Source organism: Phalacrocorax aristotelis, chromosome 1, assembly GCF_949628215.1.
Source record: "Phalacrocorax aristotelis chromosome 1, bGulAri2.1, whole genome shotgun sequence".
NCBI lineage: Eukaryota > Metazoa > Chordata > Aves > Suliformes > Phalacrocoracidae > Phalacrocorax > Phalacrocorax aristotelis.
The window spans coordinates 137,220,918-137,509,275 of NC_134276.1; the positions used below are offsets into that span (position 1 = coordinate 137,220,918).

Here is a 288,358-nt window from a genome sequence, read left to right on the forward strand (position 1 = left end):
GCCACATGAGGAATCTTATGTGTAACCTACATGTTACATGCCTGATTCTACTTAAAAGGGAGAGAGGGATCAGGAGTCTTGACTCCACCTTGAACAGCTTTATTCAGGTCAGTCAAACCATTATGCACTATGTCTTACCCCTGACAAAATGGGAAAAGGACTGATAAGGTCTTTGGGCATACAGAGAAGATGAGTACATTACATGTTACAGAATACTTTTTTTAGCACTTGCTTTAGTATTCACAGAGAATAATGTTTTCAGATAGGAAAACTTAAATCACCCCACTCTTATTAGTTCCTCCTTTGGAATGGCATTTCCTAATTTCTAAGTAATGTATCAATTGGTATCAAATACTTGTTGTTCTTACCCTCCTAGTATCCTATGTTAATCTCAGAATAACATTTAGAAACTGCCTTCAGTTACAAAGCAGGGAAAAACCTGGATGCTATATCTTCTGGACTGACTAATATAAAAACTATTAGATCACAGAAATAAAAAAAGATAGCATATTAAAAAAAAAGTGTTCTCAGTTGCTGTGTGTAAGCTCTCTAGCAGAGGGGATGCTACTTCATTCAGGCTTTTGGTTGCACACTAGCCCATACGTACAAGTTTTGAGGTGGTGTGCCTGTAGTTTTTCTTAATTTCATAACCACTCCATCCTATTGAAAAAACAAGTTGCACTTTGTTCCAACGTCCACACCTGCACAGATCTCAACGTAGTTCATGCTTACTTGGCACAGGACAATAGTGTAATACTTAGAGCGTCTGGTAGCTTTGCTAATAAAGTGGGATTGAAGACTACTCCAAGGGAAGCAACTGTTAAACTGGTTTTTGCTTTGATGTTTTATAACCAATTAATATGCTCCCTGGATAGGTGTATACAAACCTGCTGCTTTGTATACACTTATGTCTGGGAGAGGGGAATGAAAACTTGTTGAAAATTACGCTATTTTATATCCACATTATATGCTGCACCGATTAAATTCTAAAACAGAAAGGCATACCCGCTAACTTTGGAATCTTATAGGAATGTAGATCCAGGTCCTGCCGGATACCTGCGGACACAAAGGACTGCACAGGTTCAAATTACTAGCTCCTATAAGCCATAAGGATGGGTCCATTACAGGTAACACAGTTAGCTCAGGTAATAAATAATATACACAGGAGGCAATATGAGGAGGAAGCAATATCCAGCTGGTAAAGTGGAGCTAGGTCCGCAGTCTATTTTTAAGGACATTTTCCAACAGCTAAAATCATATCTGGGCATTGCTGTTTCCTGAGGTAACGTGAGTATAGCGTTAGTTGATAATGCAGAGTTGTGACAGATAATGGCAGTATAACAGATCGTGTTTCACCTGCTGTAGAGGAGTGGTGCTTGGAAGTCTGTAAAAGTTAGGAGAGAGATTAGATGCTTTTAATAATTAAGAAGTTATATGACTCCTCCCCAAATCCATTTAAAGTTCCTGTAAACATATCCTGTAGCATGCCAGCTGACCATGAGCCAGAAGTGTGCCCAGGTGGCCAAGAAGGCCAACAACATACTGGCTTCTGTCAGGAATTGTGTGGCCAGGAGTACAGATGTGATTATTCCCCTGTACTCAGCACTGGTGAGACCACACCTTGATTATTGTGTTCAATTTTGGGCCCTTCAGTACAAGAAGGATATCAAGTCACTGGAGCGTGTCTAGAGAAAGGCAATGAAGCTGATGAAGGGTTTGGAGAACAAGTCTCATGAGGAGCAGCTGAGGGAACTGGGGTTGTTTGGCCTGGAGAAGAGGAGGCTGAGGGAAGACCTTATGGCTCTCTACAACTACCTGAAAGGAGGTTGTAGTGAGGTGGGTGTTGGTCTCTTCTCCCACGTAACTAGCAATAGGATAAGAAGAAATGGCATCAAGTTGCATCAGGGGGGGTTTAGATTGGATATTAGGAAAACAGTCTTTACAGAATGAGTGGTCAGGCATTGGAACAGGCTGCCCAGTGAGGTGGTAGAGTCACCATCCCTAGAGGTGTTCAAAAATCATGTAAACATTGCACTTTGGGACACAGTTTAGGAGGCATGGTGGTGTTGGGTTGATGATCTTAGAAGTCTTTTCCAACCTTAATGATTCTATGACTCTATGCTCAGTGATCCAGCCGGTCTTCTGAAGTAGTGGGACATGTTCCAAATCATTGGTGGAAAGGCAAAGACTAAGGTAGCTCAAAACCATCAAAACTCACAGGCAGCATGTACAAGTTGAAAAACAATGTTCCTCAAAGCCTTGATTCTGCTGGTTAATGTTAATGGATCATTCTGATGTATGAACTGTCTGATGTGTGGGCACGGTACTGCTGTTTGTGGACACAGTCCCCTCCTAAGCAGGTACTTGATTACGGGCTTGATTTTATTCTTCACTTCTGCTAGGGAAGAATGCCTCTGGAAACAGTGGAGTTTCATTAAGTGAAACTGGGCCATCTGAAAGGCAATTGAAACTTGAATGGAGGAACTCAGAGCTCATTGCCTTACTGGCACCACAAGAGCCTTAGATGAAAGGCAGCTCTTTTGTAGCAGACTGCCTGAAAAAAGCTTGGTTCTCATACCAGCAGGTCAAGGCCAAAAATTAATGTACCTTCTCAGTCTGTTAAGGGAGATGTTATAATATGCCCTTCCTTTTGCTCTTTCCCTCTTGTCTGTTTCTATGACAGGATTTTCAAGGAAGAAGATCCTTCTGGCCTTGAGTACAACAGGGCTTTGTCTTTGCCTGGAATATGTAGGTACAAGCTAGGCCTGAATAATAACATATAGACCATATGGAAGCCCATAGAACTCTATTCCGTAAGAAAACCCAGAACGTTCTCATGCGATATATTGTGTGCCCACTTTGGTCCATATACTGGCATAGTTGCCTGAAAGCAGAATTGCAACCTAGGAAGGTAAAGAAAAGCCATGTAGTATGAGACAAATTCTTGAACCAGTGTAAAGTCTTACTATAGTTCTGCTTAGCCAGTTACACTGAGCTACATCTGCTATGAATTTGACCCTGTAACCAAGCAGTCTTTACAATAAATAATCTAGAGTTCCTTATGAAAAATACTAATTGCTGTAGTCTGAAAGCCAATATTGTTATTTTAATCTGTTTCTCTCTTGAGACACTTAGATCCACAAGATTTTTCTTGTTAATTGAGGTAGAAGTGATGAAAGCAGGAATGTTTGCCCCTCTCTTAGTCAGATCCATCCGTCCACTTTGTTGCTACTAGAAAATACTAGCTCTGTGTGTCTGCTTTTCAGAAGCTCAGAAAACTGTGATTCCATCTCTGCTCTATGGATGCTGCTGTTTGCCCTCCCCATGCTGATAAGCTGGTGCCTGACTCATACAATGATCTCATTAGAAGACTTTTCTTCAGCCATGAAGCCTTAGGCCACAATCCTGTCTGCTTTCATGAGCTAAGAAAGGTCAGTCTGGGTGAGGGCACCAATGGAAACAAAGGGGTAGTCCACTGATGGTAAAGGGCAGAGAAAAACATTGCCTTTTACCACCTGTCTCCTCCTTTTCTCTGGTCCTCTTTGATGTAGCAGGCTGCTGTACAAGGAGCTGCTTATTTGCAGCTTCAGATGAGCTGCTGTGCAGCCGTGTTACCTGGGTTGACCAAAATCCATCTGTCAGGAAGCTTAATAACCAGAGGCAGCTACAAGGAGCTAGGGCGAGGCTGGAGGAAAACTGGTGGCAGATCTACTGCAGTAAGTGGGGCTGGTGCCAATTAAAATGGTTTATCTCCCTGGGTTATTGTGGTCCCATAGCAGAAGAAACAGATGCATAGAAGGCCCGTGCTTCTCCTAGCACCGTCCAACAATAGGGGATGTCTTGAATGAATAATAAGGGAAAAAAGGGCCTACAATTCAATATGTGTTGAATCCACAGCTGAATGACAGAAAGGAAGCAGCAGGGATCTACCTGGTTCCTTTCCATAAGGAATATTGCTTGCCTTTTTAGTTGAAAGCACAGAGGGAGTTTTTGTTTGCTCCCAAAGGGAGCCATTCATGCAGACTGGGAGGTGTTTTGGCCCATTTAATTATGTGACATGGCATTCATGTGAGCACCATTAGCTTTTAATCTCAAAACTTTCCTCTCTGTGACCCAGGGACAATGGTGACAATGTCATCTGAAATGCCTTCCATTTCTACAGATGCCAACCTAAAAACTGCACAAGAATAACATGATTTTCTGACCTTTTCTGCTAGGCTTCTCAGGTGCACTCTTACCCTTCAGGACTTATATGTATGCTTTTCACTAGTTCAAGAACACTTCTGCTACAGCTGGAGAAACTATGATTTTTTTTTTCACCCATAACTTATTCTTAAGCCTTACTGATTTAATCACAAACATATGAAAAGTTTGGGGTCACTTTTTTATGTAATACACCTCCTATATCTGAATTACAAATACTATGCAAAAAAAAAAAGTTAACCCAACTCAACAAGAAGTTTAAATATTTCTTGTCTTTCAAAAACTCAGATCAAATGAACAGTTTTCCCTCCCTCATATTTCTTGAGGAATTACTACTTCCCAGTGGAACTCCTTGACTGGCACTAGATTCCAAATGACCAGTAACCCACTGGAAAATCTTTTGTGTTCCATGGCCTGACCAGACCAAGTGGAATTTAAATCCTGTTAAATTCATCCGTGGCAGCAGTAACTAAATTAAACCTGCCACTGACAATTCTGTGTTTGAAAGAATTCTAACCTTTGTAGGTAATGCAATAGATAAAGGTCTGGTACCTTGAAATATGGGAGATTACTGATGAGCTTTCTCTGCAAATTGGTCTGTGGAAGTGCTGAAGTAAATAGTAAAAGCCCATTCACAAGTACTGAGGACTTACAGAAATTACACAATCTGTCCTCAGCACACAATTTCTTTGCATTCAGCTTCAGGAGGAATATGTGTATGCATTGCAGAAGATATTTGGTTGCCTGAGCCATAACCAGTATTGTTTTTGTACCAAGATCATCACCTTGTTACTATGAAGTCTTACTCTGAAATTACTACACTTCCTAACTGGATGAAAAAATAAGACCGAAAACGTAAAATCATATAGTCTATCACCAAGGTCTGAAGTGGGGAATGGAAGTGTAATGTCTCTGAAGCCAATGCTAAATGCTTTGGGATATGTCCTTTAAGTAGAAGCAAGTCTCTGTTATTGTGTGGTGGGTTTGTGTGCTTTTTTTTTTGTTTTTAATAACGTGGATTACTTTCCATGGTGAAGATGGAGAACAATACAATCTACAATACCTTATCTATAAACAACACCAAGAATAATCAGAAAATGCTCTGTTGTGCTAGTAAGTTTTACTGTTTGCTATGCTGATACAATTAGTTAGTCAGGATTCTACTGGATAAAATGGTCTACAGAGAGAAAATGAGGCTTGCTCCCTCATCACAAAACTTAAGATTACACAACTGCGTTTTTTGGAAATATTCAGTCTGTACACTTCCGAGAATAGCATTCACACTGAGAGGCAGAAGGGATGTAATGCTGCACCACCGTCCCATTGGCACACCGGAGAGGGATTGTGACTGTCGTCGTTTGAGTGGCTGTACAGCAGCTGCACAGGTCTTCCCATTTCCCTGTCTGAACAGAGTATCTGGTGTTGCTTCTGCATTTCCCCTAAATGGAAAAAAGATATACCAAGTATGAACAGTGCCAGACCTCAGTGCAATCAGAATCCAGGTTCTTCCCTTCAAAAGAGCCGTGGATGACTTTCCCTGGCATTCAGTACTCTGCTGTGAAACATGAACTCAGAAACAGGTATCTGATTCCAGAATGTGGGGTGCTGGTCAAAGAGCAATGTCTTATGAGCATGAGCATAAGCATAGCAAAGGACAGGTGAAGAAACTGGTCACAAAAAAATAGCCTATAATTTCAAATATCAGAGCTGATATCCAGGGCTGTTGTGTTGGTTTCTAAGCACATATGGTTATCGTCTCAGCTGTATGAGATCATGCATTCACAAAGTGCTTTAGCCCAAATGTTGCAAGCCACACATCCATTGTTATCCTGCTGGTTGCTATCTTTCCTTGTTCTACTTGTCTGGCCACTTTACTAATTTAGACCAAGCTGTCAATGCCTGTAGCTATAAGATTTCCTGATGTAAAAACAAATGGCCCACATCAAACTCTGGAAGCGTCCATTTCTTTTTGTGGCTCTGCTCTCTCTTATTCCTGAGATTAATACAAAGAAATTGCATAGCATTATCAGGGAGGATTTTAGGAACACTGTATTCAATACCAGCTATAGCAGGGGTACTTAGTTTACTCAATATATGGTCAGATTCACAATATAAAATCTATACTTTTGCAGGGGAAATATCAATACATACGATTTTATGGCTACGAACCTGATTATCATTGACTTTGTGGACAGGACAAGAGATTGTTCTATGAATTGTGAAGTGACTGAAACAGATTTTATTTTTTTTTCCCTAATGGAATGTAAGTGGTTTTGTTGTTGTTCTTAAAGATTTCACTCTTATTAAGACTTGTATAGCTACCTGGTGAAGGGCCTTCATTTGCTATCTGAAAAGTACAGGCATGTATGCCCTTAATACTTCTCCTCTGTGTTCCCATTCTTTTCCCAGTAGTCATGAGAAAGAGAGAGATTCATTTTGCCTACTGCCTTAACTACAAAAAATACTCAAGGCGCTGGCTGCAAGCTATCTTCTTGACTGCCACCCTTGTACGCCATAGCTTGGTTGTATACAATCCTTGTATGAAGCCTGGTTATCTCAGATTGAGCAGCTGTCCTGCTACAACCCAGCCAGGGAAGAAAATATAATCTTTGGTTCCCATTCTCAGATCGATGGGAACATCCAGAAGGGAAGCCATGCTCCTGTTTCAAATGGAAGTTGCCCTATAAGGTGTAAGCACTGATGGGCAAGACATTAAACTTTTAATCTGATTGTGGAAGGAATGCACAATATGTGCAGATCACAACATCTTAGTGCTCAGGCTAAGAGAAGAGTCATAGAGCTTATAGAGCACAGAAGTAAAATCATAGCACTCAGTTTAAATATCTTTTAAAGTATCATGCATATAAATACCTATTTACACTCATAAATCAACTTCAGAGGCTGAAGAGGGATATGTGTGCTTAACTGTAGACTCAGATCTGAAAATCAGCTTCACTAATACTAAGATGAAAATTCTTTTTTTCATGTAGAAAGTCCTATCAAAGCCACTTCAGAGTCAGTTTCTGATGGAAGCAAAGGAGAGTGGTACAAGCAAAGCTTTTGTGTCTGTGTCTTTTTTCATGTTGGCTTGAATATGGAAAACTCAGCATCATTAAATTACTTTAGGATATAAAGTGGCAATGAGATTTACACTGTTTGAGCGAATCAGGACAGGAACTGATGCTACACTGACGTGAAGCCACAGTAAAGGCAAAGGTTTCCCTTGTAGAAGACAGAAAGGGGGCAAAGGCAGGTCTTTGGGCAGGGGGGTTGCTTTCATTATTTACCTCACAATGAGAAATAGGCACTTCCTTTTCAGCCACACATCCGTTGATATTTGAATACTGCAGCCTGGTACTTACTCGTCGACATTCCAATTTCACACCTACCGAGTTTAAAACAAAAAGTGTTTGACAGTGCTGACAACTGTGGTTTTTTAACTCCCTTCTTATTACTGAAATTGCTGTAAGTGAGATGTCATTACTGGTAAGATGCCTAGCAAGAGAATTAGGTATGTCTCCTTAGAGTGAGCAATGTAGACATGTGTGACTACATCACACTACAGCCCTGAAATTCCACTGGAGAGCAGGGTTTCCTTCATGTTTCTTTTCAATTGACTGCTTTGTTTCAAAGTCACCTTGCCACCTAATATCTGCCTTTTGCCTGTTGGCTTCTGTTTTAGGTAACCCTCCTTTCAAAGATGACACACACGGTAACCCATATAACCTAATGAGAGAAACAGAACACCCTGACCTGGATATTCCTGAGGCTGTTATAGGACAGAGATCCTATTGTCTTGGGATGATGCCCTTCAGTATTAGTCAATGGGAGCAGCTCTCCAGATCATGGCATTATGATGATATCACAAGCTGGGTCACTGCTTTCAGGACTGTGTGGGACTCCTTATGCAATGCTAGGGGAGAACATCCTGGGATTCCACATGACTGACTTATCATGGGATTCTTAGGCAGGGAAACAAAAGTGGGGAAAGAGAGGGATTAAGGTAGTTTGGTGAGGAACAAGCATGGGAAAATGGATTGATAAAGGCATAAAGGGGGCTGGTTGCATGTTACACAGCTGCTGATCCATAGTTTTGTCTGGCCTTGCCCTACATTTGATCACTGCAGTCTGTCCTGTCTTCTTATTAAACTCTGTTTCTAGCTACTGTTCTGGGGGATGGACTCTCTCTTCTGTGCGGATGTGTGTGTATGGAGGTGTAAGTGCCAGCAACTGGAATTAGACCACAGGTCATATGGCCTATAAATCTAGGTTAGCAGGGATGCAGGGCCACTTACTGGACAGACTGAGTTGCCTAAGACCACTAAGGACTTTCATCCTGATCAGCCAGAGGGGAGATCAAGATGAGAATGGGGGTGCTGTTTGTGTTTGCCAGAGTAGCGAGTGCTCCTCTGCATGTACATAAAGAATGTGTGTGCATGTTGTACACATGTGTTTGCGTGTGTGCCTATTGGGCTACATGCTTAGCCTCACTGTTGCCTGGACCTGGATCTGTGGCAGCCTCTCCTCTATCGGGCTCCTAGATTTGGCAACTCCTAACAGTCCTTGCATGTGCGGTGGATTTTGCAGAAAACTAACATGGCAAAAGGAAACCTAAAGGGAAAAAAATGAAATCAGAAAATGAATTCTGTGAAAGTCTAACTTTGGGTCAACGGAAACTTTTACTGAAGACAGTGGAAGTCATGAAATACACTGATACTTGTTTTCCAATACTTTTTGCTCTTAGTGTTAGGTAAATTCTCCCTGGGTTTTTTTCCATCTAAGAAGAAATCCACACAAGAGGCAGTAGGTCTGGATATGTTATGCATGGAGAGTGCAAGCTCAGGGAATCTGCTGATCTGTCTTTGTGAAGTGAGGTTGGTTTGCTATGATCTGTTAAATGCAGTAGCTGACAGGGACTCTGCTCTTCCACTTTTGAAGGGAACCTCACCATTGACATGCTCAAATACAGACTAATCTAGAATATTTTGTTCTGAACACTCTTGTCTGGTTTGGTCCACATCTAAAGTCTTCTGAAGGAGCTTATGCTTTTTTAAATGGATATGTTATACACTTCAAACAGTAATTCTTTGTAGTGTTAATATAGGGCTATGCTTCTGTGTAAAGAGACTCCTACTTTTACTCATTTCTAGCTAACCAACAGAATTTCTATATTTACCAGAATACTGGACTATTTTTTATGTACTACACAACAGCATTTCAGAGAGCTGAAGGAACTCAGCTGGCCAACTGCACAACTAAATACATACATACATTGAAGAGAAATGTATCCTTCCTAGCAGCAAACATAGCTTTCAATACCTTTTCTATGGGAATGTTAGTATCACATTGGCTGCGTGCCTTGCAAAGGCTTTACATTTCATTTTAAAAAAAAAAAAGCTTGAAAAGTGTTTCTGGCTCTAGGGCTGGAGCTGCCAGTTCTCTTGTAATGATTTCATCACTCCATTTGATAAAACTTGTCCACCTGGAAGGAACACACAATTGTATCTGCACATCTGAAAAGACCAAACAAAATAATTGTCATCAGGCTCAACACAGCTTCATCACCCTTTCATCCTGACTTACTGACTTGTTCTCAAGTTACTTTACTACTCTCATTTACTTTTTTTGTAGAGTGTGCCTCCTTTGCAGAGGCAAGCGCTTGTAACTTAACAAGATATATGCAATGGAGATCAACAGGGAAAAGAGGTAAGAAGCCAACATTCAACTTCTTTGTTAAGTGGGAAAATAAGGAATGTCCTTTGCAAATAATCAAGTCCTTTGCTAGTACCACAAAAGTCTAATGAGAAAATAAGCCTGTTCGCTTACATACTTTTACGTACTTAAAACCTGAAACAATGTCCTCAGACACACTAACAAACTCCAGTTGCCGAGGTATAACATCGAGAAGGAAACTGGCTTCTTAAACAACCTTTGCTCAAAGCCACAGAGGACTCTACTGAACCAAAGGCACCACCCTGAACTGTGCTTTGAACTTGAGATAACAAGTTCTTTGCCCAGTTCTTTATGGTACTGTGGTGTCTGAAAGACAAACTCTTTCAAGACCTGGGAAGGCATTGTAACCTATATCTAAGTCTCTGTGTCCATAAGAAACTGATCATTCTCTTATCTGACTTCTAAGAATAATGAAATTATTCTGGTTTTACAGTAGCTTTGCCAAGCCTTGGCGTTCCCTGTACAGTACTTATCAAACTGTATGGTGCTACTGAGTTCCCTGGTGGAAAGATGTAAATACAGAGGAGAGAGAAAGAGAGTTTGGTATCTAGAAGTATCTGTTTGATTGAAAGCTATGTGTTAACCACTATCCTTCAGTTGATAACCTCTGGTTAGCTGGCTGGATGCTGTATGTTGGCTTTTTATCTTATGAAGGGCCCGAAATAGAGAAGCGACCAGTTACAGGACTGCGCTGTAACACAGGACTTTTCAGTTTTGAGCTATATCCAAGCAAACGTCCATGGGAATAAGGATCTGAAGGCTGATAAAATGTTTTTTGGCACAAAATATTTCACTTAAATCAGTTTGCTTTTGCTGCTACAAGGAGGTATCACTTTTAAATGACTATAACTGTTAAATAAATATATGTATTGAGCTGTGCTCAGTTGGAACTGGGTTTCTCATCTCCTCAATTGCAGTGATAGGCATTCTCGATTAGTAAAGCCTTCCCACCACCCTGTCTTTTAATCACAAAATCTGGGGTTATTTAATAAACCATTTTAAGTATTCCTTATTCTTACTTAAAGCCTGGTAGATTAACGCTCTCAACTAAATTACCTGTTTAAGGCATTTAAAGACAGCCTATCTCAGTAGCTTTCTGACTTCTGTTTCTCAAGATGGAAGTCAGTGATTATACGGGCAGGCAATGGCTGCAAACTCTCTAGGGGTTAACATCCTTCATCAGGGGTATTATTATAGCAGGTACTGTGCCAGCGTGGTGATGTGCTACTATGCTGGCCATCTTTTATTTATCAGCGTATGCATAGATTAAAAAATAAATTAAAAGAAAAAAAGAACACAGGCAAAAAGTTTCTATTCTGACCTTAAAAGAGAATATCAATCTTTTGTTACTTTGTATTTTATATTATTTTGAGCTACAATATTACTATTTTTTTACTTACAGAGGAGACATCTGAGAAGTTGTCTGTTCACAAAACCATCAGAGATTCATTTTAGAAATGAGAACCCAACCCTGCAATCCTTCCTCATGTAAGCAAACACTTCCTACACCCACAGCCTGACTGACATTTGGATTATCCACACAATGATGCATGAAATTAAGAGTTGCAGGACTGACTCCTAAACTGCTGAATTTAAGATGCAGTCAGGGTGTTCAGTAGGAATGCACCTTTGACAAGCATTTCCCCTACCATTTTGGGGGTATTACATTATTGAAAACCAATAAAAATTACATCACTGCCACCAGGGTTTTATTGTTAAATTAATTTTAAGTTGATTGATCACTCATGAAGTGGTTGCCTCATATATTCAGCATCAGGTTATGTGACTTGCCAACCTGTGTGTGCAACACTGTTTTCCTGTTATCTTTAGAAGAACAATAAACCAAAACATTCATAATTAAGATAATCATAAAATGTAGAGAGTATCTATTTCTTTCTAAGCACTTGTGAATACTGTCAAAACACGTGTTCTAGTGGGCAAAACATGACAGCAGTATGCCAGCCAGAGGATGGACTTGTCTGACGGTTTATTTTAACCATGTTGCTTAGCTCTGTTTCATTAAACTGCATCTTATGCAAAACATAGCTCCTTACCCAGTAGCTTACACTCTCTGCAATTTTCATACAAGACTTTTGGCTTATTTACTTACATGTGTCACAGCAGGTACTGCCAACTTTTGCAATTCTGCCCTAAAAAAATAAAAAAAGAAAACTTCTATTTTGCACAAGTAATACATATTGGTTCTGCTGGAAGAATACAAAGGGATGTTTAAAATAAGGTATTAGGCAAGGAAATTGTATTCCTGTATTGTACAAAAATATAAATCTACATTAGTAATCATCTCTTTATCCATTTTAAGGTTTTGAACTTGTGATTGTATTTGTTGATTGTTTCCAATCAACTATTTACTTTGTTAGCAAGTTCAACACCTGAAAATATTGCTTTCACCTTATATCAGGAGCTTTCTAAAGTAAAGACAATGAATACGACGAAATTTCTGGGAACCTGAGTGATAAAACCAATAGCATTCAAGTCTTATGTCTGTTTAAGAAAGGAAGTTAAACAGTGTCTTTTGATTATTTTAGCAATCTAGATGAAAGCATTCCTTTTCCACAACAGCTGATAACGTACAGACACATCATCATAAAATATCACATTTGTCAATTAAGTAAGTTTTAACAGCCAAATTTATTTTTCTTGTTTCATTCCTACCATGTAGAAAATAATTCTCAGAAATATGTGTATGGTGGAAAACTACTGAAACTCTTAGTGAAAGGAAAAATGGGGAAATATTTATGTTGCAGGGTGACACCATTGTTCCACTAAACACCTGAATTTACATGCAAAAGTTTGGAGGCTTTTTCAGTAAAAAAACTAAACTTTCTGTCTGTAACTAGATGAAACCCACTAACTGTATAGCTGAAATAGTTCATTTATTTGGATGAGAGAATAAAGGTGGTTTGGGAAGTTCTGGTTAAAAAGTAAATTATTCTTCATTGATTTTTCAATGAAGACCTTTAGAATATGATAATAAACTGAAGCCTATAATATAATCCTGCATCTTTCTAAATCCTTGTTTGTATAACAAAACTGTGTGCGCTATAGTGATTTCACAAAGCGAGAAATGCATTGTACAAGCTGTATTCTTCCTGCATTATATCAAATCCTCCATTTGTTAGATGTGTGTGTAGAGAGAGGTTTGGGCACAAGCTTTTCTTAAAGGGTTTCCTGCTTCCCATCATGCCCAAGAAAATGGGGACAGGTGGATATAAACCGCTGTGTGTTGCTAGATGAGCAAAAGCAGTACCCCATGTCCTACATCCCAACCTGCACTCTGTTCCTCAGTCTATGGCAAAACTCAAAGCACAGGAAAGATGTTGGGTGGCAGTTTTATTACACCATTACACCAAATATCTACAAGTGTGGAAGTCTGAGCAATTCATAAAGCATTGTGAAAATTCCTTTCCCTAATCTCATACGAAGGTAGAGAAAAAATGTCTTAGCATTTCACATGCATATTCATAGGAAAAAAAGGAGGTGATGTGACTGTTTTATCAGTTTCCTTAATTATCCACACAGTTTTGCTCTGAATAACAACCTGAAAACATTATTAGAACAACCGTTTTCTTATGTTTACTGCTTCATATGGAACAGAATTAACACAAGCTCAGTATCTCCCCTGCACTATAGTCCCACATAAAACCAGCATATATCTTAAAATAAAGAAAACTTATATTTTTCTGAATTTCAAAGAAAATTCAAATTCAGTTTAGCCAAGGTGCTGACACACATGTTTATGATACACATAAGGTGTATCATAAACATGACAGAGCCTATTAGGAAACTGGAAACAGGACCCATTTCGCTACTTACTCCTTCAGCCAAACATCTTCTGGAATCAAATGGAGGACAGATAGTGATTCTCCTTTCCCAGATAAATTCCCCTTTCTCATTTATGTTACAGGAGTGATTATCACAGCCATCCTGAAGTGATTCATTTGGCTGTAAAGATTTAAAGGCTGTTAGCTTTACACAGGAACAACACAGGACAGTAAGTTTTCAGGATAGTATACAACCTGACTATTCCTTTACTGATATTTCAATTAATGTACCACAGTGGTGAAGTTTATAAAACATGGAAATCTTTAGTAAACAGCATTGTTTATCAACTAAGTCATCACGCTCTATTTACTTCCATAGCCATGTTGATTCTGGCTGAGTTAGGAGCTGCTTTAAAACAAAAAAAAAAAAAAACAAACATAAAACCGCACCCTGCCACCCCCCACCCTCAGAATCATAAAATAATTTAGGTTGGAAAAGACCTTTAAGTTCATCAAGTCCAAACCTACATCTAACACTGCCAAGTCTACCACTAAACCATGTCCCTAAAGTGCCACATCTACACAACTTTTAAATACCTCCAGGGCAGGTGACACAACCACTTCCCTGGGCAGCCTGTTCCAATGCTTGACAACCCTTTTGGTGAAGAAATCTTTCCTAATATCCAATCTAAAAAATGCACTTTCCTTGGGTTCACCAGAAGTCTGTGCTACATTCACATTTACTCATAAATAAAAGAAAAAGTGCTTAAAATTTACCTGAAGGTATTTACGCCTTCCGTCTCTCAGCCTGATGGCACATGAAGTTTGCACACATTTTCCACAGCAAGAGCCAGGGATTTCCTGCATTCTGGTATTCTAGAAGGTAAAGGATATTTTTCTGGGTTTATTTTGTTTTAAGCATGCTTCCTACACTTATCTGTAGAGGGTTTTTTAAAAAAAAAAAAAATCAGTGGGAAAAATGATAGTCAGAAAAATGCTTTTCTAAACAGTAGTACTAGGCAGGCTTAATCTAATTAGTTGCATACTTTTTTTGTTGTTGTTTTTATAAAGTCTGGCATTAATCCTTATACCGATTAATTGTACAATAGGGAGAGAAGTTTATTTCCAAGTACAAAGCCTCCTGTGTCCACTAAATTCAATATACTTTGACTGTAACAGTTGCAATGTCACATCCACTAAATAACAAATGACAGTAGGAGAGGGTGAGAAACTTATTAAAATGTTGTGAGTGACACAGAGTTCGCATTTGTGGTGTGCAGGAGCTTCTCTGTCAAGCTAATGAATACTATGCAGTGCAACTTGGAAAAGTAGCTCGAAGAACTTACTTAAACTAGGAGAAAAGGGCACGATAACCAGTAAAGCAGCAGGCGGGGAAAGGGGAGAATAAGGTTAAGGTGGAAAATTTGGACTATAGAAAGAAACAGAAAATGGCCTCATAAAACAATTAAGTAAAAAAACATCAGAGAGGGTATGATATAATAAAATGAAGAAGGAGAGGAAAAAAAAGAAAAGAGGAATAATGGAGCCCCACAAATGGCACAGGAAAGAAAAAACGGTGCCAGGGAAAGGAGCATGGGAGAAAAAGAAGTACTAGATGGAGAGGAAGAAAGGTATAGAGTGGATAACAAGGAAAAAAAATAAAAAACAAGCCAGAAAGGAACTGAGTTAACACATGAAGTGTCCCACAGTAATGTCTCCAGCTGCTGCACATAACCAACAGCTGCTTATGATGAGCTGAACATTTTTAAGACAACAAACACTCTCTGGTTGAGTGAAGGCATGCATGTTATCCATATGTTTTTTATATAAAAAGAACCTGGGGCGGGTGGGGGGGTTACTATTAAATCATTGGAAGAAAACAGTTCATTGTTATTTAGGTGAACTTGCTCTACTAGCAAAAATGTAAGCACCTAAAGTAGGTCATAAAATGACCGAAAAATAATCACCCTGATGAGCAGAATATGCTGCAGTTGGCTGCACTTCAGTTACCACTGCATTTACTTTCACAGCTTCAGCATCCAGTAGAAAGCAGGTGCTTCTGATAATGTATATACTCTTAACCCATTATTTTATCCATCATGAAGGAATTGCTTTTAATCTTGATATATCATGAAATCAATGACTCTGAGACAGGAAGGACCCCAAGTATGTGTGTGAATCCCACTGGCCCTAGGGGCATGAAAACATTCTGTATCTTATTTGATATTCTTTTCCCCGCAGGCTCCACAGATTCATTATAAGGGCTACAAAGGGATACATACACCTAGACCTGCAACCTCCCTTGGGTAGCTGCACATCTCCTAAACACAAGTTCATAGTGCTTAATAAGCCCAACTGGAAATTGCCCTTTCTTCAGGTTTTTTTTTGTTCAGTCTGTACTTTTGGGTCAAGCGGGGGAAAGGAGCTGTTTGGGAATTGTGTGGGTGGTGAAAGAAGCAGGAGAGGAATGTTTCCCCATTTTTTTTTTTTTACCGTGTATTTTATTGATTCCTCTACCTTTAATTTCCACAACTGGCTCCTTGCATTGAAAACCAAGAATTGATGTTTCTGTATTTTTGTGTGGGAACACGTATATGCACACATGTGTCTGGCCATGGATTCATTCTAGTGTGTCTGGGTTTTTTTCATTGATCTGCCAGGTTATATTTTGTGGAAGTGAGGAAGATGCTCAGCACTGAGCTTGGCCATTTATTTATTTTATTTTCAGAAGCCTGTGTCTGTAATCATACCTCACAGGAGGGGTGATATTAGTGTCCAGAGCCACACAAAGTATTCCAGACTCTCCCTTTTGTCACAGGCTACATCCATACCAGCAAATAAAGGGGGTCAAATGCAAGTTTTCTGGCCCTGCAGGTAAGTGGAACACGTATGTATGCCTAAACTGCATTCTCCCCCCAGAACAAGCTGGCCTTGGTTTGTCCTAACCACTGACGTGTGCCTGGCCATTATTTGGAAGATTGCTAGTCAGAACAGGCCAGCTGGGACACTTGTGACGATTTGTCAAGATAAGTGGTTGCATGACATAATTTGAGCCTGCAGTCTTGCTCCATTTAGTTTATTTAGTTCCCAATGATATGCCAAACCTTATAATGCCCTGAAGGTAAGTAGTCTGAAAAAACATGCAAAAAAATATGCCTGTGGGCCTGAGTACTATGAAAAGCTACCTTTTTCTATACTGTGGATTTAGATCATATATGGTATATTTGATCTCATTCAGTGAAAGAAGAAACAGGGCCACGACTTCTCAGAAAAACTTGGAGAAAGGCAACAGGTCCCAGAGTTGTACAGTACTGGTGTTTACAATGAAGAACACGACCTTCTCATCAGACAGATTCTTAACCAGAACATCCAGACTACTTGCACTTACTGTTGGGCATGGTTCACAGCTTAATTTTGTACATGTCAGAGTATATCTTCGAGAAGTTGTTGACTGGAGGGAGCAGAGACATGTTGTGCATTGATCCATCATCAGATGTCTCCATGGCTGAAACATTAGAAGCAGTTTGCAAGTCAGTGACTATTCAGCAAAACTCAAATAAATGACCAATTTTATCTAGGTTAAATCTCCTTCATCAAATCTTGCACTGCAATTCATTGGAAAAGAAAAGAGAAAACTGATGCCCCCACTTTCCACAGGCCGAAATTTTTGCATCTATGATTCCACAACAAGCACCATAGCATGAGGCTATTTTTCAAGTAAGCCCTATAGAATTGCTTGATCTATGAAATGGCAATGACATTTCTTGCTTAGTTGCTTACAAAGCTAGCAAGCAAGCAAGAAAGGAATCCTTGAAAGTAATGAGGAAGGTTTTGTCATGAACTATCCTGAATACGTGTTAGGTGTTCACTACCAGTCCGTTTTTCCCTAGTGTAGCAAATTGGTTTGTCAACAAGTTTTATTCTTGAGCCATTGCAACCCACAGATCATGAGCAGAAATTACCTGTTACTGTTCTTGTAATAAACTGCTTAGCATCTCTAGAGACCTATAAGCTTAGAATTGAGAAAGGAGAAAGAAAAAAAAAAACACACCCCAACAAAAACAGAAACTGAATTATTACTGAGTGAAGAACTGGACTTGTCCATAGTTACAAGCAAATCAGTGGCTGAGCCAGCACACAGTTCAAATTCCCTGAGCTCTTCCCCAGCACCTTGTTAGCTGGATCCCACCATCTTTTCAAAGCAAACAAAAAGAGCATTTAAAATGTATAGAAGAAAATGCCAAACTATTAAATGGGAAACAAAAGGATGTGGAGTTAATACTTGGGTTCCTAGCACTGAAAGGAATTGTAAATACAAAGTCTTCCTGCTTTCCAAACGTGCAGCCTTTCATTTCAACCTCAAAATATTAAACTACTACGGCTAAACGGACAAAATGGGAGGACCTTTTTGAAGATTTTCACAAAGAATTTCTAAAACCTAACAAATAGACACTCAATATCACTAGATCATAAAAGCTTTGAGTAGTGCTTCAAATGTCAACAGAATTTTGCTGTTCACTTCATTTGGAACAGCAATTTCCCATGCTACATACCATACATACCTTCAGATTCCTTTTTGTCTTGTTCCACGCTGGTAAACACTCATGGAACAAAAGAAGCACAACAAAGAAGCTGGCCAGAGTAACAGTGTAAAGGTAATAGGTTTGTGGGTAGCTCAGGGCCAATACTCTGACATACACACTGAAGGATGTCTGATTAAAGAATTTTAATTATGTTCTTACTGTGCACCCCAGCACAACAGAGGCCCTGAGGGCTCAGTGGCTTTCTATAAAGCACCAGCAATAGCAATGACTTGTTTCTTGTTATGTGGAGGTCTATAAAAAAAGATCCTCCACAAACAACATGATGGGGTCATAATACCAATGGGGAGATCCCTGTCTTTTAACAACTCAGCCTGAGACGTTGACACAGACTACTTCAGCTTTCTGGGTTTAACCTTTTATAGTGAATATCAGGTCATTAATCTGGAGGGTTAAAAGACCTCAGTGCATGCAGTCATGAAGACACTCATAACCTTTTCCTACGGGAGAGTGATGGGTAGCAGATGTCATATGAAACAGTAGACTTCTTGTTTACTCTCAACACTGGAAAGCATTCGGACACCACAGGGATAGTTCCAGTACAGACTACAAGGCCTCACAAGGGCATTCAACCCACTGACACTAGTATTGCTCTACTGGTTAGTAGCTCCATACACATGCATGTGCATGTACACACAAAAGCCTTCCAAATCTCAGAGATGTCCTCGTCATGGTGACCTGATTCAACATATATATTTGGTTTTGTTTACTATCATAATTGTGCTTAATTCAGGCCTTCTAAAAGTACATGTTTATCACAGAATGCCTCAGTATGCATCAGTAGCTCTAGGCTTTCACATGAGGAGGAAAGCATCTGTAAAACCACAACTGATATAATGATATCCTCATTAGATCTCCTAATAATGCTACTATACCAAGTAAATACAAAAGAGAGATAAAATTGAGTTTATACTAAATTCACAGTTACAGACAGGAGCATAGGGCTTACTAGAGACATGTTGAAACAAAGTCCTCACACGCAAGTGCCTTGAACTTTTAGAGAAAGGTCCTACCTTGATCCAAACTTTGCATCACAGCTTAGTTCTGTGATATTTATTAAATGTATTTAGGGATCAGCAGGCAAATGGCTTTAACAATGGCTTTCTGTGAACAAACATAGCTTAACATGACAGAAATGAGTGAAATAATGGAGTGATACATCTTTTTCCCTTTATATAATACACCTATCGTGTTTTCTTGGCTAACTTAGAATGAAATGCCAACATCTGCTAACCCAGTGTTAGTCAGTGCAACCAAAATAACCTGCATGAAGCCCAAATCTGCTCAGACTTCCTTCAAAAATGCCACTCAGAAAAAGCCTGGGAAAACAGATGAGTGATACAGATAATCCTTTTGGTAAACACAGCCACCTGCTTGGAAGTCTGCAGTTGAAGCCCACAGCATTGTTAAGAACAGCAGAGTGAATGCAATACACCAAATTACTGGAATATAATATTGGTAACCAGATACAAGACAAAAATGTAAAGGGATTAAGGACACAGTCAGTTAACAGAACTGCAGTAAAAGTCTCAAAACTCGGAACTATTTGGTGAATGAGTTAATGGAGCAAAGTTTTCCCTTGATATAAAATGAAATTTGAAACCAGGACCCAGAATAAAGGTTTTGAAATCCAGGAAGTATAAACTTCTGTGGACACCACATCTTCCTTCCTGACCAGAACTCTGGAACAGTCAGTGAAGTAGAAAATAGTGTAAGACAAAGCTGTAGTAACACCAGCTGCTCAAAAGCTTTCAGACTTACAGCTAATTAGCTTACAATAAGTCATTAAATGAAGCTAGTTTAATTGAAAAGAAAATTTCATTAAAGACAAGTTCTAATATAAGCTCTAATTATTTCTTTTTTTTAATCAAAATGGCCACTTTGTTTAGTAATCTTCCAAGATTATATCTCAACTTGGATTTCACACCCTCCATCCTGAGAAAATATTTTGGTAACTGCGTTGTTGAATGCTAACTCCACGCTAACTTGTTGCTTGACACTTGCAACAGCAAGAGCACAGAAGTAACATAACAGCTGGGGCCTACCTACACCCTCTTGCACAGTGTTTGATGAAAATGACCAGTTGTCAGGAAGAATAACATATTTTAAAAGTGTATTAAGAAAAAAAGAAAGAAAGAAAAAATTAAATAAAACTTTTATATATAGCCAGAGAGCAAATAAGAATGAGTCAAAACATAGTTTTGTGTCAGGTGAAAGACATTATTAATTCATTCCAAACTGGGAAAATTTTTTTAAGATAGGAATTTTTTTCAATATTATAGAACCTGAAATATTTTAAGTCTTCAAAATACATATACTTCTCATTTTGCCTTTAACAAGATATTTTGTTTCAAAGTTTTCTTATGGTTTATTTTAAATTATTTTAAAATATTTTAAACACTTGCAAATAGAACAAAGACTTTACTTGACAGATCAGGTAAACATTTTGTTGGAAGAGAAAAAAATTAGTTGTTCACATAGTTGTTCATGGAAGAACAGCATGCAACTGGAAAGACAACTTCTTTTTGCAACAAAGTGTGTAAATATATATATATATTTGCATATCTTATATAACAAAAGGTGGCTGGAGCTAGCAATTACTATACTTCATGACATTCTCTACAAGTATGGTCTTTATAAAATGCCTCAACTAGTTTTGACAAGATACTATAAAGGAGACAAATAGAGGAATCAAGGAGAAAGCGAATTATTTCAGATTTTACCACTGTAAAACATTTCTCCCAGTGTTCTGACAAGAAAGGTAGAGTTACTCCTTGGATTTAACTCTACAGGGAAGTAATCCCCACACAGAATGATGGATGCTTGATGACAGGGCTTTAGCTCTAACAAACTGATAAACTTATGCCCATTGCCTATGAAAAAGATCAAAACCAGAAGAAATAGATGGAGAAAGATTCTTTCCATCATATTTCAAAAGTCCAAAGTGATTTGGGTAAACTTACCTTCTAAATAAATGAATGAAGACAGACATACATTGACAATGCAGGAATACATAGGTTAAAAGTTAGGTTAAATGACTAAAAAGGACCTGTTTCCCCAGGGGATGATGGGAATATTTACAGTTCTTTGACACCGAGGTGCTGCCAGAATATGGATTTAGGGAAACAATGGACAATTGACAGAGCTCTCCAAAGATAAATTCGTCATAAATGAGATCAGATGCTTAACTCCCATCATTCCCACTGTCTTGGGCTGGGTTAAACATGTTTTAATCTATCCATTAAATATGCAGTTGAGAAAAAAAAATCCCTCTGAGGGCATATCAGCAGGGATCTTGAAAGGGGACAGAGGTCAAACAGTGAGGAAGCTCAGCTTTCCTGTTCCTGCTGTTAGCCAAGGAGGGATACCCCTCCTTCCACACAGGTGGAGCAAGAGTCTCCATCCTTTCTTAATCTGCCTTATCCTCTAGGTGGAATACGGGAAGTTTTGCTTCCCTGAGGGTGGGCAAGGATCAGTTTTGAGATTATCCCTCACAGATAGTTTCCTGTGTGTTTGGTAGCCTGCAAGTCATGACACAATGCAGATTACCACAGTTTCTAAGGACTTTTCTTAAGCATCCATTAAAGATAAAGAACCATTACTGTCCCCATTTTGCTGAGATACTCTGTCATATAGGAAGACGGTGGCAGAGTCAGGAACTGGACATACATGTGCTAAGCCCCTTTCCACTGCTGTTACCCCAAGGTCCTGCCTGCAGAGATTCTGTCTGAACAAAGCTGCCCTGCACGCTTATCTGTATTCTGGCAAGTTCATGTTCTTCAAAAGCTCATTCATATATCTAAATGTCTTACCATCACAGCAAATAAAAGAAATTGTATCTTACCGCAATAACAGTGCCATTCACATGACAACCATTCAGAGGTACTGAAAAAGAAGATAATATTCCATTTAGCATTACCATTATCATGACATTACCAAGATTTAATAAACCACAGGTATGCTTTTTTGACTTTTTAATGTTCCAACACAGGACATTTAGATCCAGCTTCACTCTAAAGAGGCATAATTGAGGCCTCTTAAATTGTTATCTTTCAAGGTAAAATGTATCAGAGCTATCCTGAATTCCACCTCTAAATACCCCTTGCTGAGCTGTTTTTTAACCAGTACATGGCACAATGTAAATTTTCCCCTCCCGTTCAAGCCTTATACTCAAAGAAGATGCACTCACAGGCTTTCTGCAAGTTACAGTGCTTATTTCTCCTCCCCCTTCCACTGCTAGCTCCCCACCCTGTGGCTGCATATACACTTGTCAAATAAACATGACTGAGAGTCTTCCCAGACTGAGGCCAATCAGCCATATCATCTCATTAGGACTTTTGACTCAAGCCTATGCTAGGAAATGGCCACAGACACAATGCTCAGAGACATGAGAAGACAGCACTGCTGCAGGCAAACTTCTTGGTCGTAGCAGGCTCTGGGGAGACCGTCAAACCTTCCTAGGCCAAAAGCATCTCAAGACTTCTTTTAAATGCTTAACAATTCAGGCTAGAGCTGAATAGCCTGGTATGGCTCTCTGAAGGAAAACAGCTTCAATGCTAAGTAGTTCAAAATGAGGCAGTGAATATCAGTTGTAAAAAGAAAGTGATAGCATCAGGTGCTATTGTACTCAATGTCTAAATTATACAGGAGAGCTTCAAAGTAGTACTATACTTGTATAACATGCAGTTTTGAAATTGCTGTTGAGGAACAGAAGACCAACACATAAGATAATTCATTATCCAGTTATTGCGTTTATCATACACAAAACCTTACCACATCTGCAAGAAGTACAGCAGTCTATTATTTGGTCACAGCGTAGTTCAGTTCCCTCTGGACAGTCAGGCACATCCATTTGAGAGCAAGAAACATTCTTTTGCTGCACAAAAACCTCATTGTTCACCTGGACGCACTCATTGATAATGCAATGATTGAAGGGGGATCGCCACTCTGTGCCAACCTGATAAGAAATTGTAAAAGGATTAACTAAAGGCAGCAGCATTTTTGGCACTTGGTAGCAGGAAGACCACCATAGCCAACATGCTGGTTTGCAAAAAGCATGCTTACTGCATGAGGAACAGTCTGTCACTCAACAGTTCTCCACAAATACATACCGCAACAATCAGTTTACAGACCAGTCTGATGGAAGAGTCGAGAGGACACAGCAAGAAAGGGGCAGCAGAGTATAAGGATCTATAGGACAACCAAAATCAGTGAGACATGGTGGGATATTAAAATAGGCCTTCTGAAGGCTTTTTTTTTTTTTTTGTGCAGCCCTTGGTAAAATCAGGGAAGAGGCAGGCTGCAAAATGTTACATTAACTTTTAAAAAGACAGCAGCAGACTGCCTTTGTTTAAAAAAAAAAAAAAGATTTAAAACATAATATCAAACGTGGAAGCAAGATGTAGATGAAAATGCAGACATGTTGTAACAAACACCACTTAGGGAAGTAAAGATGAGGAGAAGGTCTATTATTTTAAATATATTTAACTTACTGTTCCTGCCTTTGTTGAATCTAAAACTCTGCATAGGATTAAGCAATTTAGTGCTACTGGGGCAGGCAAAGGCTTGCCAAGGGCGGTTGGGTTAGGGACAGAACAAACTGAATAGCCTGAAGGAATGAAAAATGTAGGCATGAAAAGAAATAAATATCAACCTAGCTTTCCAGAGTGGTAGGTTATTTGCAGCACATTTTAAATGGCTGTTGCATGCTCTCACTTCCTGTTGTGCTCTTTGAATCCTAAGGGAAGAGGCACACTGCTGAAAATAAACTGTTATTCTGAGCAGAAAAGAAGCATGGCCTGGACCACTGTGGTCTGATCTGACGTGCAGCAATCATCTTTAGCAACCAGAGAATAATTCATGTTTCTATTCTCAATTACTTGCTGGTATTTCAGTGTGTACCACGTAGAATGTTCTGTTTGAATAGGACCAGTAAATTCAAGCAATCCACTACCCCACCTGTCTGTTATCCATGGAGTAATACAAATTATTTGGGAATAATTTAAACAAATAGCTTACAGCCAGAGAAGTATGTCCCATTAATATTCTTTTGAGCTAGCATTTGTGAAATTACTGATTTTACATTAAAAAGATTGCTTTCTTAGAGCCTGAAAATGGAAGACAGAGTTTGCTTGTTAGAACGAAGTGGGTAAGTCACACGCCCCCCTCAAAAAATTGTTTTTCAGTGCTGCTTGCTGCATAGGAGAAATAAAAAATAGCTTCTTCATCTCCTTCCACGGAATGCAAAATAATTCCAGGGCACTTCTGCTGGCAGAGGGAGTGTCCACGCCACTGCCTCCTCACCTCGTGCAAACGAGGATCTGCATCACCCCAAGACCAGAATAGTTGCTCCTCACAGGCAGTCTTCTGGCATCTCCCACAGCACTCCCCTTCTTGGACGATATACTTGTATCCCTGTGGGAGAAAAGAAAAGGACTGACTGATCCAGGAATGGAAGACAAACGAGAAGATTAATCCTACAAGAAAGCACTGGGATAAACACTTAGTGTTAGCAACTTCTATGGAAAGGGGAGTTTAAAAACAGACCTATCAGGCCACACGCTGCTATTACAAAACAAACAAGTGGTCCACCCAGCTCAGCATCCTGTTAAGTGGTTAACGTCATCTGACAAAAAAAAAAAAGATTGATTTGCACACAACATTAGAAGTAGAAAATCTGATCTCATTAGTTCCTGCTTAATACGTATTTTGAAGACATATTCACTTCAACTACAGCAATTAACTCTAGGTGCTTCCCTTCTTCAGGTCATGCAAATCAACTAATGGGCCAGTCTTGTGAGAATATCAGCTTCCTTAGTCTGGTAAGGAGCACCCCTTCTTGGAGTACAGAAAATGTTGATGGTGCCTATGATTTTTTAAAAAAAAGAATCACCCCAAAACCTCTTCCTTTTGCAGGATCTGCTCAAGTATATAATAGCACAAAGATTTGCCATAAGACAGAAAAGAACAATGATACAAACAAGCAGAAATGGAAAGGGAAGAGGTTAAAGAAAAATGTTTTCAGAGGACCCTGAGCTATTTCAACAGCATTACGCAGCAATCATTTCCAAATATCATTATATGTGAGCAGTTTCTTTTACACATTAGTGAATGGTAAAGAGCAAGTCTTTTCAATAATATGGCCTTACAGAGGAGTGCAAAAGTATTTCAAACCTCTTTTTTTTTTTTTATATATAATACTACTATACAAAAGAAAATGAAAGGTAAAAATTGTCCTGGTAGCATCTTAGATGTTAATCAGCACCCATAACTCCCCTTCCCCTGCCTGAGACTTTAAGGATAGGATTCAGTCTGAGCACATTCAGACATCTGACTGTCCACTGCTGAAGCAGAGAGAAAGAGTTGGTCAGAAATGTAATCCAAGGACCAATTTTGACAGGTCATTTCATCTTTTCATCTCCTGAAGCAACTAGTCAAATATCCAAACACTGCAATAGCTAAGTGAAAGAAAGCAAGGAGCTTTATTCTAATTGGAAATCATATTTTCTCTGTTTAATAGCTAGGTAGCCTCCAAGGGGCAAAGCATAACACTTGATTGCAATACAGAGTTGAAGGAAAGATGTTCTGTCAAAGAAAATACTGTTTGTATGAAAAATGCAAATGAAACTAAGCATAATTTTATTTTGGTTAACCCTTTTGAACTGATATTGCTGAAGTATTCCCAACTGCTCCCTCCCTTCATGAACTATCCCTTACCTGCAATATGAAGCACCTTAGCAAACCCCAATAATCAGCAGACTTTCATATGCAAGTGCATTTTGTATAATGTCATGCAATGTAATACCAGACCTAGCTTTGTGGGGAAAGTTGTGCTGTTGAACATTTTGTTTTATATGGTTTTTATCTACTAAATACATGTATGAAGCATCTGAAGTATGGGATGCAACTTTTTATTTTAGTGGCAAGCTCAGAGAAATAAAAATCTATGAGCTGTTTGTGCCCAGAATAAACTCAGCATCCTAGTTAAGCAAAATCCAGCTGCAGGACCCAAATTTCACTAAGTTAATTCAAGAGAGCCCTCTGCAGTGCAAACAAAAGGGTGCTATGTAGCAGACTCCAGGTGTGATTTGCACTCCTAAGGCACTGACTAGGTTTGGACAGTTCAATCTCCTTGACTGGCTCTTTGGGTGCTTGGTATGTTCAAAATCTGGGGGGTCTGACTTGTAGGGGGAAGAAATACAGGAGATCATAGCTCCTAACCTCAAGGACTGCTGAGCTCCTCCTAAGGCAGCTCCTGAACCACTGCAGCCTACAAACCTGCCTCAGAAGATAAACCTGCAAACTGCAGCAGTTCATGAGCGCCTCAAAAAGCAGAGCAGCCATCTGTACTTGAGGAGAAGGTGGACAGTGATTCCCCAGTGCCACAGATCCTCCACAGCAAGAGAAATATTTCACCATCAGAAAACCCCACCTTTTGTACTCACATCATGGAAATCTGGGCCCACAGAAATAAAGCAAGCTTTATTTTATGTTTAGTTATAAAGGTGGTAATGTTTAAGGTTACAGCTAAGAAAAGGTGGGGTTTTTTGTTGTGGGTTTTTTTCCCCAATTAGTTACCTCATGTACAAAAAGTATATGCTACCTGGATAATTCCTGAGCTGCACAGTCTATAAACGTGAACATCTGGCAAGTCTTAGATACTGTGCTGTCGAAGGTTAATGTTAGACCAAACTAGGCAGAGTAAGTAGTATCCATCTCTTCCTTCATTGTTTTTCATTTTCTAGCATATAGACAATGGCATAAAGAGATGCCAGTGTTTGCCATGGTTTATTCAAGGATGCACTTATAGTCAATATTCTGCTTGTCCCCTGGTTTTTCTGGGCTGGTTCTGCTGCCTTATTCCTCCTCTGCATCTTGTGGATTATTTTTTTTTTTAAACACAGTTCAAATTTCAAACAGGGAATTAAAACTCAGAAGCCCTTGGTAAGTATCCGACTGCCTGTCACACCGAGAGGCAGATCACAGTCTACAGGACTAAAAAAATCCCAATGCCCCGGGAGGTAAGGGATAAGGCAACACAAGGCACCCCTCGCATTTGAACAGGTGCACATGGCTGACTTGGGAGCAATAGTCAGCAGCTGCGATGGAGAACCTGACAAGTGCTCAGTTATGCCGCCAGATCAGGCTGTTTTATCAAACAGAAATGCTGAGAGAAAGCTGATCTCCCACATGGAGGGTGAAAGCATACGGATTAAGACGTTCTACATGGCGGGGAAATTTTGCCCACTTTTTAACTGGGGCTTGGTTTGCAACAAACAGAAGAAGAATGCAGATTAATTCTGTAGCATTCAGAGAACATACATTATGGTTTCATTACCTACTCAAGGCTACCAGAGGGATCTGCACAGGCTATGGCTTGGCATATTTCTGCACTCCCTCTTTCACTCTAGAATTGCTCAGGATACATAGTTCATACATAGTTCAGGCAAGGTTTTTCCCAGAAAACTTTTGGCCAACACAGCAAAAACAGAGATTATTCCTCAATGTAGAATTTTTAAGAAGGCTCCAGTATTTTTCTTTTACATATTGAGATCATAGTACCTAGAGAGGGTTGGAGGAACCAAAGAGAATGAAAATGGCAAGAGTAAAGTGAGAAAAACACAGTAAGATGGATATAAATCAACTTGAAATGCTGAAAGCAAAAATTTCAGTGGCAATGAATCAGCACAATTCTAGAAATTTCCCCGGAGCTGCACTCATTTACCCCAGGTGAGGACTTAATTCTCCATTTGCAAGTCTCTAAAACATTAAGGTATTGTTTCCTAATTTCCATAATAAATTGCGCTTTAAAATGCAAGCAGGATGTTTGAAATTATGTCCCACCAAGACTTTCACAGTTTTTAAATGGGATCCTGCACATCTAATATTCAAACAGTCTTCCTTTTACATTATTTTCTTTGACCTCGTTAATATACACTATTAAGCCATTTACTACCATGCTTTACATGCTACTTCAAAGGAAAATATCCATTTGAAATATTGGAGATTAAAGCCATAGATTTTGCAGTCATCATCTATCACAATCATCATTCACTATGCCTTTGCACATATGGTGCAAAGGATCTTTATTTTAATTTAACACAGTCATCAAGAGGCTTGAAAATCTAACCTAATTAATTTACACACACTTAGCCAAATGGCTGCATCTTAAACACTCATCCCAGAAAATTATGCTTCATTCTTCTCATATTCATCTAATACTTTAAGTTATCCAATACTTTAAACCACACTTCTATACCACTTACGACGTACCTAACTCCATGAACATTAACAGAAATTAAGCAAAGCATTGCTCCCTTCACATTAGTATTCTAGTGATTTTAAGGTGTTTTGAAAGCTGTTATCCATTTCATCATGATGATTTACTGAGGGGAAATCACTCAGAAATAATTACTGAAGAAGCTCCAGGAGGGCGACACCACTCCTTCTTGTGGCACATGCAAAATTTACAGCAATTATCTGCTTGCTTTCTCAAAACCTTGGTAAAAGAAAGATAGAAAAGGACAGAAAACTTGAGCGGACTATGACATATAATGAAGCAAACCCACATCTGGTTTGCAATTGAAAAGTCTGTATTTGCTGTTAACATCCTCAGAGAAATGTGGGATTGGTTCATTCTAATTAAACAGCCACTCTTTCTGTAGCATTTCTTTACAGTCTAAAACAACAGATGGGATTTGAGTTTGATTTTGTCATGCTCAGGAGAACAGTAGCACCATTCATTCATCAGGGTGAAGGAGCTAGTATATGTATTACTTTTTTTCCCTCTCTTTTTGTGTTGCTAGATAAAAAAGTGTAAGCTTTTCTTCACAGAAGTCGGATGACAGTCGACAATGATACTCAACAACTTTAAGACCTGGCAATGGAATTAAAAACCATGAGCAGCAAAGAGTTTGAACATCATTTTAGTAATGATCCATGATTAAAGTATGTCTCTAATGTCAAGACGACTTTCAATGTCATCTATTCTGAACTGAAAATTGAGCTTTAAGACCAATTCAAACTGGATTACAGAACTTCTGCGGTCCTTGATAGGTATATCCACTGAATCAAGAATAAGCAAAGGAAAAAAAGAAAATCTGAGATATCCAGGTTCTCTAACAGCTATGGTTTTGGTTGTACAACTTTGAAAACCATTAAAGCAGCAGAAGAAATAGCAGATTCCCGAAAAGAACTGGTGTGGTTTCCACCAAGGCTTTTTTTTAAAAAAGCTTTTTGATGCTGCAAAGCTTAAGGCTGATTTTTCAAGAAACTGTATCTCTGCATTAATGACACTTTATTAGAATAACAGATTATTGATAAAGTTATGGCTATGAGCAAAAACACAGCCAGATACTTTAGATCTAACATTTCATAATAATTGCCATACTAGAAACAAGTCTTTTCTACAAATGGAAATTGAAGGGATTCTCTTGCAAAAGCTGAAAGCTCTCATATTTACTTTCATGATTTTCACTGCATTGGGCATCCTCACCAAACTCTGCACTCACAGAAAGAGCACTAGTTTCGTTTGTTGAGTTTTTTTAATAGATCGGGGTTTTACTCTGGAATTATGCAGTGTTTAAGACACAGCAGAGGAAAATATTCTTCGAATAAAGTTTCTATTTTTTTCACACCTTCTCAAGTGCACATACCTATATGCTGTCTAGCCTTGCTCTGATATGCAGGCTGGAAATTAAATTATATTGGAATACAGTGGTATAAAGGCATTTGAAATCCTTTGAAAACCAAGACACAATTAGCTGAACAGAGTTCAGAAAAGAAAATTGCTTTTCAGATATTGGCTTGCTTAACTGAAACCTTCATAGTCAAATTTCAATGCATGATCAACTGTTTTAATAGACATCTTAGTGTAAATTCAAATGAGAACTTAAGACAAACAATGCAGGTTTCTACAACATCGTTAACTCGGCCATGAGGTGCTGCGCATATATGCTCTATGCCCAAGGCCAGTCTTTTACTCTCAGACACATTATTAATGGTGTTTTTCCAAAAGCAAAAAAAACACCTCTAACTTCTCATAGCTGTATATGCAAGGTTTCCTAATGAAGAGCTTTCTTCCAAATGTAACTGAACAAAAGCAAGGAGGAAGAAGAGGGAGATCATGGGCTGATTCTTGTTAGCCTCTGTTTTGAATGAAACTGCATAGAGGCAGGCTTCTTAAAACTCGTTAAAAGGTTTAGGAAAAACAGTGGGGAAAAGGCTGCAAAGATTTGGAGACTTGGCAGAGGAGGGGAATGTGCATGACACATTTGTTTGAGGATTTGCAGTATTTCCAGCAGGAAGAAAAAAAAAAACCTGCTCCTGGAGCAGAAAAATGCAAGTGAATCTTGTCTCACATGCAGCACTAGAAAACACAGAACACCACAGTAGATCCCAGTCAGCGCAGTGAATCAAACACAGGAGCAGCCCCTGTCCCTTTTAGTTAAAGGGTTTTGCAGTTATTGCTGTCGTATGCCCTCCTTTGCATTTCCCGCTGACAAATTCCAGCTGGTCACCTGTAATAACATCAGGGCAGCCTGCTGAGTCACAGGCCAACATGCAGACTTTTATCAGCTACTGGACCACTGAAAGCACTGATGTTACAACACACACTAGGAAAAATGCTGCTTGGTCAAGTGTTTTAATTTTGTGGGGGCTAATGCAACAGGTAGCCTAATATTATATTCAAAAGCAACTTGGAGATTTGCATAACATTAACTAGCTCATCTTTGCTCCTGTACTGAGGAAAGACCAAATTAGCTTCTTCTGGGCTGCATTTCACAGTTCATAGGAAAATATTATTCAAAAGGGTTTATTTTTTTTCACACCCTCTCAAGTGCACTTACCTATATGTTCTTCCTATGGGAAGAACAAACCCATGGGAAAAACCCTGGATCAGCAAAAGACCTGCAGAGAATATTCTGGATCCCATATGGCCACATCTAGTTGCTCCACATGGACCCTGCACAGCCTACTGAACTCACAGATTGTGAACACACCAGACCATGGAATAGGGAGGAGCTGCTTTAAGTCAGATGTGCCTTTTCCTGAATCAAATTGGCTAATACTATCAAGAACAATTTCAATTATTCCACGTATATCCTGAAAGCTTTACAAAGAGGCAAAATTCATTTGTGGTAGCCTCTGACATTTGCAGCACAACTTCTCTGACCACATGAGAGTTGGTAAGGGGTGTGGGTTGTCAGCACTTGGTTGGGTTGGGCAACCTCTTCTGCCATCTGCTTTTTGTGTGGACCCAAGCTGTGTATTTCTACTGTCCTCCCTGACTGACCCATCCATGCTAACCTCATGAAGTAAGGATATAAGAATGCTCAGGGATTATGGGTACGAGGAGCTAAATAACAGAGCAAAATGCAACTCTAGGGCATCACATTTAATTTTACAGTGTTTTTATTTTTTTTACTGCCTTATTCTCCACAATATGTTATGCTGACGAATGGTAGGGATGTAAACTGTGTGGTTTAAAGGAAGTATAAAAAACATTTTGAACTTCTGTTTGTGAAAATCATGTTAGGGTCAAAGTCTTCTAATCTATGACACTGGCAAGCAATGCTCTCTTTTAATCAATTCCTTTGACCCTTCTAGAATTCTTCTATCAGCTTTTTGTACCAAGTATCTGTCTCTTCCTGCTTAACTAGCTATGTCAACATAACAAAGCCGGTCATACTCCCTTTGTGAGCTTCCAAAAGTAGACCACATAATTTTATAGTACGTAGCAGATGTCTAAGCCTAGTAAAGGCCACATATGTGGTGTTATTAATGCTACAATGGGCAGAGCTGAGCAATAGAGAGATCTGAAATGTTCTTTTCAGAAAGTGAACTTCAGCTAGAACAGAGTCATTTGAAACTGAACTTCAGATGTCACAAGTACTTCTTGTGCAAGTGGTGTAAATGATAGACACTTCCGGATGCAACTCTCCTTTTTATTGAAATATAAAATAAACTTGTCACTGATTTTCTTGACAGCAGGATATGATCCTAAAACAATAACCCTAAAATAAAGTCAATAACGCTCAGGCCTTCTTGGTCTCTGTTCCCAAGATAATTCATTGCTACAACACTTATTTTCTAATTTTTTCTGGTTTCTCTAAACACACAGGTTTAAAAGTAATCATTTCAGATCCCTGTCAGGGCTCTGCTGGCTAATGCACTGGTTTAAATGTTACTCACCCGAGCGCAGAATGTGTGACATGCTTTGTCATGACACTCCATCATCCGAAGTCCCGTAACATCATCCTTCATACTAGTGCAAGAGCATTCCCTGCAACCATCTTCCCAGGTTGTCCCAATGGGGTAGATTATGTTTTTGTGCACGCACACCTGTTGAATGGAACAAATAATACATGAAAAAAACACAGTGCTGCTGTAAGGGCGCCCTGCTGGCTCCAAAAGACTGCTTTTTAGGACGTGAAACCTACGATAAATTTTATGGAATACTTTGAACCCAGTAGAAATGGTACAGGTCTTAAAATTGTGGCAACTCTGTTGAGGAAAGGAAAATAAATGCAACCAAAGATGCTGTTTTATAAAGAATAGATTGGAGATTTTTATCTGCAGTCAGTGTAATTGCCCAGGGTCTGACTCACTTTCACTGGAAGTATTATGTGACACAGTATTTAGAGATAATAAACAGTGAGTCTTGCAGAGGAAGCTGTGCACACAAAACTTCTTCCAGCTAAATCAGCTGATCTGAAGAGATCCTACTTTGAGAACAAGCTTTCATTCTCTTGTATCCTTAGGCCGTCACAGCTACCACAAAGTAGTGCCATCTTTTATATTGCACTTTGTACTAGTAAATTTAACAGCATGTTATTAAGGAGATGAACATCATTTATTTTTATAGATCTAGCAAGTAAGTCACAAAGAACATAAAATTACTTATGCAAGGTCATGAACTACTTAGGAACAGAAAATAAAGGCTAGATCTCCTGAGCTGCAAGACAGTATAACTCTATGTTAAGCTGTTAGGTAAGGTAGCCTTCAATGAAAATGTTGCCCTGCAACCTCTCCTCTAAGCAACCTTATCTTAACGGTTACATACATAACAACTTAATAAAAGGTTGGTAAAATAAGGAAAAATATATCCCAAAGAAGCTTTAACAGAGTCAGGTATTAATTTGCCAAAAATTGAATGGCAATTAAATTTAGTGGCAATATAGTTCATATAAGAGACAATGCCTCCTCAGGCAGAGGCAAAGGTGATCAAAGGGAACAAGGAGTTTACATCTAAGGTGTCCCAAATAGTTCAATAAATTTAGTATATGATCAAAAGAATATATAGTAACTGTACTGATCCAAAAACATATACCTCTGTTATCCAGAAACAGATTAAAAATTTCAAAATTACCTCTGAAATTAGTAATAAATATGTGTGTTTGTGTGTGAAACTTCAAGGTCATTCAAGCATTAGCAATATATAAAATCATCTGATTATCTCAAAGTCACAAAAAAAAAAGGTTGTTTATGTCAGAATAAATGACTGTAATAAAACAAGCAACAGTGTGATGCAAGTGTATTTCTTTCAGACACATGTAAATTCAAAGTGCCCTGGCACCATTATCCAGTAGTCTCTTTGGGGGCTTGTTTATATCTAGCTATGGACTGACTTTGGTGTTGTCACTCCACTTACAAAAAATACTCTCAACTGTGGAAGTCACACTTCATTGCCCTTACCATGCCTGGAGCACAGGTGGTAGATATGCAGCCGCAGTCATTGGTGACAGATCTGGATAGATACCCCAGAGGGCAGCTCACTGTTGAGTTAGTGCAGCTGCAGGTACACTCATATTTATCGCAGCACTCAGTCTTCTTAACAGTCAGCTCTCGATGTGGTGGGCAGGAAGGTCTTTGAACTAAGCTGCATGCTTCTCTGTTACATGCTAGCAGAAAAAGCAGGTACCATGTCAAGCACACAGCATTTCAGAGTGCCATGAGGGAACAAGACAGTTCTCTGGCAGCAAGGCACTAATTTGCTACTGCAAAGTGTTACAAACCTACTTAAAGACTAAGAAGTAATGCAGATATAAAAGTCCCAGGTCAAAAATTGTGCTGAAGGTTCAGGAAAAGTTCCTACCCTGCCAAAAATTCTTGTCTCATATACAAGCGAAAAGATTTATAACATAAGCATAAGGGTCAGGGCACACACGTCCAAGAGAAAGTGTTTCTCTTTTCCTTAACTCAAAAGTGTACTCAGAAAGTGCCAACAATACCATTCTTCCAAGTCTATGAAATCATTAAATTTCCATTGGCTCCAAAAGTAAACCTTTCAGAGGGAAAAAAATAATGTCTAACGGAAGTAATCACTGTTGCTCAAATGCAATGCTCCAGTGTCACTCCCTGCTAAAAAAAAAAAAAATAAAATATCTTACCACATGTGTAATTTGGTCTGCATTCTCCAGGGTTGGTCAGAGCAAGCTGCAAGCCAAACTCACAGGTGGGGGCAGGAGGCAAATCACAGGAAACCAGATCACAGACTAAGACGAGAAATTGAGACCATGTTTAAGACCACACCTGACTGGCTAGTCCTCAACAAAAGACACGCACACGCATGCACAACCCCATTAACCTTTTTTTTATCCTACACTCAATCGCTATCCTGAAATATGAAGTAAGTTAGAGTTCAGCGGGTCAGAGTTTGTTTTCAAAATAGCTTAAGGAACAGTTCAAGTTTGGGTTATGAGGATTAAGGCTCTAATGTTATATTTAATGTGCAAATATAGACCATGCAAAAATAGATACTTGAAAAAAGACCATTCTAATGTAATGTAGATGAAAACAAAATGCTCTGTTCCCTTCTTCATCTCGTATAGAAAGTCGAATTTGAGGTTAATCAAGTTTCACATCCTCAGGAGTTTTTTATTTTTCCACATAGATGATTGTACGATCATTCAGTGGTTTAAAAAATTAAGTATCACATTAAATTAAAAAACTAATTTTGTCCCTTTGAAGCATTTTTTAAAAATGTGTACCAAGAAGACTACAACAGTTCATGAGAACGTACCACACTCATAATCGGGGCAGCACTGGCCAGGGTCCCTGCGCAGGCGAGGGACTTCACAGGGACCACATTGAACAGCTAGAGTAAGAAGAAAACATCCATGAAACAAGTTTGGATAAGAACTAGAAAACTAGGTGACAAAAACATCAATTCAAGTCCAATCATACTTATTGCTAAATGAATTTACGTTTCACAGTAGGGCAAGGTCGGACGGTGCAGTTTATTTTCTTGTTATCAAGACACGTGCAGATCTTGCAAGGCTCATTAGCAGGAATCCATGTTTCCATGTGCTGCATGAAAAAAAAAAAACAACAGACAAATAAAAAACCCAACAGATTCAGATTGTTAGAAAGTAATCAAATATTCTGGCCACTGGCATGGTGGCAATGGGAGTGGGTGAGGTTGAGCGACATTAATTTAGAAAACCAGAAGGCTATATGCAGGATTGGTTGGTTGCTCTGTTAACAGTAAGAACCTAAGGAGACGCATAATTCTGAAATGACTGCAGTGTACCAATTTAGCAAAAGATGTAAAGAATTCATGAATGGGATGAGGAATTACTATTGTTTTAGGCATGAAAAATGCAATTGCAGGCTATTGTGAGTAACAGTGGACTCATGCAACTACATGTGATGATTGGATGTGGTAATAAGGGAAACAATGATATTTTGGGAAATACAAAGAAGTGGCTGCTTTCCCAAATTAGTAGTGCTTAAACATGGAGAAATAAATAGTGCATAATTTTTTATAAAGAATATGCAGGGTGTCATCACTTAATTTCCCAGTGGACTGCAGACTGGAAAAGCACTACAGCAAGCCCAAATCTGAGACTGTCACTGCAGTGATTACATGAAGGTAGTATGCACATTCAAAAATGGCCAGTAAAGTATATCATTATTCAACTACTGCTTGCTCGCTCGCGAGAGACAGGAAAATCATGGATTTTAAAGATGTAGTTACCTATAAATAACTATCTACATTTCAAACCCATGTGAATAGGTAGGTAAGAGCGAAAAGATGCTCTATGGGACAATAAAGTTAATTAGCACAATCAGTTCAGGTTCTGGGTGAGAATAGGTAGAACAGGTAAGGATGCCACAAAGGGAAAAGGTGTCATGTGGAAAACTCTGGAGTACAGTTTAAAAATAACTGTCTGCTGAGATCTTTAGCAATAAGAAAGAAAGAAACTAAATATCTAAGCATACTGCCACCTGTATCCAGAGTTATCTATGTATTTTACGCCATCACAGGAGTCTCAAAAGACAGTTTACTTTCAAAGGTTAACAGTATGGCAAGGATAAGACAGCAGGCATGCCAGAACAAGCCAAACAGAGGTTTAACAAAGCTCAGGCTCCAAATCATATAGGGTCGGTTAATCTATAGAAAATCTATTTTAGTCAAAGAAAGCTTGCATCAATGTATTGCTAGTAAAGAACATTATCTCAGGGCTTGGGAAAACAAGTCAGAACCCTCTGCCAGAGCATTCAAAGGCCTCAGGGTTAAAAAGTCCTGAGAAGGCAGCTGACAGAGAATGCCTACATTTGCAAGCGGTGATGTGAAAAGCATGTGGACATTTCAAGATACAGAAAGAGAATCACAACATTTGCACTAACATTCTTAGCAGCCTCAACTTTTGGACAGGTTTTCTTCAGCATAAGTAGGAGTCTTTTGCTAATACCAGAAGAAATGACAAGAGATTGCAAAGTGCTAGTAGAGCTCTATGGAGGTGTTGATACTGAGAATCCCGTAAGCCAAAGCACTATCTGGGGTAGAAAGAAACAGAGGAAAAGAACACCAGAGGGAAAGAAGGGGGTTAAGGAAATCATAACCCACCACCAGTTGCACTGCCTGTTGTATTGCTCCACAGCTAATCCTGCAACAGTGGAGAGATGAAACGGCTGTGTGAGCTGATCCTCCCCTGCCCTCCACCTCCCCATCCACACGGCAGCTGCAGCTAAGCCTTGCCATTGGGGTACAGATGAGAGGTTTTCAGAGTTAAAACCCCATTAAGGACCATGCAACAACTCATGAATTTCAGAACGTCTGCAGAAACAAGTAGATATCATGCAGACATTATTCCCAAGATGTATGCTGAGCTTTTCTCCATGAGGGCTTGAAACTATTTAAATGGGAAGTGCACTGCATTGCCTCAGGATTCAGGGATTTAAGGCTTTAATATGTATTCACAATAACCATTTCATAGAGAATCATAATATAATAACTAGGGTTCTCAGACTCACTGAGAGTTGTGCACAATTGATCCATGTTTAGGGCAGTGATTATATACATTGCAAGCTATTTTTTCCTTCAAGAGAAATAACAACATTTTTTCTATCCCTTTTATTATAAAAATTACTGGGGTCTTTTTCTTTCCATTTTACCAACCCTATAAGCACTACACAAATCCAATGATACTCTGTGTAAAACAAAGATCCAAAACAGAACACAAAGAAAAAATTGTGGCCATATGTTTGGATATACTGTAATCTTGAAATAAAAGCTAGTACAAGGTCTGTGTGCTCAATGCTTCAGAAAACTCTAAGTTTTTGTTTTGAAAAATGTCATTTGGATAATGCAGTAGTGGAATGAAAGAACACACCTCCCCTGTGTCTTCCCTCCCACTGTCAAAATCCATAGGGTGTGTACACCTGAGCAGGGGGCTTAATGCTGTTAGGCTCCTCTAACAGCCCCTTGCCCTCAAAATTGTATTTAGTGAATAATTTTTCAGTGCACTGTGCTTTGACAGTACCAGCAGGCAGCACTAAGGCACGAGCTGTGGGGAGGTGAGATGCCGGGGCTGGCATCCTCCGACCCACATGGACCTGTCCTGTGCGAGGGCAGGCTGCGACGACACAAGCAGAGCTCCCAGTGCCGACCTGCAATCAGTACAACTCTTGCACTGGCAAAGCAGTGCCTGGAACGCTTGCTTCCTTCACTGAGTCAGTTGCATTGCTCACTGGTACCCTATCACCTAAAGAGAGGTGTTCGCTCTGTTAAGTTTGATGCTTCTGTCATTAGGTTAATCAATGCAAACAATATTTAAAAGAGATGTTTTAGCCACAAATAGTCTTTTCTTCCTTTCAGTTTAACTGTAAATGTTTATAACACATTTCTTCCTAAACTAAATGTGAGTCTAAATCTGTGTGTGTAAAATGAATTTATCCAGAGTACATAGTCATTCACTTTTTGAAATCTATCTTTTTACTTAAAGAATAGACCGTCCACACACACACAGAATTCTGTTATTTACAGAAGATCTATGATAGAAAAATGATTATGACTTTGACGGAAGGTTTAGTGAGTATGATACAACTATCCAAAAATCCCATAAGAATCTAAAGCCCATAAAATACTGAAATTAAAGCTGCTTCTTCTTAAAGTCTCATAACAAAACAATAGATTTAAGAGGACTGGCTGACTTAGGTGAAAACCCCCAGAGTGGAGTAGCTGGGGGTGAAGATGAACAACCCCTGCTATTTAGAACAGGGGACATAGGGAGGAGCTGTGTGATACTGAAAGGAAAATCAGCAGTCTCTTTCACGGCAGTCTGGCACTCAGCACCCACAGCTCTTCCCAGTCCCATTCTGCCACAGAGAGCTCTGACTTAGCTGAGGAAAGTGGATTTTCAGCAACACTAAATTTATGGATTTCATCAAAGGAATGATTCTCATTAAAAAAAAAAAAAAAGAGGTAAGCTAATATAACTTGACATAAGGTCATCTTGTTCTCACTGCTCCACACCAACCACTGAAAATATTACATTAAGCTTTGCAAAGACAATAAATTTTAAGCAATGGTTCCAGATATATGATTAAATTGTCACTTCTGGTAAAAGCCTACTGAATGTAGGTGCTTATCTTGGTAAATGTTGACTTATGCCATCCCTCCACTCCTCCCTCTAGACCTCCCTCCACAAATTTGTTATGCATTTCCGGGTCTGTATAGTCCCAGCTGTGAATTTTATATCCATCCCAGCCAATTTCACACTAGGGGAGCTACATAGGGCTGACAGCCGGCTGGTTATGAGGAACTGAGCTAGAAAATAAAGCATCCAAAGGGGAAGATAGACTTATAGGACAGATTTACTTGCAAAAGTACAAAGCCCAACCACTTACAAAGGTAAGCTGCTAAGTATATAGTTACCTGATGGTATGTGCCATCTTCACTGATGCATTGTGTGCAGACTTCTTCATCAACACAGCTGTCATTAAAAATCACCTGTCTGTCTGGACAGAAACAGCCTTCTGTGGGATAATCCTTGCAGACACTGAGTTTGGTACTATTCTCACAGTGCTTTATGCAGGCTTTGTGACAGTGATCGTATGTCAAATATGTGGGACATTTCATTGCTGAGGAAGACAGAAAAAAACTCTTTAGATAAAGAGATCTCAAATGCAGAGATATGTTTCCACTCGTGCTTTCTTTAGAATTCTGTTCAGGTTTTTGAAAGTCATCATCTGATGAACATATTTTGTCCTCTGCAGCCACCAACATCTTTGAAAATACACTTTTAAAACCAACAAAATCCACAGTGGAACATGATTGAGGGCATTTGCTTAAGTTACAGTCCATGCACAAATCATCAAGCCACATTTTCAGGTCACATGAAACAGCAAAGTATGACTTACCCTAATAATGATACAATGGCTTACAAGAGCTGAACATCTTGCCTAACTTTGTTTTCAACATTGGGTAAGAGACATAAGAATTTGGAACCACCTTTGCGTGTATTAAAGAGGCACTGGTAACAGCATATGTTTAGGAGATACCCAAGATAGACTAGAGCGTTGAACAAAGATTTTTTTTTTTTTTTTTGACAGCTTGATAGGTGGCAGTGTTCCCAAGCAACTAAAGAAAGCTAACACACACAACATTTTGGTACTTTAAAACTGAACCTGTTGGATTTCTGCACCTTATTAACTGAATTACCTTATTAATGGAATTAACTGAATCAAGGAAAGTTGCATTGCCCCCTAAGCCAACAAAGTTTTTACTGATGAGTTCACAACACTGAGGGTATTGTCTCTAAAAGCAGACATAAAACTAAGGCTATAGCCATTCAAGAAACCTACGAACACAGCTTCTATGCTATGTACTCCCTTAAGTCTACTTTATTTTTCTCTACAGCTTCAATTAGGAAAAGTGTTCCTTATTTCCCAGTTTGTGACTGCTGTGAGGTTTATTAAACTTTTTTCAGTCCCCTGACAAAACAACACTGAAATAAAATTACTGAATTAAGACCTGAGCTACCAACCAACCAAGCATTTATCAGCTGAACTGTCTACACACAGCCCTCATAGCCAAAGTAAACAGTAAAGAATGCCTTTAACAGTCACCCTTTTCTGTTTCAAGCCATGCTAAATCCAATTATTTCTGGTGGGTTGGAGTCTATGACTGTATGTGTGGATAAGCATCATAGTTCAGCAGATGCAGAGGAACTTGAAAAGCCACAGGAACTTGATGGAGAGTCAAATCCTGTTATGAAATGCTTTGGCTGGATTATGAAAACGCAGAAAGGTCTATTCAAGTAAAACAGGAGAAATTGCCTGCTTATAAACCTAGCTACCTAGACTGTACTGTTTTCCAGAAAAACTCATTCCCAGAAACAGTTCTGTAAACAAGGTGACTACAGCAAGCATCAGTGCTTATTGCCTGTGACAGTCTCATATCAGCTCTAGTGCAGATGTGAAAATACATCCACAGCAACTGTTAAGGTAGTGTATAATTTACATTTTTTTTATTCCAGTATCAGTAAATATACTCAGCACGCTTGCTTTCATCTTGCTTACTTACCACCAGCCCTAAAGCAAATCTAGTAAACCTTCTCTGCACAAAATTAGATTAATTTATTTTAGAGTTTAATGCTGATGCCATCAGTGTAGAATCTGGACAGCTCCCAGGCAGAATCAGTACCAATGCTGAAGCATCTAATATACTTCATGTAACATAACCTCTTCCCCCTCTTCCTCTTTGGCTGGTATTAAGGAGCCAGGTGTGTAAAAAGCCACCAGGTGGTTGGCAGCTCATGGCTTAGACAGGTGTACCCTTTGCTGGGTAGAAAACTGGCTGGATGGCCAAGCCCAGAGTGTTGTGGTGAACAGAGCTAAATCTAGTTGGTGTCTGGTCAAAAGCAGTATTCCCCAAGGCTCAGTGCTGGGGCAAGTCTTGTTTAATATCTTTATCAATGATCTGGATGAGGCGATCAAATGCATCCTCTGTAAATTTGCAGACAACACCAAACTGGTCGGGAGTGCCGATCTGCCTGAGTATAGGAAACCTCTGCAGAGGGACCTGGACAGACTGGATCGATGGGCTGAGGTCAACTGTATGAGGTTCAACAAGGCCAAGTGCCAGGTCCTATACCTGGGTCACAACAACCCCATGCAACACTATGGGCTTGGGGAAAAGCAGCTGGAAAGCTGCCTGGTGAAAAAGGACCTGGGCGTATTGATCTATAGCTGTCTGAACATGAGCCAGCAGTGTGCCCAGGTGGCCAAGAAGGCCAACAGCATCCTGGCTTCTGTCAGGAACTGTGTGGCCAGGAAGTGATTGTGCCCCCTGTACTTGGCACTGGTGAGGCCACACCTTGAACACTGTGTTCAGTGTTGGGCCCCTCACTACAAGAAGGCATTAAGTTGCTGGAGCTTGTCCAGAGAAGGGCAATGAAGCTGAAAAGTCTTACAAGGAGTGGCTGAGGGAATGGTGGTTGTTTAGCCTGGAGAACAGGAGGCTGAGGGGAGACCTAACAGGATGGATCTACAGACGGTACGAGTCCATTAAAATAAAATAAACCACTTAAGTTCAGAGTGAAAGATCTAGCATGAATGTTTGCACTGGGATTCACTTTGAATTTGCGGCGCAAACAGACCAGAAAGGCAGAGCATCCTTGGTTAAAGTACTAAATGGATATTTAGAGGAGGGGTGTTTTTCAAGCCTGTGGTACATGGAGAAAGGCACACTTCCTTTCAGGCGACAATGACAGCCCTTTCTTATCAGTAGTATAATTTTGAACAAATTTAGCACAAATTTAGCTCCTGAGGTCACATACCTGTGGCTTGCCTCACTGTACTGGCAAGTTCAGCCAAAAGGAGAGCTAAAACCCCAGTGCTAATGAAGGTGGAGTGAATAATGCTCTAGGGCCAATAGCTCATCAGCTGCCAGTCAACAGTGCCAGGCACTGTTTTCTTAAACCTCCCTTAAGAGTCGTCTTTACTCAAAAGGGTATGTTTAGGAGGGTTTTTCCTATGTTCTTGGGAGTGGTTTCAAGGCCACATTAAAACAACTTAGATCAGAGCTGCCATCAAAGGGGCAGTCCCCTCACTTCCTTAATCTCCTCACCTCAGCTGCTCTTTCCTGCTGGCGCTACTTTTCCTGTTACAGCTAGTTTTCAGAGCTCACCAAGCAGCATGTGAGGACTACTGCCAGCACAGCAAAAGGAGTAGGAATGCATGGCTGGAGATGGAAGAGGAAGAGAAAACCTGTCCCACATCAGCAGAAGGCAGTCATAAAGCCACCCCTATAATGTTGATTTCCAAGTCATGGTTTAAATCCTTCAGCTGTTATGGTCCTCACCAGCATGCCTTGCTTACACAGCAAATGAACAGCAGCAGATAATCTCAGTGTAGCTCCACTACACAAATCCTTCATTAGCAGAGGTGGTTTTAAGGTTTCCTGTATCCCACTGATCTCTCTCCTCCTCCTGACCCTCGTTCTTGCTTCTCTGCCAGATGTCACTGCCCCTCAGTTGAGCAGGCACAGCCTGTTATGCATTTGCTTTCTAACCTGAGCCTGCAAAACAACCCAATGAAAGACAAAACACAAAAGCCTCCAGCTAGAATGGCTCATGCAAAATGTTGTTTCCAAGCAAATATTTTTCCAGGAATCCCTGCAGCTGCTGAGTGCCACCAGCACCCTCCTAAAAGAACCATAGCTTTCCTGAGCAGTACCAACTAGCTGTTTGTTTCAAACACCATTCAGGCATCACCTACACTCCTAAATTTAATTCATCTGCAAGTTACTATTGGCAAGTACCTAGCAAGCCCGTCCACATTGCACATAAATGAGCTTAAAGAGCTTCTAAGAAGCACTCATAGAAACATCAGCACATGAAGATTAACTACTGCTACTGCTGCTGCTGTCATTTATCTTCTAAATATTTCTGCTTTCTGGGCAAAACTTACTAACTGCTACTGTTACCTGAGCTACACAGTACAAAGCTGACTTGGTCACCTCCACGTGAGCTGCCATTTCCTTTGTAACTGCAGAATGAATGTATCTCAGTCCATTCATTAATCACTATATAAACAACCCTATTCCCAGATGAATAAAGCTTCATCTCCACACAAGCTGAATCTCAACACGTGTTGATATTAGCAATGCCGTAATTTGTTAGAAATCCCTATGATCTTCACATGGAAGTAAAGCCTGTACTGCCATTGAAGTGGAAACCCTATTCAGCAGTCATTCACTGTGAGGGTGAGCCTGCTCAAGGGGTTCACTTTCTATGCCTCGGGGTTACATGGCTATGAATGGAAGCTACAGGCTGCTGCAGCACAGGTCTACCAGGTATGGGGTCTAGAAAAAAAAAAAAAAAAAAATCTTCCTCACTATCCATTCCCACCTTGGAATAAAGATAAAGTTTCCTCCCATCAACACATCCACCCTCCCAAAAAGAAGCAAGGAAAGCTCAGGCAGTGGAACTGAATGAGCACAGGATGGAGAACATCTTTATCGGATATTCCAGTGAGTATATTTACCCACCCAGGCAGAGCGGTCAGGAAGGACTTGTACTGCTTGAAAAGTCCCAATATGGCATGACAAAAACCCAAATCAAGCCCTAAAAAAGTGACAGGGATTCACTGGAGCAGGGGGAGGGGAGCAAGGTACTCCAGAACTATGCCATTGTTACTAAACAGGTAGTAGTAGAGTGATTAAGCTGCACTGTCTATTTAGTTATAAATGTAACCTGTATAATGTCCCTGCAATACGCAATTATTTTTGGTAGCTGCACATATGCACATGCTTGAAGGAAGATGATGATGACGCATTAGTGTCGTTGGGACACTAACGACAGTTTTATGCAACTAGTGCTAAAATGGGCAACTCTTTGGCTATCCTTGTACATGCTGTGTAACAAGATGGGAATTTGAAAACTGCAGAGAGTTATTAAGGTGCTCGTCTGACATTCAGTCTTGGACATTACAATTTGCAAAGTCTGACTGAAGCACTAAATTTGGAAAATGGCTGGGAGTATTCTCCCTCTGTTTTCTAGGACTATATTCCAAACAGACTGTTGTTTCTTAAAAGATTCAGTCTGCAACAGCAACATGTTCTTCAAGTAACCTACCCTGGAAAGATATTTAAGACACCACCAGGATGTTCAGGCTAAATTCAAGTTCCCATTCTTGACTTCCTATCCCATCACTCTGATTTTAAAACATGAACAAAAAACCAACATGTACTGAGTTCTTGCTTTATCATGCCTTTAGGATGCCTTTAGGTGCTCCAGTACTGAGATGAAAAGTATCTGGGCAGCAAGAGAGAAAGACATCAAGGCAACAAGAACTGACTAAACTGGAGAGTCAGGAGATGTGAAAAACAACTGGGATATCAAGACACTACATGAGGGGCTAGCTGGGAAAGAAAATGCCTACATATATACACACACATCTCAGATATATATGACTACACGAGAAGAACTGTGAGTGAATATCAGAATGTCTGTAACCATCACTGCAGACAGACTAACAGCAGAAGGTATAGAATAAGGCACCTCAAGAGTTACTTATTTGTACTTAGCTATATGTCGCATTTTTGGTGGATCTTCAGGTATGCCTCGTAATAGGGCTGTTGGGAGAAAAAAAGAAGAAATAAAAGAAAAAAAAAAAAAAACCAGGAAGTTAGGGCAGAACTACTTATGTCTGTAAGAATTCAGGGGTGTAGGTATACAAAGCAACAACCATCTGAATTTGGCACTAGCATGCTTGTCCTGCTTCTGTTGGGCTCTGGACAATTTGCAAGACTCACATCCTGTTATACTGCTTTCTTACAGCACAAACTTTTCACCTCCAAAACACAAGCAAAACAGCTAGAAGGAGAAATGGATTTGCAAAGCAAATTACAGCTGGTTTGATCAGTGTAGCTAGCATGTGCTAGCAAGAAAAGACACCACAGAGAGTGGCCATTTCCCCATTTTTCACTGCACTAAAAACTTGAAATCACACTGGCTCCTCCATCATGGTCTGAAAGGTTTAGGATTTGGTTGGAATTCAGGAAATTTGCAAAACTATTACAGAGAAAAGTTTTAATTTTTGCCATTATGTGCAGCTAGGGCAGTGACAGGCTGGGGACCAGTTCCACTAGTCTGAATTACTAGTTTCTTTGTCCACCTTGTACAGATCCTCCAATGTCTGTACCAAAGCAATGATATTTGCAGCTAAAACTGCTTAACAGAATCAGAGCAGCCTCTCCAACCAAACCTGGCCCCATGATGGTTCAGTGGCTGCAGAGTCAGGTACCGTCATGTAGCTGTGTTTGCAGAGCTTTCACGGTATTTTTATTTTACAGGTTATCCCTCCATCCTTGCATAACTACCTTGCATTTTACTAGTTAGCATTTTACTAAGAAACACTTTCTCCATAATATGCAAATTAGTGGATGATTAACCAGTTATCAGATCTGCAATATCACTTATATGGGAAACTTAATTTGGAACTTCTGCCCCATTACATGGTATTCAAAAACTAATATTACACTGGCAAGAGGGTCATTGTCACCACCACCACCAAGTTAGTTTCTATGTCAGTTTTAATGTATTGTAAACCCCTTACGACAAAATTCAGGTGTTCTCCAGTCTATGCAGACTCCATTTTCCCTGCAGATGTGAGCATAGGAAGTTATCATCTCACAGGCTTCATCCTCATAGCAGCTGCTTTCTGCACAGGCCTCGTAGAACATGTTGGGGGAGATTACCCTGTGGCAGTCTGCAAACAGATCTGAGAGCAGAAGGCGGCAGTGGCTTGTTGTGTACTCAGAGCATCTGTCTTCTCTCTGGATTTCACAGATCTTCCCTGGTTCTTCCACCATCCAGTCTTGGATAAAGACGCTGCTGTCAGGAGTGACAGAGCCATCACGTAACGTGAAGTCATTGATGTGGTTCTGGTCACACACCCCTAGGAAGGTGAGTAAAAGGAAAAGAACCTGAATACAGTCAACAATAAAACAAACAGAGAAAACAGGTATGGGACATACAGAGGCATAAAAACCTTGTGTCTTGTTTCCCAGTTCCTTATTACAGGAGGTATAGGTTATGCCACAAAAGTATAATCTATACAATAGGTTATACCATAGAGGATGCCATGGAATTAATTCTCCGAGGTAGTAGTACCCCTCGCAAACCTTCACTGTAAGCACAGGACGTGCCTTTCACATAAAAGTATATGTAAGATCCTGAAGTTAAAGCCTCATCAAAAAAAAAAAACCTCCTTGAAAAGATAACGATATAATGTGAAACAAAGTAACACATGAGAGATGTTTAGTCTTGCTCTTTCTAAGGTATTACTGTGAGTCAACGAGCTGTTGCATTGATGGCTATAGTAGAAAAAAACTACACAGATTAGCGATGTGCCAACGAAGGGGATCAGTTCAGCCAGAAATTTTATAGGTTCAGGACCACACAAATTCCAATCTATAAATAGCAACTCAAGCCCAAGTAGGAAGTTATTAAAATTACTAGCTTTCAAACTTACCACATAGCCCTCGTGTTCCTGAGGAAAAGCTCTTTGAATTAAGTTTAAGAATAAATTCATTGTTTCTTGGAGTAAATGTGAGATTATGTCCATAATGGGAGAACCTGAGTTCGTGCATTATTGCTCCATAGACAGTGACTTCAAACAAACTGCTAGAATAGGGAATATGAACCCTTTCACCATTAACAGCCACCTGTTTTCAAAAAGGCAAGATCATCGCATCAGTTTTAGCAAGCAGTTAAAATCAACCCAATCTTACAGTTGAAACACATTTTGCCTTCACAGGTCCTTGGAGATCCAACTGAATCTGGACACAAGAATCAATTTTGCAAGCTGAAACTTTCTGTTGAGTCTAAAAATGCACAGAACTAATTGACCTTCACTCTGTCTGTTATATGAACAACTTTTTCAACATTTTCCCATATGAGTGCATTCCTTCAGCATCACATACATACAGACTATCAATCTAATGCCATGAAGTTAAAATGCTGCGTACAGACCCTGATTATCAATAAACCTCAGTGAAAGTCAAGGCTGTCCATCACCATGCAAAACTGAGTGCTGGTGTTTTGGTCCATCCTATTTTGCTACACACAAATCAGAAGAGATCACCTTTGCAGGCTAGCTGACTCCTGTATGTCTGAGGAACCCTGACACTGAAAATGTGTCAAATTGAGTTTGAATATTTCTCTGCCTATAAAGTAGATGTAATACATACTAAGCTGGCCTTTCTTCTAATGCTGAGGTCCATCTGCACACAAGGTAAGAAACAACTTACTAGTTCCCCAGCTAGCCAGTGATGCATAGGTTTGCAAAGAGTAGACAGCTCTGCCATGCACCAAATGCTAACATTGTATAAAGGACCTCTGCCAACAGAAGGGAATCAGCGTGCAGTACGTCCTGTCTATAATCCCTGCCTTTCTGGCAGAAGTGTCTGCGAGACACAGCCAAATCCCATGTTCTTGACATTGTCGCACCCGCATAATGAGTCGAACAAGAAGAGAAACGTGTCTGGCTTGTTATGTGAATGGAGATTATATCATGAAATTGAAATGAGACATTTGCTCAGAAGCCTAAGAATAGGCTGCAAGGGAAACAGAAACTGGATAAAGGGAACGAATTTGTCCCCCAAACCAGAAATTCTATAGCACGAACAAACAACGTGCAGTCACTTCATTGTGTTTAGCTTACTGCCATGTCACTGAAGAGCTGAACAGATACACCACGATGTTTCACTTCAATGGAGTCCATACAGTTCATCTTTGGTGTTGGTCTGCACGGTCCTTCATGGAGGAGAACTTCAACATCATTTTGCACATCTCGAAACAATGTGTAGGAGCAATTGCCAGTCAGCTTAAAATTTAGCCCATCAAAAGTCACAATATGTCGAGATGAACTGCCTATACAGACACCTGCAAATCAATGAGGGGGGAAAAAAAAAAAAAGCCATGTAGGCATTTGCTTTAGTTCAAATTAGACTACTCCTTCACAATTGTTATGGGCATGTGGAATCAATTAATTGAGGAAAGGTAATGAATTGCAAATGGTTGCTGGAAATATTGACAACAAATTCTGGTAAATACTTCATCACATGTTTTTTTTTGAAGTATCTTTGTCTGGAGCAATTAGTATTACAAAAGATTGGGATAAACTCCTAGAAAACCCCTTAGCATGAAGTTTACTCACATAGAATGTGATTTATTCCTAGATTCCATATGAAGAATAAAAGCAGGGAAAATGTATCCCTTCTCTATTTGTAGAAAGACTGTAATATACTTTTTTTTAATTTTTGCATTGCATTTTTATTATGGTATTGCATTTCATTCTGTACAGTATTATATTAGAAACAAAATTACAATTCCATTCTTATCAAACATGTCACAAGTCAATATCAGGGATATCAGGGGACTTTTTCCTGTTTCCCATCTGGGAAAAAAAAAAAAAGGGGCAGAGAAATAATGTGCACAGGATAAACCAATGGACACCTGACAGGTCAGTGTCCTGGTCATTAGGTTATAAACACTTCCTTGTCTTCACAACCTGGAAAACAAGGAGGGTTATAATCTCACAAGTACCAAAACAAAACCTGAGCAAAAGGATGCGTCTGACTCATGTGTTTTCAAATCTTTTGCTTAAACATAATAAGGACAATAAAAGCAATGTAAGCTGAACATGTAGGAAGAAAATTCTCATTGTTAATAATGCAGCTACTTGGCTTCTAATTAAGATTTAAGAATAATCTGTTGCCTGTTCGTTGACCTTCAAACCTAATTTCCAAGGAAAAACAGCAAACAGCAACTTTTGCCTAAAAAAGAATAATAATAAAATAAAATAAAGCCTATCTTGTGTACTGTCAGGCACTGAATTGTCAAGAGGCACATCCCTTTGGAGCAGTGGAGCATTTTCAGATATTCTAATGTATTTTCTTATAAAGTTCGCGTATAAACTTCAATGCAACAAGTTAGCAATAAAACAGTTTCCAACTGGTTTTTATTCATGGATATCTAAAAAAATTCTAAGGAGAAACGCAATCCTATTAAATTTCTTACAGGTATTCTGTAGCACAAAATGTTTTTCTGCAATCCATTTAATAGTCCACAAACACCAAAGAGCCATGAATCACATGTTACAAATCACATCACTATAAAATTTATAACTAGTTCAGCAAGCAAACACCCTCACGGTGTAACTTATGATCTATTTTGTGAATTTAGTTATATGACATAAGAACACTTTTTCAAGTACTTCCTCTTTGCAAAAGCATTTGTCATATCATCTGCACTTGCTCTAGTTCTCTAAGTAACTGAACGCTACTTTGCTGAATCATGAGTAAATTAAGTGCGCACTGCCATGCTCCTGCTGCACAAATTGCCTCTATTCATAACAACAAGGTGCTGAAGCACACTGACCTCCTACTAAGCACCTACTTTTCTATGCCCATCAATAAAGTTTACTGATTGCTGTGAGTTTCGGCTCTGACTTCAGCACATATCACATCAGAATCAGCCTTCCCAACTGCTATGGATATTGCTTTAGTGACACAGCATCACCTGGGTTTCACTAAGCAGTCATTGAAACAAGGGTACTTTACCCATGGGGATTTGATCAGCTGGGTGGGGTTGGGGTTTTTTTTCCTGCTCTTGTAACATATGAAAACTTACCAGTTTTCATCACAAACTGTATTTACAGGCTGGAAAAAAAACCCTTAAGTTTTGCATATAATGGCTCACTAAATTCATAAAGAGCTAAAAAAGTTATCTCATGTTAAAGAGCAGCAATCTTAAGTCAACTATAGGTCTTTTCATGATGATCAACTAATGGTACAAATGGTAATTTTCATTTCATCCTTTCAGAAAATTTTTATGAAGACATGTTTTGCCAAACGTATGCCAAAATGTATGCCAAAAGTAATGCCTTCACATTGTTATCAATGTATTTAGGATTGAGAAAATTATGGCAGATGCACTTTTTATGGGTAGATATCACTAACAGTATCTTTCAAACTTTATAAAATACTTATGATGATTCAACAAAAATCCTTCTACATTTTTGAAATATTTATATCAAAACAGAAATGTTAGCTTTAAAATGTTTGGATAATCAAATGTGCTTTTAGAAAATACTGAAAGCTGGGGTGCTAAAATTTTGGCTGTCTAACAATTCAGGGATAAAAATCTAGCTACCCAGCTTAGATATTTCAGTCAGTGCCTTGAAGACATTGTTCTTAAAACAGCCAGTTCTGCAGAGGACATTTTTAAACTGAGATTATACATTATAAAGAGAAGGCACATATAGGGTTCTGATTTACTTTAAAAAGTAATCATATGACTTCAGATGTAAGCCCAATTTTCAGAATTGTGTTGTGGAGTACAGCCCTCGAAGCTTCACCAAAGCCAAAGAGATTCATCACGCCAGAGATTTTCAAGCTCTGAACAGGATCTAAACTGTTGAAAATAACACCTACAGGTTCCTGGTTTTGAGTTTTCTGCAAATTTTAGCTGTAATAACATGCATGATTGGGCTCGGAAAATGCATTCTTTTGTATAGATACAGCCTTTAAGAGTTACTGGAGCTGATTTTTTGAACATGTAATTCAAAACAAACATCTTCACTAATTTTTATGGACATCAAGCATATGACTACAGTGTGTTTGGCATGGAGAGGAGGTGAAGCTCAGACCCCAAACCCAGGCTGAGGTGTACCAAAAGACCCAGCAGCTGAGCCTACTCATCGTTCCACCATAAAGAGCTTTTCCCTGTAGTGGCTGTAGAGCGATGCTCTGTACCACACTGCATGCAGCCGGGAATCCCTGCCTCCTTTATCCTGGACTGCCACTGTTTCACTGTTGTCAGAGCATCTGTCCAAGCACTGAGGCAATCTGTAGGCTCCGGTTCATTTTTTCACTTGAAATCATCATTCTCTTCTTATCTTTCCCCCTCAAGTCTTCTTTTTGCGTATGTGGGATTTCCCTAAAGAGCCTCTCTTTTTTAATAACTGGATCACCAGCCTCAGGACTGAATCTCTCCAACCCTGCAAATGTGAGCGGGTAGGTGGACTTAATTTCTGTTCCTGTCATCTCAGCCAAGGCACTAATCACACAGCGTTCACCATTTCTGCTCACTCAGTGTGAGGTTTTATGGGGGCAGGGTGCATTTTTTTGTTGTTGTTTCTTTAATATATGCGCTTGATTGAGGTCAGGCCAAACCCTCAAGCCTAGAGGTAAACCAAGAATAGATCACTTGCTTACAGCTTGCCGAGACAAATTTCTGTTTTCTTCCACACATCCTCCTTCCCAGTTCACACAGCTTTGGAAATCAAGTGTGAAATTCTCTGATAAAACACTGTAGCTATGCTAATGTAAAAAATAAGCTCTCAGTGGCCCTGAACTTGCAAATAGCATCACACATTCCAGGTACCAGTGAGATCCTCACACTCCTGGCTGTTTAACTGGTGTACAGCATTAATTACTCCCTCAGTCATCTTTGATGACTTTGATGTGTACAATGACTGAGCAGCTCCATTCAGCATTATACTTCTTATTAACATTTCAAGGGATGGGGAGGGAGAGGCGTACATGCAAAGATAGATACTCACATGGACACATCCATCGGCAGCCACAAGTTTCTTCAATCTTAACAGCAGGAAGATTGCTGTGACATACCGGTTTTGGCATCCTCTCACAGTTAATTTGGTGACTCTCCAGAACTGTGTAATCTCCTGGAAAGCATGTCACAGTGTGGCACTGGTCCGGTAACGTCCATTTGTCACCAGGCTAGATAGGGAGACATGGATATTTAACAACTGAAAAGAACATGGGCGGAGGGGAGAAAAATGCAGAACTTGGCTGCTGCCATGCTCCTGCAGCTAGCAAGTAAAGTGACACTGACAGCAGTGCTACTCAAATTAGCCCTGGATAATTAAATAATAGAATGCAGTGTATTAAGGACTTCATGAGGATGAGAAAGTTTAAATTAGCAACACTGTAAGAAATAGACTCTGAAATGCCAAGCAAAAGACAATAGCCTAGAATAAGAGATGTTTTGTTACAGCAGAATGAAGAACTTTGTACTCCATCTATTGTTAGCTTAGACATCCTACAGCATGCATGGATAGCATAGTCAATAAAGAATTCCCCTTAGCTTTTCTTTAAATGTCAAAGCCTTTCATTTTCATAAGCCATAAAATTATTTTAGAAAGAGCTCTGAGCACAGATGGTCATGGCACAGCAGGAATTAACAATATTTGTTCCAAGCTAGAAAGGCGTGGAATACTCTAGTTATATTATCCACAACTGCAAAACTTTAAAGCAGTTCCTTCCTTCCCAAAGGGAAATTGTTCCTTTACCATACTAACGTTTTTAGATTTAAATAGTGGTTTTGTAAAATTAAAAATAAAATGTAAAATATATTTTCATCTTCTAAAGGACAGTATAAATTCTAAGGCACCAGGATTACATGCTACTAAATGACAGAGAAATAGATGCAGTCACAATCTGGAATATCTCAAGATTCATATCTGCAAAAAGCTGAGCTCTCTGGCCCCAGTCCTGCAGCGCTCTACAGTCCATAAATAGGCTCAATGAATTTCAAATCAGAGTGTTCATCCCTGAGGCCTGCATTCCCAAGAATATCCCCAAATGTGGGAAACAGCCCTTTCCAGACCTATCTCTACAGAGGTGAGTCCAGAAGTAATAGTAACAAGTGAGGCAGTGCTTCTATGAACTGGATACCATTTCTTGATACTGACATGCAGAAACACGTGGGGAAGTAAAGATTATTGCTATCAGGCAAGATTATCTCCCATCCTCTCCTTTTCAGCTTACCCATCATTCCCAAGAAAGAGAAGAGCAAAGTGGCAAAATATCTAGGTAGCCACAGCATAATTCACAGACTGTTCTTGGCACTACTCTGCAAACCAAGAACAGTGATGTGAAAGTATTGCTCTGTATCTCTGAGCTACGTGACACTATCAAGTCTAAAAGAGAACTGCCAAGTTTGCAGCCAAAAAAAATTGCATATTAAATACAAGTTAATTTACTGGACCTGCTTTGTATGTTTCAAGACTGTGAGAAGGGAAGTTGTCCTGAAAGTGGCTTAATACTTTTCAGGCTTGTGAGCCTAGAGGAAGCTGTGAAAAAGCAACGTGAGGAGCTTTAAGTATAGAAAAAAATATTTAGATAGGAAGAAATGGAATGGTTTTTAATTATAGTTGTCTCGCCTACAACTCACTGAAAGTGGAGCACCTGGAAGGGTATATGTACAGCTGTGCAAGTCTGGCAAAGGACCGTCTGGCTTCCATACATATTTAATTGTTTTTATTTCACTCCTTAACAGGACATCTATAGGAATACATCTAAGAGCTGGACAAGAAAAGCAAAGCACAGCACATTAAAACAAAAATATCATTTGAAAGACACAAACAAAGCCAAGAATCCTGGTGCAGAGGAAAACGCAGGGACTCTGAATACAAAGAAAGCCTAAATCCCAACTGATATGAAAACGTAGGAGTAAGAATAGGACAGAAAGGAAAGCAAAAGCAGAGGCCTCTAAATTCAGAAGGATAAGTCTGCTGAAACAGATGAGCCTGCCAGCACACCGGAGGAAGCCTCAGACTTCCTCTCTGAGGGAGCTCTGAACCTACAGACCTGGACTCGCACACTCTTTCTCTCACTGTGCATCTGCAGGAGAGCGAGCCACGTACCTCAGTCGGGTTCATCAGCTGGCACCTTTTAATTTAGCCAGGGTTTTGTTTGTTCGTTTGTTCTTCTCTAAACCAAGCACTGAACAATACTAGAAAAGTCATGTTACAGAAACTGCTAGCTTAGGAATATGATTTTTTACTGGCATACATAGACCAGAAGTTCAGGTCACTATACATATCACTTCATCGTGAAGTGCTACCATTGTAAGACAAGTACCTACATACCTACACTTCTATTATCACCTTTATGCCTGTTTAAAAGCACCAAAACAAGACTACTGATGAGAATTAACTACATTAAAAAATCTACACTAAAAATGTAGATTAACTACATTAATGTACTATAATCATTCACATATTCTGTCAGCTGGCAAGTTCAAATATGTGGTTCTTTACACAGCCTGCATTCAGTGCTATTTGAACTCCTTGCCACTGGATATGATGAGTTCTAAAAATTTATGTGGATTCAAAGAATGACTGAACAAATTCATGGAGGAGAAAACTATTGAGCACTATCAAACACAAAAAGGTACTACTCACAGCTCAGGGTGCCCCTGAGTCACAAGTTGTTCAAGGCTAGGACAGTTCAGGGAATTTTCATACGTACTTACTTACATTCTTCCCTGACTTCTATTTTTGGCCACATAATACAGGGGTTTGGATGGATTTTTGGCCTCACCTAGCACATTTGATCTTCTGTCCTTCTGCTACTAGCAGTGACCTTAGTCATGAATCTACCCTGGAAACGACTGTTGAAGGAAGATGTAATAAAAACAACAACAACAAAAAAGTAACAAATATTATCATGCACGATACTGATAGGATTTAGACTGAGATTTTTGATCCCGAGAACTCTGATTTCCTTGCAAACTACAAGGAAACAGTTCCCACAATTTCCAGGTGCATGACAGACATCCCTCTTGGGGAACTGAACCTCCTGCAGTAACTCCCTGAGTAACGCTTGAAATATTACGGATCCTATGTAACAGCCTGTGTTATCTGAATTAGGAAGGAGCCTTGATTCTTCATCCCTGTGGATTTGTGGGCTATGCTGGGAGAGGGTAACAGGCCAACAATGGCACAGTACTGCCCATGAGGCAGCAGAGATGTTCAGAGTGTGGGTGCTGAACACCAAAGGTAGAACAATTCCATGGTGTCCTGCAGGCACCACAGGATGCTCAACAATCTGCTCCAAAAGGCAATGGCTACCATGTTGGCACTGTCTTCTAAAACCCAGTTTTTCTGGCTGACAGAAGAGGTAACACAAAATCCCCCTAAAGGCTACCATTTGAAAGTGTGGTTCATTTTTATATGGACTGAAGCCTGGCCTCTTTTCTTCCAAAAGCATTTTAGTCAGAACGGAAATTGTGCTTTGAGTTTATCACCCAAAAAATGAAACCTGACATGTCTGAAATTCAAGTTTAGGCTTCCCAGCACTTATGCACATGTATCTGTGTCTGCTTCTAGGAGCCCAGAGGCCTGTACACATGCAATTCAAATGAATAAACAACAAGAATCTGAATTTTTTTGTTTTAATTAAGAAAGTATTTCAAGTTTAGTTTTTGTTTGTTGTGTTCTTCTTAATTAGGTTGTCTACCTCAAAGACACCAGGTTATACTTAGCATCTGATCGAGCTAAAGCCTTTCTGTGTTCTGACCAGCTGACTGAGGCTGTTTCAGGCAGCTTTGATATAAGCATATTTCCTGTGTCTAGACAATTCATAAGCATGTCTTTCTTAACCACATCCTTCCTTACAGTGTCATGGTCATGTCTTCACAAGGGGGGGGTGGGGGGGGGGTGGGGGGTGGGAAATCAAAGGAACATTTTTAATGTACTGGAAATTCAAGATAAATCCTAGGGTAGAACTCATAACTGACCACTACAAGAAAATGCATAACAAGCTTATGCTAATATTTTTCAGTGCATGAAGTATCATATACACTCAAAACCTTTGCCATTTCACCTGAGATGAAGGAAGGGAACCATTTATAATCTCTATATCATTCCTTTCTTAGAGCAGATCACTTTTGAGAGATTAGACGGGTTTACTAACATTTCTGAGCATTTACTCAGGAATAATAAAAGCTTTACTGCAAATGAACACTAAGAACTTTGATTTCATTACTTAAGAGATGGTTTCCCTAGAGAGATGACTATCACACAATCATTATCTTCCTATAATATTTTCACAGGGACAAAGTACTTGTATTTTTAGCAGAAGAAGAGGGTCTTGACAATGAGATTGCCTCCCCATATACATGTAACATTATTTTGGCCATGTCTAGCTTTCCCAGAAGTTGTTCCACCAGCAGATGGAAATATATTTTTCTTTGCCAGGGAAGGCACACACTGTCACCAGTTTTGGCTCTGTACTGCCTTCAATAATATTTCCACTGCAATATCAGATGTTGTCAGAGGAAGTCACCTTTGTGTGCAAAGTTATCCCATCAGTTCAAAAGCCAACATTTTCCTCCTCCAAAACAGTTCTTAATATCTAATATTGTCCAGCACTTTTTGTTTCAGATTATCTATGAAGATATTCATGGTCCTGCATGAACTTTGTAACTTGAAAGCCAGATGGGTGACCCAGGTAATACACTTACTTTCTTTTTGTTTCCATCCTCATCTATACATTCTCTGACAGGGTCTGAAAGGGAAACAGACATCTTTTAGTCATCTCACTCCCTCACATACAGATTGCTTACTTAAATGCAACTTAGGCTATAAGAAGGGGTTTTTTTTTGTGTGTTAGAACGTGAGAATCCCTACCAGAATACTGCAGGCATTTGTCCAAACTGTACAAGAAGAAGTCAAAGAACGCATAAACTTTGTTACTACTAGCATTACCTGACTTCTGCAGTGACATTGGTCCCAAAATACCCTGTGAGCAATAGGTACGTTGTAATTCTACAGCACTCTTTTTACTGGCATACAAGCTCTGCCCAAATGGTTCTTAAAAGATCATTGCTTTAGCACTGGGGCAGGGTCCAGCCTTACCTCTGAATCTTGTGTTGAACTGAGAATATTTCTGCTAACTAGCAGGTAAGGAGAATTTACACACCCATGCACACACATTTATTAAATGCAGAAAGATAAATGCGTAAGTATGAAAATAGCTGCAATAAGAATACTTGAATTCAGTTTCATTGCTTTCAGGCATTACTGTGATGGGCAGTTTTTCATATAATCAGATGGTCACAAGGTACCCACTGAATTGCAGTTTCTGTGTTTATGTGCTCTCATAACACACCTAAAGATATATGGAAAGTAATTTCATATGAGTACTATGGTATGACAATGTGATAAGCACGTGTCTAGGAAATTAAAACACTGACTAGCAAACTCTTTATATAATACTATACTATGCTAGCATATATACGTTATACGCTTTGTCTTCTCCAGGACAAGTAATGTATTTTGAAAGCATTTAGGAAATCTTTTAAACCTTTTTAATAGCATTATTCTTGGTACACTTCCACACATAAAGTAATACTCCCTCCATACAAGAAATCCAACTCTATGAGTCTGGAGGGGAAAACTACAATTTACAGATTGTAAGAAACTTAAATTAAACAAACCAAAGCAAAACAAACCAAAACAAGATTATAGTTTTCCACCCCATAGCAAAGGCTTTGCCATCAGCAAAAGGGAGAGCTACATTTTTCAGATTTAGGTGTCTACTGTAAGATAACAATCATTCAAGTTTTTGAGCATATGCTTTGTGCTGTTGGAAAAGCTGGATGTACGTTTCATAAAAATATGAAGCTTTCACCTCTAGTACCAATAGGTTATAGCACAGATTGCAATAAGAAAATAGTTACTAGTTTAAAATTCCTGCTCCCCATCCTATATCTTGGATCAATGTAATTTAGGGCAAGAAAATCACATATTTTACAGTGTGAGGAAAGGAAATGCATCTTGAAAAGCTTATTTTAAAAGAAAAGAAAGAAAATGGCAGCTGTTTAAATCTAGAAAATGGCAGCTGTTTGATGCTCTGGAGAGATTTTAAAATGCCAGAAGTGATCCCAGTGGAGACTGATCGGATATCTCTAAGCTGGACTGTGCACACTCTGCAACTTCCTCATTCTTAGTGGTACTTGGCTCTGCAAAAAAAGTCCACTTATTTTAATGGAGACGTAACTAAGCCCTAGTAAAGCTGGTAAAAACCTGTGCAATGACTAACATGATGAGACAGTGGTTTGTGGAGAGCACATGTAGATACTATTGTAATAGAAATAACAACAATTTGAGCAATAAATATCTATACACACAGACCAAGGAGGCAAAAGAAGTAAAATACTGGTCAGAGTTGAAGCAAGTTTCCTTAGATGGGGGGCATTGCAATCTACAAATAAATGAATGTTTGTTTAAAATATTTTTCACTTTTTTCTTTCAGTATTTTTTTTCCTGGAAAAGTTAATTCTTTCTTATTCTTTTTTTTTTTTCTTTTCTTCCACTTTGGCTGCATTCTTTGTAGACATAAACATAACAATCTTTAGTTCTGTGCAGAAAAATACGTAATTTGAGATCTTTACCCAGAACTAACCTGTAACATTTCTGAAGCATGCCCCCATTCATTCATGACAGCTTGGGCTTTCCTGGTGTCCTTCAGTTAATGACCAGCCCTGATTATTAATAAGATGATGGCTTGAAAATTCAGGCCTAAGCAGTTTTTAAAATCTTGCTGAAAGTTGGCTGATTAGAATAGCAGTTGGCTACATGCTGAAAGGGCTCAGATTTTGTATTACACCTAAGTGATGGTGGTGATCGAGGTTAGCATTTTTGATGATTGTCAGTGAAACACTAACAAAGAAACATTGGGCTGACCTCTCAAGCAAAGAAAAATCATTCTGGTTTTGGCATTTCGATTTTTCAGTTTTGCTACTGTTGCGAGGCTACAACTATATTGGACTTACCCATGCAGACTTTTTTGATAAATTCACTATTCAATGTGATCATAGTGGATAAGTCTTCAAAATTCTGAAGCTTCATGATTCTGTTAGCAGCTGATGGCCCAGTCAAAGTCCTCAGTTGCTCTTCATCATATGCGTTCCCAACCCCAATTGGAAACAGGGATACCCCTACGAAAAGAGAAGAAAAGGTTTTAAATGGGCAGTGCACAGGAGGAGATCTTTACTGTTGTATTTTTTTCATTTGCTTCTTAAAAAGAATAACTGGGAAAAAAAAAATTTCCACAGTTAATTTTCATGTATTACTTGCATCACTCCCTCCACTTAGGCTAAAGGCAATTAAGGACAGAAATGGTGATGCTCTAATCACAGTGTTAGCTAAGATGAGCTCTATTAGTCCCAAGCATAAGATCATACATGGTCAACAAAACACAGCTGCAGACTTAATGACAACATCTTCACTTTTTTTTTCAAATGTAAAGAATCTCAATATGTTGTTTTCTTTCTTCAGTTACATGGCAATTGGATTATTTTCAAGCCATTTAATTAAAAAATAATAGTTGTTAGTCCATGCCTTATTCAATAGCTCCCAAAGCAATCTACGAAGGAAGTTACTGTTCCTCAGTTGAACACCTGAGGAAGCTGAGGTACAGACTACAGCAAAAAAACTCCAAAGAACATCATGCAGCACACATTGATACCAAAAGCATATTCCTGTATAGGTTAGTGCAGATTCTGATCAAATCTTCTCTCTATTTATTATTATTATTACAGAGAACATTTCAAAATGCACTGTACTGCAACAGTACTGAATTTATAATGTTAGATAACATTTCTGTCATCCCTGTCTATCCACAGGGCCTTGGAAAATGAAATGACACTGATTTGTGAAGCCTATGGAAGCTGTTCAGTTTAAACTGCAGATTGGTCTTGAATCTACCAGTAATTCAAAGGCATCTACATTAGGCATGTTTTTTTCAGGACTATTTCTTACCAGAACTTTATACACAGTAAGTCTTGAACTTATAAAAACATACTAGTGCCTTGATTCTTCATCCTTCGTTCTAGTGCATTACTTAAAAAGCAACAACTCTGCTTAAAAAAGTGACAGAAAGACAAGATTTACTGTTCGTTCTTGCAGAAAGTGCAGCAGCCTCCACAGTGTCTTCTGATCTCCCCGACACGATAACTATTGCGACCTTTGATGCACTGGGTCTCCCCCCATGGGATTCCGACATTGCATTCTGAACTACAAAATCAATGGCTTTTCCTAAGAAGAAATGAGATATAAATGAGAGAGATGATAGAAAACTCATAGGAGGCTATGGTATAAAATGAAATCTTACTTTGTATTAGTAGGTTATACAGTACTGGAAAATACTTATTCTTAAAGGACTTTTAGTATCTGCTTTATTGCTGCTATATGAAAGATCTCAGCTATTACGAATATACCATCACTATTAATATGGCCCAACACAGGCGGACCGTCCTTAGCTCCCCAATTGCTGAAGTAATGGGAATTTTACTACCTTTCCTTAGCCACAAGGACAGTTACACTCTTCACTTTAGTAGTTACCTTTTCCAGAAGTATTACCATTGCGTTACACAAAAGGAAAGATCTTATAGAATATGTACCTGTTTCCCAATTGCAGTACAACAGTGACATCCAGTGGCTATCTGATCTACAACGTCATACCATCCTGAACTGGGCACACAAGTTGCTCAGCTCCCAGAGACGATCTAGTCCTTCCTTAATTTGGTCAACTTTTTCTATGGGTGTGAAAAGCATATCTTGCATCTCTACCACTAGCAAACTTTCTGAAACCTAGACTCAGACTAACTCATAATGTATCTGGCCAATCCATATTAAACAAAACAAAACTAAAAAACAAATCACCAAACCCCAGAAAACACAAAGAAATTCTACCTTAGCTACCATATCACAGAACTGGCTTAAATGGGTGGCTGCTGCCCTTTCATTTAACATCTGTGAACACTCAGGCAAATTTTTGTTTGAAATCACAATCTTAGCACGAGAGTACTTTGCTAATACTTGTATTTAGATTGTGTATTTACACAAATATTTATACTGGGAATGATGATATGCAGCTTTCTTAAAAGCTCCTTTGGGCTTGGAAGTTATCAGGTCAGGAAGCAGAAATGATACCGTATGATTGATGTGACATTCAGGGCAAACAGTGAATGGTGAATAGTAAATACCTGAAAGACTAGTTCCTCTGAGTCATCTGGAAGAACTGTGGAGCAGAAATATGATTGCCTGAGGAATTCACTGAACAATTGTAAATAACACACACATTTGTAAAATACTGGAAGCCAGATCATAGATAATTCACCACCACACTACCAGAATACCTTGGCACACCTGAGCCGAAATAGCTCCTTTTCCACAGAACTGGTTTGGAGGTGACATTTCCTTGTCAAATGCCATTGCTTTCCCCAGCCTTTCCTGTTGCCTTATACACCTTACAATCCCAGACTGACAGTCTTGTATCCCCTTCCCACATTATCCAGCCACATCATCTTCCCTGTTAGCCCATTATCTCTATTTCCTCCCCAGAGCATTAGCATCATCTTCATGCGTCATCTCTCCACACAGATGCCCATAACTACAGAGTAGAGCTGGGACCCACCAGTCACTGTCACCAGGCCCTGTCCACGGGAACAGGATCCAGAGGAGCTTCTCCTAATGCTTCCATCTATCATGCGCCGTTACCTCCACTAACAATCTCTTGTCTAGAGAGGGTCACATATTTTTCCAAGCAGTAGTTTTCAAATGAAGGATGCATGTTTGTTTAAATCCAAATGCTTTTTGGAAATGTCAATTACAATCAGAAGGGGGGAAAAAAAAAAACACCATACGAGATAAAAATCAACAGAAAGCTTTCAACAGTGTTTAAGAAAAAGATAGGATGTTTCTCTTTTGTTTCTTGATATGCAATGATTATCTTTTAATTAGTTCTTCCAACTGTGCAGATTCATTCTGTTCTTCTCATATGATTTTCATTCCCACTTTAATTCTGAATTCTATTTTATATACAAAATGAGAACACTTTACAGTTTCTGGTCAGTGAAAACCTCAAAATTCTGAATGTTTTTCTACTTGCAACAAACTATATTTTAAAACATCATTATTAGTTGGATGATGGCAATTCCATTTCACAAACTACTATTCCTGACCAGAAAACATAACTAACCTCAGGTATTAATTCATGTCCTATACAGCTGTCTCACAATCATTGCTACAAATGGTTTTATTTTCCAGTAGTTACTCTTTGTGTCTTCTGTAGAAATAGATGGCATGTTAGCTATAAATAACTAAGGGATAAAACAAAACACAGAAAATAAAGATGATGGTATCCCAATCCCTGAGATTGCTCCAGGATGGTAGCTGTGCCAGAAAATTGACTTATTTCCCTTTTGTCCTGTGAACAATTACTAAAAAAGTATTTCAGGTTTTAACTTTCAAAAATTTTAGGTTAAACTTTCACACAGTAAGAATCACAAATTATTTTTCATTCGTTTGTGAAAAGTACTTGGAATTTCTGTGTCTGTCTTTAACAACCCTTTCCCTTTCATGTGGTTGGTGTGGTCACCAGCTGCTCCAGCTCCATTATAATTTCTCCCATTAATTCTGAAAATTTTCAGAAACTTCCATACATACATGTAAACTGGAAAATCCATTATTTGTATATTTTCTAATAAAAAAAAAATCAAGTTCCATTGTAATAGAACTAGGGACTATTTCAAAGTGCCCAAAAAACAATTACTCAATTTAATGCATGGAAAATTTGTTTTAGTGAACTAAAACTCTTTGGATTTCTCCCCTCAGTTTGAAGCCAGCTCTAGAGAGAAAAGCCAGGTGTCTAAAGGCATGATCAAATGAACACTTTCGTCCTGCTAGAGGGATTCAGAAAGTCACCGTCCCAAGAAGGAAGCTGCCACTTCTCAGCTGTTTGTCTCTACATCTCACCAGGGTGGTTAATAACAAACCCCTCAAAGGCCATAATAAAAAATATTGACTGCTAATAAACCAACCAACTGAATATTTTCTTACTACTACACTGCAACATAGCAGTAATCTGCCGTTTTCATACCAATAAAGGAAATTTAAAATGTTTACATTGAAATAAATATCTCTAAGCACAAGGCTATATTAAAACTGAAAGAAGAGTGTGCAGCATCTTGCACGTAATTATAACAGCTTTAAAATGGCCATGTCTGAATCACACTGGCTTCAGTTGTTATGAGACCACCTTGGGTCTTGTACAGGCCTTCAGTGGCTGACATCTGGGCCACTGCTGCTGCTGGCACCACTACTGCTTGCTCTGACATATCTACATACATTGCAAATGCATCTCTGGCTGCCTTAGTGCTGTAGCAAGCTGCTGGCAGACGGAAGGGTCCACTCCTCCAAGTGCACCAGCTGGGCATGCCCTCCCTGTCCCCTGCAGTCAGCGCTGCTGCCCACGGGGCAGCGCAGCTAGCTGCCTCAGAAAACTCATCATGTCTGAAAAATAACTGTTCTAAAAAAACAACAACAACAAAAAAAGCATCATTTTCAGTCAATCTGTCCCTTCCCTCAGCTCACTGAAGGCCCAATGCACATCCCTTCCTGCAGAAGGAAGGCAGTGCAAGTGTGCATCAGTGAGCTGTCAGGGGGCCGGGGCCGGGCCCTTCTGCAGCAGCTAGCTCTTCAGTCTGTTTAGCTGTATGGAACCACACCATCAGCTATTCCTTTTAGTGATGGACCCTAGAGAAAACCCAAATACTACTAGAAAATACCCTAAATCCTGCTCCATAAAACAACAAAACTTTTTCTAACAGTGGCCAAAATATCATTTGCTGGCATTGACAAGGGGCATCACATAAGCTCCAGTGAAGTGAATGGGAGGTTTGCTATGGGCTAAGGGTTACACATTTTGAAGGATTTTCTCTGTGTGTGCAGGTGACCCTAAGCCTGGACTCACAGCCAACTTGTTCCAACATTCTGAACATAGGAGTAAATTATATTAGTCTCATGTGTTATTGTTAACAATGGCTTCTATTTCTCACATATACAATGTGCTATCAAAAAAAAAAAAAAAGACAACAGATCTTTGGAAGTCTTTGGAAGCAGAATGACTTCTATACTAAACATGTATTTTAGGCATTAGACATACAACCCATGAGAAATCAAGATGGAAGTCTCAAAGCCAAAAGCCTCCATCACATACAAGAGAACAACCGAACTGAGAGCAGCATGACACACAACAAAAAAATTTGTTCCCAGAGACAGTGGACATGATGGAGAATGGGCATCTGGTCGTCTGTCCCTGACCTCCTGCCCTCTCTTCTCCTGTGGCCTCCTAACATGTCATACTTATGCTGGTCCTGACAGGCATAAAGGCCACAATTAATTTCACACATACACATTCCCTTCCCAGATTTGACCGTCTAAACGTTTATCTTGTTAACTGAATATAAAGGCCTAGCTCTCAGGAGCACTGAGCCCTCAAGTAGCATTTCAGCTCAGTCAGTAGGATCTGATTGTTAGTCACTGGGCATGTCCAAGAAGAAACATAAATGAATAAAAAGAAAAAAAATGAAAAAATATTGATCTATATGGTCACTTCAGAAAGGGCAAGTTGGTCTTTCCAAAGGCTGCCACCACAGCATGGCACTTTCTCCCCATCTTTCAGTACTGACACACTCCTGACTACGCTACAAAATACAAAACAGAAGTCATGTATGGAATAATTATTAAAGTAAAAGCAACAGAAGGTATCCTACAAAGACAGGGAAAAAAATGGAGAAGGGATGGCATCACTGCACAGTCTTCTTTCCGCTTAGACTATAAACGTTTGATGTCAAACTTCTGATAGTCAGAAAAGGCTTTATAAGAACTGGTTGCCTTTAACGTGTCTATCCAAAAAAGGCTAATTAGCTGGATATATTTTTTTATATTATCCAATGCACATTCAAGCCAGAAACATATTCTGAAGTAATAATACAGAATGGTTCATGTAGAGGTTCCTGCAAGGACTGAAAGCTGATTAAATGGACATAAAAAACCTTTAAGGACAAAAGACAATCTGTTGAGAAGGGTTGGAGGTGTTTACTGGGAGTCTAAAGGGAATTACACCAGATTCTCCCTTATTAATAATTTCATTAATGATTTGGATAAAGGAAGAAAAACTTGTAAAAAGGCATGCTAATCTGAATCACATCTATTAGAGTGGGAGCAATTATGAACACCATGGAATGAACTGAAAGAGCACAAGGTGCCCTAGAAATGTTTGAAATACATCCAAGAAATAAAAAAATGTGGTTCATCCCAGAATATGCCAATCTAGAGGGAAATAAACCAACAAACAGACATTTAATTGTTTAGTGGTGCCTCAGAGAAAGCAGAAACTGCTTAAAAGCAACCTTTACAATTATTTTCTTTGATTTTGTCTGAAATGAGGAATAAAACGTAAAACCCCTGTGAGGATCTGTGGAGTTGTGACAGATGGGGGATTCCAGCTAGGCGGAGGTTCCTGCTGGGAACTTTTGAATCTGTGCCTTAAGTGGCCTCAGTGGTTTCACTAACACTTCTGCAACATCTTGACCAAAAAAGAGAAACTAATACAAGAGGTCTTAATCACCCACAAGTACCAAAAGCTGCCTGGGAAAGAAGCAAAAAAGAAATGGCTCCTCAGCACTTGAAGAAGTAGAGAAAAAGCCACAGGCTAGGAAGCCCATGGAAAGTCAGTCCAGAGTGAATCTATTTAACCAAGAACTTGTGCGATCAGGAACAACCCTTCATGATGATAATCCTGAAGCTGGTATTTATATCTTAATTTAGGATCTTGACTAGACATTAAATTGCATTTCTTTTTAACTGAAACTAGCAGATTATTTTAATTTTGAAACAAAGTAGCTATAGCAGATTAATCCCACAGATCAATGCTTTAAATAGTCAATTCTTAGCACATTGATATGCTCGCATTAATGCATGCCAATTAACAGAATGGCTGGACTCTTCATGCACAGCACAGATTCATCAGTCCAACAGCCCACCAGCACTGAAGGGAGGCAGCTATGAAGCCCCCAAACCTCTCCTCTGCTTTCCTGGCTCTGTAGGTCAGAAATCCTGCATCTCTCATACCACCAAGGGGTTCTCATGACCCTGGGCTCTACCAGGACCACATTCAACTCATGAACCTTGTAAGAAATGAACTAATAAAACAAGCAAGCAAGCAAACAAACAAACAAAAAAACTGCCAGGACAGTGAATTAAAATAGCTCAGGGAGTAACAGGCACCCAAAGCTAGCTTAAGAAAGCAGCTGACACTACCAATTCAGAAACAGTAGTGGGAAAGCAAGTGGAGAAGACCTTTGTGTTTCAATGAATCAAAGTCCTTAGATCAGGGCAGCTGCTGGCAAAACCATGGCCTTGGGTGGGTGATGGGGAGGTAGACTCTGAAAATTCTGCATAGACTGCATCACTCAGGGCAGAGATCTGAATAAAGAAAAGTGCTATGGTGGGGCTTTGCTTCCTGAACCACAATGCGGGTTTAGAAAGGAAACATTTATGCTTTTTCTTAATCATGACAAGCAAAGCTGAAATGTTGCTATTCAAATATGTTAATAACTACAGAAAGGTTCAGTAAAAATGTTTAAGATTTTTTTTCCTAAAGGAGGTGGGGGGAACCACACATTTCTTTCCCTAACAATGCTTTTAATACAGTTGAGCCACATAGATCATACTTCCTCCAAATTTTGAGTCTGAGGCAGGCAATAGGCATGGAAAACATCAGCCTAACTGAGCTACTTTCAGTACAGGTATAAGGAAGCAAAAGCATGGTTTGATAAAGCATTAAGCAGTATTTACTGTAGGGGCTGATCACTGTGTTCCCTATGATACTCCTAATACTCAGGAATGCTGAACACAAGCATGTTTTTGTGATTCTCAGTTCTCTTGCACAGATCACTGTTCTAGCTGAATGAGGGCTTATACAGTTAGCTCTTCCTTACGAGTACCTTTTTAATTTCTTAGGTGAAGTTGTACACAATTTCATTATGTCTGAATATCCCCAGAGCTTCTTCTCAATAGGCTACCTGAGCCAAAATTTGCATGATATTATCTTATTGCATAAGCATGGGAAAGCTTTGTGGTATGGGCTGCTCTTTTTTTTGTTCTGCCTGTACCATCAAACATTCCGTAGTTTTTCATTATTTACTAATAAAATGTAGCTGTCTCCTGGAGTTCCCTTATCATTAAATGAAACGGAAAAGGGAAGGCTTTATGCAGTAAGACTTTTGCAGTGATGCCAACAGAGCCTACAGTTGCTCTCTGCGTGTATAGCTCTTTTGACAGAAATAGGATGATTTGGATCAGCAAAGATAGAATAAAGATTAGACGGGATTATGTTTCTACCTTAGGGAAGCCAGTGCAAATGAGAAGAAGCAGCACTGGTCTGATGGTAAGGACATTTTTGATAGGTAAATCTTAATGAAGCCCTCCATAGGCTAGACAAGATTTCCAAAGTTACCTGGGGAACTGCAACATCCAGACTGAGCCGTCTACACTTTTTAAGCAGCCTCTGCATTTCCAGAGGCCGAGCACAGACAGAATGACATGAATGACCATGCATTTCCCATGGATGCTGAGTCTCCTACAGAGTCAGCTAAATTCACACACATTACAAGGTGCAGGACAGGACCACAGTGACTTATTTTCATTACTTCATTTGGGAGGAACTACTTCTGCTCTGTTCCATTTTGGTTCATTATACCACATCCCTCATCATGGTCTCTGAGCATTTTCCAATGAGACATAAACAAATCACTAACGAGTATGTCATGTGGCTGCCTCTCCCCTTTCATTTCCCAAAGGCCATGTTTTCTCTGTTTATCCTGCAGTTCAGTGTGGCTTTCTATACACATTACATGGAAGGCTTCATGAAACTTATCTATTTGTACGTAACAATTTATCCCACAATGAGCCTATAGAAGTCTCATCAGCCATCTGGTATTTTTATTTCTCCAGGCTGAGAAAGCAATCATGGCTAATCCTCCTGCGAACTATGGAAGTCAGGTTTTATTTCTCACTTTTCTGTACCAATAACTCTTTACAGTCTGAAGTAGGCCAAAGACCCTAAAATTCTGTGTACTCCTCAAGTCTTATAGGACCCTAATGCTAGGCGGCTGCCAGAGCAAATGTGGTTCCAGTCCAGAAGAACAAAATTCTCAGGGTATCTGATGAAAGATCAGATATGCTGTAGGAGAATCATTTTTTGTGCTGAACCCTACAACTGATACATATGTGTGTACTGAATTTCCATAGACACAGTGGGAAATCTGTGTTATGTTTTAGCACGTGAAAATTGAAGTGGAGATGTTTTTCAGGATGCAGTTGTCTGGAACAGAAGATAATGTTTCACAAGTAACTCTTCAGCTAAGGTGCCACCTTAGGTGATCATTGCTCCCTGGCACCATCCCCAGCCTTGTGCCAGCCCAAGTCCTTGTGGGACCAGCATGGCAACTGGGATGAGGACCTGAACCACCAAGAATATAACTACTGTTTTTCTAAGTTATTTTTCAACCAGATCGGTTACACTGGTTCAGCACAGAGTAACAAACATCTGGCGAGGACAGCTATTGAAGTCACATAAGCAGTTCTGCTGCTAAATGTCTAATCAACTAATTCATGCTGAAAGGTTAACGATCAGAGTCTTCACTTCTTAATTATGTTTTGTTTGCTTGAAAGATAGTGAATGCAAATCCTGAGAATTACTTCAAGGCTAAAAAGAGACTGGTCTTCTTCCTTCCAAAATACATTAGGATAAATACTAATCTGAGTAACTCTCGGTTACATTTTAAAAGAGAAAATTGAATTTTTACCAAGGAATGTACACGTAGTAAAGATATGAGTGAACTAAAAAAACCTGACAGTCCTTCTGCATAACACTACCACAACAGCACTGACAAGAATTGGTGATTAAGGCTAGACTGTATTTAGAATTTCTGGGGTTTTTTCCACTTGTTTAAACATCAACATCCACATAATTACTCACCGAGTCTGGTAGGACCTTGCTCCCTTTGTTGAATTGAGTGCACCATCTCTACAAGGTTTTCAGTCTCTTGAGGCATATTCCATGAAATTTCTAGATTATTTTCCCTGGCATACTGGAGAACTGACACATGAATTGAAGTATTGCCTGAAGCAGAAAGCAGAAAATAAAAATTTTAAGCAGTGCAAATGAACGTCTTTAAAAAAATCTAAAGGATACATTGTGGTTGTGTTTTACATTAGGCACAACTGGACGGCAATTTTCCATCAGAGTGTTAAGGCTGCATTTTCAATCAGAAGATCAAACTGAACTCTTCCCAGGGGAAAAAAATATGCAAGTATTGCTGGCAACAGTTGCTTTTCTGTCAGGCATCAGCAAGCAGTATTTTACCTCAGATCAGTTTGACCATGATGGGAGAATTTCAGTTTACTGATCTCCAAATCTTATTGCTTTTCCATTTTAAAATTGTCTAAACATCCCTTTTTTAATGTGCACATAGTTTTGCAAAGGGAGTAGTTTGCTGCCCCATTTGTCTGATTGTCCATGCTCCCCCAAATGACTACGTCATGCAAATTTCCCCTCCATCATGCAATACTTGAGTGGCATGCATCAGGCTGCAGCATAGGACACAGTACACCCAAGGAGCACGACCTGCAAAGGGGAATGAAGAGAAATAGCAAGTTTTGCTGTTCTCTGACATCCTAGTTCTGTTACGCATTATGTAAGAAGTATGAATAAAACTATTAACAGAGGGTTGATATAAAAAGTTAATAAATATCAGACTTGCAGAATTGAACTGGGCAATTCATGAGAAGAAAATTTTTCACAGTGAGGACAGTCAGCCATTGGAATAATCTCCCCAGGGAAGTGGTTGACTCGGCCACATTGGACACTTTTAAGACTCAGCTGGACAGGGTGCTGGGCCATCTTGTCTAGACTGTGCTCTTCCTAGAAAGGTTGGACTAGATGCTCCCTGAGGTCCCTTCCAGCCTGTGATTCTGTGAATACATTGTTTATAATGATCATCTGTACCTCTCCTCATGGTCTTAGAAGGACTTCTGCTGTATACTGAAGACACTTATGTATAGAGCATATTATTCTTGTATCAATGCTTTGTAAAATATTTTTAAATGAAGTTAATAATAATTGTAATTTCATGTACACAAAAGTTGCAGCCCTGTATTGATCTGAATATTGTCTGCTCACTACACTTCACAATTTGTCTGCAGTCTTCTTAAGGATTTTAAAATCAAGGTCCTAGTGAGGAGCCATTTCATAGCTACATTATTATTGTCATGTTGTTAGTGATGTAACATTTGCCATTACAGTCTTCAAAGATAAGGAAAACAGCTAGGCTAAAATAAATTGCCTTAATTGTTTTATTTAGATTGTGTTTATTTGACTTGGCTTGCTTCTCTATATCTTGCATGTACACCATTTTCAGAAACAGAGTGTCTTCCATGTATGATGTCTAAAAAAATCTAAGTTATTCTAGACGTACAGAAATGCTATACTTTTCCTCTATGAGTAAAAGTGCTGGTAATCACCACTTTGGAAGCACAGATATAATACAAACATATCAACGGCCAGTGGCAAAACACCAGCAGCAATGGTAGTTGCTCCATGGAAATGGTTGAATGCTGAATTGAAAAAGTGTAATTCTGATCAAAACCCCAGGTTTGTTAATACAAGTGTTACTAGGAGAATGCAGGATCCTGTGCAGCCCCTGCCAAGTGAGCAGAGTTGGTACAAGGGCACACAATGTCCTGATTTACTACATGCGCCCCATGGTCCCTTCATGCATGTGCAGGATACGCGGCAATCTGCCAGGGCGGCTGCACTGGTAATACCTGGGCTCAGTGACCTAACTAGAGGTGTACTTCCCATCACTACATACTCCGCAAGCTCAGTGAGTCTAGCAGTCCCAAAAAGTGTCTATCATCCAACACAGTTCAGGAAATAAATCTTAAATTCAGTTCTAGCACCTGAAGTTAGACAAAAACGCTGGTCAGAGCCAGAAATGCCCATTCCAAAGACCAAAATCCTGCAGTTGGACCAAACGTGAACCAAAAACCCTCTGAATTATCCATTCTGTCTTGAACCAGAACTGAACTATTATTTTCAAGTCTATTGAACCTAATTCAGAACTGAGCCAAAACCCAACATACATTTTTGCTTTTTTTGCCACAGAATAACAGTTCAGCTAAATCTCCATCCTCTGACAGGCACCTCTTTGCCTGTTTGGCACACACACTTATGTCCAGTACAGTAAAAGGGAAGTGCTCATCAGAGCTGCTGTCCTGGATATTCCTCATCACGCTGTTCCCTAAAGTAGATGTCACACCTTTACTTACCTGAACCAGAAGTGCTTGGTTCAGGAGGAAACTGAACAGCATCTCAACGAAAAGCTTTACTAGCTTGATTTCCCCAATATAAACTTAAATTTTTTTTGAGGGATTGGAACGGGTCATTTAAAAAATAAAAACAAAAAATACTGAGAAGGTGTTACATCTTGTATAGCAAAATAACACGAAGAGTCTTTATGCATTTGAGTTGAGAGATACGTACTGATCTCAACACTTCTAATGAATGCCTGTACAAAGTTTTTCATTTCCTCAAACTCTGATGCTCCAATATTGGAACTTCCATCCAGAAGAAACATAACATCCATTGGTTTGTTGCACAGCTCTGCGGGGGAAAGGGAAGGAAAAAAAAAGGAAAAAATAAAAAAAGGTTATTTATGCATAATACCCAGAAGTAGCATTTGCTAATCATTTAACCATTGGTAGAAGCAAAAAGGGCAGATACACCTGTATTTTGGGAAAACATAGGAGGATAATGACCAGTTTAAATAATAAGTGATGACCCTTTAAGGAAAGCTTTGAGATTTATATTCAGTGGGATACAACGGTATTTCAGTCCCTGCTTTTTTTCTACTAATGCTATATTACTCTCAGGGGACTAAAACAACAGCAAACAAACAAAAAAAGCCCAAAACAACAAAAAGCAACAACAACAAAACCTCAACAACAAACAGAACAAAACAAAAAATTCCCACCCCCCACCCCCCCAAAAAAAAAAAAAAAAACAACAAAATAAGCAAACAAAAAAAACCCAAGCAAACAAACAAACAAAAAAACCCACCACAAAACCAATGAAGCCTCTTCAGGAAAGAGGAAATATCATTTTAACTTGCTTGAGGTAGGCAGATTAGAATAACTTTTTTTCTTCTGTCACCTTCCATTCTATCTGAGACCTACTGTACTTTAATGACAAATGGAGCCAAGGACTTCTGAGCTACTGAAGGCTGGCTACGGAGCCATAGGTACTGCTGATCTGGGGCAGCACCCTCAGATGTCACTGAAGATAAATGCCCTTGGCATTTGGGCAAGATACCAAATGAGATACGGAACCCTCTTCAAATTTCAGTGATGTGAGGGGGAAATAGAGGAGACAGGGGAGAGGAAAGAGGGAATTACACAGAAAATTCACCCAACTTTACCTGGAATTTCTGTCCAAAGTTTATGAGAACAGCATGACTGCAGCACTAATTCAGGTGCTTCTTCAATTAGTGTGCTATAACTGTGCAAGATTATTGGGTGATTAGGCTGACCGATCCTTCTGAGCTCTTCGATATTTGCACTGGGGGTTATGCCTATGGGAATAACATTTATGCTCCTGGGAGGTCGTGTGATAACATCAGTGGAAGGGCTGGATGACACCATATATACCAAGTGAGGAACATCTTGCCTGCCCCCATTCACTGGTGTAAACGTGTGTTTGGAAATATAATCGAGGGCACTTCCAGTGTTGGTAGCCTTCCCTCCTTGGTAGGGTATGTTCCTCACCTTCTCAATAATACTTTCCTTTGACTGTATTTCCCTAAAGGAATACTCCAGACTGACAGTCTCTGAATACTGCATGACTGTAACATGAATGTCTTCCTGTCCTACATTCATTCCTGTGATCACCCTCTCAAGGAACTTTTTGATGATATTGAAGTTTTCCTCCCCAACATTGTCGGATCCTTCCACAATAAAAGCAATGTCCAGCCTTTTGCTGGTGGGTTTTTCTGAAATGGGTGGTGGTGCTGTGAGACCCACAGAGGGAAATAAGACACTGGATATTGTTGGACTGGATGTAGCTTCTATCAGAGGACCTTCTTCAGGTCCAAGATCACACAGATGATCAATGAGGAGATCCCTATTATCCATTAGCTCTAACACGTTGTTCATTAGAAAGGCTTTATTATCTGGTGACTGCTTTTCAATGAACCTGATTTGCTCCACATTAACGTAAGGTCCAATCCCCACAGGCATTACTGTGATTTTTTTATTCTTCAAAGCTGTGAGGATGCTACGGAGTTTTCCTGGAGATTTGCTCGCTATAAATAGCACTGCAATTCTGGCAGCATTGGTCCTTTCTGCTTTTCCAAACACATGAAACACAGTGTATTTAAGGACTTCAGCGGCAGATGCTACTTCATCACCTGTGTATTTTATGCTTTGGACAATTTTTCTCATCTGGGACTGTGTTTTGATATCTTTAAGGCCAAGATAGATTGTGGGGCCAGCCCTGTACACCAGAATTGACACTCGGATTTTCTTCTGAGAGATGTGGAGTTTCTTCATCATGCCAGTTATGAAAGTCTTTAGCTGTTCAAAGTCCTCCTCTGACAGTTTATTGGAGCCATCCATTAGGAAGGCTAAGTCCATCATCTTGCTGCATGAGTATTCACTGGGTGTTAGTTCAATGTCCTCCTCTGGAACAGGCGTTGTCGGTGTTAGGGTGTCTTCCACTGGTTCACAGGCTACACAGGTTAAGTTCTTCCCTTCACACAGGCTACAGAGATCACAGAATTTAACTGTAAAATATCAATGCTTATAATAACATATCACCCACATCTAATAAAAGAATGTCCATACAGAAACAGTTAAATAACTCAAAAACACAACAAAAACAAAACACGATGCAAGTGATTTTCTCCCCAGCCCATTTCCCCAGAACTCCCTGCAAGGTATTATACAGCTAAATCCTGTACGTTCATGCACATCTGTTTAGATCCAGGAAACGTATGACAAACTATGATGTGTTTGTCAGAGGAAACTCTTTTTATAACAGCCTTTGGCAGAACATGAAATCTGTGTCTGGAAACCCACTGCGCTTGAGCAATGCAGCTACCTGCAAGCCATTCATGGATGAACTAGCAGATCTGGTTTGCTTCACAAGGAAGAAAAACATGAGGCAAACTGGATGTAGTTAACACAAAGTAGAGTAGGAAAGATGCTTTTAGCTCTGATATGACGTAGCAGACTCTGCGAGGAGGCTAGGTTTACCTAGATTTTTACCTTAGTGAAAATAACAAACAGCCTTTTTCCTACCTCTGAAGTGTATTACTTTCCTTTTCTTTTTCCTGATTTCTTTTTGTTTGGAATACAGCTTTGGCACATGTTCATCCTCCATTTTTTAATGTCTCCTTTGTTATCTTCTTATTTACCATATTGTCTGTTTCAGTCCCTTTTCTCATATCAAATGATGTATTTCATCCATAGCTGTCATCTCTTTAGTCCTATTTGTCTTCCCTCAACATTTCAACCCACCTCCATTAGTACATTTTTCTCTTCTGCTTTCCGTCTCAAGTCCCATTTTTCTTTTTTCCCCACCCCTACCTTTTTCACTGTTCATCCTTCTGCGGCGCCATGAGTTCTTTCACCTCTGTCACCCTGCACCTTTTAGTAACTTGTTTATAATCCATCTCTTTCTAGCTTTAGCAAGGTTTTAACACTTCTGCCCTTCTAATTCCTGGTTGCCTGATTCTTTTTACTTCACTTATCAGAGCAAAGAACATGACTGTACTCATGCACAGGGTGGTACAGACTCAGCCAATATATTTTTCTTGTCTTACTGGACACTCCAAGAAACAGAATAGGAAAAGTTTTTGAAGAGCAAGGACCAAAAAAATGCTTATTTTCACTGCCATAGAAAACCCAGGATGTACAAACTAAAAAAATTAGTACTGGAAGAAGGTGCCATTTTCTGGGAAAACACTTCACTTTACACATGGCACCTTCATTTAAGTCCTCTTAGTTGAAGTGCTACGTTCCTTTCAAGCTGCTTTTAGTATCTTCCTAATTGAAGAATGCACAGCTACTTTTGGCATTAACATATAGCAACAGAAGATTTATTATTTTAATCCTAATATGAGTGAACCTCTTCTAGTTTCCAATTTCCTTTGGATATTTGCTATAAAATTCATTTTTGTGCAATATTTTCTATTGTTTGTACAGATGGTGTAGGCATCTAAATTAGGTGACAGCTATGCAAAAGGATGTTTCCCTAGTGAGGTAAGTTTTCCTAATGTTCTGAAATCTTTTGTGAGCAGCGGCCAGTGTATCAACATTTAAGATATAATATTATAAAGGATTACAAAAATTAGGGAACAGAGACTCATTTATGAAGACTCTTTTTTGACCTTTTGATGGAATTCAAGGCTCTTCACGTACACTATTAAAAAAAAACACCAGAAAAAGAAAAATTTAATTGATTAACCTAACAGTCTCATGCCCTGGGTTTATAGCACAGATGTACGCTAGCCCCCACAAGAGGCCAGGAATTCAAAGTTCATACCCATTCAGAGCTTCTGTGAGGTTCAGGGCATTTGGAGCCAAGGTGTTAGTCTGGGCTAATAGCTGCTGCAGTTTTACAACTCAGTTTCTATTAAATATGATCAAATTACAAGATGGAAAACTCTCTCATATTCACAGTGTTATAGGCAACTAGTGAAAATATCCATCAAGGGCCTAAACATCCATAGAAAGCCAAACTTTCAGGTACTACAGGCCATGGCATAATATGCCACTGGGCAGCATACAGAATGAAAATCCGTCTCTGCCCCATTGCAGCTGAAGGCCCTGATCCTGCATGGTGCACAGCATTGTGCACCCTGCCATTAATTTCATCATATTTGGAAATGCGTGCATGCAGGATCAGGCCATGGAATATCATCTTAAAAATTTGGGGAAATTGGTTTTCCAATAATAGTACACAATTCAACCATTAACAATCTCAGCAAGTTCTAGACTGAATGCACATTCAGATATTGCACTATATGTAGGATTTTTTTAGTACTGGCAGAAGGAGTCTGATGACTTTATTGATGTTGAATCACACCTTACACAAAAAGAAGCAGAACATCTGAAGCCAGTGGGGCCACCTACACATGGAAAAAAGGCCTTTTTTGAAAGGAATTTATGAATTTCACTTGCTTAAATTCAGCTGACATGCTATAATCCCTACTGTCACTGAAAAACTTCAGCCTCAGATTGTCTGTGAAGGAGTATTGACAGAAAAGATGGTTTCCAGGCTTCAACTTCAGTGGTATATTTAAAGTTGTGTCCAAAAACTTATTTATGCGGATGGCGCTGCTTCTGTCTCCCTTCATCCTACTCAAGAGGCATGCGATTTCACTTCATATACCCATCATACCAAGATTGACAGCTCTGTGGATCATCTCTGTTCAAAACTATTCTCCTTCCATGCGGAATCTTGACATCTCCAACTGCACACACAGGACAGTCTTCTGAGTTGACACAATCCAGGGACAGTTCATCAAGTATTTTCCCTGTTTCAGAATAGCACAGTAGTAGAAAGATGCCAATTTTCATGTATTGCAAAACTAATCATTGCATTTACCCTGCTACGAAAAACATGACAAGGCTTCTGAGTTGGGCTTAAAGTTCTGAATATTCTGCCTGTGTTATGGTCACTGCCAGTTTGACACAAATAAGTATTTCTTTCCTTCATAACCACTTTTATTTAGATACTGGAAGTACTTAACCTAGTGTATAAACTGCAACAGCCACTACAATATAGAAGGTGAACTTATGTTTTGAACAAAGAATTGAAGCAGACAGGAGAAAATGGCATTTTCCTTTTTACATATATATTATTGATTTCTCCCAGTATCCCCTACCTCACTCTGATCAGATATCAGAGACCAAAATAGCTATTTTTGATCTTAAAATACCTACTCTTCCTTTGCCTTCACGTCTCCTCGGTCTGCCCTTGGGAGCTATTTATTTGTCTGAGTTTTCACTCTCCTTTTGGACCTTGCTCATCTTTTACTCCTTCCCCTTCTGTCTTTCCTCTCTCCACCCTATATTTCCCATATCTTTTCCTTTCCATTTCTAAGAGACAGTTAATGGGAGCAGGTAAGCTGAAAGCTCAGGCTCACTGGAGGATGCCTGCTGGGCACTCTCCGGAGCACCAGAGCCTTGGAGGTAGTAAGCAGGTCAAGGCAATGGGTTTCCCCCACTGCAGTAGCTCTTCTGAAGAAGAGCATTTTATAAGTGTCCAGCACAAATTCATACCGTCCTTTAACCACATAGTCAACAACCTCTGTTGCTACACAACCACTAATCCTCCTAATCTTCCTATCACCCCATTCTCATCCTCTCTTGTTCTTGCTGTCACTATTTCACCCTCCTCTTCTAGGTACCCCTTCATGCCCTTCACACGCTGTGCTCATTTCACAAACTCACACCACAATACCTAACCACCTTCCTCCTTTTGCAGTAAGAAACTGTGGTGAAAACACATCAGTAAGCCTGTTAAGGAATTAACTGTTACATCTGCATCTTTGGCAATATTCAGCCTTACCAGTCTGTGAATATTTCTGGACTATAAGACCTCTTTTCATGCAGTACTTAGTGGGGGGCGGGGGGGGAAAGACTCTACAGCAATACCTACAAGTACCAGGAGCAGAGCAGAAAATGGTAAGTAACTGCTTAAAGGAAAAGATGGACTAACCTGCAGGACAGTGTACATGGCATCCTTCCACACACCGCAGAGGGCACTCCAAAGGCTGTGGGTGCTGGCACGTTATGGGACAAGCAGGTCCACAGCTATTATATCGCCACTCACATTGATAATCCAATTCTTGTTTATTCAGGTCCTCACAGCTTTGTGCTACAGAGCGAAAGAATCAGAGGGGGGAAAAAAAAAATTCAAACCAGAGTGTGTTCACCTTGCCTCTCAGAACTATGAACCCAACTTTGTACAGTGTGGACCACATATGCATAGAAAAAGAAATAATTCCATCTTTAAATAAAGATATATTTATTTTAATACATTCAGGGCAGGCCACTTCTTCACACTTAAATTTTTTTCACATAATGAAGTGCTTGCTTTAGATCAGAGATAATTGTTATTGATAAAAACAATTGCAAAAAAATATTTTAAATTTTAATTAAAAAAAGGAAATGTACAGAAACAATTTCTTTCTTTATGCTTGTTTGTACCATGGACTATTATACCCCCTTATTGAGAGAATGTTCTTTCCAGATATGGCTCTGAACCTAAATAGAAAAGCAAGAGGAAATGTCGCCACGAGCTGCTAGCCCAGTCCCATTAAATTTAAATTCTCCGGACATCAGCAGGAGCAGAGCTGGGTAAAAACAGTCTGTCTGAGCCAACAGCTTTCTGATTAAAAGCTTTAACCTTTTCACCCAATCCTTCCTCGTCTGCACTGTACTTACGGCACAGAGCTGGTGACCTCCAGTGAACAGCAACACCTTTTTGTGCACAGACGTGTGCATAGGCTGCTATAGCGTCACAGAAGCAAGCACAGTCCCCAATAGATTCACAAGCACAAGTGTCATACATGCAAATATCTATGTAGGGCTCAGGGTTCACCTACAAAAGAGAAATACAGGGTACAGTACACTCACTGATTCCCCTCATCTTCTCCTTCTAGACACATTCAACCTTCAGATGGTTTGCCTGCTCCTTTCGCCAAGAGTTGAGGTGCCCCATAAATCAGTGCTGGTCTTTCTGCTGATGTCAGCAAGGACCTAAATCAGGCCATGTTCTCGAAGCTGTTATAGACACTGCAGTTTATTGTTCTTTAATATTCCCCATATGGAGTAACTCTATACATTTTTTGAGCCCTGTTCACATACTCTCTTGTGCAGCAGCTTGGGTAGAATGCAATCTGAATGGCATTATATTAGCTCAGCTCCCTCTTCCCCCAAATATCAACCCTTGTGCTTGACTTCATGTGCCAGTCTCTAGGCTTTTGAGTAAAATTTGCCTCAAGTAGAAGTTCTACTTTCTACTACTACTACTACTTTCTACTAGGTGGTATCCTGAATTTTCCCATGAAGCATCAGCTACAGAACAGGGTCAGGGATGAGAACACCAATTAGTCAGCCTCCTCCAAGTCCTGTGTGCTGTCAGCACAACCCTCCTTTTCCCCTCAGCTATAATCAGTGTCAGCACAGATTATGCAGAATTGAAGAGTGTGAAACACATGACAATACTCACAAGCTTTTTGCATTCTTCAAAGACATCCCCAGACAAAATACTGCATGATGTTTCTACCATCATCTGCTTCACTACATTTCCATTACACAGTGGAGAAATCAAGGTCTGTTCCCGGTTGGGCTTAATATTGTAAGAGACAAGCACACATTGCATTAGCCTTGCCTTCAGGACCTCAAGACTCTTCAAATTGAAGTAAGAGACTCACTAGCACTAGACATTTTTCATGACAAAGGAAACTGTTCAGGACAAATCCTGCCATGGGAGAACACAGAGTAGACCACGTCACCTCCTACATTTTCTCCAGCTCTCACTTGTACACTGTAGTTTTAACATAGATATTTTGATGACAGAAAGTCCCACTGTACCAAACATCCACCCTGAAAAATGATCATTCACAGCTCTGCAGAAGGCCCGCAAGTCTTACAAATATGATCGGTCTTCAGAAGACAATACCCATGGCCACTGCTCAGTAGTCTCCCCCTCTCCAATTTAGTTTATATAAGAACAAGGAGCACTAGTATTGACATGGGATTTATCATGGAGACAGCCTGCAGGTTCTGTCCTGTGCCTATTACACCGAAACGAGGAGCTGCTTCTTCTCAGTCATACCCTGCAGTCTCACTCCTCTTTATTGCAACCTCTTCTGTGTTGCAATCAAGTCATAGCTAAAAAGTGACATTCAGTAAGGTAATACTGTGGCTATGTCACACTTGCACATAATTTATCCAACTAACCCAAAAGATTTCATGTGATCAAATGTAAGTTCTTTCTGACAATTTAAATCTTTTAAGGAAAAATCAAAAAAGGCCTTTTTTTTTCCCCCTATAATCTCTCTGAAAATGTAAATGAATCTTCAAGAGAAAGTTTTCAGCCTTAAAAGCATCATCTGAATGAAATGCTTCATTTTACAAATGTCAAAACAAGTTGTCTTCAAGTTGTTTCCTTTCACTTTTTGATCTGGAAATACTTTGGGCCATAATTATTTGTCAGGTCAAGATAAATTTATCATTCAATCTCATTCTTTCAAAACTCTGTATTTGGAAAAGAGGAAGTATACTCTCATGTATAGCATAACTAGTACCCTGTGAAATCACCTAATCTCTGGCACCAGGACCATAGATAACACTTTCAAATAGCAGGTAACCTCCTCAAAATTCAGATGCAGTGATAGCACGGCAATATAAGGTCTTAGATCTCCTCCCATGTCATGCTTTTTCTGTTCAAGACTCTCCAATCTGAAAATAACAACTGAATGCTCTTTAAAAAAGATTGAGAAGCACACAGAATTCAGATGTTCGTGAATGGACAGACTAAGATTTGGGATATAGAAGTTTGGATAAGGAAACAGAAAATCTTTATCTGAACTCCGCCTGTCTGAAGATTACAGCTGGTTTTTTTAGATTTAGCTCTAAAATGAGATTTCCAGTTATACCTGGATTTCCAGCACCTGGGCTGGCAAACTCTATGAAGAGCCTCTACCATCCAGATTGGCTATTTTAATATTCATCTGAAGCCAGGTAGCCCAGAGGCCTTAAATAAGTTAATCGATCTTTTATCAGATTTCAAGAAATAATACTATTTGGCAAAAATATGGGGGAAGGATTTAATTTCTATTTATTTTTATCCTTTCAAACCTCTTTGCCCGCTCTTGAGTGATACTGTAACCCATATTAATTAGTTTTCACAGTTCATTCGCAATCACCTTTTCAACATCAGCACAGTATGGATTAACTTTCCAAGAATTCCCAAAGTCAACTGGATCTACTTCAAGATGTTCATTGCTGCTGGTCAAATCATTGTTTTGGATTCCATCAAAATTTCCACACAGACCACACACTTGATCCTTGCAGGGAAAGAAACAGAAAATGCATAAATCTTACATCTGTAGACTGGCTTCAGGTTTTGTTAAGAAGTTTTTTTAGCATAGTGCTTTAGTGGCACAAGGCTTAAAAACTGAACTATCCCTGGCCTTGCCAAGTTCACTAAAACAGACATAGTCTCTCACAGAGGACATTTAGCACTTATTCCCAGTCTGCTAAGCTGAAAGTAGGACCATACTGTCTCCAAGGACTCCAGGAAGCAAGACAACTCTGATCAGTGGTGCCTGTTTGGCTCTATCTGGAGTACAGCCCTACAGTCCTATTTAATTTCTGGAGGAGATTGTTGTATTGCCATCACTAGTAAATCTGGCTCCTTATACTGCTCTGCTTGAATACAGAAGAAATAACTCAAGGCATAGTTATTCTGAGGCACCACAGCATTCATTTTTTCTGTCGTAGCTCATCTCCAATGACACAGAATTTACCCCTTACAGTTGAACTACCAGAAAAGTAAGCAACACTCATGGTATTACAAAAAATCCCTTCATTTTCAAGCAAGTGCCTAATACTCCACGGAAATCTATCAGCATGTCTGTACATATATATAACAAAAAAAAAAAAAAAAGAAAAGCAAGCTACTCCGCAGAAATGGTGCATTCAGTGCATTCTCTAGTGAGAATAAGTAGTAAAGCAAAAAACACTTACTTTGAAACTGCCGTTTAAGATAACTGAGACTCCCATGGCCAGATCCCAGGTCACACTGATGCTTTTGCCCAGGAAAATTATGTAATAACGGCCAGACCTCATGACTTCTAAATCATTGCCATCTTTAGGAGGTACCTTGATGTTTACCTGAACAAGAAAAGCACATTGTGCTGTTGACCGTGTCTCTAATTACTGTTTCATGTAGGTCACTTTCCCAGTGGGACATGTGCTCATAGGTTAACAGCTATTTTCAAACATGCTATTCTCCAGAGAACATATAGTTCCCATACACTATACAGATGCTCTGGAGCGCTTGCAAAACTGTAAGCAAGGTATGGGTAAGGGACCAATTACAGGTTTGTCTCTACACTGAAGAGTTGCTGTGGATAAATAATTGCCTTAGAAACAACATTTCTGAACAGAAAATTGGGATACAAATATAGCGTCTCAATCTCATCACATTTCTATAATTTTGAATAAGGCAATATCCCTCGTGCTCCCATGGTATAACATACACCCACCACAACTGGTGACACAGAAAGCAATGACTGCTAAACAGAAGGAATGCTGATAAAGAAGACAGGATATACCCAATTAACAATCAGTTTAGTATTCGGTCAATGATTCACTGAATAATTACCTTTTATTTAATTTTTTTAGGAAACTAACAATTCGGTGCTCCTGAGGCAGGTAGCGACAAAAGGGCTGGCTAGGTCTAAGTGTAATGTGAACTAGAAGAATCACATGCATCGGTGGCCTCTGAAGGACCAGAGCTTGATTCTGAAGTCAGGAGGGACTTTCTTCCCAACCAGCTACACCAACAGGAAAAATCCTGAGAGATTCCTTTCAGTGTGTCTTAATTTTTCAATCACTTTCGCTTCCCCTTTGTGCCTCTTTCTCTTTCCATCTGGCTGCAAATTCACCGCCTCCAGCTACTAAGGACTTAAGAGATTAATTTAAAATGCTTTCTTTCATACTGTAATCCCCTTTCAATGAGAACACTAATAGGATTATTAACCACATTTGGAGAGAAAGTTCTGGCATGGCTGTTACTTTAAGCACCGCTAATGCACTAACTAAAAACCTCTTAATTGTGGAAGAGGCAGATGAAAACTTTCAATCAGTACAAATAGTGATTAAAGCAAGGGAGAAAGAGGAGCCCACAAACCATTCATCCACTCCCTAGTTTGAGGGCAAAATAATTCCTTATTCCACTATTCCTCAATTCAATAAAAGTTCAGTACTGTAATTCAGTTCTCTTCATCTCTGGGGTATTACCAGAAACTTTATCCCCAGAGAAGACATCCTCCAAGGATATTCTAAAGAGGGTCTTCAATGTCTTTAGGGGAAGAATATGTTAAAATATAGACTATTTTAGGAGCTGGAAGCTTTTTCATCTTCTTCATTGCCCAATGTATACAGTCTTGTCACACTTGGCCACTTATTCTAAATTATCTACAGTAGTCTCTGTCTTTCCAAACCAGAGTAGTACAAAACTGAGCTGGGAGCTTGACCTAAATTACAGAATTTCTATGTTTGTGGAGGCTTTTTGCCCAGCCATGAAATCATAAACTTTTGACCTTGCAAACTGGCAAATTTATTTGTTTCAGAAGAGCAAAAAATGATTTCATGATAATTTTTTTTAATGTGAGCCAGAACTGTAGCATGCAGATACTTCAATTAAGTCCCCATTTACTTAAAACTAGAAGCTGCTCTCAAAACAATATCACCTTAAAACAATGCTGCTTAGAAACATTTTAATGGGAAGAAAAAAAAAAAAGTTGATTCTCCTGCTTGTTTCTCAGGATTCTTGTGGAAGACAAGGTAGGAAGTCATCACTGGGTGAGAATTTATCCAAGAGTCTTCGTATCAGTTGTTTCTCCTTAATCTCTCCTTTGGTTGCTGTTATTTCTAAGAAAACCTGCTCTTGATATTACACTGAGCCTTAAACTCTCTAGAAAGACAGCTAAAAATTCAGTCAGAGTTCGTGTGGACAGTCTTGTGATAAAGACCTAGCTTTTGCAGGGACATACTCTCTCAGGAACCAAACACCTCTGTTACTGGAGTTGCTGGATGCCTAATCACCTCTTGTCTTTTCTGGCCCTTCTTTAAGTGTCCAAACAGAAGCACAGCTCTCCTGAAAATCTGTCACCTAAAGAAGCTTTCAGACAAAGCCTGGCTCTATGGACTGACTCCTGTACTACTATTCGCCCTCACCCAGAGTCGGGGATTCTTTAGCAGTGGAAATAAGGAACTCATTGGGTAACAAATAGGTCCTATGTTCATTCCTCCAGCAGCCAAAAGACTACATGGATCATAAGCTGTCAAGATGCACTGCAGAGACACTATTAATAGTGGTATGTTTTACGTGTTCCTGTCATGCATCAGTGACATGCAGCAATTTGCAGGCAATTTGCAGGCTATGCAAAACCTGGTACAGCTTTGTTAACCCAAAACAAGGCAAATGCAGAGCGGTTTCACATTTCACTGGGAACATTTTTGCAAAGCTCTGGACCAGATGCCAGTTCAGAGTACAGTACTTCTGAAAACTGAGCGATTGAAACACTATAATCCAGTGTAGCTCTGTAATGTTTGAACACACAGACGGTCTTAATTGTTACAGTGCCCAAGGCAAGGAGCTGAACTCTGCACTTTGGAAAGCTCATTTCCTGCTCTGAAGGAACATGGGTGGTAGAAGTGCCTCTTGGTCAATTCTTCAGTGTTTGTTGGTAGGAAAGGGGGAAAAAAAGAAGAATCCTTTCATCTGGATTTTCCATCTGACAATTTAACAAGTGAAAGGATAGTTGATATTTGCTTCTGCAGTATCAACTTGTTTCAGCCATGACTTCTTTTTTTCCCTGTGTGCTCAGTCCTTCAGAAGGCTAAATTAGGTCTGGAGCTTTACTAGTCATGGGACAGTCACTTCTTAGCTCTTCCTTGCACTTAACCTTGCTTGAAGTAGACTTAGACCTTCCATGCTTAGACAGGGCATCACTCATATGAGCTTGCATTGAACAGCATTCTTACCTGAGATAAATTCATTGGCATCAAGCAGAAATACCAAAATGGCATTATATCTCTGGGAGCAAAATGGATAATTATAAACCTGCTAATCTGTTAATTTTATGATCTAATTTTCAAGAACCACTGAGCATGAAGTCATTCATGCCTCATCTTACTAAACAACCTGAAATTCTTTTCCACAAAAAAAGGGGAAGGGAACAGAAGCGTACGTACGTTTCCATTAAACAACTCTATTTCGCCACTTTCATACAGAATGATAACCCTTTTGGTGCACTTTTCTCCAGTGAAGCCACAGCCTTCATTTGAAATTAGTATCCGGAATGTCCCAGGGTCGTCCTTGCAGAAATCCTATCAGATGAAAATAAATGAATGAGTCATTAAAGTGGAACATTTGAAAAACACATACAGATCTATGGAGAAAAAGCAAGCCTCAGATAATACCCTGTGTACTCTGTGCCCAGTAAGATATATTTTAGCATGCCAACTGTTCCTACTTTAATTTTTTTTGTGCTTAGTATTGATATTCATGTGGTCCACCCCTTAAACAATGACGCCCGCTCTGCCAGTGACACACACACGTGCATATTTTTCAGGGAGGATCCACGCTATTACAGTATGTGATATTTTAAAGATGTACAATGGTTATAGGGGAATAGACAGGGATCGGTGACTGGAAGATCACGGGATGTGACAGAAAGATAGACTCCTCCTCATAGGAGTGGCAGGAACAGGAAGCGCAAGAGCTATATAAGCGTGTGACGCAGTTAAATAAACGGACATTTTGTATCCATCATATTGATGTCTGTGCATCACTGTCCCCAGGGTGGGTAGAGCCCTGTGTCCCGGAGATATGCGGCCCAAGATAAGTTCTCCCATAGAAGCGTACAGCAACAAATGGTCACAGTGTACATATTAATACACATATATTAATTGATTCAACAGTGAAAACAATTCTGCAGCTTTAATGATAAAATGAAAATATGAAGCTAGAAGCTTAGGTTAGAAACTTGCTGCACAGTTTGGAGCAAAATGTTTGATGCCCATGTTTTCCCACCTGTACATAAAATAATTACAATAATGTCAACCTATTTCTTGAGGAGCAATTATGTCATTTAATGTAATTTTAAGTCAAATATTTCTGAGATGCATGGGGAGTTAGTACTAGATTTATGTGATGACTCATGAATATCAGGCCTTTTAGGGATTTGGGGATTTTTTTAGTATATACCTTTTAAGAAAAAGACCCTGTCTGTAGTTTTCTGTGATTGTCATCTGAGGAAAGCAGATTTTATTTTAACTTTATGTAGCTTTGTAGTACTGTATGCTACCCATAAGTCCTTTACACAGAGCTCTCACTAGTGTCAGAGCAATCATTCTTCTAAGATAATCCAGCTGGCATCAAGGTGGGAGCATGTTTCAGAGGCAGGCTGATCACACTTTCCTGCCCAAGGAGAACTGCAGGGGGGGAACGGGACTCATGAAAAGGGTCTGTGCAGAAAAAAAGTAGCCCACCCAAGAAACATGACACTTTCTAATTACAGAAGACTTGTTATCAATTAGCAGTGGATCCATCTAGTGTAGACGAAATTTTCAGAGAAATCCTTCTTTTGCACACATATTCTTAAATACACAATGATTTGCATCTGTAGATGAGCTTTAATCTTATTTAACACTCTAAATTTCTGGCTGTTCCCCCAAATCAGAGGCTGACAGTAGCATGCTATGTCTTTATCCATATTTGATATTGTCAATGTACTCAAACAGGTTGGTGCATGGAACAGGATAGTGACTTTGCTGAAGTGAACGAGCAGAGCCTGTTTAGAGGCACATTTAGGTTCACCAAGCACTTCTGGTCTCACTCAGTCAGACAGTAAGCCATCACCACAGGATAAAGCAGCTAGTGGGGAATGAGGAAAGATTGACTTATGGGTATCTACAACTCCTTGATAGAGATGAGATTCAGACAGCTCCTCTCTGTACCATGCTGCTATCGTATGATTTATGACAGCCAGACAGACACATGGCAACTTAACCCACTTCTATAGAATACAATATAATCTTCATATTTCTCAAGGTGTCTTTGAAGTCATCACTAAGCTCTGCTCTCCTCTACCATACAGCTGGCTTAGTAATTAAGAATACTTTACTGGATTTATACAAACATTGGACTTCTCTCCTGGTGTAAAACATCTTACATATTATCAGGTAGTTTCCGCATTTGACATCATCTTACCTGAACTAATACATATTGACAGTTTCCTGGAAACTTGTATTTCAATCCATCAAATGTCAAATAATGAGCTGTACCAATAACGGTGCAGGTGCCATCACACATATTTTTGGTGCATTCCCACTTTCGACCACGGCACACACTGTAACAGAGAAAACAAGTCAGTGACAGTTATAATTATTTCCAATGTATATAATAAGCAAGAGAATGAAGGTGCTTTGGGCAAAGCAAAAGAGCAAGAGTTTCTGCCTCCAGGAGCTCACGAACTGAAGACTCTTCAAAAGACACACAAGTGGTGATAAGCTATTACATTGCCATGTTCTGCTCTTTTTGTTGGGCCTGGGTCAGGGAGTAACCTACTGTAGACCAAACAAGAGCATTGTTCCCCTCTGTGTCTTAAGCAGGAGGAACCTCTGCAGTTGTCTGTGCTGCTGTCCATCCTCAGGCATGCTCCCAGCAGATCCTCCATGTGTTTGGCCTTGAGAAGGTACTCTCAGAGGGCCCCATGCCTCAGCTGCTGGAATCCTTCTCTAGATAGGCTTCCATGACTACTTTACGCTGCCATGCACCAGACACCACGCTCTTTCATTAACATAAATTAACATTGGGTGCATAAATCCAAATAGAGCATTAACGGGTTAAGTGAATCAGGAATATGTTTCCTTTTTTCTTGCGAGCTGCATGTAGGATTATGTGCTTTTTGGACCTCCCTGTTACAATAAGAGGACTGGACAGAGACTACTAGAATATTTCATAATACCCTTAGTATTTTATTTTGGATATGCTGCCCTGCTCAGAGTATCCTTTTTCAAAAACAGTTTGATTACCCTTTAAGGACCATTACAGGTTAAATATTAAGTATAATATCAGTAACCCTGTTTTTATTTGCAGTACTGTCCATTTTTCCTCATTGAAAGCCAAAATAGTAGTAAATTTAATATCCAACTGATGCCAAAGGATATGTGTTGACTCTAGTGACCAACTTTTAGGACCGAGTAACCAGGACTGTAATTCAATCTGCCCAGTGGCTTTTGTTCAGGTTATATACTTAAATATAATACCACCCTTCTCCAAAAAGATCTCTCTGTTCTTAAATGAAATTCATTCTTCATGATAGTTTATCTGACTTAGAAATTGGAGACATTACCTCACAAGAATACATATTATGGATGGAAATATTTATTTTTCTGTACATGGGTACACATTTACATACACCATCTGAGGAATGTCCTACAGTGTGATACTGTCCCCTGTGGTCACCGGACCAGAATGTCTGCCCTACAGGAGAATTCCAGTTTGGTGCCATACAAATAGGACTCCAAGCTAGATGTCAGGTTATGTAACAGATGTGGCAAAATGTGACAAGACACCTGAACATGAAAGGAAATACACCAGTGGTTCTCTGCCTGTATAGTTTGCAAGCAATGTTGTCGAGGATGCCTCCTAGACTTCCTCTCAAGCACAGAATATGCAAGAAAAAAAGGGGACATCCTGACATGCAGAGCAAAACAAGATGCTGCCTTGTTTATTCAGGGAATCCTGAAGAGCAGTCAGACACAGGGTTAAGGTCTTGATATTGTTATAAACACATTGCTGTAGCAGCTATGCTGCACTGGCATTATCATACAAGGCCAGTGATGCCATGACAAAAGGGACAGCTTTCTTTTTTTCCACTCCTCCTTTTGCACTCTTTTTGGCCTTTGGTGTTTTTGTTGTTCTTTTGGTTTTTGGTTTGTTTTTAAAACGAAACCAACCAAAAAAAAAACCTACATGGTGACCATATTCTGACTGGATATTCAAAATTCAAAGAAAACCAATTCTTCTATCCTGGTGTAACTCAGTTGGTTTCAGTGTAATTATACCAGTGTAACAGACAGAAGGAAAAATAGCAGGGCTCCTAATCTTCATGATGACACCAAACCAGCCATATTCAACACCAATCATTATTAAGTTTCTAAGAGTTTCCAAGAATATTTGTATCCTTTCATTGCTGTGATACATAATAATGTAAATCTTACATGGTACCCTGATAAATAAGGCTCAAGGAGGTAAATACTATTATCCTCTTGTTAAAATGAGGGAGAAGGCAATTGAGAAATAAAGATAAGAAGAGACTTCAGAGCATCCACCCAGTCCTCTTGCCCTATTCCAGAGGTATCCTGGAGAACTACAAGACTTGATACAGAAGCTTCAGGTGTGAAAGAGGATCTTTTCTTTGTCATCCACAGGCTTTTGATCAGTGAAATAAATTGATTTGCTAACTAGCAAGAGACTGAGCAAACAAAATAAAAAACAAGGTCAATGAAGCATAAAATCTGCTCACTCTTTTGTTTGTTATTAATTTTGGGGAGTTAGAATAGCATCTGACACCATATCTAATAATATAATCCAATAATAATAATTTAATAATCTAATAAGCAATAGCTTGCTTGAGGTTGGAGAAACATACATCTACTAAACGCTGTATGAATGCAGATGGACATCATCACTGCCCCAGGGATTTTCTAATCAAGCTCTATAAGGGCAAGGAAAGGGGAATTCTATCCCTGCTTTACAGATGTAAAAACTCAGGGATAAAAAACCTGAAGTACTTTCCCAAGATCAAATTGCTAACCAAAGAAAAAACGAGTACTGAACCGAGTTCTCTAGTAATGCCTTAACCCAAGCATAAGCATTGTTTAATCTTGGTAACACTTCACAGTATAACAAATATTGTGCAATGCATTTTCTTCAAAGAATGAAATTTCAGTAGCATGGAACCTATTGCACCCTCTGCTATTAAATCCTGTTAATAGGCAGAGCAAGACCAAGATTTTGTATATATGTACACGGACAGATTATAAAGTATTTGGTGTAGCAAAATTCAGATTAGCAAATTTCTTCTGCATATTGCTTCATAAATGCTATTCCAAAATTTTCACTGAGCTCTACAATGAATTCCCAATACATAGCATAACAAAAGTTTTGCCACTAGCGTAGACTTGGAGACATTCCGTTGTTCATGAATTAGGATCTCCCATATGTCAAGTTGAATGTAAATGCCAAATCTGACACCTCTGGCTCATATATTGCGTTTGCAGGTGTTCACATCTGGCTAAGAACAAGTGAGAATGAGAACTCCTGCAATAGCAGTACAAAAAGCAAAAACAAAAGAAAAGGAAGATTGGACCTCCTAAACGCAGACTCTCAATTCTTATTAATTCTCAAAGCAATAGTAATTTCCTATATCACTTTCCAAATGACATTTGACTTGATATTTGCTAAGAACTATCATGAAACTTTTCAAAGTCACATAGTTCAAAAAAACTCCAGTGACATTTTTAAGGGACCTTATTTCCAATTTTACTTTCACATTCAAGAAAAATACCTGAAATGAGAGGAAGAACTTTTTATCAGTGAGAAAAAGCATGATTTCTAATGTTTTCTTGACCCTGATATTGAAGAAAATTCTGTTGGCAGATGTGTCACTTATAATAGCATTGCCAGAAATGAAAGGGCAGTTACAAGAATGAAGCAACACGGTTATGACTATTTTAAGATTGAAGATTATAAGGAGGACTGAAAATAGAAAGACTGTGCATAGTTGTTGTGAATAACCTTGCAACTTTCACGACAACGCCTAGGAGTTTTACACCTTACTGTTCTTGTTTCAATAAAGTTTTCATTGTGTCTGTTTTTCACTTTTACCTAGATGCAATGTACGCAGGTTATAGTACATGTATCTATATAAAAATATAAACTTTTCCATCTTCCTCCCTTCAAACGTGCTTTTCCCCAGGTCTAACAGTAATAGTAGTACAGGATTCACAATGTAATATGTAGCTACAAAGAAAAAAAAAAACTGAAACAAAACAACGGAAGGTCAATATTTCCGTATAAAACCATAAGACCTTATATCCAAGTCTAACTTACACTAGTGAGGAGCAGTCCCACTAGTTTAAATATATAACACTCGATATTACTGTTGCTCAAAGATCAAAGCACAAAACAAAGAACCAAACCAAATGACTCTATAATGGTGCTGATTCTCCAGTCCAACTCCACCCACTCATACAGAGGATAACAGAGACACTGCTCCTGGGTGGCCCACACAGCTGGGCAGGGAGAGTTCAGTAAAATGTGCAAGAGATCCTGAAGTCTATGTTCAAAAAGAACACAGTCTCCACACTACTGGTGACTGGATGTCCTACACCTTGGATTCTTGGAGCTCTGCAGGTAAGGGCCATCATTCCCACCACAAGCACGCATGGAGAGCAAAGCACCTCTCCAATGCAGCAAGTGTGATCTGCAGGCAGAAGCCAAGAATTGCCCAGCAGGCAAATACCCTATACCTTACCCAATGCTGTGCCAAGGGCTTCCCTCTATGTAAATGTCACAGGCCAGCATTTTCTTTTGAACCTACAAATTCTTTTTCAAGAACCAAACAGGATAGATAGAGATGTGTGTGAAAGACATGGAGTGCTTACTCTTTTCTTCTAAGAAGGTATCACCAACTCACCCCCTGCTTTCTTTCTTCCTCCTTCTGAAGATACCAATGGTCTGAGTGCTCATCTGAGGTACAAGAGGCCAGCTCTGTTTTCTGCCTGATACAAACTCCTCTTTAACATTTTCCTGAAGAGCTCCTGTCATACTATAAGCTGGCATATCACACCCTTTCTGCTGATGCATGCTTCTGGCTGAAAAGGACTGATTTGAAGGGCACCAGACAGCAAGAAAATGGAAGCATGACAGCAGAGTTTAGTGACAAAAGACAGGCTCCATTCCTCCCAACCCAGAGGAGCTCCTATATTGTTATCTGTGTTGCAAGGTCAAGGAACAAATCCACTAGCTGGTGGCTACAGAGGACCTGCACAGACACATGGACTACCTATTTGTAAAGTACCAGGTACCGTTTGCCTGATACTGCACTGGTCTGATGTGACATGTGAAGGAAAGATGCTGGTCTGTGCGATACGTGCGCTATTGCACTGAAAAACCTAACATTTTATAAAACAGATCTTATAAGCAAACTATATTTTAAAAAAAAAAAAAAAAAACTTGTTAGGTACCCAAGAGAAAAACAGAAAAATGCAGTTCCAGTGGCTCACCAGGTGTTGCAGTCATTAGTCACTGTCTCTCCCTTGGCATATTCTCTTCCATTGTGAAAACATGGGCATCTCTCAGGAGCAACACACCTGTTTTCATGTCGCACCTAAGCAAAACATAGTTTGTCAGCATGAGTGTCTGTTGGTATGTGCCAGTACGCAGAGGAGTAAGCGCAGGAGCATGTGGATAAAGAATAAAGGAAAGGATAGAGGAAATCGTTCAAGACTGTCTGAGGTAAGAAAGGTTCAGCGCTGCTGATATTTTTTTCCCTTTAACAAATAGAGCTACAGGTATATAAATCACAGTCTTGTTTCAGGGGCTGAACACCTGCTTAAGCTGCTGGGAGAATAAATTAGATTATAGGAGAACTTCATGGTGAGAAATTTCAATTTGACCAAAACCAGGATAGCTAACCTGAATATGGAGAGCAGGTGAACAGCACACGCTTCTCACACACAACAAACTGCAGGATGGCCTATTGAAAAAGCAGCCAGCTGCAGGGGTCAGCTGGGCTAACAACTGAAATACGACCACTGAGGAGGACATAAGGAGCCACAGTGCCTGAAGAACCTAAGTGTAAATGAAGATTCAGTTGTCACAGACAACACCCCCCGAAAAAAGCCCACTCCCCTGTCTACTCGCCTTTGAAAATTCCAGTAGTGACTCATTTTTCTTTCAAATGTCTACTTATTCGCCAGAAGGCATATCAGTACATTTGAGGCATTATTCCACTCTCACAGGCACTGTGGCTGGGAAATAGGTCATTATGTTCTCTCTACAGTTTTTTCTTTTTCAGTTTAACCCTACTGATCTTAGTTTCTCTTCATATGACAACAAACCATTTGTCCCACTTAAAACAAAAAAACAAACAAACAAAAAAAAAAACACCCAAACCCCACCCCACAAGTAATACCATTAGACTGCTCAGTTTTTTTCATTCCTTTTCTCTGTTTTTTTCTGTGACTACTCCCTTCCTTTTTTGAAGACACCCAGTTTTAGAGTATCAAACAAAACCAAGGCTGGCTATGCTGTTTTTTACTTGGACGTGGTTCCACAAAGCCCAAGGTAGGTTTGGCTCATGCTTCATGGAATACCAAAATAGAGAGCAATTCCCCTCCCTCTCATTCAAAAGACGCAAAATAGCACCTTCCCACTTAAACTCGTTTTGTAAAATCTTTAAAATTGTTTCTTTTCTACCATTAAATACAGGCCAATGAGATCAATGTAGTCTGAATGCCAGGTTAATAAAGTAGAATTGGTCTGCCTTTTCCTATGGGGACCTAGAACTGCCACAGGGAACTACTAATAAAAAGGATTTCACAACCCAGAGACGCTTCATTCATATGCAGCTCCACATGCACCATGGCTTATGGGGAGCTATATTATGCCAAATAAACTCATGCTGATAGAAGCAAGATGGAAACAGAGAAATGCCTTTCTAAGATGATAGAGCTGAGGCTCTGCCTCAGACTTAGCCTCCACAAAGGACAGGGAGAAAACAGGCCAGAGAGGACCATATGTTTCCAAGGCTGTTTAATTCCTTCCTTCCTTCCTGGTGGTATTCAGGAAAAAAGCAACATATGACTTCACACTTATGGCTACATTTCTGAATTCTTCCACAGTGTTCAGCAACACAAGTCATAATAGACTTGAGGGCTAGCCTGTGGATACAAAACTTGGGATCAGATTTGTGGTTAGTAAAAGGAGCGTAAGAACCTCTTCTACTTGCTCCCTCACACATTGAGTCAAAGGTAGTCACAACCTATCCCCAACTCTAAAAACTTAATAGGTTGGTATTAGTATTTCCATTACAAGCGTATGGCCACCGTGAAGCTACAGTGCAGCAACTGTTAATCCACTGACAAAAAGGGAAGACTACCTTGTCTGAACACTGCAGAGGTGGGGGAGGGATTTAAAAAACTGGACATAAATATGCAAAGTGGACTTTGACCAGAAGACTAACTATTTTTGCTGCAAAACTCAATGGATGATGATTTTGTTAATAACAACACACAATCTACTGGTCATATTGACACCACATCCAAAAGCTGGTGTATCTGGCAGCCCAATGCCATGCTGTGTTACACGTCTGTTGAGTACAGTACCATGTGGTACTACTAGGCCAGTGGCATTAGGCACAAAAAGCTGGATTTCCTGTGGAAGTGTCTCAATCCATCAATAGATAGCAGAAGATTAACACTCCTGAGTGCCTGAGGTGGTAGGAAGCATGAGCATTGGGGAGGCAACCACATGAAAAGACACAGGTTTGTAACGGGAACAGCTGCTGTTCACACCATCTCACACCCATATGATGGTGCTCCTGAGAGCGCACGCATGGGATTATAAGTGGTTGACTAGCTGATGAAGCTACCCCTTAACTCAGGGATCTGACAGAAATGTCTATCATTTCCTTGCTCTGTCTTATTAATTGTTAAGCCTTGACAAATCTTGCAAAAGGAAGGACAATACTACAGATTTCAGAACCTTCAAGATTCTTCTCCCCTGAACTCTGCTTTGATGAGGATGAGTTTTAATCTCTCTTAGTCAAGACACTTTTGATGAGTATCTCACTGTCAAGGGAATCTCAGATTTTCACTCTGTTCCTCCTGATACACCTGAGGGCTTCAGCACAAAGGCAACCAAAGTTAGAAGGGACTAACAGTTTAAGAAAAGGAAGTGGGTCAGATTAGAACCCAATAGCTGATATGTTTTAACTAAAACAGCCTGTTACCATTTTTGGGCAGACAAAGACAAGCCAAAAACATATTAGGACAGACTACTCAACATGCGCTGCTTTACACTTGATTTTTTCTTACATTAGCTGTATGCTTCGTATGTTTGTTTTATGAAGCATTACCCTTGGGCAGATGCACCTACCAGAAATCTGGTACTCACCTCCTCGTGAAGACTCTGTAATGTTATATAGGATAAGCCTACACTGAAGAATATACAACAGAGCTAGCAGGAAAATCAAAATAGCACTCTATTAAGTTTCTGTTGAAAACATTTTGGAAGAAAAAACCCTTTCAAACTTTTCTGATTAAAATGTTCAGGGTTTTTCTTTCCTTTTTCTACTAACATATCAAAGCTTTAGAAATAGTTTTATTTCAGCAGCCAGAATACAATAAAATGCTTCATTTCAATTTTAAACCTTAATTTTGCTTCAGTTGTTGGAGATTGAAAGAAATTTATTTTCTAGTTTTGAAGTGTCTGGATTTTATGCTTTCTGATTGTTCTGCTCCTCTTTTTCCCCAGAAAGGTGGTTAACACTCCATTTGTGTACTTATTAATATTTTCCAATGGGAAAAACCTGGAGTTCTGTAAACTAATCTGAGAAAGCATATTTTTCCCCACACTTCTGCACATATGTTATGATTTATCTGTTCTACTCTGCAAACGGGTGACAAGTATGGAGAATTTCCCACCCTCCAGATGATTAAAGACAGAAAAAGAATTACTTTTCATGTCGTATTGACCATTTTTATTTTCAAGAAATCAAAACAGTGTAAAATACTAAGCCAAGATTAACTGGAAAACCTATTTTTCAGTTGAAAAAAATTAGTTTTCATCTGGATTTTCTGACTGGGGAAATAATCGATTGATTGGCAATTTCTCACCCCAGCAAATTTTTCAATTAAAATCTAGATGACAGCAGCATCATGTTCATGAACAAGTCCTGATGATTGTTTTTTAATATTTTTCAGATATGGAATTCGAAATTGGCAGGTAATTTGTGCATACAAGTTTTAGACTATGGATTCCTCTGTTTAAGACTGATAACTCAGCTAACTGATCTGTAAATAGTTCTTTTTATATGTAGGGAAAACATTGCACTAATTACGTTTTAACTGCTATATATACACTTGCAAATTGTACTGGAGAGTCATTTATGTAAACTATGTATTTTTGTGTTTCCTGATGAAATGAACCATTTCAGAGAAGCAAGAAGATTATTTTTTTGCTAATAAGTTATCCATGACCATTCATAATTTTTATACGCTACTGTACTACAAAAGGAAAAAATCGTCATTAAAATGGCACAATTTCTTCCAGAGTGATGATATGTACAAATATTTATTTCTGTAAATAATCAGTAATCTGTTACTTCCCACAGACATTCCTACAAACAGTAGCTCACCTCTGTGAGTGCTTGTAAATTGAGCAGGATTGCAGAACACCAACAAGGGAGACTGAGCGGTAAAAGAAATAGCAATACTTTTTTCCGGTCCCTTTATTGCTTAGCTCTGTTGGTACAAGTCTGGAAAACACAGACTTCATGGGTTTGCAGCACTTTCACTCAGCGTGCCCAGAGTCTTTAAGGCAGAGAGTGGCAGGATGGAAAGGAGAACCTGGTCACCACCTCAAACCCTTCCGTCTTTGGCAACTGATACTGGGAGCACATTGCAGAATGCAGAAATAAGGGAGAAGCCTCCCCCAGGGCCATCCTGGTTAGGTACCTATCGGTGATGAGGAGGAAGCTGCTCTTTGATAACAAGCTGTCAGGTCCCTGGTACACACCAGGTGTCTAACCACAGCAAAAGGCACCCACATAACAAAAGCACCGAGCTTGATCCTGCCTTTGCATGGCCGTGTTTACAACAAAATCGTCTATATACTGGCTTCACCCATCATGGCTTTAAGAAAGGCAAATCTTGCAATTTTTATTCCCTGCCAGATGGGAAACCAATGGGAACAAGCAATTATAGACTAAGTTTACTGGAATATTGAGCCATACTGTCATCTAGCGGGCAAAGAATTTATTTCACTAGGTTTTTTTAAAAGATACTGGGCCCAATCCTTCTATCCAAAACCTGACAAACGATCTTGTTGAGTTCAGGGGCATGTTTCACATCACTGCAGAGTAAATTGGAGTTCCCAATTCCAAAATGCCAAAGTCTGCTTCTCCTGGCAAGAATTTTATGAAACAATTGTTTGAATGATAGCTCCAGTCTACTGAAAAGGAATATGAAATTCTACACTAAATGTATATAATTACACACTAAATGTATGAATGTTAATTACTAGGAAGTTCATTTTGGGGAGGGTTTCCTCCCCCCCCCTTTTTTTTTTTTTTTTGTTGAGTAGTTATCATAATTTGTATTCCATGATCACCTCTAAAGTGTACTATTACCATATCCTGGAACTGAAACCAAATCCCGAGCCCCTTCACCAAATCAAAGAGATCAAATTCTTATGTACAGAGAAAGACCTATTCACACTGGAGCTCTTGGAACTTTACAAGTACACAAACTTTTGTAAGTAAACTTAGCACGCTACTATTTAGGAATATTCTTCGCTAAAGGGAAAGATGCTTAAAAACTGAACTGTGAAAAGAAGTAACACTTGTTTTAAAATTGTGGTGAAAATTTGCACAACGTTGATATGAATGCCTTCAAATTGCCTTCTGTATTTTTCACTTTGGGCGACTAACATACTTCACAAGCCTGAGATTTTTTTCTACAGCTGGCATTTTATTTTGCAATAGCATCTATTTACAGAAATGTGTGTTTATCAGAAAAACGTAGTAGCAAAGTTTAAAAAAAAATTAATATTAATGCTAGAGATTACCTTGTTATGATAATTCTATTTTTTGTTTTATTGTTTCTAGTAAGACAATGGAAGGAATTTTGAGGGAGAAAGCCACCTGTATTCATATAGATGCAGAAAAAACCCCACAACTTTATAAAAATAACTGGTTCCAGGGAAAGTTAATTGCTTTTTTTAAATGGAATTTAAACTAGTGGATGAAGACAATTCTTTAGAGCTGAAGCCTAAACATAAACATGCCTCTCAACCCTAGAAGAAATAACCCACACCTTCATTTGCCAACAGTCTATGGCCAGTGAATATTAATCGGAGCCTGCACCTTAAGCAGGTATAAAAGAGTTGTTTTTTTTAAAAAAAAAGAAAGTAATCTTTTGCATTTCTCGACTTCCTGAGTTGTAGCATTTGAAAACATCTTGCTTCACCATACACCCCTCTGAGGCACAGAACTGCACCAGCATGTCTCTAAGCACCACAGGTATCAAATAAAGTCTCACAACGGTAGAGTATTTTATCCCTCAAACAAAATAAAGACACAACCTCCACTCTCTTTTTCCAGCACCCACCAGGTATTTTCATCTGCATTTCATGAATTGAACATCACAAACTTCTTAATACCAGGAGTCCAGGAGTTCTTTCCTGGACAAAGAACTCCAAAGTGCCATTTACTTAACTTCATAAAGTGTGTACCGTGTGCCTCACCTCTATTCTCTTCACATGATGCCTGGGACTATAGCCCCAGCCCCCAGTGAGATCCTGTGCACAGCTCTTCACTTGCCCAGATTATGTTGCACAGCACCGAACACTGATGTTATTTTTCTATTGCTCAGAGAACAACAGCAGCAATCTGCTGTCTATTCTACTCCATCTGCTTTCTGTCAGGGCTCTAAATCAACATTGAGTTAACAGTCACTGGCTTAGCAAATAACTATTTGCTATTTGCTCTATTGAAAAATGATTAAATTAATAATTAAATTTGAGGGTTGCAGGGGAACATGACCCTGGACTCCAGAAAGCATCTTACCAGTGAAAAAAGCATGCTCAGCACACCATCTGCAACTCTAGGACAACCTCTGGCAACATCTTCGCAAGTTTTATGTCCTATGTACTTTCTCACGGGGAACTCTCAGTTTGGTACAATGCATAGGAAGGCAGCAGCAGAGATGGAGACTTGACAAGGAGGTAACTAGTATCAGCAGGAGGGTTTGGCTGGACGTGGGGTAGGTATTTGGGGTACAGGTGCCTGTGTACTTCTGTCTCTCTGATAGGGAAGTTCAGCAAGACTGAGGAGGACTTTGGGAGAAGAATTGAAGGAAGACATAAATTGGTCTTAAAGTGGGGTTTGGCTTTTTGATTATCAATTATTATTACAAGCTAAACTTCATCTTCTATTTAGATATACTAATATACATATTTTAAACCAGCCACAATGTGGCAGAGTCAAAACTTCAAAACTGCATATTTCCAAGCTGCAAGAAGACTACTAGTAGGAGAAAATGAAGGCAAGAAAATAAAGTGGAGCCTGCTTACCATCCCTTTTGGACAGAGGCATCCAGATATGCAGCCATGGCTGATGCATTCTAAGTCATAATTCTGGCAGGTCTTGGTACACTCCAACCCTTCAGCTCTTGGGTTGTTTGCAGGACAGACAAATGTTTCCATGGGAGATCTGCATGTCAAACTCCTTTTTACTTAAAAAATAAATTTACAAAAATTGCAATTAGAACTCAAGTATTGTTAGCACAGTATTTTTCTAAAGGGTGGATCATCATTTTTATTAGGAAACTAATTTGGGATATAAATGGAACAATGCTACTACACCACTATGCATGACATGGTAAAGGTAATAGTCCCCACTTCCCATGAAGTGACCTCAGTTAGGCTATCATAAAAGCATGTGTTCTAATACAGAAGCAAAAGGAGCTGCACAAGGGTTCAATTCCAGATTGCACTAGGGCTACAAGCACACTTAAGTGTGAAACATATTTCAGTCTGTAGGCAGCGCACGCTAACAATGTCAGCACAAAATTTGTGTTCTGAGAAGCAACAGCACCATACATTATTGTGTTTAGACTCACTTCCAACACAGAGTATAACTACATGGGTGACTGTTAATAACAATGTCCTTAGCTTAAACACAAAGTTTTCAAACACTTTGAGAACTCAGGTTCTGATAGAAAACCAGGATTTCCTAAGAAACTCCAGGTTATCATTTCATGCTATGCTAGAAATGATGGTTTTCTGAGGTTTTGTAAGTCTTAATACACTAGTACCAGGAAAATTGTGTCTTAATAACATTACAGCAAGAGTTTGACAAGATATACACCTAGAAGGCTTTACGTGAAGGACAGTGGGGCCCAACCAGTGACACCATTACTGGTGGTCTACCAAGACCCGCCTGTTCCATCACAATCCCATAAGCTCCATCCATACATCAGTGGGGAACCTCAAAAATCCCAGACCACTGATGTCCTATTTTCCAGTGCAGTGTCTAGATCTGCAGGCAGTTGTCAGTCTCCAGGAGGTTTTATGTCAATAAGTCTGGTGGCTGGAGGGCCACTCGGTGCCTGGAAGCACTTTAACCTTCAAGCCACAAAAAGCTTTGTCTGCACGAGAACAGAGAGCTTGCAACCTGCTAGTCAGAAGCAGGAAGTATAAAGCTGACTAGTTACTGATGTGTGATCCTGAAATAGCAACTGGGGGGCTCAGATCACTGCCAAGGGACTCCTTAACCTCTTCAACTAAAGAGAGACTGCAGTGGCTACTATAATTTTGAGAGGTGGGACACAATAAGCCCTGCACCCTCCCACACAAACATGTTCTTTTGATCCTGTAACAAAAAAAAAAAAAAAAGGTTAGAAAAAGACTCACAACATCACCAGCCACTGCAACCTCTGGTACTTCTTCCCTATTCTAGATTACCGAGAGACTGAAGAGAAAAAAAAAAAAAAATTATTCTTTTAAGGCATACTAACTTCTGGCAGATGGCCTCTCATCAGTGAAAACATCTGTCAGGAAGGCACCAGGAGCTCTGTTTGTACTGCAGTGCATGAAACCATTTTCACAATAGCTAAGAAAAAAAAAAAAAAAAACAAAAAACAAACAAATAGAGCTTATATTTAACCAAGTGATGTTTGGCTTTCACTCGCACTGTCGTTTTCAGACAGGCCTGCAGGGAACTTGTCAGAGTACCAAAATTACACCTCTCATTGGCGTTGATCTGCTGCTCTCCACTCACTGTGCTTATCAACCTTAAAGGCAAACCTTACTTAAGACAATTGCAGCAATATACCAACACGGTAACCCAGCTGTATGCTTGCCCTGTCCGCTGAATCCAATGCATCTGCACAGGCATAAAGCTGGGCAAGATAATAGTCAGGTCTGCTGTGCAGAGAGGTAGGGACCACTTAGTGCCTGCAACTTATGACTTCTGTGGTAGAGGAGAAAAGGAGAAGACACTGTTCCCCAAACTGGTCTATGCCAGGAGCCACCCAGCAATTACATTCCTCCTCTCAATGTACCGCTACTCAATTTAACAATTAGAAATGCTTTTTTATATTTGTATCTTTGATAGAGGTAATTAAGTTTTAATGTTTAAGAAATGTATCTCAGTACATTAAAGTGACATTTTAAAAGTCTGCAAAGTAGCTATTGTCAGTAATTAAACTCCATTTCAAACTGGCAGGAACTGTTCATGAACAGGGCTTGGTACTGTTTTCTAAGATGGCATCTGAAATTTTATACAGATGCAACAGCAAAACTCACCCTTTGGTTCGTGGGAGACGAAATCTTGCCCTCTTTTAAACTAGTTTCAGTGGAGTTAAGGGAACTGAACCAGTTAACCACTCAAGCCATCCAAATATTACAGTCACAGCATGTAGGGATGAGTTATGAACATTGCACTTACCACATGGTGAAATGATCTGAAAAGACATCCTCTGGCTGGAAGATCTCACCATCATAGTAACAAGAACAGTGGGACTTTGGTACACACTGCTCACGCTCGTCCAGGTAATGCCCAGGGGGACAGTAGCATCCTTCCACACAGAGTTCTTCACAGTCCTCATCTGGGTAGGACAGAGATCTGCAGGTCTGGTTGCACGGCATCCCACACTGACGGTACACTTGGCCTTCAGGACAGGTCATTGCTGTTGAATGATGTGCACATCAGGGAGACTGGCATTTGATCCAAAGGCAACTAAAGGAAAAGCTACCTAAACCCAACTGGGAAACTGGGGATTAAAATTTATTCACTCAATTTACTCATTGATGGAGGCCTGTATTACACTGTCCCTCCTTAGTTCTGCAGCACCAGTGAATTCTAGGGCACTGCTTATATATACACACAAGCAAAACCTTATGACAAGCAGTTCCCAATAAATGTCAGGATTAGACTGCAACCCCTGTGATGCAAATCCATCCAAAAAATTTCATCCAGAATGAAAAACACAGGCTCTGTCCAAGCTCTGTTATTACTTGGATCTACAGTTTAAGAGCATTACAAGGGTCATGTACAAATTCACACTTATCTTCCTTTGCAACATGGTTAGGGATAATTTGGTCAAAATAAGCAGAAATGTAGGTTTCTGCCTTGATAAGCAGGTGCTGTGATAGTTTAAAGCCTCACATCCCAGAAGCTCTCAGTGTTTTCTGTGGAAACAGTCACAAATAATGAAGTCGTTTAGTGATCAGAGCCAACACGTTGGGTACTAACAATTGATGATTAATTCACTTTTATGGAGACCTAATTATGGCCTTTTGAGCCATTTTGGCTTCTTTGTTTATAAAACTTCTCCTTAGTTACACAGTGCTGATTTTGAGGCAATCTCCTCTGCATACATCAGCATCGGCACTAGGTGGCAGCTATAACAACACTAATTCGTCTATTTCAGAAGATGAGAAAACAAGTTTGTATTATCAAGGGCTTTTAACACGCCTCCTGATAGCCAGGATTTACAAAACCTGCCATTTGTAGCAACCTTCCAAAGCAAACGGCCAGAGGTGTAAGGTGATGAGATAGTTTATCAGAGTAGATGTTCAGCAGAGTGAGGGGAGCAGCTGCGAATAAAAGTTGGCACATTCGTACTGTGCTAAAACCAAGATCAACATGTTGCAGAGAAAGCTCTTCCTCTTGTCATCCCTGCAGAATGATCCAATAATCCCTGACCTCTCTTGCGTGAGCGCACACCCCTGGGAACTGCAGCAGCAATGGCAGTAAAGGAAAAACTATAGCAAGGCTGCAGCCCTGCAGCCTCACCTGCTGCTAGCAGGGCTGAACTAACGCTGAGGCTAACAAAGCAAGGCCTGTATGCTAACCAATGTCTAATACTTACCTTCACAAATTTCTTCTGAAATGAAGAATTACTTTTGCTTGCTGAGGGGAGGCATGGTTGCACCAACATCTCCCCAACTTCTGTTGAGGCACCTGAAATTCCATACATGGGAGCAAAGCCCCTAACTTGAGGATCCAGCCCAGAGGCATCTAAGGTGACCTGAAGCTTTCTTCAGAGTAAAGGTGCCCCAAATTTGGGACTTGTGCCCAAACTACTTATTGTATCTTTCACTACACAGCCCAAGAAATTCAGGTGTGCTGATCAACACCGAAGGCAGAGTAAATACGTCCTAACTCAGAAATAGATGATAGATTCACTCACAGTTATAGGAATCTTTGGCAGCTATTCTCAGAACAGTGCTTCTAATTTACATAAACATGATCTTTGCAGTAAATCAAATACTGAACAGGTACAGCCCAGGGCTGAAGACCATTTTAAAAGTAACTTTCATCACTAAAGGCACGTGCAAGCAGGACAACCATGAACACTCAGCCAGAACTACGATTTGCTACACAGGAACCCCTGGAAACAAGGAACTGGTTCAGCAGCCAGTTTACTAGAGTTTCAAGATTCAAAGATAGAATAACTGAGCTCAACATCCTGCCCTGCTTTCTAGTTAGTGATAATACTCCCTGCCCACAGGGACAACTTTGCAGTGGACCCCTTTCTTAGCTAAAGCTTTGTAACTCATTCTACCTGCCTATACGCTTCTTAAGATTTTAGAAACATCCCCCATTTTTCCAGTTATGCTACCGAATGCCATGTTCACCCTCCAAGTCTCAATACGCAGTTCCATCACCTCCCAGCAGCATCTCTTTTTAACTGCAAAATGCAAGACAACTGACCTGGGAGGAGACTGTTGTCTGTACACTTTGCAATACACTGTCACTGAAAAAAAAAAAAATCCTGTTATTGCCAGGAAAAATAGAGGAAAAGGCAAGGTGCATCTAGTCTCTATGGATGCCTATTATAAAACTGAAACAGCCCATTGCTGTGCTCCAAAGCTCAGTCTGTACCAGGAATAAGATAGGAAATAGTTGGAGAGCATTGGAAAAATGTGGATCCATCAGATAGTTCATCCAGCTTCTTCTGGGTGGGTTTTCAACCCAGAGTGAGAGAGGCATAAATCCTGAACAGTTTCTTGGGTAGCACAAGGTGAAAACATAATCACACCTAGTTTAGAGGCTCTGAGTGAAGACACACCCTGTCAGGACTAGACTTAACACAGCTGCTCCACCAGCTCCAGCTGGCATGCTGAGCCACACCATGTGACACAGCCATCCTCACATGCTGCTCAGAGCCTACCCTTAATTCCCTACTCTCTGCTTCACCAATCTTGGATTTATCCTGTACAAATCGTCCCACAGAAGCCATGCAAAGACAATAAACTACCCTAGCACCAACACACTAAGGAAAGTAGTGGGCTTATCAACAGGTCCTAAAACCTGAAGAAAGATCTATGGATGTGTTGACCGACTCCCCTTTGCCAAAATACATACATACACATATACACGCGAGACACAGAATCATAGAATCATTTAAGTTGGAAAGACCCTTAAGATCACCGAATCCAACCATTAACCTAACATTTCCAAATCTACCACTAAACCATGTCACTAAGCACCATGTCTACACACCTTTTAAATACCTCCAGGGCTGGTGGCTCAACCACTTCCCTGGGCAGCCTGCTCCAATGCTTGACAACTCTTTCAGTGAATAAATCTTTCCTAATATCCAATCTAAGCCACCCCCGGTGCAACATGAAGGCATTTCCTCTTGTCCTATCACTTGTTACCTGGGAAAAGAGACCAACACCCACCTTACTACAACCTCCTTTCAGGTACTTGTAGAGAGCAATAAGGTCTCCCACCAAGCCCCCTTTCCTCCAGGCTAAACCACCCCAGTTCCCTCAGCTGCTCCTCATGAGACTTGCTCTCTAGGCTCTTCACCAGCTCCATTACTCTTTGGACACACTCCAGCATCTCAATATCTTTCTTGCAGTGAGGGGGCCAAAACTGAACACAGTATTCCAGGTGCAGCCTCACCGGTGCTGAATACAGGGGCACAATCACTTCCCTAATCCTGCTGGCCACGCTATTTCTGACACAAGCCAGGATGCCGTTGCCCTTCTTGGCCACCTGGGCACACTGCTGGCTCATGGTCAGACAGCTATTGACCAATACCCCCAGGTCCTTCTCCGCCAGGCAGCTCTCCAGCCACTTTTCCCCAAGCCTGTAGCGTTGCATGGAGTTGTGAACCAGGTGCAGGACCTGGCATTTAGCCTTGTTGAACCTCATACAGTTGATCTCAGCCCATCGATTCAGCCTGTCCAGGTCCCTCTGCAGAGGTGTCTTACGCTCAGGCAGATCGACACTCCCGCCCCATTTGGTGTTGTCTGCAAACTTACTGTGGGTGCACTCAACCCCTTCGTCCAGATCATTGATAAAAATATTAAAAACTGGCCCCAGTACTGGGCCCTGGGGAGCACAGTTTGTGACCAGCCACCAACGAAATTTAACTCCATTCACCACAACTCTCTGGGCCCAGGCATCCAGCGAGTTTTTTACCCAGTTTTTTACATGCATGTGCATGAGAGAGAGAGCCCTTTACAGTATGGCCTACCTGCTTCTTCCATGCAGGATGAAGGGATTGGCGCTGTTGCTTATTCATGGTGGGCTGCAAGGGTACAAGCTCTTAAACAATCAAACTGCAACTAAAATAATTTCAAAGACATGGGAGATGAATGCGCTTCTTAGCTTGACACAGAGCAGAAATGTTGTGCTGCACTAATGACTTACCTCCCTACCACTTATACACTTCAAATCAAGCAAACTGGTTCTGTCAAGTCATTTCCCAAGAAACTGAATCTCTGTTGGCCAAGGCAGGAGCAGAGCACGTGTTCAGTGCACTGGGCCATCAGCAGAAATTATGCAACCTGCACATTCACGTCTCAAGCCCATTAAAAGAGGGATTGTTCTCCTTCATGTGACAGGAGATGTCTGGGGCATCAGGATTATTTAATGGGGGCTGATGGATCTGCAATCAGGGAAATCGTCACTTTATGAGAGCATAAAGCTCTCCGTAATGCACAGAAAGGAGGAAGCAGCTCTGCACTATCAAAGATTAATTGTGAAAATTGACTTGTTCAATTACAGAAAGAATAATGGTGCATTATCGATGCTCTTTCTTTCAGCCTCCAGACCTGCACATTTTTAAAAGGATTTTTATTACATTACTGTTCCACTATCTGAACATTTACATAAATTAGGTAAAATATTATGAAACCATGCAGCAGTTTAACATAAACTGGTTTTGTTCTTATTCGCAGTAAATACTCTCTGGCCTGCAGAAGCTGTAGTCACTGACCTTACAGCTACAGACCTGACCAGCTGCAATGGCAGTGACTTCTCTTTCTCTTCCAATTTCTAAACACTCAGTTTATAAATGTTTTTCCCACCCCCTGTTTGGGATGAAGTAGCGGAACAGATCTGGAAGGCTGCCAAGCATACATGCTTTTCCCCAAAATTTTCAATTGTCTTCTTTCCTTAATAGCAAAGTTGCTCGGGAAAATGGAAAAACATCCATTTCACAAATATTTATGGGGAAAAGGGTGCCCACGTTCCATCAAAATTCCACTGCAATGGATTTTTTCCTACCACATTGACCTAACAGAGAAAGAAAAGAAATAAAAGATGTTGACTACTCTGCTCCAGCTTCTTAGCAGTTTGGCTATTAATCTTGCACTGGACTGATCTATGCAAAAATACCTTCTCCTTCTGTCACCTCACCTCTGCAACCCAAACCTGCAGTCTGAATTTTCATTCTATCCTCTTGCAACATCTCACCTTTTAGACTGCAAGATTTTGAACCAGGGTTGCTATTTATTACAGGTACAATCCTGCAAACTATCCTCAGGGGAATTCAAAACTCGTCTTGCTGACTTTCATAGAAGTTAAATGTCTACATAAAATGCCACAGACAAAGCTCTTGTTTGAGTAGCTAAGTGGTGCCACCCACAGCCTGTTGATCAAGGTTCAGAATCTCATCTTGAACCAGCTGCCAATTCACACTAGAATTTACAGTGAGAAGAAGGAAAGGAGATCATATGTGGTTAGAAAAATTATGTTCATACACTACGTGAATGGTGTACGTGAAATGAGATCTGACAGAGATCTCAGACCTCTGCACTGACAGGGTGATAATCAAACTGCTGAGAGATGCCAGAGAGGTTGTGGGATCTCCATCCTTGGAGATATTCAAAACTTGTCCAGTCAAGACCCCAGGCTGTAAGTTAGCCCTGCTATGTGCAGGGGTTGTACCAGAAGACTGCCAGAGGTCCCTTCTGATATAAGTTTGTCTATACTTCTATGGTTCTGTTCTATGGTAACACTTGACCAAGTACCTGCCTTTGTCCATCCTCCATACCCTCAACTTCGGCTGAAGTCAGGAGTCACTGACAAGATCAGGATCTGGGAAGCCTGGGCCTCAAAAGAAGGAGGTACAAAAAAAGAAATTCACGCATTACTACAAATCCCTTGGAGATTCCTACCCTGGGATATTCAGAAAGTTTCCAGGTGAGTAGCTGGAATTTAAATACTGCTGAAAACAGAAATCCAGTCAAAAGCTCTGCTGACGTATGTCAGATGACTGCTTCTCTCCCCCAGTGCTGAGCAGCCTCTGTGAACTGTTTTTGCATCCTTGCTAGAATGGAGGAAAGATATACTCTCTCATCATTTGCCAAAAGAAAGATGTGGCACCTTTCAGAAATCATCTCATTCTAGAGTTCTCATCTGACATTACCAAGAAATTCCTTCAAGACAAGGAAAATAAACACGTTTTAGGCCTTTCACTTACGGCAGAAGTCAGGTTCCCTCCACTGGACCAGGAAGTTCTTCCTAGCACAGGCTGCTGCATAATTAGCAATAGCAGAGCACAGACAATCCTTGCCATTGGAGCAGGAGCAAACATCAAAGCGGCAGTTCTTCACATAGGGAGTGGGACTGACTTCATGGTGACAGGGTTCAAATGCAGAAGACATCAGAATTGAGCAGGAGTCCTCCGCGTATTTGGCTAAAAAGAGAAAAATTACATGCTTGCACTGAATCAATCAGTGGCTTTCAAGAAAAGCTAGAAGAGCCACAGTAATCATTTACTTTTTCTTTTGTAAAAAAACCCAAAATACACAGAAGAATAAATTAAGATCAAGTAGGCATAGATAGCATCATAGCTCACAAGCTCCACTGCAAGAATAATGTTTCACTAGTAAAACAAAACAAGGAAAAGCAATGCTTTTATAACCTGATACCACTATTTCTGGTGATGTACTTCCTTTTACAGGGCCTCTGCTTTCTGCTGCTTTTTATATTTGCAAAATTAAACTTCTTAGGCTGCACTACATTTACAAATCTACAGTTCCTGCTCTGATCTATGGCCATAAAATTTTCTGTGTACTTGCTCCTCTGAGAAATTAGAGCTTGCTTTAACACCTGGGACAAGAACATTGCTCTGAGAATTTCTCCCTGTGTCCAGCCAGGACAGCCAAGCAGTATGGTGGGAAAGAGGAAGGCTGTCTGTTGAGATGCAGTAAAAGAAGGGAGACAAGGGATCAGGAAAAGTATATAAGGTGTAAGGACAGAGGGGTGAAGACAAAAGGTGTTTTGTCCACCCAGAGGATAAACACAGTATTGCTATCACTTGTAAGAGTAGTTTCAGTGGCACAAGTTTGTGCGGTGGCTGCGATGCTTTAACTCTGACTGTGGTCCAAACTGAACAGCAGCATGATCCCACATTACTGACTTTTGTTTTAAATTTTCACAAAACTTTACATTTTCCTCAGGAAGCCTGTGTCAATCAGCGTATCTCTGTTTGTTTAGGGGTTTTGCCTTTTTTTTTAATTTTATTTTTTTCTTAAACAGAGATTACAGCCACCCCACTGGTAATGCAGGCAACACTAGCTTTGTCTTTATTTTTCTTTTATTTATTTTTAATTTTTATTGTTATGTAAAATGGAAGTTCACAGTTTGCTGTACACTCTAGCTTTGGATGGAGTTAAGTACCTAAACGAGGATTGAGATTGCAGGGGTCACTGTCTTGTTTTGACAAGTCTTGGCAGTCTGCATTGAGCTTCCAGGAATTTCCAAAATCTTCCAGAAGAGCTTCAACCATGCCAGAAGGTGTAAGAAAATCATCCCCTTGGTTACCATTGTAATTTCCACACAGCCCGCACATCCTTTCAGAATAGACTGCAGACAGCTAAGGGACACAACATTAGCCTTGTCATCCTTCAGAATAGGTCACCACTGTATAACAAGTTTTTTCTAAAGAATGAACCATACACAATTTAACAGTCAAGGAAATTCTCAAATACATATTAAAACACTATAGACAATTTAATTGTACTACATTTTCAAACTTCTAACAAACATGCTATTATTAGAAGCAGCAGGACAATTTTTGCATGGTACAGTGATAATTTCATATGGTAACTGAACTTGACTAGAAGAAAAATGGCTTACTTTTGTGCCTTGATCAGCACTCCAGTCTAGTCTTTCCCTGTTTTCCCCTTCATTCATATAAATGAATAGGGCAACAGTAGGAGTTGCATTTCTTAATATTGTGAGATGATTATATTTTCAATGGTAATTTGGAAAAAGATATCTGAAGCCATTTCACATTTTAAAAGAAAATTTGAAGATGAAGAAAATTTAAACAGATTGTTTTGTCAGAGAACAGGGACAATGTTGGAGGAGCTGTTTCCCTCAACGTAAAGGACCATTAATAAATAAGGAAGAGACTACTACCCCTAAAGCTACATTACCTCATTAGAGCTTCCTCCTGCCTAGAGAAACTTATGATGCACTAAAAGCAGCATTGCAAACAACGCACGTAGCAGATGTGCTTTTCACCCTGCCTTATTCTTACTGCAAATCAAGGGACATCTGAAATAAGACCCTAAACTTAGAGGTAAACAGGGAAGTCTCCTAAGAAACCTCTGCAACACAAAGACCCGAATATCTTTTATTCTAGTAGGAACTGACAGTTTCTATTAGAAGTAAAGACCTGATACATCACAAGTACTACCAACTGTCCTCCAGAGCTGACTCAGTGCTTTAAAACTACGGCTGCTCTCTGTATGCATCTACTAGAGTGCTACTTGAGTCAGGTTGGCAGGAGAAACCAGTGAAACAGACCAAAAAAAGCTGGGAAAACACATTTTTGATGAAAACTGGTTTTCTGTATAATTAAAAATAAAAACATTCTCCAAAATATGACCTAATACTACCCTCCTTTTGAACACAGTGGTCAGAGAGTAAATATGCAGCATCAAAAGGAACAACCATGAATTATTAGGGCATATGTATCCTTATTACTCCAATGGACAAAGAAGCTACTTCTTCACGTACTCTGCACTTGGATACAAATCTAAATTCTGACGTATTTTTGAGTGGAAGCTCAAATCACAAATATCAAGTGGTCACAGAAAGGAGATCCTTCTTGAGGAACACGGAAAGAATTTTTACCAGAAGTCTGGCCAAGGTAATGGAAGTGTATCACTTCCCCCAATTGTCAGAAATACTTGGCAACAGGTCAGTCTACAAATCCAGCACAAATTAACTGTAACACAAATTAAAAAGATGCTTTAGATACCCAGCAAGGGAGGAGCTCAGAGCAGAACTGAACAAACACAAACAGTTGGAGAAACTTCCACTGCTTTTATGGGTAGAAGATCTGGAGCAGAAAATTAATTTGTATTAACTGTAAGAAAGAATTTGCCAGGCTATACAGGTCTCTGACCAGGCAGAAAAATACTCTGAGTACTGAAGAAAGCCAAAACTTCTGAGAGTGCCAAGGGACTGAACTAAATTATTCTCAGCCCAGAAAACACCTCTAGGACCCTTGGAGCACAGAGATACAGGGTAGATCAAAACAAGAAAAAACCCACAGATGTTTTCTAACGTTATTCTTGACCTTTTTCTCTGTTGTCTTTTCAGCTCTTCTACTCACTTCTGAACTAGCTTTCATGAACCCTTACACTGTGCCAGATGTAACGTTTAAGCCAGACTTTGGGGCAGGTGAAGAGAGTGCACAAGCAATGCCATGGTTCAGAGATGGTGGCGCTCCCTGCTTGTTAGAAACAGTAACCCCAGGAAAGCCAGCTCTCTTGGCAACACTCTTCTCCGTGAGCAAACCCACCCCACATGGGGCCCAGCTGCAGGGCCCCTATTACAAGTGGGGCTCAAAGGCAGCAGGGCTGTGGTTAAGCACCCGCCTCTGCAAACACAGCAGGAACATGCACGTCCGCAGCCGCCCAGCGTTACACAGGAGCACATCGCCCTGACTTAGTACCCATAGCCTGCAGGTCATCCACAAGGAAGCAATACTACAGGTGGACTCATACTGCTGAGGGAGTGAACACACTTGCAGGAGTATTCAGGGACAACACTTGCAGTCCCTGAGACCTACCAATGAAATGAGAACAGCCTCTTGTAGGAGCAAAGAGGGTAACAATGGCTTAGCTGATTGGCTGGTGATGGTTTATCAGCTATGAGCAGACTATTCTACAGCAAATAATCTTCTCCCCTTTCCTCACAGGTTTTTCTGTGCTGCAACTCGTTCTGCAGCGTGCAATGCATGCACAAAAAGAAAAAAAAAAAAAAAAAAAAGTGGTTTATGTAAAGCTTTCTGCTGTTGCAGCTAGACTGCTTCCCTTACAGCTCATTTCTCTTAAACCTGGTTTGGGTATTTCTACACTCCGCTGCGATCTGCAGCACAGACAAACCCTAATTGTTAATCAAGGATGACTTTCAACATTCCTCAGAGTGGAAGGAGTATGCAACATATCTTGTAATGGTTAATTGATTTTTCCTGGAAATGATGAGTAACTGTGTCCCTGGAGCATATTCTTCCCTTATTTTAAGTCATACAGCCCCATTGCTATAGTCACAACAGTCAAAGCAAATGAAAGCAAAAATCCAGTTTGAAGGATATCTGCTGAAGAAAACACAAAACTATTCACGGTTAAAAAAGGCTGTCATTGCACAAAAAAAAAAAGGGGGGGGGGGGGGGGAAGCTACCAAGATGCTGTAGGATGAAAACATTTGTTTCAGAATACAAAAGGACCTGTATATCACTCCGGGGGTAGCAAAAGAGAATGGAATTCCTTACATGCAATACAAAGCAATTTCTCACTTCAGACAAGAAAATCTTTGTAATGTTTGGGTGGGGTGAAAGAGGGGGCAAAAAGACAGAAATAAAAGAGACAGAAAGTGTACCTTCACTAGGAGTTCACCATGACCATCCCACTCAATCTGCAAATCTTCCCCATAGGTAAGGCGAACTGAAGTCCTCACCATGCGCTGGATACGGAGGGCACCTTAAGAAAACCAAAAGTGTCAGTCAGTCAAGCCAAGATGCAGTGTTTTATTGCCTGGGACTGCTGTGTCACGGTGACCAGGCCAACAGAGTGGGTCCACAGAGCAGGGGGCACTGAGGTCTGCCAAACCAAGGAGTGCCAGCAATGTCCACTCCGCACTTCCCAAGCTTTGTTCCTGCTCTGTAGTTTACAGCTGCATGAACTTCCCCATAGGCTTTGCTTTAAGGCACTCAGGAGCCCTAGGGGAGGATATATGTGCATTCTGCAAAACCTTGGGCATTAACTGTGACATTTTGCAGGATAACTGGAGGGATTTCAAGCTTCTGGATAAAACATAATAATTTTTTTGAAAGCATAGACCAACAGTGGTTTTCAAGATCACGTCTCTCAAATCCAGACCAGTTTAATTCTCCTGATTCTAGAGGAGCTGAGCCAAGATGTGTCAGCTGCATGGAGAGATGCTGGAATGACAGAACTTCTAGAAGAGGCTGCAAGTGAGAATTTGGTATTGAAAACACTTTGTGATTGAACTGGGCTAAGGCATGACAGAAAACACTAGTAAGTAGCCAGCCCTTCAGTGGCTGGCCAGAGTTAGACCATGCAAACACACCTTGTAGCAAGGGGATCTGTACGTCTTGTCCATTCAGTGAAATTCCTCCTCCATGTTTCATTTTAATGAGGCTGTTGTCCATATCCCGGATTCGGATGGAAGCTGAGCGAGTGCACACAGCATCAGGATCATCTGCACACTACAGAGAAGGGAAAATTTGCCTCAAACCTCAAGTTATCACTTTATTGGTGACTTAGACCCAGGCTCCCAAAAGGCATTTTGACATCTAATTTGGGAGGTGTTAAGTGTCTCAATGGTTTTATGGCTCTAGTTTCTGCATCCCACAAACACTAGGCTGGCAGCCTTTTTTCCATTATCCTGTTAATCATGCACCAGGGAGCTATCAGCAGCTCCTTTGTCTTGGAGACTGGAAAGCAATCCGGGTGCCTTACACCAGACCCTGGGAGTGCCCAGGCTGGTGCCCAGCATCCAACCCCTCCAGCTGCAGCAGGGGTGGGAAGGGCACGCTGCCCTGCACAGCCCGTCAGGCTGGGAAACAGCTGCTCAGTTCACACTGACAGAGGCTCTTGTACTATTTATTTTCCCTGGCTGTGGGTTATGCAGATGAAGAACAGGGACTGCAGGCCCCTGGGTCTCCTCCCTGGTTTCGAAAGGGAAGTTTCAGTGAAAACCCGTTCTGCAAGTTCTCAAGCATGGATGACCTCAGAGCTGCTTTATCAGAGCTTTTTAATGCAGGGTATAGACATAGATGGTGCCTATGACCGTCACGCCCCATTCCTCCACAGCCTGTCACTTCTCTGTTGCTCCTGTCCTGCAAGGCAGGCTGATACTCCCCTTCACTCCTGTCAGTCTCCTGACTCCATCATACCACTCCCTGCCTTCAGTTCATCCGTCCCCATCCCCTTTCTTCCCCCCTGCTTGATTCAGAACCCTTTTCAGTCTCCAGGTTAGTTCACCTATTCCCATGTGCAACTGGTCGATTAATTTCACGACCAGGTTAACCTCCCTGTGACATCCCCTCCAGGGTCTCCTCCCCTCCCTACGCTGGCCTGGCTCCCTTTCCTGTCTCTCTCCAGCCATCTCCACCCACTGCCTCCAGCCACCTCTCTCACATCCTTCAGGACAGATGGTGGAGCAAGTCAGGAGCTGCTGACTGGCTAGTGAGCAACAGAAATCACCAGCCAATGTGACTTAATGGAAAGAAACCCAAGGTACTATTCTGCCAGTGCACCCTACTCGGTGTCTGAGGAAATGCCTTTTCCCCGGGCATCAGCGAGGCACCGGCCTTCAGAGTGCTTTGCAAGGGTGCCACCCTCATCTGCATTTGTTTGTTCAGCTGGCAAAGAGGAGGTGAGGGCTCATTCTCCAAATCTCATTATGAATCTCAGTCTCCAGATAGGCTCCTGGGAATGGCAGCAAGGAGAAGCAAAACACTTATTAACTAAAGGAGAAAGACTGCATCTGTTTTTTAAACAAAATTATTTCATAGGAAAATTACTTTTGTTGGCCTGTGCAGCTGCAATTCATATCATACTCCCACAGCCCTTCCCACTCTCTCAAGAGCATGTGCAGAGGCACGCAAGCGCCAGCCAAGGCTGCTGTTACCTGCACGGTCTCGATGATCACCGAAAAGGAATTTTCCACGCAGTCCTTGGCAAATAAGTACTGACAAATTCCACTGAAGGTGAAATACTTGTTGTCAAAGCTTTTGAAATGGGACTGGCCAGTGACAGAGCATTCTCCTGAAAAATTCAGAGCGCCATTAATGACCCCAGTGCCAGTTGCAAGCAAAATCCTCCCATCCTCCCAGGCCACTGTCAGGGAAGAGCAGCCAAGTGGAGCAGGTTGCACAAGGCCCAAGTTCACAGACCAGAAGCAATCTCACTGTTTATTCCTGTAAGTCATTACCAGTAGTAACAGAGGAGCCGAGGAGCCAACAGAAGCGGGGGAATATGGTATAAACCACACTGAAGGGCTGAAACACATGCCTACAGAAAAGCCTATATAATGTTTCAAACGGAGGGTCATGAGGACATCAGCGAACAGCTCAGCTCTCTGCACTGAAGCGGATTTGATTCTTCTGCAGTACATACTTCAGTGACCCTGGAAATTCAGTGCAGTCACTGAAATTCACCACAGCCTAGGTCATACCTAGCACCTAAATGATGGGTACTGGTGGCACTAATCAGTTTTAAACAGCAATCCACACTCTTTTATGTAGGAACTATGCTTCCCTCTTTATACAATGGGGAAACTGAGGCACGGAGAGTGGAAGTACCAATGCCTAAGACTGGCAGAGCTGGGAAAGACACTCATTACCCACCACTAGTCACAGAATCCATACACTGGGACACGTTGCCTCTTTACCCCTGTGCCAGAGCTTGCAACGTCTTGACATAACACACTTTAAATCTACTTCTACTTAGCCCAGTGGGGCATGTCTGCATCCATGGAGCTGGCTGCAGAATGCAGGCACTTTTACAGAGTTGAATATCAAAATTTGCAGTAAGACTTGTTGGACTTCTGCTCTGCTCTTCTGCAGAGGTGCCTCATTCTCAGTCTGTGTTTCACAGTTGTCTCTTGGTGGATTGTGAGTCTCCTCTTTGTCTCTCTGCTGATGTTTTTAGAGCACTGCACTATGGTTTTATGAAGGCAGCAGTGTCTGAAAGCCTTCTTCACAATGGCCTCCTTGAACACAACCCACAAAAAGTGTTGATTCCTTTGTTGGGCTGCCTTGAATACCAATAAGTTCTTCTAACACTGGAGTAAAAATACCTTATCAGAACAAAGATGTGAAAGATAATCACCGTTAAGTTCGTCCAAGGGCAGAATTCATGCTGGTCTTTACTCTGAACTATTATATTAATTAAATAGCATAAAGTTAAAAATAATTCTATAGTTACAGTAGCTACATCTAAAGTCCTTACAGAATAATGTGAAGGCCTGGCTTTCCCACCCTTCTACTACAAAAAGAGGCTATTTAAACATATCAACATCTTAAAATGTTTTGGTAAACTGTGGCTTTTAATTTCCAAGAAGGAAGTATTCAAATGCCACAATTTGATTTGATTGATTTAGTACCCTGTTATGCTAAGGCCTCTGCAAACACATAGGGAGGCTCGCTCCAACTCCACAGAGCTTGCAAAGAATTTCTTTCATATGAGAACACTACCACACTTACAGATGGTCCCATGGCAAATGAGGTGGGCAGAGACCTCCTTTTCCAGAACAAAATTCAGGTGCTGGGCCTACACTGGCAAGCCATTGACAAAGGATGGAGAAAGGCTAAATGTTACAAGCTGGCAGGTGAACCCCGTCAGTTGTTCTCTCTTCACTGTCTTTGAGTCCCACGTAAGATCTGTCTAATGAACATCGAGTGGAGATTTCCCTCTTCAACATATTACTCAGGGTTAACCATCTTAGGCCAGCCTGTGCTAAAGTGCAACCTCACAGATCCTTGAACAGCTCTGACTTGCCCTAAGGAAAGATCAGCACCTGCTGGATGTTTGTCATCCCCCTGGAGAGTAAAGCGGCTTGGTATTTACTAGCTCACTCTGGGAAATCCTACTTTCAGTTCAATTAAACTTGGACAAAGGTAAAAGAGGTGTTATTCTAGTCAACTTCAAAGTGAATTAACTAGTTATCTGATGTGTAGAACAGATTTAAATAAAACTAGGCATAATCCACCATATTACATGCAGTTTGATTTCCAGGGCATTGTCCGCAACCAGGAACAAAAAGGACAGGTTTGCAGCATGGAGAGCTAGGGTCTGCTAGCCACAACAAGTTTCAGCCCTTTGGCATTGCTCCTGGAAGGGAAATCTCTTTCCTGCAGCAAAATCTCTTCTTATGAGTCCCTCTACCTACTCCATTTGGTGTAATGTATCCCATGAGTTTTCCTGAAACCTACTGCCTTCATAATTAATTTAATTATGATATCAGCTTGAGAGCTTCTTACTAGTGCTAGCCAGCTATTTCTAGTTGGCTGACACAGCAATGCCTTCTGAAGTGCCACCTCCAGCTGTGTGCCCAGTTTTATCACAAAACTTACAGACAGGCAATTCATTCCCACAATATAAAAGAAACCTTTCCTGACAAACCAGTTAGTAAAAAAAATAATGGAACTACCTTGACCTTATGTGCGTCTAAGTACATAAACTTCCTGTGACACATGATTTTAGAAATATTTGTTGCAAAAACACCCAACCAAAACCAAAAATATGCTTCAATATTCCTTCAAATAGAGACAAGACAGGACTGGTAACAATATAAACTTGGCTATTGTCCCCATCAAGGACTGCTACTTTGGGAGGCTTTGCTGCCTTCCCATACTGTCTCAGTACAGTTAGTAGACGTTAGCAGGTACCTGTACAACAGCTTTACTTACACAAGCTTTAGTCTTGCACAAGCCTAGCTGAAAAGTGACTTGTATATATTGGCTTAAGGTACAAAAATAAGCTGGCTTTCTTTTTGACTTGTGCTCATTCAGCACAGCTTCCCAACTCAGAAAAAGACAGCAAGGCTATATTCCATCTTGCACAAAGCTGTATATCAACATCTGTTTGCAAGCCTCAATACCAGGCTTATCTTAATTTCTATAATCACTATGAAGAAAACATAGCTGGAGTTGAGAATAAAAATTTGGCCTTATAGTATTCATAGTAGCCCAGAAAGCAGGGACATTAAGACCTATAACCTAGGTAAAAACTGAAGTTAGAAAAAGACTTATTTCTTGTTTCTAAACATGCTCCTGTCCATTAGCTAAAAGACATAAGAAAGTAGCTGAGGCTATCTCCTTGATTCTGTGTTTTAGACAGTGAGATTCGCTGCACTTGGAGAGATCTCTAGTGAGCACCCCACTCACGGGGCTTCTCACAGTACTGTTTGGCACAGCTCACTAAAAATGTCAATTCTATTTTGAGCATTTGCATACACCACCACCCCCCTTTTTTTTTTTTACTGCTGTCACTTTGGGGCAAGTGCTCTTTGAGTCTAAAGCACAAGGAAATGAAGCACTGACGAGTCAGGCAAGCTTAATGTTAATAGACAGACTTTTTAATAGCCATTTTAACACTGTTGTAATTCTAATTTGTGAGGTCTACACAGTCTCATCTCAATTAAAAAAAAAAAAACAACAAAAAACACAAAAAAAACCACGCCAAACCCAAAAAACTTGCTCTCTCTTTTTCTGTCCTGCCATAACCCCCAGTCTCCTTCTTATCCCTTCCACTCTTAGTTCCCAAAAACAAAGAGAACAAACAAGATAAAAAGCCGTGCTGTCTGCCTGCAGACTCCTACTCACAATGCAGAGTCAAATGCTGTTTCAGGTCAAGCAGGCCTTTCCATGGCTGAACACAGTGCAGGAACTGAGACAGAGGAGGGGTCACAGAACCAGCAGGAGGAAATAAGGAAGGCAGCACTTTGCTGGCTAATGCAGAGCATGAAAAGTCACATTCCACATGTAGGCAAAAAAAAAAAATGGGACAGCAGCCATCAGAACCAGTGAATTTGGGAGGTAGAGCAGAAGGGAAGGGAGCAAGAACACCTGCAGAGCTACCTCTCCAGTCTGCCACCACCCATGGAAGGCTCCCTAGAGCTGTAGCTCCTTCATCTGCAACATGACCATCAGAGCCCAAACCCATGGGGTATTAAGATTGATCAAATCAACTCCCGGTACTTCAAATTGTCCCATCAGCAAAAGTATGCTGATTCAGGCAATCAAACAGGGAACAGTACCTGTTCAAAGAAACACAGCAGTTTACCCAGCACTCTACCTGAAAGCCAATCCTCTGAATCTATAGACCCTTGTATCTTGGTAAACTAAGTAATCAAAAGAGGAATCATTCTTCTCACCAAACAGGATTTTTCATTGCTACACATAAACCACATCGCACAATGTCTGGCTTGTCTCATGACAAGAACTTGGTAGTATGATCCCATCTAGATTGTACTGGAGCAAGCAAGTAAGAACAAAGACAGAATCACTTTTTGTGTGGAAAAAAATATAAGTGGGATGTAAGTGGGAGTGTAGTAGGCAAGGATTACTTGTCAAAACCTGAAAAAAGTAGAGCCAACATACCTGGGCATTCCCCATTGCTGCAGATCCAGGTGCCACGTCGACAGATGCTAGGAAACATACGACAAGTTAGGCAAGAGTACATTAATTCAAATATTCTGTTGCAATTTTTTCCAAATTAGACCAGTCCCCAGCATCCTTTCCATCTCTTATAACCTCATTTCTTAATATATTCATCCCTTCTTACCATTATTCGACAGCAACTGCTGGTAAAGAAAGCTGGAATGCTTGTAAAACTCAAGAACTTCTATTTTCCTCTGCCAAAGCTCTGTGTTTAATAGAGTTTTCAACTACATACCACTGACGTGGAATGAGTTTTAAATGCAGTTCTCAAGATATGTTTATTAATATGACAGAATCATAGGAAAAAATAGTTTGAAGGGACCTCCAGAAAAATCATATACTACAACCCCCAACTCAAAGAAGGGAACTTCAAAGCTAGATCAGGTAGCTTAGGAATTTGTCCATTTGAGTTTAGAAACCTCCAGGATGAGGTCCCACTGCCTCTCTGGGCCATTTCAGGGGAAGCATTTTTTCTTGTGTCTAAATGGAATTTCCCCTGCTTCACATTCTTTCACTGTTTGCCTCTGAGGAGAGTTTGGCCCTGACTTCTTTACAACCCCCTCTAGGCAGTGGAAGTTCCCCTATTAGTCTTTAAACAAATCTATTTCCCTTTGCTTCTCCTCGCATCATAAACTCCCCTGCAGTGATGATCTCCAGTGTCCTCCATAAGACTCCAATCCATAATCATCTCTCTTGCTGTGGGTGCCCAGCACTTCCCACACTACTCCAGTCACGGCCTCATGAGTTGGTCCCAGGAGAGCAATAATCCCTTTCCTTCAGTGGCCAGCTAGACTTCTGCTAAAGCAGACCTTCACCACTCCGAGAGCGCACTGACGACTCAAGTTCTTCTTGCTTAGTTTCCCTTTCTATGCAAGTTGCAAGGAGGTGGATTGTCTCTGCTTTAATGTCTTTGGGTGGTGGATTTAGTCCCATCCCCCATTGCTGCTACTAGTAACCAGTAACATGCACCGATAGTGATTGAGACAGCTGTCATTCTTGGGTCTTTGGGAGACCATGCCAGACAATCCTAGAATCTCCAAAATCAGTTAAGTTTCAATAGGTGCTAGATTCTTCTTGTTCCTTTAATTATCCTAGCCCTTGCAAACCATTTGTGTGTAGTCAGTTTATTGAGGATGGTAACTGCAGAGCCAATGGAATGACGTTCTCCACAGTGGTATCAAAGTTGAACAAGAAGCATTTTTGAACAATACAGTCTATCAAGGCAACACTGATCTCCCAAGAGCACTAAGGCTGAACAATTTTGGCCAAGCTCAAAGCTACAGACAGCTCCAGGGAAAAAGACAAAGTGCTAATGTCATGGTTATGGTTCATATTCTGTGACACATGGTGCAAGTAATGAAAACCTTCTGATCAACAGTGATGATGCATAGACTGTCTGTCTTCTGCATATGGTGGCCTTCACTGAGTCCTCCTTCTGTACTGTAATTGCAAACATCTGGGCACAGAGTTGGCTGAACTCCTTCCACAAATATGTTCACACTTGTACAAAATCAGATCAGGAATACATTACTCATTCCCCTTCCTTTCTTTAGACAGCTAGCCTTCCCCTTCAGGCTGGCCTTCATGAGTGAAAGAAAAATCGTGAGCCATGCAGCTGGGAAGATTCATTAGCTTTGCAAGAAATTCCAAGGACGTGCCTGAGCTAACTCCTCTTGGAAAGAAATGGGGTTTAGAGCTTAAATAAATGTAGGAAGTCAAAACAAAGACACCACTGCTGACACTAACCAGACATGGGAACCTGCCGGTCTGTCTTATCCACAGGAAACAGGTAGTTCTCTATTGTTTGAAGGAGTATGACCCTCACATTGTTCTATCAGATCAAATAACCCTTTAAAAGCGGAGCTGATTTTGCCTTTGTGAACAGCTTACTTCTTGGAAGGGGCTGGCATTTCCAATAAGAGAGCAGGTCCTTTGCCAATGAAAAGAAATTTTTAAAAAGTAGAAAGACAGCTCTAGAAAGATCACCTAAACCAGTCACTAAACGGTGTGCAGTATTTATCCAGAGCAACAGCAACCATGCCAAAGCAACACGGAGTTTACCATGAGTTGCAGTCCTGGGAGATGGTGAAGCCAGGAGGATAATGTTTCCCAGAGTGAATGCAGGAACAGTCAGAGCTTTCAATGCAGTGTTCACCATCAAGGAGCTTCCCCTCTGGATAGATCAGGTAGCAGCAGATACACATGCCACACGCACAGAGGGACACAAACATAACTACAATTAGATTTTCTAGTTCTTCATATACTTTGGCAAGATTTCATATGCATTATTATCCATAGTTAGTCACAGACAGCAATAAGAAAGAATGAGGCTTGCCAAAAACCTCATGGCAGCAGGTGTCTGCTTTCCTTCTAATGCTGCCTCTCCCTCAGATGTGCTGAATGGATTATTTCTAGTGGTCCCACAAGAGCTCTTTGCTTACCAAGTCCCCAAGTCCAACACACATATATTGGAACATACATGAGTCAATCACGGGGAGCACAATCAAGGTTTATCAGAGCTGGTCTAGAAACCTGACTGTTGGAAAATACATGCGCTTCACTGACTACAGTAAAGGCTGTCCAGACAGGTTTTGTATTTGTTGCAAGAGGACAGAAGAGGAGACGAAGCAGGGAATGAAGAAACAAAGTTGGACACCATAAAGTCTAGCAGACAGGGTCTGAGAAGAAGAAACATTATCATGTGGAGCAGGGGTTTCTCTTCTCAAGTTCTGCAGAAGCAAAAAGTGAAAGGGTCAACTTACCAACTTGGATCTAACTGCTGAAGTTTCTATATTACACAATTATAATTACCTATTTAATATATAGAGTACTTTATCTTAAAAAGGTAAACGGAGGTACAGAAAAGTTACAAGACTTGTTCGAGATTGCACTATAAACTAGCAGCAGAAGTGAAGACAAGTTTCTTTCCCTTAGATCCCCATGTTGAGAGATAGTTTATATTCCTCCATTTTTAAAAGAGATGCTGTAGCAAAATATTTTGTTTGCTGAAAACCCTTCTCCCTCCTCTTTGAGTGACTCCTTCCAATCACCTGTAGAGATTTTGGCCCTTTTTCCTGCCAGCAGCAGTCACCACTGACAGTGAGACACAGGTAAGTCCCCTCTCTATCGTTCTTCCCATAGAGCTGCCTGGAAAGATCTTTACTGTTGAGAAAATCCTTCCAGTGAGAGATATTCAAAACCAGATCTGAGCATTTAAGAGTGGTGCAGCTCTCCAGAGAGCACAAGAAAACAGAACATCCGCCTTTTTTCCTGGCAATAGTAATTCCATTTAGAGCAATTAAAGTAACTGTGTGGGGCATTTAAGGGAAGAAAAAAAAAAAAAAGGAACATTCGTTGAGCAGATTCTTTTACTCTTGGAGCACTGGAGGGAAGCTAAGCTAAGCAAAGGTATAATTCTCATCCTAAATCCAAAATTCCCCTATTCCTTTGTTAGATCCTCCTGATTCTCTATGAAACTCAAATCAAAGTTCTTCCCTGTTGACAGTGCACCAAATAACAGTAAAAGTTTTGAACTGCTGGTTGTTATTTCTTTTCATGCAGTTCCTTCTACCTATCTACTTGTTACTCACACAGAACCCTTTCTGTTGAGCTCCTGTTTCTCTGCTCTTCAGTTCCTGTCTGCTTAGGCCTTTGCTGTGCTGAACTGGCCAGTGCAGCTACCAAAAGAAGAATATAGCGAGAGTCCTTGTGCAGCCAGTGGATTCGTCTCCTTCGTCTTTTACCAACACTCCCAGGACTGCCCAAATAACAGCTGTATCCTTCACAACAAAATAAGGTCCTGGGTCTAGTTACATCACTTGCCACCCTCCACGTGCACCTTCCCAGGTCCTGCCACAGACTGACAGCTTTGAACTTCCCGTAAGTAAGAGACTGGCAGCTAAATGGGAAACTACTAAGTTCTGAATGCAATAACAACTCCTTAGACAAGGTTGACACTGTCACCACTGCCTTGTTCTGGAAACCAAATTATGTTCTCCATAAACCTCCATCATGCTTAGTATCTTGTACCGGGGGACAGTAAATATGTCCGTGCATTTGCACGAAGTCCAGATTTGAAGGGTGAAATGCAGAGATTGTTTGTTTTTAATAGGACTAAGAAACAAAACAGCCTCAAAACCCCAATAAAAAACAGCTAGAAATGGGAGCATATGGAGCTTTGCAGAATAAAACTCTCCTCCTGCAGTTGTCTTAAGCACAATAGACAGAGGAGGAAGACTGCGATGGTTGGGCTTCCCCTTGAAGCCTATAAAATCACCTGTACAAATGGTTCTATAATACGTGAAATCATTCATCTAAAATCATTAAGATCTTTGGAACTATGATGCGAGCTCTACACGCACTGTTTTTCTGTAAGAAAGTCCTTCAGTATATTCTCTGTTCTTTCTTCCTCTAACTGGATGCTTCTAACTAAAAGCAATTCAGAAGGAATCTAGATATGTCAATGTTAAGCGGTCCCTCACCAAGAAAGGCAGGCAATCATAGAGTATTAGATAGTGCTGATTTTCACAGAAACATTTACTTTTTAGTTGGGCCTGAAAAACGGCCCTTTCATAGAGTGAGCATACAGGCATTACAGAAACTGGTTTATTCTATAGCATGGCCCCAGAAAATAAAAGTGTTTCTGATTTCAGCAAAATTTAAGGGAAGACACAGACTTCCTTCTTCTAATAAAATAGGTAGCATCGCTGCCAAATGTTTCTCTGTAAATAACCCAGTAAATAAATTACCAGGGCAGCTGCAGCCATCAACACATTGTCCGTGACACACTTCATTGATATTCAGGCTCTGGCAGGTTCTGGCACAAGGGGATACACATTCCTTATACTCCATGCCAACTGGACATCTTGGCCCTGAAAAAATAAAAAGAAATTAGAAATGCAAATTCCCCAATAACTCTTAAATAAATAAATCCCTTAATTATCAAAGGCTGAACTACAGAGACACCAGAAAGGTCATATCTTCTCCAGAAGTAGAAGATTTAAGATTTAAGAAACACAAGATTTTCAGTTTGCTGCAATACCATAATCTGTCAGGTTGTGTAGTAAATACTTAGAAGCTAAAGCCAGTTTCTTTTCTAATAAATTGAGTCTTAACAACACAAACCAAGTGCATTAAGAACAATCAAACATGAGGAGAAGTTTTGTAATAATATCCAAGTAATTTGGATAGACAAGCATGTTCTGTACCTTTAAGCTATACAGTTTGTCCACTCATTTGTGAAATTACACTGTTCCATGTTTCCAGAGAGAACTGGGAGACAGTTAAGACCCTGAAATCCCATCCTTCTTCCAGAGAACTGCCAGCACAGGATAACACCCATGCTGTGGTATCTTCACTGCTGTCATTACTTAGGCAAGGCACAAGCACACACTATAGTCATTCCTTCATTTTGATGCATAGACATACCCCACAAGACTGTGTGGGCATGGAGTAGGAAGAAAAGATTAGAGCTTGCCCTTTCCCAGCAAATCCTCTATTGAAGGAGGTGGGAGCATAATGAAGGAGTGGTCTTGCCCTCAGTGGCTCCAGGGCTTGGGCACCAGCTCGCACTAGTACAGTGTGCCCAGCACTAGAGCCCTTCCAATGCAGCAGAGCATTTCATGCCTCCAAATTAACTATCACCATCATCTCCCGAGAAAGCATCATAGTACAGATGAAGGGTGATGGAAAATTAAGCTCCTGCTGTGGCAGCAGGCCATCTCTCTTTTTCCTGACTCAGAAAAAATGTGGTTTCTGAAGTCAAGGGTTAGAAATGAGCTCTAAAACTCCTGGGAACAGAGAGGGGTTCATTTCACTTGTGGCTTTAGTTAGACTTACAGACAGCCCTAGCAAAAATGGGTTCTCTGGCTTGCACCCTGAGCAAGGAGACAAGTTTTCATCAGATCCCTTCTATGTTCCAATGGAATGGTAACAAATTACTGCTGGAAATAAGACTCTCGTCTGGTGTACAATCCCTTGAACAAGCTCTTGGCAGTATCTTCCTGCCCTAACCATAATCAGAAGGCACAGTTTTCTTCAGTGGTGGCCAATAGCAGAATTTCTTTACCAGAGACAAAAGTGTCGTCAGTACAAATCATCAGTTACCCCACGAAATCAATTTACAGAAACATCCTGAGAAAATTGTCCTTCCTGTGCAACATAAATACATGGGAAAAATCACTGAGAACATCATATTAGAAGATAGATTTTTTGGTATTGTTATTCATTTGTGCGTTTATGTATTTAACCAAGGTTCTCCAGTGGAGGTATATGTGTATATCAATGATGGGTGCAAACATGACCTTTCCTCTATAAACACAGTCCATCCCAGTCAATCTATGCACTTTCTTGTTGCAAAATCTTAGCAGAGGTGCAATCAGGACCTCTGATCTCAGCAACATTGGGCTAATAAAGACAGCATTTCAGGATGCAATCAGGATCTCTAACGTAGTCATAATTTGGCTTTAAAAAGGCAGCATCCCATTTTCAATGTAATTGGCTCAAGCAAATAAAGGATAAAACAATTGTCTTTATGAAAAATCATTATGGAGAACCTTTCACGAGGATGCTGACTTACAAGTACAAGCTGGATAACATCACACCTCTGAACCATATGTGAAATAGCTCCTAAAACATTCTAGTCTATACCTTTGTCTTTGTGTATCAAATAAGTCTTCACTGACTTTTTATACCACACTGGGATCTGTAACAGCTCAGGATCTTCTTCATATATGGTTCACACAATCCTGCCTTAGGGACAACAACTTCTAGAAAAAGGTGGGTGATGGAGAGCTGAAAGTGGGAGCGAGCAAAGGCACTTCAGATAAATGGAAGTGACAGGCACTTCAGATTTTAACCTGCCATGCCTGAATCAACATCCTAAAAAGCCACTAGTTGCTTTTAGCTTCAGCACATAAATCTGCAAGGCAGTCATGATCTCATTTGGGATAAGCAGCCTAGAAATAATCCTGTCATCTTACTGCATGAGCTCTCTTCAGGCCACCCGTCCAAAATCACTCCTTCATGAGCACAGCTCCTTGCGTAATCAAGGAAGACCGAGCAGTGACAGTCCATGCCCTGGGTACAGGCACAGATGTCTCTTTCACAGAGATCAATATACGGTTCTGGATCAACTCGATGGTGGCACCGGGAGAAGGTCAAAGATGTTCTTAGCAGCTGGCAGGTTTCCATGACGCCCTGCAAGACAAGTGAAGAGCACAGGTAGGAAGGAGGAGAGAAAAAAAGGACAAAATAAGTTACTTCAGTCTCAGGAAGATGGGAGGAAAAACAACTTTTCCAAGAACAGTGTCACCACTGTTGCTAAATAACATCAAGGTTATTATTTAACACCACCATGTAGTTAAATAACATCATAGTCAAGAGCTAGTAGTGAGCTATATCCATTTATTTACCACATCCATATATACACAGAGGTACATTAATATACTGATTATTATAAAATAGAGTGTCATATAAAGGATGTTGCATGCAGAAACATGTCAGTCAATCAGTCAGCAAATGGAGGGAAGCAAAGAACTGCTTCCTACCCGGTGAAGAACCAGATGGTGTCTGGAGTACCAGGAAAACACGAACAGCAAGGGAGAGGAACTTAAAATTGAGGTACTTGGGAAGAAAAACTACCAGACAATCTTTTGGATAATGAGGGAACAGAGTAAGTTTCAGAGTGAAAGATCGAGTCTGACTGGAATTTGAGGAGTCAAATTTGTTTCCCACTTCTGGCCACGTGTTCCTGTCACTCCTGCTGGCTTGTCCAATGCATAACAGGTCAATTTAACTCAGATAAATGGGAGAAAAATAGCCCAGGGAATAAAAGCAATTTGTTCTGCTCTTCTTGCGAGTTAAATCAGCATGGTGACAGCTAGTGTAAGGGAAGGACTGCACAGTGAGATGTGGGGGAGGGTACCAAGCCCTCTCCTTTCAGACAACAGCAAGCTAAGGTGAAACTTAGCTGTACATGAAACAAAACCTAAGGAAAACTTTATGGCTAAGTTCTCCAAGGGAGGCTGCCAAAAAGACCTCTTATGTACGCATTATGTCACAGTTCAATAAGTCTGAGGTCCTCAATGCAACTTTACAAAAGGATGACACTGAGTTTAGATAAGTGGAAAAATGATTTTCTGATACAACCCTAGCACAAACAATTGAAGAATAAGTAGTTTTTTCTATTTATTTGTCAGTGTTTTATATAAGTAGATGTAACCATGCTGTATATTTCAGGTATTATACATAGTTGCTGTGCTTAAAAAAAAAAAGGGGGTGGAGCGAGAGAAAGTTTTGTTTTCAGTTTCTGGGAGATGAAAAATGGGGAGCAAAAATCCCAGAGCTCAGCAGATATCTAGGTGTCTTCTCTGAATTGCAGATGGTATACCTGTATAGGAAAACTGCTGAGCAGAAAAGACTTTTTTTGCTAAGGGGTATTTTGTCCAGATGATCAGCTAAAGCTAGTACATGTCTGAACTGAGACAGAACTTCTTGCTTATGAAAACAAACCAGGCAGAAATGTCTGGCCCACTGGGAATATATTCAGAGTTTAGCAAAGTGCTGGGTGAACAACCGCATACACAAAGGCGTTTTGAGCTTTCTGAGAAAGGCCTCAGGGAGCTTAAAGCAATGCTAACTAAGCACTGTTAGAGAGCTGAATGTGACTGTCCTCCAGAAAACCAGCTCCAGCCTAGAATAATTCTGATGCCCAGCTAGCAGCCACCATGCTGAATGAGCTGGGGGGGGGGGGGGGGGGGGGGGGGGGCGGGGGGGAAGACTCGAAGGAAGGGAGCAGGAACTGCATAAAATGGTGGTTGGTGCTGCTCTAAGACTACACAGATGTAAGAGAAAGCTGAAGAAGTGCCCTAAGGGTAGAAGTAACAACAACAGAAGCAGCCAAAAAAGCTATTAAAGCAGCGCTTCAAGATGAAGCCGATATAACCAAAAGAGAGCTCAGAGCCATTCAGAGGATGAGCAGTGCAGCAACTCCTGGATCAAAGACTTGATCCAGATATTATCAAATGCAACAGAAAAACAGTATATTCAATAAGTCCATTTAGGGTCTGTGTTAATCAGTTTTTTAAATAAGGTAATAGCCTTGTTAAAAAGGTAATACAACTCAATTGTTATGTTGCAATAGAGCTCAGATTCTGCATATTCCACTAAACAGTAAAACTAGTAGAAACAATCTTTTATGATCATGTTTATTACATACCAGTAAATGTTAGATGTGAAAGTGACTTTAAAAATCAAGGAGATTCCACACACAAAAAAATTCATTAAACCCCTTTTTGGTTTTTTCCTGTAGTGTTCTTTGGTCTTGGTCTTGTTCAATAACAACATGCCTAATGACTGAGCTCTAGTGGATTATCAAGAAACCAAGTGATATGTTAGAAGGAAACAAACAGTTCATTTTCTCTGTGCAAAGGGGTTTTTGCCATTCAAATTGCTTCACGTTTTCCAGTGACTTTATACAAGAAATTATAGCTGAAATTTTCCCATCTTTTAGACAAATCTCAACTATTGTGATGAATTAACAGACGTAAGCTGTAATATGGGTAAATCCAACCAGATTTTTTAAAAAAAATCACCATTAGGGTCATCAAAGACTGGAACAAGTGTTCAGAGAGGCTGTGGAACCACCACCTTTGGAGATACTCGAAACGTGAGTAGACAAGGACTGAGCAACATGACCTAGGACGGCCCTGTTGCACGCAGAGGATTGGACTAGATAGCCTTCAACGGTGCCTTCCAACTTAAACCATTTTGCAAATTATTTTTATTTTCTCTCCTTCCTTTCTTTCAAACTCAATGGTCAGGCTGAACTATGAGAGATCCTCGTTCTTTAGTTTAAGGGACAACGCACATATGTGGTGAGCACCGGGTATTGGTAGTCTCATCCACTGCTGTAGCATTTCTGCTCATGGAGCAACAGTCCTGGAAGCGGCTTCACTCAAAGAAACATCAAAACCAACAGACTGGGGACTGAAGCCTCAGGCTGAAACAGTGCTTACAGTACACGTGGCTGTAAGATTAAAACTAGCAGAACTGACTGCAGTATCTGAAATACAGGTGAAAGTCTTGAAATGTCTCCCTTGAATTCTGCATGAGTCTATTTTAAGTGTTTATTTAAATGAGTTGGTATTGTCCTGGCGCTGACAACCCTTAGCGACCACAAACTTGCTGACCTTCCTTCTGCCCCAGTCCCACCACACAGAGCTGTAGGTGGAATTTTGTACATTCTTCCAATGTCTGTGGGATTGCCTTCTGCTGCTGCATGAACTGCAATTGTCTATTGCTTAACAATTGCCATTAAAGAGATACAACCTAAAAAGTAACAGAAGAAAACAGAGACACCCTCTCATTCCCTTGAATTTAAACCCTATGGTATATAGATACATGGAAATATTTCTCCAGATCATTCAGTAAGGGTATATTTCAGTGCCATAATTGGGTATAGGTTTTCAGAATACATGTTCTTTTGGTTAACTCAAACAGAGAATGATTTAGCCTCGCATCCTTCCAAGTAAAAAGCATTTAAAAGCCAATATGTTTAGTACCCCAAATGCTGGCTGTATGTTTCAGCAAACATAACAACAACTGACAGAAGTCACTTCACTAGAATGCTGATTCAGCTAACTTGTATATTTCAGGAGCAGAGAAATGACATTTTAGATATAGTGGGCCTCATTTTCACCCCTAAAATGTATTATAGTATTGTATGTCCATGTCTTTTCTGGACCTGTTTGTGATCTCTACCATCACAAATTACAGTCCAAAAGTTGAAAACCTCTCCCACTTGCGTTCAGTTCTGAGGACAAACGTGATTTCTTTATTGTATATGGAAGTACTCTATGAGATATGAGTTGGACTATTTCTTACCAATCACAGCAAAAGCTGAATTTCAGCAAAAGCAGAAATTAATTGAATTCTAATTTCAGCCCTTTTCATATCTAACATGTTATAGGCATATTTTCCTAATAAGAAAGAAAAAAAGAGAGAATACGGTGAACTGTGGCCTCCATGCACCATTTCTACTAGAGGTGAAATCTGGAAAAGAAAGGTAACCCCTAAGAACACATGAATCAATTGTAATGCTTTAAAACATATATATTTTTGTTTTCAAGACTGCCTCATTACCACTGTTATCCACATCATTCCATTTTATACTTCAAAATCCATGTTACCCATGCTGTTAGTCATCTGATAGGCTATTAGATTGCAGTACTTCAGTAAACAGGTAGCCTAAATCATTACATCCGAGTGGTGAAAAAAAGCGGATCCAACAATGCAGAGAAGCTCTTTCTTTTTGGTAACTATTTAAACAGCAGCCAGAGAGGGCAGGGCATGGCAGGGAGGTGGTAGCTCCCTCCCTCCCACACTACCCAGCTTGGCATGCTCTCCAGATCACAAGACAAGGTAGTCAACAGGCAGCTCCACCATGCAGATGCCAAACTGCCTCCAGCCCTAGGAGAGGAATACATGTATCTGAGAAGAAACCGTCTCTGCAGACAGAGCAGTAGTCAAACACATGTAAGTGCGCATGTGTTTTGGAGGCGGAGGGCAGCAATAGGGTAAAAGTATGAGCTGGGTCAAGACCTTCAGGTGATACATAGAGCCATTGATCAAGACAAGAGCTGTTCCTTATTAAAGAACACAAAATTGCCCACATTTTCTATGATTTGAAGATAAAAGAGAAACAGAGCTTTCTGACTTCACTGCACCTTGCAGAGAAGTGAGAAGCCATCCCTCCAAGGATGCTGTTGTGGTGGGGGAGGCAGAGAGGGCAAAGAAAATCACAGATCTACCCCCAGTCAGGGGACGGGGGGCAGGAGGAGTGAGCTGAACTAAAGCTGTTTTCCTCACCTAGCAGCTGACCGCCTGGCAGGGAAGGAGGCTGGGAGATGGGGGAGATTTACATTCCTGAAGTTGAAGCAAGCAAACAAAGCACGCTGTTAAAAAGCCCTACATTCTTCATCAGGCATTCATTTGGCTGGACTTCTATTAATAGCACTGTCTTTATTCTTGCACAATGAATAAATTAAGCCAATGTGAAATGCTGTGAGCTCATGAACTCACACAAGAGAGAATATCATTTCATCCAGTTTGTGGGAGAGCAAACTTTATCCAACAAAGCATCAATATTTAATGTGATCTGTATAAAACTCGCATTAGTTGCAGCCTACCCATTAGACAAGATTTCGTTCCACATGCCTCTCCCTGGCCTCAGTTGCAATGTTTACATTTTCTAAACATTAACCTTGCCTGAATAGATAAAATTCCAGCAGCCACAACCAGTTGCAAGAACTAGCCCTGCTCTAGAGCTGTAACCAGGTTTAAAACGCAATCCTGTCCCTCCAAAGGCACTGATTTTCAGAACATATCTAATACAAGCGCACCCATCCAAAAGCTTAGTGGAAAGTATAATTAGTCAGAAGTCTGCAGGCTTGTCCAAATCTTTGTTAGCTTTCTCCAGGAAACTAGGAAACCGGCACTCAAAGTAGCTGTAGAGCAGATATGTTCCAGGAAGTGCTACCACTCTTGAGAAATTATTTGAGCCTTGTTTAACATGGATATGTCCATGGGACTTGTACACCAAGAAACTGAGGCCTAAATTTTGGCCTCAGTTACTCTGATATAAATCTAAACCTGGCACCCCCCAGATCATTATGATTTACAGGAGAGTACATGAGATCAGATGCAAACCCTCAATGGATAAGGATTCAATTTACCATGACGGTCATAATCTGCAATACCACAGGCAATCAGTACATATGCAAAGCTACTTTCCTGCCTGAGCTGGTGACCATCTACATGTGCCCGCCCTGTGTCTAAGGGAAACAAGGAACATGTTTATACTTTGAAAGAGGAGAGGAAAAAAGTTGATGCAGGAGAAGGGTTGACAGAGTTGGCTGAGACAAGCAGTTCTGTGTTTCTTCAACAAATCAGAGCTACTATCTTCAGCATAGCTGAAGAAACCTCCTCCTCCTCCTGGCAACGGAAATAGCCTGGTGTCACAGAGCCTTTGCAACACCTACAGAGAACATCTCCTTTGTCAAAACTAGCCTGGCCGAAGCATCTCCCTGTTCTGGTGACTCTCAGGTACATGAACTGACACATTCACATACTGTTTGTGGTGGTGGTGCCCACAGAGGCTTTGTAACTGATGCTGCTCTGCTGGCAGAATCAGAGGGGGAATTAACAACCTCATTCTACAGGCACCACTTAAACACACCTTTCCCAATACCAAAGTTTCTTTGTCAGCAACTCACACTTCAGGCTCAAATGGGCTCTTGGTTTCTTTGTTTATCTGTTTGATATTTGTGTATTAGGTTTGGGGGTTTTGCCGGGGAGAGGAAGGGAAGTATGTCTGCTCTATGGTTCTAGAAAGCCAAGGTGCAGTAGGAGAAAAAAAAAACCTGTATTCACTAACTAGTCAGTAAACTGTGCCTTTCTTAAGACTGCAGTAAATAAGACATCAGCCATAACATGCAAGCTCCGAGGTTACTTCTTATAGCACTGGATAGTCCAGTGCAGAGATCCTCCTGCTAGCACCAGCCAGAGCCTACACAGAGGGCACATAATTAGCAGCTCAGGAACTACATACAGCTGCATCCTGTGTCCAGTCCCACAGTGGCTCACAGATAGGCTGGAGCCCCCACAGACGGCACAGGCATGCACTGCAGATGTGTCACTTCCGCCTTCTGCCTGTACCTGACCCTGCTGCACCACAGCAGGGACCTACATATGGCCACCACCAGCTCTGTGGTTAACTCCCACCAGGCTGGATGAGGAGCCGTACACCCTGCTCCAGCACAGCAGGGACAGCAGCGCCCGGTATAGCTATTTCAGACTGCACTGCACCTTAGAAACCCAAAACAGGTATCATCTGCACCCTGCACCCTAAGCAGTTGCTGACAGAGGAACACATTAGGTACAGACGTGGATTCAAGGAAGCATTTGTGTTGTTCTGCCAAAGGGCAGGCAAGCTGCCTTCAGCTAGGGGAGGACTGAAACCAGACCGGTATCTTGCGGCACCAACCTTCTCTGCAATATCAGATGAAATATTGCAGGTGTTGCTTGGAGACTGCACTCTCTTGCACCGCTTGTTTTCACTGTGCAAAGCCCAGGAGTTTGCAAAATCATAACTGTTTCCCACAAGGGTCCCTGTGGATGAAGGAGAAGCACACAGCTGTTTAGGGGTTTGAGCAACAAGTGGACATTATTGGCTACTACCTATGTGATCGGCTGCTGAAAGCTGGTTTTGAAAATAAAAACTTTCATTTCAAATTAATTTCTATTCCAGACAGATTGATTGTAGAAAAGCCCCTTTCAGTGATCTGGACTGACTCCTGTAGAAGACCTCTCTGAGCTTGAAGACAGACTAAAGCCTGCAGAAGACAGCTCGCAGTACTTCTCACACCTGCGTGAACACGGTAGGAGTTATTTGCTGGTCAGCTATAACCTGCAGAAACCTAAGCATGCCCACACATTTTCCTAATGTTTAGAAGTTCTCAAAAAAAATAGGAGTCATTAAAGAGGCAAACAAAATTAATCTGCTTCCCTAAGCAATGAAAGTGTTGGCATTCCTGATCCCAGCTAGCCTTGATTTTCTCCTTCTGTCTGAAAATAAATCTTGTTTGTAAAGAAACTTAACATACACCATAATTGCTTGGGCCCATGATCTTACAGTGTAAGCTGTCCTGAAACCCGCTTCTCTGACATATTAGAAGCAGCCCCTGGCACAGTCTTGGCAAGATTTGCACTCACTTTGCACAAAAACAAAACTGAATGAGTTAATCTGTATGGCTGCCACTTCCTGGGAGATGCAAGCAGACTCTCTGCTCTGTTGCTCCTTCCTTCAGAGAAGGGGGATCCTCCCAGAAAGGGAATGTTCCCTCCTCCCCCTTTTGCCTCCCGTGGCCTGGCTGATTAGAAGTACTACCTCTGCTTCCTTCTGTGGGTACCCGCTACAAAATAGTTAATTTAATTACACTTTCTTAGTTCTGTAACTTTGCTTTTTAAAACTCTCGCATGCAACACAGGACAATATCAGTTGCCTCTGTTAACTCGTTCCCAAAAATGGAAATATAACCCTGACTGTTACTGGAAAACAAAATAAATGCTCCCTAAATATATCTATGGAATATTTTTATATTTAAATCCATTTTATATTTTATAACATATTTTATATGTACACATAATGAAAATGTCATCGAGCTACCTGCTGTATGTTAAGTACAAACAGACAGAATATACTGAACACCAAAACTGTTCTAAACCGAAGGGTAGTTGTGAAAACTACACCAAGAATGCTAAAACAGATGTAATAAAGCCAGTAGCCTTTAGCAAACCTTTTTTTGTAAACTAGAAGTTTGGGGCTAATAAATGTAGCATATGTTAGGCCCATAGCAGATGTCAAAGGAGGAAGATTCCAAGGGAAGGACGACAGTAAAAGGCATGAAATTTTCATCTCTGCAGCCAGAACTGAGCACAAGAAAAGAAAAACAAGAATGCAACCCTTGACCTTACCACAGATTGTAAAGATTAATGATGAAATCTAGTCTGATGAGAAGCGAGGTGCCAAATTAAATACATCCTCTTTTATTTGCACTAATGCAGTCTTACACTAACAGTTATAAAGTAAGAGATGGGCTTAGCTCTGAAGCAGTGTTTCTTTGGTTCTGAAAGTGTGTCCGTGTTGAGCTTCCCACCAGCAGGTACCACCAGATCCTCATTTACCCACAAGTTCAAATCTGAAGGTTGGGACAACTATCACCCCTGAAATTCTGGTTACCTGTTTTTTAATTTCTCCCCCATTAGATCTTTTTTCTTCTGTGATGCTTGTAAATTTATACCTCTACGTAGTTCTTTTATACAACACCTGTATACTATTTTAACCCTTCCGCTTAAAACTTTCAAGTAAAATTTTTTCAGACTAAATGATTTCATAACTATTGTGGGTTTTGTGGTTTGGTTGGGTTTTTTTTAAATCCGCTTTACAAACCATCTTGTTTCAATGCCTGTCTGTATATTAGCAGACTATTCCACAGGCACAAGCTATTTGCCAACACCTTGTCAGAGCAGTCTTCCTCCTTGCAAAGTCCTGGGGCCCTTAAATTAAGCTTCAAGCTGTTTGGAACAGGCAATACTTGACTGATTTTGGTTTGCTCAATAGCTCAAAGTCCTGCCCCACGTAAGCCTTCTCAGCAAGGTAGTAAAAATCTTGGATAATAATGAATGAAGAGAGATCAGTTGAGAGTATATTTTTCCTGTGATTTGTCCAGTGTAGCCTTAAATGACTTATGGCAACAGGTAAAGGGCGGGAGAGGCACTATGACTTTAAAATGAGAGTGCTGCAAAACTTTGCATACACATTGGCTAGCCTGCTTTTCCCCAGAAAATTTGTCCTCAACACTAAACAATGCAGTCACTAAAGATGCATGGTATTTCCCTGAATATCATTAATTACGTCCCATAATACAGGTTCAGTGGAACCTGTATTTTCAGAGTACCTGTATTTTTCCTGAATAAGGAGCTTTACAAACACACAGTTAGATGCACTCCATACTCCTGGAAAGGTGAAAAGCAGTTGGACACGGAGGTTTCACTGGCCATCAGAAGAGCTCTAACATGCAACTATGAAGTGGCTCTGGGGCCACTGAGCTGCTTGACAAATATAGGTCCTGGGGATAAGTTATTTCTACAGATGTTTATTTTGGAGAGGACTCTTCAACCCATACTCTGCACTACATACCCTATTGATCAGTGTGGTCATTCTCAAATACTTGATCTATGTGACGAGGTTTCAGGAAGCAAAGTAGTGAGGGAGAGTTGTCCCCAGCTAGTCAGTGTGCAGTCTCCTTCTAGGATACAAGATATGTTCAGGAGGCAGCTGTTAAAGCACAACCCAGACCTCACCTTCTACATCCCAGAAACATCCCACTGCTTTGATAACCCTGCTAACATCCCCCAGAAGAGGGCCATGCACCAACCACCTGAGCAGCAGGTAGGGCCTCCAGGGGCGTTTTGTTGGTCTCCGGCTTTAGTGTAGTCTCTAACTACTGCCCTTATGCCTCTATCTCTGGGGAGGGGGTGGGGGAGAAAAAAAAAGCAAACCAAAAACACACACGACACTGATATGTTTTGGGCAAGACTTTCCCCCCAGTAACCCACCCCCTTTTTCTGGTGAGAACAGTTGCTTTCACTTATCTGATTTTCAGATAGATGATGTTTGCTCTCGACAGAAAAATCAGTGTTCGCTATGACATCTGGGTCTCAAAATCACCACTTCCTTCTGAAATCTGAAACCAATATGCTGGTTCTTTACTTTGAGACTGACCGTCAGGCAAGGCAAAGCATTAGCAATAACTGTCTTGCATTCAAGGCACACGAGTGGGAGGCAGGAACCCTGACCTCCTTCCCTGGACCTCCTGCAGATTTTTCATATGGCCATAGGCCCACCAGGTTAACCCTCCTAGGCTCTATTAAATCACCTGTGAAATATATGTAAAAATTTGTGCAAGACGCTACAGTACTGTGAGTAGAGGTGTGTAAAAACTTTCACAGGTTATTTCCCAAGCAATGGGGGTTTGGGGTTTGTAGGGATTTTTATGTTGTTGGTTGGTTTGGCCTTGGGTTTTTTTGGGGGGTTTGTTCGTTTGTTTTGTTGTTTTGGGATTTTTTTTGCTTGTGTTTGGGGGTTTTTGGGGGGGCTGGAAGGTGGAACAGAAGTTGGGGGTGGGGGGATGGGTGTCTGGGTTTTTTTTACAGTGTTACATCGCTTAGTACATGGTTCCAGACAAGCAAAAGGTTGACCAAAAATTGATTCATAGTTTGGACCAAATTAATGATTTGAAATATTGAAGTCATAGGCTATAAAATCTTTCCTGCCCTCTCTGGTTCAATGAATATAAAATTAATAATATTAAACACAAGAGAGTGAAAGAGCCATCTCCAGAACTCTACAGCACATTGGTGAAGGCACACTCCATACAACAAAAATGTCTAACTTTGATTCCAAACTCTGAATAGAGCAGAGTGGTTTATGAATGCAGGTTTCTGGCATCTCAGACACACATCATATAATGAAGACAGGTACAAGGCAAGTCTTCTTCATCTGTACTGTTTGTAAATGACACCTAAATTCCCTTGTGAATCTACGCCCTTTGCTTTCAAAATAAAATGTAAGAAAGAAAGAGAGATTATTTACTTAGGCCAAACAAAAATTTTAAACCTGCATAAAATCAAATTACTCATATCCTTTAAAACGCCAAGAAATTTGGATTTCAGAATGACCAAATCTTTTGTTTATTTTTTTAGGTTAAAAAGAAAAAAAAATATCTGCACTAGCATCACTCTGAGTTTGGAACATGCTTTAAAAGCTTCTGATAAAAGGTACCACACACAGGGAAGTTGCATATTCAGTCATATGCATTTATACTACTTCTGGAATTAAAACATTACCTGAGACATCAGACTTTTACTTGCAGATACTGCCTGCTTCTACCTGTTTAACCTATATTCACTCTCCAGTGGCATCACATATTCTGTATTTCAGCAGCTTAAAAGGCCGCCATATGTTGCTGACAGCTGGAGCAGGCTCATAATATCAAGCCTTTATAGAAAATTAGCCAGGAGTATTGTTTTATCATTAACATCTTTGTAATTTGGAGACAGATTCCCAGAAACATGCTTCCTGCCAGTGCCAAGAAAAGCATAATGGGATGCTGGATTAATTGGGGTTGGTTTTTTTTTCCTCCCATAATGCTAAGAATGTGTAACATGCACAAATAACAAAATGATGGATTAATATCCCTGTGTTGGACTTGAATGAGCTCTTTCGCACAAATAAACTTCAGTGAAGGCCTAGATATTCAAGCACCTATCACAGCAATGTCACCGTGAGAGAGCTCAACCATAAGAGCACAAGACAAAGACTGAGGCTACGGGCACACAAATAAGCTCCATGAGCTTGCACTGCAACCTCTCTCATTGGGGGGAAATCACACTTTCTGCGGGTTAAGAGCACGCCCTTTGACCACTAGCATGCTGCAAGGCTAGGGGTTTTGGCCACTTGCTCACGTGTGCATGCCCTGAGGAGATTTCAGGAACAAGTTGCCCTGTGTCGTGTGAGATTTCCTCTGTAGTATTATGTAAGTCATGTCTTCTGGCCTGTGCTTTGGATCCCCAGTTGTAAAATGCTCATGACAATGATAGTGAGACACTCAAATGCCACAGGGTGAAGGTTGCCAAATAGATATCTGAGCATCTGGAAAGGACTCAACTTCATGTGTCTGATATGAGCAAAGACTGGCAACCAGTTAGAAGTGTATGATCATGTCAGAAAACAGAGCCTGTTCAATTACCAAGTCTAGGAAGCATTCACTGGATGGCTATAAAGGACCAGAGCCTAGGTGGCAGGAAAAAGCAGAGGAGACATCAACTCATTCGTTAGGATCTAGGGGAAAAACAAACAAACAAAAAAACCAAAACAAAGCCCCCTGGAAAGCTTTTGAGAACTTTATATTTTCATTATGCTTAAAGTGTGAGAACAAACCCTCAAGGGGCAGTTGGCTTGTTTTCGCTGCCATATCCAATAAACAAGCAACCACGTACAATATAATCAATCTTGTTTGTAAGTCTCAACAGGACATGAGCACTTCTCTGCAGGATGAACTAGTTTAGTAACCAACTATGTCAATGAGAGTGACTCAGCACCCCATCCTCTGAATTAAAGTGTGTGTCTGCAGCTCTGAAACCTCATGGGGAGAATTTGGGGTTTTTTTGAGGTTCAGGAGCTACTCGTTAAGGCCACTACCTTCAAAGCCAGGTCCTACCAATGTTAATTTGTTAGGGTATCATAGCTTGAGTCACATAACTTAGACCTCCAGCAGCTCAATAAGTGAGCATCAAAAGCATATACAGAAGTGGTGTGTGTTATCCTCTAATTTTGCTGTATCTGTTCTCAGTTTCTACACCAAAAAAGAGTGAGGAGTCATAAGAGTGCCATGACAAGGACAATGATTGAATAGATTATAAAACATGAGTATGAATATATGAAGACAAAGGAAAAACAATTTTACATTGTTCACTAAGTTTAAACACCTTTTCCTTCATTCCTCCTTTATTTACTTGCTGTAAGTGGTAATGTCCAATAATACAGCAGGTGCTTTGCCTTTTATCTCACCACCACTCCCAAAAAATCCAAATATAATTAATGAAGTTCTATATCGTAATCCACTTCCACAGGAGCAAACTGTGGCAAAGCAAACCAACCCACCCTCTGTGTTATTAAGCTGTAATTGGTTTTATATCCAAAATACAGAAAAATCATGTTTTCATTTGTTTTCTACATAAACATTGCCATTTTGTTGAAAACGTTTTGTGACAAAACCTGTGATTCCACATGAAAGACAGCATTTATGGGCTAGATTCTATCCATGACAGCTCACAGTACCTGAATGCATAACCTCTAGGCCTATGTCTCTTCCTTTAACTCTGACATTCAGACCTGCAGAGTGCTCCCCAGGGCTTTCCAGATGAGAGCCCGTAATCTTAACAATATTAGATGTCTTTCCTTTGTGCACTGTGCTTCCACTACATTTTATTCTGAAGCTCAAAGATCTTATTGTATATATTATCAATACAAATCCTGTCCAGAAATATATTTAACAGATTAGAACTGAGGGCCAGAACTCAATCAAAATATGCCAATATTTTAACAGGAAGCAATGGACACATCAACTGGACAGTTCAGTTTGCCAGCAACCTTAAGGTAACTCTTCAGTCCCCTCAGATTGCTAAGTCATTACACCACGCTCACATCCTGGGCTGGGTTGACTTTTATGAGATCTAATCAGACTTAAAAGCAGAGCAAATAAAAACTGCAGTGCAAAGAAAAGGGTAAACTGCTTCATAGGCTACCAATAGGCTGCCTAGATCTTTCATATAAAGAGCATTGCCTCTCCCAGCTGCTTGTGTTGCCCCTCACCTAAAGGCTAGCTTCTAGAGGTTTTTTTTTTTAAAAAAAAAAAGTTAATTAATCAAAAGGCAATTTTACTTGGAGTAAGTTAAGAAAAGCTCATATGAACCACTCTGCCAGAAGAGCTGCCAAGGGGACAAACGTGTGAGCGTAGTGATGTCCCTCACTGATACAACAAATTCAAACATAATTCATTCTAATCCCTTCTAAATAAGTTTAAATGAAACGTCTATTGTATCAGAGTAAAATCTGGCAGAATTGCTGTGATACGGTTCTGTTCTTCAGGCTAAAATCACAGATCTGTATATGTCCATACAGGTTACAGAAGTCAGGGCCTTCATCATACAGAAAAAGCTATGCATGTTCTCTGCCATCTTCTCTATTATTTTTCAACTCTTCCAAGCAGTTACCCTGCCATATACTTCATTGCAATTTGAAATCTGTGTCGCTTTTTTTAAGAGTGAGGATGCAGTCTCAGGCGTGTTAAACAAATACAGCATGGAACACATTTAAACATAAGCAGCAGAAGGGAATCCTCTACATTTGAACAGTGCAAGGCAATACAGTCTCCTTTTCTGCTCCTGCTTTTTATAATAGCCTCACTCTTATTTATTGTCTCAAGAAAAAGATGTAAACTTCAGCTTTCAACACATTCAGACATAAAGGTAACAAAGCCCTGCCAAGCAATCCTGTGAGCTGAGTTTGTTTCTTATTATTTACATTGCTGAAGGGCTGATCAATCATTTTAGGATACTATTAAATCGGGGTTTTTCGGTATATTGAAGCTATGCTTTTGTATCCCAGGTGTAAGCAAGCCACACGTCTGGAGCACTGCCGGACTCTTCTCCAACTTGCTTTGTCTTCCATTCTATTTTCTATATAATTTATTTTTAATACATATTTTACATTATTGATTTAACATATTAATGTATTAGCTAATTATACTCTTAAGTCTTTCCTGTTCAGGTAAGTGCTAAGAATTAAAAAACACTCTGAAATACCACAAATCAAGATCAGTCCTTCAAAGTCATAGTCAATGCTTTTCCAAATCTCTTAGTCTTCACTCACACTGGCAGACTTTGCATAAAGGTGAATAGAGCAGCAAAAGCAGTCTTGTGTCTCCCTTTCATTAGGACTTGCTGTGATATACAGTGCACCTCCAACCCAACAGCCCACACAAACAAGGAAATGTCATTAAAAGGTAACCACTTTATAGAACAGCATCTCACTCCCAATCCAAGTACAATCCTGAGAGAACCAACCCCCAAGATTTAATATTCTGCTATTGCAACACTACCTATTCTTAGTCCCACTTAGCTAACTTGTGCGAAATTAAAAGTTGAACCAACAAGTGTTCCTCACATCTTTTTTTGCTGGGTCTTCTCCTAGTTGGTCTCTCCACACACCATATTGTACATGGTTTAAACTGTAGCTTTATCTCTGTATTTCAAGATTCAAGGTTTCTAAAAGTGTTACATTCAGACTTCTGGGTTTTGCTCAGGAATGAGATGCGACAGCAATTCCCTTTCAGGGGAAAGGAAGATGAAAGAACTTAGTCAGATAGCTTTTCAGGACATCAAGATGAGGTACGTGACAGGTTTTGTGGAAACATTTTGCTGGATCAGCAAAATCTTTTTTGAGTCACCCATCAGAAAAGGTGTGCAGAACGTACATTAAAATACAGTCAGTGAATCATAGTCTTACCTTCCTGAGTTCTGAAGTCATCTTCAGCAAATTTATTGGAGTTGCCACACAACCCACAGGTCATATTATAATGCTTTTCTTGAAGGAGTATCTGAATATTCCCACTGATATCAATCTTCACCACAAAGCCATGCTCTTCGCTGGATATTTTATAATAACCTGCCTCCTTCTCTATAAATATGCCATTGGAGGCAAAAGGTATAGAAACCCTGTGAAGAAAAATAGGGATTTCTCAGAATATGACACACAAAAAACATCAGCTTTTTTCTGCTGGAATACCTGTTGCTCCCACAGGTACCTTTTGTCTTCCTGCATCACACCTCCATCTAAGGAGAAGCGAAGATTGAAATATTCTCCAAGATACACAGAGAAACCAGTTTTCTCCCCATCCTGGTAGTCACCTGAAGGGATAAGACATAAGTAAATATTAGTTCTGGGACTCAGGACTTCAACTTGTAAGTACACTGGCTGGGAGTGTATCACCTAACGTTTTCAAAAGCCATCCATCTGTTTCATCCCATAATTGTTTAATATGAAACAAACAGATAGTCTCAGGACGAGGGCTGTCATCAACCACCGGCAGGCGGATAACCTGGCACTGGCTGTGGACTCACACTCTCCCTGTTACTGTCTCTAGCCAGGGAACTCTCCACCCTGCCATGCACACTGGAGGAGTTTCCACAAGAGATGTGCCTGATGATCTGCCCTGCTCTTTCCCTTCCTAGTTTCCTTCCAAGAACAGCCCATAGTTCAGTGTTAAGTGAAGGGAGTTGAATCCATTGAACTGATGGAAGAACTGAGCCTGGATATCTTTATTCTTGATGAGACAATTTATAGATAATTTACAGCAGCTCCTTGCACAATGCACCACCTGTTCTGGACCTCCCACTCTGAGGTAACCAGCTCTGCCCAGACCTGGTCACTTTACGCAGCAATGCAGATAGCACTTCACAGCCAGCTATCCAAAACCAAAACAAACCCACATACGTATGCTAAGATAGGCGCCAAAAAATATGCCATGCTTATGTGCCCAATAAAAAAATAAAGCCTCTGTTCATGCAGTGAGGGGGAGTGTTAAGATTTATTTGACCACATAAAATACTAAAAACAATTCATACTTCACATATGCTGGTGAGTTCTTCTACATACAAAAAATTATACCGAGTTGATAAGCTGAGGAAGAAAATTATTTAAATTGGTGTATGTTTCCTTTTCAGAGTGATGGGATCAGTTTACTTCAATTTACTCATAGTCAGTAAAACGTCATCTTAAACTATGACGAACACAGAACTATTATTAGTTAATATATGAATAACTGCCAAAACAGTTTGGTATGAAAGTAACATACAGTTTTGGTTCTCATATCATCTGTTTTCCATCCCCAAGAATAACACTTCAGGGGCTTTTGCTAATTCAAAGGCCTTTTGTCCTGCAGGATGGGATGTTAATCACTGGCGTGTTTAGCATACAGGTAAAATTAGTTCTACAGGGTCGTGTAGCTCTAATTCTTGTACTCAGCTTTAGCAGCCTCTAGCAAATTCAAAATTTAAAAAGGTCTCAATTTTCCTCTTTAGAAGAGCCAGTAAGAAAGTCTCAATTCCTTGTCAACTTAGTTATGTGTCAGATATATTACAAAAGGATAACAGAATCCAAAGTGACAGAATTTCCTCGAAAGTAATCTTGCTTTCAGAAAAAAAAAAAAAAACAAAAAAAACCTAAGATCCTTTCACGCAGTGGTCCATCCTATCTGACAAAGGGCAAAGCCATTTGTCTTTTCTTCTCTGTGCCAGAGCCTAGAACAAGGGCAATGGCTCATCCCTAAAACATTTTTTATTTATTACTTTTTGGTATCTTGCCCAGACTCACCTAAGAGTGTGAAGGAGTGCTTGTGACAGTCCCCAGCAAGGAGGTAGCTGCAGTCCCCAGCAAAATTGTAGAAAGAACCATCAAATGTTTTGATGTGATCATTCCCAAAAAGGCTGCAACGGGAAACTGATGACTCCTGAAGCAAAGAAACTGATGGTCCTGGATATCAAAACACAATGTAACTTACATTGTAAAACACACATTTTGTAGTTCAGGAATTTATCTGCTGGCATTTATCACCATTGATCACTCCATGTCCTAGACCTTTAGCTGTGCTTCTAGGCAGACTGTATGTCTGGCATGACAGCCCATACAACTTTTTCTCTTATTCCTACTGGCCCAAACCTTGCATGGGTAATATCAGTCCTGATCCTTTAAAGAATGCCATGCATTCATTCATTTGTGCTTGCCTGCGATCCCATTAAGAACAACAAGGCAGTAACAAAGCCCTATAGTTTGTTCATCCAAGCGTCACTGACTTCAGGAGTCTGTGACTCAACACAGTACAAGATGAGCCAAAAGAAGTAACTTTACCAATGTTGACAGCATGATAAGAATGTTGCCTCATCCAGGATTGCAGGATTAGTTGGGCAAAAAGAGGGGAAAAAAAAACTCTTAGAGAAGAAATGGTGAAACTGTATTATAGTTCCTAGACATCAGAAAATAAACATGTTTTCCTACCTGGTATTGCAATGGCCAGCAGTAGGTTTGTTAGCAGCACTGCCAAGAGGAGCATCTGTCAAAAATCGAGAGAGATTAGAACATTCTTAGTTTGGGGTGTTTAGTTTGTTCACCATTTTCTATCCGTTCTTTATAAAGCTATTTTTGAGGTTCTACCACTTTTCAGAAAGCCATAATCCATGCAGACTTTCACAGTAATTCAGCTACCCGTCCATGCTTCTTTAAAGCAGATAATCTAGGAGATTAACTATTCTTTGTTCCCATTTTCACTTCTCATTGCAGGGAAATATGGGCTACCTCCACAGGAAATGCAACCCAACTTATACACATGTTCTGAGTTACCCAAGTTAATACACTGCACACACAAAGCCCTTCAATACACAGCATTATTTGCCAGAAAACCCAACATGAAGAGGCACACCAGACTGGATTAGCCAAATTGTCCCCAGCAGAAGTCACCTCTGCTGCACAAGATTTGCATCCTGCCCAAACATTCGCAAAGGGAAAGAAAAATATTTTGCACCAGCCGATAGGTCTGGCTGGCAGGCCATTATAACCACATGCTTATAATCCTCTGATTTCAGGGTGATAATATGTTCAAGATAAGGGGCAAGAAGTAAAAGGAGGAAGTTGTGCAGAGATTCACCCAGTATGAAAACTTCTGTTCTCCAAAATCAGTTTTAGTGTCGGCTCCTGCTTTCTACAACCAAAATGTCAGCCTTTGTTCTCCATATGTCTATAAACTACCTCCTGTACTGCCAGGCCTTTAAAAATAATAATAGGGTATGAGTGTCATGCAGATGGTGAACTACAGATGCTTTCTGTGGCAAGACATTAGCAGTTAGTGGATGAAAGCTCTAGAGAGCTCCATCCAGGTGAGTTAATTCCAGTGATCACATAAACCACTAAAGAAGCTTAAATATACCATACTTAATATATTAATGCCAGAAGATGAGACACACCTTTCCCTAAAGTAACCCTCCAGTAAAGGCTACAACACATTTTGGCAAGACAAATTCTGATTTCCATTTACAGATGCATACTTCTTATTGATGTCAGTTACATAGGTTCAATTCACAGCCACATAAATAAATGCTGAGTTTGCCTTATTTACAGGAGACAGGAAAAGAAAGATCTGTTATAAAACTCAGTCTAATATATTACTGCAAATGACAATCTGACATAAGGCTGCTACTTCTGCAAGACAGCTAAGAAGTGGCAACTGCATGGGATTGTGACTACAAAATAATGGTAAAGAAAACAATAGGCATTATTCTCAGATTACACACTTGATAGTGTATTTTTAGTGCATGCACTGTGTTACTGTGACCAAACCAGATACTGCTTTTCTGTGTTAACCCCTCAGTTTTACAAAGCAGGGAAAGGAAAAAGGGTATAAAACCCTTTTCTTCAGCCCCCTTCCACCTCCCAATCTGTTCTAAGCTGCAGACTTGAAGTTTCCCCCAATTCTAAAAGAGGAGGTCCCACTAACAAATCCAAATATGCTCAGTGAGATCTGCCAGTATATATCCCTCTATAATTTTATCACTGGTTTAATTAGAAATAAGTGTACCTTCTTCTGTGCCAGATTCCTCTTGCACACGAACAAGAAGCTCCTCCAGTTGCCACCTATAGCCTAGAACACCATCGTTCCTGTGTTCCTTCAGAAGACAGGACTGGAATGGCTTTGGGCTGAAATTTCTTGTTTTTGTACAAGCCAGGAACTCTTGTTCATTTAAAAGGAAAGATAAAGACCAAACGTCACATCCCTCTGATTCTCAAGACAATAGATTAAATTGCTATCGTGTAAATCAGTAATGTTAATTGCCAGAAAGTTACAATGAGGGGAAATAGTTTTAAAAACTTACACGACAGATAAGTCTTTGAAATATATTTTGTGTGTGTGTGTGACATATCTCACTGGCTGAACCAATAGGCGGCACATTTATTTGAAAGACTGTTGTTAAAGAGGAATAGTAGAACGCTCCATGCCTCAAAGACCACAGAGCCAAGTAGTATTTTCTCCTGTGAACAACTGCTTTAAAGGAGAAAGAAGAAAAACAATTCGGAGCTAGTAATGACCTGTTTGTCTTCTCCAGGTACAAACACATTTGAATTTTGTCACATTCTATTAGGTCAACACATTCGGTCCTTGATTTTGCAAAGGTTTGTAGAGGTACCCTCTGGAACAACACATGGTAACAAGTTAATCATGAACATACTCATTTACAGAGGTGGGTATAAGCTTTATGGGAATATGTACAGCACCGAGCAAAAAATGCAGAGCAGATGACATCTTACTTTCAATTCCTCATGCTTCATAATTTCAATAGCTACTAGTAATAACAAAGGGGTTAGGAGGCAATGCGCTTCCCCATAAATCATATTTTGCCACTAGTTCACAGAATCAGGTCCTTGCTTTAAATCAAGAAAAACAATGCAAAACAATAAAATACACCTCCTGAGAGTCCCCAGCATGCGTGTAAGTCTTCTGCATGAGCAATTCTGAGAACAAAATGAGTACAACCCCAGTACACGGTTCGTAGAAAGCAGAAAATAAATAAAAAAAACCCAAACATAATTAAAAACCCTGTACTCTAATATCATCATTTCCTCCTGCAGGTAATTTCCCTGATGATTTCTACAGATGACCAGGCTGATATTTGCAGCATGGCGACGGATTATTTTTGAGACAATTTAGGTGATGACCCTGCTTAGGTTGAGGAGTTACAAATAATAAATTATTAGCCATACTTACTCTGTCACGTATGAACTCTGATATCTGCATGTTAAAATGCTATAGAGCTATGCTACAACCACTGAGTGACCAAAAATAAAAAACAAAACCACAGACCAAATTATTTCTTTCCACACGAAAAGCCAGAAAACAAGATTTTGAAATGAACGCTTTCCGTGAGGATATTCTCAGCCAGATGCTCCTGCCTTTTCTACAGCAGTAGTCAGGTTTGCCCCAACCGCATTCACGGCAATGCAAGGTCCACACCTGACAGCAGGTGGGCAGATTCTGGAGAACATATAAGAAAATGTCCCATGTGTGCAGAAATTTGGCGTCCACCACAGGCACGGCCTTTGCTGTGCTCTGACAGACATGCCTCCAGCACAGGGCAGTCCTAACACAGCAGCACCCTGCTGCTGCAATAAAGTACCGGTAAAGGACAGTAACGTTTGCCCCCGGCTTCTGCCCAAAGTGCTCCTCTGCGCTTGCAAAGGAGTAACATCTATGGGAAAAAATGTGCAAGCCAAAGCTTTAAAAACTGTTTCTTCAGCATTTCTGCATTAGAAGGTGAAACAGCAAAAGCTGGAACCCTCTGGATAGAGGAACCAGTAAGTATGGAGGCTCTGACCCTGCTGAAATCCCCAGTATAAACCTGACATGACTCTCTAAAGACGGGCTAAAAACCTGCATACCTCTGAGAGCCTGGGCTTTACTGATCACGAAGGGATGTTCTCAAAACCTTTCAAGAATCCCAGTATTATTCATGATATGGGGAATAAGATCTCCTATCACCATGGTCTTTTGTCTTCGCAGTGCCTGAGCCCCAGGTAAGTCCCTTCATTTGGTAACTTCTTGCAAAATCTAAATCTAACAGGTAGCTTTGATTCATGCTTTTTTGTTTGGCACATACAGAAGATAGAATGAGAGTCCCTTAAAAAAAAGAAACATTGCTGGTTTTGTTCCATAGTGATTCCTTTACCATTATTACAAAAAGGGGCCAGTTCTCCAACAATACAGGATTGTTTAGCCTGTAAACATGATGGATGGCGAAGGTCTTCCTTTATTAGCTTTTGTGCTGCTGCCTTCGCACCCTGACAATCTTTATCTGGAAGGCCAGCGAGGGAGAGTGCAAACTGCATGAAAGTCTGAGCCCACTGAAAGGTGCTTTGGAGAGGAGCAGGCTGCAGGCGGGCAGCTTACTGAATTTGGACTGACACTCTCGCACTCGTCTGTGTGATCGCAGCCTTGGGTCCCGCCAGGGGACATTTTGTGACTCGCACTGCCAATGTTTAATAGATGGTTCAGATAAGCCAGATATCACGACACTTCTTAAGTGTCTTGGGGACCTTAGGGGACATAACAAAGAAAATTAATTGAGCTAGATACTCAAAGAACAAACTTCCTTTTTCCCTTTTGGCTCTGCTTTCTCCCAAAAAAAGGAAATGGTAATTAAAGAGCACATTTATTGGCTGACACCATACCTTGTTCCAATACAAATATTAGTGAGGCTTGTGTAGATCTGACATGTCATTTTACAAATAATACATCCAAGGCACAGGAGGAAATACATAAAGGGCTATGCACTGTTACTGGAAAGCCCCCTATAGCCAGTTCCCGGAACAGAGTAAGAAAGACTTCTGAGAAAAATTATCCATAATACTGCTTTTCGCTGCTGTGTTCAAATACTAGGTCACATATAGCAAGTCCAATGTTTCCTAACATTTGTATGATAATATGTACTGAGGCATTAGACAGCATGCCACTCTTGTCATTGAGTTTGTTACACAGACATGTATGCAAAGTGCCTGTTATTATGAAACCTGCAGTACTGACTGCAGGAACGGTGATGAAACATACAGAGCCTGAACAAAAAAAACAACTAAAAACAACTGAAAACAACCAAAATATCTTGATATAGGTAAACTGGAAAACTAAAACCTAGCAATACTGAATTTTGATTCTGTGCTTTGGAACTGGCAAATTAGATTAGGCCACGGAAACAAAAAAGGATGCCACTTTAAGACTATTTGAAAAATGCAAGCATCTGCTGTAAAAGAAATTAATCATAAGGAAAATACACCAACGAAGTTCAGTAACAAAATTTTCTTTAAAATTGTTTTTTTAAGAGGGAAACAAACCAGTCTAGGATGTCAACACATAGATCTTAACAGAGCCGACTGATCTGAAGATTTCAGCCTGATTTTGGCCCTGCTATAAGCATGTGGATTTGAAGTACTCTATTCTGGACAAAGTTTATTTCTGTAAGCATCACTTAATTTCTGCAGGCAAAGCCATTGATTGTTTTTCTGAGGTCTAAAAAGTGTTCTTAGCATCTTGAGTAAACTGAAATCCCAAATGCCGCATCCTCGGATGCCACACCAAAAAAAAAAAAAAAAATCAAATGAAGGACAGTGTACTTTGAAATGTAGGGAACGTGGGAACAGACAACATGCTTTGTGAATCAGCATAACGTTCCTAAGCAGAGACTCACGGGGAAGGAAGCCATGCTGCTTCGTTGCTCAGTAGTAGTCAAAACAGTGAAAGAAACACAGGAAATGGGTAAAAAAAAAATAATAAACCACCAACCACATCAACAACCGAACATCACTGTGCAATTATAAATGCATAATACACTTTAATTTTTAATAATGTCTGTGCTTTCAGCCACTCTATCTCAAAATCAGTGAAATTCTTAAGGACAGAAAAAGAAAAGATAAAATGATGATTAGAGGTAGGAGGCAACTTTTCTGCAAGGGGAGGAAATTTCCAATCTTAGAAAATCAAAGAAGGAGAGCATAAGGAGCATCTACTATATCACAAATGGCACAGAGAAGGTAAATAAGAAATAAGTATTAATCATTTCTCCCAGTGTAAAGGCTGGGAGCAGGCAATTAAATTCTCAGGGAGTTGCCTTTAAAGCACATAACTGGAAGGCGTCAGCACAGGTCACTGTGTCAAAAAGGAGTCAGACAAATTAATGACAGGCTGGTCCAAGGGATGGATCAAATCACAGCAACCAAATGGTGAATCAGATAGAGCTTGTGGCTGTCTTCATCCTGTTGAGTGCCGAAAGCAGAAATCCCATCTTTTAATATTACACCTAATTTTTTACAACTCTTTTCCTAAGCAACAGCTGTTAGACACCAGAATCCTACTTTTTGGTTAAGAGAGAGAGAGAGAGAGAAAGAGAGAGAGAAAGGGAGAGAGGTACGTCTAAGTGTTTTTTCACAGCTGAGATTCACATTACCTTTTCCATTAGTGACCCAACAGTGAAAGCAAAAGCAAAAATGAATAAGCTAAAATAAGAATCATTGCAAATAGTTCTGAAGATAGGAGTATCCTGTGACAGTTTCTGAAAGCTCAGAGCAGCAGGCCAGAAATTACACAGGGCACAGGCTTAGGAAAGTTACTTTTGCATCCCCTCCTACTTTCTCCATGTCCAGGATGGGGTTGGACAACATCCCCAGAAAACCCACATGAGAATATCAGCTGGAAAAGCCCACTTAATGCTGTATTTGAACCCTTTCCTTTGGAATATTTAGTCTACTGCACTCCTTCAAGGACGAAGTTGAGGTAGATGAACAAAGTACACTCGTGCTGAAATGGCATATTGACCTCCCCCATGCAGAAAAGCCTTGAATGAGATCTGTACTGCAAAATTATTCATTAACACATTTTAAGGGCATAAGTAAGGGTAGGGAAAACAAGCCAGTTACATAGATTCAAGAGAAAGGAGGACATATGGACAGCTGATGTGGCCAAAACAGCAAATTAGAAATGCACTAGTAGCACCGTACAGTACCAGAAGCAAGCGATACCCATGAGGGCTGCCGAGAAGGCTGCCCCGTGTTCCTGAGCAGGGCAGTAGCAGTGCCCGCTTTTCCTTGGAGCTGCACATCATCTCTCACCACTTCTCTGCTGTGCAGGGCCTCGCCAGCAAAGCACAATAGATGGCTGAGCTGCACGGCGACAAGAAAACTGGAGTCACAATCTGTCGCTGTGGCAGCTGCCTGAACAGGACTATATTTTGCACACAGCAGTGCAAAATAAGTTTCAGCGACATTTATTTGAAAGACCCAGAAAGTTGGAAAACTAAGCAGTGCCATTGGTTCTAGCCCTGTATGAATTGCAGGGGCTTCAGTGCATTTTTGGGGTCATCAGTGCTCAGTTCCTTCTTCTGGTACAGTCAATGATACGTGGTTTAAAGAAAGACACTCCTCAGAGAGGACAGGAGGCACCAACCACCTACATTTTGTATTTGTAACCCCTCAGCCTCCAGACATCCTTTCACATGCTGGCAAGTTCACAAGGCAAAACAAACACTTGGGTGCTCTCCCTCCTAACTCTGCAACTCATCACACAAGGGCATTATTAAAGATAATCCTTGTTACTAACCAGTTGAACTCCTTCCTGGTGGCAAGATTGTGAGACTTCCAATTTCACAGCCTTCCCCAGGGTTATCTTTTGAGTCAACTGAGCCCCAAGGTCCTCAGGCTGTAGCAAGTGAAGCAAGGCTCTTTGGTGCTACCCTGTATAAAGATCTTCAGCATAGCTGCCAGACCACCAGACTACACACCTCCCATGTAGCAGCCTTGACACAGGAGCTTATGAGCCAAGTTGCATCTTGTAAGCCCAGCAATCTTCAGCACAACATCAGAGCAAAATATGCCCCCTCCTGTACAATGACCCTGTTATGTCTCTAGGAAGTAAGAGCACTATAGCTGAAGGATGATATCTTCAGCTGGTGCCAACTGGCACTGCTCTGCTGAAGCCAGTGGCACTACTCTAGTCTGTGCTAGCTGAAGAGCCAAGCCTCATAAATTTCCATGTCTTAGAAAAAGTTACCAGAAGCTGAATGAAAGGGCAGAGGAGAGATTCTTTTACTCCTGGTCGATGGACAGATTGCCCCTAATGTAAGTTAGGTATCACCTTGAGGATATACAGCTGACTGTACTTCTCGGAGACTAAATACAAGTTTTGGCATTCCCAGGAAGGGGATGATCCTATAGCAGAGCAGCGCAGCCTTGGAGGGAATCCTTCATTTTCAGTGTCCTCCTGTAAGAGCGCAGAAGCAGTTGCTTGCTGCACTTTCTCTTTTGCTTGTTAATGCCTTAAGCCTCCACCCCTAGGTTGAAATTCCCTGCATACAGGGAGTCAGCCAAGGCCAATTCAACAATTTCCCCCCACCCCTCCTCTAGAATTATGGATTTCATATTCTTATTTTTTCCCCAATTAGTAAAAACTCTGGCCTCACTGGTTTACACAGTGTACTTACACGCACAAGATTTTGTAAGCAGGGTACTCAGTCCATACATGCTATTCACTTTCCCAACTTCACAATTACCCCATGGATGCTTTCTATTCATCTAGCCTGGTCCACATAAAGCAAACATTTCAGCATCCTTGTCATACCTGAGCATCATCACTGACATCAGACACTAAGCAGTCAACCACCACAATATCACCATTAGGCTGCTGAAGAAAAAAAAAAAAAAAAAAATATATATATACACACAGTGCAAGGGAATTTTTTCCATTAAGATAACAGAGAAAATGAGAGTCTGAATTCTGCATGACATCATGCTAGCTTTCAAAATCCATGCGTTAAAAGCAGTTAATCCCTCCCTCCGGGATTAAATCTGTCCGAATGCCTGGCTGCAAAAATATCTTTAAATGAAACCATGAAAAATAAAACTAGCTAACATTTCTGGGCTGTGGGCCTGTAAAACAGTTGCAGTAGCAATTCATCTTGTAACACCATATATAGAGTAGTTTATTACTAAATTAGCCAAAGTCACCCTCAGATACTCATCAAGATCTCCAAATTTCGTTTATATGGGAAATGTCCTCAGTCGGTCTTTTAACTGGAATATCTGGGGTTTGGTAAGCTTGTAAGATTTACAGTTAAAAATAAATAAATAAACAAACAAATAAATAAAAATAACCATTGATTGGTGATCCTGGAGCAAAGGCAGGAGGTGGCCAACAGAACAGAAATGTAGCTTTGAGTGGACATCAGGCAAAATAGCCCCACCACTGCGCTCTCCATTCAGGCAGGAAGGGGAAGAATCAAAGTCTATTATTAACCCCAAAGTGATTAAGCACCATGAATGCATGCATGTACAAATACACACCAATATATGCACTCAGTTGTATATATCCACCAATTACATCTGTTCTGATGGGAAAGTATTGACGTACTGAGAAAGGAGCAGAAGTAAACAGGAATGGCCAGAAGATGCGAAATATCCTCTTAGGGTAGATAGATAGTTGGGAAAGAAAAAAAAAAAAGAAAGGAAAAAAAAGGAGGAAAGCCATCTTTCTCGTGTGTGTGTGTTCTTACAACTAATATCTTGATTTGTTAGTTCTTACAGCTAATGCCTTGAGTTTGAATCACCTACCTTGTAAGTGCCCATGCTTTTGTGCCTAAAAACCAATTGCCTGTCAGTATAAAGCCACTTACTTCAGCAGTTATGACAATAGAAGCAAGAGCCACAGTTTGCCACATAAGAGTTAAATAGTGTAAGTGGTTATTTTTGCAGAGTGAGGCCTTGACTTTACAGAAGGCAGCAAACACAGACACTGTGCTGCTGCTTTACAGTTTGAGAAGCAATTTCATCCCTCTCCCCTCCTGTAATAAGACAGAAACAATACTTTCTGTATTTGCATCACAAGCATGTAAGCAAAGATAAATTAATTAATGTCTTCTGCTCTGCACACAGGGCTCGTCTAAGGTCCTAGGAGGTTTACTAACGATGGAGTTTACTAACAACAGATTTCCTGAAATGCTTCTGCAAGAGCACAGGTTTCCATCCAGGGTTGCAACTGTTAAACATCTTTCCACTGCCTAATTGAGACAGCATCCAGGGCCAGCTGCAGCTTCTGTGTTCAAGGCTGACCCCTGTAGGATTGTCCTAAATTAATTACTTTTCGAACTAGACTACCACAAGGGTTCATTTAACATTTCTACCTTATACAACAGTTAGTAAACTGTTCCAACAATGAATGCCACACCATGCTAACAATGCATGCTGTAACTCAGGTTTCAGCTAGCCCAGAAGCAGTCTTCAGACAGTGGATTATGTGAAAACTTAAGAAACATTACCATGTTTTCTCCACATACCTGTCCAGACAGGGTTCAAGCCAGTTCTCTATCATCCACTTATTAAGTTAAATCAACAAAGCTCCCAGATTGTCTCCCTAAAGCACATTTCTCTCCATTTTAAATGGTTTACATGGCTCACCTCTAGCTCCCTCCGGAGACCAGAAACAGAGCTAGAGCCAGGTTTAAATATCTAACACTGCACACTGCTGCTACCCCTATGCATACATCTGATCCATCTCTCTCCCTCCCCTCACCCGCATCTTCTACCAGCTCACCATGTTAAATAGGCAGAGATAGATGCTATCAAGACTCTACCAGAAACAAACCTTCTCAGAGGGATGTTTATCATTTGGCCACATAGAATCAATGCAACGAGCACTCAGTCGCTGGTTTGGGGTTTTTTGTACCATTTCAGGTTTTATAGTCACCCAAATGACAAATGGCAAATCTTAAAGGTGCCTAAATATCTAAATATGTTGTATTAATACTATTTGTGGTCTCACTATAGATTTATAAGGTTTGTTAGACATGATCTGTTTTTCATAAAACCACCAAAATTCATAAAAAGCGCAAGTAGCATAATGTAACTACTAACCTGTCCAGATCCTTCCACGTTTTTAAATATAAATTATTTGGCCTTATTGGTTTAAAATATCTCTCTTGAATTTACAGTTACATTTAGCAAGAGAATGCTAGATGTTAGCTGCTCTTACAAGTAATGAAAAAAAATCACATTATAATTTCCTAATGAAAACTCTTCATATCCAGAACAAGTTATTTTGACGTAAAACCAGGTTATATTAGTGCTGATGAAGTACAGGTGACCAGAAATACCAATCAGCAAGGGCGATCCTATCCATTAAAATCTATTTTCCTGTTGATTTCCACTTTGCTGGGACTTCAACTTTCATATCTCTACCAGAGATTCAATCACTATATTCATATTGGCCTTCACTTAATAAAATATTGATATATGTTTTCAGGCTCATTGACTTAATTGTCTTTTGAATACAGGCTACAAAAAGGAAATCTATCTGACTAAATGCTACTATACTCTTTCTATTGTCAGGAAATATTTGCACACAGACAAAACAGTTGTAAAAGATGGGGAAGAGTGCTATGAATTTAACGAAATTGCACAGAGATGCCAGCTCCCATTGAAGAAGTGGAAGGTTTTGAAGGTCTCCGCTGGGAAGATTAATCACCAAGATTGAAGACTTGGCCCATGGAGGTTCATTACACTGTGCCAAGGGGAGCCAGGATTTTACCTTAAATGTTTATTCCACGTTTTAAATCACTTTTGAAAGAGGAAGGTTGTGTATAGATGTGACTTCTATTTAGCACATTTTTCTAATGCCCAGCAAGAAACAACTCTAATAATAAGCAGATCGTTAAGACAAAGTCACGTGTGTCTCTTTCTGAAACCCTGATTTATCCTAGTACAAGACAGAGCATGTTACTCATTGTGGAGGACAATTAAGTCGCAGAAACATTCACTGCTCACTGAGAACAATTGGCACCATTATGTGATCAACAGATCTGTGTCTTATGCGCGTTCCCCACCACCACCCTTTTTTTCCTGCAGCCATCTAATATACACTGGGGGGGAGAAGCTCAGATCACGAAATTTGCCTCTAGCTCCTTCTTTTTTGCCCACATATTGGGATACAATACATATCCTAAAAAAATCACAAGACTAATACAAGAACTAGGAAATTCTAGAATAGTATTTGGTTCTTTCTCAAATGCTTTTTGATTTTTTATCTAACACTCAAGATTAGTGTTTACAAGTTTTTCTTCATAAACATGAAGACTAGATATTTACTTCAGGATGAAAATCAAAGCAGACATATTCACAGAAACTCTCAATCCCCATATCTGGCATTCAAATAAAAGATAATACCCTCCACATACTATAAGATACCAAAATAACATCTAGGCAATTTGATAATGCAGATGCAGAGACTGGGGGAGGGGGAGCCGCCTACTGGACTGTTCCAAAAATTATGAAATTTTATATAAATTACATTACAGATTAAAAATACCCTCTAAGTTTAATTTGAGCACTCTGTTTCAACAAAAAAAAAAAAAAAAAAAAGACATGGCTCTAGCAGTCCAATTCTTTTTCCATTTGGACTGGGGCAAAAACTCTGCAAAAATTGCATTCTAATAGAAGTTAGTTTTTGGACAGCTTCAAAGTTGAAAGCTACCTTGGACTCACTTTTTTGCAAGCCCATTTCCAAAGATGTTATCTTTAGAACAACAACAACAACAAAAGACTGTATCTTGCTCATCTATGTTTGAATGCTTGACATAATACTTGTCATAAATTGTTCTGAAAACAAGAAACAGTTAAAAATTATGCTTACTCTGTATCAAACAAAAGCAATCAGAATATATTCTTTTTTCTTTTTCTTGCTTAGCAGAAAAATGCATGGTATTTAGAAGGAACAGTGCCTGAGGATTTATGCAAGCATGGATATATCTGTATTTTTTGTTTATTTGCTTTTTACTTTTGTTCACATCCTTCTCCTGTTTTGTTTTTCCCTATTCACAGCACAGGCTCAGCATCCTCCTTGCTAGTTTTGAAGATACGTGTTGAAACAGCTCTGGAAAAACTCAGGTCCAAACACACACATAAAGCTGAGCTAGTGATCCCAGGAGTCTGATGTGCCTTCTGGAAGGTGACATTCAAGCATGGATATATAGAGATCTCGGGAAGGTTAGGGCAGATTCTATAGCATATATGAAATAGGCTAAAGTCAAGTTTAATCTGAACCTAGTGGGATGACAGAAGGGTACACCCACCTCTTGGTCTTGGTGTTTAGGTTAATTACCATGGTGCTTTCAATGTCTTTCCTGCTCTTTCCCATTTCACCTTTCAACACAGGGCATGAAATAATCTTCCCTCAAATTTCAGTCAGAAAATGAATGCTAAAGGTTTCCAAAAGTTAATGCACCTTCAGCCATTTTACTTTAATACAAACTATTTAATTAACATGCCATGACATATATTCTTCTACATACTTTAATTGGTCCATGTACTACTCTATTTATTATTTTGAGAAAATACATCCTAGGTCAAGTCATCACTTTCAGACTCCCAGGAGGACAGGAAGGCAGAGACACACAGTAGGTATTGTTATATCAGGTGTCACTTCTAATTGCATAAAGATAATTTTATAGCAATTACAGTGATGGCAGAAGTGCCAAAACTGATTCCAGGAAGCTTTTTTCCTCATTTATAAGTAGTAAACATCCACTACTTTAGTTAACATTGTAAGCCAAATAAACAAATTGCTTCTTTAACATGTAGAACTGTCAATTACTCTATACAGGATAATGGCAAAAAAGGAATAACTTCTCTGCAAGTAAAAAAAAAAAATATATATAATATAGACATTTACTTGGGGAAACAAAAAAAACCTCTTAAAATATCTAAAACACTGCATTTTAAATCAGGGGCACAGCCACATCTCATTTATTAAAAACCATGAAACTTACTTCTTATAAGCACATATTGATTTTCTTCCAGAGTCAAAAGTGTTGAGCCAATCGCATATAACTGGAAGTAGAAGCACATCCTGCAGCAAGTGTTTTACTTATAAAGGGGAAAGAAAAAGGCTTCCATTACAGACTCCCTCAGACTACCTATGAGACCACTCACAGACCGACCTCCCATTATGTTAAGCACTGTACAAACACAGGACCAAAAACTCTGTCCAAACCCAAAGTATCCCTTAGGAAGACAACAGAAGGAACACTTGAGCGAGGTAGTTATGCCAAAAAAGTTTGACAGATCATTGAGTAGACCTCAGCATGGTTTGGGAGTTTACTAGCTTTACAATTAAATTAAGCTTTAAAATTTTAACCCTACTTTTACCTATTTCTCTAACTCATGTTAGAGTAAAAAGGCCTGTTTAGAGAAGACAAACCAAAGAAAGCATTCCTCAAAGAAAAGCTGAAAGGCACCGAAGCCTGAATTTCCAATAATTAGAAATACCAAGAATCAGCCCAGCATCAGTAACCACAGAATTACAAACATGGGCTAAAACTCAGATTTAGTCCCTCCAGAGACTCAAAATTAAAAACATCCAGCTGCCATATTTGTTAAGCAACAGAAAGCAACTTGTATGCCATGTTCGTACGTACAAAGATCTGTGTTACCATTAAACTACAGAAGGGCTCTGTCCTGAAGCCGTGGTTCTCGGGCACTGAGCTGAAGTGCACGCTGACCTCCTGCCCACTGGACCAGGCTCTTCCAAATCTCTTGGCTCCTAGTTGGTGGCTGGGGATTGACAGCACTGGAAACTAAAATTCAGCCTTTCCTAAAGCGACGTGCTTTAAGCCTGGTTTTCAGCCTGGTTTAAACTTTACTTATATACATATTTTTATAGATATTTAATTCTTTGGCCAGTTTTAACCAAATTATGTTCTTACGTGTTTAATGAATATTAGCAGCCTCATAAGGGTGGGGGCAAATATTGGAAAAGGAAAAACTGAAGCACCTGCTCAGCAGTTATCATCATTGCCTCAACTACAAACAAGTAGGTGCTTTTTCCCTGATGGCAGTTTTGTAAACACAGAGGGGAATGGGAAGACCTTGCTCTGTTGGGTGGCTTAGGTGACAGCAGGAGAGGTGAAGTGTGGAGGTCCGAGAGGGAGGAAGAGAAGCTGTGATTATTACAGCAGGAATGCAAAGGGTACAGATCTGTAGGAAATTTAACTCTGCTACTCCCACTGTTCACAAAACTATTTGTATATTAATAGATGTATTTTTTTAATGTTCCATTTGGAAAACATGGCATGAGATTTACAACATTCCTGCCCTGTGTCCTGACTGAAAGGATGACACAGAAGGTCAAAGCCTGGAAATTCCTGTTAGACCTGTAAAACTCCACAATCTAGTGATAACTGAAAAAAACAACATTTTTGTCACTTAGAAAATTCTTTGTTCCCAAAAAGTTTTCATCCCAGTCCAGGAGGCTTCCTAGACGCTCTACAACAGCTGAAAAACAAGGGAACTGGGCAAGGGGACAGGCTGATACCTAAGCCAAAGGTATGACAGGCACAAGATATTTTCTGAAGAACTAGCATTTTCCAATGTCAATTCTGGAAAGCCTCCAACCAGCTGCACTGAGAACTCAGGAACCACAGCTCCTGTCAAACAGTACCACAGTGCTCCTCCTCATCAATTAATCTAACACACCAGGAGAACAAGGAGGCTGTTTGAAGGACTCTCGGTGGGGACAAAGGAAGGCTTGTGAACTTACCCAGAAATGTCACTCGGCCACACAGGAAGATAAATCTGACAAGGGTGTTCTGGGCACAGTAATGCCCAAAACAGTTTGCAGTCTGGTTTTATCTGGTCATTGCTGAACAGTAGAGGAGCCAAGCAGTCAGTGGCATAAAAGAATGTATATATACTACTCATATCATTTATCCTGATAAAAATTAAAAAGTTGATCTGCTACAGACCACCATCTTATCAGGGTGCTCACAAGGAGCATTGATGGTGGCTTTGCTGCAGGACTGCCAAGGGCATGGCCTAGGATGCTGACTGATATTGGTTCACTATTGCTCCTCTTGTCTACAGGTGAATTTGCCTCCTGTCTTCTGCTTATACTGTAAACTATTTGGAGCTGGCACCTTATTTTTATTCTCAATTTGTACAGCACTTAGCAAAGTAGGGACCAGGTCCACCATCCTGCATTGGCATCAGCACCATGCCGGGGTGAGGGGGGATCAAGACTGAGCTCTACCACATGCATTGAACTCATCGAGATTAATCCCAAGGAATGGAGGGAAAGTAAAGCCTTTGCAAGAGATGAAAGACACATTCATATCTAGGCTAGGGTTTACAGCCATCAAGGAGCTAATCACTGACATAAATCCTAGTCTAGACAAAGCTTTGTACACTGAAAGCTGTAAAAATACAGTGCAATAGCATGGAAGAGGGCTTCACACCTTCCTATGATGAAGGCTGAGATCCTTTCAGCCTAGGCTAGAGAAGATTTTAAGCACCTGAGATTCATGCTGACTTACACTGTCTTAAAATTTACTGTGGCCTTTAAGCACACAGTCTAAGTTCAAAGCCCCTCAGATATGGATCTACCAAACCCACATCAGTTACTTACAAAGGTGATTTTGTATATTTGTGTCTCAACTGATGCCAGAGTTTATGTTAGCTACTGCACAACAGTGAGAATATGATGATCCTCAGCCCTGTTTTCAAGAAGTCCTTCACAGGCTCATGCACCAGGTTGGCCAGTCCCCTGGTTCTTGCTCTCCCCTACTATTTTAACCAATCTGCACATCCTGTGATGCCTCGTGTGGAAAATAAGAGAAAACAGTCTTGCACTAGGTGAGAAGAGGGAGAGTAGGAGATTAAGAGATGAGGAAAGAATGAGCATGCAGCCAAGGCACTGCATGCCCCGCACAGTCACTGCCAAGAAGCCAGGGACTCCAAAATCTTCAAAGTTAAACGAGCATCCTGAAAATTACTTTTAAAAATGAACACATCTGTACAAAATAGCAATTTTAAAAAATCATTGCTCACTGAAAGGTAAGGATGGGCAGCAGTAACTTGTTCTCAGTGCTAACTGTGGTTAAAGAAATCTCCACAAACAAGGTAAAGCAGTATAAATGCAAATTGCTGAGAAGAGAGAAATGCATAATTAAGCATGCTTTGTGAGGAGGCGGATATCTTGAATCCATCCTGCTCGACACAAGGCATCTAAACTTCCACTGGTGTTGTTACAGAGGCTGCCTAGCAATTATTTCTGGTCTTCAGAATAAACCATTTCTAACACAATAAGCCAGGAGGATGGAGCAGGAGGCAGCACGGCCAGCACCACAGCAAGTCTAGCCCTGAGCTCCCCAGCTGCCTGGTGAGCTGAGTCCAGCTGTATTCACCGGCCAAGGGAATAACAAGAGGAGGCTGGCGAGGAGGAACAACGGGGGGTGGGGGGAGAGGGGTGTATCTTCCAGAAAGCAAACACACTGTGTTTCAGTGGGGATTTATGATCTGAGGGCTTTCATCCATCAGATGCCATTACTTTTCTCCCTACCTCCCTGGCTTTCCTACTCCTCAGCATGTGTATTACTCTTCTGCAACTTCTGCTGCCATAGAACCAGTCTTGCTGTGGTAATTATCCTGCCAGATCTTCAAATAATAAGGGAACTATCCTTTATAGGAGGCACAAGCCCCTGCAACATCATGAGATCAAGTACAGCAAGGGCCAATGAAACCTGAAGTTTACTAATACCGATTCTGGGCAAAGCCTCTACTCAATGTACAATACTAACATTTCCATCTCAGGATGTGTCATAGTGTGGTCGCTCTGAAGGACAACTATATTTCTTATAATCCCAGATCAGATGCCAGTACACTAAAATAAAAATGCCTTCAAACTTTTAAATTTATTTCCCTAGATTTATTTTCAGTACTGATTCAACACTGGTATTAGTATCTCTGTGATAAGAGAAGGCAAAGTACGTTATTCTAACCGTGCAAATACAATTCAAATTGTTTATCTCTGGGAAATGTTTTCTATGCACTTTTAAGTATGTACACTCAAAATTACAAGAATACACCTGGATTTGCATCCAGTAGGAAAGTACCTACTGGGCTGCTGCTGTATGTGCTGAGGAGCCCTTGAAATAAAAACAAACCAACCGCAAACCATGCTAATGGGAAGGCTGTCACTTCTGGATTCAACCATAGACATGAAATACAATAGGGGAAAATAAATATTGGCTTTATTCCCAGACACAAAAAGTTAATTCTCTGCAGAGACAGTGCCATTCTTCTCCTCCCCTTCATTCCAAACCAGATATCAGATCTATGGAAGTGAGTATACAGAAATTTTCCCACCTTTTGAAAGTCCAACTTAAAAAAAAAAAAAAAAAACAGAAAGAAGAGGAAAACAGAAGAGCTGTATATGCTTTAGAGACTATACATATCTATTTAACACATGATAAAATTACCTACAAAATTTAACAGCTTCAGGAAGTTAAACAACAGAATATGTAAACTCAGCAATACCAGGAATATGAGTTCAGCTGTTAATTTCCACAGGTTCCTTGGAGAAACTGGGGGAAAGGGTGTCCACATAGAGAGTATTTTGTGAATATTTACATATATATATGTGTGTGTATATATAGGTCTGAGGACTGAACTATTCTGTTTCCTGACCAGTAAAGGGTTGCTCCCTTTCAGATGTGTGGTTACAGACTCTTAAAGGACCAGAACATATTAAATGGTGAACAAACTAGTAATAATATCGATCACAAATATCACATAATTAGGGTTTTTTATCTTTGTTTTTGTATTGTCTAATGGCAGGCTTCAGCCCGTGTTGTGCGAAGCTTAGGTAGAATCAAGCACTTGAACAACACATATTTGCAAGTGTCCATTCCTATTTACACACCAAAATGAATTACGTTGAATTAGAGACTTTTTGAAATATGCATTTCTAATCACAGGTACTCAGAAGGGATGCAGGACTCTCCTAAAAGCTTTGCTACCAAGTGGCAGCTGAGCAGTGGAAAACCCAGGTTTCACATTTGTCGCCTCCGTGGTCAGAAAAGACCAGTTTTGTACTCAGCTCTCACAGCCTTATGAAGAATATATTCCAGTCCTCCAGAGCTCTGGTATCTGGCAAATTTTCAATATCACATACTTGCTGACTATCCTAGTGTGCTCTAGGATAATGCTGAATTATGAACCCAGCCCTCAGCACAAAGCGTTCCCATATCCTTCTCAAAAGGCTTTCCTCCTCCACCCAGAAAGTTAAAGTGATTCAAGCCCTGCTGTGGAAATACCAATTTTGTGTTTTAGCTAAAAGGAGTGCAAAGCAAGAAGAACAGAAGTTCACAGAGAAAGAAGGGACAAGCCAGCAGCCCTGATGAGAAGTTAGAGCAGGGAGGGTGCCGAGGCCACATGGAAAAAATCTATGCCTCTCATCCTTTCCGTGTAAAGAATTGAGAGCAAAATGTTCAGAAAACAACAGTGCTCAGGTCAGAGATGAGCAAGAGAAGCACGAATCTGGAGGAAGCAAAAATGCAATAACTAGACTAAAAAAAAATAGATTAAAAAAAATCAAATGGATCAACAATGAGATGGATTTACCACAATGCTGCCTCTTACAGGCAGAGTGATACTTGCTATGCCCCAAACTGCAATCTCAAGCCATTAACGGCTTGGGATAAACACAGGGGATATTTTTTAATCTCCAAAGATACTCGGTAGCCATCTGCTAGTTAGGCTGGCCCTTTCTTCTCTGGCATGTCTGCCCAGGAGATAATTTGAAGGATGCAATGGGTGATTAAGTCAAGAGCATGAGCAAGAAAAGATTTCCTAAGGAAATTATTCAGCTGGAAGGGAGAGGGGACAGCCCTCCACAAGCCCTGGCAGGCCAGCCAGCACAAGGAGGCAAGGCACCACACAGAACCAGCTTCAGACACCTACTCCCAGCGTGTGATGGAGTGGTGTCTTACATGGCATAACACCATTCATGCAGGATAAAAGGGTGCCATTCTGCAGGATAAATATACAGGTGGTCTCTTCAGTTCAAGGTTGAGCCATGGTAATTCTGCTGTTACTGGTCATGCCACACTTGATAGATCAGTAACCAATTACTATTCCTGTCTGTCTATCATCTTTTATGATTATTAAAGGCACAAAGGTAATTTTAAAGAAAACCAAACACCCCTTTCTGATTATTTTATGTGACTTACTTTGGAATAAAGATACTTGGCAAAATCCTCAAGCTTAGCAATTTAAGTTAAGCACTTAATTCTAAGTTTAGAGACTTAAATACAGATATCCACACACCTGACTCATTGCTGAGCATTTATAAAAGAGCCTTATTTTTAATGAGAACAAAGCCTGGGAGTTGAGGACACAGAGAACATCTGAGAATTACAGCTCAAGTCAATACTAGACTCTGAGACTGAACAAAATCAACCCTTTCTTGCTTTATATAGCTGACTGGTTAGCAATTCCAGCCAAACATTTTCTCAAGTTTCCATTATGAGTCACACCAAACATTGGTTAGCTTCATGGCAACAAGTTTGTACGCAAATAATGAAAGGTAAAAATAAAACAATAAAAAATGCAAATCTGCAGTATTTATGATCCATATCCACACTTAATATTAACTGACATGGCAGATTTTATACCACATTAGAGAGCATACCTAGACAAGCAGAACTGAGGTTTATTTCATGTATAGTTGTGCTCAGTTCAGATATGTGATAGGTTATTAGTAATCTTTAGGAAGAAGTTGACTTAATATAAATCAGACTCTAATATCAATGCAGCTAGCAAAGAACCACACAAAGCACACATACAAGCAAGATGGTATTATTTTGTTTGGAAGGTGATTTATTGCTTGGCATTTCTTGACATTTTGGGGCTAGCAGTAGACTAGAGTCACATTTTGAGACACACCTCACAGTCTGCCTCTGCCTACTGCCATTTGAAGACTGGCTGTTAAAGTTAAAACCCCTACTCCTCTTTTCCCTGAAACACTGTAAGAAGTCTACTGCTTCTATTTATTTTTTTCTAGCTCTGTATTATCCAGATTTGGGTCTACTTTACTTCAATTCCCTAACCTCCATGTAGTCTGGAGAGACTACCACTCCTTCCTCCAGAAGGAGTCTTCACAGGGTTTATTAAGCAGGTATATTCTTTTGGGAAAAGAATACTTAGCCTAGTCCTTAGAAAGCAGGTATCTCAAAAGATTTCTGAAGAGCACTTAATTGCCCCATAGTTTAGCCATGCTGATTATTAACATTTTTCCTCTTCAGTTTGGAGTAAAAATCCATTACCTTCTAAAGAGACTTCTGCAGAGTCAGGTCTTCCTGACACACTTGGTTTTAGAGCACTCAACTTGAAACTCCTAAAAGAGGTTACAACTTTTTTGGAAACACTTACTGCTTACTCTAAGAACCAGGATCCCTCACAGTGATTTGGAGATGAACTCATTCATTCCTTCACACCTCAGTACCACGAGATTCATTCTATAAAACCCCGACAGTGCTTTAAAGCCCAAAAGCCACAAGGCTGCTTGATCAACTGCAAAACTGCAGTCACCTGTTATCCTGACCCAAGGCGATGAGTTGCTCACACAGGAGAAAATTGGCATTACTTAGTATCTCAAAAGGGTCAATGAAATCTATAGATATAACACATCTTTTGGGCAATAGTATCTGATATTATTGCTATGCACAGCACAATTTCAAATTTAGTATTGAGCTGAATTAGATAACCTCTTAAATCAAAACCAAAGAATTTTAATTATGACCATGCAAAAAATATCAAAATAATGTGATGATGCTTATTTACCACCTCTTTAAATTCTCAGGTGGAGACTTATGTCAGAAAATATTACATAAACAAGACTGAAAATTCAGAGTCTCCTTCAGACCTCACTACCACAAGATTCATTCTATAAAACTCCAAGAGTGCTTTAAAGCCTGAAAGCCATAAGGCTGCTTAATCAACTCTGCCGCCTTGAGAAGTGTGCAGAATATTCAAAAACACCCATACCAACCCCCATTTCTAAGGGGGCTTTCAATCTTTATTTCATTACTTGATAGGTATGGAAGAGATTATTTTAATTATGCTCTATCTTGATCCTTGTTTTCATCCACCAGTTTCATCTGAGGTTTCATCAAAGGAGGTTGTAGCACTGGCTAAGAGAAGCTACAGTTGTTAGAGGTCGGCAAAGTTAGGTACACCTACAGGCTAATCAAGCCATCATAAGACCTATGGTTTTGCTCCACTATGAGAAAGTTTCACAAGTTACATCAACATAAGTAGAGTAATGGTTATGCCTTTAAAGAAAGATTTTCAGTTTAACATAACACAAGCTGAAGTTGAGATAGGAAGACATATAACACCATGGCTTCAAAAACATACCTTTCTCTTTGAAAGCCTAGTCTTCCTATGGAAACAAGCCATCCTGAGTGACACCACAGGGCATGTGCTGGCCCAGATTTCTTCATGAGGTTTTAATTAATTGTCATTTAATTAATGATGATTTGAGGAGCAGTTGGAGAAATGTGCGCCCGTCATTTCAAGGCAGCATAATTCATAGGAAGAAACATGGGATGATAGTTGTAAGATATAAAAAATAGCACTCCTTTACTTACCCACCATGTCCTGAAACAATGTTCCCTAGCCTCTAATGGTATTATATGAAAAAGGGAAAGCATGTTCAGCAACCTGTTCATACTGAAAATCTTCCTTTGTGTCTGGAATTAATGTAAATACAGCCCTGTTTGGGCATTTACTGAAAGAAGACTAGGAAATCAGCTCAAACTTGGTGTGACCCCCCTCTTCTAAATTGAACCACAACATCCAGAGTTTCCCCATGTTGGCTTTTGTCTCTCTTTTGCTGATTCTAAAGAGCAGGCCCCAGTATACGATGTATACTTTTCCCATGCTATTTCTTAAACTCTAATGGAGGAGTTGTTTCCATTTTATGATGCTTGAAACGCACAGGCAGATTCTAGCAGCCTTATTTCTTACTTCTTCTTTTGAAGATACAGACTGGTTTGCCTCAAGCAGGTCTTGATGATCTACACTTCTCTGATTCCATCACTGAAATAAATAAATAAATGTCCAAGCAAGCACAGGCACCAAAATAATCCAAGCAGATAAATTTCAACTACCAGGAACACATCTGTCACCTGTACAAAGTCTCCTGCAACAGATTCCCATCTGATTCACATTTGACAACAGCAAATGAGAGTGGTCAAATGCTCTGAACTGCTGAGGACAGTGAAGGTATCCATCGTGTCATGGTTTTCAGTAGCAGCTGTAGCAAAATAAATTACATAATGTGTTGCATATGCTAGCTGGATGCCTGCCCACAATACTTTGCCCTCCACTCTCACAACATTGAAAAACAAAAACACTGCATGACATTGGCATTAATTTCCAAAGCCTGAGAAGTTACTCAGGTACCTCCTGGTAATTTCAGGGACGAATGCTCACCTGCACTTTAAAAGATAGGTCCACTCGAAGCACATTTCAGGTCCTTGTCAGCTGATTTTCAGGTGCAACATGATGTAAAGTAGGTTAGATGCCTTCCTTGCGTAAAAAGATAAGCTGCAACCCAACACCATGTTGGCAATTAAAGCCCTGTTAAGAGTTTTCCTACAAATGATAATAATAGGCCTCCTGTGACACGGGCCAGGATGACCCATACACTATGGTATAAAGCAGCAGTTCCCACCTGAGGACCCTGAACATTTTTCCAGGCCTTCAATAAAGATTTTGTGAAGCAAAAAAAGAGATGCTGATGGAAAGGGGAAGTGATTTTCACAGGCTTTCCAAGCTGTGAAGCAATCTGGCATGATCAGTAGGAAATGACCACAAACCTCATGACAACACTGAGTCTGTAACCAGAAAAATTTGAGAAACCCTATTCTTGCTCATTTGATCATCTCACAGAAACTGTTAAAGTCAATGACTTCACTAGGATGGAAAAACTAAACAGTTCATTTTGAAATACAGTTCCATAACACTTTTTCTCAGAGACCTCAAATGACTTCTTCAGAACGAACAGACTCAAAGGAACAATATTCACCACTCCTGCGATTTCTCCTGTTCAACAGTATTTCCTTCTCTGTTCTTAAGACAGAGTTAGACGAAGCTGAAGGGAGAAAAGGAGAACCAAGAAAATACAAGAAGAGTTTGAGAACTGAATTGGAATGGGGAGGAATAAGAGAGAGAAAAGAAATTAATAGAATAAAATATAAGTCTCAATCCTGAAACAGCTTTTTTTGATCCACACACTTGAAGCTATGCGTAGTTGATTTAATTACCAATGAGTGGTTTACAAGCTTAAAAGCAAGTCCATGTGGTTGCAAAATAAAAGGTTGAGATCAGTACTAGAAAACAGTCAGCCTTATCTAGTCCATTATTAATTAAACCTGTGCTAGAATATCTATTTAGATCAGCTCCCTCAGATGACTGCTGTTTCAGAATTAAAAAAAGAGAAGACTTAACTTCACCTGCAAGTACTGTGCAATTGCTTAGAAATAAAAGCCTCTCCCTTTCAGACAGAGTCCTTAGGTAGGAGGTTGCTCTGCAATAATTGCTCCAGAATAGCCAGTAGGAAATTAAGTCATACTAATTTTTAGTGAGGATAGAGCTTATGGAGCCATTTGTGTACCATAACAGTTCCTAACACTAAACCTCTACTACTAAAAATGAAAGCCATCTTCTGATTTTTTTTAATTATTCTTGTTGTTGATGTTGCTTTGATACAATTTTTTTGTTCTTGGTACTTGCAAAGACAAAGTTTATTTTCTTTCTGAAAAAAAACAGTGGGAAGAATCTCCTGGAACACTTCTGCATAACTGAAAAATCAGGGGGAAACATACCCACTTTCTCCAGTGTTAAACATTACTTTCCCAGCTTTCCTAAATTGAATGAAAGTTAAAAACCCAGCATTTTAAAGCTCAAGCACATAACACTAATGTTCCCAGTCAGGTGTGAAAAATATTTATACTTATACATACAAAAGGATTTATAAACACAGATAATTGAGATTCTGCTGGAGTCTTCAGACTGCTTTGCATCAGAAATTTAAATTGTAAAATTCTTAATGTAACTATGTATCTCAGATTAAAAATGTCTTCACAATTTCCTGATAAGCCACCTAGCAGCACCAAGGAAAAAAGCCTATCTCCCTAACCCGTGCTGCGTGGCCCTCTGTGAGTTGGATCATATGTGAGAAGGATGCCAGGACTGCCAGATGAATTTGAGGAAAACACCTGGAAATCCACCTCAGGCTGCCCCAGCAGAGCATCCCAGCAGCCGTCCCATGGAGCGGGCACAGGGGAAAGCTGGGCAAATTTGCACTGCAGGGTGCAGGATGCCAACACCAGGGAAAGGGGCAGAAAGGAAGAACGGAGAGAAAGGAAGAAGCAGAGGGACCGTGGGAACCGACACTGGGAGCCTTGTGTGACAAAATGTGAACCAAACACTTTTGCCACAGCACCACCACTGCTTCTCAATCCACATCCCCTAAACTTTCTCCTCTCAACTTGGTCAGACAAACAGATGTAGCCAACATGTGCAGCTCAAGACAAGCAGACGCAGTGAACATGTTGACTACCATGAGGAGACCCATGAAAGATTATGGAGCTCCTCATATGAACAGAGTAAAGACGAGAAATAGTTTCGGAATTGGAACCATAGCCAGTAATCATGTTTAAGATGCATTTGGACAATGCCCTTTGTAATTCGCTTTAACTTTTGGTCAGCCCTGAAGTGGTCAGGTGGTTGGACCAGATGATTGTTGTAGGTCCCCTCCAACTGAACTATTCTGTTCAGTTCTATTCTACTCACTTTATTTTGAAGCAGGGGTGGGGGATGGGAAGCCCCCAGAAAGACTGTTAAATACAGGCAACTGTTAGCGCTTCGTAAAGCACTAGTTTGAGTAGTCACGCTATTGGGGCTGCTGCACATCAGTGAGTAAACTACTTTCTGATCCATTCTGCTAACAGTCTGTCTGAAATACACACTAGCACCTGATACATAGAGTACTGTTCGTATTTTAACTAAAATACTATTAAACATATGCAGGTAGTTCCTCCAGCAGCATAAATGTGCTAGAGAGTAGCCCAGGGACAGCAGCCCTTGGAAGAAATCCTAGATGTTTTAACAGCTGCGTGTATATGACTTATTTCTTCCCCTGGACATACAGATGAAAACTAGGGACAGCTTAGCGTGAAGTACAGAATAAAAAGAGTGGCTATCACCAGTTTATGCCAGCCACTCACACCAGGGGAAGCTTTTCTGTTTAGAGCAACAATTTAATTTATTCTAAATAGCACCTTGTCAGATTTCCAGTCAAGGGGTACAATTTAAAGTCAGTCACCTTTGGTGGACTTTGGTATCTGTCCATCAGAATAATGAGAAAACACAGTGTGGCCTTCGTTTTCTTGGCTGTGGGACACAGACCTCAAGCCATTTCACTCTTTTCTGATGCTACCTGTATTTCTCTCTCATGCACTTGAAAAGCCAGGATTTCTTTCCAGTTAATTTCACAAAAGACCTAGATGACCCTTAGTGGCCTGATTTTTAATCTGACGTCCAGAAAAGTTTGCCCTAGGTCACCACACATGCAACCGTGCTATATTATAGCAAGGGAGATGTGGCACATCATGGGTCCCTGTGCTCAAGAACCCACCTAACTGCATGCAACTAGATAGCAGCCGCAGCCTGTGGCCCCACTTCTGTCCTCTGGTCTTAAAATAATCTCACCTATACCAAGACATCTGACACATACAGACATCAAAACAGTGGTTAGATGAATCACACTTAGAGCAGCATACGTGTTACAGTCATGATTTCCAAAAGGGCATTTTGCAACCCTCCATAGCCACAGCATTTGTCACTACCAACAGCCTATTGTTTATTAAAGCTTTGGGCTCTCATCCTACAGGCACGAGACTGCTCACATATTGAAAGCCAGATACAAGTACTGCTATCTGCAGCATGAGGGTCTTAAACAGTAATTTCACTTGAAAAGGAGTTAAACTGTAGGCTACATATTCAATGGTGTCAAACTGCTTCTATGAAAAATCAAGGGACATCGAGACTATTTCTCGTATTCCATGACAATTAAAAAAGCAGGTGTATTTTCTTTTCCCTAACATTCCTGACATTACCAGTATTAATGTATTAATGTATTATACACAAAGATCATATGCCAAATATTTGCAAGGATGTGCTTAAATGTCTTCCAATCTTCTTTAAATCTCAGTTAAAAAAAGTGAATTAAAACCACAGAAAATGAAGATGTCTGGCTTCAGGTCTTCACTTCCAGCTATACTTCTGGTTGTAGAGGAAGACCTAATTTCTAGTGAAATCCCATGGGGCTTTGTGGATTCTTCAAAGCCTTTCTCTCGTGACAGAAAGCAGACAAACTTCCGGGATTCATAGATTTGCTCACAGCATGAGGTCTTCCAGAATTTATCTGTTATGGATACCAAACACCAAACACTTTTCCTCCAGCAGTGGAAAAAGGCCAGTGCCTTTGACACAGTGTTATCAGCATGACTGATCCTATGAGTCATTTTTGCAATGGAATGAAAATCTCGACTCTCTGGCTCCAAGACCATCCTCTCCCTCACAGCCCCAGATGCAAAAGCCAGCAGGAGCCACTTGCCCATCACTGCTCTCTCCCACATATCATGTCATTCCAAATTATTGCTGCATTTAAAAGAATGAAAGTAAGTACCTGTAAAATTTTCTTTAAAAGTTTAGGCCAGAAGGCACTTCACGTGAAGTTTCACAGATGAACTCTGGGATGGATTTTGAGAGGTAAGAGGAAATAGGAAATCACAGGCTCTATACCGGTGTCATACAGGTCATCCAAAACTCTCAACTCCCTGACAGCAGAGAATCGACGTGGTCATACAGCCCCCTCCCCCACTGGACGGCCGCATCCAGCCCAGCACATAGCGTACCAGAGTCACCACTTACAGAGCAAACCAAATTAACTGAAGCGAAAAAGCAAGCAAAACAACTTTTGCTTTTTTTCTTTTGTTCCTTTTGTGACTGGTTTGGGCAGTCAGAGATGTTATTTCTCTACAAAGAAGAAAATTGTTATTATTTTTCTCCTCTAATCCACTCTTCTCAAGAAACTCTGTTAATCCCTGTCCTTCACTGGGGAAAGCTTTGTACTTTATCTCTCTGCGGTTCGAATCGTTTATGCCTGGCTGTTTAAGGGAGCTGAAAGAAATATTTTAAAAGTCCTGAAATTGTTTATGCAAAGAAGGCTATAGGCATCAAGCCAGTTGACACTAGTCCTCCCTCATATTTGTAAAGGTAGAGATATGGGGAAAAGGGGTCAAGGAGGCTGTGAACCTCAGTGCTTCTGCAGTACTTACCAGTGGGTCCCACCATCCTTTAATACGGTTAGGAGAGATACCCCCTCTCGCCTTTGCCTTGCTATATCGTCAAGGTCCTTTGGATAGTACAGTCTGAGTCCTGGTGAAAAGCAAACACTTCTCCTCTTCACTATTGGCCCAAACAAGACATGAAGTTTCACATTACAATAGGAGAAAATAATCCAGGTTATCTGTATATGAAAACCAAGCTAGTGTCATGTCTCGATGATTAGAAAGGTAATTTTAAGAGGCTTCTGGGAAAATCAGTTTTCTTCTTATCAGCAATATCCTGAGTTTGTGCTTCTCTGTTGCAATAGAACAAAATAACGTTTTAACCATCCAGTACAATTTTCAGTGCAGATAACAAATATTTCATGCAAAATATTTTTTGCCTATTACCCTACGTAAATACAAGGTTTTAAAATAATAAATTATTCTGAAGTACTTCTACAAGGGTCATGAATTTCCACTAGTGATTTCTATTACACAGAAACTCAGCTGACTACTATCTCATCGCAATAGTCAGAGAAGTTCAGATATATTCAGAGAGATGCATCTACCATATGATCAGACTTTCAAAGGTAGAAACATAAATGTCCTCTACGGACCCTTCATATGGAATGAAAAAAAGCCGCATAAGCACAAATACTAACTATTTTCATTCCATATTCTTCAGAATACTAAAAATGCACAAATCAATTTCACTTCTAAACTAATTTGCCAGATGAATGGGGAGAGTTTAGTTTTAAATAAGGAGAGACTCACAGGAGGACTCACAGGTCCATTTCTTGCCTCTGATCAAAAGGCTACTGTCCATTAATTTTAATGGGAGATGCTTTAACACAGTATAAGCATGAAAAGCTTAATAATGTCTTGGGGGGGGTGGTTTTGGGGGTTGAGGGGTTTTTATCCAAATTTTTTATTTTATCCTTAACTTTAGAAAGTTAAGGAAAGTCATATTACTGATATTAACTAACAGGTATGTTAGCTAATTTCATTAACTTAATGGCAAAGTTACAAAAAAAAAAAAAAAAAAAAAAGCCATACAGGAAATCAGTCCCAGCTCAAGAGCGAGACACAGGACTTTTGCTTGCTCAGTTGACAGTTACCGCAAGAGTTTTAGTCATGTGCATTCACTAATTTCAGCCTTGCTAGATCTCTGTCATGGCCAGCCTCCATCCTTCCGGTTCCCTTGACCGACTTATACAACAAACCAAAATGCTTCAGGTGGAGTTTGCTTCGAATCAAGCGCCATTCGCCCTCCTCTCTGGAGTGAAGCTCACCCGCTACCAGCCCATTTACAGACCCCAAAGCAAGAGCAGCAGAAAACTTCTGATGGCATCGTTTAACACGCCGTGGCTCGCCACTCCTCTGCTTTCAGACGCTCAGCCCATCGGGCCACTCGGATGCTTAGCTACAGCCAGGCACGATTCACAAACAGCAACGCAGCAGGCAGCCACCCTTCCCAAACTCTCCGTTTCCATCTCTGCCTGTGGTGCAGCAGCAGCAGAGGCCTCACGGTTGGGCTACGCTTGTGCACCCTCAATCATCTTAAAATTTTTCCTAGCTCTTTATTTTTCCACCTTGCTTCCTAATGCTTTGCAACCTGCTACGGGAAAGAGCTGCCGAATTCAATGTCTCCTCCACTGTATTAGCTCTGGAATGTGCCTTATCGTTTGTTTTGGCAACAATAACTCCAACATGTTTTTATTTGCATTTCAGTAAGGCTTTTCTGTTCTTTTTGTTCTGCTCCGGTTTTTTTTTCAGTCTCAATAACTGCTGAATTTCTTTTCATGCTGTATTAAAGATAAATTAAGGTACAAACCCTCAGTTTTCATTCCTGAGCTAACAGGCTCAGAAGTTGTGTGCTGAACTTCCCGTGAAAATCAAAGGGAAATTCTTCACTGAAAGTTAATGTGTTTTGTCTCACAGCTGGGCTGACCTAAGGGTATGTGTGCAACCAGTTACAGAGCATCAGTTGGCAGGCTGAAACCTATCCCACCTGATTTTTCTAAATCGGATGCTTATAGCTTTGCACAGACATATTCGAAAGATTAAAGTTTATCTTGTACGGGGAAAAAAAACCCAAACATTTAAGCTAGGCTGATGCATTTAAGTTAAACTAAACCTATGCCAGAGCAGGCAGAGCACGGGCGCGCACACAGCTGCCATCTGCCCGGTTTTCTGCACATCGCGCTGTTGCAGCACCGAGTTACCTCCCCCCAGGACGGCGGACGGCAGCTGGGCACCGACGGCGCCGTGTGCGGCAGAGCCCCCCGGTGCCCCTCCCGGCGCGGCCCCAGCGGGGGGGGGCGGGGGGGGCGGATCCCGGGGAGGGGCGGGGCGGTGGCAGGTGCGGGCGGCGGCGGCGGCGGGAGCGGGTCATTGGGCGGCGGGCCCGGGGCGTGGCCCGGGGCCGGGGCGGGGCGGGGGCCGGGCAGCCGCGGGGAGACCGGGAGAGACTTGGGGAGATCCGGGCTTAAGGAGTGGCGCCGGCAAGAGGTGTCCTCGCCGCGACCGTCCCTGCCGCCGCCCGCCTGCTGTCGCCGCCGCCATCACCATGCCCGTCAAAGGAGGCACCAAGTGCATCAAGTACCTGCTCTTCGGCTTCAACTTCATTTTCTGGGTGAGGGACCTGCGGCCGGCCTCGGGGGAGCCCCCGCTGCGGAGCCCGGGGCGCGGCGGGACTTTGCCCCTCGCTGCCTGCCCGGGAAGGAGCCGGGGGGCGCACAGTGCCGGGAGCGGTCGTTTGTTCGTTTGTTTTGTTGTTTGGTTTTTGCCTTTTCGCTTAGGTTTTCGCGCCCCACCCCCGCGCCGCCCGGGAGGAGAGGGCTGTCCCCCCGGCCCTGTTCCCACTCACCCTCTCCCTCCCTCCCTCCCTCCCTCCCCCACGCTGAGGGTTTTCCCCCGCCGCTCCCGGGACGGCTGCGGCTCCTCCACCGCTCCGTTCCCCGCGGCCGCGCGCCGGCGCTCCCCACCCGCGGGGGTGGCCCCGAGTGGGCGCGTCTTCCCCCGCGGGGCCCGGAGCCGCCTGGCCTCGCCGGGGCGCGGCAGGGCGGGCGGCGGCGCCCGGGTACCTGTTGCGGCGTTAGATGCGTTGCGTGCCATGTGCTCGGCAGGAGGTGTCTGAATAAGGTACAGACCCAGCTTGCTACTTCATGTTCTTTTTTTTGTTTGGTTGGTTGTTTTGGTTTTTTTAGTGTGACCGCGGTTTGGCCAGGCAGGCTGCGTGCCCTGCCTGTTAGCGAGTGTGTGTGGGGAGATGCTAGGTGTGAAGGTAGATCTCCCCACACACGCACACCAGCAGCACTTGGCAACGCTCACTCCAAAACTCCTTGTGGGTTGTATCTCTCTGTAGCTTTTCTGGTGTGAAAACTGTAGCGGGGCAGTGAGCCGGTCCCACGCGAGGTAGCGTTTGTGGTCACCGTGCAGATCTGAGCACATCTTGGTAGGAGCCTCGGATCTCCTCCTGGGCAGCCTCTTATAAAGAAAATCCTGCAATAGTTTAATCTGTGGGAGTACAGGAGCACAAGTGGAAATCGTATCTCCAGCATGGTTTCTGGCACAGCTGTGTCTTGTTTGCCAGGCAGTGTCAGAAAACAGGGCTTAACTGAGAGGTTACGGCTGCTTCTCAAGCAGTCGGGGCGTGGACGTCCGAATTTAGCGTCGCCTGCCTGACGGAAAAGTACCCAGGGAATGCAGTACAACGGCCTGTGTGCCTAACGCGTAGGTGTGAAGTGTGACGCTAAAAACAATGAACTTTCTTTTGGCTAACTGCTACGGTGAAGAAATTTGTGTGTGACTCCTCACCCTCTGGTGTGGAGAAACCAAGTTGGAGCTGCGTAAAGAAACCGCTTCTGGAGTCGGTTACAGTATTGTGTACGCAACGACTGGGAGACGCAATGCTAACAGATAAAGTTCTTGTGATCCCTCAACTTAAAAAAGGGTTTCAGTGAAGTAAGAAAATGGAACTGGGCTGCAAATGAGGGAATCGGTGCAGAGTAACTTTACAAGGGCACAGGAGAGCATGTATTGCCACCTGAGATTTCCTGGGAGGGTGAGGAAGGGGGTCATATTTGGAGGGTTATAGCTGGTAAGAAGAAAAAGCCTGAGAAGGCACTGCCTGAAACCTTGGGGTCTGTGAGGTCCTAAACCTCTTGTTGAAACAGGTGGGAATATTCGTGGTTTCCTTTGTGGTTTGTGGTTTTTTTTCTTTTTTTAAAGCTGCAGACTTTCTGCAAACTATTTTAGAGTGCAGGAGTGCTGCTTGTGGTAAAGGCATTGCCTCAAAGATGGTCTTAATGTGAGTGTCGCTGTTTTGCTCTCTAGGCCCCATGGCTGAGAATAGGGAATGTCTTTCAGTTTAGCTCAGGAGGCATTTGTGCTTAGGGGTTTCATGGTCATAAAGCTCAGAAGCTTCGCTTGCACCTTTGGCTGCCCAGTAAGCACAGATGCAGGCTTGATCTATTGACAGGATGGAGGGGAGGAGGAGTGCTGGTGGGGAAGGGGGCTGTACTGGGTGTAGGCTGGTGCTGCTGCCCAAAGGAGCCATGAGGATGCAGCTCTTGTAGTGGCCTTCGCAGGGGATGGCTGTGCTCACTTAAACCTAGCTAGGATGTGGGGAAAAGAAGAGAAAGAGTGAGAAAGAAGAGAAGAAGGGAGATGAATGCTTCTTCCTCTTGGGGTATCCTGACAAGAGGCTGGAAGCCCCTGGAGGCAATAAATGCAAGCAGCTGGGGTTAGCCGGGGATAAGTGTGTTTGTAGACCAGCTGGAGGAGTACTTGACTCTCGGGGCTCACCGCATATACCTGTGCTCTACCAAAACTGTTAAAGGGGAGTTTCAAGGATGGTACTAGTGAACCTCATGTCCTCTATGGAAGAATAAAGTAGCAATCTCTTGGGCTATTTTTATTTCAGGCTGTTAAGCCTCAATGAACAGTGGAAAGAGAAGTTGTCTTGAGGCAGGCAGCACTAGAGGACAGGAACAACCCTAACAAGAAAGAAGGCTTTAATGTTTCTTACGGCAGCAGAGATATGAAAAGTCCATTAAGTAATGGGAGTAAATTGAGCAAAAATGTTGCGCCTGGGTGCAATTCCGATCCTAAACTTGAAGGCACCATCAGTGACTGGCTCTTGGCATTGGGAACCCCCCTGCTCAAGAGGAGGAACAAGCCTTTTATTGCTTCTGAGTAGTCCATGGGTGTGGGCTCCTATTACTCAAGTACTACTCAGGAACAGTGGCAATGATGTAGTTAGACTTAGCGCACCTCCTGGTGCAAGAGAAGCTGAGAGGTCCTGTGAAGCTGTGATCAAGCTTACACAGTACCCTCTTTTTTTAAAAAAAAAAAAAGTTGCCTCAGAAGGACAGATGAGGAATTTAAATGGTCTGCAGCAAATCTACAGGTATTTGTAGATTGTGTTAGGTGGAATATATTTGCCTTCATCAGAGACTTGAGCGAGGGCAAGAGGAAGCAGAAAGAATGGAGCAGCTGGATATAGTAGGCTATTAAAACAAAACCTGGGAAACTCTCAAAGGAGATAAAGGTTCATGAATGCTGGTGGGTCAAATACAAAAAATATAATAATGCTAACCAAAAAAAAAAGCTTTAGGTATAACTTGCAAAAGCAAACCCACCTAAAATACCCCTCTTCAGACACATCAGGACTAGGGAGCTTCCCTGGGAGTCCTTACAGACAGTAATCCATCCAGGTGTAAAAGTGTGTTAGGAGTAATGTTCTGTGGTACTTTCTCGTATTGTGTGTGCTTTGGGAAGACCTTGGGGAAATTCTGTGCTGTAACCTGTCTTTGACTCTGAATTCCTCACAGGCTTGAATTGACCTCTTGATGGAAAGGTGAAACAACAACAGCAAACGCTGATTAAAAACTTGCCAGGGTCACACAAGAGTTACTTCAGAACTGCAGATGCCCTGTGATTAGGTAAAACTTCCTGCTCACCTCCTACCTCGGTGCCAGAGGGCTGGAATGTAGTGAATTTGAGGCTGTTTTTTTTATGTTGTTCTAGGTTACATGGAGAGTGGCACATGTGGTGCCTCTGGAACAGGCAGAGGAGAAGATACTTTAAAAATAAGTTGGTGTACCCACAGAGATGTGACGTTGAGGAGGAGGGAATGGCTACTGTAAGGGGAAGTCAGACTTCATGAAGCTGTTGACTTTCAGAAGCCTGAATCTTGGAGAGAGTGTGCTGGTTAGAGTTAGTTCACTTGTTCAATGTCTCCTGGAACTCCCAAGGCTCTTACAGAAACTAAGCAGTGCTGGAGTAAGATCCTGGCAGGGGTGAAATCGCTGACTGAGCAGAGGCAGGGCTGAGATAAGGTAGAGCTCTGTTGTGGAGAGAGCCAGCAGAGCTGGCATGCAGGAGCAAAGTGCGTGGTGGTCAATACAGTCCCATGTAATTTGCAAAAGCATTGTGAGGTTATGCTTCAGTCCTTGAGTAGCATCTATTATGCGCAGCAATGAAGATAGGTGCGTGCTGACATAGCAGGCTACGTGACAAAGCAGAGTGTGACACTTGCCAAAGGTAAGCATCAAGTAAAGTGTGGGAGGCAGGAGCAGGAAGCAGCCTGGAGTTATGAAGTAGTTGGTTCAGGGGCATCTGCTGCCAGAGGGATGAAATCTTAAGAGGGTCTACGGTGGCTTCATGAAAGCATCAGGTAGGTGCTTGGTAGCAGCAGATGAAAACCAGCTTCTGAAGTGAAGGACCTAGAGAACTGGAAAGATGGTGCCACTGCATAAATCCATGGTGTGCTGACATCTTGCAATGCTGTGGGCTGCTCTCCTCTCCTTGAGAGGAACATAGTGGAGCTTGGTAGTCCTTGGGAAAGAAAGAGGAGAGTGTATGTTATGAGGAACTGTTGAGTGAACTGGGATTCTTCATCCTGGAAACAGATGGGGGGATGCTAGAGGCCTGTAGAATCACGATTGGCCAGGTAGTTGGTAGGGCTTGACTGTATTGAAGGAGTTGGTGAACAACAACTGAAGGGCATTAAGTCTGAGAAGAGGAAGTTTCAGAAAAGGTCGCAGCTGTGCACACTGTGGTGGTGCTTTCTCCCCTGCAGGTACACAGTTCAAGGAATACCCAATGAATGCAGTGCTTGGCAGCCCACGGTTAACTTTTGTTCTCCAAAGGTACCATCTGTGTCTTTGTACAACCTCTAAGTGCTCAATTGGTAAAGTGGGAGGTTAGTCCCGGGAAATGCTATTGTCTGCCCTGTTCTGATACGCTTCCTGAGGTGCCCCCGGTAGGATGCTGCACTAGATTATAAGGGTAACTGGTCTGATGTCCTTTCTCCAGTTGGTAGAGCCAGACCAGACATATATCTCACTAGCATGATGTCCCCTAAAACTTCTGTGACTCCAGAACTTTAGTTAAAAAACATGCTTGTGGCCTGAAAGGCAGATATGGGGACTTGTGGATGGTTGCTAGAAATGCTTGTCATGCCTCTGAAGTCTGGTTTAGGCATTGCATACATTTGTCTAACTCACAAGGAATAGTTTTTACTGTTGCACTTAAGTAGATGAGTAAGTTAGGCAATCCAGTCCCTTCTCAGAGGGGTGGCTGCTTCTTGCCTTCAGTTCAAATATTGCTGCAACACCAGGTTCCTCACTGCTGTTGTGCTGCTTTGGTAGGGCTGGTGTATTCCCACCTGGGTTTGCCTACAGCTCTTCTGTCTTAAGGTTACTGGCACTGTCCGTGGAATCTTTGGTGTGGTCTGTCATGAAAGGTGTACCACTTTAGGTCTTTGCAAGTTTGGGGTCAGAATTGGAGTTGGTGAGGGAGGTGTTGAGGCTGATACAGGAGTAACAGATTTTTCTACCAAGCCAACTTGAGCTTGGCAGGAGGTCAATGGAAACATTGCATTATGCATCTTGCACCTAAGTGGTCTTACCAAAGCTGTTTTTGAACAACCTTGGTGCAAGCACGTGCTTGATTACATTGAGTGTTGTAATGAGTGACTACCTCTAACTGAGCTCCCTTAACTCGCTGGGTTTGCTCAGGCTTGTTGGCCCTGGTGCCAAAGTCTTTTTCTAGTAAAACTGTCAGCTCCTCTGAGCAGTCTGGTGTGTGTCGGGCAAGTGCCTGGCATGGCCACACATATGGACTGTGTGCCTGTGTGTTCTCCCAATGACTTTCTGCTGCTGAACAAAAGCAAACTTAAATGCAGAGATTTTCCCTTGTGAATTTTGTGGAATACAAAGACATCTGCGGCTAATATTTGTAATTTAATGTATTATAGGCAGCCAAGTGCTGTAGCGTACAGTCAGAGTTCATGTTGAGTCTTTGAGCGATTATTTTCTTGCTCCATTACGCTATAAGGCAACCGTATTGTCTAGGCTCTCTACCCTTCAGAGTGTTTTGTTATATAAACAAATATATTTGTCTATGGGAGTCCCTGCTAAAGTAAGATTAGGCCTGCAGGGCGCTCTTCTTCTGTAACTTGAAGACACCTGTGATTTTGTTCTGAGCCATAATCTCACCTGCTCACGCTGCACTGGGAACAGCCAGTAGCAATTCAGTGCTCTGACTTCTGCAGAGGGTATTCCCCGCTCAAGTGGAGAAGCGGACTTGCTGGGTAGGCAGGGAGGTAAGCATGTGTGTGTACGTGTAAATGCATACACATACAAAACAAATAGAAATTAATTGCTTTTGCTTTCTATAATCAACTGATTTAGCTGCTGACAGCAGCATATGAATCAAAATGCTGCTTGGGCTCAGCTCAATGTATTTTAAATCTGGTAAGTGCTGTAAAGCCAGAAATGGAGTTGGACCATGTTGCCTTGAGAAGCTACTTGTGCTTAGAGCTCTAGCAGTCCTAACTCCTATTTGTAATTTAAATTGCAAATATAGGAGACTGGCTTCTGAATAGGAACTTGTATGAAATGGGCACTAGTCTTGGCAGTGGTTCAGGAATTCTGTAATGCCGCTCCTACTGTACTAGAACACCATTTTATTGCAATAAACACTGTGACATTAACTTAGCCCACAACATTCTTGAAACTAGCTTAAGCAGAAAGAAAATACTTCCTTTCCAATCTACTTTTTTTTCCAAAGGAGTTTGGAAATAGCTGCAGTTTCTTATAACTGCAGTTTCTTATAACTGCAAGCACTTGGTAGGAAGGATTTTTTCTAGAAGTTTGAAAACCTGTGCCATTGTGGAAAACAGTAATCCTGTAATTAAAGGTTCAGAGTGATGTTGAGCCTCATCTGTACTTAATGTTTGTGGGTTTTATTTATAGAGTACCAGCAGGTAACAGGACAGAAACAGACAGTTCATTACTGCTCATAATGCTCCCAATTTCTTTGCCTGTGTGCTTAACAATGTTGTATATCTGGTTCTGCCTTCATTCATATGCTGTCTTGCACAGTGAGGGAAAAGCTGTTTGTCTTACACAGAGGAAGATCTGAGTCAGATTTTTAGCAAAAAGTTTTTGTGTCTGAGGTGAACAGAAGCTAGTGGCTTTTCCAGTGTACTCTTGGCACACTCTGGGTGTTCCATAAGGAACAGCCATGTAGAACCGGACATCTCTTAATCCAAGAAAAAAATTACTAACAGTGTTCTGTTATATGCAATGCTGAGCTGACAACACTGAAAGTAGTATTTATTTTTGACCAACTCCACTGTATTCCCACATATTGACTTACCTTCTCCTAGAGGTAATGCCACAAACTTGACAGAAGTGGTGTGTAAGCTTGACCTGAATGTGCTAAAATAGCAGAACCTGTGGTCTTCTGTACAGCCTTTCATCCATGTATCGGGAGTTTTTGCAGTGTCTCATTTCTTCTCTATCCCTGCCTCCATGCTGTGGAAGTGGAGGCAGGGCTGGTAGTAACCTGGTGAATGCTTGGGAGGGGTATCCCTATCCCTAAGCTTTATCTGCCAGCTGTAAGGACTTGATAACTGCTTGGATCTTGAGCCCCTTGAGAGGTGGTTCTGTCTGTGGAAAGGTAAGATGCTGTAAGGTGACTGCAGCTAGTGGGGTACTTGGCTGGGGATTGTGGTTTCTTGAGATGGATCAAGGTGACTAGGTCAGAAGAGACTGAACAAAATAGCCCTTGCAAAATAGGTGTTAAACATAAAATAAACTTTGCAGCTTCCCAAAGTAGTCATGCATTGCTGTATCATGGGATATGTTAACAAAAATAGGAATTTCTAGTTTGAAAAGCTCAAGCTTTTAATATGTGTTTACACCAGTATCATGAAATTTAATGGTTCCCTGTGCAAGCCTTCTGCTAGAAGACACTATCCTTGAAACCTCAGGTGTTAAAGGGGAAAAAAATAAATCAGTGAAAATGGCTTGATAGCATGCCTCAGCACTGAATGCTCCAAGCTCATACTGAAGCTAGCAAAGTATGGTGAGGCAAGGAGGGCAGAATGTTCTGTATGGCTTCCACCTCCAGGATAGATCGGTTGTTTCTCGTCTCAAGTATACAGTGGCTGTCTGCTGCAGTGGTATGGAACCTTTGTCAGTTATTTCTTGTCCTGTGGAAGGCTAAAAGAAAGCAGGGTATCAAAGATAAATATCAGGATACACCCTTAGACATGCTCAGAGGCAAAACCATGTAGTTTGTGAGGGGGAAGACCAGAGCAATGGAAACTGTTGGCTTTGGAGAAGGCACTTGTCAGAGTATGGGGCTGGACAGGTGGGAGGTGGGAAGTCCTGCTGCACAGGAGGCTCACTAGAGGAGGTGCAGGGCTGTGTGGGAGACAGACCAAAAAAGGTGTGTTTCTGGTTGTATAACAGTCAGAAAGATGCCTGCAGGAGTATAACCTTTAAGGCAATGGAGGTATGTTTGCATGTGGTGCAAAAAAAAAAAAACACAAACCCAAAACCAACCAAACAAAAACATAAAAACCAAGGAGCCTCCATGTGACTAGAGGAGGAATAACCAGGTACTTTTATCCTTGCTTGGCCTATGTCAATTGCAGCTGTAGAATAGAGATAAGTCAAGCAGAAATGTGCTGGGAGCTGTAAAATGCTTAGTAGTGGTTAAGGGAACACAAGGAAGCCTCACTAGCTTGAGCAGGGACATCAGTAGCATACTTGTGCCAGGACATGCTGTTTTTGGAAAATGACTGACGCAAACTTTTCCAATACAGTCAGTGAATAGTACCCCTTCAACTTCACATTTTGGTCAGATTGGTTTTAAAAAAAAAAAACTGAGTTCCCTTTCCTATATTTGTTACTACAGAAACATACTACTAAAATGTTTCATATGCACACAAACCTGCTCTTTTCTTAGTTATGTAGGTTTTTGTGCACTCAAAGTGACTAGCTTCAGGAAAACAGACAGTTGCTCTTTCTGTTAAATTTCTCATTCTGCATAGGGTAGATCTACTTAGAAATATCCTGTTTTACTCAACTGCTGTGTCAAAACAGGCCTGTTAAATTGGGAAAACACTTGGATTAAAAACACAACAACCAGCTCTTCAGGGGATCTGCTTCCGTGCAGCCGAGGCAGGAGGGCTTGCACGCCGTTGCTGGGGAGGAGGACCGACAGCTGCCAGAGGCACCCCAACATGGCCGCCAAAGCCTGTGCCGGGTGGCAGAGGGGCGGCTGTGCACCAGCTCCCGCGTGCTCTGGGGCGCCGCCAAGCACAGCGGGTGCCTGCGGGGCTGCGCTTCCCTCTTCCTCCGAGGCCGCCATTGGCACAGTAGTAGCTCGTTGTTTTGATGAAGACTTGAAGTTTCAAATTACTTTCTTGCCTTCTGCTTTAAAACTGCCTTTTTATAGTTCAGTGGTCATAGTGGGTAGGAAGAGCACAAACTGAGAACACGAGTCTGCTTTCCTTAAGAAACCAAGACAAAAAGTCACTTTTTCTTGCAAGAAGGAGCTGTGTGTCTTAGTTTTTTTCCTAGTCCCACATGGAGAGAATGATCACTTTTCTGTCACAGTTTTCTTAGTGATCTGGTGTAGTTCACTGACATAACGTATCACTCTACTGTGATCCCATAATAAATCTCTTGCCTCCCTGGTGATGATAAATCTCTTCACAGGATGACTGCTTTCCCAAGAAGACATGATACTTAAACTTTACTCCCCACCACCCAGAGTTAAGTCTGTTTTTAAAAGGAGTCATATTAAGTACGTCAGCTCTCCCTAATGTTAACCAACCAGTTTGTTTCTCAAAGAGATCATTAACCGAGCTTTCTACTTTGCTTGGACTTGTAAGATTATCTACATAGTTGTAGCATGGCTTAGAGTTTCCACAATTTGAATAGTCTGTCCTTAAAGGTCTGCTGGGGGATCAGCTCTGGGTTTTAATTTTACAGTCCTCTATGCCCTGCTCACTTTGCAGCACTGTCCTGAGTGCTCTACTTGAACACAGAGGCTTGTCAAACCACAGGCAGAGGTAGATGCAGACAGCTGGGTGTGCTTAGGTGTGGCTTTGCAATTTGAGTTCCTAGTAAAACAAGAAGTGGCTGTAGGTTTCTTCTCCTATGCTCCAGATCTGGAGGCCTATAAAAGCTGAAGACTGTTTGATGACCTAGGAAAGTGAGTCTGAGTATTATTAAATACTGGGTGACTTAACTGGAGGCTAGAAGCAGCACGTGAAGTTTTTTCCATCACTAAACCCTTCAGTTTTTTTAAGTGAGGCACTGAAGTGAGATGAGATTGCGCTCACTGCTACAGCATCACTTTGCAGGTAGAGCAGCAACCTTTCTCTCTGCCAGTCCCCTTCTTGCACCTCTCCATTCTCCTGGGGTGCTGCTGTGGCAAAATAAATGGAAATAACAACGCTGTTGTGACATACTGTGTACTGCCAAGGTCCTTCGGCATAACTAACTCTGTCAGCGTAGCCCTAACAAGGGAAGTGGCAGGTATGTGCAGGCTTTGTTCTTGCTGCGTGCTTTGTGAGTAAGCTGGTGCCTACGCACCTGTGATGCCAACAAAGTGCCTTTTGCATAGGTCTGGAAACCTCTGTTTGCATTTGGCTCTTCATGCAGCGCGTATCACTTCATATTTTTCCCAGCTAAAACCCTGCAGCTCCTCTTTGAGGCAGGCTTGGGAGTCAGGTGCCAGAAATACAAGAAATGCTGGTTTTTCTGGCATGGCTGGCCTCTCGATTTTCTTCACTGATACCTGAGCCCTTCAGTGCTTCACTTAGGATGCTTTCTGCTGAGAAGCTGCAAGGGATATACCTTCCCTTAAACACTCATTCACTTGCTTAGCTCCATCCTCTTTGTCCTGTGTGAATCTTCAAAGCTTTTTTTATTGTTTGTTTTCTGGATGAGACTGCCTAGGACCTTAGCAAAACAGGCACAGGCAGCAAATCTCTGCCTGCCTTCAGTGCGTGCAAGACCTCCTTTAGCAGGGAGAAAAGGCACTCAGGCTCCCTGTGGGGAGAGCCTGGGGCCAGGGGAGTTGGGCTTGGTGTCAGGTGCTTTCTGTGGGAATTCCTTCCATATTCTCACAGAAAATTAAAATTTTGAAGTAAACTCTTTCCAGTTTCTTGGAGGCAAATCAGGAATGTTGTTCCCTTCTAGAAGGAGCTTCTTATCAGAGATAAGGCTTTGCTTTATCTTTGCATGCACGCTTAGCCTGACGACAGCTCCAGACTTTCTAAGCTTATTGCTCATTCCTAAGTTTAAGTTTTTAATGTCCGCTGCAATGTGTGGTATTTCTGTCCTTATCTTACTTCTGTAGAGCTTTTTTTGATAGTTAAATGGCCTTCGAAGGAGAGACGGAGGATCTGAGAAACACACTCTCAAGCCTTCTAGTGTGCCCTGTTTTCTTTTTTGGTTTTGCATGCAAGATGACCCCAGGTTTTCTCTTTTAAAAGCAGGGAAGATTCACTGTGTTCAAAGCAAACTGTTAGCGTTTGCCTTGCCAAGGTGCAATTCCCTCTTTTTTGCAACACTTCTCTGCCAGATATTTCGTCCAGAAGCTAATTTATACACATAGTGACTTGCTGCGAACACAGGCACTGATGTTAAAAGGAACCTGGAGGCACACAGGCAGAGGCAATAATATAATAAAACTAAATATTATCTAAAACTTGATTGTGGTGTTCCAGATTAGTACACAGCAATGTTGCTGTTTCAGCAGCCTGTATGTTCTTCCTGTTGGTGTGGTGACTTACTGGATTGGTTCTATCCTGTTTCTAAATTCTATACTGCAGTACACTGAATTCTTACCAGTTGGTTTTATATGTTAAAACTTTTAGAAGGCCTTACAATGTGATTTTTCTTGAAATACACCTGTCTTTCAGTGTGGAGATTTAAGATCACTAAGCCATGCAATGTCATTAGTCACCCAGAATAAAACAATGGGTGGAGGGGTCAGTGGAAATACTGACACTTGGCACTTTGGTAAACCTTGGTTATTTTCAGTAAAGAACAAGAATGACATTGTTCTTGTGTGTTGTCATTTACAGATGCATTTACATCTTAAACTACATGTCTTATGTTGGAAACTGAGTTTGTTCTTGTTTTGGTATTCCCATCCTTTTATGCTGGTTCTTTGTCACCACCTCTTTAAATAACAGAGCCTGTGTTCACTTCTGATGTTGTTACTAATGCAAGGGTGAATGTATTAATTGGTACTATTTAACAAGGCTTACTTGTTCTTACAGCTTGCAGGGACAGCAGTTCTTGCGATTGGACTATGGCTTCGGTTTGATTCACAGACCAAAAGCATCTTCGAACTGGAATCCAACAACACAACATTTTACACGGGTAAGCTAAGAGGTGACTCGGGGTGATAGATCACACTTCTGTGCCCCAATTTCCAGACTGCTTAGAAGCCTTCATCTTCCAAAGGCTAAAGACAAAATGGCCGTAAACAGCCTTGGTGGGGCAGAGAGCAGCTTCCCCTGGCTGGTGTAGGGGGTAAGCCTCTGCTGTGAGCTCTTGTGCAGACAGCAGTGTCGTACTAGTGGTTTCTTGGCTTCTTATGCGTTGTATATCACTTCATCTTTTCCAAGGTTAAACCCTGCAGTTCCTCTTTGGGCACTGTTGGGTAAGCGTTTTGTAATCCTGGGGACTCCTGGGAGACACAGAGGATGTATCTTCCTGATGCCTTTCACAATATGAGTCAGCAAAGTTTCACTCTGAGCTAAATGAGTAGTCACAGATGACACCAATAACTACTTTTTTTATTCCCCTACAAGTAATCAACCTAAGGTACCCCAAACTGGAGCTGTCTCCTCATCTCTTAGAAGGAGCATATGTACTATTGTCTAATTTGTGAGGCCCTACGTATGCTAATTTACACTGAATATAGTGGAAGGGATGCACAAATATCTTGGTCTGTGTGGGCAACTAGATGTTTGTAGCTTTGGTTATCAAGAAATAACATCCACCTGGTCTATATTCTGTTTTACAAGATTACCAATTAGGGGACAAACATGCATGTTTTCAGTTTGTTAATCTAATGTTGTAGGACTTCCTAAATGAATAAGATTTTATCTGAACTGTAAGATTTTTGATCTCTACAGTCACTTCTAGGCTTGAGCATAGGAACACATGCTGCTTCAGTTGTTGTCACCTGTAGGTGGTCAAACTTTTTGATACCAAGTTGCATTTGAAGACCTGTAACAACTGGGCAGAAAGCAAATTCAAATATGTACCTTTCTTACATATGTGTCTGTCATCTTTGATTTGGGCAGTCCTTACACATATTTCACATCCCTGTAGCCCCTGGATTTGCCATGTCTTGTATGCATTGCTTGTTAGCCATCCACAGCGTGGTTTGGTTGGTCTTTCTTTTGCCAAGAAAACTGGCTCCTGTGGCGAGCTACTTGACCTGTCACAACACCTAAACTGGTGTCTAAAGCCTCAATAAAGACTGCGTAAGGCATGATGGGGGTGCAACTCATGTTGCAGCCTTATAGTACTAGGGTAGCCTGTGCCCACAGGGAGTGCTGTTAGGAATGATGAGTTAGGCTTGTTAGAGACCACAGTTGGGAATATTGAAATGTTTGTGCACCTTCATGAAGAGGCCGCAGGCATGCAGACGGCTTATCTGTGAGAAAAGTTGTATTTCACCCTTGTTATGCTGGCATGGTAGCAACCTGGGTTCTTGCAGCTGCAAGAAAGATTTCCATATGCTTTTAACTGGACCTTGGAAAGAGAACAGAAGTCTAAGCTTAGCTATTGAGCTGAATATTTAACAAGTCTTATTTTGGGTAGTCTAAAACAACTCTTCAACCTCCTAAAACACAAGTTTTGTGATGTGACACTTAAGCTACTGGCTGAATGCAGCCAGTGAAACCTACTTGAAATCTCTGTAGCTTAAACTGAGTTTTAAAAAGAAGTTTAATAGGAATTGCTGTTTTAACATATTTTTCTGGGAGTAGTTACTGACTACAGTTTCCAATAAGAAATGGAAAGAATCTGTCCATTTGCATGTAGTAACAAAGCAAGTTACCTCAAAAGCTTTCTATACTACTAAAAATAGAGTCCATCAGAACCTCTTATTTCAGTTTATTTCCATTAAAATAAAACAAGTTTAAGCTGGGGTAAAGCAATCGGTGCTGGAATTTCCTGCTGATAAGAAATGTCAGACTTGTTAACTTCCATATGCTTAATCAAGTAGATGTTTATTTTGGCAGCTAATCTTATTGGTTTGCATTTAGAAAAATATAATTTGCAAATGCTTATGTATGGAGTTCTTTAACTAGTATTGATTGAGTCTCTGAAGGGCAGAACTGTATTTTGTCTATATTGATAGAAATGTCATACTAATTCTACATGCTTTGTCCTGATCCTGTCTCATGTTTCACCACCCCAATAATATTTTCTTACTGTCCTTTGGGAGTTGTTTTGCTTGCTACGTCTTGCTGCTCTCACCAGCTAGCAGTTCCCAAGCTTAGGAGGAAAGGATTGGGCATAAATGAAGTCTTTTAGCCCAGAAATGTTTGCCCTCTATGCTCCAACACACTCACTACCTGAATTCTGGGCAGAATGGTCTATAGGCTCAGCCACTTGGTATGGTTTGAAGACGTATCTGCTTTTGCAAAAGCAGAAAATGCCAAGTGTATTGTAGTTAGAGAGGCTGTCAAGTTAGGCAGCTGAAGTGTAAACTTGTACTGCCATGACTGGTGGAATCAGTGTTTGCTGATGGGAGAGCAGGCTAGAAAAGCATTTAAAGACTCATGACAGATGACCATGATGCCTTTTAATACCCGTTCTCCTAGAGGAAGCATGCTTCAAGAATTTTCAGATGTTGGTAAATCACTAGTTCCAGCTGTCTGTAATTGCAACACACTTGTCATCTGCAGAGAGGTTAACTCTGGCTCTGAGCCAGTTTTAAGATGTGTCTTACAGTTTGTCTTAGATGGCTTTATCTTGCTCATTTTCTAAAACTTGTGAAACTACAGTAGTGGTACGCATTGTTATAAGTTGAAGTCTTTTACTGATCAATACATTTCCCCACAAGTTTTGAGGTGTGTTTGCTTTGAAAATTAAGCACAACTGTGTTTTTGCTTGGAACACCTCAGTAAAGAAACTTAAACCTTGGCAAAAGCTACAAATGCTATTTGGAGCAACTATATACCTTGCTGCTGGGGTCGTAGCTAGCCTGTATACATGTCTCTCTTTCCTCCCTAGGAGTTTACATCCTTATTGGAGCTGGTGCACTTATGATGCTGGTTGGTTTCTTGGGATGCTGTGGTGCATTGCAGGAATCTCAATGTATGCTTGGCCTGGTAAGTGTTCAGAGTAGTGTTTAACTTCTTTAGCAGCATGATGAGAAAGGAAGGAAAATATTACTGTGCAGTTAGAGCAGCAGATACTGATTATTATGGCGTAATAACCTCCATAATGCTAAAATGTTAAATATAGTTTCCATTTCTGGCCCTAAATCCAAATGTCCATGTTGTATTTGAGTACAGGATGACTTCAGGAGTTAGTGACATATTCAGACATTGAAGTATCAAGACTAGGAGTGTGTGTGAACACAGAACTAAACTGTTGACAAGAGTAATGCTATTTATTAAACAACTTGTTCTGACCTCTGAGGGCTGTGCAGTCTTTAATCTTTGAGATCAGAACTGTGGTATCTGATCCTTGAAACAACAAGCCTCTACTGTTCATAATCACAGGATGAGCTCTTCTAGTTGACAACTGTCCTGCAAGCCAATTCCTGGAGAGCAACCCCATTGTTTTCAGACTGGAGGGGCCAGTGGAGCTTACTGGGTTCATGCACATCTGTACCCTTGTGGCACTACTCATCCAAATAACCAGAAGACTTAGTTAATAAAAGACTACTACTATAGCCGGTGAAAGAACAATTCCCCTTCTGTGTTGTGGAAGAATTTAATTTCATGTATTTCTTGCAAAATGATGCCTCTAGCCCTTTGTAGTAATTCTGAACATCTCTCTTTAAAGTGCTTTTAAATGTCAGTGGTGTTTTGGACCTAGTCAATTAAACACAGAGATGACACTTATTCCTATTTTATGGGATACACAACAAAGTGACCATTAGCTGTCTGGGAGTTGGTGGCAAGCTAAGTATTGAGTAATGACTCCTAAAGCAATAGGAGTAACAAACCAGAGAAGAGAATTGGTGTCGACTGTTGTGATGTGTCTGAGTGATCTGGGAAACTTCAAAGTCTGAGTTAACAGATGATTGGTTTTAATTAACGCTGATCAAAAAGGAGGACTTATGCTTGGAAAACACTGCCAGGCTTTCTGATGCTCCTGGGAAGAAGTGCTGATCTAGTGCAATATGTCCTCTTTCCTAGTCCTACCAGTGTTTCAGGCCTCCAACTGGAACCTGACTGAGTGACAGTTCCCACAAGACTGGATGCTGGGGACTAGACAAGCTTGCAGTATCTGTGTGTGATGCTGTTTCATGGTGCTGTGATCTTAATTATGTGGTCTTTCTTTTCCAGTTCTTCTTCTTCCTTTTTGTGATTTTTGCCCTTGAAATTGCTGCTGCAATCTGGGGATTTGCAAATAAAGAAAAGGTAGGTTGCTCTTAAAAGTTAGCACAGTGGTGGGGTGCTGGAGCAGGTTGCCTGGAGCAGTTGTGGATGCCCCATCACTGGAAGTGTTAAAAGTCAGGTTGGATGGGGCTTTGAGCAACCTGATCTAGTGAAAGATGTCACTGCCTATGGCAGTGGGGTGGGACTAGATGATCTTTAAAGGTCCTGTCTGACCCAAACTATTCTGTGATTCTATGACTGTGCCCATGGAAAGTTAGCGGTCTGCTGAAACCTATACCAGTACTAGTCAAATCCTGATCACCCAGGGGATTTGGAGGAGAGGAAAAAAGATACATTCTAGCAAAAAAATAAAGACATTAAACTCCAATATTTAAAAATGAGACTGTAGCAGAGAAGCCAGAATCCAAGATGCTGTTGCATGATGGAGATGCCCTCCAGGCAGTACCTGGCTGAGCTGTGAAGCAAAGACAGTCATCAGTGGGGCTTTAGCATTTCTAGATATGAGCTGGGTCAGCTATGGGCTGAATGTTTCTGTATCCTAAAACATGACTGATCTGGGCTGTCCCATCAGATTCTGTCTTGTTTCAAAATAAGGTGCTTGGTGATCAGGGTTGCTTTTCTACTTGTATAATACAACAGGGGAGTATAGAAACTTCTGCGGTACAGAAATGGGTAGGGCACATTTTTGTGTAACCCGTGGGCAAAGACTTCGTTCTCTCACTCCTCCTACAAGTTCAGAGCTTTGGAAGGGAAACTGAATCTTATCTGTTGATAAGATAAGGTGAGTATACCAGTTAAGTTCACCTGTTCCAGGTGAGAAATGCTATCCACCCTCTGATTCCACCCTCTGTTTCTACATGTCAAAAGGATGGGTGTTGTAGGTTGCAGAATTTTTAATGACTGACTTACTCAAAACAAGTTTTCAATAACTAATATTAAGGTAAGACAGTAATAACCATATCTCTGCTATCCTGCAGGTTATTGAAGAGTTAAAGGAATTCTACATGGAAACCTACAAAAAGAGATCTCAAGCAGCTGCCAGAGAGACCCTGAAAGCATTACAGTTAGCTGTAAGTACATGATTATACATAAACTAGACATTAATGCAGCTTTTTCACACTGTTCTCGATGTTATCCAGTCCCCTATACAAATCTATACCTTAGTAGCTGAAAGAAACCAGAGTATTAGTAACAAATTGCAGAGATGTTTTTTAATATAGTTTCAGTGAATTCAGTATGTTTTTTTGTCCCTCTGAATCTCTGAAATGCATGTTCTTGTTTTCCTAAAACCTAGAAGCAAGCTGGTAAACACTAGATCTGTGGCGTGGTGTAGAGGCACCATAGTATGCACATATCTGCATGTCTATGAGGAGTTTTATCTTTGTGTCTATAAGGAGTACAAGCTGTCACCAAAATTAATGTGTGTATACTTACTGAGATCTAGCTCTTCCTTTCAGAATATTGTCATTTTAATGAAATAAAGGCTTTTTAAAATCAGGTTTATAGTAGTCACATTGGCAGGACTCCTAAGCAAATTTGCGTAAGGTCTGTGATAAAACCTAATGTAATCTGTTTCTCCTTTTTACCAAATACAGAGCAAAAATAAGGATTACTTAACCTCGTTCTATATTCCTGTTTTTTCTTGTAGCTAGACTGCTGTGGTCTTACAGGAGGTCTCGAGGCACAGTTCATGGACACCTGTCCAAAGAAGACCATCTTGGAGTCGGTTTCTGTAATGGTAAAGCATGACTTATCTTACCAGCAGCTCTGCCCAATGAGTAGAATGAGAACCACATTTCTGAGTAAACCCTTCCAGTCCACAGGAAATTCCCATGTCCCATTTACTTAGCAACCTATATCTACAATCAGTCCAGTTGTGGAAAACCACTATACTGTTACTGTGGAAAGAACAAGCAGGGTCAGCAGGAAATCTGAACTTGCACAGGAAATGTGCAGTTTGTGTGTCACTAGACTCAGTGGCATGATGGGCAGCCTAAAGCCAAAATTTCACCTAAAAAAAAGCAAGCTCTGTTCTCCAGGCTTCTCCTGTTGCCAGAGCAGCTTCCTGGTGCTGCATGGGAGCTGTTGCCTCCCCTCTTGGTTAGGGTGAAGTAGAGCATGGGATGGGAGCAGGTTTGAAATTTTAGCAAGAACAGGGGAGGGGGATAATGCACTGGTGGTTTGTCTAGGTAAGTATGTCAGCTGTGAAGCCAATTCTGTGAACCAGATTCCCCTGTTGAAATATTGCTGCAAAGGTGCCTGTGTGCCACAGATACAGGAGAGGCATCTTTTATGGTTCTTAAATACCCTGTTTCCATTTTTTCTTACAACTGTCTTGCGCTCTTGCTTCATGCTCCAAGACAGCCTGTATGAGTCCTCCTGTAGAAAATAAGGTTCTTACAATGCAGGAATTCAAATAATGAGCTGATTTTTTTTTTTCCCCCCACATTATTTGTGCTCTTCCTTTCACTACAGATTATTTTGTGCCTTCAAATACCTGACCACGTGAGACATTTCAATCTGTATTTAGACTCTATCTTTAGTCCTGTCCATACAATCTGCTACAAGTTAGGCTATATGGGAGTAGCTGCGACAGCATGCAGGTTTTATTCTTTGCTTTTGTTCTGCTAAGTGTGTTATAGTGTCATCTGTTGACTTCATCCTGTGATGTGTTTATGGTCTAGTCCCAACTGTAGAAAAACAGGAGATAGACTTCAAGGTTAAAGGGATGTAATGGTGCTGTTGATCTGTGTGCTGCTAAGAAGCAGTGTTGTATGGATATTTAACTGATTAATTCTTGCCAGTATATCCCTTTAATCCTTGATTTTAGTCTTTCCTTCTGGACTGGATAAGGAAAAACTAAAGAGAAGTTTTCAGCAGCTCACTGTAGTCTGCCTCTGGAATAAGTAGGACAGGATTTGGGATGAGACTTTAACCAGCTATCAGGCTTGTAGAGACTTATACATCTGTAAAAGTTCCATGTTCTTTTTTCTTGGCTACCATGTGTCTTAGCTGGGGAAAGGACTGTACTTAATTACCGTTGCAACTGAAGAAAAATTTCATTTCTCCTGGGAGCTTCAAACTGGTACCTCTATGAATCTACCCATAGCCATAGCCTAGCAGGCATGCATGCAGCTCAAGAAATCCTGCTATCCCCATGTACCATGCGTTCATAAGATGTCTACAAAATTACAGTAGCAATTGGAATTATCAAGAGTGGCTTCAAATCTATTTTGAGAAGGGCTGAGCAATACAGCAACTTGAATGCTGACAGCATTAGTAACAAGCCAAGTCTAGTACAACTGCTGTTGGTCCTGATCTACCTGATCAGCTGCAAGTGTTCAAAAGGGAATCCTGCTGTAGCGAAGGTGCGGTTAAGAGGTTTAGATGCTTAAAAAGTAGACTTAAACTTCTCCAACAACTTTTGTTGGAACATCCCTGGTTCTCTTTAAAGATGTTAAAATAAAGGCCAGCTCAAAGCAGCTTTCAAGAGATGAGTCTTCATTTCCAGTGCAAGCAGACTTGGTCAAAGGCATAGCATCAATTGGCAGACTTGAGCTCAAACAAGTGGAAACAAACTTTTTGTATGTATGAAACACTAACGAACAGTCTGTTTCTCTTTAGTCATGCCCTGCTGCCATTGATGATGTCTTCAACTCAAAATTGAACGTGATTGGAGCAGTTGGCCTTGGCATTGCTGTAATAATGGTGAGTTTCCAGATTACTTAGAGGGTAGCTGTATGGCCAAAGGATACTTACAGCAGAACTCTGTTGAATAGTGCCTGTCATGGCAGTCTACGAGCCTGTTCCACTAATGACAGGTACCAGCAGGATCAGGGTGTGTGCTGCGGGCCCCTGAGGCAGCGCGGAGGGCAGCGTGTCTTGGACCTCCCTGCTTCTGCTTTGGATTAGGATCTGCCTCCTTGTAGTTTCAGCAGGGGTGAAGCTGTTTCGGCAGTGTGTGTATAAATAGGGCAAAGATGTATTGGTCATGTTGCCAGCTCATGTCTTAATCCTAATATCTCTTGGGGATCCTTGCTTTTATTTTCTTTATAACAATTAAAGACTCTGCTAGAGAACTGAAATAACAGTGCTAGTAAGAAAATTGGCACTTTTGTTTGACTTCTCTGGAGGAAAGTATTGATGCAAATACCCTGGGATGATTAATTTCTGAGGAGATATGGCAGTGGTTTATAGCTGGCCTATTCTGAAGTATTGAGGGTGAAGGGGATTGATGAGAATGTGCTGAAATTTGGGGGTGGAGGAGAAGGGAGGGGTAGGGATATGAACTGCATGACAAAGGTTAGTATGGCCTCTGGGGTGGGAAGAGCAGCTGTGCTTGTCCCTGTGTTGATAGAAGAATGTGCTTTGGTCCCCTGATTTCTAATGCGTTTGCTTTCTTTACAGATTTTCGGCATGATATTCAGTATGGTTCTCTGCTGTGCTATCCGCAAAAACAGAGAAATGGTCTAAGAGCTTAAAACCCAAGACTGCTGCACTATAAAAATCTGTCGTTAACTTTAGCATTCTAAAAGCATTTCTAAAAAGTTATATATTTGTTACCATTTTAATGCTTTATTTGGTACTGATGTAGGTTTGCTTTTTATGTTATAGGTTAAAATGATAACGATATATCTGAAGACAAATATTGTACATAAAATATCTGACTTGAAACTTATGTAATTTGGATGTAATTTATGTTGGAGACAATTTGATACTTAATAAAGAGTAAGATGTATTGTATGTTTGTGGGGGAGAGGAGATTTCACTATGCTTATTAATCATACTATTTGATGGATAGCAAGGAGTTCAACTTGCATAACATGTTGTGTTTAAATCACTAGGGCTTTAGTATAAAGCAGGAAATAACTCCTATGCCAATGCCGTATTTGAAAGGAATTCCAAGGAATGGAAAAGGTGACTGTCAGAGCATGTTAGGGAAGATATCAGTATTCTTCCTTCCCTTGGTGCATGTAAACAAAAGCAGTTCTTCATTATATTCCTAAAATGTTACTGCTGTAATATTTTTACTGTCAACTTCATACAGGGTGGCAAAGGATGACTGTCATACTGGTGGTATGCAGGCAGTGGCACTGTGATGCAAACAGGCCGGGCTCTACCCTGGAGCCTTCTGGGCTTTCTTACATCAGCCTGTCTGACGTCACTCTTTCCCCTGGCATCTGACCTGGCCTCAGTCCCTTGACAAGGCAGATTCCCATAGCATACACTCAGGACTTTTCTCAGTGGCTGGCTTTGTGCTTTGTGTGTTCAGAGCCAGCAAAGTACAATCTCAAGGGCTTTATGGCATGTGTGCCAACTCTCAGCTTTCCAAGTGGAAAAAACAAAAGTTGCATGAGAAGTTACTGAACAGCTCCAGTTGCTGCTTGCAGCAGCAGCTCTGTCTGGAGCTATCCTGTTTCAGTTTAAAAATGGATATGGGAGGGAGCAGAGATATTAATGTGGAACCCTTAGCCTAAAGAATTACCAATTTGTCCTGTACTTCTACTCTAAATGGCTTTTTAAGTGTTTGGTTTTGGTTTGTTGGTGTTTATTTTTGTTGTTGGTTGTTGGTTTTTTTTTCTGTAAAGTATCTTCTGCTGGGGGCTCCCTATGGACTTGGGTCCTTACCAGCAAATTGATATGCTATACTGGTATCTGGTGTTTCCCCTACTGTAGTATCTCAGCTGTGTTCCGAGGAGCTTCTGGTCTTTGTCCTCCAGGTACTAGTTCTTAGTAGTTCTTGCTTGTTCCCACCTTTCTCTCCTAAGGAGGTTGGTAGTGATTATGCGAAACACCAGAATTGTTGAGGGTCAGGCTGTGGCTGTAGCTCTGGACTAATGCACAAGTGTATTGCCCGTGTTTGTGTTACACAATGTTACTTGTCTAAGGGGTACTACAAGCCATACAGCTCTCCTCTGTAACGCGTTGCACTATTCTGTGTTAATGGGGCCTTCTTAAAAAAAGTCTGGATTTTAAAAAAAAGTCAAATGGTAATCATGCTTTTATGCGTCGTACAGAGACTGGAATGACTCCAGAAAAGGAGTTGATCTAATTTTCTTCTTGGATATATGAGAGAGCCTGGAGGGAAAAACCTAATCGTATATGGGAATTTGAGACCTACCCTGTCCCTGAGCTCTTTCAGAACTGAGAAGTAGCATTTTTGTCAGCTGTGCAATTGGGGGCATGAGACTGAACTGGCACCTGGAAAAGCTGCACTGGATTGCTGTCAACCATAATGAAAGTTTACTGCTGACTTCAACCGCCCTTCGTTTTATCATAGAATCACAGAATGGTAGAGGTTGGAAGAACCTCTGGAGATCATCTTGTCTAACTCCCCTGCTTGAGGAGGGACACCTAGAGCAGGGGGCACAGAACCATGTCCAGGTGCGTTTTGAATGTCTCCAGGGAAGGAGACCCCACAGCCTCTCTGGGCAGCCTGTACCACTGCTCTGTCACCCTCACAGGAAATAAGTTTTTCCTCATTCTCAGGTGGACCTTCCTCTGTTCCAAGTTGTGCCCCTTGTCCTGTTGTTGGGCACCACTGAAAAGTCTGGCCCCATCTTCTTGGCACCCACCCTTCAGATGTTTATAAGTATTGATGAAATCCCCCCTCAGCCTTCTCTTCTCCAGGCTGAACAAAACCAAGTCTCTCAGCCTTTTATCATGAGAGATGCTCCAGCCCCCTCATCATCTTGGTAGCTCTCTGCTGGACTTGCTCAAGCAGTTCCCTGTCTTTCTTAAACTGGGGGGCCCAGAACTGGACACAGTACTCCAGATGTGGCCTCCCTAGGGCAAAGTAGAGGGGGAGGATAATGTCCCTCAACCTGCTGACCACAATCCTTTTAATGCAGCCCAAGGATACCATTGGCCTTTATTGATGCATGTGTTCAGTTTGCCAACATCCAACATGGCTGTAGTCCAACGGTAGCAGTGTTTGTCAAAGTCCAAGAAAGTGCAATAGGTTATAACTTAGGGTGGTGAGAACTAAGCTGTAGGCTTAGCACCTCAGCTTATGAGATGGGTTGGTGTGATGGCCACTGGCATCCAGGTCAACTGAATATTCAGGTGACTTAAGTTTATACCTTCCATTGTTGCTGCCTTCTACAGAAGCTGGATGGGGGCTTCCTGTGAGTTAGTCTTTACCTTGGAATACTGCTTCCTTAACCACAGTGTGTACTGTAACATTTCATGCCTCTGTGGTGCCTGCCCACTTCCCTCTGTGTTTTTAAGTCCTACAGCTTGATCCGTGGCCCTTCTTTTTGAACATCCTGTGTGTGTAGGTTGGTGTAATCAACAGATGAGTAATTCATCTTTTATCAGAGAAGAAAAAGCTACTCAAATATCACTTCCCTTTTAGCAGGAACATGAACTACAGCTGCAAAACTTGGTTGCAGTCATCCTAAGATCTGCAGGCTAGCCTGGAATGAATAATGAATACTGATGAGCTGAATGATAAGTTTTACTTTGCAAGTAGCAGTTGTGACTGAATTTCCTGAAGATTTTAGTTCTAAGAGATGGCAGCCCTAAAAAAAAATCTGTGTGTAGCAGTGCCCAAGTAGGGAGAGAGTTCCCATCTTCAAGTTAGGTCAGGATTGCCTCGAGGAAGCTGGAGCAGAATGCAACTTGAAGTAATATGTAGGGCTCAGGTGAACAAAAGGGATAATAAACTTTCTGGGAAGCAGGAATGGGGGGATTACTATACTGAAGGGGAAACAGTAAGGCAATGTCAGAATGAGATTTTTTTTTTTTTTTTCTCCATGCATGTGCTGTGGCAGAAGTGACTAACACTGCTGTAATGCTTGTGAAGGGAGGGAGAGCAAAGTGAGTCTGGATATGGCAAGGATGTCTATTTGGAAGAGGTCTGTCCTGGTTCAGTGGGTCAGCGGAGAAGCAAGCACTGATGCTTGAAAAAAATTAGGAGTAGGAAAAAATTATCCTAGAGGTGGCATGTAAGGTCGCCTGGGAGGGATAGGTACGGTGAAGGAAAACATACAAAAGTAAAATTCTTCTTTGTCTTTTCTATGCCATCCTAACTTCTCCATCGGTAAACAGAATGGTGTAACTATGTTAAGACTGTAAAGCCTGCCTGGAATGTGAGAAATTACTCCAGAAAGGAAAAGGGCTTAAGCAGCTTTAATTCCTGACATGAGCAGATTTCTTCATTAAATACAGGTGCTGCTAATCCTTTGCACTAAATTTGCTTGATGTAGCTATGTGTTGTGGCCAAACATGACACTATGTATTATATGGCTATGGGAATCGCTTGTGGATAGTAGGGCTGTGGGATCAGAGCAGCCCTGGTCTAGACACTTGCTTGGATTGCGATAGTAGAAGAGATGGTAACTGGTAATGGGAATAAGTCCTATGTCAGAGACTAACATAAAACACCACCTGTGATGCTGTTAAACGTATAACATTATGTAAAGTTTGCATGAGCCGTTGAAACGTGTGGCAAAGTGGTAGAGCACAGATGCTGCTGTGTTTTGGCTTGTGTAGATGGGGAAGCGACGGTGGGCTCTGCACTGTATTGCTCTGAGACCGCTGTCAGCTGTTTCCCTTGTCCTCTGCTGTGAGGAAAACAAGGGAAGATAAAGCCAAACAGCTATTTATATAGTGTAAGCTAGCCAAGGACAGTGGGGAAAAATAATAGAGTGCATGCAGGATATGAGGATTTGCACCAGGAAAGTGTATCTGCTGTAACAAGCTTAAGAAAAGAAATGTTTGACTAAGGGGCAAGGACTTTACAACATTCTTGAGGAAGGCTGAATTTGGCAGTCTGTGGTGTAGTTATGCTATAAGATGTTTAAACTTCTTTTGGAAGATCAGAGCTAGCTTTCCTGGTCAGCAAAGTCAGCAGAAGGTGCACCGAGGCAGGGAGAGGCTGGTTTTCCACAGGGATGGGGTTTACTGCTAGAAAAAGAGCTTCTTCCTTTACACTGGAGCTGGGGAAGTGTTCTGTGGTCAGCACATTGTCATTTTATGGGCATCCTAGCACACCACTACCATAACTGAGTACAAGGAAAAAATGACAGCAGGTTCATGAAATGTAGAAATGGTGTGGGATATGGGAAGAAGCTGGCAATAATGGAAAGAAAGGTGTGAGCCTACACGTTTGGGGTAGGAATGAATCCTATCTTCTTAGGTGCTTTAAAAATTTAAATCTTTCATACCATGTTCTAACTATGTTTTGGCAATTAATAAGCTTACTCATACAGGGTGTAGAGAATATGTATTTGCAGAAGGGGAGGATGTAGTTATCTGCAGGATGCCTTCAAAAAGAGCTCCTAAAAGAATTACTCCAGTAGACAGGAAAGCCTGGATTTATTTTGACAGGCTGTCCAAGCAAGGACTATACTTTACCCCCTCCACCCTTCAGGAGAAAAGAACATGAAGGGTTGCAGGCAGCTTTTAGGACCCGCCTGTACATCTCCACTATTCTTGTTTTTCAGATGAATCATTGAGTCCAAGCAAGCTTTGCAGGAGATGGGTTCAGAGCAATTGCTTTGGGGGAAGGAAAAGAAAAAAGTGGTGGGGTCTGAACTCCCAGTGATAAACGTGGGTCTGATGCAGCTTCCATAGGGGATGTGCTGTGAAGTTCAAGCTGAGCCCTGCTGTGTTTTCTTACACGCTCTGAATGCAGGTGCTTGCAAGCCTTTGCAGAAACAGCTGCCTAGCAAGCCTCCAGCTGTAGGCAACAATACAAGCAATGCAGCGGCTCTTTCTTTCTCAGCACCTTTTTTCATCCTGGTTTTTTTTTATCTTTCACCACCAGCCCACTGCTGGCAAGAAGCTGATAACATGGAGGCAGGTGAAGGTCTGAGCACCCTGGGAGGACAGGATTGTGTGGAGCCAGGTGGTTTGCAGCAGAGGAAATAAATCTCTGTGTCCACTGCTGCCACCCAGGAGGGACACCCCATAAGCCCCAGGGGGGCCAGGGGCTGCTGTCCCTGGGTGAGAGTTGCTGCTCCAACTAAGGAGCACAAGCACTAACTTAGCACAGCCCAAGCTGGGTTTTGTTGGGTTTCTATGTTTAGACGGTGGTTTAAGCCTATCACCACTGTATAATTATGATGATTATAAAAGAGCCACCCCTTCAGTTTCTGCCTTTTGGCAGTTCTGAGGAAAGGACCCAATTTGAACTGCCAGCACTGAGGACCTTGCACCCTGTCAAAAGTCACTGTTAAATGAACTTAGAACATCTAGGCAGTTGCCAGACTGTGCTGGCAATGATAAAAATAGGTTAGTGAGATTTTTCCACTGCTGGACACAGGCTTCCACATGCGTGGCTCCTACAAAGTGAATCCACAAGGCAGCCATTCATGGCGTTTTGAATGCCTCTCTTCTCTAGCTGCCTATTTCGCATTCAATAGATATTCAGGCTGTGGCTGAGAAGTGACCTTTTCTGTCTTGTTCTTAACACTGGCGTTTCATCCCTAACTTGCCACACACTGGACTACTGCACTTTTGCTGCTCTGTCCTGCCGGTGAAATTGTTCCCTTTGAAACACTAACATGGCAGGTCCTGCTGGATAAAAGGAGTTTGCATCTCAAGATGCTGCTCCGTGGCTCCATATGAGGAAGGAACAGGGTGGAGGAGAGCCAGGGAAGTTGTACAGCAGGACAGGTTTTTCGGCTTCGTACTGGCACAGCCTGATGCAAGCTGCACCTTCAGCTTACACAAGCACGCACTCCTCTCGTGGAAAGATGGGAGAATACTCAGCAGCCCTTTCCAAAGGCACAGTCTCACCTCAGCTTGAGGTTTGTAACTAAAAAATAGCTTTAAACATCCTTCATGCTCCTCTGTTGCTGGGATCTCTTGGTCCCTCTCCTTGCCTCAGTACCCGAGTGCATGGTTACCCTCACAGTGGAGATGCAGGCCAGAGCAACTTCCCAGCAGGGAGGCGAGCACCTCAAAACTTCAGATTGCATCCCACTATCAGCAATGCAACAGGGCAGAGAAGAGATGGGGCCAGTTGTCAGCAAGTCATGGTTCATGACTTGGTCCACTTGCAGGCTATTCAGGCCACAGTATAAATGCAGACAGATGTTAAAAGTGGCAGTGGGTGTTCAGTAAAGTTTCTGTTTTGCTCTTCCTTGTATGGGAGTAGTCACTCCTTTGCAGTTCTCTGTGACTTTACTTTGAATGACGACAAAAAAAATCTTAATTGTTCAGGGATGCCAGTGGGATCTGTCTCTGTTTTCAGATGGATTCAAGTTCCATAAAGACACACAGCCATGCTGCACTATGGGACGGATCGGTTGCTCCATAGCACTGTGGCTGCCTTTGCCAGGTGTATGGGGAAGGAGAAGAGTGAAGAGGCAAAATCCATATTAGCCACTACAGTGTGCCTTTACTTAGGACTAGCTTTATATACTGAATTTGCAAAAATTTTGACATCACAAGGATGAACAGGGACCTATCTTGTGTTTTGCCAGCCATGATGATAAACCCAGCTGCCCTTCTGTGTTCAGTCAAACTCTACCACAGCCGTCATTGTCTCTGTTTTAGATGAGGAACTACTTTGCAGTGTGACTCCTAGGGACAACTGCTCAATGCAAGACCCTCTTGATATTTTACAATATCAATTTTACAATATCAAGATATACAGCCCCCAGGAACCTCTGCTCTTACAGGGCTGTTGCTTTGTGGCATGGCAACATTGTGATTTGTGGACTTTCAACCATTAACATCACCATAACCACCAACTAAAGAAAATAATTTTCACTGTATTTTTTACTTCTGCATTCCCTCTTTTTAGCATTTTCCTAGAGGCCATGGAAGCATTCAGATTTTACATGTGGCACAGGCAGGGATTTTTCCCCCACACACACACAGTCTGTGGCTTTAGCCTTCTTCATCCACACAGAGCTGCTGAAGGATTTTGCAAGGTGTGCACATCAAAAATGCTCTTGAAAAGAAACCAAGGTAGTAAACATAGTGTTAATGGATAGAAGAGAGAAGACAGTCAAATCCCACCCTCTGGATCATGCAAACCATGCTTTAATGGCAAGTGAATGAGTGAAGCTTCTGGAGAAGCAGAAAGTATCCTACACTGCATGCTTTAATATTTACACCAGAGGCTGTAAAAATCTCCAGGATACGAGGACAGAAAAGCTCAAAGAGAATTAAGATCATAGGTTCACAGAATAGTTCAGTATGGGAGGGACCTCAGGAGGTCCAACCTCCTGTTCAAAGCAGGATCAGACATGAGGTCAGACCAGGTTACTCAGGGCTTCACATAACCTGATCTTGAAAACCTTGAAGAATGGAAATTGTACAGCCTCTTAGGGCAACCTGCCTCACTGCTTGGCTAGTGTCCTGGTGAGAAAGTTTTTCCTTACAAGTTTGAACTTCTCTTGTTCAACTTATGCTTGTTGTCTCCCCATGGACCACAGTGACGAGCCTGGCTCTGTCTTTTTGGTATCTTCCTCACAGGTATTGGAAGGCTGCCATTAGTCATGAGGCATCATTCCCCATTCCCCCCCAACCCCCCAGGGCCATGATCTTCTTAAGGTTGAACAGGCACCATAACCTCAGCGTCCTCTCACAGATTAGAGATTCCATCCAGCATTCTGAGCATCTTGGTTGTCCTCCACCAAGCTTGCTGTCAATGTCATTCTGATGGTGGGGGGAGACAGAACTGGTAACAATGTTTTGGATGCAGTCTAACAAGTGCTGAGAAGCTAGAGGTAATCACTTCCCTTAATCCACTCGTTATGCTCCTGTTATTGCAGCCCAGGATGCTGTTGGCCTTTGCCATTGCCAGGGCACATTCCCATCTCATATTCAGCTTGCTGTCTACACAGTCCCCACCCCAACACCTCCCCAAGGGCCTTTTCAACAGAGCTTCTTCTCAGCCTGGTGGTCCCCAACCTGTACTGTCACCATGGGGTTGTTTCTTCCCAGATGCAGGAATTTCATAAGCTTCTGTTGGCTCATTCCTCCAGCCTATCCATCTCTCTGGATGACAGCCCTGACCGCCAGCATATATACCCATTATATATACCCGTTATATATATATATACCGCCAGCATATATAGCATATATACCTGCAAACATGAGGAAAGTGGACTCCATCACCTCCTTGAGACTAATGATAAAGATGTTAAACAGGACAGTTCTCTGCAGGTACCTGCAGTGAACTTGGTATTTGCCTCCTTTAAAATGAATGTCTCTTTTTGCACACTTGGAAACTTGTCCTGGTTGTGGGCTACCCGAAAGTCCATTTCTGACAGAAGCAAGTACACTAAATGTAGGGAAAATACCATTGTTCTGGGAATATCTTCAAGACATCTTCCAAACAGGGCAGTTGCCTAAAAAAAGTCATCAGAGCCATGGCTTTTGTTCTGCTGCTTTCTGGGAAGAGTCTGATCCTTTTGGCTCTCCCTTGGGACACTCCAGCCTGTTAGTAGGCAGGGTTAGAAGAACTATACTGATGAAAAACAATAAGCAGGTTTTTTGGTACTTCATGGTTTTGTGTGTGTCCATGATCAAGGACTTTATAGCAGAAAAAGAAACAAAACTGAAGGTGGAAATAGGGCAGAAAGCTGAGCAGCCAGTAAACGTGCCACTTAGTAAGTCATTCCCATCAAGGTCCCCTTGTCTTTGGTGGGACTGCTAATCTAGTATGCCAAGGGCCACTAGAAAAAGTAAGCGTCTCCTCTTTGTGAAGGTTGCACCCTTGACTTGGCACTGAAGTTAGTAAAAGATGATTTTTACTGCCATCAGTTCCTTTTCCTGAGCCTGTCATCGTATCTGATGAGCTGCTGCTTCTACTTTTCCAGCCACGTGGATGCAAGCTACCGCATCTCTTCCCAGAACAGCAAGCTGCTTGCCTACTGCTGATGGCATCTTGTTATACCACGAGACAACCTCCTCTCCCTCTGGCTTGCTGGTGAAGGTTGCATTTTACTCCTAGAAAGATTTCTATTAAAAAAATTCATTTTTCCCTTCTATAAATAATTTTTTTTTAACATTGCATGGCACATGGCTTGTATCAGGAATAGTGTGGCCAGCAGGAGTAGGGAAGTGATCGTGCCCCTGTACTCAGCACTGGTGAGACCGCGCCTCAAATACTGTGGTCAGTTTTGGGCCCCTCACTACAAGAGGGACATTGCAGTGCTGGAGTCCGACCAGAGAGGGCAACAAATCTGGTCTGGAGAGCAGGTCTTATGAGGAGAGGTTGAGGGAACTGGGGTCATTTAGTCTGGAGAAGAGGAGGCTGAGGGGAGACCTTATCGTTCTCTACAACTACCTGAAAGGAGGTTGTAGTGAGGTGGGTGTTGGTCTCTTCTCCCAAGTAACAAGCGATAGGACAGGAGGAAATGCCCTCAAGTTGTGCCAGGGAAGGCTTAGATTGGATATTAGGAAAGATTTCTTTACTGAAAGAGTGGTCAGGCATTGGAACAGGCTGCCCAGAGAGGTGGTGGAGTCTCCATCCCTGGAGGTATTTAAAAGACATGTAGACATGGCAATTTGGGACATGGTTTAGGAAACATGGTAGTGTTGAGTTGATGGACTTGATGGTCCTAGAGGTCTTTTCCAACCTTAATGATTCTATGATTCTATGTTTTATCTCTAAAATTAACCCTGCAGCTGGTACTAGCAATTCCTCTATGCTTTTTTGTGATCAGATCCTTTTCTCAATGCCTTAGAGCTGCCAGAGTTCAAGTGTCTGGGCTAAAACTTTCTGTGCCACCTGCCTCAAGTTGAATGGGTTTTTGTGTATGTACTGAAGTATCAGCAAACAGACTTCAGTTATTTCCAACAATGAGCTTAGAGGAAAAAATGTTGTTTTGCCAATGTTAAAAAAAACCACAATCTAGCAACCATTTAACATTTAATCTCTGTTTTGGAGGGAGTGCCTGAGAGTTGTGGATGGCTTCTGCTTTTTGTTAGAGATGTGCCTATGACTTTTTAGAAGGAAAAGAGCACCAAAGTGTAAGCTTCTGGGAGAGACCTTCATCTCTATAGTCCTGCTAGACCTGGAGCTGAAACCACCAAAAGACTTGGGCACCTAAGTGTGTCCCTAGGACTAACAATGCAAAGCTCAAAAGCTCCGCCTACACTTAACCCCACATGCACCTAAAATCTGTAGATAATCATCTGGCTTTTCCTGGGAACAAGAGCTGTGCCTTTATGCCAACCAAATTTTCTCAGCCTGGTCAGAGCTGAGTTGGATGGCTCTTGCCTTGGGCTGCCCCCAGGAGGCCCCAGGATGGCCTCACCTGCCTCCCTGGTAAGGTCTTTCCTGTGTGGGAAAGTCTCTCCTAGATGCTTACGGACACCTATGGCGCACCTGAAGGACAGAACATGGTGTAAATACACCAGAGGCAAATTTTCACAAGGGCACAGCAAGAGGAAGGGCCCTTTTATACAACAGACTCCCCCAGGAGCCCGTTCTCTGCCCAGGGAATGCAACCCTTTATCCCTCACCCTACTCTCTCTAGATGGGTGCCCAAACTACTAACCTGTGGGCTACTGGTTGCGTGCTGGTGGAGGAGACCAGGCTTTCTCAGCCCTCTTGAGCCTCTCAGCCCCCAGATTCACCCAGGCCCACAGCACACTTCTGCCAACGCCTTTGTGCAGTGGGAGCACATATTTTTTCTGGAGGGAAACCCCGGTAAGCTAAAACCTGAAAGCATCAGACCTGGTGTAGGTTGCCACAAAGCAGCCGGGCTACTGAAACATGTCCTGAGGTATCACTCGGTCACGCACGCCTACAAATAGCCCTCTGCTCCAGTTGGCTGCCTCTGGCAGGACAACACTGTGCAAATTTGCTGGTTTCATTCAGATTCACTTAGTCTTTTCCCCTGCCACCCCCAGGCTTCACACTGAAGCACGAACAAAATGCACCTAGCAAGACTTAAAGTAAGGCTTATCCTGAGGGGGAGTGTGGGAACACAAGGGTGCATGTGAAGAAAACATAAAAGGTAATCCTGGTTGGTGGTTAACCTGCCTTAACCTCACCTCGTGCTCCCAGCCTCTCCTGGCTGGGAGTCGCCCGGTGCCCAGGCATTGCCCTAACCCAAGTGCCTCGCATTGGGGTCTTTTGGAGCTAGGACCCTCAAGGGAGACAGGCTTTTTGATCCTTATTCATATCCCAAGTGTCCAGCTATTCATCTCAGGAGGCCTATCTGCTGCCTAAAACCTATTGCTTTGGTTTCAGGTGCCTGGTAGGCAGCACTGAAGTTTTATCTCTAGTCAGCCCTCCTGGTTAAGTGGTTCATGTTAATCCTCTCAGCTTGATAATAAATACTCCACGGCAAACTTCACAGGACCGCATAGTAAAACTCGCTGTCTTGGATGTATTGCCAAGTTCCTGTAGAAACTGCACATGACACAACAGTGAAATGTGCCAGATGATGCAGAAACATCTTGCTGTGCTGCAGCTATGAGAGCAGGTTTTCTCTTGCCCATGCCTTCATTGCCGTCCTGGTGTTGCAATATGCAGGACAGCTCAATGCTCAGCAAGACATATGACTTTGCAGCTCAATGGTTGTGGCACTTCTTGGAGCTGGGAGAAGAGAGAGAGAGAGAGAGCAGTTCCAAGAGTGTTCGTGCATTTTACGCAATGACCTCTTTTATTAGCACAGCCGGGCCTCTGCATCACCAGGATGGTACAGGGAGGGTTATGCTCCTTTTGGGACCTTTTTGATTTTCCTTGTTTTGTTTCAACAGAAAAATGAAAAATCCCAGAGTAGCCAGTGACCTCTTTCTTTGTGCCAGGCCTCAAAGCTACCAGGCAGCAATGGAGCTGGAGGCACTTCTCCGAAATCCTGGGGGAGGGCCCTAGCCACTGTAACGCTAAGTGGATGAGTAGAGGCTGAGAGCACCACATTCTCCTTCCACCACCACTCCCCTTTTTGCCATCATTTTAAAATAAAACTATAAGCCATTCCCTGTGTTTGCCAGAAGTGGCATGGGAAGCTTCCCCCAGGTGTCCTGTGCTGTGACCTGGAGCAGGATGACGGCAATGCAGAGAACAAGGTGCGACTTGCATCGGGGAAACAAAGCTGAAGAGAGGGGCTGAGAAAGCAAGCTGAAGAAAGAGTTGGGAAGGGAGAAAAACTGGGGATGGAGGAAAGGGTCAGTGCTAGAAACAGAGTATGGAAGGCAAATGCAGAGCATGGGTATAAGGATAAAGATGAGTGAGAACAGCAAGCTGTGGGGGATGACAGGAAAAGGTAATATCCAGGAGAAAATGTAATGGCGTGGGTATATAGGAGATCAGACTAAAAGATGTAAAGGGCTATTCTAGCTTGAAACAGTGGCACTACAAAAGGGTCTGTCAGCTGGCTCTGTAGCTCAAATGATGAAATCAAAGATTCCAGCCTTCTGATGATCATTCTGTGGCAGTATGACCCCGCACCATGAACTGTAGATTTTCCCATTTATTTAACATTAAAAAAAAAAAATAAAAAAGGAACCAAGAGCAGAGAATAAATGACATTAAGACATTAAGACATTAATCTCAGGTGGTGCTAGCATGAAGAGCATGGAGGAAACCTCTACTTCATGTCCACATGCATTGCTCTAGAGAGCTGCAAGAGCTGTCCTTCCCTTTTGGCAGGAGCTTGGAGCCTCTAATAAACAAATCAAGGGGCTCAAGGAAGAGAAAGAATGGTGTTGTGATGAAGATACACTGATGTTGTCCTGCTTCAGGCCCAAAGTGATGTGGGGCAAGTCACACAGTGGGGCTCTTTCTGTATTCCTCTTTTTCTGAGTTTACTAGGTTAAGTACTTTTAGTTTTACTGGGGTGCTGGGCCCACATGGCAACAGCTGAAGTCTGTAAGAGCTGTGGACTACAAAATGTTGCACCTCCTGAAGAATTATGCCCCTGTTGTCTCAGTCCATTGCCAGTATCTATTTCTGAACATAAACATTTTTGTACCTGAGCTCCCAAGCTGTAAAGCAAAGATGTAGAAAAGAAGCGTAATAATGTCTTCTATTCCTGCAGGGTGTTATGTGAATACTTTCATGTTTGTGGGACACTGACAAACAATACCACTGAGCATCATCAAAATGCCACACGGAAATTATTAACTACTAAGTGATGAATTAAGAGTACATGAAGTAAATATGGCCTCAGTCACACACTGGCTGAAAAGACTAAAAAAATCCAAATTACTACCTACCTACTCACTGGCTGAGACAGCGGTTCTGAGCTAAAAATAGCCTTTAATTACAAGATCATGTATGCATAGGCACAAAAGAGGCTGAATAAAAGTTGCACCTTCATAGCTACATTGCCTAATTTTTGAATGCTCGGCTTTATTAACTGAAATAATTTTCTGCATTTTTTTTTTGAGGTGAAACATTTATGGTCTTTAAAGTGCTGGTCTACCGTCTAAAAAGTGAGTGTGCAAGGCCTTGTTACTTCTGCCTGTCACTGGCTGCACATAAGCTACACTCTGTGTAAAGTATCTAAGTTGGGTTTTGGTTTCCTGCTGCCAGCTCCGTTTCAAGCAGGGTATCTTCCATGTTGTACACAATCGCCAGTAAAAAAGTCCTAGAGAATGCCATGCGTTCCTCTGCACCCTCCCCAGATAGCAGCTCCTTTTTATATGTTAGTGAAACTATGTTGAGGCTAATTTTGTGCAAATACCTTTGAGGGCAAAAGGTGCTCCTAAACCAGGAACTTAATTTAGCTGAAGATATGTGGGCTCAACACGCCACGCTCATTTTCCCTTGGCTAGGCTGGGTTTTGCAGATCCAGTAAGTTAAACAGAAACAATTCTTAGTTTAGTATTTTGTTCTGCAGCATCACATTTATACAGTCACTTTTCAGAGCAGAACAGGGAGTTCCCTCGCCTCCTCCTCCTTTTTTTTCTTTTAATTTTTTTGCTTACAGTCCCTTGACCTGGGCGGGGTGGAGGGAGGGTGTTGCTTTACACTGTGTCCAGCACACTTATTTACCAAAAGCTTTGCCGGCAGGAGTCTTGCCCAACAGACTGGAACCTGCTCAGGCTCCAGAGAAAATGCTCCTAAAAACAGCTTTCACTAAAACCAAGCCCACTTAATAGGTCATCGCCAAAATCAGCAGAAGGATGCTTTAAATCCCTGCTGGACTTGGCAAGCTTCCCCCGGGCTGGAGAGAGGCACCTCTCTCCTAGTTTTCGCAGATGCAATCACCTTCCTCTCAGAATTCCAGCAATGCCGCTGGAGACCCTCTACTTTAAGATAGCCAAGCAGCCTCTAGCAGAGGAATGATGTTGCTGTGTCTCCCATGGAGTCTGCACCCACACCCCCAGGCTGCGTGTGCTGTCCACCCAACCAGGCTGGCTCAGGCTTGGGGTGGAAACTATTTAATTTCGCAAGGAATTAAGTCAGAGAGGAATTAAGCCTGTTTCTCATTGCACTCCTAATTTCTAGCCACCTTTACCAGACAAATTGTGTGATGGGTCACAGCTGGGTTTGCCCAGCAGGTGCTGACTGCCCTAACGCAGCCCCAGGAGTTCCCACCAGGCTTCCCCCCTGCCCATGCAGCGTCCTGCTACCGGCTGGACCAGGCAGCGCTGTCTCCCCTCCCACTGCTCACCCGTGCCTCCTCTGTGTCTCTTTCCACTTCACCCTCTCTTTTCCACCTGTATTCAGTCGCTTTGTAGCCACAGCAGAGATGCATATTCCTGGAGGCATTACTCACTCTTCCCAGCCACCGCAGCAGTTCTTCTGTGGGAGCAGCCTGGCACTACAGGGCAACCCTCCTCTATAGGGAGGCAGGGAGATTGGGATTCCCTTCCCATTTCTTCCCTTTGTATAGGCAAAGTTCAAACCAGTGTTTTAAATCAGTGGAATGACTCAGTAAAGCATTACTGGCAGGGTGGGGAGCCTAGTTTGGGATAAAAAAATAAAAAGGAAGGGAAAAAAGGCAATGACTCTTACTTTATGATACATTGGTTGCTATTCAGTCATCTGTATACAAAGGGCTTTTTTTCCCTGAGCCATTGACTAAATGAATCAGCAGAGAGCGTGCCTCCAGATGCATCGGCCAGTGTTCCTCTGGAGACACAACTCGCCTGCACTCTGTGGGCTGGGGGGGCATCTATTCCTCTGACACTGCAGGAACATTACACAAACAGGAAGGTGCTTTTCAAAATGGAAGATTGCTGTAAAAATAAACCATGACTCTTCTGCAGAGAACAGCAAACAGAAATTATGGGAAATATTTTATGGGACAGCCTTTGTTGTTGCAAACGGAGCGAGTGTAAACAACCCAGCAAGCAAAGCAGGCTGCCGCCGTGTGTGGGATGGCGGGTAGCAGCTTGCCCGCACGACAGCTCTCATTCGTGCAGCCCCAAAGCCACGGCAGCGGCTGAGCAAGCTGGCGGCTTTCGCAGAGTATTTGTGCTGTAGCGGTGAGAGGACTGCAGCCCTGACAGGTGGAGCTGGAAGGCGTTGGGGTGCACCTCCTCCTGACAGCCTTGCGAGCTCCCCAGAGGCGTGCTCCAGCCACCCCACCACCCCCACGCTGGAGCGCAGAGCCTGGATTCAGGATGGGGACCCCCTCTCAATAACGGTCTCAGAGTAACCTTTATTTTGGTTCCTTCTTCCCTGACAGTGGCTCAAATTAAACCGGTGCCCGGGAGCCATTGGCTTACAGGAAAGGCTCCCATGACGTCGGTATGGTTTCAGGCGGACCAAAGCGCTCCTCAGCAAAATGCAAAGATCAGCTCAGAGGACAGGTGTGTAATACCTCAGCATGCTGATCCCAGCGTGAAAATCCAAAAGAGAGATTAAAAGCGGTGGCTGGAAGCCTCCTGCCCCCGACTCGCCTTTCTGTCGGTGCAGGCTGCTGTGGGGCCATCAGGTAGCCCGAAGCTGATGTTCGCTCATGGAATGAAGGCTGCAGGGGCATGGCCAGAGGAGATGCCTGGCGGCAGCAGCGCCAGCAGCAAGGATGTTACATGGACACCAACATATTTATAATGAACTGGAATTGTCTGCGGGCTCAGGACTCCCATCACCACCTGAACATGGTCACACAAAGTGCCTTTTGAAATCTGTTTCTCCTCCCCTTCTTTCTTACTATTCTCTCCCCCTGGTGCTCTCTTTTTTTCTCTGACCTTCTCCCACCAGTTTCCACACTCCTGAGAGGTTACGGGAGCTCTCTCCAACACCAATCATCACATATCACAGAATTTTGACTTTATGACATCTTCTGGAGCCATCCGCATGACACACGGAAGGGCCTGGGCACAGATGGAGGGTGCTGAGCCTTTGCCCGAGCCCCCATGCAGGCAGGTGGGACCCATGCCGGAACACGCAGGGCTGCCTGGCCCACAGGGTGTGTGAGGGCACAACCTGCCGCTGCTCCTCTGACGCACTTCTCGCAGAGAAAGGTGGGGGAAAAGAAAAAAAATAAAAGTAAAATAAAGCCTAAAAAATAATTTTAAAGTAATTTAAAAATTTAAATAAAACAAAAAATAAAACCCAGCCTCCCCAAGAGGCTGGATTAAGGAGAAGCGGCCACGTGGTTTCCCTACTAAAGGTAAGGAGGAAATCACCTCCCACAGAAGAAATGGATAGTGGTTCCCCTCCCCAGAAACCACGCGGAGGCTTCTGCCCCAGCCTCTGCCTTGCTGCAGGGAGCACAGGAGGGGCTGCGGTCCCTCTCTGCCCCAGCACCAGAAGGCAAGGTGGACCCGAGAAGTACAAACACTTTGCGGGTAAAACGTGCTGCAGTTTTCTCTCTTGATCACATTTTGCTCAAAATTCTTGAAATGAAACCAAAGGAGGAACTTCACCCCCTTGTTCTAGGTGCTGTAAAAGTATACAGTAAGCACAGAGGGCACAAGAAGTGTCCCAAAAGGGTGGCATATATGCCTGTATATAACTGGAACCTTTAAGCTCCTGGCTATCTACAGCTGCCTTGCCATAAAATCACTTTTCCGCAGCTCATTTCTCAAGCAACAAGGCTTAGCGGGCTGCTCTCACAGCCCTGGTCTCTGTGAAACTTAATGTTCAAGATTTACCGACCCTTGTCTGACGGGATCAGGCAGATGTGGGCACGTGGGACACACAAGAAGTCCAAGCAATGATGCGCGCCTGAGCCCCTCAGTGTTGGTTTTGATGACTTATGCTGTGCATCTTATGCTGTGCAGTCTCAGCTGGCAGATTTATTATCAGTTTTGAAGGTAAGATTATCATTAAGCTAAATGAGGTATCTCAGGTGTTTCCATGCTTGTCAGCATTCAGCTATGAAGATGCTTGGCACTGTCAGATAATGGATTTGGCTTTGTGGTTTTTTTTCTTAATGTATTGTTCTTGTGCTTAGCACAGCTATGCAAAGAAAAAACAGTATTTGCCATTCAGCAAGAGATTATTTTCTCATGCTATTGGTAGCAATCTTTACAATAAGGGAAAAATACCTCAGGAATTTCAACTGCTAAACTGAATAAATGTTGATACTTCCTAATGTACCCGGCTTTACGGAAACTAAGAAGCCTGGAAGAAAAGATTTCTCTTTTTGACTAAAACAGAAGAGTTAGTTCATGAGGTTTTATGTGCTCTCACCACATAAAACAGGACTTGTTTGTAGAAAATAATATCTACTTGCTATCTAAGGCACATAGAAAAGGTTAATATACTAGATTTACCTGTCTATACATCAGCTACTTAGAAGTGGCAGAAGTTTAACAATTTAATTACATTAAAATAAGCAAAACAGAGGATAAATACACATATGTGAGTGTGTGTATGTGTGTACCGTTCAGCTGAACAGTAATCTGTAACAGTTACCGCTTTGGGTAATGGGACAAAACCTTACCGTCACTTTCCTTCCATGGAAACAAGCTTGCAAAAATCTCCTTGCTCTCATTGTCTTACAACAATGGTACTGAACTGGTCCAATACACCCATCCACAATTTGGCTTTCCACCTCCTAAAACCTCTTCGTTAATTAGGAAAAACCCACAGTAATACTTGATTACACACAAACAACATTATATCCATTTGCCTGACAAGCTTTGAAATTGACTAGTTGGCTTAGCGCTTCCAGTTAAAATTACAATAGAGAGGCAAAACAATTCTTCACTTTGAACAAGGAGGTGCCACGGTCACAAAGCCATGGCATTTTGAATTTTGATCCTGCCACCCTAACAAAGGGAGCCTTCTTGAGACTTAACATGCAAAGGAAATACCTAATAAAAGCTCACAGGGGCCTAAACCCAAAGTGTCTGTGCAACACAGAATCATAGAGGGGACCCACAAAGATCATCGAGTCCAACTCCTGTCCCTGCCCAGGACAGCCCTACACATACCTAATTTTACTAAGAGTAAGTTACCCCAGGGAAAATAGTGCAAGGAGACTAATGAGTGGTGAGATTCCAAGCTGTTGGTGCCATGCATATTGCAGGTGTGATAGACAAGCTCGCAGAAGTATCTAAGACTCTTCACCTTGGCAGGCGGCCTGGCACACGGTCACGGGCTGTAGCTGCTTCTGCCAGCGGCAGCACCAGGCCAATAAAACCAGTCTGCCCACCTGTGGAGTAGATTAACCTTGGTTTAGCTCCAGCAAAATCAGTGGGACCACAGAAGGGATGAATCTGGCCATCTGCATACTCTCAAGTACCTACCCTTTCCTCCAGCTGTTAACAGCGATATGAAAGAAATCTCAGTTCAAAACTTCCAGCCTAGCTGAACCTGGCAAATATAAGGTACGAGCATGGAGATGAATCAAACTATTCCTCTCACACCATTCCTGGAGAAGCCTACATTTTATCCAAAAGCTTGAAAACAAAAGATTTTCCATTTTCAAAAATTTGACTGTACTCATTCAATCCCCAAACTTTCTGAGATCTTATCACACAGTACTCAGTGACCCCGAATGTCCCAATGACATTTCTATGGGAAATGGCATGGCCAGAACATGCAAGCTGGCTGCACGACTGTGCCACCAAACAACATCCGAAAGGCACAGCTCTGAAAATGAAAGCCTCCCAAAAAAACACCCTAAATTATTTTTTCCTTTCTGTAAGAGAAGGGGCAGTTAGGGGCAGACAAGGTGGCATTCTGTTGGTTTTGTCCTCTTCATCTCCGGGAAGGGTTGTTTTTGGATCCAGGCATGACACAGCCAGCCCTGGCCATGAAGAATTATGCCATTGTCACCTATAACAGCTGTCAGAGCGCGCTTGTAATTGCAATGAAAACTCCTATTCGCACCTCTTGGAAATATTGGTTTAGGCTGTTCAGCCACGGATGAGTGAAACAAGTGTGCACTAAGGCACGTTCCCCAACAGTTCTCAGCCTGTTACAGACAGTAATAAACTTTTGCTCTAGGAAATGAAAATTCCAGAATCTCTATATAAATCTGCAGATTGGGGATATAAATCTGACCCTGACTACACTGCTTAGTCTTCAGCTGTCTGCAGCCACTGCTGGACATAAAGCAGTGTTTTACAAGTCACAGGAGAAGGAAAAAAGGAGAGGAGGAGCCGCAGCATTCAACTCCTGCCAGACACCTTTATGAACAGACTATGGAGAAACTGAAACAGAAGACCTGATAACAATTTCATGAGGTACAAGAGGGACACCCAGATCACTGTAAATGTAACAATTACTCAGACCTTGCCTGTGTCCAAAAGGCAGTGGAAAGACTCAGGACTGAACACCGAAGGTATCAAAGGAAATGCACCTCCAGCGTCCTACAACACAATGGTCTCTCCTCACAAGGACACGGCCAGAGCCTGACACACATTTCAGCCACTCATATTATACATCCCATTTGGGAACCGCGGTTCCTAGGGGCTGCAGCCATTTGTACCGGAGCAAACAATCACTTGAGACCCCTGCTACTGCTGCTGACGACTGGTTGCAGAGACACATTTTATCCATGTCCTAGGCTGACAGTCCCAGGTAAAGCAGAAGCCAAGACTATCAAGCCAAGATCATTTGCTCTACTAAACTACTCCTGCTAACACCGCGGCGCGATATTCACACAGCAAGATTTGAGGAATGTGAGAGAAAAGCCACAGTTATGAAATATCGTATCAGTTTAAACTGCAACACATCCTAACAGGATGCAGATGTAAATGCAAGGCGTACATACCCAAGTAAACCGTCCACAGCTCCTGTTAACTGAAAAAGACAGTAGAGAGCTTAACCCCTCCCTTTTAAAATAACTGAGCCACCTCTCAGCAACAACCCATTGGGTCACTCCCAGAGATGATGACCACGTATCTCAAGAAAGTGGTACCCACCAAATATTTAAGTTATCAACTAATTCATAAAAAATTTTGGACAAAACAATCCTCAGTCATGCAAACCCACCTACAATTCAAACAGGATGCTAAACCAATTAATTACTGATAGAGATCTGGTTACAACTGCAGGCATTTATAGTTACAGTTTTGCTATCATTTATTGTTATAGTTTTTACTGAAAATTAAGAAAAAAAAAATAATTCAAGGCTAGCAAACACCATGGACTTCCCATGACACTTCTTCCACTATCTGGAGTCCCTAAAATTAGGTGTAGTTGCTGGAGTTCTTCACCCTGTTTTGCATATGTCTTATCCTTCCTGGGATCTCCTCCCACATATTTCAAGGTAACAGCCATACCTTCTGACTCTGGAATTTCCACCTACCCACATGACTCCGGTGCCTATATCAGCTCTTTCCTGTCTGTGAGCTCCTCAAGATTAGGATTCATTAAGAAGAATAAAGCCAGGAGATTTGCAAAAAACACAGATTAGAAGCTTTTATTGACTGAAATTTCCCTGCTTCTTTCCTCAGCAGGAGAATAATCATGGCAACAAGAAAAAAAATACAACCCAGAAAAGAAAAAAAAGTGCTTCTGTTGCAAATATTATTATCATCTCTCTTTTTCTCTCTTCTTATTTTGCAGAGCTTAAAATAGTAACTCCTTCTCTTCCTTTGTTTTTTTTCTCAGAGTGCAGCATCAGTCATTAGTTTCTTCTTCAGTATCTGAAGAAAAAACAAACAAATTCATAAGAAAATGTGATCTCACTTGACAAAGAATAACCTGATTTTTTTCAAATGTTTTATATTTCAAAATTAGACACACACCCCCAAAGAATATTTAAGGCGTAGGGCACCTTTCAACAAATCTAGAGTAAGGTAATTTTGTTTCCAAAATAAAAGTCTGAAAATGGAAAACCGAACAGAAAGCTCCCCTCTTCCCCTTCTCTTGCTCAAGAAGTTCTGCTTTGAAGAGAGGAGTATATGCCTCTGGAAATCTTAGAAATAATCAGCCCTGTGTAGCCATTCAGCTGACAACGGACAACGTCTGACAGAGAGAACTTTGCCACCTATGTTACTGACCTGTAAGTCCCCATTTCTAAAAACAGAAGAATCTAAGGACTAGATATAAGATAATGGGACCCATCTTGGATGGCAAGTCAGAAAAAAAAAGTTCCATTCCCATTCATGCCACAGTTTTGACCCTGCATTCAGAGGAGCTACTGCTGTCTTGTAACTCTTTCCATATTACCCCCTCTCCAAAAAAAAAAAATCAGCTGGCCTTTCAGTTACCAACAATAGTCTCTCCTTTCTTGCCGCTACTCTCTACTTCCTCTCTTTCAGCAAAAGATGTCAACTCTGGCTCTGTTTGGTGGTTCTGGTATGAACTCTGGTCTGGTGGTGTGACTCCCTTTTGTTTTCCAGTATGTGGCATAGATCCCAGTGTTCTTCCATTGGGCACTTGAAGAAAATATGGAGAAGAGGGCAGGCAAGGTGGCTGAGTATAGGAAATCTCCTCTGTGAAGTACTGTCCTCCTGCTGTGCTGGAAAATGGCATATGTGAGCGCAACTGATTGGAGAACGGAGCTTCCTGCATGTACAAATCATTCCAGGGGGCAGCTTGATAGGCAGTGATGCCTGCTGGGGAAAAAGCAACCAAGAAAGGGCAGAATAATGAAAATAAGGAAAGGAGGATTAAAACCACGCATATGTAAAAATGTGCATGTTGTGCAAATACACTATTACAGTTATGCCTTAATGTTTACTGCAATGGAGCAGACATCACACACATGGGAAGGTTACCTTTGTTGTTGACATTGCAGTGTATTTATCCAGAACATACTTATTAGGAGGAAAAAATTAAGAAGTTCATAGCATTGTTACAATCTAAAAAACATGATGTCGCTTCAGCACAGATCCACATACATTACATATCATAGCACATTACATATCACAGATCTGTAATGATATTAGACACAACCCCTGCCAATATTTTTGACTCCACTCCTATTTTCCAAGTTAGCTCTGCAAAGCATAAGCTGGGTGCTTAATCTTCACTTTCATTTATTAAAGCTGCAATCCAGGAAGCAGGAATGTTATTAATTAATATCTATAATTGAACTAAACTGCTCACTTGCTTACATGCTGAAGTAAGAACTATGGGTGTGTCTACACTGATAGATTGGTTCCCTCCCCACTGCATTTCTAGAAGCCCAGGCCCTGGTCATCCACACCGCATAACAGCCATAGGATCCCTTCCCAGAACAGAAGGATGGAATAAGACACCATCAACTCTGCCTTGTTTCCTTCAACAATCCCCCAACTTCATCAGTCCTAACAAGGCTTGCAGCTTTCCACATCCCTTTATGCTCGCACGACATACCCCAAGGCATGCAACACACGCTTCTGGCACCACGCTATAAAAACATTAATTTGGTGTGCTGGGACACAGCCCTCTCATTAATTCTGGCACTTCAAACTGAAAAACCACAGAAAATAATTATTATGCCTTACAACCAGAGAGGAGAACCGGGCCAAGTATGCTAGATAGCATGGGTGCTGCCAACCTGTTCTGGAGAACGTTAGCCATGAACAGTGTGAACATGAGCCAGCTTGCACCCATGAGCCTGTGAGTCAGGCTCCTCTCCCTGACAAGGTCCACAAAACCGGTACAAAACCGGTACAAAAACAGAAGCAACATCTGTGGTCTGAAAACTCTTCTCTTACGCTTTAAGAACAGAGATGTATTTTTCAGACTGTAAGCTTAATTCAACACACCTGACAGTCCAAAGAAATAAACTGCAATAGTTTATCTTTTGGTTGTACTTGGGCTTGAACAACTTCGAAATACAAATACCTGACACAAAACAAGGAGACTGACAATGCCATTTTTACCTAGTTACTTTTTAGAAAATTATGCTGAACTGGTTGAATCTAAGTGATGTTGCAAATTCATGTCAGAGGAAATAAAAGAAAGACGCTATAACCACACTCTGTTGGCCCCTGTCTCTAACTCTCTTCTTTTGTAGTACCCTAAGACACACAACGTTCTTTCAAAATCGTTTTTGTGGAAGCCCAGCAGAGTTAGAAGCCTGTTTTTCTCGCTGTCTCCAACTATTCCAGTTGCTGTGGCACCTCTTTCACTCTGCGCCGTTGGTCCACACACACACCCACCCCCCAAAGGCATGGTAGTTTGTGCAACAGTACGCTCCTGAAAAAGAAAAGTTAGCTCTCCATTCCAGACAAAACCATTGCACTACCCAACATATTCACATGGTAACACTCTGACATGCAGCCTACGTAGTAACTTTTGATTCAAATTAATGGATCACTCAGAACTTAAAAAAAAAAAGCATACAAGGAAATTAGAAAAAAAAAAAGATGGGTGCTCTATATATGTATATAAGCGTACGTGTATATGCACATTTCTTTTTTCTGTGACAGTTAACAGTAAAACCACTGCTCATCTGGAATGTTTCCAGGTATTGTTTAGTTACTGTAGAGGAGTGGGATGCCAAAAGATTTCAGAAATTTACCTGAGTTTCCACTTGGCTGCTGTAACAAGAGCTGTCCTCCCATGTGGTTTTGTGCATAGCCTTGTGTAGCTCCTGCTGCCCCATAGGTTACGACTCCACTGTTACCAGGCAAGGCGAGGAAAGCTGTATGGGACTCAGTGGGTGGTGGTGTAGGAGTGAGAGGGACACTAGAGAGCACATTGCTGGCCAGGTGACCTGGCAGATGATGGAACTGGGAGAGCTGGTGTTGCTGGGGATATTGGGGCAGCTGGTAAATTCCACCCTGGCTGCTGTACTGACAGTACGTGGTCTCTAGGTTGCCTGCTGACTCCAGCTGCCCAGGGTAATGGCAGGAAACTGGTGAACTCAAACTGCGGCAAGCAAGGAGAGACGCAATTCAGAGATTAAAGCAGGGTCAACAGCTACAGCAACCTGTACAATAAACAACTGTTGTATCTTCCCCTTGACAGCCACTCCAGCCCTTATCATGCCAACCCTTCCTCCCAAATGCCAGGCACAGGACAAGAGCAACAGAAACCACTTAAGCCAAGTGCTTTCACAGAAGGTTTCTTCACTAGTGGGGGATTTCCTTTCCTTCAGTTCTTCCCACTCTCCAAAGCACACCCACCCTGTCTCAGGGATTCCTTTTCACTGTGCCTCTGAACCCCACCTTCACTTGACAGGCATGCAATTCTGAACACACTCTGACTAAAGGTACCACTTTTTTCATAGCAGGTGCCCTGTCCTACAATGCATGTTATACGCTTTTTCATACTCCATTTAAAGAACATCCTCACTCCCACATCTAACTTCTCATTTATGCTCCCACCTATTTCCTTGTCCTGTGTCCCACCTTCACCCTCCCAAGGCTTCTCCCAGGGTTCACTTTTTTCATCTCCCTCGAAGACAATCTCAACTGTTCCTACCCTTGGTTCTGGATGCTGGAAGTAAAGGCCTCCCCGGAGCCATTTTCCTGACTGGACAAGCTGCATTCGCTGTTGGGAGTGTCCAGCATCAAGGGAACAATATGGTTGTGGGAGCTGAAGGACAGACTGAGAGGTAGGCTGGCCCTGCGGATGGGTGGAGGGCTGGGAAGGCTAGGGAAGCACTCCATTCTGCTGGAACTGAAGTTGAGCTGTGGTAGTGCCTTTGTCTGAACTGCTTCACAAGATGCCACCATTTGTGCCACTGAAGAGACTGTGAATAAAAACAGAGATTGTCACAGTATGCTGTCATACCAAAAATTAAACGGAGCAAGCAGAGGGAATGACAAGAGTGGCAGAAGAGAAAAGTAAGATGCTGGTGAAAGAGTAGAGGTTAATTGATGCGAATAAAAGTAAACAAGTACCAGCATTGCTGCTGGGAAGCAAAAAGGAGTAGCAGCAAGCTCTCTGGAACAAAGGATTATGTTTATTAGTTAAATAAAATTACCTTCATGATTTCAGTCTCTGCATACTGGATTTATTCAGCTTTCAAGAAGGCAGCCAAATGAAGCAAAGTACTTCCTGGAAAAAAGCCAGGAACAATCCCCCAGCCATCTTCCATCTCTACTGTCCTCTGGGAAGAGTGTGCTGCACAGATTACCCTTTTGAAAAATTTAACTGTGGTTTGAAAGAAACAAAAATGTGCCTTTAGAGATCCATTGTCTAGGCCATTTTTTAGCCAAATTTTCACTCGTGGTGTGGCCTCTGATGAGTCATGCCGAAACAAAAAAAAAAGGCAAAACAAACAAAAAAACCACACCAAAAAACAAAAAGGCAGAGATGTCAGCCAAAGGACCTTGGGAAAAAGAAGCTGGTAGATGGAAAAGGAAACCAACACCATTTGGCTGCTAGAATCTTGTTTGGTGACCTGTCTCCTCAGTCACTGCTGGAAAAGGAGAGAGGAACAGTTTCCTACAGAACAGCCTCTGTGGAAAGAGGACAATATAGCAAATGAAAAGGTCAGAATCATGTATGCTGGTGATCCAGAGTAACAACTATACACCGAACTTCAAGAAGCTTGCACACGGTGCAAGAGAACAAGATTCTCTTTTAATATGCCAAACAGCAAATGATTTCTCTCTTGAGAAGTGTAACCACCAGGTGTGCATGACAGAATTTGAACTGATTTTTCAAGTCCAGCTAGGCTGAACCAGCACAAGGATGAGGCAGACATGAGAATATATCACTGACTGTTCAGGTAAAATTGGTCACCTCCCACACATTGTAAAGCATCCAGGGAAAGCAAGCCAGATGGGTAGTTTACAGCTGTACTTCACCCTTGTAGGCTTCCAGAGTAACATCAAATGCACTCCACCAGGTGTGAATCAAAGGCCTTAAACATAAAGCCGCCACAGCAAGCAACCTTTGGAGAGTTCTGGTATGCGTGCCCAGAGAGCTGATAAGGAGATTCCATTTCAACACCTTGCAGCATCATTTCTCAGATTCCCCAGTGTGCTGTGCAGTTGTGTCTATCTTATTGCATCTTCCCACATTCAATTCTTTTCAGCCTCTGCAACTATGGAAAGAGGGAGTCCTGACATTTCAATGAAAACCTGAATAGCCCTGATTTTGGGCTCATTTAGAAAACTAGAGCAAAATCTAGGATGGCATCTCTAAAGCATGCACATGCCAAGGCAATTCTCAGTAGTTTACTTTTTCTATTTGAACATACTACTTCCCCATGTCAGGCAGCATCTCTGATGTACCCGTCACACCCATTTTTTGACACAGCACAGATCTAGTCCCACAAAACAAAGCACTAGCCGAGACAACATTTAGCTTCCTTGCAAGTCAAAACGGCTTAGCCAGAAATGAAGCTGAAGATCTCTTCTGATTTTTTAAAACTTTCATTTGCACTGGTTTTCTTAACCTTTCTGGCCCAGAATGCAGCAGTTCACACAAACGTTATGAAACAGCAGCCTTGTGGAGCACAACTTACATGAAAAACAGTCTATATCCTGATCAAGTTTCAGTTCAATAATGACAGTAAGAATAGCTATTCTGCAGATGGCCTTAGTCTTGCTCAGGATGAATACAAGCGGTCCTAACCACATAGCCCAGGAAATCACTTCTAAACCCACTTTCACACCTCGTAAGAATTAAGTTCTGTTTTCTGAAATATTTGCAATGCTTAGTGCAGATGATCTCTGTGGATCATGGCAGTAGGACCCACAGGCAACGAGTTTGTGAAGACAGCACACTCGGGCTCCAAAGGACTGGTTCAGCCTTTTATGAAGTTTCCTCTACTTCTTAGTCCTTTCAAAGACAGACACTGAATTTACATCTTCTGAATAAAGCCACAAATGCAGTAAGAATAAACAATTCCCAAAGAAGTAGCATCTGCTAAATCTGATACTATATTTACAGAAGATCCCAGCATCTTATGCAATGATGAGTTCTGATCAATGGCTTGAGATAATACTTATATTTTACAATTCTGTTGCTCTTCCTGATATTGATGAAGAGACACATATCCTCAGAAGGCTTTCCAGTGAACACGCAGTGAACAACAGTGAACTGTTACATCCAGTAACAGTAGGATTTTTTGTTTATCACTTCCACTCTTTCTGGGTTTTCGGTCCATGAGACAGTCTTGGGAAGTTTGGAGAGCAATTTAATAATTTGCAGCTTCAGATCTCTGAACCAGCCCTGGCATTACACTTGCCTTAACTCAAGAATGGCTATTCTAAGTGTTCAGTTACACAGCTGTGTTTCCCCTACTATAGCTGCTTCCTCAATATCCTAGCAGAGTTAAGTGACCCATTCTTTAATGCATATAGCTTCCAATGAATGTGATACAGTCTTAAATTAACAAAAATGGATGTGTATATTTCTATCAGGATGACTGTGATTTCAATCTTTCACCAGTCCTGAAGGAGACTGAGGCCTATTCTAGAGAGGTGTCCATGAACTTACAACAGGGCATGGTTTCAACAGTGAAAACGTGGTTTTCAAATGCTCTAGGAAGCTGCTTTCACTGTTGTTAACAGACCAGATCACATGCATGAGATTTGTAACCTAAGTGACGCCTATCTACATTGGAGCCATATATTATTTTCTTAGTCAAGTGCTTATTATGTTGATTCCAAAAGGTCTTGGCATGAGATGCCTGCAATGATTCAGGCAGTAACTATGCAACTGCTTGCAGACTGTTTGGGAGGCTGGAGACCATGATTATAACTGTTCAACAAGCCCAGTGTTGGACACAATGCAGCTGATGTTTACAGTCTGAGCAACCAGTCTAGCCTCAGATGGTGTACTTGCTAGGGCTGCTTTCTCAAGCATCAAGAGTTCAGCAAAAGGCTCTGTTACTATAAGTCTTTATGTCATACACTATCCAATCCAGTTTCTTTTGATGAAACATGCCTCTGTAATTGCAGCATTTACTGGAACATCAATGGCCATCACAAAGCTTTTCATAGATATATCCTCTTCTTGAAATGATGAGAAAATACATCTCTCTTGTAAAGGACATTTTGAAAGTAGACAAAATAGTCATCAAACTTAGGAGCAATGGCATTTTTCATTTAATGGATTGAAGATCAGTAAACCAACTTCAGTCTCTAACTGCACTGCTTTGAGGTGTGTCAGTCTGATCCTCTTCTGGATTTTCAGTATGCCAGAACCTACCACTTGTTGAAAAGGTATTACTCTTGCTTGCCATGTCAGCTAGCTTTAAAGTAATTTGTTCAAAAGCCAGAATCCTGTAAGTGATATCATTAGAGTTTGTAATTTATTTACTGTTCTTTGACAGATCACATCCGATTTCATCCAGTTGCTCCCAAGACTGCCGTTACAAACCCATCTCTGCCACTGAATAATCCTCTTGCTATGTGCATAAGAGATACCAGCATAGGCTGGGCTCCTGACATATGTTCTCAGCAAGATAGCCACGTGAAAGAAAATATTTCCTGCAACTGCACCAGTGGGGCAGAAAAATCTCCTCCCACAAACCAGAGGCATAGAAAGTAACTTTTCTTTCTAAAGGGTCAACTCTAAAGAAAACATAAGCCAATGTTTTCAGCCAATGAATCACAGATATATACCCATAAGAAATCTCAGACAAACAAGAAAAACTTCAAATAACTGCAAATGTCAAAAAAGCCTCCATTAATTTAAAGCAAGCTATCTGTCTAGCAAAAGTAGTAAAAAAATGATTCTAAGATCAAGGCAAGCTCAAGACAATTTTTGAAGCACAAAAGGCTTTTAGGGCAACTGGTGTGGCTAATATCAAAATCAGAAGCCATAACTGCTCAAATACAACTTGTTGGCATGTTTAATGAGCTTGTTTGTGGAACTGTACAAAACAGTGGGTCATTTGAAAAAAAAAAAACCAAAACCAAACAAAAAACCGTAAACCAACATCCAGAACTACTGGCTAGAGCAAGTGAAAACAATGGCAAAGGCGGCACTGAACAGTCTCTGAAGGTAACAGATCATACTGTTCCTGTGCACTTAAATCATTTGCTTGTCCTGCTGAAAGTGGTTAAACACACTGCTACCAAGGAAAGCACCTGAATAGCCACTCCATTAGGCCACAGACTCTGGGTACAACTGCACCATTGCTCACAGGTCACAGATTATTTTGCTGAAACCTGCCATAAGCTGTTTCCACAGGGGCCACTTCTACTAAGCAATTGTTTTTGCCTTGTAAATTGATGACCTTTTTATTGATTTGTTCCCTCTTTTAATTTGCCTGTTACTTTGGATTTTATCCTATCCAAGTTTTATCTCCTTCATTTTCTGAGATATTCTAATGAAGAAAACAGGTGGACTCTCGATGGCCCCAATAATTGTCAAGATTTTTTTCTGAACAAGGAGACTGAATGAATTTGAAAGTTGCATTGTCTTTCATTTTTCTTCCGTTTCATTTTCTGCTCTCATTCTTAAACAGAAACGTCTGCCTACCCATTGCTAAGTAACAAAAAAAAAAACAAGTTTCATTCCCCATGGCAGCATTATCCTGCATCTAGTAAGGCAAAACTGCGACAGCTGTTCCTTCGATTGTGCCGTGCAGATCTCTCTTCTGCGAGAACTCCCTACACCTGGTAGCAGTCTCTTACCTCAGAGGGAGCACTAACTTAGGTCTCTACTCTTACCAGGCACCAATTTTCCCATGACTCGTAGGAACATAGTTTTTAAAGACTCCCACCTTCCATCAAATTGTATTAAACAAATTTCAAGGGCAGTACACATTTCAAAAACAAAGAGAGCATGTGGCTCATCACACACACCATATTCCTCCCTCCTCTTAGGAAACCAGGTTAAAAAACAATATTCAAAAAATCACAGTTCATGTGCATTAGCAAAGCATGCCTCTTTTCTGCAAAGTCATTTAGAAAAGGTACCTTTTTTTTTGTTTTTTTTTTTCCAAACAGATCTGTATCTGGAAAGTATTTATCAGCCTTAGATGACACAAATAGATTTCATTACTTCTTGTCCAGGATGATTTAAAGAGAACAAGGGGAAGCTTCTTCCCTCACATAGATGTACCAGAATGAAGGGCATTCTCATCCTCACATGTCCTTAACACCGAAGATACAGGGGTTTCGGACAAGCAAAGGAAGCATGTGTTTCATAATAGCTAGATGTATACACAGTAAATGCAACAGGTGGCAGTCAGCACCAAGTTCAAAGGATTCACGGAGTAAAAACCCAGCTATCTTTGTCACTCATTTTCTCACATACCCACTGCACTCTCAGGTACGTTCACTTGCCTTTTTAGCTCCTTACACATTATACAAAGAATTCAGATGGGATATTTCTTTCCTATCAGAAAGACTGCTTGTATTTTCCATGTGGAGAACTGCATCCCAATGTGCAGACTCCCCAGAAAGAAACTGCTCAATACAGACAGATGACAAGATCACATGCCTGAAAAACTCTATTCCTCTAACAAATATATTGTCTCTTGACTAAATAGCATGTCTGCAGGTGTACTTTAAACACCAGGAGAGTTCTGAATACAAGTGTAAAAATATGGGGATGTTTGTTTTGTTTCTTTTAAATGAATCATTTTGCAAAATCTTGGTCTTTGTCTAATTAAATACAGGACTCAGACTGCACCACTTCATCATTCTGGGAAGCAGTGAATTATTCAAACACTTTGACCATACTTACTCTGCTGCAAGTGGAAAAAACAGAACTAATGGAAGTTGTCATATTGGTTAAACAGCTCATAGAATTGACAAAAGTAGTCCTTGCCTTGAGACAGGCCAATTTAAATGACAGAAGTGCTAAATTATGGTATCAAGAAAGTATCTCAATTAAGTACTTTTAACATACATATCTATTTATTAATATTCTAAACTTACTGATACAATCTTATAGTAGCTTTGTACAATGCCAAAATACTTTTAAGCTATCAGCACTACTAAAAAACATATTGAAGTCTTTGGATCATTATTAGAAAATGACTTGCACAGAACTGCCCTTAATACTAATAAACCTGGATATTTAGAATGCAATGAGGAGGCAGAAGTGATGGCATGAGATTCAAAAGAAGGAATTACACTGGGAAGCACGAAAGTGTACACCACTGTACCACATATCAGCGCATCTATTGCTTGGGATATTCATCCCTAAGGAAGTCACGAAGTCCTGTTCACTTTGGAAATACTTTCAAGTTGTGCCAACTTGGAAACATAAACATATATAGGAAATGCTCTAGGGAACATTCCTGACTCCGGGCAATCCACTGACACTGCACACATGAATACACAATTGAACAAATCCTCTTTTTGGTTGCCATCAATTTTTAATCTAATGTCTAAATGCAGTTCAGGTAGAAAACTGGTCCAACAGCACACCCCACTGACTTTCAACAACACTGCAACAGCCATTAAATTAAGCTGTATGCTTAAGAACTCAACTAGTCTCACTCCCTCAAGATTCTGCAAAAATGGAAGATTGCACTGTCCAAAGTCAAAGAATATCCTTTGGAGATTTAAAGGTATGGAGTACCTGAGGGAGGCTCTACAACCCCAGCAGTTTATACAATGCACCTTCCTCACACAGCTCACTTGATTACAGGTTGTAGTCAGAACGTTACGGTCTAAACCAGAATATGGGAAGTGTGTCTCTGCCATGAAGAGCACAATAACCAGAATGATACTTTCACCATCATTCAGAGAAGTAGTATCAGTGTCAAACAGCTATTACAGAAGAACGCCCTGATCATGTATCCTTATGAAGTCATATTAGAATTCCTTGCTTGCTTGTGCTAGGACATGAATAAAGACCGCAAATTTGGCTCTAGCATTAGCATGGAGGCACCACTGTGCTGATACATAACTGGCAGATACCCCATTAGCAGAGAGCTGTTAAACTTGGTGTTCCTTTTTGGACTGATGGCATATGGCTCATTTGACCTTCCCTGAAGTGTTTGGGAACCTACCAGCACCACCAGCTAATGCTGTAGCTATGCAAAATACTTGTGCTGATAGGGGTCTCACCTGAGGAGGAGGCAAGTGGTGCAGGGTGTCCACTGAGCAGGCTGGAGTAGTTCCCAGCTGTAGTGTCTACACCAAGCGTGGCAGACTGGTCATGAGCACTGTCAGGCAATGGAGGCATGGGCAGAAGAGGTGCCCTGGAGACATACATAAAGGGTATGAGCGTGGACCAGAAACAAGACAAGACATTATGACAAAGCATACACTCTTCTAACTATCCTACAATGGGCAAATCCTAGGTCACTAGCAGGTGGAAAAGGAAAGTGCTGGCTGACTTGTGAGTGCGAGGAGAAAAAGTGCAAGGAACACTGTATCAACAGTATTTGGGGAAGCAGCCCCAGGTCACTACTGTGGGAAGGACAGGCAGTAGGGACAGTGCAATGAAATCAGTCAGATGTTATCCAATCTTTCACTTAGTTCCATTCTGTTTTCTTCACATGAAGACTCTCACTCCAGATTGCCATAAATACCTCCCTGTGGAGACTAATTTCTTCCCTCACTCATTTACCCACTCCACTTTGAAACACCACCTATCCTCTTACATAATCCCTTCCCCCACCCCCCAATAAACGTCCCCTGCTCGCTTATGAAAGGTGCTAGCTTGTATTTCTTCAAAGAAGCTCATGACTCTGTAAGACTGATCTAAGCAAGCAGCATTTCCATCACCAGATGAAAATCTATGGACATGTAAAGCGATGGTGGAAGAAGGACTTGGATACAAGAATTCCCAAGGGCACACGAAGCGCCTGGCCAATGTATTCAAATAAACTAAAAATGAAGGGGTGATTCCACAGAACTTCCTATCTCATCCCTTGCTCTCTACATGACTTCAGCCACAGTAATTTCAAGTTTTATTTCAAAACAGTGCTACAGGTTAATCAAAAGTGCTTTTAAGAAGGTCCACTACAACTTGCCCAGAAATCTGACAGGTTACCAAGGTCCAACTCAATGGTCAGCATTCTGTAACTTAAAAATAAAGGGGAAATGGCAAAGGAAAATGTTTAATTCCTTAGGTATCTATTGTGGAGAAATGAGAAAACAGAGTAAGTCCCTCACCCATAACCATCTGACCCAAAGGGGACTGACAGAGCTGATGACGTTGAATACTTTTTGTTGCCTTTCACACTCAACTTCTCTGATTTCCGCCACTTTGCCCTGCGATTCTGAAACCAGACCTGATAAATGGAAAGAAAGGATGCATTCAGAGAGGAAACCATCTACACATGGGGACACAGGCAATGTATCAGCAATGACTGCCTCCACACATCACCTGGTTAGACCAGAAACCTTTCTTTCAGAGAAATAAACCCAAGAAATCTTTCTTCCAGAGAATCTGCAAGATCCATTGCAAACCGAAAGAATAACAGCAGAAAGATGGCCCCAAACACCAGCTTCCTTTGTTGCCCATGTTCTTCAAGATAAGAGATTAACTCCAATCTCCTTAGCCTCTTTTACCTACCCATTATGTGTCTCACTTAGGAAATGGGAAGAGATGGAGTACGCAACAGCAGACTCCACTGTTATTTTGGGTGGGGTACTTGGCTATGCAGTGTCCACCCCTTTGGGGTCTCTTCCTTCTCTTGTCACCAGTGGCAGATGCAGCCTCCATCCCATTACTCATGGGCTCCTCCTTCCTTCCTACTCAAACTCCTCCTCCCTGCCCCAGTCCCTGTCTGTCCATTTTCTGCAAAGAACCTGCAGTCAGCAGCACTGTTACCCACACAGGTGTTACCATGATACGCTGTGGCGTTACACCAACCGCAGCCGCAATCTCCCTCCTCTTCTCATTATCGGGGTAGTGGTCTTCCTGGAACATCTTCTCCAACTCTTCTAGCTGCTCTAGAAATGGTGCATTATTCGAAGAGAGAGAGATGAGGAATATGTGATAAGAAAAAAAAAAAAAACCCACAACCAAAACCCAAACAAACAAACAAAAGAAACAAGACGGGAAAAACAAAACAGAACATTTTTACTATTCTTAGAAATACAGGAACAACAGAAAAGGTGTTTTTGTTTTTTTAAGTAAACCACAAAAATAAACAAAAGTCATCTTCCACAGTAAAACACAGAGCATCACTAGCAATACTTCAAACATAAAGCACTCATCAACCTTGATTTGAAGAAGCCTTCACCCATCTAACAGTGTACAATGCATTGCAATACCAGCTAGAGCAGTTCAGCACCTCCATTCTGTGCCTTCAGTATGGTGAAGGAAATGTCAGTGCCACTGGCACTACAAGTGTCACTGTCTGCCAGTGGGTTCCCCAGTATCTACCTGTGCTATAGAAGGTGCGTGACTTCTTCCTGACCCGTGGTAGAATTTCTGGATTCTCAAGTAACTCTTTTTTTCCCTTGGTCCCATCATGGCTGCTTCTGGATTCCAGAACTGAAGACACCTTGTTGGATTGCTGAGCTGCAGCATTGGCTGAAGTGCATTTGGTTGATCGGCGAGTAGCTGGGCCACACATATGCCGCCTGCAGATGTCTCCAGGGATTCCACTAGATGCTTTCTCAGTGCACGTTCCACTTCTGTGGTTACTTTTTTTCTTCTTTGCCTCCTTTTCAATCCCATCAGAGTAATAGCTGTCACACTGTTCACGTGACCCTGACTGACTTGCGGGCTCCCGTGCAAATTCAACCACAGAAAGTGGGGACAGACCCTTCATGTCACTGAGGAAATCTGACAGCCCCCCCCACACTGAGGCAAGGTTGAGCTGGCCGTCAGGGGCTGCTAAGTCATGGGAAGTTGACCCAGTTACCTGCAGGGTGCAATATCTTCCATCTTCCTCCACCTTCTTTAGTGGGTTGATCCCATCTTCTGTTTCCAAGGTATCCTTTACAGCTGTGCTTTGGAAAGCAGATAGCACACTGCTCCCTGTACCGACAGCATCAGCATCTACCACAAAGTGCTCAGTATTCAGCAATGCGTCCTCCTTCTCGTCCTTGCACTCTACAAGGAAAAGGAGAGAAACAACACCCCACACACCCCAGATGCACATTGCCTAAGCCGGATGTGCCTGGATGGCACGAGAAAAAGGCTGTGCCCGGATAAGAAGTTTCAGTTATGGGAGGAGGAAAACACTACACAATGAAGCCCAACAGTGAGGACTGGAGAGTTCAAAATAAAGACCGTCACCAGGACAGAGTGCTGCTATGAAGGCAACAGCAAAGGATGTGATACGGTCAACGTGATTCAAATATCTGAGAAGAGAAGAGAAAAGCCTCATTTTGAGAGCAAAGATGCCTTCAAAAACAACCAACTGTAAACTACAGGAAAAAATTAATTCCAGACACAAAGAATAAAGAGAAGGTTGCATATTACAAATACAGTAGTGGGAAAACAGCACTGGAGATAACAAAGGTCTTTGGAATAAGGAGCAGAACAAAAATCAATTACTTACCAAGACAAGTGTCACCTTATTAAAATAAGCAAAAGGAAAATATAAGCAAAAGGAAAATACAAGCAAAATTCTGGTCCTCTGTGTCAGCAGTGATTATCTGACAAATGGCATCACTTTCTGATTGATAGAGGTTTCTGTTTCTATCATACTCAAGCTGACCAAGCAAAAAAACCAAATAATTGTACAAGCTTCTAATACCTGCCTTAAATTAGTTTTCTGCAGCTTCAGCCACAACACTTACTAATAATAGACTTACAGATAGGTAATGAAAGAGCTGGCTGAGGACAAAAGTAGGTGAATAAGTCTGACTAAGTCTAACAAAAAGCACAAACTGCATTACCATAAGAGAAACTGAATAGTAGAAGACAGGTCAGAAAGAACACAGCAAGAGAGATAATTAAAATAGGCAAGAGAATAATAAAGACATGTTATACTTTCCAGCTGGCATATACATTTCCAAAATAAAAAAACCACCTGATTGTCTCAGAATGTGTGAGTCTGTGTGATTTCTGCTACTTAAAAAAAAAAAAAAAAGGTAACTGTTTCTTAAGAATAGAAAGTAGAATAAATAAAACCAAACCTATATATCTGCCTCTGTCTGGAAAGAGGAAAGTTTGAGCAGGCTGTTGGCAGCATTTCAGTTGTATGTGCCTACCAAGAAATGTGGTTGTTTGATTTGGGGGGAAAAAGATCTAAAATAATTTTATTTCACCCTGTCCTACTTTTGATATATATGAGTGCAATACCAAAATAAAGGACTTGGTTTCTGCCTCAGTGTTTCCTTCTTAAACGATTGTTAACCAAGAAGGAACCCCACACCACCAGTCAGATGGGAGAATCTTCAAGGAAGTACAAGGGGATGCCAGGCTGCTTCCTAGACCTTCTAATTTGCTTTTAACAGGATTGAGAGAACTGAATTAGTTGCAGGGGAAAGACACAGAAGCAGGAAACTATGCAACTATAATAATTTGATCTTGTTTAGCAGCAACAGTTTCCAGTGCTGTTAAATGAGATGAAATATTCTGATGGGGAGGGTCAAGAACTGAGCAAGGCAGAAGCTGGCTATGTTCTATAGAATTCCTTTTCCACCATTCTCCTCACTGCCTGAGCTTGTCTCATTATGTGAAAAAGCTAATATTTTCACATCACCCATCCTGTCACTCACCTTCTGCCTCAAATGAGGAACAGCACCTTCAGTTTAGTGCTTTGAGAAGGCTTTTTACTTATTTTTGTGCAACCAGCAGTATGTGCTTACATCATACACTTTGAAAATATATTTCAGTCTTGTGTATGTACCTTGTATCTGCAGCAAAGAGATTGACACATGGGAGTTTTAGATCATCTACAAAAATATTCCTCCAAGAGAAAGTAAATTGCTGTCTCTATTTCTAAAACATAGAGCAAAGGCCTGACAACAACTTGGGATTGCCAAAGAAAAGACCTGAAATGAAAATAAAGTTTGAAAAGACAGGCCTTCACAGAAACAAATAGGGAGTTATCAAACCACTCCTTTCTCCCATCATTCATATGACAAGAGACCAGACTGCGCGTCACTTTGTCCCACTTTTAGGTAAACATAACTTTAAGTGGAAGAGATTTAACTGACTGGGAACATCATACAGAGAGAGTCTGGAACATCTGAGCCGCTGAAAGTGCATGAGCAGGAAGCAAAGCCCTCTTTCTTCTCACAACCACCTGCTTAGACATTTCTTGGAACAAGGTATCCACTTGCACAGTGTCAGCAAGATTTTTAAGGTTGCTTGGAGCAACCTGAACACATGCACAGGCAGAACTACCGACTTCACAGGTCCACCCACGCAAGCACAGACCAGGAGGAGGAAAACCTGGATGGGGGCGAAGGTGTTAAGTGCCAGCAGCATAGAAACCCAGAGGCAGCAGAAACCCCTCAGTGTGATACGAGGGGCAGACCACCGGCCCCAGCCCTCACGCCAGCTTGCCAGGCACTTGTACAAGCCAGGTGGCAGGAATGCGGCGCAGGCAGCGGGCCCAGCAGCAGCCCGCAGCCCCAAATCCCCCGACACTCTCCGGGCAAAATGGTGGGTCACCCCCAGGGCCGGAGTAAGGCAGGACCGCCCGCCCAAGGCAACGAGGGGGCAAATGGCCGCCGGCCCTCGCCGCCACCGCCCGCTCGGCGGGCCCACTGCACAGACGGCCGCAGCCTGGAGGAGGCGACGGGGCCGTTATCCTCCACCGGGGCTGCTCATTAGGCTCATTGCCGGGTGCCTCCCCCTTCCCGGTCATTAATGAGCGCCGGCGCCCCGGCCCCGCGGCCCGGCCCTTACCCAGCCCTTTGGGCTCCCGCTCCTCCTCCGCGCCCGCCCCGTCCATGCCGGCGCGGCGGCGGCGCGTCCGGCCCGGTTAATGCCCCGCCCGGCGACCTGCCCCGCGCGGGCTGCGGCCGCCGGCCCCGGCCGCCTCATCAAGGCCACCTGGGCCGCCAGCGACCGTCGGGGGAGAGCGGGGCCGAGGCTACCTGGCCGACCTGCCTCAGCCGCCCGCCCGGGCGGGCTGGGACCCCGCCGCTTCGCGCACCAGCAGCAGGGCTCGCCGGTACCGCAGCCCCGGGAGCCCCCCCGCCGCGGCCGGAGCAGGGCCGGCGGCTGGGGCTGACACCCCGCTCGGAGCCCGCTGCGGCGGTTCGGGGCTCGCCGCCGCCCGCCTTCCTTCTGCCCCCTCCGGCGTCCCGGCCGTCCCGCCTCGCAGCGCGGCTGTGGGGGGCCGGAGAGCCGGTCTGCGAGGGGGGAGAAACCTGGTCCCCGCGCCTCGGGTACAGGAGTGTTTCTGGCACACCTGAAGGACCGCGCTTCGTGAGCTCCCGTGAGGAGCGGGCGTAAATATCGCTGCTAATCGCGTGCCTCGAAAACGCAGATGTTACAAAATTGGATCGCGTAACGCAAACGAGATGAACCTCATTATCTTTCCGTGTGAGCTGGCAGGAAGACATTCTTGTTTTGTGTGCTCTGGCTGCAGCTGCTCAGCAGTGCTTCTGATTCTCTATAAACTAGTGGTTGCAAGAAATAAATGACACTTCTTGACTTCTAGACACTGTAATTTTGTGTCCTTTCAATACTTAACAATATATATTTAAGAATAGACATGGCTCCTAACAGAGTGGTAACTAGTAGCAGTTAGTGATCTGCTACTACAGGTGTTGGCATCTGCTCAGGTAACATTTAAACCAGCTTTGTGCACTGGCAGGTGCCTACACGAGATGAAGGGCGGGAGTGAACCAAGCCTGGCTTTCCTAATTTCCTTCTCACATGCAATTTTTGGAGAGACCTGCGCTGCAGCTGAGGTCACAGTGGGTCCAGAAACCAAGCCCTCTGCTCTTGCGTCCTCTGTGTACAGCTTTCCTAACCACCAAATGAAGTGTGGCTGACTGTAAACACAACTTGCATGTCTGCAAACAGCAAAGACAGTGCTTGCTTGAAGAATTGATTTGCTTAATCTTCTGCTGCACCAAGACAGAACATCCTTCATCCTCATCCTGGTTATTGGCTCAGTATCTCATTGCTGGCAGGGCGCCATTCTCTTACTGTGTGTTGCCCCGTGTGCGCTGTCTTTACTTCAAGGTTTGCCTTAGGATTGAAGGTCCTGCTTCTGCAGATGCTTTCACCTGAGAGTAGTCTCTTTATGTTGAAGGAGTGTAACCTGAAACGTGTGTGCCAGCATTTTGGAGACAGTATAATTAGTCTAACACTGCACCTGGTTCAGCCACCAAATGCACACCAATGCCAGCATTCCACTAATGCTGGCTGGCTTGTTATTGTGGATAAAATGGCATTTAATTTGTCAGCAGCATTCAACTGACAAAACATAACTCTTACCTTAGAGGGGATGGGACCTCCTCAATGCTACATAAAAGTGCAAAGATAAAAATTACTAACTGCTTTAGAGGTTCCCGTTTCTAAAAAAGGTTGTGTTTATTTACTGAACTCTGGTACTAATGTCAGCTTCTCCCAGTATTGTGAAAGGCAATAAGAACTGTGGAGAATGCTGTCATTTATTTTCCTTTAGGAGGGGTCCAACATAGGTCTCCAGGGTTGTGAGCTTTTTTTTTTTAAAGCCACATGCATATTTTTATATATATATAATGCTTTTTTTATATGTGAAGATGACAGCAGTCATAACATTTGCTTTTCAGACATAAACCATTATTTTCTCAGATTCTCAACAAAACTTTTTACAGTTCGTGCTTCTATTTCATTGCTGTTCTTACCTCAAAAAGAAATGAGTGTAACTGCCCTCTAAAGGTTGCCTTTAATTTTGTTTTCAATATAGAAATACTGAATTTCTTTTGTCTAGATATGCTAAGTATCAGTCTCCACAGGTTCCTGTGGAAGATGATGGTTTCTTCATGCTTGAATTTACAGCCTGCCACTTAGAGATATACTGGCATCTCTTATACAGTGCTTCTAGTCTGTGGACTTTCTTCGGGGATCTTAGTAGAAAAGTACAGGGATTTGGCTGACAAACTCCATGTTTCTATTTCTGTTTAATACTGATTTGCTGGGAAATCAGGTTATCCACATTAGATAATATAGGGAGAGATCCTGGCTCATAAATAAGACTGCAACAGGACACAGCAGATACTCTGTCAACTTGATTCCTGCCTCCCGAATGTGCAGTTGTAAGTGATATTGTACTAGTTTGATAAAGTTTGTAGAAACCAAGGAGATAATAGTCAATTTCAGAAAGCATGAAGTAACTCAGTGCAGGTTTGGTTAGGGATTTTGGTGGCAGGATGGTGCTGGGTCTAAATATTTAACTTAATAGTGAGAAGTTGAGGTCTATCTGAAATGTAAGAAATTGAAGTAAACCTGGGTTATTCTTAAAAGCATAAGCTGACCTTTAAATGTTCCTAAACATGCAAAAACCTGAGAACAGGAAATAAAGGCTGTACCTGTGACAGGAAGAAGTTAACCTTTGATCCAACTAGTTAAACAGTATAGAAGTCCTGTCAGTCCCAACAACAGCAGCCTTGAAGTTTCCTATCTCAACAAGAATTTTAACTTCAACATACAGTATTTAACATAGAAACCACCTTGGGACACTCTGATGAACAATATGCCTGCTTGTTTTTGAGAGCAGAAGTTGAAAGAGTAAAGAATTCTTGACTTTCAAAATGTTTAACAAGATGACTTCTGATTTAGAATGGCAGTATCTATGGCCTGCCTCCTCATGATACAGGTAGCAAAGGTGAAGATGACATGGGTACAGGATGCCTCGGGCTGCCTGCATAAGACGAGCTTACATGTGCACGTGGTGAGTTGATGCCATGGCAGTGTTCTGTATCTGGTTGAGACACTGGTGATCCTGATGACTTACGTATTACATGAATTCCTGACAGCCTGGGTCAAGCAGGTATTTTGGACCTCTGAACCTTCATGGGTCTTGTTGAGGATTAGAACTCCTACGTCACTTATTTTAGTTTGAGGTAGGGCTTTGCTTTTGTTCTTATCTAGGGATCAAGCTTCAGTTCTTCTAGGGGAAAAAAACATAGGCAGATTGTAGTCTGGACCATAGATGAAAAGAAAATCGAATAATTGCATCCTGTCTTACTGGTATAGTGGATGGGACTCCCATCTTCCGTAGGTCATCCCTATAGCTTCTTGATATACTGGTGACTAACAGCACTATGGAACCTGTAGCAGCAGTCACTCCAGGCTGGCGATAATGCTCTGAACACTCTTAGGGGAGAGCTGGTAAAGCAAGCTTTCTTTACTGCCTCTGCTAACTATAGCTATTTGTACTTAATATTTACTTAAAAAGGATAGTTATATGGAAAAAATAATGAAAATACTGATTATATATTCAGTAAATATTGAATTACTTAGGTTTTCATCTCAAATATAAGTAACAAGGAAAGCAGAAAGTTGTTTAACTGGAGAAGTGCATGAGTTTATTAGGACTAAAAGCAACGTTGGTTGTTTTTTTTTCAATCCAGCTAAAATTATTGATATAAATAGGCTGTAATAAGCTATACTAGATACAACATAAATGGGAATTAAAGGCAGAACGTTACAGAGACAGAAAGCCGGAGATATGAAGATAACTAATTCTTCAAATATATTAAATGCAAGAAGGCTACACGTTGCTTTCTTTGGTGTATTGATTCTCATCCTTGATCTTGCATTGACTGAACGCAAACACTTTAACACAGAAACAGTATTTTACAGTTGAAGGCATGTCCTCAAATAGACAGGTTCTGCACAAAAGCAGGACTGCATGTAAACTGGACTCAAAACCAGAGAGTTCTAAAAAAGAACAAAGTCCCTGGTACATATTTTGACTTTATCTACAGTGGCTAAATATCTCAGTGTTTTCTCTAAGTGTGCAAAATGGTGCATGCAATACCACGTCAGCTATCAGATTAAGAGCAGCAGGAAAGTGCCACTTCATTGCATATACCTAGTCATGGTTATTTTGTACAGGGCATGTATCAACATGTAATAAAAATCTTTGTCAAAAGTCACTGTTCTACTTTGAGTGGGAGGCAGAGGAAAAAGGGTCATTTCAGGTGGCTTACTGGGACACTTGTTCAGGAGAGAGGTGACCTTTGTGAAACAGATTCTTCAGCTTGATACCTCTTAAGGTGGGGGAAATGATCACAGTGGCTTCTGAAAACTTCGCTTAACTCAAGTAGATTTTCTAATGCTGTCAAGGGCTCTTAACAGTACGCTGACACTGAGTTAAACTTAGATACAATGAAACATTTGCCTATCTAAAAAAACAGTAGACTTGCACGATCAAATAGATAAATTGTTCTAAATGGAAATTACACTATGGAGATCAATACCATCAAGATAAAGAGGATATTCAAATAGAAAACTCTCCTCAATTATACTGTGCTTTGCACTTAGCACCTTCCTTCTCAGGAACTCAAAGCTCTTCGTATACTAATACTAGTGAATTTAGCCTCACAACATCCAGTGAGGTAGGTAAGTTTACCCCCATTTCACAGATGGGAAAACTGAGGCAGAATTCTGAAGTGACTCACCCAAGGTCCTGCAACTTGTCAGTGGCAAAACCAGGAATATATTTCAGAAGTCCAGATCCCAGACCTCTTTCCGATTAAGTCCCTCCCTACTACCACAAAGCAAGCAATACATGCAATTTTTTTCCCTCCTACTGCTCCCGTAGTCCTGGTGACACAGAGGAAGCGAATGAATTTTCCTGATTGAATTCCCGCTTTCTTTGGCAAAAAACACCTAGTTCTGTCAAAGTGCTGTGTTATGCTCTTCACAGAGGTGTTTCTTCTGAGGCACAATAGAAAAAAGATGGTTTTCCCATGTCAGGGAGACTGTACAGGTCCAAAGTCAAGTCTTATTTCTTGCAGAAGACCTGCTGCTTGGCATTCTTCACGCGTTGTTCCTCCTTCAGGTTCTTCTGCCTTGCGTGTTTGCTGGAGATGAGTTCCACGTGTTCTGAGGGGAACCAGCCTCTCTCCCGGTCTGAAAGTTTTACTCCTTCCATCCATCCTGCGGTGTGGGGAAAAGCACAACATGAAGCAAAAGAGCCACACATTTTTTCATTCTTCCCAAAAAGCCCCCTCCAACAAGGCTCTAAGATCAAACAAAATTATTCCATTTCAGCTTCCAAATAAAGTGTCTTAATGAAGATGAGGAGTGTCTTCATCTTCTCAATCCAACAGTCAGGAATGAGAGGCTCCTTCTGAAGCCCGGTTGTGTAGTTTATGCTACTAGAGTAACTTCCTACCCATAATTTAAGATAGCCATTGTTCATTCTGCTCACCATCATTGCTGTACTGCATAACCATGATGATATCTGCTTTCTCCAAAGCCAGCTCATCATTTTCACGAGCCTTGTAAGTCTTTATGCACTGAACCTGTGGTGCATCTAAAGGGGAGGAAAGATCATAATTGTATACTAGAAAGCTACAATAAACTTGTGTGCAACAGCCCCAGGGGAGGTAGGGGATAAGGGACTGCCCAAACACTAAAGAGCACAGAACTGGAAGGGAGACTACAGGTCTTCTACCTAATATGAGGAGTAAAAGTAGGTAAAATAACTGGCAGAACCTGGCACCAAGGGAAAGCCCATTAATATCTTCTTTATCTACAGAAAGGCAAGTATTCTGCCTTGGAGTCTTTTCTGGAATGTTCTGCCTCACAGTGGCTCCAACTCCTCTGAGCCAGACCACCCCCATTGGTGTAGTAGCAGAGCAGTCTCACCAGGGCATTCCAGGAGGTCAAGTTCTCCTTGCGGAGGGGCCAAAGCAGAGATCCACCGCAGCTTCTCACTGCTGGAAAACATCACCAGATAGGTGTCAGGATTCAGCGTGAGGGATAGCAGTCTGATGATGGGAATGGGGCGTGTGCGTATACAGGTTCGCTCACAGGAGGGGGTACTTAGGGGAAGCAGAGAAAGTGGAAGCAGAGAAAGGGGATAGGAAAAGGCAAAACCTCCCATTTTTGAAGGCTGATGGTGTGACATAATGTAGTAGTGTATGAGCAGCTATGATGAGAGGGGAGCAAGGTGGTTAATTAGGAGCTTGTTATGGCCAGAGGATGTTTTTCAAGTCCTCTGCTCAGCAGCTGCATTTGGTATTTCAGCATTTGGGTAGCTGAGGGACAACCATCAAGCTCCTAGGAGGTGTCTGGCTATGGTAACGGGATATAGCGAGGGTAATCTTGAGCTCTTACTGTGTCTCTGTACGAAACAAAAATTCCACTCTCTTTCCCTGGTAATTCTGAAGTAGAAAGAGACGGAAAACATTTTTGTTTGTTCCATGCAGTTTCATCTCGCACTTCTCGCCACGCACATCTGAGAAAGCGGCATGATCAAACACAACAAAACGTCCACCCCTGCAGGTAAAGAGAAGGAACAAAACAAGTTGCAAGTTTTAAGGTGATGAGGGTTACAAAGTGAGTCCATGTCGTTTTCTGATGTCAGGAAAGCAAAAAGCTTTTAATGAGTCTTCATCTGCTTCAGGCACCTTAAGCTCTGTTCTTGCTAGAAGTCTCAGAAGGCCAGAGAAGAGAGAGGGAACTTAATGGAAAAGGTAGAAATACTAAGCTCTGTCCTGTCAGAATTTTATTTGATAGCTTACAGCTTAAAAAGAACGCCACCCCCCCCAAACCCCCAACACAATCAACCAACAAGTCTCTTAGTTTCTTTGACAAACCAGTGATTTGCACATTCACTGATCTTCACACCGTTGTTTAAGAAGAAATTATTTACCAAGTAAAACCAGAATAAATGGTTATTATTAAAGTGTTTCACATTGTAGAGATGGAAATACAGAATAGGAGTGTTGCACTAAGGACCAGAAAATATCATTTTATATTATCATATGGTGTAATTAAGAGTTGGGACTATCAGATTCCACATACTTGCATGATACTCACATAATGTAGGGTTAGGAGAGTGACTCGACAAATGCTGCCACTTGCTGGCAGGCAGAGGGAAAGGACTCTTTCACCAAAGCACAGACCCAGAAAGAGACAGGTATTTTAGAAGGGGCAGCAAGAATTGTGTTGAAGCACTCACTCCTTCGGCCGAGACAGGAGCAGACAGTCATTGAAAAGATGTAGGTAGATGGGACGGGTGGTGACCTTCCATTTTGGACTCAGGGTGTTGAAGTCCAGTGCTGTCAACTCACCACACTTCACAAGTCGCCTCGACTGTGAGATAAGTGGGAATATCTGCAAGACAGAAATTATCATTTGTGTCAAGTGTGTACAAGGAAATAGGTAACCATGAGTTTTGGATTTGCATTTTTGCCTTTCTCTAGAGGAAGTGTGCTTTCGTATCTCCAGCTGGACAGGAGTAAGTCATGGTAGGCACCTTCAGGTGAAGGCTGACATGAACAACTGGGCAAGGGAAGCACTGATGCAGAGCTGACCTGTGTATGATATTCTGTTTCAACAGTTCTGTGTATATTGGAGAGGAAAACAAAAAGTAAGCACAAGTGACTTTGTGAGAAAATAGAGAAAATGCATTAAGCTAGAGTAAGGCCCAGGGAGTGCTTGAGCTCACCTTGCACTCAAATTCGATCTTCTGGCTGAGGTAGATCAGCTCTTCGGTGCTCTTCATGCGCTGGACGTTTTCGTTGCAGTCCTTGATGAGCTGCAGAGGAAAAGAGACGATCACTGAGGTGAGAGCAGAACTGCCTGGTGGAATCAGTACTACTCCCAGGAGCCCCTCAAGAATCATTGTGAGAATTCCTTAGGCATCCTCCTGCAGAAGAAAGTATTCTTCCAGACAAGCATACTAAACTTCTCCATACCTACAGTGATCATCCATCTTTCTTAAGGAAGGTATTCTTTAGATGAAGTCTCTGGTACGTATTGTTTTAACTTTGAGATACTGGGGGCAGGGGCATACTAGAGACATCTCTCTCAGGTGACAGAGGTCAAATTGCTGGTCATTTGGAAGTAGCTCTTATTAGATGCTCCACTGTAAACACAGGAGGCTGATTAGATAAACATTGGTCCTAATTTTCCCACAACCCAGAGCTCATTGCTACTAACTGTGAGGACAGGACACAACGAAACAGAGGTACTTCAGACTGTAAGCTGCCTACATAGCTGCCTGAGGTGATACAGGGTAGCTGGATAACAGTGTCACAGAGATAATGCTGGCTTGAACACAGCTGGAGTCTAAGGATTTCAGTGTATGACATCTTGCCCACCCACCTAAGACTGCAGTGTTTTGGGAGCTGTGCAGCAGGCAGGTACAATCCTAAGAGTTCTAAGGAGGCATGCATAGTGCTGGTCTTTAGGTAGAGAATAGGGGAGAGATTGTAAGAAAAAGTGTGACACTCTAAGAAGGCCAGATGATCACTACACAGAGCAGGAGCTAGCCAGGAACAAGTCTAGCTTATGCTGCTGTACAAATTCCAGATAACAAGTTGTCCCAGAATACTTTAAATCTTGCCTCTGTCATAAATAGGACAGAGGAAGGGATGCAATGAGTAATGTCTTGCCAATATTTTTAGCAATATTTTCTTGTGGGGACTGGGGTAGTAGTTGATTGCTAATTAGAGACAAAGGTAAGGAATACAAAGGGGGAATGATGCTCAGGAGACTGGAAAGAGCAAGTCCTGAAAAAAGTAGTTCAATATCACTGGTGCAGGTTCAGTCACATCCCAGCTGGGTCCTGCTTCAGTGCTTTCTGCTCATAGCTACCACTGTGCGTGCAGGAGAGTCACATGAACACATGAATTTGTTACTGGGGAGGATCAATGACAAGGGCCCTCGACAGGGTGAGGATCAATAAAAAGGAGTGGGCCACTTAGGTGCCCTGCAGCTGTTCGATGCAGCATGGCGGTGGAGAATCACAGAATCACAGAATATCCCGAGTTGGAAGGGACCCACAAGGATCATCAAGTTCAACTCCTGACTCCACACAGGGCAACCTAAAAGTTAAACCATGTATCTAAGAGTGTTGTTCAGACACTTCTTGAACACGTCAGACTTGGGGCCATGACCACTTTCCTGGGGAGCTCCTTCCAGTGCTTGACCACCAGTGAAGAACTTTCTCCTAATAACCAATCTGAACTTCCCCTGACACAGCTTTAACCCATTGCCTCGCATCCTATCACTGGCCACCACAAATAAGAGCACCTCCCTCTCCGCTTCCCCTCATGAGGAGGTTGTAGACAGCAATGAGGTCACCCCTCAGTCTCCTCTCCTCTAAGATGAGCAAACTTAGTATACTTAGCTGCTCCTTATAAATCATGCCCTCTAATCCTTTCAACATCTTTGTTGCCACCCTTTGGACACATTCTCATATTTTCACTTTGTTCTTACACTGTGGAGCCCAAAACCGCACACAGTACTCAAGGTGAGGCCACGCCAACGTTGAGTATGGTGGGTCAATCGCTTCTTTCAACCAGTTAGCTATACTGTGTTTAATGCAACCCAGGATACAGTCATCCCTTTTGGCTTCCAGGGCACACTGCTGACTCGCATTGAGCTTACCATCAACCAAAACCCCCAGATCCTTTTCTGCAAGGCTGCAGAATAGGTTAGGCAGCCTTACCTTTTCAAGTGCATCGTAGGCCTGTGTCGCTTGCACTTCCTCCTCAGACCCCGGCCGAGTTCTCTTCAGGATATTCTGCATGAGAGAATATGTTTTTCATAATGCAGTCAGGGAAAGCTGGACATGCGTATCTGGGAGTGGTAGGAGAAACAAGGAGACACCAAGATGCCAGCCTCAAGGGAGGCTAAAGCAGTAGTAGGTGATGAGATGTGGAGATAACAAGACCAGAAATTTAAGATGCAGAATATTGCTGATAAGCTGTATTGAACACGACATCCCTGAAAATCTAATTTTATTAACTATCATGTACAAGTTACATGGCATAGGAAGCAACCATTAATCCAAGCACAAACAGCCTTATGTGCAGAATTGTTCTTTGCCTGATACTCTTTTTCTCCTGTTCAAAAAAGGCTCAAATAATTAAAAAGAAGAATTTCATAGAAAGAGCTCAAAATTAATTAATTAGGGACTTGCTAGTTCCCTGTCTGGAAGGCTCCTATTGATCAACATTGCAGGCAAAGTGTAGAGACAGGCTGTCTTCAGGAGGGCAGCCGAGGAACCCTTGCTTTGTTTTCCCAGCAGTAAGCCAAAAAAGTTCAATAAAACATAAATCAACATGTTCTGATAAGACTCCATAAATTATTTATTTGAGTACAACGGAAGTAGTGTTGCAATAAAGTCCTAACCAGTATACAAACCGCAATGCCTCACAGAGGCTATCATATCCAATTCATGGCGGTGGTCTAATGCACAGCAGGCATTTGCACGATGACAAATGGGATTGTTTTTGCAAAGGCATATTCACACTCTATGCAACAGAGCAGCTTTAGAGCATCTTGCCAGACTTGTCACAAATGCAACATGAAGGGCTGTATGCAGTCCTTCCACCCAGTGCTTGGAGCTAGCTCATATTTATATGACTTTCAGACTTGAAGAAGGGTCAGCTTGAGAGAAACTGTAGGCAAGCAGAGAATCAACACCATTACCTGTAGGAGGAGTTTGAGTCGAGTGATGCGCTGGAAAGGGAGGATGAGGAAGGATTTAAGTGAAAGGCGCTGGCATACTGGATCACTTTCCAGTCTCTCCAGGACTTGCTGGAACCCTGCATTTCCATTTCTGTGGGAGTGGTAAAGAAAGAAGACATCCAGGCATCAGAACAAATAAATAGCCTTGCTAATATCAGATTTCAGTGAGTGTTGGAGTACTCCCAACATTCAGTTTTTGTCCCTGAGGCAAGAGATGTCAAGAAACTGTGCCACTGCTGAAGAATAGCAAGTATGGGTTTCTAACAGCTATAGAAGAACAGCAGTATGACTGTTATTATATCTTTCTGCTACAGCCACCTAGAATAAAAGCCAAAAATAAAATCTACATTTTTATCCCCCCCGCCCCCAGTAGGGCACCTTTCACAGAGAATGTGGTGGTTTGTATTCTTCCGTTACACTGCATGGTCCAGCGCCAGCGGCTATGTCCAGGGTCTGGAAACAGCTGCCTCACCTCTCTCGCTACTCCTGAGAGGAGCTGCCTTCCCCCTGGTGTGTCTCTCACCCTCTTCAACACAGCCACTGCCATCCAGTTTTCCATGCTGGGCAGTAGCAGATAAAAGGGTAAAGGTGTGAGAGTAGCACCAGCCACCAGAATAGCCAATCCCGTCTCCTTGAAGAGATGGGGAAGAAGGCTGTAGGCCCAGGAGATGTTGCCCTAGACAATATCCTGGAGGTCCTTTCTGTGGGGAACTGAGCCTTCCCTGAGGGGAATCAATTGCGAGACTAGTTCTCTCCCAGTCAGCAGCACCCAGAGACAGCGCCTGAATAGCCTGTTGGGAATGGTGTCTTCTCTTGGAATCACTTTAGCTTCACTGGAATTGGGTTGTTACAAATGGAAGCAGTGCAGAAGTAGCTTGGTTGTGCCACTGGGAACAGAAAAGGAGGACAAGAGATTTTCCACTTCACCATCCAGAGCAAGAGAGACCGATGATGTTCTCTGGCCCCAGGATTTTCAATTGATTTTAAAGATTCCTGGATAGCCAGTTTAAGCTTACTGACAGCAGCCATATTCTTCTTAATTACAGAATCACAGAATGGATGAGGTTGGAAGTTTCACTTGAAATTATCACTTTCTCGTTCTTAGTAGTCTGAAAGCCACAGACTAAAAACCACTAACCAGGACAGTCATTTCTGGTCTTTTCAGCAGACAGTAGACATAGAATAGCCTGCAGTAGAATCAGACACTGATTATTCTTTTCCTTCCCAATGATATGGGAGAGGACCCTGCAGTCCCAAATGCTATTAAATTGAAGAAGGTTCCTGTTCTTCTGGGAGGGTAGTGGGAGCACTGGCCAAAAGCCTGCAGCTGCTGCATTCCCCATCATTTGGAGGAGTGAATATTGAGGTGCAGCAAGGACATAAGGAGAGAGAAAGGTGCAACAAATGAAAAAAACTTACAGTAACCGCTGGAAGGTTTGCTCCTGGTATGTCTGGTTTGTTACATATGGTAGATACACCCTGCGGAACTCAGGGGCGTGTTTCAGAGCCACATCACACACATGGAAGGTGAACATGTCCTCCTCAAATTTCTCCTCCAAGTCAAAGAGAAAACTGCAGCCCATAGTTGAGGTGTCGTAAAAGGAGAGGGAAATACCAGTGTCATTTAGTAAAGCAGGAACGTCCTCAGTCCTCTAAAGTCCTGACAGCCCACATGTAAGTACAAGACAGCTCTTTACTTACAGGCATTATGCTCTCTGTACAATGACAGTTTAGGGCTAGATACCAGCAAAGAAGCAGCAGAGGCATCCTTCTAAAGGCACAGTCAGGAAACAACTGAATATTAAGCCATCGTCAGAATAATCCCACTAGTAGAAATGGAAAAGGTAGCAGCAAAGCTTACTAGCTTAGCAATATGTGTAGTCAAGCCTTGCAGGAGAAAAGTAGAACAGAATGCTACAACATACAAGATTCCTTGCATGTGGGGTCATGTCTACATTTTATGACTTATGCTCAATTGATTCACATTAGGTTCTGTCACGTGATGGCTGTGACTTACTATTTTTTGTCTCTCCCTTTTTTTTTTTTCTTTTCCTTCTTTTTTGGTCACGTCTTGTGCAGCTGCTTCTTTTGTCTTGTATTTGGCAGGAGCTGCATTTGGTTTGGGCTGAGGTCTAGTTAGTCAAGTTTAATTGTAGTTGAAGCCAATAGGGCATGGCTAAAGTAGCATTTTGAACATTTTGATCTCCTGCAACGAGCTCTGTGCACAATTGCACCCTAATATTTGGGACATAACACCAACATTTACATTGCCCTATCACCTAAAAAGGCAAATGTTCCTTTCAGGGCAGAGTTGGTATACAATCACAAGGTGCTACATGTGTGTATCTACCTTGAAGGTCAGTGAACACGCAGAACAGGAGTGAGAGATGTTATTGACAGAAATGGTGGGCTGTGTCTATACTTCATGGAGGGTGTCAGTCCTGGAAGCAAAGAACCATATCTCACCTGGCGCTGACATCGCGTACATCATGAAGGCGGGAGAAAAGCCACTGACGCTCTTGATTGGTGAGCAGTGCCTGGAGCTCTGTTGATCGCTGGAAGTGATCCACTGCCACATTTAAACTGCGCAGGTATGAAGCCTCAGACATTATCAACTCAAACTTGGCCTTGAGAGATGAAATGAAGGAGCACAGCATCAGTAGACTACGCAAGTCTGTGAGGAATCTTATGGAGAGAAGACAGGGGCAAGGCAAGAAAACCTCCCAGTACATGGTGTAAGTAGTGCATAATTACAGAAGAGACGCTTTAGAAATGAAGGTCAAGCATGCCATTATATATTATCTTTCTTTAGAACACAGACTTGTGGTTTGACTTAAAAGAAAAATAGCTACCTGGTCTCATTTTACTTTTTATTCCCCACCAGATCCACTTCCACTAGGTTCCCTGTTCCACATGCTCCCATAAATTTTCCAGCATCTGCATCATCCACGTTTTTCTCCTCCATCACATTTCCCATGCTGTTGTTTTTGCCTCTTTCTCTGGATCCTCCCATCCACTTCTCAGTTCCTCTCATTTTCCTTACCCAGCTTCTCTATGTACCATTTTGCTGAACCCATACGTCTCCCTGTTTCCTTTCAGCCTTGCAGCTCACAGAGGTCAATGTGGTAAATTCATAATCTACCACAGGAGCTACAATTCACTGTGGTTTTATTAGCATCTCTCATAAGCTTACATGTAGGGGAATGCTGGAAGTCTTCTACTTTAATGTTCTCTTTTTCATTGAACATGCTCAAAATTCCTTGTTTTAGCTAATTCTAATTTCCCTGTACCTGTTTTCAGGAAGCTACCAATATGGTCCCGAGTCTGTCCTTCAGTGCTCCTTCTCTCTACAATTCTGAACTTCAGCACTGTACTACTTCACCAGCACTGGTAAAACATCCCCATACTGCTTACATGGGTAGAGGTGACCTCTGCATTCAACCACCTGCATTCCCACATCAGAATTTTTCCTCTCCACTTTAACCACCCTTCTGGGGACTCTTTCTTGACCACAGAGCACCCATCGACATTGTAACATCTGTCCATTACCTCTTGCAGCTTCTGCTCATCACGGGACATGTTGAGTAGGATTCTGCTGCCCCGTACCATGGGGATGTCCTGCCAGAGGGATGCATTAGATGAGACTGACAGACGTTGCAAATATGAGTCCTGGGGAGACAGCACTTTCCTCCGTAGCCTTGGGGAGCTTGGGAAACTTGACTCTATATCCTCTGCGAAAGAATCCACTCTCTTCTGGCTTTGAATGGCCTTGTTCAGAACCACATCACTGTATTCCTGATACAGCAGTCTTGCTGTGGAGAGAGGCATGTACATTTACACTTTCTATAGCAGCTATTCACCCTCTGCTTCAATCTGGAGAAAACTCCGTTACTGTTTCAGATTAGGACAACTGAATATATTAGACCACATGCACCTGCAAATCTCACCAGCTGCCCGAGTATACTGCACGACTCTGGTTTCACTGCCTCCACTGCTCTCTAACACTCCCTCCTTGCTACCATGTGGCAGGCGCCCCTCTCCAGTGTGCTCGCTGCAAGGGTGAGAGATGATGGAGGAGAGGGGACTGCCACAGCACTTCTGGAAGAAGGTACTTACAGGAGTTGATCAGTTTGGAGTGCCGGCGTTTGAAGTTCTCCATCGTGTCTGCAGGTTTCTTCTCTCTGTCAAGGAATAAGGATTTGGAAACAAAGAGCGAATGAAGTGTACAGTGCTGGAAATGGATTATCCAAATCTTAGTAACACATCTGTCACAGCAAGGACCTCTCTTTTCCAGCAAGCTCAAGCTCCACGTGCTTTACTTAAAAAAGAACAAAGTTTGGCTTAACGGAAGCACTGCCCTAAAGGGACAGAAATACTTCTGTTGCAATGGGGTCCTCTCCCAGAGGGCACAGACGGAAACACAAGCCTAAGTAATTTTATTGTGGTCTTCTAATCCTTATCATCTTCTTTGGTCCCTCAGGAACAACGGAGAGTGTGAAGTGTCTGTGCTACACAGCAATGGGGACAAATTCTAAGGGGCCTTTGAGAGACTTACCGCAATACAACTGTTTCTGAACTGATTGGTGGTTCCCTGTGTGCCTTACGAGCTTCTTCCTCTGAAGGAACAGAAGGAATATCTGCATATAAGACAATTAGAAAGTCAACACATAAGTCTGTTTCTAGAGTCAAGCTGCAATCCAAATGATACACAGATACCACTTACCTATACCCCACCCAAATGGTGGTCTTGGGTTGGAGTACAGGTGCCCTCCTGACCTTTATTTCTGGGTCAGAAACATCCTGGTTTTAATCATCCTTGGCATTGCTTACACTTTATATCTGTACATAGCCACAGTGGCTTTTCATAGAAACCAAAAGGCTGAGACTTTCAGCGATTCCAGTAACTCTAAGAGCTTCCCTCTCCAGTTGCCCAAGCGTAGACACTGTCTGTGGGCCCTATTTGGTGCTGCCTTTCCCCTTTCAGCAGCTTGGGCCAGGCATCAGAGGTTCAATGGACCCAAAGTCACTAGTCATGTCTGAAAGCCTTAAACTTTCTTTTGTGGATGTTGAGCCCCAAAAAACTTTTAGTGACATATGGGGCAGAAATGCTGGACATCTAACAAAGTCGCTCCTATGAAGAGTCTTAGAAGGGATGTGGCCTGAGAATGAATGCCGTAATCCAATTCTCACACTTATGTACTATGTGAGCATTCACAACTGCTGCTTGAGTCATCTTCTGTTTATATAAAGTGGGGAAAGTGTGTATTTTTCTTTTGTGAGAGATTTAATTAAATACAGTGTGAAGAAATTCTGTAAAAAATTCATGGAAAGCAGGAAAAGGGAAAAAAGCCAAAGGCCTGAGCTGCAAGTATGGGTCAGGGAAAAGACAGTACTGTTGTCTCAAACATTTTAAAAATTGGAACCAAGAATTTACAGGTCAAACGCATGAACAAATCTTGATTCAAGTGCTGCCAAACCTTTTACACCCCTCCACACTCCCTTCCTTTTCATCTGTGCCAAAAATCCAGCATGTTGTGGAACTTGGAAAATACACTAAGAGCTGAGAAGAAGCAAGTATGTTTAAAAATCATGTAAGATATAATAAAGAACAGAAATGCATCTTGACTGCAAGTACTGTCTGAATGAGCTGCATTACAGAAGATGCATGTTTTCCATTCGCAACATCAGTGATTTGGCTTCTACGCAAGTTGGGACCTTGGATTTGACAAATTTACATTCTTATCTGTAGCCTCAAATCCTACATTCTCAGGAAGATCATCTCTTTCAGAAGGTCAAATTGGAAACTAACATTGTCAGTTGCAAAATAAAGGGAGGTAACAAATCAACAAGGAACTAAAACATGCGGTAACAGATATGGGCTACTGAGGGTGTGTGCATGCATTTTCCTTACTGCTCGGAAACGGGCTGCTGCAAGTGCAGCAAAATGCAACGGCCATGTGGTGGCAGCAGAGATGATGAGCAGAAGCTCTGAACTGGGTCCCACCAAGAAACTCATTCCTGCAGGCAGGCCAAAATAGCCCGTGTTACTGAGTAACGGCGACAGATTATTAAACATGGAAAAGGAACAAGAAGAGAAACTGGATGTGAAGTTGTGGGGTGAGGGATCTGTGAAGTGAGATAAGCTCTCTGTTGCAGGTGTTAGTGTGAAAGGGGGGACTGAGCCCTGCAGTGCAGCCCTTCTCAAGAGAAGGAGTAGGATGCACTGGTTACAGGGCAGCAGAGAGGAGCTAGGGGAGAGCTGCGAGAGGGGAGCTTGGGGCATGACACCAAGCGGGCTGCAGGGCTGGAGTGAGGGGTATTACTAGAAAGGCACAAGAGCAATGCTGAGCCCTCAGCTCTACCACATGCCTCTCTACCACATTGCCTATTTAATTTAATCCTATGTTTTTGGTATCTACAATAAGTTTGGAGGTGGGGGGGAAGGGAAATGGAGGAGAAGACTCACCCTGCAAGATGTCTGGTGGTACTGACATCCTCTTCAGGCCCTGACGGTGCCAGTCCTTGCTTTTAACTCGACATTTAACTGGGTTTTCTTGATTGGCTGCTGGCTCCTGTGCAGCTACCCTGATCGCTTTTTTGTCTGGCCAACTTGATGATTTTTCCAAGGGTGAATGTCTGGGGATTTCCTCCTTTGGCTGAGCTACCAAGTGGTGTTCTCCTCCTCCTTCTTTCCACCTTTGCTTGACCCTCCTCTCACCTTCTGTCTTCTCTGTGATTGCCAGTGGAGCTTGGATGTTTTTTGTGTCCTCACCAAAGATGCCTGCCTGTCGCTCCCATCGCAGCTCCCCTAAGACCTCCTCCTCTTTGCAGGTTGTTCTGGTGGTTGGCGGTGATGGAGGGCTGAGCTGGAGGAAGTGGATTGGATTGGTAAATGCTAGCATTGGAGGTGGCTGTGCAGAATCTCTCCTTTTGGAGTCTGTGGGTGTTATCAGGCCTTCCAGCGAGGGCCAAGAAGGGTAGTCAGGTGAGGATTTTCCACACTCTATGTCCATGTGCTGGTCCACTGCTTCAGGGCTGGTGTCAGAGCCGCCAGCCAATGCTTCGTTTCCAACAGCAGAAAAGCTTTTGGCCAACAAACTGACCCCTGAGTCATCAGAAGTCTCTGTATCATGGGTACCTGAGTCACCGAGATCCCACCCTCTAGTTACTGAAGCAGGGTTGTCCTTCTCTGCTACATCTTCTCCATCAGAAGCAGAGGCCACAGTGTTAGAATCAGACACAGAGGCAGCAGTCTGGAGAGGATGGCTTAGAGTAGGGTGAATGGCTAGTAACTTATTATCATCCATACCACAGTTGAGATGTGGCCGGGAGTAAGGTACAGGAGCCAGCGGCTGGTAACTTTCATGGGCTGGAGGTCGAGCAAGGTGATTTGCATTAAGTACAGAGGCCTGAGCTTGACTGGGGCTTTGAACATGGGAAGGAGGATGAGGAAGCTGTTTGGCGTCAAGCTCAGACACCAGAGGTAGGCTTGAGTGGGACACTGGGGACAGAGGTTGCTCTTGCTCGTTCACAGCAAGGACAATATCTTCTTCAGAGGGCCAAGTTAGGGTGCTCAGGACACTGGAGATTCTGGATCCAGGCTCTTTTTGGTTTAAATTGCAGTCAGACTGATCAAGTAAAGGCATTTGTTGTGCCTCATGACCCACATTTGCTCCCGTTTCTTTTCCTTGAATAATGGCACTTTTTTCGGGGGGGGTTTGCTGAATTGTCTCTGGGTGGTTCAGGGGAGTGGAAGTCCTGGCTGGTGTTTGGGGTGGTTCCAGAGGGCCTGCAACAACAGCCACAGTCCTCCTACCCTCAGGAACGCTCCCCTCTAGAGGAAGACAGCTTGCATGTATTATGGAGAAAGAAGATGGGCCACTAGAGTCTTCATGAAATCCTTCCTCAGAAGTAAGGTGTTCATGGGAAGTATTGGCCTGCCCTGGATCAGTACTTACAACAGCAGTTTCCCCTGACGTTGGGTCCCACACTTGTACAGAAGCAGCTTGTTTGGCTGGCTTCTCTACAGAGTCTAGCAGTTTGTTCAGGTTGGCACCAGGACAGTCCTCAGGGGTCACAGAAGCTGTTTCTCTAACACCCTCTTGCTGTGGGCCAGACGTCGAAGCCACAGAGGTGAGCTCGGAGGGTAAAGCTGGAATGAAGCCCTGAAGCTTAGCTTTTCCAATATTTTCTGTAATGGTATGAGAATCTATGGGATCAGGTGGCTTCAAGTTCTTCATACCAGAGGAATGGTGTGCTGGAACAGAAACCTCTGGGCTCTTTGCGCTAGAAGATGCTGCCACTCCTCCATGGAGCAATGCATCTCTTTTATCAAACCTCTGGACAGCATTTCCATGCCGATGACTGTGCTCCTCCTCCATGCCCAGTCTTGTCCTGTCATCCCAGTCAGCTTCTCTAATATCCTGACCGCCAATGGAAAAGCGGCCAGAGTCTTCTAGGTCTTCTGTCTGGTCAGAGATACGGCATGTGTGCGTAGGCGCCACTGGAGTTTCTCCCACTGGGTTCAGGGTATTAGAGGAAAGAGGGCTGACAGCGGGTGGCTGACATCCAGAACCTGCTTCTGCGACATGAGCTTTCAGCAGTACATCCTCACCAGGATGCTGATCCACAGAGATAGGTTCCTCGGAAAGAAATGCTGATCCTGTTGGCTCAGCCAAAAAAACAGTCTCCAAAACACACAAGTCCACATTATGCCTAGGAAAAGATGAAGACGTCTCTGACCTGAAAGCTGATGACGGAGCCTCCAATTTAAGCTCCTCCTCCAGTTTATGCTCTTCCCTCTGCAGCTGCTGTTCCTGCTCGTTTTGTTCCTTGTTTTTGTGATATTTGGGATCCAAAGATTTTCCTTCTTCTGGCACGTTCTGCTCTTTGCACTCTTTCTTCCGCTCTTCCTGCTGAAGTTCAGACACTGCTGTCTCCTGTGCTCGTTCCTTATGCTGTGAAATATTCACTTCCATTTTTTTATTCTTTACTTGGAAGGCAGTCTCTGCTGGAGAGGCAGGTCTGCCCTCTGTTTTTCTGCAATCATCTTCAAGATGAAGGCATTTGGAAGTGGGGGAGTTTTCTTTAGGAACCATTACTGTTCCCTGGTCTTTGACCATGCTGCTATTCCTTGTTTCACCAGCTGAGATGCTTCCTTCTGCTTGTAGTGAACTTACTTGGCTGTCATCTGTTAAGGTGGAAGACAATTGATGGGAAGAGGAAGGCACTGTATTCTCTTCCAAACCCTGGAGTGCTTTTATGCTTTCCTTAGCATCTTCAGAAGTGTAAGGTTTAGCCATGTCCTCTACTGCTTCCTCTGAGGTAGGTTGCTCATCAGTTGCTAGTGCTACCTTTTTGCTGCTTTGTTTCTGCTCTGCACCAGTATCAACCTCCTGCAAAGAATCCGTGGAGATCTTATCCATAAACGGTTCAGCCTTATAATGCCCCTCGGAAATGGTTTTACATACCAAGAAGCATTTAGGTGTCTCTCTCTGAGAGGAAATGGCATCAGCCAAAGGAGATTTTGGATGCTGGGCATGAGGGTCTGAGCCGTGAAAAGCCGGTTCTGCCTGGCACTGAGGAAACTCAGTGCTGAGGTCCACAGCCTGCGGGATGGCATTGCCAGGGGCTGGCCCATCCTGGACTGTGCTGAGAGAGGAAAAGTCCTGGTTGCTTTCCAGGTCAACCAGCTCTACTTGCTTAAGTTTCAGAGAACAATCCAGTCCACCCTCCTCTAAAAGCATCTCTCCTTCCAATTCTGAGAGTCCCTTTTGAGGTTCTGAATCACCTTGCTCTTGTTCCAGTCCTGCTGGCACTTTTTGCACACGGTTAGAGGGTCTGCCCAGCATCTCTGCTGCTTTGCCTGGAGTAGAAAGGCAGTCCTTGGGAGTGCTGAGCTCTGCTCCCCTTGCAGAGCCAGATGGGCTGGTGCTCATTTCAGCTGATCTGTGAGGGGCATGATGCTCTCTTTTGACCGCTGTAGAATTCCAAGCTTCCCCAGTGGCGCTGCTGGCTTCGGGGGGAGTGGCACCTCCCTCACTGGTTTCTTCAGACTCCATCAGTGACACATCCTCCTAAAGAAAAAGGCATTTTTCTGTTACTGTTAAAGAATGATACAGTGGATCTAATTGGCTTAAGAGACTTCTAAAAACAGGTACTAATTCAGCTGAGAAAAAAAAACCAAAAATTTGTACTTAGTGACAAGAGTTGGGAAACAAATACCAAGACTGAGAGTAAGCAAACACCTGATGTAAGCCTGTAGTATGAGAATAATGCCAAAATAAAATTACTAGTGTCTTTTTAGTTTTACATGCAAATCCAGAAAGTTACTTTGGTCAGAAGGCAGGGATGCTGATCTCTCTCTAACAGCTGCAGTGCAACTTACGAAAAGTGTTGTCCACGGCTATATATCTCAAACCCAAAAGGGGATACCAGAAGGCATTCAGAGAACAAGAAAACCATCAAAATTTCCATTGATTATTGTGAGGCAGGGTGGACAAATACTCATGACCTCTTCTAGTGGCTAGCTGAGCCTTGAAAGATCTCTTTGATTTCAACAGGGAAAGGCCGGTACTTTGGAGCTGACGGTTCTCTTTACAGATCTCTTTGTGTGCGTATGTATGTGCAACACAGGACCTTACTGTAGCTGATACCAGGAATTGATTAACAAGATGCAGGAATGTAAGAGCTTGATTAACAGATAACAAGGACATGACACAAGATATTTGAAGGCTGTAAACCACATAGGTTAAGAGGAGTACCTCTGGTGTGTGTGGATGCATCTATAGACTACAAAGAAAAACTATAGCATCATTTAGTCTACTCTTTTGTTGGGGTGGGCGCAGAGGGAGGGGGAAGAGTCATCTCAGGATTGTTGGACAGTTTCCCAAGGGATATAGTGGAATTTCCCATCCATTATTGCATTTGAAGTTCAGACATGACCAAACACTAGGGAATGTACATTTGGGAAATGTCTGTGAAAGGATGGTAGAATCTGATTCACCGCTTTTATCTTCCTGGCTTCCACCTATCCCATGATCCACAATCCCTACTTTAAAAGACATGAGAAAGAGACAAACCTTAGTGGCTCCCCTCCCTTTTCTTCCGCCTCTGGGACCATTTCTCTAGTGTTCCAGTCTGTGTTCTCTATTCCATATCCCCTGCTTATCAGAAATGGCTTATAAATTGCTGCTTCGGGCAGCTTCACATACACTGGATACCCTTGCAGTCATACCAGAGCTTGTAATTTAACCCTGAGGATCTCCTGCAATGCGGAAACGCAGTCAGACTTCCCCCAAATAAAGCTTCAGTGTTCTCCTTCATCCTGTCTTACGGATGTTGAAGTTTCCAAACATGAGTGCATAGTCCTGCATCTTTTGGTCAGAGAAACCATCCCACATTTCTTCAGGTAAAAGCCTGCTAGATGTTTAGTGGCAAAAAAGAAGCCCCAAGGCCTGGCTCTCAACCATTCACAAAGCTCATGCGAAAAAATTCCTTTTTTTTTTCCCTCAAAATCTATATGCAACATCTATTTGACAACCAAATCTATAAGCTTTTCCTTTCTCTGGAATTCCTAATTCCCCTCCAATTTTAAGAATAACATTTCTTCCAGAGTTTCAACTGCTGTTGGGGGTGTGCGTGTGACAATTTCAACTTGGGAAACTCACAGACAGATAAAATCTCTGCATAGAAAGAGAAGTCTCTGAGATCAGTGGTGACTTCCTTGTGTTGGAGTGGCTCTATAATCAAAAGTAACTTTTTCTGATCCCCCACAGAAAGTAAAAGCAATACTGGCATGACTACATCTGGACTAATTGTCCCAGTTAACTCCATGGCCAGGACATGCCTGACCTGAAAGCTGGTTTAGCTTATATTTTCCCTTACGTCAAGTGAAACAGAACACCTGCTCTGAAAGCAATGAGCCCATGCTCTGGAGTTAGAACTAAAGCGTTATATACACCTTAATCATGGGGACTGTCATCACCTTTTTAAAAGATTGGGAAAAAATTGGGTTAACTGAGTTAACTCACCAGTTAACTTTGTTCTTGTGTCTTTTTTCTCATGTAATCTTTAATTTTTCTTTATATTGAAAAGACAATCTTTCTTTAAAAAACAGGCCCAAACTAGGATTATTCAGCAATTTGGATTTCCCACTCCCAAGTAGCAAGTAGTTATAAACAGTTATAATTTCAACAAACAGTATGTTTCAAAGAGATACGTCCATTTGGAAAGTTCCCACCAGGCTTCTGCCACCTCTTGCTGCTGTCAGCTAAGAGCAAACTACCTTGGTGCTGCTAAACCATCTTTTGCAACTGTTGCACGTGGGAAGGTACAGGACTGTCGGGAAGAAGCTCCAGCACAGAACCAAGAGGGCTTGGCAGAGCACAGAAAGGAGTGGGGTCATAAACTTGTAAGCAGCCACCTTGCCCATGACAGGATCATCTTTATCTATGTTGTCCTCGATAGGTATGTCTATCCCTCCTTTAACGAAGGAGGAATATGAGGCTCCTCTTTCCTTCCTTCCTGAGGAGGAAGGAGGAACAAAGGAACCTTTAACAAAGGTTCCATGACCACATCAGATCACTCTTGTGCTACACTGCTCTTAGCTCTTCCTGCTACATGACTAGAAAAGTACTGCTTATCACATCCAATACAGACAGTTTTCAAAAACAGGATCCCCAGGAGCAGAGAGACTGTTTAGAGACGGGTGGTCTTGGACACAAGCTGACGGCTAAGGAAGGTTTACTACTAATAAAGACAGGATGGCCTATGAAGGTCTAAATAGCAAGATCCTCAAACTCAAGGCCACATTCTGTGAGGGGAAGAACTCCTCTTGTTCCCTGTGCTGTTACAGATGTACATAACACTGAATTTCCTCTTACTAAGCTCAAAGACCCACTTTCTACTTCCCTGGCTCTGTTGCAAGGGATTTGGACAGGTGAAAGGACAAGTTTAAAGCTGCATTTGGAGCAGTTCCACGATGATACTGGGAGACAGGGTAGAGGGAGGTGTACAGCAGAACAACACTGGAAGCTGCCAAGTGAGATTTGTCTTGTCATATTACTGCCAGGTGTTTTGCACAACTCCGGGAGAGCAAGAGAGAAGCTTGGGGAAGTGAGGCAGGAGAAGGGACAGGCAAACTTTCTGCAGAGACGATGGGGGAAAACTTGTGCATCTAGTCAGGGAAACAGTTAAGCTCCTACTCGAAGGCTGGGTCACTGTAGTGAAAGACACAGATGTCTCTGCAATAAGGATTTAATGGAGATTGGAAAGAAAACAATAAAACAAGACTGACTACACCTGTAGCCTTCACGTACGGAGGAGCTACATACAAAAGCCTAGTAGTTACTGGAAGAGATTGCCTGTGGAACACCGCTGTGTTATGATTCCACTGGAGGTCAGCTTGGCCCTCCACCAGAGGAGGCCCTGGGAGACCCCCAGGAGCTGGGTGAGCCAAAGCAAACTTTCAATTAGCATTTGCAGTCAGGCCAATAACATTACAGACAAACGTACAAGAGCCTACCTGGCAACTGCCAACTTCTAGCAGGCTACACAAACTCTCCTAGAAACCTCACTGTTACTGCTGTTGGGGCTTACTGGTCTTTCGCATCTCTCTGCGTCAGATGTGGAGCATGCCATCTCTCCCTCTGCTCTAACAGTACTTGTCAAGTGAGGTGGTCTGATGGCCCCTGTTTAGGTGAAGCTAACCATACACTTCTCCCAAGGGGGCCTGGAAATCCAGGACTTCAGCTCACGTACACACGGCAGTGTGAAGCAGCCACTGCCTAACTCAGGTGATTCTGGGTGCACAAACTCACTGCAAACTGGAACCATGAGAGGGTGCAGCTCGCCACACGTCAGCATGAAAACAAAGGGGCAACGCTTGGTCGTACTGCAGTAGGAAACAAAAAAATTTGAGAGAGAACAAGTGAGGAAACCGGCCGACTAAGCAAAACAGGACAGCAGTGAAAGTACTAGTGGACAAAGCAATTCCTGCAATGATGCACACATCCATCCACAGCTTTCCCAGATTACAAAAAGCAATGTGAATGTCATACTTCCTTCCAGCGTGGGTTAATTCACCTGGATGGAGATGACAAACACTTCTGGTTTTAAATAGAAAGCACCTCGCCTTCCCTCCCCCCCTCCTCCAACAAACAAGAAAGGAGAAATAACAAGTGCTATCAAGCACAGACAAGCCCTTCAGCTAGCCGGGAAACAAGGCAATGCAGAATTAAGTGGAGCCCTGAGATCCTCCTCCTCCTCCAAAACCAGGGAGGAACGTAGCTTTTCGGTGTGCCCCCCTTCACCCTCCCCATGAAGTGCTGGCCTTGGCCCCACGGCGGGGCGGCCATGCTCCCCATCCCGCTGCCTCTGCCGTGGGTGCCAGGGTGGCCCACACACCCAGGCTGCTGCAAACACCCTCCCAGCAGAGAAAGCCCTGCCCTGCAATGATGGGCTGGGCCTGGCTGCCCCACCGGAGCTGCACTGGCAGCCAGAAACACTCTGTAGCCTGCCGGGCTACTGGTCAGTGCACCAGGGGCTCCTCTCCCCGCTCTCCTCCTTTGCACCAGTGCAGCGGCAAGAGCTTCTGGCCATAAGAGGAGAAAGCCATTCACAGCAATCTTTGAGTGTTGTGGACAAGGACACTGATTTTCTTATTAAAACAAAGGCTTTCTCAAGCAATCCATGGCTTGGCCATATCCTTGGTGTAGAAATGCCAAAGCCAGCTTTACGTGCTGCAGCTAAGGCAGGAAAGAGCTCCGTGAGTCTATAACACCCATCCAAGGGGCAACAAGGCTGCCCCAAATCCCCTCCTGCTAGTTCAGCTCAGCTTAATCATCTTCATCACACAGTTCAGATACACTTTAAAAGGAGTTGGGTTGGTGGGAGCTAGCTCAGGCCCTGCCTTTCTCCATTCAAAATCCAGAGCTCACCATGCAGGAGAATCACTGACAGAGCTACCACTGACAGAGCTACCTGGGAGGCCATGCTTTCTTTCAGTTCAGTGAGATACTCAGGAAAGGAATCGGTGCAACTGCTCTAACACAAAGCCTGCCCTACCTCTTGATTTTTATTTTGATACAGCTACTCATGCCACGCTTAGGCCTGCCTTCTCAGCTGGATGCCTCTTCCACATGAGAGATGCCCATTGCATGTATACCTCTGCAAAGACATGGTTCCTGATCTCCATCCACCACCCCGGGGCTGCTCTATCACTCTACAGCCCATTGAGAGAGGTGAAGGAGTGGGGTCGAAACTCTTGAGCTCAGGAAGAGATTACACAGGGCACTAGAGATAAGAATCAAGGAGGGAAATAACATTACATGGAGACAGCTCTGAGAGTATGGACAGCAGACAGAGCTTGCTGAAGGAAAGAACATGTAGAATAAGAAAAGCAATCTAAAAAGGTATGTGCCAAAATAACAGTCTGCTGCTGTGCTGAACAGCCTATGTGCTGCTAGTATTCTGGAAACTAGGAGTCACCCCAAGGGTTTTGGGCAAAGAGAGGAAAAAAACCCAAACCTGTCAATAGTACCTGATCTCCTGGAAGTTGCATCTGAGTTGCTACTGAAGCTCAGCAAAAGTGAGCGAGACCTCCCAGTCACACCAGTGCAGACAGTTTGCCTAAGTTTTAACACTCCCAGTAGCATCTCACTAGCTTTCACTCATGGTAGGCACACTCAAGCTATACCAAACCTATTAATTATCTAACAATTCGCTAACTGAGAAAAAAAACATGAGGACACCTTTCCTACATTTGTTTCCATTTCAGTGATTATAATACTTAATGCTAACTTTAAAAAAAAAAAAGCTGTAGAAATATTTTGGGTAGAAGAAAATTTCACCTTGGAAGTTGCTACTGAACATTTGCCAAACAGCAAGTGTAGCCCATGGCCTGGATTGCACATTGTGCTTCCCAGAGATGCAATAACAATCATTCAGTCTTAAGATAAAATGGGGCCACCTGTACGTCAGAAAAAAAGGTTCACTTTAGGAAGAGCTTAAGTTTTATATTTATAAAAGCACTGGATAAGCCTTGATATTCTGCAGTCTTCTGGTATAGGAACAAACAAGAATGGTTTGTACTTCTCACTGTTGTAGCTTAGTAGAAAGACTACTAACACTACTGGACGGACAGAGAGAAAATTCCCTCAGTGAAAGCAATGTACAGAGTCACTGCAAGCTGCTCTATGCAGGTCTCGCTACAAACTTTGGGGATGGAGAGATGACTGACAGAAACATCTGGGGCACAAAAGGAGGCAAAGACTTCCAAGACATAAGCTATGATGTGCAGTCTTGGCTACTAGCAGCATGCAATATACATTCCTGGAGAGCAGATTTGCTATAAACCAGAGGAGTTCTCAGTTTCTCTTTAAACAGAGTGATTCAAGACCTAGATGGGAGAGATCCTCCTAGTTAGCAGCAGACATTTCATAGCCTCTTACTATGCTGCAGAAGCGTGAGCCAGAATCCCACGCTGCTGTTCTTGAGTCTCAGATTAAAGAATGCTAATGTTTGCACCAAACCATTTTGACAGATGCAAATGCCATTAAAACATCAAAGGGCTTGGAAACACACTTGAAAGCTTCGCCTTGCCCAGACTGCACAGTGGAACCATTGCTGAGCACAGCTGTTGTCACGTTACCTGTACCAGTCCTGAGCACAGTTAAGCTACAGACAGATAAGGATAAACAATATTCAGCAAACTGAACTGGGACAAACTGTCCTCTGTAGAAAGGGCCTCCAAATGTATCCTGTCTGATGTTCTTGGCAAACACGTAATATAATCTCTTTCACAGTCAGATCAAGTTCCACCTTGAGAACTGTAAGGTATCTTGCTGCCCTTACCGATAGCTGTCAGAGCCCTACGGGACAGAAGATACAAAGTTGGAACATTTTAGCAGTAAGGGGCGACTGACGAGCTATACAGCAAAATACACCAAGCCATAAATATACTGGCAAAATACTGCTTTTGTATCAATAGATAAAGCATATCCTGTGCAACCAAAGCAATCCCTGAAATACCAACAAAACTGCACTTGTACGTCATACCACGCTAACAACTTCTACCAGCACAACTTCATCAGCCGTAACAGCTATACCTACAGCAGAAGCCTGTACCACGTATCTGGCTTCAGTATTGTTAGTACCATCAACTGGAGATAACAATAAAGAACTGTTGGTATCAACATACCATGAGATAGCAACAACAAAATAAAAATCTTGAACATGTTTGTCCTAGTTTTGTGCTTCTAGAATGCATGTTTTCAGCCATAGCTCCCCATAGCATTTTTAATTACCTTATGACTCCAATGAGTTTTATTTTAAGATGTGGAAAAACACAGTTATGAGACTTGTATCATAATGAAAAATACTGGGCAATACTGTAACAGTGATGCAGCTTTGTACTGAAAACTGCAGCTAGAGGGAAAAGAAAAAAAAAAAAAGGTCTATCAAAAAGGGATGTAGGGATGTGTAAGGGGAAAACAGACTTTGCTACAACCCTCCCCTAACCCAGCTTTTCAGGGAATGAACCATTCTTTCTTGGAAATGTAATTGTTGTACTTAGATTGAAGAAGCTAACAAGCACAATGAGACATGTTTGCTATTGGGAGCAAGACGTATTAGATATAAATAAAATGTTATAAGAAATGTAAATGTGGGAAAGCACCAGCGAGGACCCCTTCCCTCTCCCCATGGAAAAATAGCTTCACACACCCAAAGCCACAGGAATTGTGTGGGTGCTGAATAGGAAGGTACTAATGCAAACACATGGAAAACTTGTTGTTACACACGGCGTAATGCCTGCATGGCCAACTGGCAGAGGTTTATTGTGCACATCACAATATTTTCTGTTTTTCATATAGTCCCACTTCCTAGAATAATGTGGTTATATGAGAATTTTGGCTTACAATTAAGAAACATGCATGTCTGGCCTGTAATGGGTGGGGAAGAGACCTGAAAAACAAAGTATGGCTCAAAAATTAGATTTTGCTGTCTGGATTTATCTTAAGTTTTTAAGCCAAAACATTAAGCCTTAACTTGTGACTAGTGAAAGCAAGGGCAACTCCCCCTTCCCCCTCTACCTGATTGCTGTTTTTTCAGCAGTTGGGACTGATGACACTGAACTTGTTTGCAGAGTATTTAGACCTGAACCAGCAAGCTACATGAGCAACCAGAAACTAAAACAGTGGCAGAGAAATAGGCTGCGGTATAACTTGGTTAACAAAGATGAATAATCAAATTCATCAGGCCCAATTTAGGCATCTGCAGTTATTCTGCAAAGTTCATCTGTTTAAAGTCCAGTCCTAAAAAGATGTAGAGCTCCTTCACTTCCTTCTGCCACTGCTGACTGTACAAACCATCGAACTCCACCTTGAATCAGGTCCTCATAAATTTCAATTAAGTCTTGATGTGGTGCCCTGAAATCCAGAACAGATTAAGGCAACACACATGCAGGTTGCTGCCATCTTTTCCCATGTGCCAGTGAACACGTGACCATATGTGAGCCAGCTCAGGGAGTTATCTAGCCAAAAAAACAACCTAGAAGCAGATTGATGTGAGCAGCCATGAAGGTGTGACACAGGAGAAAAAAAAAACAACTATAAATAAAGGTAGATTTGACAGCTCCCTGAGGTAGCTGTGTGCGCGCATGTACAAACCGTAGCGGCAACTGCAAGGAGTGGACAGGAACAAGAGGCTGGGCAATACGCCAGTGAGTGGGAAAGCATAAACCTGGACTTAGACCTAAGTTATGGTGAAACCACACCCAGGACCTACATGCAAGTCCCTGACACTCCGGCGTAGGTGTCTTGCTGCCTGTGACTGCCAAGCGCTTCGAACGCAGAAACAGGTGCAGCCTCGCCAGCCCACACAGAACAGACACAGCAGAGCAGGGAAACTGTACATTTTCAGTATTGACCCTCTGCTAGTAAGATTTTTTTTTTTGCTACCCTTCCAGGTTAGAAGCAGGCACTATGGGAAGCAGGATATTCTAATCAGATTTACAACCATTTCCCAAGGAGCCATTATTGTAGGATTTAACGTTTCCTTGTCTCATTATTGACACTGACTCTACCGTTCTCGTGAACCCAAACGGAGATACCTCTCCTCAGCAAAGGACTGGGTATAAAATGAGATTGCATGGCAGCTAGCTGAACTCAAAGGAGCCAGCCCCCTGTGAGCAACTCTGAAAACAAGTAACAACATGAAGGAGATGCTAGGGAAAGCCCTGGAAACCTCCTCAAACCCTCTGGAAATGGAAGGGGAGAGCAAGGCATTTTTGTGACCTTGTCTTTCAGAAGAAGCGAGCGGTGAAAAGTTGTATAAATCAGAGTTTTGGATGGTGTAACCGATATACATCAATCTTATGAAATGCTTTTTATAACTAGCTTCACCAATTACCACTACCTTATTTCAAAGTTTATAGTAGTAATTACAGCTCATAGATGTTGTAGTTAAGATTCAGCATTAGTTCCTAATACTGTAATTAACACAGCATATTATAAAAATTTAAAAAAAAAAAAAAAGAAAAGAGCCCTACAGGTACTACCTTAAAAAAATAAAATCAAGAAATAGCACAGCCAGATCAACGATACTGACATTCTCTATTTCGGCAATATTTCCCCCTCTTTGTCACCAGGAAAAAATTATGCCCACATACTTTCATGTGCAGCACAGCTCCAGTCTGTATTAATTTAAGGCATATACTATATACCAGCTTAGAAATATCACTAGCATTTCCATGATGTACTAATTACAATATTTTTCCCACTTTAATAATTAAATTAGTTTCGACAAATAAGGAACAATTACAGGTATTTTAATCCTTCTTCTCTCCATCTTCTTTTTTTTGCATATGAATGAGGGGGCAGGGTCTGCTTCTCACCAACACTCTTCAATATCTCCTAAAATAGCACTCCTTGATGGCTCTCTGGCTCTTCAGATATTAGCTGAGCAATTAAAATCCTGAGATTGCCCTTTGTCAGTCTTTGAAGACATCGACTCTGACTCCTGACTGGCCTATAGCTTTCTTTTCCTCAACCCCGTGGCATGTAAAACTACCTCTCTTTCCTCTGCCAGGTCCCACCCTACCAGATGGAGATACAGAGGAGTAAGATCAAGTCTGTGTGCCTTAATTTCACCCCAAGCTTATTACTTCTCTTTGCTAGTGAGAAATTAGAGCATGAGGCAATTAAACTCCTAACAGTCACCATGACTAATAGTGTAATACAGACCTGATACAATTTCCTTTACCTCTTTTATGACACAATCACAAAATAATGCCAGCTCCAGCCGAGGAATGCAAAGTCCTTGGTACACTTGCATCCACCAACCTACACTGGCGTGCACGCTGTATTCTAACTGAAGTTGTGCGTACTTCAGCACGAATGAGAAGCTTCCCCTGGGAAGCTACAGGCACCAGTTAAATGAAATCTAATACTCCACTTGCTGCCTTTCCCACTACCTGCAACGCACTTTGATCAGCTGGGCGTAAACAAACACATAAACATCCCATCTCTCCCAAGTTCAATGAGATACAGCAGAGTTACTCCAGTTCAGCCTCACAGGCAGCTCTCAGTCATAACTTCTGACACTGCCCATCAAACTCACCTAAACAAGTTTATCGGACTTGGCACACGGCAAACTGCTTCACCGCACTTACAAAAAATCACTACAGGCAAAGAGTACAATCTAGTACGGTTGTTGTAGCTCGGGAAAGCTAAGAGGTGCTTTGAATGGGGAAGGAGTGGGAGGGTACCAGGAACGGGGGCAGGGGTGTCAGTGGACCACGAGAGATGAGTCAAAGCTTTCCTTCTTAGAGTCTTCTTCCCAAACACCCTCCTATATGGAAAATGGGTCTGTGGTCTCTCCTCTGCCAGACTGATGCACTTGGGGAACCCGGCTTTCAGCACAAACATTTGCTGACTTAACCCAGCATCTCGCCTCTGCCATGTGTGACAGCCAGCTGGTCAGCACATTAGTGGACAGGCAGGGGCACAAAGTGAGCGACTTTTGCAAGCCCCTGGCTCAACAGGACAGAAGAACTGCAAGTGAGGCAGAGCTGAGGACGAGGCAAGAAGCAAGTCCCATCCTAACAGCCGCTGAGCGGTCCTTGCCTAGGAGGGTCAGCAAAGCAGGAGGGTTTAACAACCAGATCCCAGCTACTGTTTTGCAAGCACCGGCTCTGCCTTTGCTCGGTGGCAGATCCTGCCGTTCTGACAGTTGTTTTCTGGCTACGACTCACTGCCATGAGGCTGCTGAAGCGAAGAACATGTCTTGATGTGACAAATCTACTCTGTCACCCTTGGCAGTGCTTTACACAGGAGGTATGACACAGACCGTGGTAGAATGGCTCCCAAGAAGCAATCGCATTAAAGAAGGTGCAATTACAGCTATACCCACGGCAGGAGATACCAGCATTACTGCTTTTGTCATACACATGGGAAACACCCTGCACTCCGAACTTTTGGCTGTTCCTGCCCTTGTAGCATTTACCCTAACAGAAGGTGATAAAGATGCACCCGTAGGACTGCTGTTTCAAGTCTTGCCTCTACTAAAAGCTACAGCTTTTGAACAGTTAAACACAGTTGCGGTCACCCAGAAATTTCAAGCTAGTGGGTCCACAAAGGATAACAGTTATCATCAGTAACATAATACAGACTGAAACGGGAACATGCATGATAGGATACTAGGAGCCCTCCTTCCTTCAATTCCCCACTGCAGCCATTCCTTAAAAGAAGGATCTACAGAAGGCTTAGATTATAACTGGTTTTTTTTCCCCACAGCAACCAAGAACTCTGCCTTCATATCTAGACCTCATCCAGCAGAATCACCAGTTCCTAATTCTGGCAGTTTCCAGCAGCTTCTGCCCATCTGAGGGTCATCTGTGCAACTGAGGTAGTACTAACCCCTCCTACCTCACAGACGTACTCTGAGGATTAGTCAAGGAGTGGCTGTGAAGTGCACTGAATATGCAAAGCCCTGTTATAAACTCTGTATCTGATTGCAACCGTAAGCAAAGTCTTATTTAAGCAATCCCTTCACCAACAAAAATACATCGGCCGCCCATTCTGTTCCTTCCTTCTGTGTCTTTTGCCTCCAAGTTCTACAAGGTACATAATACTAAGGTATTTTCCTTTTGTGCTACAAAGATGGTTATATTAGTACAAACAATAGACACGTTTTTCACACAAAGTAGAGCCCTTAATTAGTTGTTTCAGCTTATTTTGGATCAGTATTACTCTGATATCATACTTATATTGTAGGGATCTCGCTGACCGGTCAATGAAAGCCCCTGCCCCATAGCCTCACATATGTCAGATATTCACAGTTGTCTGTTTCTCACTGTGTCCACGTTCAGGTGAGACCCATTCTGCAATTCCATCAATTTTATGGGCTTAGGGCATACAGCATCAGCTATTTATTGCCACCTCTTAGCACAAAACTATCTCTCTACCAAACCGTTCTTTAAAACCAATTTGGTGTTTTTGCACATGCTTACCTCAACAGTTCTATTTTTGGCTCCTGCATCTGTTAGTACTTCATTTTTTTCTTTAAATGCACTTTGTTATCTCTTTTCTATTGTGACAACGCAACTTTGTACAATGCCATCTTTTAAATTAACTTATCAAAGGAAACATGCTAGGAATTTCAGGGCAGATTTGCTTTCATATTTCATATGCCTAGCTGAACTTGAGACTTCTGTTCACACCAGTTTTCATTGCACATGCAATCCAGCAGATCTCATCTTTTCTTGTTCTGTTCTTTTTTAAACTCATTTTGCTATGACTGTCAGAGTTAATCCTTTTTTCCTCTTTTACACTTGGATGCCTGTTTTCATGCCTTTGATATCACTATTATTACACACAGCAGCTGAATAGGTAAAAATTATGCTGCCTACAGAACGAAGGAAAAATGGCTGCGGTATGCCTGATAACACCCACTGGGCAATTCAGCTGTCATGATTTTTCTGTACACACAGCCACAATTTTAGGCTGCTTTTTATGGCTCTGAGCTTCCCTTGTGACTGGTCAGAGCACAGACTGCAATGACATAACTGGCATGCCTGGCCATGCTCTTCCAGCATAAGGCACATTTCATTGCTCCAGCATATGTCCAAATTGCTCATCTTCCTTTCTCTGCACCCCTCTGAAATGAAACAGCTCTGTTTACTCATTGTGCAGGGGCAGGAAGATATGGTGGACCGCACGAGCAATGTCAGAGGAAGATTGCCTTCCCAGATGGCGCAGGGCCTGGACTGAAACGAGCAGTGTTGACACTGTGCCTACAGGAATACCTTATAGCTTTCCTTTCAGTCCTGTTGTCTGCACTAAGAGAACATCCCCTCTTCCCAGTGGTGCCCAGGGATGAGGAAGAGAGCAACAGTGCAGTAATGTATTTCCCATCCTTCAACACAGCACCAGATGTAGTTGAGAAATTAGTTGGCAACTTAAGGAACAAACCCATGTCTGTCCATCACTTGTACATTTAGGAAAACATGCATGACCCACAATTTGCTACGAAAACAGGGATATTCCCACTTCTCTTCACCTGTCTCCCTACACCAGTCTCTGTCTGCCCAGAGGTTTGTTACAGCATAGAGTCTTGACAGAGTTGCGTGCTCTATTGCAGCCTTCTCAGTGCTACCCGCACTGCCCATCCTGAGCCTCTTCTTGCCTATACCTGAAACATGCCTTTCTAGGAGAAAACACCTTTCCTGAGGAGGGGTAGAGAAGGGAGAGAGAAGTGCATCATTCTAAAAACACCCGTAAGAGCCATCAGCTATATTGTACTCAGACTCAAGCCTGAAATATCTCCATGTGCAATGTGAGTTACAGAAAACAGAGAGATGCAGGGAAGCAACAAACAGTGAGAATAGTTGTTTGAACCTTCTGCAATACCAACAGTCAGGACCAAATCCTCACCATTCTAAATATTGCACAGTGAAACGCCATCCCTGTCCTGCAGGGCTAGCAGTATACTCAGAACATCTCTTCTCCTATAAATCCAGCAACAGAGGGGAAAGAGAGACACACCACACCTTCTCAACGTCACTACGTAGCCTGACAGTCCTCACCTTTAAAAACAGATAGTGATCCCAGAAAGGAGATCAATTCAAATGTTGCAGCTAGATTACACGTCATAGGTCTAAAGTTACCCTCGGACACCTGCACTATGAAATACCTACAGTAAGAGTTCTGCATCTAAACAGAAGCTCAGGCTTAATCTATGCCAAAAGGATTTTGCCTAGAGACCAGACCCACTGAAGACACACCTACAGAGTCAGAGCTTTTCTAGGCACCAGTATGGCTATGGCAACCTTCCTTCTCCTACGAAATGAGGTATACCAGCAAAGTTATGCTCCTACTTGTGTATTCTTACAAAGTTTCCACTAGCACCCCTTGCAGGACAGGAATCTAATAAAGCTGTAAGGGCCCAGTCAAGATTTACCCTATCCAAAGAATATTTGCAGGCACTTTTGATAGCTACACTTGTACATTTTTGTGAGTATAAAGCGTGCATACCATAAAGATCACACAAGCTTATTTTTTGTAGCTGCCCACCAACATTGTGGGCAAAGCATCTTCTTCTTGCCACCCCTCCTCCCACTAGTGGTGTACGTGTTAGTTTAACACTGATGTGGACATCTATTTCTATTATTAAGTGAATATGCAAATGTAGCCATTGCAGCTACCTTGTGGCAGCTCTGAACAACGACCCCGTCCAACAGGTCTGCTTGTGACCTGGACTCAGGCCTTGTACCACGTGTCCCCTGATTATCTGAGGACTTCTGCAATCTGAACGGAACGTGCCCTGACATGACCAGGATCCTAATCCCCTCCACTCTAGAGGGGTGTATTTCAGATCCTCAAACTCTACTGTTGGATTCATCGATGAAGCAGCAGTCGTTCCTCATCTCTCCTCCTCCAGTCACGGCCTGTGCAAGGCTGGGTCTGCTCGCCAGCGTATGACACTGCTCTGCCCATGGGTGGCACGTGCGGGGAACCACCAAACTTGTGGATCCCACAGGGCACCACCTCAGCCTGACCCGGGTAAGGATTTGGGAAGTTTTATGTATGATCACCAGCAGAAACTCCAGTGCCAAAAGCACCTGGAGCACCAGCAAGGCCAGGGGCAGTGGACCTCACACCCTGAGCACCTGTGTGCAGCTAGATGTTCTATTTGAGACTACAAAGAGGACGTCTGAACGCCACACACTTCTACATGACTTACTGCAAATAGGATGCATTCACAGGAAGCTAATTTATGGCCAGCTCTGCTTTAATGGAGTATTCTCTGAGCAGCAGGTTCACAAGCTTCCTCCCACTTCTTGTATACTATCCAATTACAGTTTCTATAGCCACTCCTCCTCAACCTTTTCCAGCATCAGAACACCCTCTATTTTTTATACATTTACATATGTGTGTCCATTTATATACGTACACTGGTACACATGTCATCGTAATCACCTTCCCCTCTTCTAAATTTTTCCCACTATCCAAACCAATAGCCCTCCCCATGACCTTGCACTGAATTTGTACTATAGTCATGGGAATTTCTTCTTTGACTTCATCTAGCTGTAATCCAGCCCCCACACCATGAGCTCAAAACTAGTCTCCACCACAGTGATCAGCATTGCACTTGAAGGAATGGCATTTAAAACAATACATGGGGAATGGATTTTGTGCCAGCAAACTAATTCCAGTAGAAGAGCATGAAAGCTGGAATCACTTTTTAATGGAAGAGACAAGATTATCGAAGCTCTCCCAGAAGGGTACCCCAGCTGGCTCAGGCACTGAAAACCACTGAAAACCTCATGTCAGGGACACACAAATACATTAGCTTGCAACTCTTCTGTACTGATGAACCTTCCATATAGGTATCGGCACATCACAGCCAAGGCACAGACCTTCTTCTTTGTACACAAAATGCTCTCTCCCATGCAAAGTCTACCTCCAACACACGCTTCTTGACCAAAGACATAAATGCAGCTGACCTAAACCCAGCCTCGGCTAACTCCAGTTCTCCTAACTCACGCAACCATTACAATCTGGGCTACTGCGCAAAGCGGGGCAGCTATTCTCACATATCTGCTGCAAAGGGAAGGTAAAAAAATACATTAGCTTCCACTAAGATTTAAGGTAAGGTGTGCTTGTAACAATTCCTGTATCTCAAGCCTTAGTTTCACAAGCCCTTCAGCTTGCCAAAAGCAGTCCCATCCTGTGCCTTCTTTACTCCCACCCCAACACTGCCCTTTCTCTTCTGGAAGTATAGGCACGCGTGTGGTCTCACAACGAACCAGAGCAGGGAACCAACAAGGATGACAACAGGTAGGCAGGATGGCTTCTTTCAATGGCAGTGCCAGCTGAGAGGATTTGTGCAACCACAGCCTGTTTACCTGAGCACACAAATGTACACAAATCTGAGGAACTAAATGTATAATTCCCTCCCATGTCTAATCCAGCACAGGCATGGGGCTGCTACTGAAAGAGATAGTCCCTCTCCATGTTTCTCATGCCCAGTGGCATGCGACCGCTCCACATCAGACTTAACACCATCTGGCTACAGAGCAGGCTAATACAACTTCTAGATCCAAAAGTCACATTTTTTCTTAAGGCAAGGGGGTTAATTTTCAGTTGGAGAAGTGACTGAACTGATTTGAGGCCACTTGGTCACTAGATCCAATCCAAGGGAAGCAGCAGGAGCTTGCAGTCAGGACTGGATGAGACCTGGATTGCTCCTTCAGCAGCAGCCTGTAGTTACGCTGGATTAACCACCACGTGAAGCTGTATTCCAAGCAACACGTTATTCAATTACATTTCTCTGAAAGCCCTGGCTGCGCACGGATGCCACAGCCAGGCACACTTAGCCGCTGCTCTAAATCATACCAGTCACCCTATGAGTACAGTTCCACGATCGCCTCTTCCAAGAAGCAAGAGGTTAGCACGGATAACAGCTGTAAGCTTGCGGTAAAATAGGCAATCTTTTTGCTGGAACATGTCATCCTGGCAGGAACAGGCTCTGTAATCTGGCATGAAAATTTGTAGGAAGACTTTGTGGTTAGGAACCAGGCTGGACAGAGTGAGATACAAAATTAGCGAGGGTAATCAGCCACTGGAATAATTTACCTGGGGAACCAGTGCAGTCTATCACTTGATATCTTGAAATCAAGACTGGGTACTTCTCTTAATAGAATTTTGGATCTGACGCAATGATAATGAGCTGGGAGTGTAAATACCTGCTGGGGGTCAGAGTAAGGCATCTGTCCCAAATGGCCAATACTGTGAATATTAACTCTGTGATCGCTTCACAGAAGAGGAAAAAAATTTCTCTCTGTACAGCCCAAGTGCCCAAACAACAGAGCACAACTACACTTGCACTGAAGTCACTTCTAAGTACTTCATTAAAAGGTACCACAGGGGTTCACTGAGAAGCTGCAAAGCTGAAAGGAATTACAGAACTTACCAGGCATGACTACTGAAATAAGCTAGCTATGCATAATTTAGCTGAACAGTAACTAAGTAGCCGACATCATACTGGAAAGACACCACATGACAGAAAGCATAGTAATTCTTAGAATCAAATATTCTTGGAAAGAAATGTCATTCCAATTATGAATTTGAAATCCTTTGTAGGCCATTTCTTAAATTTTGCCTGGAATAACCACGGAAAGTGAACATAATTTACATGAATACAAACTAATTAAATAAAACAGACCACTTTAAACCAGACTCCAAAGTACAGTATGTTAAAAAAAACAAAAACAACAAAAGATAACCTATAGAAAAATTGGCTCTTTACCTCTAGAATGCACTTGAAACAAGCAAACTGTAAGAAAGGATAAGACTCAATAGAACAAGAGCAAGAACATCTATCCAAAGTTAACAGGACGAAATAATTAAAAAAAAAGAAGTCCCAGGGAACCGACTCTCACTGGCAAAATCTGTCCAGATGCACAAGAGGTTCCCAGAGGAAGTGCTCGTGCCCCACTGTTTCACACAGCAGGAACAGGGGGCTTCAGCAAGAGCACCAACCTCAAGCCTAGCTGCCTTTTGTCACTGGCAATTGGATTGTACAACCCTGCTCACAGATTTATCCAGATCACTAGGCTGCTGTAAGACAGTGCAGTAGAAATGCTACCCTCAATCACGAGTTGGCAAAATGAGGGTCTACATGGAAGCCAGCTGAGCTGTTCCAAGTATTAATGATAACTGAGAATTAAGAAGAACTCAGATTTGGTACAAATTCCAAGTCTGATTTAGGGATGCCTCCTCCTCACCCAATTCACTTGCAGTTCTGAAATCTGGGTCACCCATACATTATTCCTCCAAACCAAGCCACCTCCCTCCAGTGCCACCCTTTGAAAGGACTCTGCCCTTATCCAGGCCTTCTCCAACAAACCATTTAGGTTATGAGAAATTCCAAAACACCAGAGAATCAGGTCACAAAACTTCAACAACACGTTACGGACGTGGCTTGGTCAGAGAGGAACAGGCACGCAGCTCAAGAAGCCAACAGCATCCACATCCAGCAGCTCCTTGGCAAAGTCTGCAACAAGTCAACACAGACGAGTTGAGCTCAGAACTCCTTCCCTGACCCTGTATTCCCTACCAGGTTTGAGCCAGGTCTTATCCAACCTCTGGGAATAAACTAAGCACCAAGCAGAAGGATAATACGGGTGCTGGGGGGAGCATGGGTCAGGCCAGAGCCGTGGGAGCTCAGAAGCCCGCCAGCAGGTTGTGTGGGGCACCGAGGTTGCCATCATCGCTGCTGCAGCGGCGGGGGCTCCGAAGCAGCTGCGGGAAGGAGACACGGGAGGCGAGCAAGCAGGCAGGTATCTCGCCTTTGGTTCCTCTGCCTTCCCTCCCTGACAGGCCATAAAAGTCACGAGACACCAGCCAGCAGAGCAAGGAGGAAAACAACAGGGTGTCCAGAGTTCAGGCGCTGCCCCGGGACTCCCGGGCAGCCCGGCTGGAGCCGAAACCCCAGCGAGCACCGTGGGAGCTATCTCGCTCCTGCGTGGGAGGCACCATTTCTGCGGAAAGGGGCTCCGGCTGCTGGCAGCTGAGCCTGGGAGCGGGCCTGTGCTCGGGGCCCTACCTGCTGCCGGCGGCAGGGGGAGGAACGGGGCGGCGGGGGGTGGGGGGGGGACACGGGACGGACGCGGGCGCCGCCGGCGGGGCTCGGAGCCGCACCGCCCCGCACAGGCCGCCGCGAAGGCTGCGGCCCCCCGGGGCAGGCCCGGCGGGGAGGCGACCCCCACGCCGCCCCCTCTGGAGGCAAGGGTCCCCCCGGCGGCAGCGGCGCCCCAGGCCCCGACGGCGGCCCTCCTCGCGCACCCACACCTGTGCGCGGCCCCGGCCCCGGCCCCGGCCCCGCGGAGCAGCGCGGCAGGCCCGCCGTCCCGCCTCGGGAGGGGCGAGAGCTCCCTTCCCCGGAGAGCCCTCCCCCGTCCCCCTCGGGGCCGAAAATGGTGGAGCCCTCCCGCCCCCCGTGCCCTTCTCCCTCCGGCTCCCCAAGCCCGCCCGCCGCCCCGGCCCCGGGGGAGCAGCCGCCCCTCCGGCCCGGCCCGGGCTGCGCGGGGATCCGGCGGCAGGCCCGCGCCTCCCCCCGCCTCTCCCGGGAACACGGCACCGCGGCGCCGCCCGACCCCGCCGCCGGCCGCCGTCCGTACCTGCGCCGGCCTCACATCGCCGGGCCGGGGCCAGCGCTGCCCCCCCCGGCGCCGCCGCGGCCCCCCGCCCTCGGCAGCCGGCCACCGTCTCCTCCCGCCGCCCGCGGGGCCGCAGGTATGTCATGAGCGCCGGGGCTCCCAGGTGAGCCGGGCACACCTACAGGAAGGCAGGCGGGACGCCCTGATTGGCGTGCGGGGCGCAGCCCGGCCGGCGGCGGGACCCGCTCCGACGGCGCGGATCGGATCCGATCGGATCGGGGCAGGGCGCAGCCGCCGCCGAAGGGCCGGCGACGGACGCGGCACCGGCCCCTGGCCCCGGCTCTTGGCCCCGGCCGGGCGCAGCCCGCCGCTCCCCCCCGTCCGTCCGAGCGCAAGGTATTTTGCTGCCTTTTTTTTTTTTTAATTATTTATTGCAACGGGGGGCATACCTGCGTCTCCCCCGGCTTTGGGAGTGAAAAGGTGCTTAGCGCTCGGTTGCTTTGCTTCCAGGGCAAAAGCGGAGTGGGTGTGCCTGACCCACTGATCTCAGGTACCCGGACTGGCTCAAGAAACAGAGGGGCTTTTTATTATTTTTATTCTTTTTTTTTTTAATATAAAATTATATTTTTAAAAATTTTCTTCATTACTTGAGTCTCTTCCCACTCCTTAAGGTCACTCCTTTACTTTACATGCCTGAACCCTTCTGCTTTGTATTTCCTACCAACAGGCAGCCGGGGTTTTAAGGAAAAGCACCGGCCCGTCGGGAGAGTCATCCTTGCTACCTGTGGCTGGGCTTTGCCTCTGCAGCAGCAGACCTGAGAGATCTCGAGATTATGTCCGAGATCATAAAATAAATGTAAATGAATTAAACACCTGGATTCAAAACAAATTGAGTGGTCTGTGGGCAGAAAAACTCTGTAGGTTGTATTAAAAATCTGAATCCACAGCTACTGTTCTCAGGCATCGTGTCTCTCCTAGGTATACAGGTAAATATCCTGAGCAGCCCTACCTGCGTCAAAGCTTTCTGTGGTTGCTGTGCTCAGCTGTGGGCTGAAAGGGGACAGCATATCAGTTCCCAATAAAGGAAATTCTGTCCCTGCCTGCCAGCTTGACTGTAGGGACACACAGTCTGTAGGGAGGCTTCCCCTACACTGGAGAGTATAACAGAGCCTGGCAGAAGAAAGGCATAAATAAAGGGAATTAAGAAAAGGGGAGTACACCTAGATACAAGACAACATGCATTTGGGAGTAGCAGGGAAAAGGGAAACACTGAGCCAGCTGATTATTGTGATCATTAAAAAAAGGGGCAAATTCAGAAGTTTTGGGGTTCTCATTCCATGGCAAAATAAACAGAGCAGGTTGCCTGGTTTTCCACTGCCCCCATTTTATTATTTGCAGCATAGATGCCTGGATTTGCTTAAAGGAGTAGAGGATTTATGTGGGAATGCACTTTACTGTACAGATTTTGCTCACAAAGAATGCAAGGTGAGCAAAGAATTATGCTAGACAGGTGAGTGAGGAAGGAATTACCTATATTATATTTTCTGTCCCCTCAAATTGATATCTAGCACCATGTCTTTACTGAGTCTTTTTTTTAATCATTTCATGAGGCTTGCAGGTGTGCATCCCCCAGGATGTGCTCCAAAGAGTTCAGGAAAAGGAAAGGGGGAGCCTGTCCCAGCCACCGGAGAAACCCTGTGCCCCACACCAAGGCAATCCTCAACCCTCCCTTCCATGCATGGCCTGTGCAGCGTACCCCAGGCAGGAAAGCTCCCCCCAGAAGCAGCACACTGAAAGCTCTACCCAGCCAGTGGCAAAATCGTACACATGCTTGCTACTGCTTTATGATTCAATTAATACTTTCATTCATTTGTGTGGGTGAACTATTTCACCATAGTGGATCAGCTCCTGCAGTTGAGATTCCTATTCCACATCACTGCATTTACAGTCAACGGAGAGGAAAGGGACGCTTCAAATTCCCACGAGCCAAGAGACTGGGAAAATCAACTCTGGATCATGTCTCTTGTGTTGGTGCTCAAACCTCTGGGACATTACATAAATAGGCGATGCCTCTTCCTACTGCGTTTTGTAAGTTCCTAGCAGCTGGCAGCGGGCTGTAGTTGGACATCCTGACTGGAAAATGGCACCCCTGTCATCCAGAAAAGGACAACCTATTGTCTACAGGGGGCTTAACCTTCACCCCTCTCCTTGGCACCTCCAGCAGCTGCAGAGGCAGTTTTCTATTTGCTTTTGTGAATCATATCCTGAGGTACTTGCTTTCCCTGCCCACCGTACAGAGAGTTTGAGTGCCTGACTTTACTTCGTGTATTACACAGGGTGAAGAAGTGCCTGAGGTCATAACCCTAACTCGGTCAGTTCCTTCCCTAGCTCGGTGGTAACACTGGTCTCCTAACTTCTGTGTGGGCCCATGCAAAATTACTGCAGTGGCATTAAGGTACTTCTTCTGTCAGTGGCATGGAGGGAAGGTCAATGATGAATAGGTGTGCAACAGAGTCGCTGAGGCTGCCTGGTATTTATGGAGATCATCTAGCCCACCCCCTGGCTCAGAGCAGGGTCAGCTAGAGCCGGCTGCCCTGGCTGTCCAGCTGGGTTTTTAATTTCTTCACGGACAGAGATTCCACGATCTCTCTGGGCTACCTGGGCCAGTTTAACCACTCTCATGGTGAAAGGAAAGATTTTCATATGTTTAGAACACCTGCACATTGGAGCGCTGCACAGTGTGAGCAGGAGAGGTCCTGTCCCATGCTGGGAGTACTTCCCCTTCTCCTTTAGGAAAGTGAGCTACAGACCTTCAAGCTTTCCATTCCTTTGTAGGCATCCTCCTCGTGAACATCCTGTCCAGCCAGAGTCCTCTGTTGTCCTCACCGCTCCATAGCAGTCATTATTCTAACTTCTAATATATGCAAAGCACATGATTGTAAATGTAAAAAGCCAGGTAGACAGCAGGACAGAATCTGGCAGTTTTAGTAACTCTTAGTTAAGCTGCTGGTATGTCAGAAACACCACGGGGGGTCTAAGGGTCTTCTAAAGTTTAACTAAAATCATCTGGTGAGCCCTCACTGCTTTGAAAACCAAATAACTACCCTGGGTGTGTTTAGCAGCTATACCTTCCTCCAAGCAGATGCAGACGTATGTATATGGCAAGAATAGCCATATGTAAGAATGGAAAGAAACAGAGCACTGAGCTTGGAAACTGAACCAAAGTAAGTTTATACAAGCAGCAAGTAAAACACCCATCCCCAGTGAGTCAGGTCCTGGCTGTTTCCTTCATTTCCTCCAAGGCTTGCTGTGAACATCGAGCAGTAACGGTCCTTCAGAAATTTAGTCATCTCTTTTCCTGCCCCTTATTTATAGCTTGCTATCAGCAGTTAGCAGAGCCCCAGTGTCATTGTGGATGAAAAGCTGGACATGAGTAATGGTTTTAAACTAAAAGAGGGTAGATTTAGACTAGACATAAGGAAGAAATTTTTTACAGTGGGGGTGGTGAAACACTGGCACAGGTTGCCCAGAGAGGTGGTAGATGCCCCATCCCTGGAAACATTCAAGGTCAGGTCAGACAGGGCTCTGAGCAACCTGATCTCATTGAAGATGTCCCTGACCATGGCAGGGGAGTTGGAGACCTTTAAAGGTCCCTTCCAACCCAACCTGTTCTATGACCCAGCACTGCATTTCCACGGCTCTCTCCCCAGCACACTGAGACACGTGCAGACCGTCCCAGACTTCAGCTCAGCTTTGGTACCACAGGTCCTGTGCTACTGTTGAATTTGTAGGTGCTAGCACCTTGTTGAGCTACAGCAGATGCTGGAGTAAAAAATGTCAGGTGTGCACGGTTCACTCACAGTTTTTGTTTTTAGCTTGAATATAGCCTTATTGTTGACAGGGGTTTGGGCCTGTCTTTATCCGAGAAGTGACAGTCGTGGATGCAGTTATAGTGGTGAACTGCTGTTGTCTGGCAGAGCTGTCACTTATCCCAGGAATTCAAGAGACTATGGATTTCACATAGACAAGTACTGATTTCTGGGATCTTTCCTGAAATTTGCTCCAGCATGTGTCCAGGAACAGGTGGCCATGCCAGAAAGGATTAGGAAAATACAGAACTGGGGAAGCGGAAGTCTTTCAGGTGATATGGCTAGAGATGCGTTCCTGAGCAAAACTAGTTATAAAACTGCATTGCTGACATGATCTGAGTTGATAACAAAAGCCCTGAGACAATAACCCATATTGTCAAAGAGCATGTACATCCTGAAGAGAGCAGTCACAGACTGAAATGGGCTTCCCCCATTTCGTTCTCACATGCTTTCTGTCCAGGGAATCCCAACTGGCCTGCAGCCAACAAGCGACCTTGACACAACACTGTGTTTGCTCTTACAGAATAAAACCAGGAGCAAAATAATCCACTTAAATTACCACTTTTGTGATCTCAGATACACTTAAATTATATATCTTCTTATTCGTTATTCAACCTCATCCATTTTTTTTCATACACAAAGCAGTAAGGACTCTTTGTCCAAATGGATACCTACATATGTGCTGTGGAGCGATAGTTTTATGTCATAATGAACTACGTACCAGTTACTGTGAAGATCTACACTGGCAGGATGGATTAAGAATGAACGGCCCATTTAGCATGTTGTAAAAATTTCTTCCAAAATAATAGCACTGGTCTTGCCAGATGTGCAAATTGGGCTGTTGTCCTAAATGGGTTGCTTGCTAAACCCCACTTTCTTGCAGGTGCTGCCAGGAAAATTTAAACCAATGGAGGAGACTTCAAACTTACTTACAGCCAGAGACAAAGGCTGCTGTTAGAGGCATGAGGGTAAGGGCTTGTCTGGAGAATCCCTGCCTATCCATCGCATAAGGTGGCAAAAGCATATTTTTATTTGCATGCACCCATTTAGCCTGACGTTGCCCAACAACTAACTCAGTTATAAGCTACTGCCCATTTTAAAAGGCAAGAAGGTGGTTCTAACTTTGTGAACGTGGGTCTGGCAGAGGCCGATGGGTTTCCCAATTACAATCGTAGCTGCAGCTCTTTCACTGTAATGTGGACTGGTGTCAAGGAAAACGACTGCTTATGCCAGGGCTTCAGAAAGGTGTGGGTTTCCCATGTGCAAATGCTGATTTCCTTGACCTTTCCCGATTTTGGTTGAATCGGAGCTAGGAATGGCCATTGTCCAATAGAAAAACCAGGCAAAACAGCCTCAGATGTTATTTTTTCTTTGTTGAAGGTACAAATATTGTCAACTGGGCAAAAGGCAAGACAAACTACGGTGAACGGCTCATAGCATTGGGTACACACCAAAGAAAGAAGAAGGAGTAAAAGATCCCCACAACATATCTCCTATGCAGTATTTCATATGATTAGCTACAGCAAAACACAGCCCAAAACTTCACATCTATTTCCATATATACTGTTTTAAAAGACAGAAGAGAAGAGCTTAGAGTTTAGTCCAATTCAGTTAAATATCCTTTTATTCAAGACTAATAAAATATGGACTTCTTGCACAAGCAAGAAGCTCCTTTGAATAAATATTGGGGAAAAAAAAGAGCTATAACTAAATGGGGTATATTCTCTGAAGCGGTTCCCCCATCTTTAACAATACATACTGTGGTCAAAGCACCCAGTTTCCTGCTCACCAGTAGTATTTGGCAATTCAGTGACTGCATTTTCAGTGAAACAGTAGTAAGCTTTTACATTTTGAGCAAGATTTTCCTCAGCCAAAATTGCAAAAATTGCATTTGATATACCTAATGCAATATGACATCACACTCCTTCCTCTTGAATATATGGCTTTTCAAGCCTTATTCCCACCTGATTATATACGGAGATCTATATGGAAGTGTCCCTGCGCCTAAATAATGTGACCTTGAGATACACCTTTTTTCCAAAATGTAAAGCTTGAGCTAGTGTAGTGAAAAGGTGGTTTATGACCAAGAACGGCAATAAAGGCATTCCTTGGTACTTTACACTGAATGTCAGTATAGAGGTCTTTCACTGAGTAAGACTATTGCAGTCATTTCTGACACTCACATCAGGAGGTCCATGGGCTACCTGAAGAGGATCCACAAAAGGTAGCTAAGAAATACAAGGCAATATCTGTAAGCAAGGATCCTAAAAACAGAAACAGGTTAAAAAATGGTGCTACATACTATTAAGAAGACTCCAAAAGGACAAAAACACATGGAGAAAAAAACGTCTGTATCAGGGAATGAGCAGTCAGACAAGGAGGACAGGAAAGCTTTTAACGGGCTTCGCCTCTACTCCATTATCAAAAGTGTTAATTCCTGGCAATCCAGAGTACACAACATTGGTCTTATTATCCAGAAATAACACCAAAAAAAATTTTAAAAACTTGATGAATGCTGGTTATGCAAACATTTCAAAACAGGTGTTCTTTTACATCAATTGACGTAGGCAATTTCTAGCTCAGTTACAATTCTAAGGAAATCTTTGGACTTACGCTCTCTCCCCACTGAGATGCTACATGCAAAGGATATTCCAGTTATTGCTTGTTCCTGGCAGGTGCCTCTCACAGACTGAAATCCTCCATTGAAACTCGCAGGGAGGGTTTAGGAGGCAGTTCTCTGTTTCCTGCAGTGCTCTCAGTTTCTGTGTTTGTGATTCTGAATGCTGCAAGAGGAATGCAGAAAGCTATTTTTTTCTCCAAATCCTTTGGTGATCTCAGATGAACATGGCCTTCAAAGATCTGCGAGAACAGCTGAGAACATTGTGGGCTGCAGCACAGGGGAGCAGTAGCTTCCTGAGGATATTGCAAAGTCTGGTCCAGGCAGCGAGGCTGCCGCAATGCCTCCACAGCTGTCTGATTGGGATCCAGTTCTTAGGAGCCCCGTCTTGAGTATTGCCTCCCCTGAACAGGAGACTAATTTGCTAACAGCTTTGCTCTTATTTGCTCTTTTTCGTCTGGGGCTCCATCCAGAGCTCTGGCTATAATTGATAGCCTCGATACTTTAAAGGTATTGTTTCCTGTCTTTACTCCTGCAGTACTCTTGATCCTACAGACATTTAAGAATCAAAATCTCTGTGCAGGCTGGCAGGGTGGATGGCCTGTGAACTTGGCTTCTTAGGGTGGAGGAAGTTGGTAGAGATCAGCATCAGCAAACAGGCAAATAGGAATTTGCTGTGTTGTGTCCAGCTGTCCTTCCTGCGCAGTGGCAGCAGAGGGGCAGGGAGGTCAGCTGCACAGAAGATAAATGCTTGACTTAGACACAGCTAAATCCTTGTGCAAACCTGAATCAGACTCCTAATGCTATGTCTTGGTGCAGTAAATGGTTTCCTAGCCCGCTCCCTACACACATCTTTCTCTTTCACATATACATGCAGATAATTTGCTGGCTTGGAGACTCTGCCAGCCTTGCCCTTTACCTGGACCTCACACAGTGATGTTCCCCCTCCTTCCTTAGGAGTGAGAAAAGGCCTAAATAGAGCGGATCAGCGACAATGGCAATTTTCTCCTTTTCTCTTCTCCCTGGGTCCTTTGAGAAGCCCAGAAGACTACTGGGACTCTTAAAATACTTCCACTCCATTTTCCAAGGCAAGGACTTAAGCAGAGTTTTCCTCTTATAAACAGGCATTCATGTCGCTAACTTAAGTCAGGTGTGTGTGTATGACACTCAAAGGCCTCTGTAGAAAGGATGATGACAACAAATAAATCAATTTTCTACAAGAACAACTGGGAAACTTCATTCCTCCTTTCTGCTCTCTTCAGATTCAGGTAGGCCAGGTATCCTGTGGTACTTTCTTCAGGCTTTCTGCTCAACTGTGAGCTCTAGAAATAAATTACTGTATGTGAAAGGTAGAATACGGACAAAGTCATACCACTGCAGGCAATCTTATTCTAGTCCAGAGCTGCTGAGACAGTGAACTATAGTTAGGACCTCAGCAAAATTGAGCATGGAGGGCAAAAATGAAAGCAGAAGCATGCTGCCTTCAAGGGGCATGACAAATTGTCCTCTGGTTCAACCCAAAAGGGAGTGTCTTGCTGTGTAGGAGCTGGATACAGAAGGCACTGCACATACACATGTGCAGGTTTTTACCCATGCAGGCAGCTGCAGCACCCTAGTATGTGCCGCACAGGTGGGAGGATGGCATTCAGAAGCCCCCCCCTGTGCTCAAAGCAGCAGCTGCCCCTGCCCCAGCCCCATGCTGCCTGTCCCTGCCCACTTGGAAACTGCTGTGCTAGGAAGCTATTTCTTCCTAGGTGAGATCCTCACATGATAATGCCCACCTAAGTGTTGCTTGTGGCATAGGTCAGTAGTAATGACTCAGAGCAGCCCTTTACTTTCCTTCCTCATGTCGGCTAGACACAAAATTCAGCCCACAACCAAATTAATGTCCCATGCAACAGTAAAGGTGATTCCCTGTTAATTAACAGATTGCACACAAAAGTCCCTGGCTTTTATTAAGAGTCTCTTGAATGGCTGTGAAATCAAGCACTTAATAGTTCAGAAATTCAGAATTCTCCTGGGACCTGGATGTAGGGTGTGGGCGTTTTGTTTAGGCTTTTTTGGTGGATATAATTATGCATAATAGTGTAACTTTTAATAAGAAACATAGTAATTTTTCATCAGGGTAGTTTTTGCAGGGGGGGGACAAACAAAGCCGAAATGTGCCTTCCTCCATGTTCAGTGTCTTTGCATGAGACGATTCCTTGGAGATCTCCAAGCCTCTATATGTAATAACGTGGTGCCCCCTGTTGGGAAGCTGTTCCTGACGCTGTCTCCTGGCTGCATCCAGATGAGATAACATTAACACAAATACCATACTGTTATACATGCTCCTGTACATCCATGAAGTCTGTACAGCGCCACACCAGCAAGTTTAAAAATCAACTTACCTCTTTCTCCCTCAGATGTTTTTTGTTAGGCTCGGGCAAGCAGTTGCACTGGATTACTATTAAGGCTTTCTGTGAGAGTGTTGAAGAAAGATCTACCATTTTGTTATACTTTCAGCTTTTTTTAAAAAAAAATCTCTGTGATTTTAGCCACAGAAGGAAATGAGTGCCCCTCGTTCAGCTCAAGGCCCATGAGTCAAGCTGGCTCACATCAGCAGGGACATGTGTGGGGCTGCAGACTGTCTGCTCACTCTGGCTCTGTGGATGGTGGACATCAGCTTTGGCCCAAGGAAACAGTCCCTAGTCTTTGCCTGGACAGAGAGGGGTTGTAGGGCACTTGAAGCAAATCCTACTGCCTGGGATACCCTCTCCTGTAGTGCAAGAGTTATTTCTCCCACTCCTGACAGCAACAGGAGAAACCCCTCTCCTCTGGGCTTTGCCTCATCGCTCTTCCTCCCCTACCCTGCAGAAGCAGGGCCAAGGTTGGCTCTTTATCTCTCACCCCATCCTGCCATCCTCAACATCCAATCCTAACCATACATCAATGGTTATGTACATCCTAATCTAAAAATTGCAACAAGATTAATGCTGTGGTTCTCCAAAACACCTGCACTGTGTTTGTCCAGGATAATATAACCTGTCAGGGTCTACCTGGACAGCACAGCCCCAGTCACAGATATCTTTAGTGGGACCAAACCCTTACTGTAACCCAACTTTCACCTAGTTTCTGATCCTTAATATTAGTGACTTTGTTAGGCCTTGAAAATGCATGTCCTCTTCTAGGCCATGGTAGCACAAGACCAAAACCCAGCTAGGTCACCCATGCTGCCTTTCCTGAAGGCCCTACTCTTAACATGAATCTTCTAATGGCCCACAAATTTAATAACAGAAAAGTGAGCACATATTCCTGAAATCATCTCTGCAATGTTGGCCCGTCTTATACCAGGAGAGGATTCCCCATGCCCCTCGCTCCCCTCAGTCATGGAAAATTAAGCCTTTCCCATATGATGGGTTGTAAAGATGGATGTGAGCTTGCAGAGAAATACAACCATTCACCCAGGGGCGGGAAAGTGTTGTTTGTCTGGAGCTATGATGCTATTGTTGGAAGGGCAGACTGAAGCAGGATTGTCTCATATGAGCAAAGGCACATTTTTCATGAAGTAAGCTTTTGTCCTTTATACACAAACAGGCCTTGTTTTGTGAGTAACACTGTGTGATATTTTTAGTTTTCTTTGCATTTAATTAAGAATGGCACAGGAATAATACTGCAAGTAAAACATAAAAGCAGAATGACCCTATAAAAAGAGTGGGGTTTCTACCTTAGGAAAAAACCTTGCTACATTACATTGGAAACTGGCTGAGGTAGGGATGACATCCTTGTCCTGTACTCACAGTGCATTTGTCACAGTGAGAGTCTCTTACGTATTTTCTGAAATTTTCACATCTCCTGAGACAGGTGAGTTGCAGTCCCCAAAGCAAGTGAGAGAATAGAGAAACAAAGACCAAGAAGTTGTTTAAAGGTTAGCTTGTCACAACTATAAGTCAGTCAATATGGTATCTAGGTGTTTGACTTCTGTCAAGGAACAGAAGGTAAGGGGAACAAATCCTGTAAGGTCTTGCGTAGTCTAGGATCTGAACTACTTACAGGCTACCAGTAACAGTGACTAATGAAGTGCAAATAATGATTCATAATAACTCTAGAATATGTTATATTATCCTTTCTCAGAACAGACCAAGGATAGAGTTACTTTCTGTTTTGGGCAGCTGCTCCAGATGCCCAAATTAACTATCAACCCAGCACCCAGATAGCTCTCTGAACACCCGGAAGATGCCATTTGCTGTCCTGCTGAGTCCACTCACCCTGCTCCTTTTTCCACCTCTTCTCTTTCTCTTTTTCTCTTTACCACTTCAAGGTTCCCCCTGCCCTAGACCTCCTCCTCCCTCATTAGTGATTCTCACAAAAACAACATGACCTCCCAAGGTCCTTCGTCTTAGTAGGGTACTGACATCCAACCACTGTTACCCCACTGCACTGGAGCATTGTCAAATTGTTCTCTGTAGTGTTTTGGGTTGTGCCTCATAATCCCTGCAAGACTCCCAACAGTGGCTTGGATATCTCCACTTCTATCCGATCTCTGGTGCAGGACTGAATGCCTGCCCTGCAGGACTCACAGTGACCACACTCCATTTCAGGTGTTGATTCATGCTGAGGTGTGTTCATTGATGCTGAGTAAGGGATGACTCCTGGCTCCAGCTCTTCCCATAAGGAGCACACAGATCAGGCTTCTCTCTGGTGTGAACCAGCTGATGCTGAGCCCAGTCAAAATTCCCATCAAAACCCTTTCCACAGTCACAGCACCTAAAGGGTTTCTCTCCCACCTGGGCTCTCTGAATGTAAAGGTCAAAGTGTGTTCATTTTCATATGATTTTTTAGATGATGGGTCTCCTTATTTTGAGCTGGGGCAGTGTCATCATCAGCTGGAATAGAGGGGGAAAAAACCTCATCAGATATGATTATTCCCCCAAACACCACATGAAGAAGCAGCATTTATGAGAGCAAAAGCCATGAACCAATTCTTCAGATGAAGGATTCTTGGGTTGAGATCTTGCAGCCTGGAATTCATGGGTTTTCTTCCTTCTGCCACCACTTCTCTTCATTATTATATACGCAGTCTTCATCATTATATCTCCGTTTTATTTACTGCCTCTCACCAACATGTGGCAACTGCATGCCACAGTTATACAAGTGGAGAGAACTAAGGTGGGGAAGATGGTGGTGGCGAAGAGACTTGCACAAAGCAGCCCATCAGGCCAGAAGCAGAATACGAACTGGACACCTACTTCCAGAACCTTTGACCAGTATGCTTGCCTCTTTCTAGGCTGGTATGGTCATCGTAAAACAATTATAAATCTTACTCCCCTGTGTATCTTGCAAAGGTGTGATGTCCTCAGACAGTATCTGTACATGACTTCGAACACTCAAAATTCTCTTTCAGTGCTAATGAAATTACCTACCTCTAATGTGTCTAGGTAGCTTATCCAGTTTGTGGATATGCCAGCCCTGAAGTTCAGAGGTACCAGAGCTGACTCTGAGAAGGCCCATCTTATCCTCATAGGGTTTATGAGTAGGAATATGTCTCAATTGTTTCACAGTCAGCTTGGGTCTGGAAGCACATGGTGAAGAGCACAAGCCAATGTGCCCTGATGGAGCCAGAAGTTTTGGGGAACCGCTGCAGAGGCACCTGAATCGCTCACCACAGACTCAGATCAGACCCAGCAAGGCTTATAAGCTGTGGCTCAGCATTGTCACTGCTGACCCTGTGCTGGTCCTGAGGGTGGAGCCTTGCAGTACAACCTGCATCGTGCTTTCCAAAATTTCCATCTCCTAGGGGACCTTTTATCCTGTGTACACAACAGATGTGGGCTACCTGTGTTTTCATGTAGCACTGTGCCTGAGTTCACAAGCTATGTGGATATCAAAGCACTGGTGAGACAAGTGTCTCACCAAATCACCCAAGTCACTATGAGCCAGAGTCACTAAGCTCTACCAAGCCCATTTAGTCATTCCAGTGTCACTGTAGCATATTTCTCAGCAGAGTAAATGGTTTGGCAGTGTCAGGGTAGTTTACTTTTATCTGCATGGGATGGACTGAGGAACACCTCCTCGTATTTTCCAGGGTCTGCCAGGAAGCTGTCCAGTCAGCACGTAGCCCTAACCAGCTGTGACATTAGCATTAGCTGGTTGGCTGGCCAAGCTTATTAGACTTATTGGTCACTGCAGGCCACTACGTGGGATTAGGAGATAACAGAGGAGGAAGGTTGGTAGCAGGAAGGAGGTGCAATGAGGTAATCTGTATGACAGAAAGTGCTAAAAGTCCTTGCCAGCATTTACCTGCTCAAGAACTGCAAGGCAATTTCTTTGAGAGGACAGATCAATGTTTGCTATCCAAATGATATTTTGAATTTAAATGCTTGCATTTGTAGTAATAAAATTAGGATTTGTAAAACTATAGTAGTTTTTTTTTAATCCAAATGCTAAACTATTTATTTATCACCCATACATTTAGTGACCCATATGACATGTATAGATTTTTTAAATTTTATTTTTGAAAAGGTTAGATGGACTTTTACTTTCCGAAGGCTGAGAAATAGCATGGCAGTCCACCCCCTACTGAGAGAGCACAGTGACATTTTGTTAACTTCTTACAACTTCTGGTGAAGCGGGTTTCACAACCTCCCTAGGTAATCTATTCCAGCCCTGCCTTACTCAGAGAAAGTTTTTGCAACATCTAGCCTTTTTCTTTTTTCCTTCTTTTCTTTCCTGCAAATTAAGCTGATTAGATCTTATCTTTGTCCTTCCAGCAATGTAATCGCTGCCTCTCTTAATAACAACCTCTCATGCACTGCAACTGCGTTATCATGTCCTGTCCTACTTCCAGCCTTCTCCTCTAGACTCAACAAACCCAGTTCCCCTGCTTCTCCCTGGAGACTATTCTGAACCTCTTATCGCTGCAGATGCGCTCTTGTGCCCATGCTCCCTGCCTGCGCCAGCCAGGCTGCTTGATGTTCCCCTGCGTGTTTTCAGTGGTGGCTTCTTGCTTCTCTCCAGCCTCGTGCTGCCGCCCCACAGTCCCCAGCCTGGGCACCCCCTTCCCGAGCCCTGGTGGCTCACCCATGGCGGGGGCTGGCTCGGATGCTTGCCAGGGCCGAGTGAGGGTGCTGCGTGGGCGCGAGGGGCCCTGCTGGGCCAGGTGCTGGGAGCACGGGTGCCAGGCCCCCAGGCCCTGCTGAGCGCAGGAACTGGCATGTGCAGTTCACTCCTCTTACCTCCCAGTCCTGCCAGGAAACCAGCATCCTTGCTTTCTGGGGTTTGTCTTGAATTCCCAGGTTCAGGAAAATCACC

General features: G+C 42.1%; 4 protein-coding genes across 6 annotated transcripts; 1 reads left to right on the forward strand and 3 right to left on the reverse strand.

The window, feature by feature from the left end:
* Positions 1 to 5,306: 5,306 nt before the first annotated feature.
* Positions 5,307 to 146,340, reverse strand: VWF (von Willebrand factor). Its single transcript, XM_075111545.1, has 52 exons — positions 146,212 to 146,340; positions 144,639 to 144,693; positions 143,958 to 144,116; positions 142,390 to 142,492; positions 142,092 to 142,300; positions 133,446 to 133,570; positions 126,382 to 126,598; positions 124,150 to 124,272; positions 121,463 to 121,574; positions 119,342 to 119,388; positions 114,868 to 115,004; positions 113,302 to 113,440; positions 112,591 to 112,691; positions 109,375 to 109,570; positions 108,173 to 108,388; positions 101,893 to 102,133; positions 100,961 to 101,055; positions 99,516 to 99,676; positions 92,444 to 92,547; positions 87,360 to 87,498; positions 85,340 to 85,474; positions 82,103 to 82,249; positions 81,280 to 81,420; positions 79,578 to 79,697; positions 78,791 to 78,947; positions 78,063 to 78,221; positions 76,740 to 76,875; positions 72,757 to 74,096; positions 71,823 to 71,942; positions 69,258 to 69,401; positions 60,323 to 60,466; positions 59,203 to 59,367; positions 56,890 to 56,933; positions 52,181 to 52,358; positions 48,278 to 48,498; positions 47,087 to 47,279; positions 46,169 to 46,510; positions 39,483 to 39,688; positions 35,527 to 35,629; positions 35,343 to 35,417; positions 34,711 to 34,815; positions 34,016 to 34,221; positions 32,513 to 32,662; positions 24,623 to 24,733; positions 23,093 to 23,276; positions 22,164 to 22,204; positions 17,107 to 17,223; positions 14,496 to 14,594; positions 13,771 to 13,899; positions 12,047 to 12,086; positions 7,491 to 7,588; positions 5,307 to 5,642 (listed from the first exon to the last, which is right to left on the reverse strand). Exons 2-52 carry the CDS (start codon positions 144,691 to 144,693, stop codon positions 5,454 to 5,456), a joined length of 8,418 nt encoding a protein of 2,805 aa, XP_074967646.1. The 5' UTR covers positions 146,212 to 146,340; the 3' UTR covers positions 5,307 to 5,453.
* A 28,479-nt stretch (positions 146,341 to 174,819) lies between these two features.
* On the forward strand, positions 174,820 to 196,058 carry CD9 (CD9 molecule). Its single transcript, XM_075111684.1, has 8 exons — positions 174,820 to 175,028; positions 186,999 to 187,101; positions 189,976 to 190,073; positions 191,262 to 191,336; positions 192,293 to 192,385; positions 192,964 to 193,053; positions 194,940 to 195,023; positions 195,723 to 196,058. The coding sequence occupies exons 1-8, from the start codon at positions 174,963 to 174,965 to the stop codon at positions 195,786 to 195,788; spliced, it is 675 nt and encodes a 224-aa protein (XP_074967785.1). The 5' UTR covers positions 174,820 to 174,962; the 3' UTR covers positions 195,789 to 196,058.
* A 20,929-nt stretch (positions 196,059 to 216,987) lies between these two features.
* Positions 216,988 to 234,643, reverse strand: NOBOX (NOBOX oogenesis homeobox). Its single transcript, XM_075111607.1, has 8 exons — positions 230,740 to 234,643; positions 230,197 to 230,303; positions 229,521 to 229,639; positions 228,468 to 228,601; positions 220,957 to 221,227; positions 220,052 to 220,401; positions 217,809 to 218,156; positions 216,988 to 217,241 (listed from the first exon to the last, which is right to left on the reverse strand). The coding sequence occupies exons 1-8, from the start codon at positions 231,461 to 231,463 to the stop codon at positions 217,216 to 217,218; spliced, it is 2,079 nt and encodes a 692-aa protein (XP_074967708.1). The 5' UTR covers positions 231,464 to 234,643; the 3' UTR covers positions 216,988 to 217,215.
* A 1,485-nt stretch (positions 234,644 to 236,128) lies between these two features.
* ARHGEF5 (Rho guanine nucleotide exchange factor 5) lies at positions 236,129 to 274,944 on the reverse strand. Of its 3 annotated transcripts, none has more exons than XM_075111582.1 (16): positions 274,604 to 274,944; positions 258,741 to 258,814; positions 251,387 to 254,996; positions 249,476 to 249,557; positions 249,037 to 249,101; positions 248,470 to 248,732; positions 247,387 to 247,547; positions 246,340 to 246,492; positions 244,882 to 245,011; positions 243,896 to 243,970; positions 241,889 to 241,978; positions 241,400 to 241,554; positions 240,553 to 240,714; positions 240,082 to 240,152; positions 239,642 to 239,746; positions 236,129 to 239,367 (listed from the first exon to the last, which is right to left on the reverse strand). In XM_075111582.1, exons 3-16 carry the CDS (start codon positions 254,979 to 254,981, stop codon positions 239,213 to 239,215), a joined length of 5,262 nt encoding a protein of 1,753 aa, XP_074967683.1. In that variant the 5' UTR covers positions 254,982 to 254,996; positions 258,741 to 258,814; positions 274,604 to 274,944; the 3' UTR covers positions 236,129 to 239,212. The 3 variants fall into 3 exon arrangements, with proteins under 3 accessions (XP_074967683.1, XP_074967672.1, XP_074967661.1); XM_075111571.1 differs by lacking the exon at positions 258,741 to 258,814 and adding an exon at positions 273,401 to 273,477; XM_075111560.1 differs by lacking the exon at positions 258,741 to 258,814.
* Between the last annotated feature and the right edge of the window lie 13,414 nt (positions 274,945 to 288,358).

What these genes read in the sequence shown, in the direction of transcription:
- ARHGEF5 (XM_075111560.1), bottom strand. Translation starts at nt 254,981, where the DNA reads ATGGAGTCTGAAGAAACCAGTGAGGGAGGTGCCACTCCCCCCGAAGCC. An exon ending in GACTCAAACTCCTCCTACAG is followed by an intron (nt 243,971 to 244,881) that starts GTAATGGTGTTG and finishes TCTCTCATGCAG; the next exon opens with AATATCCTGAAGAGAACTCG. An exon ending in CCTACGATGCACTTGAAAAG is followed by an intron (nt 241,979 to 243,895) that starts GTAAGGCTGCCT and finishes TTTCCTCTGCAG; the next exon opens with CTCATCAAGGACTGCAACGA.
- NOBOX (XM_075111607.1), bottom strand. Translation starts at nt 231,463, where the DNA reads ATGTGCATCTGGGGTGTGTGGGGTGTTGTTTCTCTCCTTTTCCTTGTA. An exon ending in ACCACTTGCCTCCTCCTCAG is followed by an intron (nt 221,228 to 228,467) that starts GTGAGACCCCTA and finishes TTTTATTCACAG; the next exon opens with TCTCTTCAGTGGCACAAATG. An exon ending in GCAGCCAAGTGGAAACTCAG is followed by an intron (nt 218,157 to 220,051) that starts GTAAATTTCTGA and finishes CTTTTTCCCCAG; the next exon opens with CAGGCATCACTGCCTATCAA.
- VWF (XM_075111545.1), bottom strand. Translation starts at nt 144,693, where the DNA reads ATGCTCCTCTTGGCAGTGCTGCTAACAAACCTACTGCTGGCCATTGCA. An exon ending in TGACTTCAGAACTCAGGAAG is followed by an intron (nt 133,571 to 142,091) that starts GTAAGACTATGA and finishes CTTCATCCACAG; the next exon opens with GGACCCTTGTGGGAAACAGT. An exon ending in CCATGTACACTGTCCTGCAG is followed by an intron (nt 76,876 to 78,062) that starts GTTAGTCCATCT and finishes ATTCTGAAACAG; the next exon opens with GGAAAATACTTGATGAACTG.
- CD9 (XM_075111684.1), top strand. Translation starts at nt 174,963, where the DNA reads ATGCCCGTCAAAGGAGGCACCAAGTGCATCAAGTACCTGCTCTTCGGC. An exon ending in TGGAGTCGGTTTCTGTAATG is followed by an intron (nt 193,054 to 194,939) that starts GTAAAGCATGAC and finishes GTTTCTCTTTAG; the next exon opens with TCATGCCCTGCTGCCATTGA. An exon ending in TTGGCATTGCTGTAATAATG is followed by an intron (nt 195,024 to 195,722) that starts GTGAGTTTCCAG and finishes CTTTCTTTACAG; the next exon opens with ATTTTCGGCATGATATTCAG.